Source organism: Trichosurus vulpecula, chromosome 5 (assembly GCF_011100635.1).
Source record: "Trichosurus vulpecula isolate mTriVul1 chromosome 5, mTriVul1.pri, whole genome shotgun sequence".
Lineage (NCBI taxonomy): Eukaryota > Metazoa > Chordata > Mammalia > Diprotodontia > Phalangeridae > Trichosurus > Trichosurus vulpecula.
This window is the reverse complement of record NC_050577.1, coordinates 115,332,901-115,577,349: the sequence shown is the minus strand read 5'-3', so window position 1 is coordinate 115,577,349 and position 244,449 is coordinate 115,332,901. Positions and strand designations below refer to the sequence as shown.

The window sequence follows — 244,449 nt, the reverse complement described above, 5'->3', positions numbered from 1 at the left end:
GCTCCATAGAAGGGCTTCCTTTCTCTTCTGTGATACAAATTGGTAGACTGGAATGATTCTTCATATTACACATAAGGGAAACTGAGGCATGAGGAAAGGCAGCTCACTGTCCATATCTTGAAATCAGCCTTCCCCAGAATTCCATTTCTGAGGGGATAAAGGGACTGAGATTCTCACCTTCCCTCAGCTTGGAAACAAATAAACTAATAAATACAGTGCTTTTAAAAACAGAATGGTACATTTAACCACTTATCGCTTTAAACCGTCAGTTGCTCAAGGTCAAGGCCTCAAGGACTTGCATGTCCTATACAGTACCCAGCCCTATGTTCCGTGGGCATCCTGTAAAGCATTCATTGCATCAAAGGGAAGCCATCTGTCAAAGCTCAGGGCTGGCAGCTTGAAGGTGTTGTATGGGAATCCCTTTCCCAGTCTCCTCAGCCATCCCCTCCCAACAAGGCCCTCTGTAACTTGCAGGGCATATCTGTGCCTCAGTCTTTCTGGACTGGGAAATAGAGAAGACAGCCCTGGATAGTGTTAGCTGGGTGTGGGGAAGGAATGAACAAAGCGTGCTTAGTAAGGACAGTGGTGTTGGTCAACATAGGGACATGAAACCATTTTGAGAAAGGGGAAGACAAATGTTCAATATATAGCAGTTTTTAAAACAATTAAGTCCCTGGATAGAATAGGGGGTTGAAAGACCCCAGCTGATGCATTATTCTTGTCAGAAGGAATCCTGATCCAGGTGTGAATAACTAGCATGAGGCTACAGGAAGAGGGGCAGCTAGGTGGTGCAGTGGATAGAGCACCAGGCCTGGAGTCAAGAGACTTGAGTTCAAATCAGACCTCACACACTTGCTGTGTGACCCTGGGCAAGTCACAAGTTTACCTCAACTTCCTTGTCTGTAAAACGAGCTAAAGAAAGAAATGGCAAACCACTTTAGCATCTTTGCCAAGAAAACCCCAAATAGGGTCATGCAAAGCTGGACACAACCAAAACAAAACAACTGGAGAACAACAGCAGGAAGTGCTAGGTTTGGAGTCCAGGAGACCTGGATTCAAATGCTGCCTCAGACATCTGCTTGCTATGTGACCAAAGGCCAGTCACTTAACCTCTGAGCCTCAGTTTCCTCATCTGTAAAATGCTTCACAACTTTGTTTTAAGATAGTGCTTTGCCAACCTTAAAGCGCTATATGAAAGTGTGGTTGACATTATGAAGCTAACAGGTAGTAATTTGGTATCACCTAAACTAAGCCTTAGGAAGAAGCATTGTGCTTAAAAGACAGAGCTGCTCTCAGGTCAAGAAGATTTGGATTCAAGTCTTACCACATGTGTGTGTGTGTGTGTGTGTGTGTGTGTGTGTGTGTGTGTGTGGACTGTGTGACCCTGGGCAAGTCACTCAACTTTATTTACCCCCAGCAACTCTCCAAGACTCTAAATTTCAGAATACACACCATTCTGCCTTGGTAGAGAAAATTTCCTCATGGAGGGTTCCCTCTACTGATGAAACAAAATCTTTCAACAAACAAAATTGTTTAGTAATTTAGTTTTCTCATCTGTGAAATGGGTTGGCTGAACCAGAGCCAGTGGGTTTTCAAATATTTTGCAAAGTTAGAACCCTTCAGTGAAAATAGAACCTTGTCGGAACTTTTTGGCAGTAGAAATCTTCTAAAAATTACTATTTTTAATGCTGACTAACAAAAAAACACCCAACCCTTGAAGCCCAGCTCAAGGAACATTGTAATAGACATCATCTAATGCCCCTCCTAGCTCAAAGAGTCTGAGATGCTCTGATCTATCCTAGTTCAATCAGAACTTGCATCGTAGTTTTATCTTTGTTCACCTCAACCTCAACCCTCCACCCAATAAAATTTAAATTCCTTGAGCCCAGGAGCTGTGCTATTTTTATCTTTGTATCTCCAGGTCAAAGTACAAGTACATAGTAGGGGTCTTATAAACATTGGTGGGATGAGAGAGAGAGACAGAGAGAGAGAGAGAGAGAGAGAGAGAGAGAGAGAGAGAGAGAGAGACAGAGAGAGACAGAGAGACAGAGACAGAGACAGAGAGACAGACAGAGACAGAGAGAGACAACAGCTCAGCCCAGGAGGAGGAGGACAAAGAAGGGAGACCTGCATCTTCTCAATGTGACCTTTAAGTCCCATCAATCTTTCCCACTAAAGTAGGTGAATAACTAAGACTGAGTCAGCAGCCATGGGGCAATTTAAAGAGTCAAGTCATAAACTGACCATAGGTTTATAGTTGATAGAATCAAGAGTTTAAATAGATTTTAGAGCATTCAGAGGGAGCTCAGGAATCATTTAGTCCGGCCCTCTCCGTTAATGGGTAGGGAAATAACGTGACTGCCCCATATCACATAGGCCGTAAATAAGATTTTAGGAAAGTAACTCCAGATCACTGAGGCCATCTAATCCAACTTCCTCAATTTACAGATGTGGAAACTGAGAACTGGGGAGGTAAAGTGATTTGCCCAAAGTCACCCAGGAAGGAAGCATCCCAGGTGGGGTTCAAACCCAGGTTCTCTGACTACAAAGCTAGTGTTCTTGCCACTGTACCATGGTGGAGTTGGAATTTAAATCCAGGTCTTCTAACTCCGAGTCCAGTGCTCTCAAGCATGAGAAAGTGTGAAAGTGGCCTAGTTAGTAAAGCGCCCCTAGACCAGTTGTGGGAGGTACAGGCTTACATTTGCTAAGAAACACTGGTTAATTACTCCAGTGATTCCACAGGTTGGAACTGCTCATAATTGCAGAGAGAGGAAGGTAGACAGACGGTCTTCTGTGTGGTTACTGGCCCTGGTACATCCCTGCCTCAAGACCTCCATCAGTGACAAAATGAGGGCAGCAATGTGGAGCCCACACACCATCTAAGGCTTCCTGCTCCCCTACATATGTCCCCTAGCGAGGAAAATGTCATTCCAGGTTGATGTGGCCATGAAAGTCATGAGGCCGTGTTCAATACTTATTTATGAAGGGAAACATCTATCGCAAAAGAGATAACAAACGAGCATTAGATTCCACGTGTTCATTTTGGCCCCATTCTGTGAAGCCAGTGGCACCTCTGATGCAGACGACCTTAACAACGATGTGTTAGGCAACATGTTAAAATGTAAATTTGCTGGACTTGTGGTTAGCAGTCGATGAGCCTTTATTAAGTGCTTACTGTGTGCCAGGCACTGTGTCCAAGCTTGATAGGTGCAAAAGCAAAAGATGGTTCCTGCACTCAAAGACCTCACAATCTACTATGGGAAACAACATGCAAACAACCATGTACAAACAAGATACATACAGGATAAAGCGGGGATAATCCACCGAGGGGGAGTTGGCACTATGGGGGAGTCAGCATTTGAATTCCAGCTCTGACACTTCAATCAATCAATCAATATTTATTAAGTACCTGCTGTTAAGCTCCAGAAACTGTGCTAAGTGCTGGGGATACACAAAGAGGCAAAAGACTGATCCTGCCGTCAGGGGGGCTTACAATCAAATGCTGGAGGAAATAAGCGAACAAATATGTGCAGACAAGTTATATACAAGATAAATGGAAATAATTACAGAGAGAGGGAGGGCATTGGAATTAAGAGGGGTTAGGAAAGGCTTCTTTACAAGACAGGATTTTAGTTGGGGCTTAAAGGAAGTCCAGGAAGACGATAGTGAGGAGTGAGAGCATTCCAGACATATTCCAAGCTGAGAAAATGGCCCGTAGCCTTACTAGCTACATGTTTAAGAATATATTATTAAGCTCTTCTGAGCCTCAGTTCCTTCATCTATAAACTGTGAGATAATAACTGGAACTTAAGGTGTGGAGAGGAATCATTTGAGAATGGAATGAGCACTAGACCTGGAGTCAAGACTTAAGTTTGAGTCCCACCTTTGATATTTATTAGCCATGTGGACGTGGGCAAGACATACTTTAATTTCCTTATCTTTCACATGAGGGGGACAGACTAAATGACCTCTGAAATATCTCTTCCTTCTAAATCAAAGATCCTATGTTTCCACCCAAGCCTCAGTTTCCTCATCTATGAAAGGGGAGAATTGTAGTGATGTCTAAATGAGACAATGTGTCTAAAAGTTCTTCAAAAACCTTCAAATGCTATGCCATTCTTTCTTTTAACTTTCCTCATAAGAACCACGTAAGGCAGGCAGCATTAGTATCATGATCTCAAATGTTGCGGGCAAGGGAAATGAAGTCAGAGAAGTTAGGTAATTTGTGCTTGGGAAAAATGTATAATGCTTTTAGTCTTCCTAAATTCCTGGAGCAAAGATTCATCTCTTTAAAGACAAATGTTCTCCCAGCCACGCTGTTGTATTGCAAGTCTTAAAATATCACTGTCTCTGATGAACTGAAGAAACCACCAAAGGACAATGGAGAGAAGTATGGTGGGCTTGACTAAACTATAGCAGGTTTTCAAGGATGATTTCCATACAAAAATTAGTTTAAGGATCATCCCTGAAGAAATATGCCATCAGAAAAGAGTGAATGACAACAGGTGGATGACCAGAGTGTTCCACTGGTACAAATGAACATCAATATTTAATAACTAATTGTTAATAGATTGGTAAAAAAGACCTAGAACAGAGGTTTTTAACCCTTTTTTGTGTCATGGACTCCTCTGGCAGTCTGGTGAAGCCTATGGACTCCTTCTCAGAATAATGTTTTTAAATGCATAAAATAAAACCCAAAGGATTACAAAGGAAGCCAATTAAATTGAAATATTATTATTGAAATATTTTTAAAGTTATTGAATTTTTTTAAAAAAGCCTGTAGACTCAAGGTTAAGAACCCCTGACCTAGATGAAAGGTTTTAGCAGATTAGGTAGCTCCTGTATAGAGAACAAGAAACTTGTTGTTCAGTCATTTTAGTCGTATCCAACTCTTCCTGACCCCATTTGGAGTTTTCATGGCACAGATACTGGAGAGGTTTGCCATTTCCTTCTCCAGCTCATTTTACATATGAGGAAACTGAGGCAAAAAGCGTTAAGTGATTTGCCCAGGGTTACACAGCTAGCAAGTATCCAAGGCCAAATTTGAACTCATGTCTTCCTGATGCCAAGGCCAGCACTTAATCCACTTTGTCACCTAGGTACCCTAGAATAATACCACCACGGAATGAGAGGCCCCTCATGTCTTGTGGGGAGGGCCCAAGTTGACAAGATCTCAAACCATAGTTCTAAACTATAATGTACTTGCTGATGGATTGAGGATAGAGCAGTATTCACTAACTTGTACTTTCTACATCACAGAGTTTTGAGGAAAATGCTTTGTGAACTTCAAATCAGTTCAATTGGGAGTTGTTTTGATTACTACTGAGACCTGGGAATCCCTTTTGTGTTCCCACTCAGTGACATTAAGAGACACTGAATCTCTTTGATGAGAACTCTTTATAAATAGGCTTGAATGAGAGACGGTATGGCACAGTAGATAGAGGGCCGGTCTAGAAGTCAGGAAGATTTGGGTCCAATCTTGTTTCTGTAGTACACATGCTGTATAGCCATAGTCAAGTGCTCGGTGGGCCTACATGGCCCCTGGGATTCCTTCCAGCTCTAGAATGGACCAGAGGACCTTTAAGATCCCTTTTTGCCAGGGATTCTGTGGAACAATATGGACAAGAGATCACCCTGGCAGCTAGCCCCCTGGCCATCAGGCAGGCCCCCACCCTGTTTCTGTCCCAGAGGGTCTCCCACTGGAGCATCTTTCCACAGGGATCCCCACCTAGCCAAAGCAGCTGCAGCTTAGAGGAGCCAGAGCTGACCCTCGGAATGACAATCTAATAGCTTACCTCGCTTCATTCCTGCTTCAGCAGCAAAGGTTACTGTGCAATTACGTGTCGCTACATACAAATGACAAGAGTCGTTACGGTTACTTTACCAATTACGGGGAAATTGCTCCCACTCTGCTGAGAGACTCCCACTCCAAAAACCTCCACCATCACAGAGAGCCGGATTTAAAAGGCAGACAATGCTACTCCCCAGTGGTAGCCGCGTAGGGTTCTGGGGAGAGTCGAGAAATGGCTCGAGGATCAATGCCAAGCTTTAAGGGGAGAGCAGCTGTGTCCCAGCAGAATGTGCCCTCAGCACTCTCCTCAGGAGGGTGGACAGAGAGAGCGTATTTGGAGCATTCACCCTGGGAGATGGAGGCTGGGGATGAGCAAAGTCTTCCCCGGAGGAATGAAAGTTCTAGCCTATGGTTTTTTAACCTGGGGTCCACAGTCTTTCAAGGGGTCTGTGGAGAGATTTCAGGAGTCTGTGACCTTAGATGGGAAAAAAATTACATCATTATTTTCACTGACCTTTAATGAAATTTAGCATTTCTTTCCATTATTTAAAAACATTTTTTTTTTCTGAGAAAGGTTAGATAGGTTTCACCAGACTGTCCAAGGGGTCCACAACATAAATAAGGCTAAGACCCCCTGCTCTGGTTGCAATCATAAAGGAGCTAATGAGCATCCTTCCACCCTCAACTCCTCCTGCATCTGAGAGTGTGGGGAAGAAGGGGAAGACAGGATCCTCTCCTTGGGTCAATCCCATCCCTCCCTCTCCCCAGCTGGCCCATTTCCCAGGTCCGCCACTTGCTCCTATCCTAAAACCAGGCAGTTTCATCCCGGGCCCCAACACTTACAACGCCCTTGCTCACTGGCCTCAGCGGCACAACTATAGCATTTCAGATTTGGAAGGGACCTCAGAGGTTGACAAGTCCAACCCATACCTAAACAGGTCTTTGTAAAGCTGGTTATCTGAGCTGGTCAGTAGCCAGAGTTAATGAGGCCAAGGAAGTCTAGTTACCTTTCCTCCCAGAGAAATACCCAGGTACACTCCCAGCCATAGGCAGTATTCCTGATCCCCAAGCAGCCTTGTAATAATGTATGCTGCTGTGATGAGTCAAAAGGAAGACCAGATGTGAGAAAGCATGGGTCATAGGGGATCATAGACAGAGAGCTGGAAGGGACCTGAGACCCAAATTTTACAGATAAGGCAACAGAGATCCAGAGAGGTTAAGCAACTAGCCCAAGTCATGAAGGTGGTTAAGTGATAGTGGCTAGTGGAAGACTAGGTGGCACCAAGGATAAAAGTGCTGGGCCTGGAATCAGCAAGATCTTAGTTCAAATCTAGCCTCAGATATTTACTAGCTGTGTGATCCTGGGTAAGTCACTTAACTGCTGTCTGCCTCAGTTTTTTCACCTGTAAAAGGGGATAATAATAGCATCTACCTCCCCAGGTTGTTGGGAAGGTTGGGAAGGTAAAGTCCTTAGCACTGTGCCCAGCACATAGTAGGTGATTTATAAATAACAGCTATTATTAATAACATCACCATCATTACTGGTGCTGGATGAATAACATATCTTCTCACCCAAGGGGAGCATATACAAAGTTAAACCTGATCTTCGAGGGGATTTATTGCTGCCTGGGTTATTCCTGGCTGCCCAGTGTAGTAATGAAGAGACTCTCTTCCGAGTAAATGCAAACTTCACTCATCTCGCCCTCTCCCATAATGGGATTAATAATGTTCGGCTTTGTCCTGAGGACTTGGAAGCTGAAAGCACTCCATCAACATAAAAACCAGAGCACCTTTCCTGAGCCCCAGGAGCCTGGGAGTAATTGTCTCCATCCCATGTAATAGGAGGAAAGGGAATTGGGACTTGTCCAAGCTCCACCAGTAAGAGTCCTAGTTCCCGACTCCTAGCCCCTGGCTAGAACAATAAAAGGCCGAGGTTGAGAGGACAACGGAAGATGAACAGCCTGATGGCTCTCCAGCAGGGAAGTTAACAGAGGCCTGGCCTTATTCTGTGAGGAGATTCATCTTGCTGGGTGTAGGTGGCCGTAGCTATGGACAGAGACACTGCATTCCCTGAGGCTATGGAGGGAAAACATGGGAGACAGTGATAAAACAAGGCATTTGTGCACACTAAGCAAAGAGTGGAAAGGAAGGAAGCCATGGGCTAACAGGTAAGCCTTGGCAGCAGAAAAACCTGGGTTCTATTCCTGCCTCTTAACGCATGCTACTTACGTTAATGAACAAGTAACTAAATCTCTCAGTGTCCCAAGACCACTGTACGATAGGAGTTCTTCACCTGGGGTCCATGAACGCCCAAGAGATCTGGAGTAGATCTTAGGGAATCTGTGAACTTGGACTATGGGAAAAATGTAATTTTTCCCAATAATATTTGGTTTCTTTTGTAATCCTATTTTTTATTTTATTCTATGCATTTAAAAAGGTGATTCTGAGAAAGGGTCTATGAGCTTAATCAGACTGCCAAAGAGGTCTATGACATACACAAAAAGCTGAAGAACTCCTACTCTAAGACGCTGATGCGTTCCAGGGGAGTTGCCCATCGGTACCCCTGGAGGGAGTTTTCCAACCTGGTGTTCCCCTATACTGGTAGATGATCACATATCCTAGACCAAAAAAAAAAAAACCCACCCAAAAACCAAGGTAGAAAATAGTTCCCACTGTGTGGTGTGGTCCACAGAGTTAGTTATCAGAGTCTGGACTAGAATCCCATATTTACAGAATCATAGCTTTAGAGTTGGAGGAAGGGACCCCAGAAATCATCTACTCCAACACCCCCATCTTACAAAGAAGAAAGCTGTAGTCAAGGAAGGGGGGACGTTTGTGTTTGAACTCATGCAAGTCACCTTCACAATAAAAAAACCAAAACCAAAACCATGGTATCTGAACTCAGGCCAGGATATGACCCTAGGATAAGACGCTAAGATTTATTCTTTCAGGAAACTGAGAATACAAGGGAGTGAAGGAATCAAGGAAAGGAACACTTGGAGAAGGAATTAAACCTTCACAAATAATCCTGTCGTTAATCATAGGTTTAATTATTTAATTAATTTAATTAATCATAGGATCATAGGTTTCGAGTTTGAAAGCACTTTAGAGGTCATCGGTTTTGTTCCATTATTTTACAGATGAGACAACTGAGGTTCAGAGACCCTGACTTGCCCAGGGCCACACGGCAGGAAGGATGAGTAGACACTCTAGACATGTCTTGACCTTCTGTAACTACTAGTAGAAAGACAAAAGTTGAATGGGATGAGCCCCCAAAATATTCTTTTTGGGTCTCAGTCTAGTGCTCAGTGCCCAAGGCCATACTACTCTGCAGCAATTTAATTAGGGGCAGGAGAACATGGAGGAGAAATGGAAAGGCAGATGGGAGGAGGATAAGGTTTATTAAGTTCCTAGAGGATGGCTGAGGGAAGGGATGGGATCTTCGGACCCTTCCCACTCTTTAGCCTCAAATTCCCCATCATTATTTCACACACACTCATACACTCACTCACAGCTCACCACAGTAAACCTGTCTAGTAAGTGGCTAATCAGGGAAGTGCTCGTGCAGGGATTTCTTTTTAAAAGGGAGGTATTGATCAGATAAGCTGTAACCTTTCTTGTCTAAGTGCAGATTCCAATTGTAAAGCTCTCTGTGGTGGGGAATGATAATGATCCCCCATTTATGGGAAACCATATCTCCCATGCATCCACTGACCCCAGCAGATTCCATAAATACACCCGGCAGCAGAGGCAGCTGCCCAAAATGCAGCCCCCTCTTGGGAGGCTACCATAGCACAGTTGCCAAGCACTGGTCCTCATAGGGATAACAGAAGATTCTGGGCCCCTTTGAAAAAAAATGGTCTTCTAGAGAACAGACATATATTTGTCAGAAGAGATCATACTCATAAAGCACTTTGCAAACCTGGAAGCATTGTGGGCTGTAGAATTCAACTCAGTTCAAGAATAATTTATTAAGTTCCTACGATGAACTAGAGACCGGGTGCCAGAGAAGCAAAGTTAAAAATCAAACCTGCCTTTGAGAAGCTTGCGTTCTGCATAGTGGGGAGCAATATGTACAAAAATAAGTAATTAAAAGTAAATACAAAATAAGGTGGGGTAGCATTAACAACGGGAGGTGGGGAATAGTTAAGGGCCTATTGTGCAGGGTAGCCTTGAAAGTAGTTAGAGAGTCAAAGAGGTAAAAATGTAGAGGAAGAACAGACAAGGCATGGGGGGTGGTCATTTATACAAGGGAAATAAATTGGTTATACTATGGTATGCAGGGCAGACTGAGTTGACTGGTTTGGCTGAAGTGCATATGAATGTCACTTTTATCATCAACATGGTATAGCAGAGCCTCAAAGCCAGGATGATCTGGGTTCAAGTCCTCCCTCTGGCAACTATTGACTGTGTGATCCAGGGAAAGCCATTCAAGCTCTAAGGGCTTTAGACTTTAAGTTGTAGTGAAGGTTACTGTTCAGTCCTTTTTCAATCAATGTCCAACTCTTTGTGGCCCTATTTGGGGTTTCCTTGGCAGAGATACTGGAGTGGTTTGCTAGTTCCTTCTCCAGCTCATTTTACAGATGAGGAAATGGAGGCAAACAGGGTAAAGTGGCTTGTCCAGGGTCAAACAGCCAGTAAGTGTCTGAGACTAGATTTGAGCTCAGGAAGAGGGGGTCACCTTCTTGACTCCAGGCCTGACACTCTATCCACATCACCATAGCTGCCCTTTGCACTGGCAGAAGGAGTTTTCTTTTTTTTCCTTTTTTGTTTTTGTTTTTGTTTTTGAAGGGGGGAAGGCAGGGCAATTGGGGTTAAGTGACTCGCCCCAGGTCACACAGCTAGTAGGTATGTCAAGTGTCTGAGGCCAGATTTGAACTAAGGTCCTCCTGACTCCAGGGCCGATGCTCTACTCACTGTGCCACCCAGCTGCCCCAGGAGTTTTCTATTCTAGAAGTTTTTTTTAGATCAATGAAATCACCTGTTCCGTCCCTATACTATCATTATCATCATGCTTAATAATATCGATACAATCATTACTGTTATTTATTTTTATTATTCGTGAAACTCAAATGAAGTCAGGCTTCTAGCTCAGCAGAATGATCACTTCTCTGTGGGGGAATAAAAGAAAAATCCAAGTTCCAATCATAGGGAGATTCAAAACCCTAATTATGGGGAGGGGGTGGGGGGGACTCCATCGGCCATATTATTCTGAACGTGTCAGGTTTTCCTTATTCTGACCGCCCTCTTCCCTGGTTGAAGCTGCAGAGCCAACTCCTCTTGGAGTCCCACACTAGGTGAGGGATGACCCAAGCACTTGTGGCTGTGTGTGTACCATCCAGAAGAGATGGAAGTTGTGAATAAAGAGCCCATCCACTTAGTTACTAATGCATTATCTCGGAATGATTCTTTATTGTGTCTTTCTCAATGAGATCTCGGAGGAAATGAATGTGCAGGGAAGGAGAGCCAGCCGGCCACAGCCACAGCCACAGTAACCAACTTAGACAAACAGGCTATTGAAAAAGCTTCTCCAAAAGTATCTTGGAGATTACACACACACACATACACACACACACACACACACACACACACACACACACCCCACTATACTAAAATATACCCAACTCAAATTACATTACATCCTAATAGAGTGTAAGCTGCCTGAGGGGAGAAATTAGCTTCTCAATTTGCACGCCCATTACCTAGAACAGTGTTTAATGCATGCTTGTCAATTGGTTAACTAATATAAGCCATCCAAAGGCCTCAATATTCTCTCCTTTTTTCTTCCCCAACCTTCCGATTGGGAAATGACATTTAAAACAACAGCCACTGGTTTTTAAGAACATTTTGGACCTGACATTTGCCATTTGCCAAAATGTTGATGTTGTTCAGTCATGTCTGGTTCTTCACTACCCTATTTGGGGTTTTCTTGGCAGAGATATTAGAGTGGTTGGCCATTTCCTTCTCCGGCTCACTTGAGAGATGAGGAAACGGAGACTACTAGGGTTAAGTGACTTGCCCAGGATCACGCAGCTAGCAAGAGTCCAAGGCCAGATTTGAACTCAGGAAGAGGGGCCTTTCTAACTCTAGAACCGGCACTCTGCCCACTGCGCCAACATGGACATATAAATATACTCACACACCTACCTGGAACCTACCGAATATTCTGCTCAAATAGCATACACGCGCACACACACACACACGCACGCACACATATACACATGCACATACAGAGACATATCTAGACAGATATATAGTCACATGTGTGTGCATATATACATACACATGTGCACATATAATACACATGCACATACAGAGGGACATATATGGATGGATATATAGACATATTATTATATGTGTGTGCATGTATACATACATGTGTGTGCATATATACATATACACATATATAACACAGAGAGACATATACAGACATATAGACAAACATATAGACATATACATGTGTATGTCTGCATGTCTCTGTACATGTGTGTGCATATATACACACACGCACACATATATTGCTTTTGACACAGGCTTCACGACCATCTGTGAGCCAACTGCACTCCTCCCTGAATGGTCTCTCAGCAATAATAATAACATCCTGTTCTTCACTCATGAAATCAATGCTATTGACCCACCCTAAGTAGGACATGAGCTATGTCTGTCTCTCTCAGGGCACCCCTTGTTTTCTGTCTTCTCCAATGGTTATTTATGCACTGATCTTATCTCGTCTATGAGACCACAAAATTCTTGAAAGCAAGTACCACGTCTTTGTACCCCCAGGAAGTACCTTGCATGGTGCCTTACCCAGGGTAGGGGTTCAATAAATGCTTGTTGAATGAAAAAGAATCAGATAGTGGGGATAGGCTGCATTGAGCCAGCCACACTCTTTCATCCAATCCCTGTTGTGATCAACAGCCTATATTCATGAAATGGCTGGCTGGAATAGGGGTACAATCTGTCCTTGGCTCAGAAAACAGGGCAAAACTAATTGGCTCCTGTGGTAGTTGAACCTATAACCTTGGCCTCATTAGCACCACACTCTAACCTGCTGAGCTAACTGGCCCAGACAAGCCAATAGCTGTGTTACAGTGACCTGTGAAGGGTCTGATTTTCTGAATATTCTGCAGGACTAGGTCAGTAAGAGGAATAGGATTCAAACGATGCTGTTGTCCACGCTGATCAAAGAGGATTTTTAGTTTGTGTTTTTTTCCCTTCAATTAACCAAATACAGACTTTTTTTTTTAAATAGGGAAAGAAAACCCAGGAATATCCTCAGTTTCATGAAAGAAAGATACTAACCAAAAAAGTCCCCAACATCTGCCTCTCTTTATTGGTGCATCCATTAGTAGCGCTCCCTCTGTCAAGGGAAGATAAATCCCACACAGCCCATTAATCCCACAGTTCCAACTCTCTCTCCCAGAGTTCGTAGCATAAACCCTCAGCCACCACCAGGACTGTAATTGAAGCTGGGGAACGCCACAATGATTAAGTTTGTGTGTTCTAGCAGGAGCTTGGAGGCAGTGGCCCAGCTCCTCAGGTTGAGTTATGGCATAGGTCATTCCCTCGTTAGCGGGAATAAATTTTATTAGCCCCACTCTTGCCGCCATGTGTCTTCTTCTCTTGCTCCTTGGGTTTGTGTGTGGCGGGGCAACATCTCTAGCTTGCTGGATAAATCAGCTGAACACATCCCATTATGTCTTGGAAAGCTGACAGAGACATGATAATGACTCTGAAATCAGGGAAAGATGTGAACTTTTTTTCAATCCTGTGTCATCTACATAGGTAACGCATTGGACCAAATTTGCTAGAGGGAAAATTATTTTTTGAACTAGAGAATAAATAGAGAAGGGATTTCTTAGTAGTTCCCTTTTATCCCCCCCTAATAATGACAGTAATGAGAAAAAAAGCATGCTTGTTATACTACTGTTCTGTCATTACATTCTACCTTACTTTAGATGCTAGCCTAAGTTAAAAGCAGGTAGGTTCTGATTTGAATGGGGGAAATGGCCTCCCATTCAAAATACCACAATTTAACATCCATAACATGTGCATTATACAAAGGAAGAAAACAAAAGGATGATAGGCCCATAGCTTTATAGATGGAAGGGACCTTAAAGGCTAACTCCTTTCATTTTATAGATCAGAAAATTGAGACCCAAAGGGGGAAAATTATTTGGCTGAGGTCCCATAGGTAGTCATTTAAACCCACAGTCCCTGACTCCAAATCCAATAATTTTCCAAAGTCTAGGACATTATATGTGGGTCTATGTTAAGCATGATGAATATCTTTTAGAAGCAGATGTGGTTGGAGGGTGGGAGTTATAAATCAGGGTGCATTATAAGTGTGAATTTATTGTGAGTTTACTAATATTAATAATCCTCCACTTATTTCACTGAGTTGAAAATTAATTGAGACAGTTTATGTGACGGTGCATTGAAAACTGTGAAGTACTAATGTGAATGTAACATTACGGTAATGATAATTTATAGGTTCCTTCCTAAGGAATAATTCCACTTCCCTGTCCAAATTTCCCTTTTTCTGAGGGTGCCACTATCCTTCCAGTCATCCAGGTTCAAGACTTTAGTGTTAGCTTTGACCCTTCACTCCTCCTCACCAATCACCACTGTTTGTATCACCACAATGTCTTTTGGATCTGACCCCTTATCTATACTCACCCAGCTACCATGCCTAGCTTACTTCCTGGTCAGTTCTCACCAATCAGCTCTCCTCCCCAACTCTCACCAGCACCATTACTGAAGCCTCTTAATTGGTCTCCCTGCCTCAAAGCTTTTCTCTCTTCAATTCATCTACCACTTGAGTTGCTAAAGTCCAGGTTAGACCACATCAATCCCCTATTCAATAAACTCCAATGATTGCCTATTTCTTCTAAGACCAAATTTAATCTCTTTTCCTTAGCCTTTAAAGCCCTTCACAACCTGCCCCCACCCTTCCATTCCAACCTTATTATATATTATTCCCCTTCCCACACTCCATGATCCGGCCAAGCTAGTCTCCTTCATCGTTATCATTATCATCATTAGCATCATGGCATTTATATGGCACTTTAATATTTGAAAGGCATTTTCCCCATATTATCTCATTTGATTCTCATAATAATCCTGGGAGGTAGGGAGTACTATTATCCCATTTTGCAGATGAAAAAGCTGAAGCAATCAGAAGCTAAGTGACTTGCCCAGGATCTGATGCTGAATTTGAACTCAGGTCTTCCTCACACATGACACTCCATTTTCTATCTCCATGCTTTTGCCATGGCTGTCCTCATGCCTTCCTCACTTCTACCTCTTAGAATTCCTCATTACCTTCAAAACTCTGCTCATCAAACATCTCTTTCTAGTAGGTGCTATTATTATCACCATTTTACAGATGAGGAAACTGAGGCAGACAGAGAGCTGTTAAGTGATTTACTCAGGGTCACGCAGTTAACCAGTATCTGAAGCCAGATAGAAGCAATACTTTCTACATTATACATTTTCTGACCCTCTCACCCGCTCTCAGTGCCGTCTCTCCCAAAATGTCTCTTTTATCTATTTCACATATGCTTCTTTATGGACATGCCTTTTTCCCCGATAGAATGTAAGCTTCTTAAGGGCAGGGATTTCTTCATTTCTGTCTTTGTACCCCCATTGCATAGCATAATGCTTGGCACCAATAGGTTCTTAATAAATACTGGTTCTTTGATTGATTGATTTTTCAATCAAACCATTTTACCAAAATGGTCTTCTGTTCCAAAAGACTTTATCACCCTCAGTTTATAGAGAGAGAGCCTGAGGTTTGTTTGTAAAGCGAGTGGGCTGGACTAAGAAATCAGAGCTATATATTAGAGAACAGCCAGAGCAGTCCAGAAGTGGAATGAGCTGCACCCGTCATTGGAGTTCTTCGTGCAGAGGCTAAAGAACCACTTCTTGTGTAGGTTGGAGAAGGGATTCTTCTTACAGTTTATCCTTTCCAAATCTCGGGGGTCACGGCCGAGGCACCCCTGCGATCTGAAAAATCCTCGGAGAATTTTTTGTCCCTCCCTTCGTACCAGAGGAGAAGTCTGAATTTAGTCTTTTTCTTTTATGGGGTGTTTACAGAACCTTATCGTCAAATTTGGGGTAAGTACTTGGTCATAGGCTCTGTGTTGTCTGCTGGCCTTTGTGTGACATCCACAAAACTCCCCCAAAATTTCCATTTAATTTCTTATGCCAAACTGCAATATATCAGAACCATGGAAGGTAAAGTCACAATGTAGGAGAGATATTATTATCATTTTCATTCTTATTGTTATTAGTTGTTGTTCTGGTACCTTCTAACCTGGGATTGAATGATTCTCAACGTAGGTCTTTCTTTCATCATTCCAACTCAAAATGAGTCTCTGTTCATGTCTGGGTTGAAGTAGATGGCCACGGAGGCCCCTTCTGAATTCTATGCTGTTGTGAGCTGATCTCTAAGGCTCTTTTCCAGCTCTGACAGCCTATCATCCTAAAAACTCCCAGCTTACGTTTACCCAGCAGTGAGCAATAAGGATGAGACCCAATAGCCCGGGCTGAAGGCACTAGCTAGAGGACCCCACTAAAAGAGTCTCTGGGACTAAAAAGAAGATAAAAGTTGAGGATGCAAGAAGCCGGATTATCCTACGATTTGGCTTCCTATTTTTCTTGGGATAGTGTGTCTGTGGTACCTTGCCTCATCGTCGTAGCTTTTATATAGCACTTCAAAGTTTGTACAGGACTTTGCAAACATTATCTTATTGAATCCTTATAACATCTCTCTGTGGCAGGTGCCCATTTTACAGACGAGGAAACTGGCAAAGAGAGGGGGCGGGACTTGCTTAAGGTCCACACTTGATCAGTATCTGAAGCCCAGTGCAAACTCAGGTCTTCCCGACTCCTGGTTCAGTGTTCTATCCGTCATGCCACTGTGTGTATGTGTGTGTGCATGTGCATGTGTACACATTTGTGCATGTGTGTGTGTGTGTGTGTGTGTGTGTGTGTGTACTAGGAGGCAGAGGGAGAAACAGAGGGAAAGAGAGTGAGATGATGAAACGGAGAAAACCTCAGTGGTGATGAATGTGTACATGAGTATGAGCGTACACAGGAATGTGTCTCCTTGAGGTGAGAATAATGAAGCCCTTGTATAGCTATGCCACAACCGTGTCTGTGTGTGTGTGTGTGTGTGTGTGTGTGTGTGTGTGTGTGTGTGTGCCTGCTGCTGCCACTAGTCTTCACTCCCTATTTAACTTACTGGTGTTCGTACTGTATGAGCAGCTATGTGGTGCATTGGATAGAGCAGAAGCCCTGGAGTCAGGGGGACCTAAGTTCAAATCTGCCTCAGCTAGTTACTAGCGGTGTGACCATGGGCGGGTCACTTAACCCTGTTTGCCTCAGTTTCCTCATCTGTCAAATGAGCTGGAAAAGGAAATGGCGAACCACCCCAGTATCTTTGCCAAGAAAACTCCAAATGGGTCCATAAAGAGTCCAAAACGACTGAAACTGCTGAGCAACAGAACGTGAGCTCATTGATGGTGGGGACCGTTGTGTTGTGCTTTTATATTTGTATCCCAGGACTGCTCCCAGTGCCTTATAAATAGTAGGAGCTTAATAAATGCTTGCAGAATTGAATTAAAAGTACTATTACTCCCGTATGACAGGTGGAGAAATGGATACTTGAGAGCTGAAGTGACTTCCCCAGGATCACAATATCACAAATATCACAAAACCCAGAGGTCCTGAATCTACAACCAGCACAATTTCCACTGCCCGTCAAGGATAAAGCATCTTCTAGAGAGTGTCGGGCTTCTATGAGAACCAGAAAGTAGAAAAGAATTTGAGAACATAGGCTCTTGGGAGAAAGCAAGTTTGTTAATGACAGAGCAGAGTTCACAAAGGGTGGAGCTGAGGAGGGAGGGCAGAGGAGCCCAGGGACCACGGAGCGGGATGGCTGAGCTGGACGAGGATCAAGTTCAGGGAAAGGCTGAAAGGGTGAGGAGCTTATCCGAGGCAGAAAGCAGCTCTGAATCACAGGGATGAGGGGAGAGGGAGGTAGCACTTGGCTAGCCACAGGACGAGAGAAATGCTGATCGCTGATGGGAGCAGGCAACAGGAAGATCGGTGCTCCTAGTGGTCAGAAAGATCAGGTGGGGATGGAGCCTGCCCCTCTTGGGAAGCCACGTTACTCCCGTCATCATAATTCTTGTGAGGGGCTCACAGTGCCAGGGCCAGGGGCGTCCAAGTCACTAGCATCCGAGAGGGCCCAGGGGCAGGAAGGCCTCCAATTGCAGACGAGAGTGAGAGGTCTCAAACACTTTCTAGCAAGTCACTTAGCTTCTGCTTGCCTCAGTTTACCCATCTGTAAAATGGGGATAATCATAGCACCTATCACGGGATGGTCGCGAGGACGGAATGAGATAATACATGCAAAAGCATCTTAACGAACCTCGAAGTGCCGGGTAAATGCTAGTTATCACTATTAATATTACTAAACTAAAATAACTGTTATTAATATTACTAATATTACTAAACAACAAACAGGAAACAGCCAAACCTAGTTAGGAGTCTGCTTTCAAGAGAAAGGAAGAGAAAGTAGCCCTCTAGGGGACAAGGTAAAGTAAGAAGAGTCTTTGGCCTTAGGTGGCTTTTTGCTCATTCTGGATCTTCAATGTTCCTGGTGTGGCTACTGGCTGGGGAGGGGGCGGGGAGGATAGGGTGGATATGGAGGAGGGGGCAAATAGGACACCAATAATCTACAAATTTATTGATATTTATATAATATATATTTATATAACATATAACAATATATAATATAGTAATGCATAATAACATATTATGTAATAAATATAATATATAAATATATAAAATATCATATATAAACTTATTAATATCCTGCCATATGCCCACAGTGCCCTAGTTTGGGGGGATATAAAGGCGAAAGTGATGATGGCGAGGTCGTGCAGCGGGCCTGGAGTCAGGAAGCCCTGAGTTCAAATGTAGCCTCAGACACATTCTAGCTGCATGCCCTGGGCAAATCAGCTTCCTCAAGTGTAAAACAGAATTAATAGGCGCAGTCACCTGCCAGGGCTTTGGTGAAGGTGAAATGAGATGATATTCATAAAGCGTTTGGCACAGTGCCTGGCACATAGGTGCTCTATGAATACTTATTCCCTTCCTCTTCCCTCCCCCCACCTATCTGTTTCTCCCAATAGAGCGTGAGCTTTTAGAGGACACGGCCTGCTTCATTTTTGTCTCTGCATCCCCCGTTCCTGGTGAAGCAGGCAGAGGGCTGGCCTGTTTAAGCCAACCTTTCACACATACTGACTGTGTGACCCTGAGTTAAGTCACTTCCCAGTACTCGAGGCAACTGTCTAAGTATAGAGGAATCTTAGGCCCCTTGGATGACAGCCCAGAGAAGATGTAGACCAGCACTGGTGGAGAGGATTTCTTCATCCAGGAGTTCTGGGTAATACCAGAGCCCGGTACATGGTAGGTGCTTAAAGCTTGTTAAATTAATCGAATTGAATAAGAGGACGGAGAAGATTCAATAAATGGTGTGATGGGTGGTCTGTGATGTGGTTCCAGAAAACAGAAATGGAGAAAGTCTCTTGGCTACTTTTCTAATGCAGAAGGACATCCCAGGCCACCCTCCAGCCTGGTGGGGAAGCTGGGTAGCTAAGTAAGAGTGAAAGAAGGACAAGCTAAGAGTCATCATTCTGGCCTGCTCACAGCTCCAGCTCCTTCCAGGAGCCAGGAACATAGGGACTTTGGGGCTTTCAGGTGTCAGGAGGAGGCCCGCCTTATCTCAGGGGTCCCAGTTATGATCTAAATGTGCTCTTCAGACCACTCAGAGCAGGAGTGTCACTAACCCAAGGAGCACCTTGAGATGTACAGCTGAGGAGATAGCAGAGGGGCCCAGCTGGGGCTGGGTGGCGGGGGAGGAAGGCGGGCAATACTCATAAGACCTCGAGGATCACAGACTTAAGACCCAAAGGGGACCTCAGAGGCACAACCAAAGCCCCTCTCAGGAATAGAAATTAAATAATTATATCATTAAGCATCCTGAATTATCATTAGGCAAATCAGCTTGGAATGTTGTGTTTGGGTTTGTTTGTTTTTTCCTTAGGTCCCCTGGTTCCCACGACAAATGGTTCTGATGACAAACCCCAAAGCTATAACACTGCAACTTTCTACCCCTCTCCTTCTGAGAGAATCAGAACAATTTACTGGCACTAACCTGTTTGTTCTGGGATATTTCTCCTTGTTTCATAGATGAGGGGGCGGGGCATTCAAAAAAGAATGCATGGGACAGGGACATTAAGAACAGTCTCCACCCCCACCCCATCCCAAAGACTGCCTTTACCCCCTCCCCAAACACACACACACATACACACACACACACACACTTACCCTGGGGGGCTCTAGCGCTGTCCCAAGATAAATGGTTCTGATGACTAATTCCAGTTAAGTAATACTGCCTATCTCCTTCTTACCTTGGCCCTCTCAGACAGAATTACAGACACTGAACTGCTTGTTCTGGGGTACCTCCCCTTATTTAGTGAGCTTATGAGGAAATGAGGGCAAGGCATCAGAGAAGGTATGCCCAGTACAATGAAGTCAGATAGCTGCCTCTTTCCCTCCTACCTGTTGTTCACTTTATGTACCTCCCCAGGCACTAGACCCTATATCCATCTTGGGATTGACATTCGCAACATCCATTTTTATAGCAGCAGAAATACACCACACAGTCCCAGGAGATGGTATCTCCTAACTGGTGAGCTAGCCCTTATCTCTGATGGGAATGCAGCTAACCTACCACAATTCACTTCAGATTTTTTTAAAAGGCCATTAGTGCCCTCTGGGGTCCCCCAGCATGGCAGGCTCTACCTCCTCCCCCTTCTACTTGAACTTCAGACCTTTGCCTGTACAGGGGGATACCCCATGGGCATTTTAGGCCAGCCCTGTCTTCCTGCTCAACAGAACCAGAGGTTATAGCAGGACACACTCAGTGTAGCTGGTCCATCCATCCCCCACAGCTCACAGACACTTTCACACTGCCAACCAGGGTTAACAGGCAAATTGCCCACCCTCCTGGTTTCAGGGTAAGATGAATTTAGAGCAGGGAAAGGGCAGGGTGTGGTCAAGCAAAATTATTCCTTGAAAGGGCCTAATGGCCTGAAATGTCAAGCTAAGTCAAAGTAGGAAGAGCCAAAAAATATTGATAATAAATAAATAACAGCTGATTTTATCCCCTTTTAAGCACCTCTAGACAAAAGCAGAGCATTAAATGCTAGAGGTGACCTTTGTCTTACTGAAATGTTGAAGGTAAATGCCCTAGCCTTTAATCTTCCTTCTTCTTGTTTTCTTTTGGAGATAGCAATTCCAGGACAGAAACTATCGGTGAAACTTGCCTTCCACACCTTAGCCCTTGAGGAGAATTCTAAAAGATCCATCTCCCCTGACTTGAAATAGGAAAGAGGGGGTAAAAAATTAACAAGTAGATACTAGAATAGTTCCCATAAAACCGAATTTCCTCAAGAATGTCTGCATTCCTCAACACCATTATTCGGTACCCGTGTGGTCTGAACTGAGCACAGGTAAATTACAGTCAGAGCATCTAATGAAAGTAAACTGGCTATCAGTCAAATCAAAGGAAACTGATATCATGCATCGAAGCCTGACTCGGCCTTTTTAGAAAGCCTGGCTGAAGAGGCAGTGCCAGCCCTGTGTGGGGTTTCCACGGGTCTCCTTCTTGCTTCAGCCCTGAACTTGCCTCAAACTTGAAAGGGCTAATTAAGGCCAAAAGAAAAATCAAAAGCTTCTTATCTGGCTCCATTAAGTCCAGTCCTGGCATCAGTCAGTCCTGTTTTCCTGATTATTCTATGAAAGTTTCCAGCGCAGTGAAGGGAAGGGAAATGGGGAAGGAAGGGAGGAAGGAAGGAAGGAAGGGAGGAAGGGAGAGAGGGAGGGAGGGAGAAAGGAGAAAGAAGGAAAGAAAAAGAAAGAAAGAAAGAAAAAGAAAGAAAGAAAGAAAGAGAGAGAGAGAGAGAGAAAGAAAGAAAGAAAGAAAGAAAGAAAGAAAGAAAGAAAGAAAGAAAGAAAGAAAGAAAGAAAGAAAGAAGGAAAGAAAAAAGGAAAGAAGGAAAAAAAGCATTTATAAAGTACCTACTAAGTGCTAGGCATTGTGCTGAGCTCTTTATAAATATATCTCATCTAAATCTCACAACAGCCCTGTGAAGTAGGTACTATTATTATCCCCATTTTAGAGTTGAGGAGGCTGAGGCAAACAGAAGGTAAGTGACTTGTGCCCAGAGTATATGGCTAATAAGTGTCTGAGGCCAGATTTGAAATTGGGGCTTCCTGACTCCAGGTCCAATGCTCTATCCACTGTGCCACAGAGACAACCTTGATGAACCTGAGTTTACTTTATGTATGACTGAAAGAACATAGCAACGCCCTTCCCCTCTCCCTCCAGCACACCAAGGGTTCACCTGTGTTATCCAGGAAACTACTCTTGCTCCTAGAATCATAACTTTAAAAGGCCTTTTCTGTCAAGTTTCTGATGGAAATCAGTCTCCAAAAGCCCTTTGGCATTTCTACTCCCTGAAGATGTCACAAGAATCTGGTGTAACCAAAGAATCTGCAAAGCATATACATGTCAGTTCCTAGACAGCTACACACAAAAAGATTGAGGATGTACCAGCAGATATGTACACACATTCTATAAACCTATTTATTAATGAATATGCAGTCAGCAGCTGGAATTGGGAATGCAAACCAAGAGTCTAAGCTCCTATTCCAGGACCACAGCCAGTTGGTCATCTAAGAAAATCCCCGGGATTAAAAGCCTGGTTCCAACTTCTCATTACAGCCTTTCAAAAATGCATAACTCTGGGGTTAAGAAACATTTCCAATAAGATCAGGGGTGAAACAAGGATGTCCATTATCACCCCTATTATTCAACTTGGTACTAGAAATGTTAGCTCCAGCTAAAATTGAAGGAATTAGAATAGGCAAAGAAGAAGCTCAGTTATCACTCTTTGCAGATGATGGGATGATATACTTAAAGAATCCTAGAGAAGCAAGTAAAAAACTACTTGAAATAATAAATCACTTTAGCAAAGTTGCAGGATATGAAATAAACCCACATAAATCCTCGGCATTCCTAAATATCACTAATGGAACCCAACAGCAAGAGATAGAAAGAGAAATTCTGTTTAAAGTTACTGTAGACATTTTAAAATATTTGAGAGTCTACCTGCCAAGGGAAACCCAGGGCCTATATGAACATAATTACAAAACACTTTTCACACAAGTAAAGTCAGATCTAAATAAATGGAAAAACATCAGTTGCTCATGGTTAGGTAGAGCTAATATAATAAAAAATGACAATTTTACCTAAATTAATTTACTTATTCAGTGCCATACCAATCAAATTACCAAAACATTATTTCATAGAGCTTGAAAAAATAATAACAAAATTCATCTGGAAGAACAAAAGGCCCAGAATATCAAGGGAATTAATGAAAAGAAATGCTAGGGAAGGTGGCCTAGCCATACCAGATATTAAACTGTATTATAAAGCAACAGTCATCAAAACTACTTGGCACTGGCTAAGAAATAGAGTGGTGGATCAGTGGAATAGGTTAGGTTCACAAGACACAGTAGTCAATGACTATAGCAATCTACTGTTTGATAAACCCAAAAAATCCAGCTTCTGGGCTAAGAACTCACTATTTGACAAAAACTGCTGGGAAAACTGAAAAATGGCATGGCAAAAACTGGGCATAGACCAATATCTTACACCATATACCAAAATAAAGTCAAAATGGGTTGATGATTTAGGAATAAAGACTGATACCATAAGCAATTTGGGAGAGTAAGGAACAGTTTACCTGTCAGATCTATGGGAAAGGAAAGAATTCATGATACAACAAGAGATAGAGAGCATTACAAAATACAAAATGGATAATTTTGATTATGTTAAATTAAAAGTTTTTGTACAAACAAAGCCAATGCAATCAAGATTAGGAAGGCAGCAGAAAGCTGTCAAAGAATTTTTACAATCAGTGTCTCTGATAAAGGCCTCATTTCTAAAATATACAGAGAACTGAGTCAAATTTACAAGAATATAATTCATTCCCCAATTGATAGATGGTCAAAAGATATGAACAGTTTTCAGAGGAAGAAATTAAAGCTATCTATAGTCATATTAAAAAATGCTCTAAATCACTATTGATTAGAGAAATGCAAATCAAAACAACTCTTAGGTACCACATCTCTCCTGTCAGATTGGCTAACATGACAAAACAGGAAGATGATAAATGCTGGAGAAGATGTGAGAAAATTGTAACACTAATGCATTGTTGGTGGAGTTGTGAACTGATCCAACTATTCTGGAGAGCAATTTGTAACTATGTGCATATCCTTTGACCCAGCAATATCATTTGCATGATCCCAAAGAGATCACACAAATGGGAAAAGGACCTGCATGTACAAAAATATTTATAGATGCTCTTTTTGTGGTGGCAAAGAATTGGAAATCTAGGGGATATCCATCAATTGGGGAATGGCTAAACAAGTTGTGGTATATGAATCTAATGGAATACTATTGTGCTATAAGAAATGAGGAGTAGATGGACTTCAGAAAAACCTGGAAAAACGTATATAAACATGCTGAGTGAAGCAAGTAGAACCAGGACAACATTGTACACAGTTACAGGCATATTGCGAGGTGAATAACTTTGATAGACTTGGTTCCTCTCAACAATGCAAGGTTCTAAGACAGCTCCAAAAGACTCATGATGGAAAAAGCTATGCACATCCAGAGAAAGAATTATGGAGTCTGAATGCAGACTGAGGCAAACTATTTGCTCTCTCTTTTTTGTTTGCTTGTTTCTTCTTTCTTATGGTTCATTCCTTTGGTTATAATTCTTCTTTACAACATGACTAATGTGAAAATATGTTTAATACGAAGGTATAAGTAGAACCTATATTGGATTACATGCCATCTTGGGGGTGGGGTAGAGAGGAAAGGGAAGAAAATTTGGAAATCAAAAGTTTGTGGAACTGAATGTTGTGAACTAAAAATAAATGAATTTTAAGAGAGAAAAAAGAAAATACATTTCTTCCTTTCATACACTCTTCAGTCCAACCAGACAACTCTTCTTGACATTCCTCACATATATTACATCACCCACTTCTATGCTTTTGTATATACAGCTCAAACACCATCTCTACCATGAGCCATTTCCTAATCCTTCCAGCTGCTACCTGCCCCCCCCCATTTACCTTTGTGTTAATTTTGTGTGTACTTTTATACAGACATGTTGTTTCCCCTCGTAGAACTTAATTTCTTTGAGGGCAGGTATTCTGTTGTCTGATGCTTAGTTAATCAATCAGCCAACAAGCATTTATTAAATGCTTACAATGTACAAGACACCATATTAAGTACCAAGACATAAAGGAAAGCAAAAGCACAGGCAAAAAAGATCACTGTCTTCAAGGAGCATACATCCTAAAATGGGGGAGATAGCAGATGAACAAATACATATATACAATGTCCATACACAATATATAGTTACATACAAGATAGAAGGCAACCATAGAGAAGGATGACCCAAGTGGCTGGGTGGGGGACAATGAAAGTCCTCCAGAAGAAGAAGAATGTTTGAACAGAGTAGACAATAGGAGTTTAATAAATGCTTGTTGTATGGACTATAAACCTAAATGAACCATTATTACCATCTAAGCTCTGCTCTCCTTCTTCTCTCTCTCTCTCTCTCCAGGTTTTTCCTGCCTTCATCTCTATTTTTCACAATGGCACCTTAATAAAAATGGCAGGAACAAAAAGGGAAAAGGATTATAGCTATCTAAGAATATTGCTATATATGCTACTGGAGTCCCGCCCTACTGTCTAATCATGATGGATGAATGATCTTGGGTTCCTGAAATCTATTGAGCAAGAGAACAAGATCTTAAGGCTCAAGCTCTGATAGGTCCTACCAAGTTGGAAAAGCTTTGATGATGAGCCTGGCAAAATTGTGAATGTGAGGAATTTGGCGGGGGCGGGGTCAGAGGAACAGCCTCTATAATTAGGTGAGAGGCCCTTCACCACTTCCAATGATGACTTATTTTAGCCCTAGCATTTCATTAAACCATCAATTAAAGATGTAGAGGGGTTTGCGATCTTATAAATCGAGTGGGTATCACAACTAGGAAATCACAGATCCTTTAAGTATTAAATTAAATATATTTGTGACAATGTGCTATACTGAGCACCTAGAGTTTGTGGCACTCACTTGGGAACGAACCATGCAGAGTTATTGCTAGGGCAAGGTAACTGGTGCTTTTCTCCAAGACATCAAAATTTAGAGGAGGTTCAAAATGTTAAGTCATGTTTTCTTCAATATTATGCAATATTACATTCTATTATGTTTACATTTTGATAGCACTTTCACTTCTTCATGGATATAGAAACAACTGAACATAAAACCTACTTCTGAAGAATTAGTTAAATTAGGGAACTATGAGATTCATCTTCCTTGACCCTATGGCGACATCCCAGGAGGGCATTTTGCTGGTCCTGCCCCACACAGCTCCTTCCTAGAAAGGCAGCCTTCCTCACCGCAGCCTCAAAGTGTCCAGCAGTCTCTGGGTCAACCCCATCACGGGCCAGTGCCTAAGGCCTCACGCAAAAGGAGCTAGTGTCCTGAGATATCCACTGCCTATCATTCAACTGAATTTGTCTTAATTTTTCCCTGTATGTTTTTAAACATTATAAGTTACACAGCTGATTTGAGGTCATGTTATTTTTTTTTTTGCATGTTTTCCCCAGGCATCAAAACATTTAGTTAGAACCCAAGCCACAGTCTCCTCAAATCTGAAAAAAAAAAAACAACTGTCTCACAGATTGACTTCTCTGAAGCTGGAATTTAATCAGCAGAGCAGAAGAGGAAAAGAAAGGAACAAAGGTAAGTATCCGAAAATTCCAGATTTCCAATTTAATGTGCTCATTCCCCCACTGATTGCTTCATTCTAAGCTTCTGGAAAAATTCATCTTGGATTTAGATTTAGGAAGTACCTCAAGCCACATAGAGCCAATCTCTCCATTTTACAGATGAGCAAACTGAGACCAAGAGATGTTAAGTAATTTGTCCAGGTTCATACAGCTAGTAAGTATCTAAGGCAGGATTTGAACCCAAGTGTTCCAGATTCCAAATCTAGTGCCCTATCTACTACGCCATACTGCCTTACTCACTACCTAAGATGATAAACTAGATACGTATATCTTTTGTTTACTGTGGTAATACAGCTTAGCATATTATCTACTCTCTCTGTAGGGTCTGGCATGGGACCGAACATACGTGGATATTTCTTCAATATGATTCTCCCCTCTTAGAAGCAATTCTAATATTCAATAATTAAATCAACAATCTTTTATTAAGCACCTACTATGTGCCACTCTACTAGGTGCTGGGGATACAAAGAAAAAATGGGAAATATTCCTGCCCACAAGGAGTTTCTATTCTACTAGGGGAAGAGGGACAATGGATATACAGTTAGGGGGTACACTGGATAGAGGGTTGGACCTGGAGTCAGGAAGACCTGAGTTCGAATCCAGCCTTAGATGTTTACTAGCTGTTAAATGACTCTGGACAAGTCATTTATTTGCCATGGTTGTTGTGAAGATTAAATGAGGTAGTACTTGTAATGCACTTTATAAACCTTAAAACACTATACTAATGCTATATTATTATTCAAAGATAATTAAATATAAAACATATGCAAAATCTTTTGTTGTTGTTGCTAGGGTTTAAGGGGAAGCACAAACAATGTGGCAGTGTAGTATATAATGTGGTGGGAAGAACATGAGACTGGGAGGAAAAAGTCTAATTCCATTCTCTAACCATCAAATGTGATGTCGGATAAGTAATTTTATTTCTCTTAGAATCAATCCTATTATCATTCCTGCAAACAGGGAAACTAAGGCTTGGAAAAACACGATGGCTCATTCTTGATTCCCTCAAGTATAAACTGAGAACAGTATTACCTGAACTACCTACTTCACAGAGAAGTTTGTGAAAATAATACGAAAATAATAGAAAGAGATTATCAATAAATATTTTGTCAATTCAAAGAAGAAAAGAAAAAATGTTTTCTTGGGGAGAGGAAGCTCTGAACACCACTAGATAAATTGTTGCTAATACTACCCACTGCTATGATGTCCCACTGGTCCCCAGTCAGATTTTCTGAAGGCCAGCCCTGACTCACCGCACTGCTACAGGGGATGTCCTTCACTTTGAGCCAGGCGAGGTCCAGAGTGCCCTCCCCCCTGTAGCAAGACTGTAGCCTCTCCTTGATACGATCATTGATCTGCTTCAGGACAAAGATGCACAGGGCAGACTCATCCAGTGACTTCATTTTCCGCTTCTGACCCTTGGAGAATACAGTAAAGAGGATGTCATCATCTGATCGAACTCCCAAGGTCCGAGCGAGGAAGGCCCCTGCCTTGGAAAGGTAGGCGGCTTGCAGCAGGCGATACTCCACCCCATTGCGCTCACAGCCAATGGGCACCTCCACGTAGGAGTTGAAGGCGGTGTCCTCCTTACACAGCCTCACCAACTTGGAGGTATAAACTTGTTCCTTGGTGGTGGAGCCTGGAGGGGACATCATTTCCGGCTGGAGGGTCAGGAAATAAACAAAGTTGCCGCTGCTGAATCCATAGACATAATAGATGTCAAAGTCAGGGATGATGGTGAAAGTGTCAGAAGGTATCTTAATCATAGAGGCTACAAACTCATCATGGAAGACGTAAGCGAACATGCCATCGGCTTCAGAATTCTTGGTCAATTTGCGGCTGGAGATAGTAGGAAAGTACTCTGGCTTCCCATCCACGGCAGTGGCAATGAACAGCTTATCATCCAGGTTGTTGTAGGAGACAATGACGCCGAAGACGGAGCCACTTTCATTGACCCCAGACAGGTAATGTTCTTTCTTGTGAAATGGCTCTCCTAGCTTGAAGAGGTCCTCCAGCCTGAGAAGCTTACAGATACCCTGGTACAGACTCCCACAGGCTATCAATCTGTTCTCCTTGTAGTCAATGAGGAGCATTTTGTTGACATTATTGGTGGTTGTAAGGGGCTCATTGCAAGTCTGGACAATTCGGGGTGGGTAGCACTTGGGGTTATCCTCATCAGGCCCTGTCTGATGGGTCACCAAGACCTTCAAGTCACTGGACAATTTATAGATACGGTTGACAGCCCCTAGGTAAATGTGCCCTGTCCTTTCATCCACCACAAGGTGGTTGAAGCCCTCAGTGGGCTCTGCAGTGAACGTGAGAAAAGACCGCTTCTGGGGTGAGGAAGGGGGCTGTCGGGAGAGGAGGGCTGCGGAACCCATCCCCAACAGCAGGAAATGGGACAGCAAACAAGTCCAGTTCCAAGGCATGGCCTTCATCTCAGAAATGGGTCCTCTTGGCCACAGAAAAAGTCACACACCAAGAGGAACTTCAAAGAATCAGGACCCAGGATGGGTCTTCCCCTGTAAGTAGGAAAAGAAAAAAGAAAAATCAGGATGGAAAACAACCACAGAGCTTGAGAATACTCTAGAGCCTATCATTTGGGGTTCTCGAAGCACTTAGAACACACTGAAGCAGTTTCTTTTAGAAGAGTATGTTAAGAATGAGACACCTAGGTAGCACACTGGATAAAGAACCCGGACTTAGACTTAGCAAGATCTGAATTCAAATGTGAACTCAGACATTTATGAACCGCGTGTCCCTGGGCCAGTCACTTAAACTCTCTTTTCCTCTACTTTCTCAGCTGTAAAAACGGGCCTAATAATAGGGCTTACCTCCCAGAATTACTGCAAGGCTCAGATGAGATAATACTTATAGTGTTTTGCAAACCTTAACATGCTATGTAAACGCTAGCTATTACCATTCATTGTTATAAACAGACATACCTTGTACTTACAGAGCATTTTATGATAACAAAATACTGTATCTCATGCATTACCTTAATTGATATCTCACAGTGACTTTTTGAGCCAAGCAAGCCAAGATGAACTATTCCTGCTTTCCAGAAGAGGAAACCCCATGCCAGAGAAATCCAGTAACTTACCCAAAGTCACACAGCTAGTGAGGGGGCACTATGAGGATAGAATTCAGGTCTTTGGACTGTTAAACCCAGTGTTCTTTCCGTTATACCCTCTCTGATAGAATCCAGCTGGCTCTATTCCTACCATTCATCCGTAACCGGGTATATGCATCCACAGGGGCCCAGCGTTGAGAGGGGGTGTTGTAGGTATACAAGCACCTCAGCCCAGAGCTACAGAGAGAAAAAAAATCTGCTCTCTCCCACATAGCAAAAACTGGAAATTCAGACTCTGTTTCTTGGCTCCCAGGCTATCAGGTTATTAATAGAGCAATTCAGTTCAACCAACACATATTAAGCATCTTCTGTGTACAGGCCCCTAGAGGATGCTGCCTCTCTCTAGAAACTACTGTAGGAGAGCTAGTTTCCTTGGTCGTGTAATCTACTATTTCTTCAGGGTAGAAAAGAAGGAGGGAGAGGGAGACATGAAGAGAGACACAGAGACCGAGAGAAAGAAAGTTATGTCTCTTTGTCTCTCCATCATACAGAGAGAATGAGAGAAGGGGTAGGGGTGGGAGGCAGAGAAAGGGTCCATGCCCTCAAACTGCAACTTGGTAGATAAATCTCTTTGAGCAACTTGGAGCGTATAAAAGTTAAATGATTTTGCCCAGCCTTTCACAGCCAGTAAGTATCAGAGACAGATTTTGAACACAGGTCTTCCTGCCTGGAAACCCAATATGATATTCCCTACACCATGGCACATATGTCCTAAATAGCTTTCTGTCTCTCCCAATGCCCACTACCACAGTGCTCACCTCACCTGTGATGAGCCATCAGGTTTCAGTGCCTTTGGACTTACTGTCCCCCATACCTGGGGAGCTCTCTCCTCTTCCTTCCAACTCTCAAACTCCCCGACTTCCTTCTAATTTAGCTCAAATGCCAATTTCCGCAGAAGGCCCGCAATCATCCTAGCTATTAGGCAAGTCATTTAACTCTTTTTGCCTCAGTTTCCTCATCTGTAAAGTGAGCTAGAGAAATGGTAAACCACTCCAGTATCTCTGCCAAGAAAACCTCCAATGGGGTCATGAAGAGTCAGACCCAGCTGAAAAAAATCACTAAACTGCAAAAACAGCTAGTCATTTATATGTTGTCTCTCTCATTAGAATGTATTCTCCTGAGAGGCAGGAATTATTTTTGCCTTTTCTTTGTTTGCTTGGCATACAACAGGTACATAATAAGTGCTTGTGGGTTGGTTGACAAGAGGCATTTAATTGCCCCAAGAATGAATGAATTTTTATTCGTATCCACACGCACATATATTCTACTCTAGCACTGTTTTTTTTTTCCTCTCCGCCCTCCTCTGACCAGCCAATAAGAGCCAAGTTAGAAATCCAAATCCCCAAACCCTCTCCATTGTAACAGCGAGCAAACAAAGTCCTCTGGGTAGGCTGCCCGGCTTCAAGCCCTAATGTCATCATAATAAGGCAGTTCTTGGCTGTGTCCCATCCTAGGACCTCCTCAGAGAGGTTTTCATTAAACGGGGGGAAATGCCTTAAGAAGCAGTGGAGTAAATAAATAAATAAGTCCCTCTGTAGGAAAACTTTCAGTTCTAATGACCCAGTTCATGTCCATTCAAGATGCTTTCTGCCAGTTTCCAGAAGACTCGGTTTCTCTTGCTTCTAATTTATGTAAATTCATGGCAGAGACTGCTGAGGGGTAGGGGAATCAGGGGACAGTCTCAATACTGTGGAATTTCCCCCAACACTGGGTGGGGGGAGGGGAGCCCCAGGCACCAGGAGGAAATGCTAAATAGGAGCATCTCATGAGTCTGGACTGCTGCGGTTAAAAATGAGCAGAAGTAGAAAGAGTTTAGAAGAAAGAGATAGCATCATCCAGAAGTGACAACCTCAGCCAAAGTCAGAGCTGCACAGATCTGGTTACACAAATGAATAGGCTTCGGGGCTTGTAAATGGCAGCGTTCCCTTCCTCCTCCAGTTTCACCAATAAATACAAATTCACGGTACTAAATTGAGGCAATGCAGCATGGTGAAAATAATACCAGATTTGAAATCAGAGGACCTGAGTTCAAATGTTGGCTCTGCCACTTACTACCCTTTTGGACTTTGAAAAGTTCCTTCTCTTCTAGAAGGGAAAGTAGAGGCAGCCAAGTGGGCACAGCCGATGGAGCCTGGAGTCAAGAAGATTTGAGTTCAGATCCAGCTTCAGATATTTACTAGCTGTGTGACCCTAAACAAGTCACTTGACCTTCGTCTCCATTTCTTCAACTATAAAAATAGGGATAATAACAGTGCCTACCTCCCAGGGTTGTGGTGAAGATCTAATGAAATAATATTTGTAAAATATTTGTAAAATGCTTAGCACAGCGGCTGGCACATAATAGGTGCTTAATAAGTGCCTGTTTCCCCTTTTCTCTCCTCTCCTCTCCTTTTATCTCTTTCTCTTCTTTCCTTCTTTCCTTCGTTCTTTCCCTCTCAAAGTCTCCATTTCCTCATCTCTAAAATAAAAGGATGAGGCTCCATCACCGCTTAGGCCCCTTCCAGCTGTAAATCCTGTGATTCTATAAGCTAAACTGTCAGAGAAAGGGCCACCAGAGGAGGTCAGCAGAGACCCCTGCGCTGTTGGGAAGGAAAGGCATCACCCTAAGGGATTTTGAGGACAGGAATTGGGATCGCATAAAGGGAATAGTACAGAATGTGAATGGATGACCCCAACTCCTTATTTCTTCAAGTGAACAGATCTGCTAGCCTCCCCAATCCTTTCTTCTCTTCTCACTTCAATGATGTCCATGAGAGGCAGGATGGTATGGTGGTTACAGTACTCTACTTGGAGCCAGGAAGACCTGGGCTTAATTTCCACCTCTGCCACTTATTACCTGTGCAACCCTGGTAAGAATCGCATCTGTAAAATGAGCTAATTGGATAAGATGACTTCCAAGAGCCCTTCCAGTGATAAATCTATGACCTTATGTTATCTAGTTGAGACTGGCCTTGGAGGAAGGTTGGGTTATTGCATTTGTGATAGAATTCTGTGCTTCGAGGGATCCTTGGAATGGAATGAATCAGGGGAATGTCTCCTCCAATTAGAATGGTAACTCTTTAGGAAAAGAGTCTATTTCATTTTTTAAATCTATATTCATATTACTACCTTTTGTCTTGACATTTATCATACAGTGGGAAAGATGCTGGCTCCAGAGTCAGAAGAGCCGGGTCAAAACCCCAGTTATGATACCACTTGTGTAATTTGGGCATATCAGTCTACCTGCCCAGGACTCAGTTTCCTCATGTGTCAAATGAAGTGGTTGGTCTAGATGGCCACCGAAGTCCTTCCCAGTTCTAAATCTATGATGAGTTAATCCTCCTCCCACTGGATGTGAGGGAATGTGGCTACTGTCTTGGATCCTGGACTCATAACTTAATTCCTGGGATAGGAGAATATGGAAAGCCCTCTTCTGATTAATAAAAACCCAAAAGGTACAGGGCCAGAAACACAAATTCTTCAACCCAGCTGGTACATGGAAGCCTTCTAGGAAAGGTAAGCCTGTGGAGGAACCATAACTGCACAGCAATATCATCATGGGGCACTTCATGGTGGGGGTGGGGGTGGGGGGACAACTTCTAATGAAGGAAAGAGACTTCTACCACCCCAGCACCACCTAGAGGAGGATTCTGTAGTCTTGCTGAATAGTCAAGGCTTTACTAATAGATTCCCTGGCCTTCAGATATAAGCTCAATATTGCTGACCCAATATGAGGATTTTACCCAGGTTAAAGGAAAAAACAAAACAAAACCTAAGCTTTCTCACAAGATGTTAGTAGAGGAGGAGGAAGGGAAGGAATGATAGGACCTGAAGCTCTGTTACCTTGCCACTCCCTCGCCAGAATCAGCTAATGAGGGAGCTAAGATTAACTTCTTGAAGCAACGGCACACCTAAACACACACACACACACACACACACACACACACACACACACACACACATAAGAGTCAATCATTCCATTTGTGCCACAAATCCAAAGACAGAAGCCCCTAGGAACATATATGCCAGTATTGCTTCTCAAAACCTGCATCCCTGCTCACGCCTAAGTGGTGCTGGTCACGTTTGTTGTAGGAAGGAGAAGGAGATGGGGAATATATACTCATTGAGTGACAGAGGGAAGAAACCACTGGACTGTCTTTGACCCCCTTCTCCAAATGTTGCAGTCTCCTACTCAGATCCCAATCAAGAGCTAACCTTCCAAGGATTGTTGACTTGGAACCCTCAAGACCCTGGTTGTGGGGTGTACTTTGGCCACTTCTATCGACTGCCATATATCCTGCTGTTCCACCCTGATGATTCCTGGATCTTGCCATCACCCTTACAGCACAGTTCACTTCTCCTTCTTATTTCCCCCAATTAGAATGGTAGTTCTTTGGGAGAAGAGATTTTCTCCCTTTTTTATTTATATTCCCAACACTTATCCCAGTACATGGTATATTGTAAGCAATTAATAAATGCTTTTCCATTCCAAGGATCCCTCAAAGCACAGGATTCAAGGGTTATCACCACAAATGTAACGCTCCCACCTTCCCCCACCCCCATCTCAACTAGATACTATAGGACCGCAGATCTACCGATGGGGTGGGAAGGATCTTGGAATCCATGTTATCCAACTCCTTCATTTTACAATTGGAGAAATGGATGCTCAGAGAAGTTAAGATTCTTGTCCAAAGGTCAGAGGTGGGAATTACACCCCTGACTTCCTGACTCTGAGTCTGACACTCTAACCACCATGTCATCCTGCCTATCATGGACATGACTGAAGTGAGGGGAAAAGAAAGGATTGGGAAGGCCAGAAGATCTGTTCACTTGAAAATATAAAGGAGTAGGATGGTCCATTAACATTTACTCAATGCAACTATGAAGGTTTTCAGTCTGCCTCTAAAAAGTTCAAAGAATTTCTAGAGCTGGAAGAGACCTAAGGTATGTTCTAACTCAACCTCCTCCTCGTTATATAGATAAATCAGGAAGTTGATACCCTGAAATGTAACATGATCTTCCCACTGTCGCACAGCTAAGTGATGGAAGAGACAGGACTAGGACCCACCTTTCCTAACTCTTGATCCAGGTCTTTGTTTTTTTTTTCAACTGGGTCAGTCTTTCATTGTTTCCCTTTCAACCTGATTCCAGCCCCACTTCAAGCCTCTGCTCATCATAGGAAGGAAGCTCAGAGGCCATGTAGTCCAACCCTTTCATTTTTTTTACTAATTTCTTTGTTTTTAGTGTTCAACATTCACTTTCACAAGTTTTAAATTTTCTCCCCCCTCCCCAAGATGGTATGCAATCTACATATACATTCCTATTAAACATATTTTCACATTAGTCATGTTGTACAGAAGAATTAGAACGAATAGGGGTGAACCATGAGAAGGAAAAACATAAAATAAAAAAAGAAAACAGTCTGCTTCAATCTGCATTGAGACTCCTTGTTTCTTTTACTGGATGTGGATGACATTTTCATCATTAGTCTTTTGGAATTGTCTTAGGTCCTTGCATTGATGAGAAGAGCTAAGTCTATCAAATTTAGTGGTCATACAATGTGGCTGTTATTGTGTACAATGTTCTCCTGATTCTGCTCACTTCACTCAATATCAGTTCATATAAGTCTCTCCAGGCTTTTCTGAAGTTCGCCTGCTCATTATTTCTTATAACACAATAGTATTCCATTGGCCAAGATAGTGGCTGGAAAGCAGGGACTTGGGTGAGCTCCCCGCCAGGTCCCTCCAAAAACCTATAAAAATGGCTCTGAACAAATTCTAGAACTGCAGAACCCACAAAATAGCAGAGGGAAGCAGGGATCCAGCCCAGGACAGCCTGGATGGTCGCTGGATGAGGTCTATCGCACACGGAGCTGAGGGAAATAGAGCTCAGCGTGGGCAGCAGCAAAACCAACCAGACAGGGAGCTGGGCGGAACAGGCTCTAGAGCCCTGAATCAGTGAGCTGTGGCAGTTACCAGACTTCTCAACCCACAAACACCAAAGACAAGAGAGAAGGTTAGTGGGAAAAGCGGCAGGGGACAGAGTTCGTGGTTCAGCCACCGCCCCAGGGACAGCAGGGGAGGTACAGCTACAGAACTACAGCTGCAGTTATTTCTGGCCCCAGGCCCACCTAGTGGGAGGAATTAAGTGGGGGATCAGAGTGGGAGTGCAGAGCCTGCTTAAGATTTGCATCAGGTCCGGGTCAGTGGTTCTTGAGGAAGGAGGAGTGCTGGTGTGGCAGAGTTGGCTGTATAGAAATAGCTCTGAAATCAACAGCGCATCCCCTCAAGCTTGGAACAAAGTACTCTTTGCTCTACAAGCAGTCATACCCCAACAAAAAACTCAAGGGTCAAGTAAGTTGGCTGGGAACATGGCCAGGCAGTGAAAACACACTCAGATTCAGTCTCAGACTTTGGAATCTTTCTTTGGTGACAAAGAAGACCAAAACATACAGCCAGAAGAAGTCAACAAAGTCAAAGAGCCTACACCAAAAGCCTCCAAGAAAAACATGAACTGGTCTCAGGCCATGGAAGAGTTGGAAAAAGGAGTTGGAAAAGCAAGTTAGAGGAGTAGACGAAAAATTGGGATGAGAAATGAGAATGATGCGAGAAAACCAGGAAAAACAAGTCAATGACTTACTAAAGGAGACCCAAAAAAATACTGAAAAAAATATTGAAGAAAACAACACTTTAAAAAATAGACTAACTCAAATGACAAAAGAGCTCCAAAAAGCCAATGAGGAGAAGAATGTCTTGAAAGGCAGAATTAGCCAAATGGCAAAGGAGGTCCAAAAGAAGAAGAAAATACTACCTTAAAAATTAGATTGGAGCAAGTGGAAGCTAGTGACTTTATGAGAAATCAAGATATTACAATAGTATTCCATTACATTCGTATACCACAACTTGTTCAGCCATTCACCAATTGATGGGCATCCCTTCAATTTCCAGTTCTTGGCCACCACAAAAAGAGCTGCTCTCAATATTTTTGTACACGTGAGTCCTTTCCCCATTTTTATGATCTGTTTAGGATAATAGACCTAGAAGTCAACTCTCCCATTTTTACAGGTAATAAAACTGAAGCCAATAGAGGTTTGGTGACTTAGAGGATCATAGATTTAGAGCGAGGAGGGACCTTTGAGGACATCAAATCCAACTCCAATGCTTTCATTTTATAAATAAGAAAAAAGGCTCAAGATGGTAAGTGATTTGCCCAAGGTCACACAGTAAGTGTTTTAGGTTAGATTTGAACACAGTCCTTTATGACTTCAAGTCCAGTGTCCTATTCACTATATCATACTTTGTAAGGAAAAGTATATTTCTTGGGGCATCCTCTTGATTTCATAGTAAATCAGCCATCAGAACATCTCCACCATCAATGAAGATTACAACTGGACTGAATTCAAAACTCAGTTCTGATCGATACAAGGTCAGGACCTGGTTCATCCATCCTTCTAGATGTGAAAACTCTATAAACCATGACACAATCTGTCGCTATTCTTCTGGAAAGATGCTTTCCCCACTACCCACTCTCACTGCAAACACACAAAACCTCAACAAACCAATCTACATTTCTCTAGTTGCCGAAGAGGCGAGACGAGAAAGCCTGTAATTACGAATTTACTGAGCAGAAAGGTGCCTCGGCTCATTCTCCATCTTCTATTAGGCACTGAAACGAGACACAGTTATGCATCTCAAACACTTATCACCCTCATCTGGGGATGGGGAAATTACAGAGATGGGAGGAGAAGAAAAAAATCCACAGAAACAATCATGTGTGATAGGAATATCCAGTCTCTCATTTCTCACAACATGAAAGAGACTGATTAAAAAACAAATAATGGGGGAAACCAGAGATAAGCAGAGGACAGAGGAAAAACAAAACAAAACCAGAAAAAAACTACAGACCCCAACAACAGCAAGGGAATGGATTCTGGCTCTCCTCATTAAAGAGGCTTCCAGGTAGAGCCCCCTCATCCCAAGAGTGCTACTGTTCCCTCTAGTCTGAATAAGGTCATCCCTGATGGTCCAGCTGGCCCTAGTTGCTGCTAAAAGCATCATAAGAGCTAGTTCAGTATCAGGCACCATTAAGAGAGGTAGCCAGGTGGTGCAGAGGATAGAGCTCTGGGCCTGGAGCCAAGAAGACCTGAGTTCAAATATGGCCTCCGATATTTATCAATTGTGTGATCCTGAGCAAATCACTTAACCTCTGTTTGTCTCAGTTTCCTCAACTGTAAAATTGGGCTGATAATATGACCTACCTTGAAGAGTTGTTGTGAGGATTAGATGAGATAATATCTGTAAAGCACTTAGAGTGCCTGACACAAAGCTCCACTACTATGTAGTAGGCGGCACTTATACCATTCCCCTTCCCTTCTCCCCACCCCTTAGTAAAAGCAGAGTAGCTAAAGAATGGGGGTGATAGTCTCAATGCACTCTGCCATAGTCAGAGCACATTTGTAGTGTTGTACCTGGTCATGGATGCCATATTTTTGGAAATAATCTAACAGGATGGAATGTACAGAGGAGGACAAACAGGAGAGTGAGAAAACTTAAACCTAATCCTAACAAGAAATTCCATCACCTGGAGGAAAATGCAGTTTGTTTGTGTATTTATCTTGGAAACTGGCAGAGGACCAAGAGATGCAAAGCCCCCCCCACCCCCATCATAGTTCTGATGCCGCATGAGGATTGGCTAAGGGCTCTAGGAATGGTTAATACAGAGAAGAGAAAGATGAAGTGGAACACAATAGCTGCCTTCACATATCTGAAGGACCATCCTGTGGAAGAGAGATTATGCAAGGGGTAAGAGCTTTAGTAAGCTATTAAAGCAGCACATGTATAGAGGCTCCTATAAGTCTTAGTACCATTTGGAGCTATTCAAGCTTAAAAATTTTAACAAGTTATAGAACTTAAAACTACATTAAGACTTTCAAGATGCCTTGTACATGTTCCACTAAATCCTAGAGGGCAGATCTGAGTCTAAGCTTCTTGAGGACAGGAACTATATCCCTTTTATCTTGACCTCTGCAGCCCTTAGTATGGTGCCTTTAACATATATGAATATTTGAGGAATCTTTGATTTTGTCCACTGGGGAGAATTCTCAGTGTAGTAACTCTGTAATGAACTCTATGATTTAGTAGATCATTCCTACGATACATAGAGGTTAAGTGACTTGCCTAGAGTCACATAGCTAATGACAGAGGCAGAATTACCTAGGTCTTCTGGCTTCAAGCTTAATATTCTAGCCATTGTATCACATTGCCTCTATATACCTTGCACATAGTAGTTCCTCAATAAATATTAAATGAATTGAAAGCATGTGCAGGTATCAAATGGGGAATGTCTGAACAAGTTGCGGCATATGATTATAATGGAATATTATTGTTCTGTAAGAAATGATGAGCATGATGAGTTTGGAAAAACCTGAAAAGACTTACATGAACTGATGCAGAGTGAAATGAGCAGAACCAAGAGAACACTGCACACAGCAACAGCAATATTGTATAATGATCAACTGTGAATGACTTAGCTATTCTCAGCAATACAACCACCCAAGACAATCCCAAAGGACTCATGATGAAAAATGCTATCCACCCTGAGAAAGAGACTCGATGACATCTGAATACAAACCAAAGCACACTATTTTTCACTGTTCTTATTTTTTTTCTTTTTCTTGGTTCAAGCTTTCTTCCACAAAATGACTAAAATGGGAATGTTTTAAATGATTGAATATGTATCACCTATGTTAGATTACTTACCATCTAGGGAGGGGAGAGAGGGGAGGGGAGAGAAAGAGGGATAGAATTTCAAACTCAATACTTTAAAAAACGAATGTTAAAAATTGTCTTTACATGTAATTGCAGAAAAAAATAATTTAAAAAAAATCACAGGAGGACCATTAGGCCCACGGTTATAGCAACTATATTTTCAGAACCAAAAATTAAGACCTCTGATTGACGAACTTTGCCTTGTTGCCACAACTCTGGTTATTTCAGTGAATACAGCACAGCGTTTGTGGATATTATGGTGACAAAGACCATGGGTCACTGCTGCTATGCTTCCTAGGCAGCATGCAATATAGGTTCATACATGGCTAAATGCATACATAATGTGGGTTAGCATTCATGAATAGTCCCCCTAACAGCTGCAGACTTGGCATTTCCTGGCCTAAAGGGCAGCTCTCTGGTTCCCTGCCCCTTGCTAAAGGATAGTAGGAACTCCAACACACACACACACACACACACACACACACACACACACACACATACAGAATCTCAGCCTTAAGGTTAAGTTTGTCACATTCACTATGCTAGTACTCTCTTTTAAATGAAAAAAATGTCTCAATCATGAAAAAGTCAAAGACCTCTTCACTACTCCAGTGAGGACATTATAACCCTTAAATACTTGAGGTTCTACCTCTGACAGACATTTTTAAAAAGGTCTTCTCTTTCACATACAAAGACGATATTGTTGACCCTCTGTGAGGATACAAACCATCTAGAAGAGAAAAAAACACTTAGATTTTCTAGAGGGATGGGACCTCAGGGGGGAAGGTGAGGAATGAAGCTAGAACAATCCTATCATGAATCTATGTTACCTCACTACTGGACAAATGTCTCCCTCACTAAATTATAAACCCTTAGCAACCTGAAGCCACATGTTGGTTCCACACCTGGTCAGTATTTCTATCATCCCATATCAGGGTTACCATCTGGGGTTTCTAATCTAGCATCAGCTTCATCCTTTGCCCTACACAAGCCAGAGTCCAAGTGGGGTTTACAACGGCTTATTCAAAAATGAAGATTTAATCCAACCAAAATACAAAGTGTATTAAAAATCTGGACACCTTTCTAGGAATGTTCCGAATCACTGGCAAGCTCTTCTGCATTCAGTCTTCTGGAACTATAAAGAAATATCTAGTCCATCCTTGCCCTTGAGCAGGCCCATCCCATGTATCATGGATTATAGAGTTTTACTTCTCAAAGGATGGATGAATCAGGTCCTGACCTTGTATAGATCAGTCCTGAGTTTTGAATTCAGTCCAGTTGTAAATTTCCCTGATGATGGAGATGTTCTGATGGCTGATTTAGTCTAAATGCAAAAGGATATCCCAAGGAATATACTTTTCCTTACAATGTATGACATAGTAGATAGGGAACTGGACTTGGAGTCATAAAGAACGGTGTTCAAATCTAACCTCAGACACTAACTGTATGACCCTGGGCAAATCACTTACCATCTCTGAGCCTCCATTTTCTTATCTATAAATGGGGTTGTCCAGGGTAGGAGAGTAGTCACAATTCCCATCAGTAGCTGCCCCCAGGGTTTCAGGATATAGAGGCCATGCTCTCACACCACAAGAAGCAAGTGTAGGAGACAGAAATTCCTTTAAAAAATGTCCCCACTACCATTTGCTACACATTGGTCCTGTTTCCATTTCATCCAAGAGACATAATTTAGATTGGCCCCCAAAGAACAAAATGGGCAAGAGCTTTTGGGGCTGCCCACCATGATCCCTAGACCTGTTAAAACCCTGTTAAACTGCTTAAAGACAGCCATTTCCTTAGAGAGCAATTCCACAGCAAGGGCCAATGTATCTCTGTTGCCTTTGCCACTTACCAAATGTGTCTCCTTGAACAAGTCAGTGTCATCATCTGTAAAATGGTGAAGCTGCATTCAGTGGCCTTCTATTGCTAAGCCTAAGATAACCAAACCAGGGGGAGATAGAAGGAAATAGTCATCCATCAAAGTAATCGATGGACCCTCAAAAAACTGGAATGCTACAAATTATGAGAATTCTGTGCAAAACGTATACCCTTTCTTTAGCCTCACCCCAATACCACGCTTTATGTATTTGCTCTTCAAACTCTGATCCTGGTATCAATTCCCTACTTTTCATCTATATACCATGCCTGCTTATGGTCTCTTGGCTCAGTACCCTGTGTCCTTGGCAATGGATTCTGGCTCAATAGGACCAATCTTGTGTTTTTGTTACTTCTCTGAGTAGGAACTTCCAACCATTTTCCACCACTTTCCCACAAAGGAGGCTTTAGCTAATGCCATGAAAGATTAAAAAGTGTCATCCCATGGTTGGTCCCAAACATTCAGAATGATGGCCTCAGCACACAGAGGCTTCCTTTCTATTTGTTCCTCTTTCTTTAGGTTTTGAGTTCCTAAAAGCTTGGTGCCATGAATTGTTTTATTTTCAATTTTCAACCAAATGCTTATGTTCCCAATATCCATGGTCTGAAATCTTAACTGGTTATAGCAGTGGCAATGAAGCCAAATTCAATCTCAGGGACTGCCCAGTTACCTTTGGTCTGCTTTATACCTATAGATTACCTTGTAAATAAATACACTGGCCACCTCAGCCAGATGCCTAAAAAGCTGGATAATGACTTGTTGGAGATGTTATAGCAAAGATTCCCATTCAAGTAAGGGTTTGGCTGGACCTCTAACAACTCTGAGATTCTGTAGTATGTTCCACTCATCATGATGGGGCTGGATCAGGAAGTGTGGCTTATCACTATAGGTCATCCACTCTAGAGATCAGAGCCTAGCTAGGCTTTTCACATTCCATCTACAAAAATCAAAACATAAGTCTTCCTGAGAGTAGGTAAGTATCACTACTTTTGTCTAAAAAGGTGAAGAGGTGGCAGCATCATAACTGTGATTCAAAGGACGATAAGATTAAGAAGTAGGAGGGACCCCAGAGATCATTTAGTCCAAAACCTCCAGCCCCACCCCTAACCATTTTAAAAATGAAGATACTGAGGCCCTAATGAGCTAAGATTGACTTGTTCAAAATTGCATGGGAATCAGGTCAGAGTCAGAACACAGGTCAAATTCAGAATGCCATCAATCCAAACAGAAAAGTTAATCAATACATGAGGCAATCTCCACCCCCCTCCTTCATCCACTTTCTCCCCCTCTACTGCTGTTTCAGTGTTCTCAACAATAAGAATCCAGGAGATGTGAGAGGAGGAGGGAAAGAGGCTGGACAAGAGGGGAGGATGAAGTAAAAAGAGGGAAGCCAGAGCCAGGCACAGATGCTGAGTCCCACCGCCTCCCAGCAACCAACCATCTCCCAGAGAAATTCAGCACCAAGCTCAGCTACTTAATCTCCCTTCTCTGTTAGTCCTGGCTCCTTTTAATAAATCGTGATTACCATGGACAGAGTTTTTTGGCTGTGGGAAGGAAGGAGTCTCCATGGGGTACTCTGTCAGCAGCTCAGACAGAGATCAGAGCCTAGCTAGATCTCTCAGGCTCTACCCACAGTTTCCTCTCCTCTCCCTGCTCACTTCCCATCCCCCTCCATCCATCTTCAGCTTCTCTTTTTTTGGACTTAAGGAAGCTCCCCTATGGAGTCAGGCTACCTTCCCCTAGCCAAACCCTCAGTCCCCAGCAGAGCAGAGTAGAAACTACAGCACTATTCCAGGGAGCCAAGGATGAAACTTCTTATTATTGCATCGATACGGCCCTTTATATTCCAGGGACTTTTTGTCTCTGGGTAGTAGAGTCGCTAAGCAATGGCTTTTTTTTTTTACTCCAGGACTGGCAGTGAAGGTTTTAAACCACAACACTCTCAATGGAGGCCTGGGGTCAGAGTGCAAAATCAGAGACTCCTCTCCAGCTTCTTTTAAAGAAACAGTGCTTCTTGGGATTCAGGGTCAGACACCTCAGTTAGACCAGGAGTAGGACCTGTCCTCTAAATTCATATTCGCAGCAAGGGGTGAAATGGGCACCAATGGGTATGTCCCAAGCCTGTGATGCAGTACTTTTTGTTTGGGGGATAGGGGATGAGAGGGAGAGGCATTGGTAGTGATACATGTCTTTGCCAAGGCTGGCTCTGGGTCCTCAATGGGTCAAACGGTCATAGATAAAGATGGAGGAATCTTAGAGGCCATGAGGTACAACCAACCTCATTTTATAGGTGAGAAAACTGAGATATTAGTGACTTGCCCAGGGTCCAGCAGACTGTCAGAAATGGGACTTGAACCCAGGTCTTATTGGCTCTGAGACCAGCTTTCTCTCCACTACACTTATCTGGCTTAAAACCACTAGACATCTCCTTTTTTGGTGGCGCCTTAATTTCCCCATTGGTAAAATGAGAAGAGCAGAGATGAGAAGAGAGAGGATCATCCTCCTTCCCAGGATAGATGGCAGAAAATAACAAGCACTTGGTCTTCAAGGAGTACTGAGCGATAACAATGTTGCAGGATTATGGAGTGAAGTATACAAAAGGTGCTAGGCTGATATTCATAATTGTGATGATTATAACACCCAGGGGTGATAATCCCTTGAAAACAAACAAAAAGAACCCTTGAGAGAAGCTTATCTCCTGTGACTTTTTCTTTCTCTACTTAATTGGCTTTTAAGCCTAAATTGTTGGGAACCTGGCAGTGGGAGAAACTGCCTTGCAGGGATTCCAAAGGCTGTCTCTTTGGTTCTTCAGCATAGTCATCTATAAAGTGGCCCCACACATTCTTCTTGGCCTTCAGGTTCTCTACTTGTAAATAGGATGAGCACAGTAGAAGAACTTTGTAATACAAGTATTGGCCCGTTCTTGGAACCACTCTACTCAACAAACATTCATCAGGATCCTATTTCGTGCAGGCACTGGGGGAAAACACATAATTTTAGAGGGGTGGGGGGGGGGGATACGAAAACACACAAATAATTACAGTGACCCAGCCTCCTATCCTAGATTTTCCTCGACTTGTCACTCTCATTAACCCCACATATTCTAACTGTCCTTGCTACCTTCTCAACATCCCTCTCTAAGTTTCTTCTCCCCTCTGACAAGGCTGCCATCCTGGTCCAAACTCTAATCAAAAAAGACCTGGGCAATTCCAATACCCTTTTGGTTGATGTCTCTGCCTCAAGCTTTCTCCCCTCTCTAATAAATCCTCCATTCAGCTTCTTTTTTTAATTTAATCTATTTGATATATTTAGTTTTCAGCATTGATTTTCACAAGAGTTTGAATTACAAATTTTCTCCCCATTTCTACCCTCCCACCCACTCCAAGATGGCGTATATTCTGGTTGCCCCGTTCCCCAGTCAGCGCTCCCATCTGTCACCCCATTCCTCCATTCAGCTTCAAAAGTGATCTTCCTAAAACACAGATCTGACCATGTCACCCAATCCCCTACTCAGTTAACACCAGTGGCTTCCTATTAAGCCATAAAATCCTCAATTTGTCTTTTAAAACCCTTCACATTTCCAGTCTTCTTATACTTTACTCCCCTCCATGTTACTCTAATCTTCAGCACAAGAGACCCTGAATTTCTTTCTGCTCCTCTAACATGACACTCAATCTCCCAACTCCATCCTTTTGCATTTGTTGTTCCTCATGCCTGAAATGATCTTTTCCCTCACATCTACTTCTTAGCTTCTCTGGCTTCCTTCATGATTGAGCCCCAATCCCAAGCCTTCTGCAGAAAACCTCTCCTAGTCCCCCAGATACTAGTGCCTTGCCAATGAGATTGCTTTCAATTTACTCAATTAACAATTTGTTTATGTACATAGTTCTTGACATGTCTCCCCCATTAGAACATGAGCCTCTAGAAACAAGGACCATGCTTTTGCCTTTCTTTGTCTCTGGCACATATTAAAAACTTAAAAATGTTTGTTGACTTGACTTGAATATGTGAGGGTCCCAAGTTGGGAGGGGAGATCAAGGAAGGCTTTGTGAAAGAAGCGACATCTCAAGTTGGCTTTTAAAAGACAGATAGGAAGTCAGCAGGTAGAAAATTGGATGGGGGCACATTAGCAAATGGAGCCAGATCTCGGCTTGGTAAGTTAAGACTTCTATGATATAACATCATAATTCCAGAATTGGAAAGGAACTCAAAGACCAACAAGTAAAACACTCTCATGTAACAGATGAGAAAACTAACTCATAGAGGTTAAGATTCCTGCCTAGTAACATAGGTAGTAAGTGGCAGAGGTGGGATTTAAACCAAGGTCTTCTTGGCTCCAAGTTGAATACTCTATCAGTTTCCTTATCTGCAAAATGGGAATAATAATAATATATAATATATATTACATACATTATATATAATATATATATATTATAATTACATATTATATTTATTATTATATCACAATATAATAAAATAATAATAATGACCTACCTTATAGAGCTGTTGTAAGGATCATATGAGATAATATTTATAAAGCATTTCACAAACCTTAAAGTGCTTTGTAAATGCCAGTCATTATTATTATTATGCCACGCTGCCTCTCCTGGACATGTTTAAAGTGAGAATAAAAAAGAGAGAGGATAACAGATCTGTTCAGCTGAAGAAATAAAGGGTTGAGGTGGGTTATTCAAAATCACTACATGCAATGCAGAAGTTAGCTAAGATAGGGTTTCAGCCCACCTCCAAAATGACAATAGAATTTTTAGAGCCCAAAGAGACCTTAGGTATCTCCCAGCCAAATTCCCTCTTATGTACACCAGGAAACTGGGATCTAGAGAGGTGAAGGGATTTCTTCACAATCATACAGCTAGTTAAGTGCAGATAGGACCAGTATCCAGGTTGGGCTTTCTAACTATTAATCTTTTTTTCCCTACTCTGCTTCTCTCTTCCAGATCTCTAGGGCACCCCTGAGCATATTGGAGATTCGGCTTGCTAAGTGATCAACAAGAGACCTCCCTCAAAGAAGATTCTGTCTTCTACCACCCACTAGCAAGGGCCTAATTTAAACCCAAGGGGAATTCTCCACCCAGCAGGACCCAGCCCATTTGCTCTCTGGCAGTCGAACTTACCCCTCAGGATGGTGTGAGGTTCTAACCACATTTCCCTTACTAACAAAAACAAAAGAAAAAGAAAGAAAAGAAAATCAGTAGGTTTGGACATAAAGCTAAATGAAGAGTGTTTGTGTTGAAGAAAGCGGGGAGCTCAATCTGAAAGCCAACCCCAGCTTCTAGGGTTCTGGACACCCCGCCCCAGTTATGAAGTCTCCCCAGCTTTTGCCACTGCTGCCCTACACCCCTGGGGATCATCCTCAAGCTTCCAGTCTTCCAGTCCCAGGGGGGATTTAAACTGGAAGGAACCTATCATTCCACCAAACAGTAGCACTGTGAGGGAGCAGGCTATTTTGGTGTTTGTTCAGGCCAAATGACAGGGTTTCTGTTGCCATCTAATGTCTGGTGGGTAAGCTCTTGCACCAACCCCCACTACTTTTCTCCTCCTCCCCCCTCCCTTTTTAATTCTAGGGAAAATCAGGAAGTGAACAGTTGTCTCCCTCACTGGTCTATATTCATGTAATTAGTGCTATTTAATTCCAAGATGAGCCAAGACTCATAAGATACAAAACATATTTCAGCTGCATGCCTCCAATCTTGGCAGGAGCTTCTGCTCCAGCCGGAAGCAGAAACCAGTTACATTCGCTCCTTAATTTAAAAAAAAATTTAAGCTGTATAAAGTTTCATGGCAGGCAGGCAGGCACTCCTTCCTAAAAGGATCCAGGGAAGAAAGTCTAAGAACTAAGGAGCTGACATATTTGTGGTCCTTAAAGAGAATTCCTCACTCCAATGGATGTTTGGTTTGCTGTTGTAGTTTTCAAAGCATCCATTATCAAGTGAGAGGCAGCCTGCACAGCCTAGCTTGGTGGGAGAAGGACTGGTCATGGAGTCAAGAAGACTTGAGTTTAATTTCTACCTCTGATTCATAATAGCAATGTACAACTGGACAAATCTGTTAGCCGCTCAGTTAACTCCCAGACAACTCTCAGAGTCTCTAAGTTACAAAGCAATTACCAACCCTGAGGGGAGGGAGGAGGTCATTGTTTCTACATGGTGATTTTTCTACACCAATGAAAAATCAGGTCTAGAAAAAAGTAATTCATTACCCAGGAATTTTTTTTAAATATACTAAGTACCTATGAGAGGTGTTATGGAGAGGTAGGAGATTTGTCTGAGCTAGGAAAACCTGAACTCAAATCCTGCCTCTAACAGATACTGTCTGTGTGACCCTGGGCAAATCATTTAACTTTTCAGTGCCCCAAATAACACTCTAAGACCATACGTTAAAGAGTAGGGGGACCCAGGTACCCATCTGCATTGGTAAAAGAAGCTTCTTCTCTTCTGATCAATGAAATCACATGTCAGCTCCCAAAAAGACAATGTGTCATCCTCCATAAAATGAGACTCCTCATTTCTCTCCTCCCACTGCCACATGCAAGGTATTCTCTTTGGGCTGTATTTCCAGGAATAGAGAAAAATTGAAGCCAAATAAATATATTCTCTCCTTTCTCTCTTTTGATTGCCTCTAGGACATACACACTTGAGAGACTAGGATGTAACCTAAGGTCCTACTTCAATTTATCTGATACTTTTCCCTTCCCCTTCCCACCCCGTGTCCCTCACATTTTTTTATTTGTCTTCACAACATACTTAAAAATCAAAGAGACATGAATTAATATTCCCCCCTTTCAAAGATGTGCAAATCGAGGCCAATAAGTTGAGAGAATAAAACTATAGTGGAAAAGGAGGTCTCCAGTCTCAAATCCCAGTTTCTCTTTCTATTAAGCCTCATGTTCCCTGAAGCCCAGTTCATCAGGCTGGATAAAAAGCACCCACCCAAAGTATTAAATGTTGTTCTCTGTCCCAGCCCTCTCCAGATCACTGGTTCATTCCTACAGCATCCCAGTAAGATGAATAGGTGGGATCCTCATTCTTCCAGAGGAGGAGAGCAAGGACAAGGAGAAGAAGTGACTTGATTTGGCTCCCAGGGTGAGAATAGGTCAGGGACTAGATTAAAGCTAGAGACCTGCTGATCCACATAGCCTTGACTCTCAGAGGGCAGGACTTTACTTCTGCCTGCTCAAGACTTGTGTAAATGGAGATATAAGAAGGTAAATAACTGCCCAAAGTTAGGTCAGGTCAGGTCATGAAGTTAAATATCCTAGGGAAAAAAACAAGATTTTGTATAAACCTGTGGATTCAAGGCATTCCTTCTTTGCTCCATCTCTCAACTTCTCCCTGAACTGCTGTGCACATGACCCAGTGGTTAGAAGAAGAGAAGAGCCAGCAGCTTCCACAGTGGGGCTTAAAGACCCATCCACATGGTCCCACCTGCCCACTCTGGCAACCCCTTCAATCCTACCTGGTCTGAAATTCACAACACTGGAATTATCTCTTGGGAGCAGGTAATAATAATGCTCCACATTTCTATGATGCTTTTGTAACACTCCTATGAGGTAGGTTACATGAATAATATCCCCATTTTACAGACAATAAAACTGAGGCTCAGGATCATTAAATAACTTATTACGATCACAATTCCAATTAGGGTCAGAGCTAAGAGTCTAACCCAGGTATGCTTTAACTTCACGGCCAACATTCTCTTCATTATATTCTGTGCAACAAGAGTATTGTATCCCAAAGGCCACTGAAAATAGAGATTTATTATTTGAGAGGAGAACAAAGTCTTCTCATCAGCATTTTAGTCCATCTGCTAAACTAATCAGGCTAATTATCACCATGTGAAAAGCATAGAAAGCCTGACTTGATGAGATACAGAATTGGTGGTGGCCATTGTAATTAGCAGTAGCATCATGGCACATTTGTCCAGCAGCATCTCTAAATTTCAAGGTGAATTCATATCCATCCTCTTGTTTATCCTCACAAAGGATGACATGAAGTAGCCAGGAGAGGTCTTACTATCCCAAATTTACAAATGAGGAAACTAAAGTCCAGAGAAGGGCGGTGATGCACCCAAGTCAACAAGTGTCTCACCGAGGTCTCTTGGTGCCCAATCCATTACAGAACAAATAGGCTTCCATGAAGAAATTGCTTATTCTCATGTTTTTAGATGAAAAACTTGATGCACAGAGAGGTTCTTCAATTTTCCTGTAGTCACACAGCTAGTTAAGTATCTGAGCTGGGATTCACATCCAGGGCCCCTGACCCCAAGTCTAACATCCTGTCCTTTCTCTGAAACTTCCTCTCTTGGGACCTCATGGATGACAAATTTTGTCTCCGTCATAACTTTGCATCAGGCTAACCATGAGCAAAGACCATCATTCCACACAGCTGCCCAATTAACAGTCCTCAAGCACAAGGCTGCCCACGTCACTCAGCCACTCAAGATCCTTCAGTGAGGGTAAGATCCGGACTCTTTTGTTTGCCATTTTAAGCCTTCTGCAACCTTGCTAGCCTACCTTTCCACACGTATTGTGCAACATTCCCCTTCACATTCTGTATGTCCCCTCATTGTTCCCCCTACACAGGATTCCATCTCCTGCCCGTGTGTCTTTACATAGACTATCCTGTGGTCATGGAGGCCAACTCCAGTCATCCTGGTCTATATCTGGTCACTGGAACCAGATGGCTCTGGAGGAAAGAGTGAGGCTGGTGACTGCACAGCCCTCCTTTACTTAAATCCAAGTCATGGCATCACCTTCCTGATGTCATGGTCCTCTTCAAGAATGAAGGACAAACAACAACTTACAGTCATACCTTGAACTCACTCCCTCCTTACCCTTAGAATCTCAAGCTTCCGTCAAGGCTTTACTCAATTGCCACCTCTTTTGGTAGCCCTTTCCTGACCCCCTCTCCCCATTGTCGTCCTTCGCCCCTCCCCAACATTACTTAATTTCATATTTATATATCTATGTGAAGATGTTTCTACCCCAGTAGAATATAAACTTCTTGAGAACAGGGACAATTATTTGTTTTGTCTTTGTATCCGCTTGGCACGGTACCTGGGACTTTGTTGTTCAGTTGTTTCAGTTATGTCCAACTCTTCATGACTGCATTTTGGGGTTTTCTTGGTAAAGATACTGAAGTGGTTTATCATTTCCTTTTCCAGCTCATTTTACAGATGAAGCAACCAGGGTGAGTGACTTGCCCAGAGTCACACAGCTAGTAAGTATTTGAGGCCAGATTTGAACCTAAGAAAATGAGTCTTCCTGACTCCAGACCCCATGCTCTATCTGCTTTGCCACCTAGCTACCCTGCCTGAGACTTAGTAGGTGCTTAATACATGTTTATTGAATGAATGAATGAATGAATGAGGTATCTTAGATCAGAAGTGTCAAATGTGTGTCCCCCAGCCTTCAATCCCTGAGTGCTAAGAGAACTAGATTAAAAGTGGGAAATTTTCAATAAAATAAAAATACAACATAGATAGTGTTAATTTGTGATACTCTAAGTCAATGTGCAGCCCACAGGGATTGGGTTTTTTTTGAGTTTGACATCATTGCCTTAGGTTCTCTCAGAGGAGTGAATCAATCAGTAAGCATTAAGTTGCCTACTGAATGTCAGACACTGAACTGGGTGCCAGAAATGTAGTATCAGAAAGAGAAATAATCCCTCCTCCCAAAAAGCTTATATTCTATTGGGGGACGCAATAGACACCATATATAAACATGCAAAATAAATATAAGATGTTAAATACAAGGTAATTTGGAAGGGAGGGGTCCATGCAGTTGTGGGGAATCAAGAAAAGCTTCATGTAGAACAGAAGTTGTTAATCCAGGGTCTGTAAACTTTAATTTTTTTTACATATTTGATAACTATTTCAATATAACTATTTTCTTTGTGATTATATTGTATTGTATTCATTTAAAAACATTATTTTGTGAAAGGATCCCATGGGTTTCACCAGACTGCCAAAAGATCCAAGACAAAACAAATATTAAGAACCCCTGATGGAACTCAAACTTGGTGTTTGAGTCAATCAATAAACATTTATTAAGTGCCTTCTGTGTGTCAGGCACTGGGAGGCAGAGAATGGGAGAATATCAGAGTTGGAAGGGGCCTTAGGGAGCAGCTAATCCAATCCTGTCAGAGCAGGGGGCCCCTCCACTACATCCCTGGGACCAGCCATCCATCTTCTCTCTAAAGATCTCCAATGGAGAATATGCGTCCTATTGTACTTTGCATCATTCTGACTATTAGGAAGTTCTTTATTTTGAGTGGTAGCAGCATGCTGGAGCAATAGGAAACAGGGAGTGGGAGAAATAAGTAAGTAAGGAAGAAAATAATCCCCCTGAGTGCTTGGAGATTCAAGAAAGGGTGATACTTCGCATGGTGAATGACTAGAGCCTAGGGGTAGTTGGCAGAAAGAGTCTCTTTATAATTCTTTGCTTGAGGGCTTGGGAGTTTAAAATGTATGCCCCAGGGGAGAAGAATTATTAAAGAACATCTGTTTCATTGAGAAGAAAATTGTATATGCTTAGGAAACACACTGTTCTGGGTGCCACATTTTAGAAGGGACGTTGACAAGCTGGATGGTGTCCAAAGGGAGACGACTAAGATGACGAGGCCACTCGAAATTATGCCAGGAGAACAGTTCAAGGAGTTGGGGATGTTTAGCCTGGAGAAGAAAAGCAGTCTTCAAATATTTGAAGACTATTTAAACCTGGGGAAGATGAACCAGAAATGTTTTACCGGCAAGGGACTCAAGTGCATAAAGGGACCATATGGAAGAATGAGAGCCATTGGCACCCACGATTGAGCCATGGGAAGCAAGTGGAAATCGTTTTAGAGCCTGAATTCACATCCTGCTTCTGTCACTTTCCATAGGGGTGACTTTGTAAAGAGCTCCCCCATCTCTCTAGGCCTTGGTTTCCTCATGTGTAAAGTGAGGGGGTCGAGCAAGGTGACTTTGAAGGTCATTTCCCAGCTCTATAGTTGCAGTTTCATGTTGCATGGACTTCCAAAGCAATTTCCCGTCTACACTCTCAGTTAATCCCAACAACAGCCCAATGAAAGAGATAGTTTAAACATTATGTATCCCCATATTGTAGATGGGGGAAAATGAGGTTCAGAAGAGTGACTTGGATAGGGAGAGGAATGGGTTCAGGTACTTGGAGGGAGTAAAGGGCTGGCGAGCCTGGTGAGCAGAGTCATACACTCATGCTGCAAAGTACCAAATAGAAAAATACAAAACAAAAGAGAATTTAAACAAAACAAACAATCTCTAATGACCAGGCAAACCAGGATCAGTCAGCAACGAATCAATGAGGCAAAAATGAGTGGCCTGTGAAAATCAGTGACAAGCAGCCGATGACCTGTACTCCCTCTTGTATTTGTATCTGATTAAGTCAGAGCCATGCTTGTCCTCACCCAGGCCACCTGCCCTGTGACCCTGACACTCCCTTGCTTGGGTACCCCAACCAGAAAAGTGTTTCCAAATAGTCATAGGGGTCAGGGAGCAGAAGGTACAATCCACCAAGGTCAGAAAACCTGAATTCTAGCCCTAGTTCCATAGCTGTGTGACAATGGGCACGTCCCCCCACCTCTCTGTTTTCCTCTTCATCCACTGTCCTAATTTTTAAAATCTAAGAATATGTAAGAGGCTTGTGGTTTCACTTTAGGGGACTTCCACAACCTGGCTATGACCTAATTGGGAAGTTCTAGGGAGCTGCTTACAGCTTAGACAGGTGACTTGGCTCATAATCAAAGCAACAAGCATTAAATGCTTGTCATGTGCCAGGAAGCACAAAAAGTAAAACATCAGGTGCCCTCAAGGAGCTTATATTCTAATGCGAGAGACAACTTGCTCATGTATAGAGCACCCAGAACATCTTAAGTGAAAGCAAAATCTGAAAAATGCACTAGGATATTTGGGACACCTCCAATGTACAAAACACATAGAAAACAGATAAGATGTAACCTTGGACGGGGCACCAGGAACCCCCGTGGAACCAGGAAAGGTGTCAGGCAGAAAGAAGGTGGTGCTTGTGCTGAGTCCTAATGGAAACCATGGAGGTGAGGAAGAAGGCATTCTGGGCAAGGGAGACGGCCAGCACAGAAGTACAAAAATGACAGACTGTCAGAGACAGGATTTGAATTCATGTCCTCCTGAGTTCAAGACCAAACTCAATCCACTCTGAATCTATCTTTAACGGTGTAGAAATAATAACTATCCTGTCTCCCTCACCAGGTTCCTGTGAGGATAAATTTGAGGGGAAAACCTCTATATTGTGTAAAATAATAAATTAAAATCTTTGGAGAAGCATAAGGTGCTATATGAATCACAGAATGTTAATACTGGAAAGATATTATCTAGTCTAACACTTTTAATCTTATAGATGAGGAAACAAAAGAATGAGGCCCAAATAAGTTCCATGACCTTCCCAAGGTCACACAGCTAACTTATATCATAAAGAAAATTAAAATTCATTGGTCTACTGATTTTTTCTCATACTAGACTAATATTAATGCAAAGGAATATTATGAATAAATGCTATATGGCTTACCTGGGTGGAACATGCCCTACTCTTTTCAGATGACTGTGCTATATGTCCTGGTAGCTTACCCCTAGCAGTACAGAAACCACCATGATAAGTGGCCTGCCTCAAATAAAATTTCTTATTTTTAAAAGAAAGAATTGAACTTCTCGTACATGTAGAATCAAGACAAGCAATCTCTGATGATGGTGGTGCCCATGGAGGAGTAATCTAGGAAACATTTAATTACCGGCTCAGTCCCCCCAGAATTTCCCCCCGGGAATATACTGACAACAGACTTAAAAGTTTAATCTGCTCAGTAATCATCACTTTCTTAAGTCTATGCAATGAACAAAATAATAAAGCAAGCCCTGATGGGTAGCATTTTCAAATTTGTGAGATATAAATGCTCACACTGAAAATTTGACAATTGGCTCTGGAACGCCAGTAGGATCTGGCTTCTGCACACCAGAGTAACTATAGCAGACTCCACTACCATGCCCACTTATAACAATGGAGCCACAGTAGAAGGCAGCATTACCAGGCTGATACTTAATCCTTTTTCTCTCTCCTCTATGATAATTGGAAGGGTGGGGTGGGGGATAGGGGTAGAGTTGAATCCTTCTAATATTTCTCCTGTGGGGTAGCTTGGTGGCACAGTGGCTAGAGTGCCAGGCCTGTAGCTAGGAAGATTCATCTTCCTGAGTTCAAATCCGGCCTTAGATACTAGCCGTGTGACCCCGGGCAAGTCACTGAACCCTGTTTGCCTCAGTTTCCTCACCTGTAAAAGAAGGAAGTGGCAAAGCACTCCACTATCTTTGTCAAGAAGATCCCAAGTGGGGTCGTGAAGAATCAGACATGACGGGACACCAGCAAAAGATGTTTCACGATTCTTCCCCAGAGAAGCGGTTTAAGGAACATCATCTATTTTCCAGTCACCAAGAAAATTCCTGATCTGTCTGCCAAAGACTTTAAAGGCAACGAAGAGATCCGAAGACTGTATAAAGATACCGTGGAAAAGAGATAAGTGGAGGGCTTTTGTTGCTGTTGCCGTTATTCAGTCATTTCAGTCGTGTCCAATGCTTCATGACCCCATTTGGGGTTTTCTTGGCAGAGATACTGGAATGGTTTTGCCATTTCCTTCTCCAGCTCATTTTACAGATGAGGAAACTGAGGCAAACAGTTTGCCCAAGGTCACACAGCTAGTAAGTGCCTGAAGCCAGATTTGAACTCAGGTCCTCTTAACTCCTGGTCTGGTGCTCTATCCACCTTGTCATCTAGCTGCCCCCAGAGGAGAGGGCAGGACCTATAAAATGTCAATCCCTGAACCCTGGAGTGATTTGAAAGTCACATGGGGTAGCAGGCAAGGATCTTCAGAAATCTAATAGCATCATAAATTTAAAGCTAGAAGAGGCCTCTGAGATCATTCGATCCAAACATTTTACCAATAAAATCAAATATTGATCATGACAGGACCATAGAGGTCATTTGGTCTAACCCTGCCATTTTATAGGAGAGGAAACAAAGGCCCAGAGATCATACGTGTAGAGCTACAAGGGAGCAGACAGGCTGCCTCGTCCAACTTCGTTTATATTAGGAGCCTGGGAAATTAAATAACTTGTCCAAGGTCACAGAAGTAGGAAGCATCAAAGACAGGATTTGAACCCAGGTGTAGCTGCTTCAGAATCAGTGTGTGCGTGGCTTGCCCCAGGGTACACAGGTAATAAGCAGTAGAGGCCAGGCCCTGTGACTGCAGAAGACTCCAGTACTCAGGCTACTACCCTACAGTTACATTGCTCAAAGGGATCCTTTGAATCAGGCAGGGGCTGACTCCCCCGCCTCCATTACCCTCCCTCTGAACGGTATAAGTTTGGAGTAGGGAACCTCTAAGGTCCCTTCCAGCTTGAATGCTCAGAGACGATGAGCTCCCATCCATTCAAAGGTCCTCCTCTCTATCAGCATTCCCAGGGGTTTGCTTGAAGAAAAAAGCTCTGGCTTTCAGACAATACTATTTTTCTCTCATTTGATGCTCCTGGGCTTCCGCTTTCCTCTTTCTGCTCTCTAAGGCCCTGCAGCTGCTCTTCCTACCTTGGGGAGTTCTAGCTCACTGGACTCATCGGCTTCTTCTTTCCAGAAGCACACAAATACATCCACCCAGCCCCGGGATTCTCCAGAGCTTTCGGGTCCCTTTCTGATGATTCTTTCATCCCTCAGATCCTCCTTTCTCTCCCCACCTCCAGGGCCCAGCCTGGGCATCCTGTTTGTCCCCAAGCCAGCTCACTCCTCTTCCTGGACAAATGAGCCCTCATTTCCTTCACCCTTTACAGGAAAAATGTGGACTTTGGGGTTTCAGGAAAACTGCCCGCCAACATCTTCATCTCGTGAAGTTTTGGCTGCTATGCTGGAAGTAGAGTAGGAGAGGTGTCCCACGGTGATTTATTTTGGTTTGCTTTCTGGGGCAGCCAGATCAGACAAAAGAAATAGTCTCCCTTATACATAGTATAGAGAACAACAGAGCAAGAGAGGGAGAATCTGGGTACAAATGTCATCTTGTAAATAATTAACTGGGTGACTTTGGGTAAGTCCCATCCTTTCTCTGGGCCTCAGTCTCCCCAAGAAAAGGCATAAAATAAAGGGAGGTAGAAAATATCTACATTTCCTTCCAGTTCCAGAGCTCAGGATCCTCCCAGAGCAGAGGTTATCAGAATCCTGGACCTCTCTTATTTGAACTTTCAAAACTGAAGCTATTCAATCTCTCTCTCTCTCTCTCTCTCTCTCTCTCTCTCTCTCTCTCTCTCTCTCTCTCTCTCTCTCTCTCTCTCTCTCTCTCCCTTTCCCTCTCCCTCTCCTTTCCACCTCTTCCTCCCTCCCTCTCCATCTCTGCCTCCCCCCACACATGCTGTAAGGTCCTTGAGGGCAGGGATTGTCCTATGCCTCTTTTTGTACCTCCAAAGCTTAGCACAATGCATGGCATGTAGTATGCACTTAATAATTATGTTTATTGATTGATTTTTCATAGATACTTTTAGATCCTTAATAAAAATAGGTGCTAAATAAATACTTCTCAACTTGCCTTGGACATAGGGCAAGTTTAAGCTCTCTGAGCCTCAGTTTCCTCATCTGTAAGAAGAGGATGATATAACTCAGGATTGTTGTGAGGTTCAAATGAGATAATATACATAAAGCTCTTTGCAAACCTCAATCAAACGTTTATTGACTACTATGTACCAAGCACCATGCTATGTCCTCAATAAAAATATCAGAAATTATTACTCAAAACAGGACAGTAGGGAGAGAGTACCAAGGCACTGGAAGCCAGAAGAAAGAAAAGAAAAAGAAAAAGAAAGGAGGGCTAAGGGGAAGGCACCCCAGAGAGTGGGAAAGTTTGCCTGGGCCTGGTCTTACTTAGGAGAAAAGCTGTTCTGAACACAAAGCTATTAAGAACCACAGAATGGGGCACTTGTTGCCGAGAAGGAGTGGGTCACCCGAAGTGAACGAGGGAGTAAATGCCTTTCCTCTGGGTGGTTTCTGGGCAGAAGTGTAACCACCAGGTATTATTTAACCAGCAAAACAGTCTGTCCCTACCCGCAAATATCAGGGCTAAGAGTTTGGCCCAATGCTGGTTCTCTCCCCTCTGCTCCCTCCTAGGCTAAAATTGCCATTAAAATAGGATAACTTTTATTTTTTTTATTGAAAAAATTTATTGGGTTTTAGACTTTTTTGCACTCTTAGGTTCATGAATGACCCAGGATGAAAAGGCAGGGCGTGGAGATGAGGTAGAATCCCCACATTTATGATCCATTGAAATACTGAAAATAAAATTAGAGTTTTGACTTGGTTAAATAGTTTTTTACCAGGTGCTGGGCTATCGTCTTGAAAGGCTCACTGCTTCCTTATAGCAGCAGACTTTATGATGTTATTCAGACGAGTCAATCCCTTGGAAAATTTAAATTCCCTTTCATACGTAGGATAACTTTTTAAAGTGGGGATCTTAGAAATTACTTAGTAATAATAGCTTATCTAGTGTTTTTGGGTTTACAGAGAGATTGCCTTACAATGACCTTGTAAGGTAGGTGGGTAGTGTAAATAGAAGTTTCCCTATTGCACAAATGAGGAAACTGAGGCCCAGGGCAGTTTGCCCAGGGTGACACAGAGAGTAACCATTAGGGATGGGACTTAAACGCAGGTTTTCGTACTCCTTACATCCAACCCTACATATTTCTTTCCATATTGTCTCCCCCATTAGACTGTAAGCTCCTCAAGGCAGGGATTGACTTCTGCCTTTTGCCTTCTGCCTTCATATCTCCATCACTTAGCATAGTGCCTGGCACATAGTAAGCATTTAATAAACGCTTATTAACTGACTGACTTTCCAAGGCCAGCATTGTTACCATTCGGAGGGGCTGTGATATAATCCCATTAGGCGCAGGTTCTTCTCCTGGGGCACAGGAATTTTTTTAAAAAATATATTTCAATATCAATAATAATAATGATAATAAATGAGAGCTTTCATTTATATAATGCTTACTGTATGCCAGGCACTAATTATTAATTATTAACTCATTTGATCCTTACAACAGCCCTTTGAGGTAAATGCTATGATTATTCCCATTTTACAGATGGGGAAACAGAGGCAAACAGAGGTTATGTGACTTGCCCAAGGTCACACGACTGGTAAGTGTCCGAGGCCAGATTTGAACTCAGATCTTCCTGACTCCAGGCTATATACATATCTATGATCCAAATCATAGTAGTAGAAATACATAGGAGAGGCCAAACAGGGCCATATAAGAGATTCACGTACAGGAAGATCACTTCTAACTTGGATGAAAGCTAAGATAGTAAAGGAAGAATTTCAGTAGGCAAAGACATTGTGGGTAGTCAGTTCCAGACGTGAAGGAAAGTGTATACACATGTATGGCATTGGAAGAAGCCAGGAAAAGATGGGGAGGTCTGGCTGGAAGGTCAAGGGCAGAATGGAAAGAGTGTGAGATCAAGCTGCTATGGCAGGTTGAAACCTGATTATGAACAGCCTTGAATGTCAGGCTAGTCTAAGGAGAATGAATTTCACTTAGTAAGTAATGGGGAAATAGCTGATGTGCAGGGCTTCCTTTTTTAAGCAGAGAAGTAAAGCTATCAAGCCTGCAAATTAGGAAGGTTACTTTGGAAATGGTATAAAGGATGTGTTAGAGCAGGGAGAGTCTAGAGTCGGGGAGATTAGTTGAAAGGCTGTTGGAATAATTTTAGGTGTGAGATAATGACGGCTTAAGCCAGGGTGGTGGCAGCAGAGGTGGAAATGAGGCCATTGAAGTGAGATATGTTAGAGGCAAAATCAACAGGATTTGGCATTTGATTAGATATCGGGATGGTGAGGGAGACAGGAGTCAAAGATGAAGTCAAGGTTGCTAGCCTCAGTGACTGGGAGGACAATGGCTCCATCAATAGAAGGAGGAGAAGGTTGTCAGGGGAAATGATGAGTTCACTTTGGGACATGTTGGGTGCGTGTCAAATGTCCCACAGGCACTGCAGATATAGATTTAGAACTCATCTGCACAGAGGTGATAATTGAAGCCATGGGAGTGGATGGGATTGGTTAAGGAAAGAACTGTTGAGAAGCAACAACGTGTGTGTGTGAGGAAGAGAGAGAGGGAGAGAGAGGGAAAGAGGGAGAGAGAGAGAGAGAGAGAGAGAGAGAGAGAGAGAGAGAGAGAGAGAGAGAGAGAGAGAGAGAGAGATGGATGGATCTACAGTCAGAGAACCTAGGTTCAAATTATGCCTCTAGAACTTACTACCTTGTTACAATGGCAATGGTCCCTTAAATTCTTTGGACTTTACTTTCCTCATATGTAAAGTGAGAGGCTTGAGCTAGATGACCTCTATGTCCTTTTAAATTCTAAATTTACGATCCCATAAGACAAAAAGAAGTCTTTGGTAGAAGCTTGCAAAAAAATTCCCGGTCTTCTCTATTCCCCTTTGTTGGAAGAAAGAGACATTGAAGAAATGATCAGAAAGGGAAGAGATCCAAGAAAGAGCAGTGACTCTAGGGAAGGGAAATAAGGGGTCAGTCTTCTCATTAATATGTGAGTAGAAGTCTTCTTTGGATAGAGTACCAGGCCTGGAGTCAGAAATATTCCTGAGTTCAAATCTGGCCTCAGACAGTTACTAGCAGTGTGACCTTGGGCAAGTCACTTAACCCTGGCTGTCTCAGTTTCTTCATCTGGAAAATAAGCTAGAGAAGGAAATGGCAAACCACTCCAGTATCTCTGCCAAGAAAAACTCAAATGGAGTCTCAAAGAGGTAGACATGACTCAACAACAACAAGAGATCTTCTGTTTGAGACACAGGGAGTAGAGATGGAGCTAAGAGCTGGAAGAAAGAATAGAAGATTTGGGACCACTGCTAGGGGAAAATGTGATGGGGAATCAAGAGATTAGAGTAATAAAAGGGAGGTAGCTTGGTATACACCCACCCCTAACCATTACTACCTATGAGACTTCCTAGGACTCTCTTGATATTCTCATGTGTAAAATGAAGGGGTTAGACTAGATTTCCTCTGTGATATCTCCCAACTCTATATCTATGATCCTATGATTACTATTCAGCAATAAATGCCCATTTGAGGTTAGAGAGCCTGAATTTGTGGTCAACCTCATTAGTGCAGTTATGATGGCTCTGTACCTTCCTTTAGCAATCTTAGAAATAGGAAGGAAGAAGACAGATCAGAGCTTCAGGGCTGTAAGGGGCTGTAGAGGTTATCCAGATTAGTCATGTCAAACTCAAGTAAAAACAGAGTCACTAAACCATATATAATCCCTGTGGATGGCATATTGACTCAGAAAACCACAAATTAACATCATCTATGTTTTATTATATTTTTGCTTATTTTGCTAAGTATTTCCTAATTACATTCTAATCTGTAGTGGTGCAAACTGCATGTGGTCCATCACATGTTTGACCCCTCTGAAGACACACTGTATTTTACAGATGAAGAAAAAAATCTCACAAAGCTTAAGGGATTTGTCCAAGGTCACACAGGCAATAAGTGACAGAACCAGGGTTTGGACTCAGGTCCTTTGACTCCTGATCTAGCACTTTTCCCAATGTATCTCAATGCCTGCCTAAGATGATAATGGTAAACTACGATTGAACCAGATCAAGACAGTGAGAGTAGAGGCAATTAGGTCATGCAGTGGCTAGGGCGCCAGCCCTAGAGTCAGGAAGACTCATCTTCCTGAGTTCAAATCTGGCCTCAGACATTTACTAGCTGTGTGACCCTGGGCAAGTCACTTAACCCTGTTTGCCTCAGTTTCGTCATCTGTAAAATCAGATGCAGAAGGAAATGGCAAACCACTCCAGTATCAAGAAAATCCCAAATGGGGTCATGAAGAGTCCAACATGACTGAAACAACTGAACAATAACAACAACCTCTCAGGATTGTGGTAAGGATCAAATGAGATAATATTTATAAAGTGCTTTGAAAATGTTAAGCATCATATAAATGCCAGTTGCTATTATTAGGAAAGTTCATCACTGCAGGCTGAATGTAAGGTAATCAAGGGAGGAAAGTGTTCAGGTTAAGGCAATGTGCTGGGAAAACAAGGAGGGAGTCAGGGACTAGTGAGATGATGGTAAAGAGAAGGTTCAGGATGAAGAACTACTCATTGCATTTCACAGGTTTGCCTTGTGTTAGTCAGCCACTGATAGGTAGAATAACCTAGGTGGTAGATTGCAATAGGAAAAGTCTTCTTCAAATCTCAAGATCCACCATCAAGAAAAAACACCCAGAATCCTAAAAGTTCAGAGGCTATCTAATCCATCCCCACAAGAGGAAGCATAAATTCCCTCTACATATAATATCCCCAACAAGTAGTTATCCAACCTCTGCTTGAAGACTTCCAGGAATGGGAAACTCACTACTTTCTAAGGTAACCAATTCCACTCCAATTACTGGATGTCCTCTCACATATCTTTTGTCAAGTGGTTCTACTTCTGCCCTCTGGTGCCAGGCACAAGTCTAATCACACCCCCCTCCAAAAGACAAGTATTTGAAGACAGTGATCATGTCCTCCCTAAGTCTTCCCTTTTCCAGGCAGAGAATCCCAAATTACATCGTAGTCTTATTTGTTATGGTTTCCAGGACCTTCACCATTCTAGTCATTCTTCTCTGGACATGTTTTGGCTTGTCATTATCCTTTCCAAAAAATGGAAAAACACTATCCCCATTGTAGTCTGTCCAGTAAAGACAGTAGTAACATTGGCTCCCTCATTCTGGAACATCTATTACTATTAATACAGCCTAAGATCAAATTTCTTTTGGGAGCTGCCATATCATTCTGTTGGTGCATGTTGAACTAATAATCCACTAAAATGTTTAAGTCTTTTTCTCATGAACTGTCTCCTTGCCATATCACCATCATCTTTTCCTTGGGCAATTGACCTTTTTTCCAAACCAAAGGACTTTACATTTCACCCTATTAAATTTCATCTTCTTAAGAGTCAGCCCATTATTCCAGGCTGTCCATTTCTTTTCATATCCCAATTCTGTCATCCAGTGTATCAGCTATCTCTCTCAGCTTCAGGTCATCCAAAAATATGATAAGCATTCCTTTTATGCCTACATCTAAGTCATCCAAGTTACTTGACCCTGACAAATGGTCATCTATCCATCAAAAACTGACACCTTGATCCCTAACCAAGTGCAGCATTGTCAAAAATTGGTTGCACATCCCATCTGGTCTCCCCACTTGGTGGAATGGGCCCCCTGGTCTCCTTCATTGTTTCATACCAGCACCCATTCCTCTGAATTTTCTGGAATACCACACCAAAAAAAGGTATTCCAGAAAATTCAGAGGACTGGGTTTGGTATGAATGGAGATAAAAGGAGGAGAAGGATCACAGGAGGGAAAGAATAGGTAGTTCAGGAGCCCCAGAATTCTCTCTTTTGTCTTGACAATGGTCCTTTTCCCATTCCTCCACCTTCTGAGAGCAAGGACCATTTCCTTTTGTTTTTGTATCCCTAGCACCTTGGACAGTATGGCATCTAGTAAGCATTTAATAAACTCTGTATTGATTCATTGCTCTTCCATGACCAAGACCCTTAAGCTGAGTAATAGCTTCTCCTCTGCCATCCTCCTGGCTTCTCACCATTGTGATAAGCACTCTTAAGCTTAAGCCATAAGGTAGAAAAGGACAGCTCTAGAAGGTTTTTATTTTCTTTTGAGGATTGCCTTAATTAGGCTACCACGATGTTGTTTACCTCCAAAGAGACACATTTGTTCTATAGACTTCTGCCATTCATATTCTCAGGAAAGATTCACATACAGCTGTCCCATTTTACTGAGATGGAAGATAAACACTGGGAAATAGCAAAAAAGCTAGAAGAAGGCCCATTTCTCCAGATTCCAAGATTTGTGCTTGCTTCATTCTTTTTTTAAGTCCAAGGCCTATAATTTCATCAGTATAAGGAACCCCAAGTGCAGTGACTCCCTCCAATGATACACTACAGGATTCATGTGTCACTTTCAGTCTAAGAGAGCCTCCTGGAGCCCTGAGAAGTTCAGTGATTTGTCCAGGGTCACACTGTCAGGATGTGTCAAAGGCATAACTTGAGCCCAGGTCTTCCTGACTCTGGAGCCAGTTTTCTACTTGCTACTCTATCCTTGGTAGTATCAGGATCTCCATGCCAAGACCCCTCCTCTCTTTTTACTATTAGGAGACACCCTGTTTTCTAGAGCTAAGACCCAGCAAGCAGGCAGTGTCCTGAGCTTGGCATACCAACAATCCTCTGAGTCTCACCCTCTGGATGATCTCAGCCACAGCAAAATCTCAGAAGTGTTTCACAGCAACATCAGGTGGTCTCTGAGCTTGGACAAGCACCTGTAGTACCCATGTTCCGGTCATGAAGTCCTGCTATAAATCAAACTTCTCTCATTGTTGCTGCTACCCCTCATTGTCAGGGCTAGAGTGCAGAGTAGCCACTGGTATAAGTATTGGGATTTGTCCACACTAAAGCAGGTCTTCTACTGGGGCGGGGGGAGGGTCCAGCACATATGTATCTAGCTTCCCTTCTCTGACTGAATAAAGAAAGCTTCTTATTTATAGCTCTTTGTTTTATTTTATTTTATTTTATTTTATATTTAGAGTTATCTGTGGTTTTGATAATGTGTGTGAGGTCTCTGTTTTTTTTTTTAGAGTTAACAACAGGCGCAGAGCCGCTGTGGCTCTTTGGTCATTTGGTCAATAGTTAGAGATTTCCAAATATATTTTGTTCGGAACCCCTTCTGTGTATTTTCAGGGCTTTCTGTGTGTTTGCCTTTTTTTTTTTCTTTTTCGCACCTCCAAGATTCCCCTCCCTTCCAAACACACACTTGAAATAAGAATCAAGATATTTCCAACATTAGTCCCAAATCTTTATTACTTCCCCTTAGAAATTCTCCTCCAGCCTCTAATCTTTATCTCTTCCACTTTGTCCTAACCTGTCCCTTCCATTTGTTTTCATCCTTGAGGAAATGCCCACAATTTATAAGGAAAAAAAATCCAATTCCTTGTCCCACGCCTAGCTTACCACACACACACACACACACACACACACACATTCATACACATTTGCACACACTCTCACACACACACATTCATACACATTTGCACACACTCACACACACACTCATACATATGTGCACACACTCTCACACACTCATTCTCTCTCACACACACACACACACTCTCTCTCACGCACACATACACACGCACTCACACACGTACACATGTACACACACTCACACACACACTCTCTCTTTCTCCCTGTCACACACACACACACTCTCTCTCTCTCTCTTTCTCTCTCTCACACCCATGCGCGCGCGCGCGCACACGCACTCTGCTGTGCCGCTGCTTCTCGTCTTCCAACTCGAGTTCAGGATGATGAAACCAGCATTTGGAAATTGCACAAATTAAATAGTCCAAAAGGGAGGGAAGGAGTTTGGGGATGAACTTTCTCTGAAACACTCGGGCAGAGCCACCAGGAACCCTTTCCAATCACAGTAAACACGCCAGATATAGGCAGCTCTAGTGGGGCTTCAAGACACCTGGAGATTAATTAGGAAGCCAGTCCTTTAATGAAGCATCCCAGAGTAACCAACCAGGAAGCAGTTGCTGAGAGAAACTGGAAGGTTTTAGAATCATGGAGACCTCAAGGAAAACATAAGAGTATGGGAGAAAGGAAGAGTGGGGCATGGTAGAAAGAGAGGTGGATTCGGAGCCCGGAGGCCTGGATTTGAATCCTAACCCTAATATTGACCCTTGGATGAGTTGTTTCACTTGTAAAATGATCCTATAAGCTTTAGAGTTATGGATCTAGAACTGGAAAGAACATCACAGATTATTATCTAGAGTCCAACCTCCTAATTTTTACAGATGAGGAAACTGAGGCCCACATAGGGGCCAAAGGAGACAGAGATTTTAAGCATCATCAGTGAGATTTGAACCCAGCTTCTCTGAGTCCAGAGGCACTGCTCTTCCCATGGTCCTACAAAAATACAGCTGCCTAGCTCAGCAAATGTCCTGTCCTTCCACTACTCACCACTGAGCCTTAGACCACTTTCAATAAGGACGTTCGCACGGTCTAAAACACCTGCGTACCAAATTTTATTGGGTTGCAACCCCTCAGTTTCCACTGTCTCCATCCCTATGTGGGATACTCAGATTCCCCTAGCCTTCCAAACATAAGCAAGAAATAAAAATACTTTTCCTTAATCTGATTAAGATTTTCACATTATGTGCAGAGCCACTATATTAGGTGCTAGGGGAGATACATAATAGCTCATAAATAAGTCATAAGATCATAGAATTAGAAGGAATCTCAGAGAACATCTAGATTCACAGAATAAATCTTGTTTCTTGTTGTAAATCTTGTTCTGTGAAGTTTGGATTCAGTCAAAGGGCCACACTTGAGGACCTAGAGGGCCAAATGTGGCCTCGAGGCTGCAGGTTCCCCACCCCTGTGCCTAGGCCAATCCCGCCCCCCCAAGACATACCCTTGCCCTCATAGAGCGTACAGTCTTGTAGAGGAGTGTGAACCGTGCTCAGGTAACTGTAATACAAAATAATACACTATTAGTGTATTGGAAGAAATGCAAAGTGTTATGAAATGACCCAGGGGCGAAAAGTCTTTCTCAACTGGGTCAGGAGAGTAAGGAAAATTCTACTGTGGTGAGCAATTAAAGAGGAAGGTAAGACCAAATAAACAAATGGCCTAAGATTCAGTGGTTTGGAGTTATTCTTTTCCTCCATCCATCTATCTGTGTATCTATCTATCTCTCTATCATCTATTTCTCTATCCAGGACCCTAAAGAGATGAACTTTTGTATCGGAGCTGTTAAAAAGATGGCTTAAAAATGAATACTAGCCGCCCCCCCAAAAAAACCTCCTGGAAGTGAATTTCAAACAAAATACCAGTCTATCGATGAAAAGAAAGAGCTCATCTTTTTGAGGTACCCTTTAAGCCTTTCCATTCAAAAGGGATTGCTAAATGCTGCCTTTAGGCCTACTTTAAAAACTTTAAGAAAACATTCAGAATTTACAAGTATGAACCAAAAAGTGATTAAAACGCCTATCTCCTCGGACCGAGAGTTCCCACTATAAAGCGTTCATCCCTAAGGTAGCCAAAGACAAAGAGTAAGTTCCCATATACACCACAGCACTCATAGCAGTATTTGGTAGTAATAAAAGCCTAGAAATGGAAACAAAGTAGATGCCTATTAATTATATAACGGCTAAACAAATTTTGGTACGTGAATGTAATGGGATATCCCCACACCATGACAAGAAATAAGCATGAAGAATTCAGAAGAACGTGGCAAGCTTTATAGAAACTGAAAAAAAGTAAACAGAGCTGGGAAAATAATATACACAATGACCTCAGCAATGTAAATGGAATGATTAACAATTTTAAAAATATGAAACAGCGCTCCACAATTATAATAACAAAGGAGTCTGGCCCTGGAGAACAGTCGATAAAATGTTTCCCTCTTCTTTGCAGGAGTGGGAGAATAAGGGTCTGGAACACTATACACACTAGCAGGTTCAACTGATGTTTTGGTTTTGCTCCCCACCCCCACCTTCAAATTAAAGAAAAAGAAAAACTTTGTCATGGGGAATGGCTTCCTAGGTAGAAGAGGGAAGGTGGATATGTGGGAAATTAAGGTGATTTTTTTTAAAAAAAGATATCAATTAAAGCATTCCAAGTGATTCACCTAAGACTCAGAGTGTGGGACAAGGTCATAGAGTAGAAGAACTTGAAGAGTTTATTTAATCCAATATCCTTATTTTATAGATGCAGGGATTGAGCCAGGGCTAAAGAGGCAAGGGGACTCGTCCAAGGTCACTCAGCTAATAAGCGGCTGAAGCTAGTTAGTGGCTCAGTAAGAATTCCAGTGCCAATTTCCTGACTTCAAATTCAGGGCTCTTTCTGCCATCCCCATACTAGGTTTCTGAAAGCTGGCTGACAGAGCTAATGACCGGTGACCCTAAGGTGTTCATGACCTAGAACCACCCACCCAGCCGAGACTCTAGAGGAATCGGAAGACCTTCACTCTCAGGTCTCACTAATATTTGCTTAGGAAAGGGGATGGAGAGGGAAAAGGGAAGGAGAGAGACCAGGAAATGCGATGGCAACAGATACATGGGAAAGCCAAGGTCATGGAGCTCCCTGAAAATAGCATCACAGGATTATCTATTTATAGCAGGAAGAGAGCTTACATGTCATCTAGTCTGTTTTCTAAGTCCCCTGATTTTACAGATGAGATAACTGAGTCCCGGAGAGATTGACACTTCAAAGTGGCCGAGGTAGTATCTTTGTCCGGGATCTCCAGATCCATCACAGTGAACGAGAGTGAGATGCCTAACAGCACCTAGCCTTTATGCAGCACTTCAAGGTTTACAAAGCACTTTACAAAAATTACCTCATTTGATGCTCACAATATCATGCTATTATTACCAATTCCATCACTATTAGTGTAGCTAAATGGCTCAGTGCTAGGCCTGGAGTCAGGAAGACCTGAGTTCAAATCCAGCCTCAGACCCTTACAGACTGGATGACTCTGGGCGAGTCACTTAACCTCTGTTTGCCTTAACCCACTGGAGAAGGAAATGGTAAATCACTCCAGTATCTTTGCCAAGAAAACCCCACGGACAGTGTGGTCCATGGGACGATGAGGAGTTGGGCGGGACTGAACAACATTACTGTTATCTATTATTGTCTATTATATTTCCCATTCTTACCTACTATATTTCCTCTTCTGACCTATCATATACCCATTATGACTTTTGCACTATTACACGTTACATTTCCTATTATGCCCTATTATGCCATTATCTATTATATTGACGTTGTCTATATTATATACCTATTGTGACCTATTATGTTATTATTACTATTTCAGTAACGTTGCCATTATTACAAGTGTGTTCTTTATCACCTATCATATACCTATTATATTGCCTATTATGATCTATTATTACACATTATATGGCTATTCCACTGCCTAGCATGTCCTGTTACGCTATTATTACCTAGTACATATCAATTATGCTATTACCTATTATATTACCTTTTAGGGCCTACAATAATAGCCTCTCTTATTAACAAGAGGTAATAATACCTTCTATTATTAATAGGAGGCAATAATAACGCCTGTTAAGATAGGTGTTACTATTACTTCCAGTTTATAGATGAGGAAAGTGAGCTAAATGAAATGAAGTGACTTGCCCAGGGTCACACAGCTAGTAAGTGTCCCAAACACGTTTCAAACTCAGGTCATCTCGGCTCCCAGAACTATACCACCTAGCTACAAATCATTTAAGAAAGGAAATCTCAGGAGTGAATGAAAGGTAAAAGGGCACAGTTTTCCTTTGGATCAAGCCATTCTCTAAGCCTACAGAGTGCCCACTGTCAATTTCATGGAGCCACTACCACAGCTAGGAGCCCGGATCCCTACCCTTGGACCATTTATCAAACCAATAGAGGGGAAAATCCCCCATTGAAGACTAGCTTCTACTCAGGATATGGAACACATTGATCTTACCCTGACCCATGGCCCCTGTGGCATTTCAATTCCACCTAGAAGAGATGTCAAGGGGTCAGTCATCTCCCTCTCCAGCTGATCCATGCCTGCCACCCACACATGCGGAAAAAAGCTGTGTGTCTGGGGTTTGGGACCACTGGTGGCAGCTGCAGTTTTTATCTTTCTATTAGTGTGCTACTTACTGCCAGCTTTCTAGGTAGGTGGAAAACACCATTACTTGGTATTTATAGAGTGGCTTCCCTCCTGGGAGCCCAAAGAACTTCAACAATGAGATTGCAGCCTTCCTCACATTTTCAGAACAAGAAAGGGAAGGGGATTGTGTTCTTTCTTGCCTCTGAGAGAAACTGGAGCAGTTTCTGCAAAGTTGATTTGCTTGAGTTTTCAAGACATGTTAACCCTAAAGCCCTGGCAGGTAATGTGTTTCCCCTCACTTTAACTCCCCAAGGAAAGATTGGCTAACCACTCTTTTGGGCAGAGGCAAAGAAGCACAGAGAGGAATCTTACCGAAGTCTGGATTTGACTGGATAGCCTCTGAGCCCCTGTCCAGCTCTGAAGTTCTGTGATGTCCCAGCTGAGGACTAGTTTTCTAATCTGGTACTAACAACTTTAGACATTCAAGGTACCTCTCGGTTTAACTGGGAAGAAATACCAGCAGACACTCAGATCATCTGTTCATATCCTCTTCACACTCGCCAAGAATCGGAGATGATTGGCCAAGGTAGCTCAAGCAGCCAGTGAACCTTGGCTGATGGAAGCACACAGTGATCTGAACCAATCACCCAAATTCAAAAGCTGAATCAGCAAATTGTAGAAAGATTTTCGATATATATACACATATACATACACACACATATACATGCATATATATACATAAACATATATACACATACATATATACATACATATATACATATACACATATACATGCATATATACATACACATATATACATACACACATATACATATACACATATATACATGCACATATACATACATACATACATACATACACACACTAGACTAAGTTTCCATATCAGTAGAATAATGTGTCTGCAAGACTTCCACATTCTGTAGGTCTGGAAAAGTTTTTCCTCAGGATATCAGGTATAGTATGAAGGAGTTCTAGAGGAGACTTTGACTTTTCCTGGTCCTGAGTAAGACCCTTCTTGATTTTGGAAGAGGCTGTGGTATAGTGGATAGGGTCCTGAGACTCAGTTTCTTTATCTGTAAAATGAGGGAATTGGACTGGAGGGCCTCTAAGCTCTAAACCTATGACTACCTTAAACGTCAGTGCTCATTCCCTCCTCTGTTTATCATTTGTATAGCTATCTGTTTGGAGGTCGTGTCCTCCCCTAGTAGAATGTAGGGTAGGAGTTTTTACTGTCACTGTTACTACACACAGTAGGTACTTAATAAAAGCTTGTTGGATTGTACCGGATGCTTCAATGAGGTCTCCAGGTCACAGTTTTTGTCACCCAGATGTATAAAAGCCATTCATTCACTTTCCCTGGGTATTGACCAACATTTCACATCATTGTGGTCTGGAAGACTACCTAGGAGTTGACTCAGGTGTCAGGCAGGGATCACAGCCTAGGCAGAGTGGTTTAGGCACTACAGGAAGTATCCTAATGATAAAGACACAAAAGCAAAATGTTATTGCAGAGTTGGGTTTTTTTTAAGCAGGGGAGGGTGAAGAGAGCAGAAAGTTGGGGGTATTAGGAAGCTAAAAGAGGTCATGGCTGGGAAAGAGATTTTGGGGCAACATATGGGCTTATGGGCCTCATAGAATAGCTAGAAAGGTAACTGGACAGCAAGATGGAGCAAGAAAGCGGCAATAACAACCCTAAAAGGAAAAATCACTATTTTCCCAAAGCACCTGCTCTGACCTCCTATTTCTTACCTTCCCAAACTGCCTATTTTCCCTACCTTAAAACTTGCTCTCCTTTACATCTCCCCCCACTCCAGTCTGGAGACTCTGCCCTCCCCTCTCCTCCCTCCTCACTCCAGTCCCTCCTCCCATAAGAGGTAACTACAAGTGTGTTAAAGTGTTCTTTCTCCCACAAACCATTAAGCTGTCAAACTGAGTTGGAGAACAAACCCAGCGAGAGCTCGGGGCTGGAATGCTAATGGCAAATATGGCAATTATTCTTTCGGTTCTGGACAATTCCTGCATCAACTTTATTGGCCCCAGGTTATATTTTGTGATCTTTGGATGCTGAAGGAAGAGACATAGCTTGATATGGGAAATAACCGGGAAGATTAAGTCTTGATAGAGAGATGGAGGTAGATAACAGAAAAGTGGGTGTTTTTTTTTTCCTTTTTCTTAAACATCCACACAGGTGACATGTAATGGTTTCTAGGTATAACCACCACCACCCCCATTGAATTGAAAAGAAAAAAAACTTTCCATAAATACCTTGCCCATGTCAGGAGAATAGCTAGCTGTATTACACACTTGAGTACCATTTTCGAGGACACTTTAAATAGAGCACTGGTGGCTGACTTCAATTTAACGTGTGAACGGGAGCTGCTGCAGCGGGTGGGGGTGACAAGGTGCTAGGCCAGGCTCACGGCTTGGATCTGTGGGCCTGCTCAGACCTTTAGCTGGCCCACTGGCACCTTGAGCAGTTTGGAGCCAAGGCATTCCTAGGATCCCTTTCAGTGTTCACTCCTCATTTTTTTTTCAGCAAGCAGCAATTTGGTAATAATGAGTTCTTCTCCCTGCCTCTTCCATGAGACCAAAAGGCCATGAGTTCAGATGCATTCAGATGCAGCTTTGCCATTGTAGAGAACCTTGCTCCCACTAGATAGATAGATAGATAGATGGATAGATGGATAGATGGATAGATGGATAGATGGATAGATGGATAGATGGATAGATGGATAGATGGATAGATGGATAGATGGATAGATGGATAGATGGATAGATGGATAGATGGATAGATGGATAGATGGATAGATGGATAGATAGATAGATAGATAGATAGATAGATAGATAGATATAGATAGACAGACAGACATATAGATAGTAAATGGATGAATAGATGGGTGGATGGATGGATAGATAGATAGACAGATAGATAGACAGATGACAGAAAAAAGGACAGACAGACAGACAGGCTATTTCCGCTTATTTCCACTCACACAGCCCTTATTACCTCTTACCTGGACAATCGCAATAGTCTTCTAATTAGTCTCCCTGACTCAAGTCTCTTCTCATGTCCATATGTTTTCTATTTAGTTGCCAAGGTGATATTTTTCTAAAGTTATCTGATCATGTCACTCTCCTGCTCAATGAACTCCAGTGGCTCCCTATTACCTCTAGGATCCATTACAAAATCCTATGTTTTGTATTTAAAACCCTTCACAACCTGGTCCCATACAACATTGCTAATCTTATTATACTTTAATCACCTCCAGGAATTCTGGAATCCAGCTACACTGGCCCACTGTCTATTCCTCAAACAAAATACTCTATCTCCCATCTTGGTGCCTTTACATTGTTTATCCTCCATGCCCTGGAATGCTCTTCCTCTTTACCTCCCTCTCTTTGCTTCCATGGTTTTCCTGCATGAGCCAGCTACAAGCCTAACTTCTATAGGAAGCCTTTCCTAGTCATCCCCCCCATCCCCTCGAGCTACCAGTACCTTCTCCTTTGAGACTGCCTTCTCTCTACTCTGTCTACATCTTGTACTTACCTAGTTATTTAGATACTGTCTGTGCTATTAGAATGTGCGCTCCTTGAGGATAGGGATTATTTTTTACCCTAAAGAGTATATCCAGTGTTTACCTAGTACAATGCCTGGCACATTGTTAACAATTAATAAATGCTTATTGACTGACAACCTTAACTTAGTACAAGTCTAAGAGTGCAAGTCGCTGAACTGTCACCCTCTATCAAAGTTGATCAAGCAGTAGTCTTTCTTTATATTGAGCCAAAATCAGCCTCTTTACCACTTCCATGCATCAGCCCAAGATCTGCCCTCTGGAATTAAACAGAATCTTCCACATGACAAGCCTTTATATATTCCAAGCCCGATTCTCCTTTCCAGGCTAAATATTCCCTTCCCTACAATTAATTCTCATGTCACACTTTCAAGTGCTCTCACCATCCTCTGGATATGCTCCTGTTTGTCAATGTCCCTTCTAAAATGTAGTATCCAGAACAAGACACAATTTTTTTTCAGTCATGTCTGACTCTTCTTGACCCCATTGTGGGGTTTTCTTGGCAAAGATACTGGAATGGTTTGCAAAGAGACTAAACTGGTTTGCCATTTCCTTCTCCAGCTTATTTGACAGATGAGGAAACTGAGGCAAATGGGGTTAAGTGACTTGCCCGGGGTCACAGAGCTAGTAAGTGTCTGAGGACAGATTTGAACTCAGGAAGAGAAGTCTTCTTGACTCCAGAGCTAGCACTCTATCCACTGTGCCACCGAGCTACCCTAGACAAGACACAATACTCTAAATATGTTGTTACCCCTTGATAGCATAGAGGAGCATCTCACCTCTCTTGCCTTGGAAATTACCCTTGTGTTAATACAACCTAAGATTCCGTAAGCTTTTTGGTCTGTCATATTATACTGCTGACATTTTAAGCTTGAAGCCCACTGGGACCCTTAGATCTTTCCCCCCATGAATTCCTTTTCAACATGTGTTGTCCATTTAGTACTTGTGACATTTATTTTTATAATAATTTTGAATAATTTGATAATTTTGAAAGTGCAGGACTTTTCATTTGTCTTTAAATTAATTATAATCCCATTTCTCAAGTAAAATGCCCTTCATGGCTTTCTCTGGTCAAGTCATTAGTGAGAGAGGGCTCAGCATAGTCCTTTCCCCACATATGTAACTCCATTTTATGAGATAAAGAAAACAACAATCCAAGGGCATACTTTCTCAGGAATGTTTTCAGAATGTATTCCAACTTGGAGGGGGAACAGGGACGTCTCCTCTGGGCATCTGTCATTCATAAGGAGTTGGCTTATGTGTACTTGGTCCCTCATTGGGAATCATTTAGTGGTTTGGCTACCCCTGGTGAGCTAAAATGTGGTGCTTTATGGAAGGAATGCCCAGTCCCCATCTAGGTATGGTGGCAGAACACCAAGTTTTGGGTCTGGCAGTGGCCTACCCAACACAACCTGTTCAGTAACCAGGGGGGAGGCACCCCCAGCAATCTGAGACACATAATGGTGATGATAACTGAGATAAGTTTAAATAGCCCTTTTCTGACATCATCTCCTCTGACCCTTACAACAATTCTATTATTATTTCCAACTCACAGTGGAGGAAACTGAGGCTCAGAGGAATTTGTCCATGGTCACAAGGCTAGTAAGTGTCAGAGATGGGATTTGAATTCCCATCTCTCCTGACTCCAAGTCCACTACCTTCACTAGTCCACATCATACTCCCTACCACGAAAAGAGAAAATGGATGTGTGTCTCTCTGTGTGAGGACAAGATTAGTTTGTTTCTGGAAGTGGCCGACATTCTCAGAAGTAATGCAAATGAATAAGGAGGAATCAGCTCAGGAGCTCCTTGTTTTGTGGGCAAAAGCTATGGAAAGGCAGAGGCTTTGCTCCAAAAAATGCGACTGTGAGAGCCGTGATCTCTGGCAACTTCAGGAGAAGAGTTCCCAGGCTCTCCTTTATTAATAACCAAGGTGCTCAGGGCACTGTATCAGAAGGGTTCTATATGTAGAGAATGACAGAAAAGTGGGGAGCGATCATGCTGATAACAGCTGTGCAAAGCTCCTTTATGCATATCTCATTTGATCTCAGCAACAATCCTATGAGGCAAGTACTACAGGTATTATTGTCTCCCTTTTGTAGCTGAGGAAACTGAGGCTTAGTTAACTGAGTTGCCCAAAGACATCCAACTGGTATCAGAAGAAGGGCTCCCTGGCTTCAAATCCAGCACTTTATCCTCCAAGTCATGGTGCCCTCCAAAATCTCTTCTTACATGCTGCCAAATGATATCCAACAGCCTTCATGGAAAGACCTTAAGTGACCTGCCCACCAACTTATACCACGTAAGCTTGTGCATGAAAAAAGAAACAAATCATCTGAAAACGTGACACAGAAAAGCGAGCTTGGACGATCTTTAACGAGGTGACTTTGCTATCGTTGTCTATTTGTGTTTTCAAAAGCTTTTGCTCAGGTATATTGTGACCAATTGATTTGTAAGTGGGGAGGTGCTATCTTCTACAATGAATCTCCCCATTTTCTGTATGGGGATTTAGATTTATTGAAGTATGATCTCCTGAAAGATGATCCTCTCTGTCATGCCATATCTATATTATACAGTGATTACATGTACATGTGGGTGTGTCTGTCCATAGAGCAATAGATACTCTTGAAAAATTCCAAAAGATTGATTTCATGGGGCAGCTAGGTGGTACAGTGAGTAGAGCACTGGCCCTGGAGTCAGGAAGACCTGAGTTCAAATGTGACCTCAGACACTTGACACACTTACTAGCTGTGTGACCTTGGGCAAGTCACTTAACCCCAATTGACCTGCTTTTTCCCTCCAAAAAAAATTTTTAAAAAAAGATTAAGGATTTCATTGGAGTGAGTACCACCAACATAATAAGGCAAACTTGTCATACTTTTATGGCATTTGTGAATTATTATGGCCAAAAAAGAAATCATTACCTAGTGGTCAGACTTTAGGTGATAAGCCTCTCTAATTCTGGGTAGTTGCTCCTTAAATGACATACATAGTGTGTTGCCAAAACCTTTCCAACATGAAAGGATCTTGCTGCACTGGCATAGCCAACCTTATTGCATATTGCATGATCGAACAATGCTTTGTACATAGTAAGCTCTTAGTAAATGCTTCATTCATTCATTCATATTATACCCTTCATAGTCTCTATGGCTCAGCCAAATTGACCCTCTATTGTTCCTCATATGAAGCAATACATCTCCCACCACCATGCCTTTTCACAGGCTAGAATGCAATCGTTCCTTACCTGGACTTCTTAAGAATCCCTAGTTTCTTTTAAAAAAAAAAGCTATTTTTACTAAAAAAAAAAAAAAGAAAGAAATACCTTGTTTCCCTCAAGGCTCAGCTCATGAATCTCCTTCTGCATAAATCTTTTCCTGACCCTCACAACTGTTAGTGCCTTTCCCATCCCCACCCCTCCCCCAAAAATCACTACACCCAGATTTCATATACACTTGTATAGGTATATGTTGTCTCCTTTGATGATATCATAAGCTCCTCAAGGACAGGGACTATCTCACTTTGCATCCCCTGTGCCTAGGACAGTGTCTGGCACATAGTCTATATACTTAATCAATGCTTCTGATTAACGGATTGATAGCCAGTGAGAATCCAAGGTCACCTCCATACTATAATGAGTCATCAAAGGAAGATTTAAGAAAGATAACAGCCATGTATAGAAGGTCTCCCAAAAATCTTAGCAAAGTTTTAAGCTACTAAAGCTTAATACAGCACTAAGACTTTGGGGTGTCCTGCACATGTGGACATGTGTGTGTAGATACACACAAGTTACTTGCTCATGAATTGGATTTAAATGAGGCACCCTCATGATGTCATTGATCCTCTTCAAGAATGAAGGGTGAACAACATATAAATACGTGTGTATGTACACAGAAAAAATAAGTTTTTTTCCATATAGATCTCCCTCCACTAGCACAGATCCCTGCCCATTTATCACTTAGTAAATAAGTACTAGGGAGTTTCCTGAAGCAGGTAAAGGTTAAATGACTTGCCCAGGGCCACACAGCTAATGAGCAGGGTCAACATCCGGATTTGAGTGTGTATCTTGCCTCCAAGTCCTACACTCTTTGATGCAGCTTCTCTATATGATTTACATGCAGAGAGAATATGTGTTTCCTTTTCTCCATTCCATTAATATCTGTGTCAAAAGTTAGCTACCTGTGAAGACATCACTTCTGCTTTCATTATAGAGGGATGGGAGATGATCTCAGAAGTAAAATGGCCCTCCAGGAAGAACTACATAATTCCATCAATAAATGATGGGCTCTGACATCTATCTGATCTATAACTCACGTTCCATCATGAGTGGTAACAACAACCCAGGCATACCTGTTAAAGCAGACTGCTCATAATTCGGGTACACCTTCTCTCTTTATTCTTAAATTGTCAGCAGCAAATCAGGGAGCTGTACAGGAGCAAACACACGTCTCCTTCCTCAGCACTCAGGATTCCTACCCCTACCTCCCTGCCCACCCCACCCCAGATCATTTCAAAATCTCAGTCCAAGTCACCTATTTCAAAACTATCCCTCAAAGGTTCTTTATCTAGTGTACGTGAAGCCATTTTCTTAAATATTTAGGTAACTGTTTCAATATAAACTGGCTTTATTTTATAATCCTACGGTACGCGGCCCTACTAAAATTTAGCATGTTCACTCCCAAAAAGCCCTGAACTATTAATAGTAGCAATAAAAACCAGTCAACTTATGAGGCAAAATGGGTTTGGGGCAGAGTGCTCAAAAACCTTGTCAGTGATACATTAAAAAAAAAGGACAGGAACCTAACCTTGAAAAGGGATATAACAATTTTATACATGTTCAATGGTTTAAAAAAACCCTACAAAATACTATTATAAATAGTGGCTGAAGTCAGGGGCCTTCAGCTGCTGCTCCCCCTGTACCCTAGGCTACAGGAACAGGACAGATAGGCCCGCAATCTGCAGACCAGAGGCCACGGCGGAAGGGGTGAGGTTGGGGACAGACCAGCTTTTCTCTGACCACAGCTCCTACTGCACCAGAAGATATACAATGAAGACGATGGTTTACATTGACAAAGACCTGATATTTGCTTGCGGAAACAGGATCGGAAGGGTTGTAGCTTGTGAGTTATTGTGAAGTAGTGCAGTTTTTGGAGTTCTCTCACTGTTTTATGCCCAAAATGTCCCTAATATATCAACCAAGTTTGAACAAATTCCCACTTTAAAAACACATGTGATGGCAGATCTATGTTTTATTTTATGCACATGAACTCCTTGGAGGCAGGGATTCTTTGGGCCTTTTTTTGTGTCCCCAGGCTCCTGGCACATGAATGAATGCTTGCTGATTTGACTTAAAACCATTATTCTATGAAGGGGCCCATAGGCTTCACCAGGCTGTTGAAGGGATCCTAGACACAGAAAAGTTCTACTTTAAATGCTTCCAGAAAAAATGCCTTGTCCACTTAGAACCAGCTATTGGTTAGCAGAAGCTGGAAACTCACAACCTGCTGCTAATTCAGATATCTGAGGCCTCATTTAACCTCAGAGAAATGGAAGATCTAGTCTGTCAGAGGAAACTGTGAGTGATAGTGGAAAGAGACCATCTCTGCCACTGTTTACATGACCTTAGGTTAAGTCATCTCCCTTTGGGAAGGAGGAGGAGGTTGAGGGGATCAGGTTTCTCATCTGCAAAATGAGGAAGTTCAACTTAGGGGAACCCTTTCAGTTCTATGCCACTATGCCTAGAACTTACGTATCAAGGAAGAAAACAAGCTGGGGGTCATTGTAGATCTACAAGCCTACCCAAAGCATTCTTGAGGGCTGCAAAGCTTAAGAGCAAAGGAGTGAACTAAAGTTAACATATTCAATTAATAAACGAACACATTCATTAGAAATCCACTATGTGGAAGACAGAAAGTCCTAGTGGACAGAGAGCTGGCATGGAAATCAGGAGAAAAAAACTGGGTTCAAGTCCAGTCCCTGACACACACTGGCTGTGAATCCCCAGGCAAAACACTTAATCCCACAGTACCCTGGGAAGATCTCTAATTCTGAGTTACAGAGGTGCTAATGATGTGAATTAGTAGAAAAAGTTCCCTCTACCAAGGAAAAAGACCCAGTCCAAAAAAAAATGTGTAAGGTACTAGGGTTAGCTATGGGCTATACCTTTCTTTTTTTCAAATGATTGTCTCTACCTTAAAGGAATTCAGATTGTACTAGGAGCACATAACAGACACACACAAACACACACACACATATATATATACATGTATATGCACACTATATACATATCCATATCTACACATATAAATATATGCTTTAGAGCAAAATTGCTATTCTTTATATATATGTATATATATATATATATAAACATACATCTATAAATATTACATAAATACAAAAGAATACATATAAAATATGCATATGAAATATAAATATATATAAAACATAGCAATTTTTAGACATATACAGTGGTAATGAACTACAAAAAATCTGTGTATTTGTGTCTAGGGTCATATACATATTATATATATATATGTATATATGTGTATATATATATATGTAGGCATGTATGTGTGTAGATGTAAGAGCACAATGCTTGGTACATAGTAAACAATAAATGCTTTTTTCCATTCATTAATTCACTTTAGTAAGCTAAGGTGGGATGAAGTAAAAGGAAAGATCCAAACAAATTATGTTTTAAAAAAGTTTTTGAAGGAGAGGACACTTTCCCTGGGGAGGGATCAATCAGTTTAATATTTAAGCAACCACTATGCGCTAGGCACTACGGATACAGACAAAAACGAAGGGCTCTTACCCTCAAGGAACTTACATTCTATTTGGAGGAAATAACATGTATGTAATTAAGTATATATGGAATAAATAATAGGTAGTTTAGGGAAGGAATGAAATAAACATTTATTATGTACCTACTGTGTGCCAGGAACTGTTCTAAGCACTTCACAAATATTATCTCATTTGATCCTCACAACAACCTTGGGAGGTAGAGGCTATTATTACACCCACTGTACAGTTGAGGAAACCAAGGCAAACAAATTAAGTGACTTGCCCAGGGTCATACAGCTAGTAAGTATCTGAGGTCACATTCAAACTCAGGTCTTTCTGACTCCAAGGTCCTATCTGCTACACCATGTAGTTGTCTCTAAGGAAAAAGGGAGGACAAGCTTCTTGAAGAAGATTCTGAATCTTGAAGAAAGTAAAGGCTTCTACAAGGCGGCAGTGAGAAGGGAGACATGGGAGAAGGCCAGCGCAAAGGCATGCAGAGAGGAGTATCGCGCATGAGGACCAATAAGAAGGCCAGTTTAGCTGGACTTTAGAATTCACAAAGGACCAATAAGAAGGCCAGTTTAGCTGGACTTTAGAATTCACAAGGAGGAATCATGTATCTCAGAGCTGGAAAGGTAGGCTGGGACCATATTGGGAAAGACCTTAAAAACCAAATGGGGCTTGTTCCTACAGGCAATAGGGACCCACTGAAGTTTATTGAGCAGTAGAGTGACACGGTCAACCTGCAGTGAAGCAAAATTCACTTTGTCAGTTGTATAGAGGACAGATGAGAGAGGGGAGAGATTTCAAGCAAGGAGAGCTGTTTGGAGGCTCTGACAATAGTTCGGGCAAGAGGAGGCGAGATCCTGAGCTAGAATAATGGTTGTGTCAGTAGAAAGAAAGGGGCGTGTATGAGAAATGTTGTGGAGGTAGAGAGGAGAGGCTTTGGCAGTTGATTGGATATTTTGGGTGAGAGAGGCAAGGGCAATGCCAAGGGTTCAGGGCTGGCAGTGTCCACAACAGATGTAGAGTGGTTTGGAAAAAGAATGAATTAAAGGAAATGAGGCATGTTTTGGATATGTTGGGTTTGGATTTCTATATTTCTAAAGCTTGAATTGTTTAATAAGCAGGTTGGTGATAAGAGGGTTGGCAAAGTTGGAGAGGTGGTACCTGAATTGATCAGGTGGAAGGTAAAAAGCATTTATTTAGTGCCTACTGTGTGCCCACCAAGCACTTTATAAATATCTCATATGATAATATTTACAACTATTGAAAAAGAGAAAGATACTAAAAGACGCATGAGGAGAAAATGCACTTCAAGCATCAGGGGTAGTGAATGTGTGGCAGATACATGCCAACTTAAAGGAACTTGTAGTTCAGTTTAGCTGGAACATAAGTGAGTGAAAGAGAATAATGTCGAACAAGGAAGGTAGTTTGGAGCCATGTTATGGAGCACTATAAATGACAGACCAAGGAGTTTGCGCTTGATCCTAGAGGCAAGAGGGATCCTGATGAAACCTCTTAAGTGAAGGAGTGACAAGGTCAGACCTGTGCCTTAGGATGCTTATTCTGACAGCTGTATCAAGGGTGTGTTAGAGAGAGGAGAGACAAGGTAGAGAAACCAATTAGGAGGTAATTGAAATGCTCCAGGAGCAAGGTGATGAAGGCCTGAACTAAGGTGGTGGACTAGTGAATGGAGAGAAGGAATAGATGCAAGAGCTTTTGTAGAAGGGGAATAAATGGGACTTGAAAACTAATTGACCAGGGTGGAAGTAGAGGAGGGAAGAAGTCAAAGATTAGTGAAGCCACACTTTTCCAACTTTAGCGTGCTAAGCCCTCTGAATATTTCCACTACAAGTGCTCCCCTATGTTCACTGTACATATCCATCACTCTATCCAAAAAAATGTGGCTGGATTTCTATGCCTTTGAGAAAGGGCGATCAATAGTAGCACCTTTTGTTTGTTTTCTCCAGAGGAAAAGTGAGAAGAGGCAAGAACTAGAAAGGGGTGATAATGGTGACCAAGGTGATAAAAAGAATGATTAATGAAGAAAATCAAGGAAAAGCAGCAGCAGCAAAGGATTGGGGAAAGGTTGCCTTATTTGAGGCTACTGTTTAAACACAGCAAAATAGACATGTAGAACTGTGTGCTGCTAGACACACGATCCCAGGAGGTACCTGGCTATTTGCCTAGAAGCTGATGGAGCAACCTTGAACTTGTGGGGTTGAGGCAGGGCTATAAGGCAGTTAGAAGTGCCAACAACCTGTCAACCCTGGGATCTGGGCTTAATGGCCTATGATCTTGGGTAAACCAATCCAGTTTAATCAAAGCTTTTGAGAACCTGTATGGAATGAATATTTGCATTGGCTGAAGCCATTGGTTTCCCAGAGGCCCTCTGTGATATCAAAGTCAGGCTCCCGTTCTCTGCTGCTGCCACCACCCTAGATTCTGGGACTTCTTCCTGCGGATGAGACCCCTGTACTGTGTCCTTCCTCTTTATGTCCTTGTGGTAATAAGGACATTATGAATTTCCTGGAAAGTCTCTGATGGCAACATAGAATAAGTAAATCCCAGAATCTCAAGGCTACAATATCTGCCACAATGTAACCAACTTGTTCTTACACCTTGAGTACAAACTACATACTACAAGCATGAGGATTTGAAGAAGAGCAGCCTGGCACAGTGGATAGCAAGCTGGTTCCAGGGTCAAAGAGACCTGAATTCAAATCCTGCCTCTGAAACATCTGGCATGCACTATGTGACCCAGCATAAGTCATATAGTCTCTCAGTGTCCACAGGCAACCTATAATTCAATTTCCTGAATTCAAATCTGGCCTCAGACACTTACTAGCTTTGGGACCCTGGGCAAGTCACTTAACCCTGGTTGCCTCAGTTTCCTCATTTGTAAAAATGATTATAAGCCTCAGAATAGTTTATGAGCTGACTGGTTAGAGGAAGTTTTCTCATCAGTAGCTCTACCCCAATGAAATCTTATATCACCACCCTCCCCCTAAAAAAAGAGGGCATGAAAGTTAAGATAATAACAAGTTTGTAGAGCAGATATAGAATCCAATAGGTAGAAAAGCACTGGATTTGGAATCTGAAGACATGAGTTTGAATTCTGACCCTACTACTTACTAGAGCAGAGATTCTTTCCTTGGGTTCTATGATCTTTTTTAAGATATTGATAACTGTATTTCAATATAAGTGGTTTCCTTTATAATCCTATGTATTTTATATATTTAAAAGTATTGTCCCGAGAAAGAGTCCATGACACAAAAGACCCATGTGCTAGGGTAACGAGGTAAGTCATTTCACCTTTTTGGCCTTTATCTTCTTGTCACTAGTAAAATGAGGGCATTGGCTTATCGGATCCCTTTTGTCCCTTCTCAGTCTAGGACCTATGATGTTACTTCCCAGAAATCTCTTGTTTCTAGGTGTTTCTGCCTAATGCTTCCTGTTTAACCCATGACTAGCCCAAGTTCTTCTTCCATGGCTCCTCAAGAAGGCTTTGGTCTCTTTTCTAGTTCTACAAGTCTCCTATTTCCAGCCCTCAGTCATCTTTCCTATGGCTCCCCTAGCCACCCAAAGAAACACTAGAATGCTGAATATAATCTAGACCCAGGAGTTTCTTCTCTCAGCCTTTTTGGCCAGTGACACTCCCAACCTCACTTCCCTGACCCTACAAATGGCATGTCTTTTCCAAACCCTATCTTCTCATGAATGATTTCTTCCCATCACGTGACAGTGTAGCTCCTCTGCTCTGGAAGCCTAAATTCCCTTTTTGAGGCATAAGAGGATTGGACCCCTATTCACACTCTCCTGGTTGGTTCAGAGAGTCACTCCATTCTCATTTCTCAGAGTCTAAGCTTCGGAATGGGACCGAAAGGCCATCTAGGCTGACTCATCCATAAACAAGAAATGCTCAACAACATCCAAGCCAACAGTCCTCTAATGAGTAGGAACCAACTATCTTCCAAAGTAGTTTTCTACTTAGTATACTTATCACATTATTTTAAATATATTTTTAAACATGTCAATGTTGTAATTATTACTCAGGTCTCAATAAGAAATAATTCTATTCTCCTCATTGTTATGTCATTTTTTCCTTGGTGTGGAAAACTCCCTGCGATAATACACATTGTGACATATCTATGACTATTGCCTCTACCAAAACAGGTCACAACCTATCTATAATTAAGAGCCTTATAGAACTGTTGGAGGTTCATGGAAGTTAGACTTGCCCACAGCCTTACAACTATAAATGTCAGAGAGGAGATTTGAACTTAGACCTTTATAGGTGGCACAGTCAGCTGCTAGGTGGTGCCATAGTGACTGGAGTCAGGAGGACTCATCTTCCTGAGTTCAAATTTGGCCTCAGACACTTCCTAGCTGTGTGACACTTGGGCAAGTCACTTAACCAGGTTTGCCGCAGTTTCCTCATGCGTCAAATGAACTTAAGAAGAAAATAGCAAACCACTCAAGTATCTTTGCCAAAAAAATCCCAAATAGGGTCACGAAGAGTCTAACATGACTGAAAAACATCACTCTATCTGTTATGCCGCACTGTCCTGGGGCTGACATCTATAAATAGTCATTTAGCATATATACAGAGAATGCAAATACATGAACACACTAGGACATTGTCATATATAGGCACAGCCTGTGGGGAGCTTTTAACCACATCCTCTCATCCCCTAACAAGAAACTTCAGGCTGGGAGTTGGGGAAAAAAAGAGAAGAAATGGTTTCTTTCATCTTCTTCACACTGTATATTGACTAGTCAGAAATGTAGGTCACTTTAATCATGGGAATTTGCCCCAGCCTACTTGAAAGGTGAAAAACTACCCTTACCTAAAAATTTCTAGAGTGGGAGTTCTTAATATAGCGTTTATGAACTTGTTTCTTTAAAAATATTTTTATAACCACATCTTAATAAAATGGGTTTCCTTTATTATCCTATGTATTTTGTTTTGTACATTTAAAAAACATTATTCTGAAAAAGGGTCCATAGGTTTCCCCAGATTGCCAAAGGGGTGCATAAATTAAAAAGTTAGGTTAAGGACATCCACTTTAGAGACCCTTTCCACCTCCAGGAGACAAAGGGACTATCTTTTTATTCGGGCTTCCATGGATAGATCAAGGAAGCTACCAAGGAGAAGTAATTTGGTACAATGGGGAAAACACATTAGCTTTAGAGTCAGAGGACCTGGATTTCACTCCCTCCCTCCTTGGCCACTTAAGTAGCCTGTGTGACCTTAGCAAAGTCCTTTCTCCTCCCTCCTCATCTGCAAAAAGATGGGGAGATGCTGGGCTAGACGGCTTTTAACCAACACCCTCGCAGCTCAAAAAATGTAATTCTGTGATATATAAAGCTAGCGTAGCCATATAGCACTTGAAGGCTTATATACATTCATATATATACATTCTATATATATAATTTATTACATGTAAGTATATAAGAGAGAGATAATATATAATAGAAATATATATTATATGGAACCAAGTGATTCATATATAGATACACACATATATCACTTAGTTCTTCCAACAACTTTGTGAGGCACATGCTATTAATTTCCTCGCATACATCTAGGAAGTATCTGAAGGATTTGAACACAGGCCTTCCTAACTCCATGAGTAACACTACCCACTGCTGATCTTCTTCTGTCTATTCAACTTGAGCTTTCCATTTCCTCAAACAAGAGGGAGGAGAAAACCAATTTGTAGTTATTATCACACATGAATCAGTCTCATCTTTCTATTTTCCACTTCTGGAGGAGTTAGGACAGGAGATGTTTTTTCAGTCACACACACACACACACACACACACACACACACACACACACACACCCCAGTGCCTTCCCCAGGCCAAACCCCACCCCTCTATTTCCTCACCTTTCCGTGGCAGGCAGAATGTGGGTTGGGAAAACTCCTTAAAGTTTTTCAGGCGGTGCCAAACACTAAAAAGCTTCAGAGGACTTAGAGATCCCAGAGGTTACTTGAGGTAAGGTTTTCACAAGTTTAGGATGTGAATCATTGGCACATGTCTAAACCCTGTCCTTGAAAAGTAACAGAAGAAGAAAAAATACATGCTTTTTGTAGTTCTTTGAACCAGCCCCCACCTCTCCCTGCTGGAGCTCTAGCAAACATCAAGGTACTCCTTGAGCAGAATTTCCCTGGGAGGATCAGTACAGAAGAGGATGCTGTTGAGTCCGCTGGAGCCAATAAACACCATGACCCAAGTGTTACTATTTTTCACCCTGGCAAAAGGGAAGAAAAGAGAGGAAGGAGGAGGAGGGGAGAGGGAGGCTTGGGGAGAAGCTGAGGGTAAGGAGAGCAACACAGAATCACATGAGATTCTTCCTCTTTCCCCTCACGCTCCATCCATTTTCCCTGTGCCACAGCCCCAGAGAGAGACCTTTTAAGGGGGAAGAAGCAGAGGGACTCATGCCTGCATGCCCTGCATTTACTTGGCACTTCCTTGATCTGGCTCCCCCTTTTGCCAGGCCTACGAGTTCCACATGTTTCGCAGCTGGAGTCTGTCGGACGAAAGAAAAGAGAAGGAAATGTAACAGGAGAAAAGTCTTAAATGAGGGCAGTGGCTTTTCCAGAGTGGAGGCTCTCAGGTGGAAGCCATTTACAGGGGTATCTGTGAGAACAGCTCTCCAGATAAGAGGGCCTACAGTGTCTGAGACTATTAACTCCGGCCAGACATTTAGGATCAGGAATAAAAGGGGCTGATGGTGAGCTCACCATAGGAATAGAATTTGTTCAGATATACTGGGGAATGGATGGGACCAATCATTAATGAATACAAGCTTTAAGAGGATTTTTTAGAAATATAAGTATATATGTGTGTGTACACACACACACACACACACACACGCACACGCGCACGCACACACACACACACACAGTCCAGTCTAATCCAGCCTAGGAGATCACCAAAATGAATTTTTAAAAAACATGCTGTGAAACTGACTCACTTGGTTTTGCTGCCCCCCAAAAGACATCGAGCTCCAAGGAAATAACAGATGAGCCTACAGAGTTTGTTCAAGCAGCTGGTTTGTAGAGTGAACAAAGCATCTGTCTCAAAGTCAGGAATACCCAAGCTGAAATCCTGCCTTAGATGGTTACCAGCTCAGTGATATTGGGCAAATAAGTATCTGAGTCCCTGTTACTTCCCCAGCTGTTGTTAAGTTGTGTCTGACTCATGTCCCAATTTGGGGTTTTCTTGGCAAAAAAAAAAAATACTCCGGCTCATTTCATAGATGATGAAAGTGAGGCAGTCAGGGTTAAGTGACTTGCCCAGGGTCACACAGCTAAGATGTGTCTGGGGCCAAATGTGAACTTAGCTCTTCCTGACTCCCCTTCCTTACCTATAAAATGTGGCTAGTAACATCATCTACCTCACACAGTTGTTGTCAGAATCGAGTGAGAGCTTATAGGTAAAGCACTTTGAAAATCTTAAAATGTTCTATGGCAGCAATTATTATTCCTCTCATGAAATAAGCAGAAGTGTTGCTGGTGATCTGTTTTGACCATGGGATGGAAAACAAATTAACCAAACATTTTACTTGAGGCCTAAAATTTACACGGCCCTTTAGTAAGCGATACAGGTGGATTGCAAAGAAACAGTCTCAGTCCTCAAGTAGTTAGCAATTAAACTGGGGACAACTTAAAAAAAAACTCACATGAGAAGTCACATGGAAAGGGGGTCAGTCCACCCTCCCGCCCCACCCCCAAAATTAAATACAGAAGGCCTAGATTGAATTAATCACCAGCACCTCCATTAATGCAGCTAACAAGACGATGTGTGCTGATACCTTTATCAGGTGAGAATGCCTCTTTGATTGAGACCTCCCCCTCATCCTTTCACATATAATTACAAAAATGACTACATATATACATCCACATATAGACATGCATATATTCATACATGCATATAGACACATATGTAAGCACATATATGTTTATACATATATATACACACAAGTGTGTGTATATATACACACATAATACAGAGAAGATCCTCGCAAGGTACCATCTGAATGTTGTCAGGACTAAATGGGGTAGATTTAGCAAAGCAGGTGGATTTTAATCAAATACGTGAAGATGAGATCATGCTTGGTTGTTCAGAGGGGACATTGCAGATAGGAGAAATAAAGGTAAGTGAGCTAAGACAGCAAAGATTGAGAATGGAATATGCCACAGAAAGATGGGTTCTATTCTCTTAGGCAGCTACATAGTGTTGTTCTTGGAATGAGGGAGACCCGAGTGTGAATCCCACCTCAGACGCTTAGCAGCTATATGACCCTTCACAAATCATTCAACCTCTGTTAGCCTCAGTTTCCTTATCTGCAAAATGGGGGTGATAAGAGCTCCTTGCTCACCGGATCCAAAGGGATTACACAGAGAAGTGTTATGCAAGCTTTAAAGAGCTGTATGAATACTGGTTGTTGTTTAAAAAAGGGGGGGGCAGCTAGGTGGCACAGCGAGTTGAGCACAAGCCCTGGAGTCAGGAGCACCTGAGTTCAAATCCAGCCTCAGACACTTGACACACTATCTGTGTGACCTTGGGCAAGTCACTTAACCCCAATTGCCCTGCCTTCCCCCCTCCAAAAAAAAAGATACACTAGACACCTAATAGAGGAAAGATTAGAAATCTAGCTCATGGTGAGGAAAGGCGGGATGAGGGTATATACCTATATATCTTTCAGTTCCAAAACAACAAATTCACCAAGTCACTCCCTTGGGCAAGAATCTTCAATAGGTCCCCACTGGCTCCTTACCAGGATCTCCCAGGAGCCCCAAGACAGTTGGACAATCCAGCCAATCAGGTTTTCTTTCTGCTCCTCCTGTTCAGCGCTCCCGAGTCCCATCCCTGTACCTTGGCACTGGCTGTCCTCAGTTCCTGACGCTTAGAAAAACTCCCCCCTCACTTCTGGCTCTTAAAATGCCCACTTTCCTTCAAGGATCAGCTCAAATGCCAGATTCTACAGGAACACTTCTCCTAATGCTTTCCTATCCCCCGCCCCCCCACAGCAGCTGCAAGACCTACCCCCTTGAAAATTAACTTGAATCTGTTTTGTGAATGTCTGTAGATGCACACGTCTGCTTGGGCTAGAGTGAAAGCTCACTGAAAGCTGGGACTGTTGGACTTATGTCTCAGTATCCCCCTCTCAGTGAGCACAATATTGATCAGTTGTTTTCAATCATGCCTGGCTCTTCCTGAACCCATTTGGGGTTTTCTTGGCAAAGATACGTAGTGGTTTGCCATTTCCTTTTCCAGCTCACTTGACAGATGACAAAACTGAGGCAAACAGGGTTAAGTGACCTGCCCAGGGTCACAGAGGTAGGAAGTATCTCAGGCCAGATTTGAACTCAGGATGATGAGTCTTCCAGGCCTGGCACTCTCTCTACTGCACCACCTAGCTGCTCCTAACTTAGCACAATACCTAGTATATAAATGGATTGCCTAAATCAATATTTAAGGGCCAGGGGTCACCCATACCCCGCAAGGTAGGTGAAACAGGGCAGCAAGTCAATGGCCTCTGCCCCAGGATCAAGGTCACTTTGCGTGTCCCATTGTTCTCACCAAATGACCTTCCAGTCTTCCTGCTCCTTCCAGACCTAGCTAACTTCTTGGACTTAACCTCTTGCCTGTCAATCCTGTATTGTGCCTGATTATTTCAGTCCTGTTTTTCTGGCATCTGCTATCACATCAATGATATCTGCTAGACCACATCAGGTCACTGGACTCCTGGGCCTTGACCCCTCCTGACCAGCCTAGTCTCATTTGCCACCCACCTATGCCCAGTTCCATGAAGATATGCACCATACCTTAATTAAAATTTTAATTTCTCCTAGAGCTAGATACCATTCTCTGCACCTGGGAAATATTTAAATGTTGAATGAATGAGTCAAAATGGCTTTGCCTGGCTTTATGTGACCCCACTGCACTCACCCAGCCTTATCACCTAAGTAGCCATCCACAATGAAGTTTCTAGGAGAGCCAGGAAGGTTACCTCATTGTCCCCTCCCCCCAACCCCACGCTAATTTTTTCAAGCTGCTCCCCTGGTCTGGAAGGCCTTCCACCTCCCCACTGCCTGTCTGCATCCTCATTAGCACCTCTCTGAAAAGGAAGCAGAGCTCAAGCAGGTCTAATGTCTTACTTCTTAGTCACTCATGGAGGCGGAAGGGGAGGCTTATGCTTCTGAACTATCTGTGAATTTTTTTTATCTGCCTTTTCCCTGATTCAACTTTTCCATATTCTCCTTCTGAATATTTCTAGAGAGCATTATCACAGCTCCTTCTCTGTACTTTGATCAGACCCCATTTAACATTAACCAAAATAAAAGGGCATAGTAGGCACTTGTTAAATGCTTATTGTTATCGTTGGCCCTAACTTTGGCCCCTCAGCCCACTGGAGCAGGTTCATGATTTGGAGGTCTCTAGGTAAATTTCAGGGGCTCCATGAATTTAGATGGGGGGAATTACATATTTATTTTCACTAACTCATTACTGAAATTTAACATTTACTTTGGTTGTTTAAAAATATTATTCTAAGGGGTCCGTGGGCTTCATCAGACAGACACCACATGGCACAGAAGAACCCCAGCCTTGGAGCCTTTGTTTCTAGGGCTATTCCTGAGGGCAAGCAGTGTTGAGTGTCTGGTGAATAGAGTAGGTGGAAAGGAGTTTGGGAGCTGTGTATCTAAGCCCCATCTCATCCTGGGCTCTCCAAGAAAGAGTCAGGACCATAAATCAGATTCTCAACTCATTTACCAGCTGGTGCAGGAAAGTCAAAGGATTGGGATGCTATTAGCCCAGGACAAATAGGACCCCAGAAAAGGGAACAAAAAGTAGGGGGAGGAGTACATCTAGAAAGGGGGGGTGTGGTAATGCATCCTAGAAAGAGCTGCTTTGACACTGGGCCAAAAACAACCATGAGAATCAGTGAGAGACCCCCGCCTCCACCTCAGTTAACGGCCTGGATTACAGCATGGCCTTATCAGAGCTACCTTCTCTCAAAACTTCCTAGACATTGAGGCTAGTTAAGTGTTTGAGTCTGGAGGTGAGGGAGGAGGCAACACATTCAAGCTTTGTCACTGACTGTGTCAGCTTGGATACAGCCACCTAATTTAGTGAAAAGAACACTGGATTTGAATCCAAAGATTTGATTCTGGGTCCTGGCTCCACCACTCAGTAGCCATGTGACTATGGACAAGTCACACACTCTGTGAGCCTCAGTTTCAAGTTTGTACTATGAGAGGGTTAAGCTAAACATACTCTAAGATTCCTACCAACTTCGAAGCTTAAGATCTCCTAAGTCACTTTGTCTTTTGGGGTATATTGTTGAGTATATTGTTTCATTCTTTGTTCTTGCATCTGAATCGAGTAGCACAGTGCCTGGCACATCGTAAGGACTTAGTAAGTACTTGTTACTTGATCAGATCTGTAAAATGAGGAATGGTTTGGCTTGGTTATTTTTGTTTTGACTAGCTGATCTCTATCTAAGGCTCTGACTTTCTCAATTCCATATTTTGAGCCCTCCTCACAAATTCAGCTGCAGGCAGTGACTTTAAAAAATGAGCCCCCAGGGGATGACAGGCTTGGCTTGGCACCACACTCCAGAGAAGCTGGGTCGCCGAGTGGAAGAGATGCCTCCTCTCTTTGTAACGACAACAACGAGACCCAAGCAAAGACAGATCACCATGACCAAAATAGGCCAGAAATCCCATCCCTGACGCACACACAGACCCAGGGGAGTCTGGGCAGGGGCCTCTCTAATGCCATCCAAGGAAAAGAAGGGAAGAAAACGTGAAACCCAAGGCACCACTGTGAGAAGCTACAGCCTCGGGCTCCCGATATCAGCAGCTGAACTCCCAGGGGCAAGATGAAGAGCTGGGTTCAGAGAGCCCAGGCTCAGGGAAGGTCCCGTTTGCAAAGTTTTTTAACTAAAGAGAGTTTCTAGGAATGCCATTTCCCAAATCAGAGCCGAAATCAGGTGGGGTTTGGTTTCCTGGAGGGCCCTGGATGGGAAATAGCTCTCAATTAATATACTGGGTTAGGGGAATTCTATACCTCCTTCTTCTTTTCAAATCAAATTAAGGCCGAATTAACTCTAGGCTTGGTAAGAGCCCTCCCCTGCCCCCACTCCCAGGACCGCTCAAAAGCATTTTTTATAATCTCCTGAGAAGCAACAATCAAGGACACCTGTTTTTTGTTTGCATGAGTTGGTTGGTTCACAGGTTTTTGTAGGGAGGAAAGACTGCAACGTGGAAAAGCCCCTCCAGCAGTTGTCAAGCATCAAGGTGGTAAGGCAGATAGAGGGCTAGTGGAATTGGGGAGACTCGAATTCAAATCCTTCCACAGACTCTCACTGGACAGGTCACTCCAGCACTCTGGGCCTCAGTTTACCGATCTATAAAATGGGGATAATAATAAGACCTATTTCCCAGGGTTGTTGTGAGGATCCAATGAGATAAAGCATTTGGCCAACCTTAAAGCACCATATAAATACCGGCTATTATAATTATTCTCATTATTATTGCTATTTTGCTATAATTCCAACCTCAAAAGATACCTTTCCCTACCCCCATTCATGCACTACATTAAGAAATAAGTAACGTGTGTGTTGTTTTTTCTTTCCTCCCTCACCCACCCCAATCATAGCACCTGTCCTGGGGGCTCAAGGTTGGCACTGTTTCTGACTCAGATCACCCCAATATTACTACTTCTTGTGATCAGCAAACATTTCTTTTTCCAAACCAATGGGTTGGGAGCAAAAAACCCCCATCTATTCTTTTCTAGTTTGCATGAACAAAGGGCTTCCCCAACCCATTACTGGAAAGGAAGGGTTCTCCTCATTACTGCGTACACCTGAATTCCAGGGTTTTCTTAGTCTAAATGATCCTGCTCAGATCTTTTCCCTCCACTGCAGGCCTCCCTAAACTGCTTGTTTATATTGGGTCTTCGGTAGGCCCTTTCAAAAAATCTCATTCTAAATCAAAAACCATCAACAAAAACATTCAAATGAGCAAAAAGTGAAATCCTGCCTCTAAACCCGTAGTCTTTAATGAGGCAGACAATTCAAAAAGAATAGACAAAGAGACTTTTTATTCCAAGATTTTTGGAAATTCCTCATTTTCTCTCCCATTTGCCCCTGCTTTTCCTCCTCCCTCTCTCCTTTCCCCTGTCTTTCCTCTTCCCTTCTGCCCTCTTCTCCTCCCTTCTATCCTATCCTTGTCTCTCTCTTCCTTCTCTTCCCTCCCATCATCCCTTTCTCTTACTCCTTCTCCTCTTCCCGTCTACCCACTCCTCCTTCCTCCAGGTAATCATGTCAAGCAATCTAGGACTAGAGCTCAGGAAAGAAATTGGGACAGGATATATAGATCTGGGAATCATCTACATAGAGATGATGATTGAAGTCATGGCAAGAGATGGTATCACCAAAAGACAGAGCCTCGAGGAGCATGTGCCATGGTGCCCTGCCTCCCCCCAAACTGCCTCATATTCTTTTTCATATATTAACCATCTAGATATAAACATACATATCATCTCCTCAAACAGAATAAAGGGGATTGTCTTTGTAACCCTAACACTGCCCGGCATATAGTAATTGTTTAATATATCTGGCATTGAGGTAGAAAAATGAGCAGAGTACTGGACTGGGAGTCAGGAAGACCCATGTTCAAATTTTATTTCACATACTTACTAGCTGTGTGGCCCTGGGCGACTCATGTGACCTCCCTCAGCCTCAACTTCCGCATCTGTAAAATGGGGATAATAACCTCACCTAGTTGTTGTAAGGATCAGACGAGATACATAAAGTACATCGCAAACCTCAAAGCACTAGGAAAATCCTAGCTAGTATTATTAATAAATATTTTGATCGATGGAATGAATGAGTGAGTAGTAATGGAAAGAGAGCTGGAAGCAGAGTCCTGGCAAGAACCATCTGCCCAGCTTTGGTCAGGTCACTCCTGCTGGTCTCTAAAAGGAGACACTTGGACTAAATGATCTCAAAGGCCTCTTCCAGCTGGAGTCTTGGATGCTACAAACACAGCCCCATAAGCTGGCGAGCAGGAGGAGGGGAGAGGAATCGCTGCTCTCCTAGGAGACTGCTCTCCTGTCAGAGGCTCCCTGAAAACAACCAGTGAAATTTGCCTCTTCCTGAGATTCCTGACAACTTCCTATTAATCTTTGGTCCTGAGGGACGGGAAGAAGCAGAGAGGAAGAAGCTCAGGTGACTTCAGTCACTGCCAGGACTACATTCCTGATGAGTCCAAAATCCCCACGCCCCAGTCCTAGTCCTGTCTGAAGGGCTGAAGTCGGGAGCACAAAAGCCAGTGTCTGGGACATTCTCCTCATAGCTGAGGGGCTAGGGGCCTGCCTTGTGCTGGAGGTGAAATGAAGGGAGCACAGGGTAGACTGCAAAGCTAGGACCCTTTCCATGGTACCATCCTATCTTATGCTAAATATACTTGTTACAGGGATTCTCAGTCCATGGACCCCCAAAGGGGAAAATATTCAGGAAAGGAAAGAACCTCCCGAGGCCATTAATCCATAAGGAGTTTACTAGATTGTAACCTCCGCAAGGGGAGGGACTATGATTATCTAAGCCATGTGCTTCATTTGACAAATGAATGAATGATACCCCCACAAATTCATTCTGCTTTATTTGAGAACCTCACTCCAACCTTTCTTCTAATTTCTGATTTCCTTAAGTGACCGCTTCTCCTTCTGGCACCATTAAGTAGTGCCAAAGTCATAAACATGCCTTCAAAGAAAAGCTTACCACATTTCTTTTATATACATGAATTCACAGTATTACCCTTCTATAGGATAATAAAACAACACTCTTTTGGTTTGGTTTCTTTGTAGGTTCCTCTGGCCTTCGTGACTACATTCTGGTAGACAAATCACCACAGAGCGGTCTAAGCACTCCTGGGTTCACTTCTCAGAACCACTGCCGGTGGATTTGGTAATTCCATTATCCTGACCCACATGGACAGCTCTTCAGTGCATAACTAAGCCATCTACTCTTTACCTTTGATGACTAACTCAATAACGAACAGGGCAGAAGGAACCAACAAGCATCCATCCAAGAAATCGCCAATTGACAAGTGAACTTGTCAATGATACTTTAGTCCAAAGGCAACAGGATACGTTATTACATGTTAATCATATTACTAAGGGTGACTTGCTGATTTGTTCTTTGATAACAATATTCACCAGGCCACCCGTGCCACCGTACTGTAACTCAGGGGGGTGTGAAGGACTGTTTGTGTACAGCCCCCAGCTACCTGACCATCAGTTTCCCCACAGAAACAGAAATAAATCTCTATAGAGTAAAGGAAAATGTAATAAGAATGTAGAGTTCACCTTTCTAAGATGTTGGGAATTGTCAACCAAAGAGATTTAAGTCTTGGGGAAAACCCTGGCCGCGTCCTTTTAACATCCAAAACTAATCCTCTTCACACCCGACAGCGAGGTTATATAAACAGAAATTTCCATTAACCTGCACCTCTATACACTTTGGAAGAAAAAAAAAAGCTCTGTGTCACTCTCCTTTAAATGAATATACTAATTAGTACATTAATAAATAGCTGAATGGAATCAATGAGACATGCAATCAAAGCCTGACCAAGAGTCTAGGCCAAGTTGAAAGGGGGAAGGGAGGGAAGAGAAAGAGAGAAAGAAAAGAAAATCTTATTGGCAGGTTTGTTGAGGAAGGAAATATAAAATCAATGCTCCAAACACAGACGAGACACAACTGGAGTGACAGTATATGTAAAGATAAGTGTTTTCTACTCTTCCTCATGGCTGGGGAAGTTTATACAGGGAGGAAGGTGACCCAGGTAGGAGAAGATGCTTAATTGGGAATGAAAAAGCCACATTCAAACATGCAAAGCGTGTCAGGACCTCAGCTGGGGAGGCTGGCCAAAAACTAGATGCTTGAAAACTGGCTCCCAGACCTGTCTTTAAAATGTCAGAAGAGAAGAGGCTGCTGGTGTTGATTTATTCCCTGAGAAACATCTGCTTTAAAAATGAAACTACAATGAGAGTTATTCTTTTCTCCACATTAGCTGAGATGCCTGACTCTTATTGCCCAACAAAAACCCTGGCAAACTGGGCAGCTGCTGGTAGCGGCCCAGCTCCATGAGGCGGGTCAGGGGAAATCAGAGGACCAGAGGTGACTGAAGGGATTTCCCAGGGGAATCAACTCCAGTTGTGATTTCCGAGAGCACACCTCCACAATGGCAAAGGATGGGAGAGAGCGCAGAGAAAGGGAATTCCTTTGCAGCTCTCGGAAAATTAGTTGGCAAATGAGTTTTCAGACTGTGATCAGTGGTCAGATAACCTTCATCTCAGGGTACAGGAACAGTCAGCAATTCTCCACAGAGCATGAATTTCATAGAATGAAAGAAAAGAAGGTCATCTAATGCTTACTCTCCACCCCTATCCTGCGCAGAAATCCCATAATATATTTTTGTTATTTTTCAGTCATTTCAGTCATATCTGACTCTTCATAACCCCATCAGGTTTTTTCTTGGCAAAGATACTGGAGTGGTTGCCATTTCCTTCTCCAGTTCATTTGACAGATGAGGAAACTGAGGCAAACAGGGTCTCACAGCTGGTAAGTGTCTGAGGGCAAATTTGAATTCTGGACTTCCTGACTCCAGGACTGACACTCTATCCACTATGCCACCTAGCTGCCTGTAACTGCTAACATTAGTCCTGGTTGTGTCCTATAAAACTAGACTGATTAAGTCTATTCCCTTCTCCATATGACAGCCTTTTAAACACTTGAATACCATTTGAAAATGCCTATCATGTCCCCTTTCTCCTCTTCCACTCCAAGCCTTCACTCCTCTAACTTCAAAATCTCCAGTTCCTTCCACCATCCTTCACGTGACAGTGGTTTCCAGACCTTTTGTGGTCCTAGTCATACTCTTTTGGAAGACGTCTAGTTTATCAAATAGATCTCCATCTTAAAAATGTGCTCCAGGTATGATATGATCAGAAGAGAATATAGTGATTTTCCATCTCTTACCTTCTTTGATCTGGACATAGTATTTCTACTAATACAGTGTGAGATGGTGGGGACTTTATTGGCAGCCACCTCACACTATCGGAAGCAAGAACGCCAGTTAGGAGAGTTTTGTAACTGTCTGGTTAACGTTTGAATTGCTGTTGAACCATCCTGTACTTGTGCAATTAATTTTTTGAACCTAAGTCTGGGACTTCATCCCTATTAAGTGGTATCAGTCCATCATTCCAACCTAGAAGAATCTTTCTGAATCCTGTCTCCACTCTCTGGAGGACAGATACACTTGGAATATAAAAGGCCAGAGAAGACTGAAAAAAACCCACAGAACATTTTACTCCCAGAGATCTGGCAGGGTATGAAAGACACCCTTCTTTACAAGTAGGTTCACCTATCCTGACAGGATTTGGCAGGGATAGCCCTAATCAATTCAATTAAATAAAAATTGATTGAATTCCTACTATGTTCTAGGCACTGTCTCATGGTGAGCTGGAGAAGGGGGGAAGAGACAGAGTGTGCTTACCTAGGAGTGAGAAATAAGAACATAAGGGAAATACTCCTTCATAATCCTCCTATAGGCCAAGGGGTGCCCAGACTTGAAATCTACCTTCTCCTGCCCTGTTAGGTGTTGAACTGCCTAGAGGACAAAATGACTTCTGAAGAAACCTACTGTAACAACAATGTGGTTGGCAGCTGCTGTAGGGGTGTAAGACCCAGCAAGACCAGCAACAAGAGCTGCCAGCACAGATTTTTTGATCTGCTTACCAAGGAAAGTAACTTAAGGGGTTAACAATCTCAGTTTAATCAAACATACATATATAACTCACTTAGTTCAGGAGGAAAAGCCAGCACCCTGAACTTGAGAGCAAATACAAATAGAAATTGCAAATATCAACAGACAGACTTTGTCTGATTCAAATCACAATTCATAGTTACCAAGGGAGCATAGACATCTGGGTTTACAAGTTCGGGGGGCTCTTAATGACAGCTGCCCAGATTCTCTTCAAGTCACACAACACTCTCCCAGTGAGTGAGGGCCACTAGACAAAGCCAGGGGGGGGGGGTGCAGTCCTTAATGGCTATACACCAACACTCTTCTAATGAGTGAGAGCCCCAGACAAAATGCTAACCTCTGCATTTATCTACCCTGTTCTGGGCCCAAAGCTCTTGTTGCTGGTCTTCTTGTTGGTCTTACACCCTTACAGCAGCTGCTAGGCTAATTGTTGTTACCTACTACCTCAGGATTCTATGATGCTATAAGACTACAGAGAGAGCAAGAGCGAGAGAGAACAAGAGCGAGAGAGAGATTGAGAGAGCAAGAGAAAGACAGAGAGAGAGAGCAAGAGATTGAGAGAGAAAGAAAGAGAGATAGAGAGAGAGAACAAGGCAGACAGAGAGAGAGAGAGAGAGAGAGAGAGAGAGAGAGAGAGAGAGAGGGAGTCCATCTTATCTCCGATTTGGGGAACTTGCAGATTCTTTATTCACATGTGTATGGCACCCATAGATGTTCTGGAAGCCAAATCCTTCTGGTTGTCTGAGTTCCTCTTTTTCCCCCACCCACAATGGTACACTGGAACTATGTTCCTATCCTCAGGAGTGGTCCTGTGCTCCAAAGTCAGATCACACTACTAGAATATGGGGGAGAAAGTAGATTTCAAGTTTGGGTGAATGCTTGAGAAGGATGTCAGCTGCAAAGTGCCATGCTCCTAGCTTCTTTCTTCAGCCTTTCATGTTAGTGTTAACGGTGCTCAACCCCAGGAGACTCATAGCTGTGATAGATGGAATTTCTTGGTTCCCCAGACTTTAACAGACTTATGGGGAAGTTGGAAGAGAGCATATCAGTCACCCGACCTGTAAATGTAGCACTTTCACATCAGCCTCAGTGTGAAGGAAGTTTGGGAGTAAGGGTGAAGGGGTGCTGGTGGTAGGAAGGCTGAGTCAGAGTCAGGTCTTACAACCAGGAGGAGCTAGGAGAAACAGGAAGGGGTGATGGGAAGACCATTAGTCTTAAAGTCAGAAGGTTTGAATTTTACTTAGGCCTAGCAACAATGTTTTCTAGCTGTAGGACCTTGATAATAAACCTCTGAACCTTGGCTTCCTCATCCATAAGCTGCCTTATAGTCAGGAAGACTTGAGTTCAAATTCAGATTCAGACTCTTACCAGCTCTGGGGAAATCACTTAACCCTTTTTGCCTCAGTTTTCTCATCTTTAAAATGAGCTGGAGAAGGAAATGGCAAACCACTCCAGTATCTTTGCCAAGAAAACCCCAAATGGGGTCACAGAGAGTCAGACATTATAAACCAGTGAATGACAACAAGCTGCCCCACAGGATTTTGGGGAATAAAGTACTTTATAAACCTTTAAGCGCTGTTTATTTTGGTACTAGAAATGCCATCTGTACCCTCCTCCCTTCCTCTTCTCCTACCCCATGCCTAGACTCCTTCCTCCCATTTAAATTCCACCATAATTCGGGATTCATTTGTGTTAAACATTGCTTTCTCTTTAAGGGCTTCTGATTGCAAAGAGTTCTAGTTCTGAAGTCAGAGAACCTGGGTTCTAATTACTACTACCTTTGTGACTTTGGGCAAGCCATTTAAACTCCCTAAGTCTTATTTTCTTTATCTGTAAAATAAGAGGGTTGAGCCAGATGATTTCTGAGGTCACCTCTGGCTCTATATCCACCATCCTATGTCCCCTCTTTTTTCTGTTTGTGAAACTAAGACTCAGAGGGGTTAAGTTACTTGCCCAAGGATGAACAAGCAGGAAGAACAGCAGAGCATCAAACACCAAATATGGTATTCCTTATACTACCTCCACACTGACTTCTTGGTGTCAATTCAACCACCAGTTTCATTTCCCCTGGGGCAGGAAAAATGGCAGACAGCTTGGATGATCCATAAGGCCCCTCTTCCAGCACTAAATACTGTGATCCTGTCCCTCCTAGCCTTTAGACACTATGGGTTCTGGCACAAACCATTATGCTTTCTCTGCAGGGCACCACCCTCAGTGGAAAGACAACCCCTTTCAGGGACCATCTGCCATCCAGGCCCTATTCTCTATGACAGTGACTCAATCACCCAGCCTTTTAAACTTCCACAGTTTTTGGACTGTGGCTTGTTTCCTATTCTTCTCCCAGTTAGCATGAGACAGAGATCTACAAATATGATTTTATCAAAGAAAGTGGTATTTTAAAAGATGCATTACTGTCCACCTTGCCACTGCATCCTAAAGATTTTGTGACGCTGGCATCAGCTTATAGCTGAAACCTCCTCTACATAGGGTCTCGGTCTCCCCTATTAGAATGTGAGCTCCTCGAATTAGGAGCTGTCTTGCTTTTCTATTTGTATACCCAAAGTTCAGCACAGTGTTTTGTATTCAGTAAGAGCTTAATAAATGCTTTTTCATCCATTTATTCACAAGGCTCATCAATCCTTAAAGCTCAAGTAATCTGTTGCTCAATTTCACTGATACCAGGGCTGAAGTACCCAGAGAGCTGAGCATGAACAAAGATCTAGTGTGATTTAGGCAAAGAATTGTACTGGGGAAGCTGGCCACGTACCATGAAAACCACTAAAGGCCCATAAGACTGGGCAGAAAGCTAACTTGCCAGCAACCAGAGACCTAGGGTTGAGAAGAGCAGAGACAGGGTGTTTTCTTTCCAACAAACATCCTTGCCACATGCCCATGAATATCTCCAGACACAATCGTGTCATGCAACGTTGGATCCATCACCCTAAGTCTCTCTTTGATTGGTTTAGCTCCACAGCCTGGTTGCTAGTAAATTAGCAGATGCTCTGGACCTGCAATGCTGTGGGTAATTAGCAGGTAGGCTCCGGGCAATAATTACCTACTAATAGTTAACAGCAGCCACTGCATTGAGCCAGAGCCAAGATTCCCCATCCACCTCCATCCAAAGCCAAGGGAGGGTCTTGGGTCTAGATGGTGAACTTGAAATGACTGGTAGTAGCAGCATCAGCCACCGCCACCACCTGGTGAGAGTAATGTGTTTGCCAAGTGACTACTGCCACCGACCCTATGAAAACAGAAATAAACTTATGTGTGTGGTTTGGCCCAGAAAATTAATAATAACAATAATAATAACAAACAATATGGTAAAATTGCCAGAGAGCTAGCCTTCTACTCTGGAAAACCTGGGTTCACATCTTCCTCCTGACAAATACTTGGCTGTGTGACTCAGGAAAGGTCACTTAATTTCTCAGTGCCCTCATTTAACTCTTTTAGAATATAAGTTGATAACTGAACTGATGGATGGAGTTTTCTACATCGATGAAATCACAGGGGTCTGCATAAAAGATAATAATGATTAATATAGTGATGGTAATTGTCACCAAGGACCTAGAGATACAGGTTCAATTGATCAAAGAAATTCGACTATAAAACCCCCCAACCTTCTCCACTTCCCCAATCTTTAGCAGCTTCTGAGCTATAGACAGTACCTCCTTCCCACTCTCCTTTCAGCCTGAATCCTCCCAGCAATGCAGAGGCAAGTCCCAGTAGCCATCTCTGAGACCAGTGCCATAACTGGAGAGGAGCAACCTGGTGTTTGTCAAGTCAGTAAGCACTTATTACATGCCTACTTTTTGCCAGGCACTGTATGGGTTTGTCTGTCAGCACTGAAATTTAGAAAGTGATGAATGCAGTTGTACTTCTTCGGAAGGAAGAAACAAATAAGATTAGCACCTGGTTAGCAAGAATAATTAGTTAAAAGAAGAAATTACCAAATGGCAAGTTTCCTTTGCCCACCCCCATCAGCTGCACCTCACATAAGCTCCTCCCTCCCTGGAAGCAGCCTTGTGGTATCTGTTTCTTCAACCACAAAGCAGTGTCCCACTGCCGGAGCCTTGAGTCTCAGAGTATAAAGTCTCTCTCCTCGACTAAGGAACTTTTTTTTTAATGCTCTCCTTGGATACCAGAATTGACCGTTATGGCTCTGCCTAAGGCTAAGAGTCACACCTCCACAAGTAACAATCAACAAGGATTTAAGTGCCTACTGTGTGCCAAGGGTTTACCTAGCCACTTAGGTTACAAAAAGAGAAAGCCCTTTGTCCTCAAGGAGCTTATAATCTATCCAAAGAGACAACATGAACATATTTAATATACATAGTATATATACAAAATGATAAACACAAAATACCTTGGAGTGAAGCTACTAGCAACTGGGGGCAATCAGGAAAGGCATCATATAGAAGGTGACGAGCTGAATTTCAAATGTAAATATGGATTCTAAGAAGTGCAGCTGAGGAGGGCATAATGCCTGGCCCATAGTAGATACTTAATAAATGCTTGTTTCCTTCCTCCCTTCTCCCTCTCTCCCTTCTTTTTCTTTCTTTCTTCCTTCCTCTTTCTTTCTTTCTTCCTTCCTTTTCTTCCTTCCTTCCTTCCTTCCTTCCCCCCTTCCCCTCTGCCTCTTCGTTTCCCTGACTCAAACCCTGACCTTCTGCAGGAGCCCTTTCATACCTACTGGTGTTTCCCCCTCTCAGAACACTTCTCTGTACATATCTGGTACATACCTGGCTATTTACATCTTGTCTCCCCTATTAGATTGTGTGCTCCTTGAGGACAGGGACTGTTTTTGCCTTCCTATGTATCCTCAGAGCTTATTCCAGTGACTGTTACATAATAAATTATTAATAAATGTTAGTTAACTGATTATTGTTAAAAAATAAGCTAATGGACCATTTTCTCCAAGAGGCCTTTCTTGATGCTGCCCCATAGCAGCAGCCACTGCATTGAGCCAGAGCCAAGATTCCCCATCCACCTCCATCCAAAGCCAAGGGAGGGTCTTGGGTCTAGATGGTGAACTTGAAATGACTGGTAGTAGCAGCATCAGCCACCACACTACCTGGTAAGAGTAATGTGTTTGTCAAGTGACTACTGCCACAGACCCAGACTTCTAGTGCCATGTACTCTAAGGTTACTTCCCCTCTCCTTTGTATTTATCTTGTATGTTCTGATTTATATATGTTGTCTCCCCATTAGAATGTAAGCATCTTGAGGGCAGGAACAATTTTTGCTTTTTTCTCTGTATCCTCAGCACATCATGGTGCCTGGCAAAAAGTGGACACTTAATAAAAGTGTTGATTGATGGACCAATTGGCCAACATCCTCAAGATGGTCTGCCTCGCTACTGATAAAATGTCTTTGTATTAAAACTTAAATTGCTTCCTTTTGTCATTCCATATATCTTTATAAGGGACCAACCTTCTGAAGAACGACAGAACCAAAAGTCACAAAGTGACCAAGAGCTTCCAGATAACTGGTATCCCAACGAGAGGATGAAGGCGGGGCTCTTTTTAGGCTGAACTGTAACCATACCAGGACATTTGGGAGCATCGCCTCATTTGCATCCATACAAACTCTAGTTAAATACCCTTCTCCTGTCAGTTGCTTACACTGTCCTGTGTCTCCAGACATATCATGGCATAATTTTATATCATATATAATATGATATGATATATGATATGATATGATACGATACGATACGATATGATATAATATAATATGATATAGCATAATATTGCCAGAGTAAAGGTTAATGGTTTTGAATCCTAACTCAAGAAGTAACTAGTTGAGTTTCTTTCAACAAGCCACTTCACCTCTCTGGGTCTCAGTTTCCTCATCTGCAAAATGAGGGGGGTTGGACTAGGTGACATCTAAGTTCTAGTCTAACTTTAAATCCATTATGTGTCATGTGGACCCATGTTTAGACACATCTGCTTTTATATTAGCTTCCCACACTTCTGAGAATTTTCCCATACCCTCCCCTCCCAGGTTACCCTGCAAACAGGGTTGTGCTGGTAAATATTTAACAATTAGCTCTTTGTGGGGGGTGGGGTGGGGAAATGTATTCACAACACACTTTTAAATTTAATCCGCATTGTCAACATTTTCTTCATCACTTTCTTAAGTCCAGAAAAATCAACAAAACACTAAACCAAGCCCTGGTTTGTAGCGTTTGCTGATTTCCAAGGTATAAATGCTCACACTGAAAATGTAACACTTGGTTCCAGGGTCTAATGGAGCTGGCTCGAGCACACCCCTGCCTGCCCACCTTGACGACCACCCCCAGCCCCAGCAGGATACTGAGCAGCCATCCACCAGGGTGCTCCTGACCTTGGGCTCTGGTGTTGCCACCTTGCACAGAGAATATTCCTGTCTCCTCCCTGTCTCCATCTCATTGAGACATAGAGTCAGCCCTGTCTGTACTCTGAACAGCCATGAGCTCTCAATCAATGTTAAAAGTAATTACAGCAGAAACAGCCCTCCATCATATCCAGGCAAGATTGAGCCGTTACCTCTCCCTCGGAAGGTCCCCGAATCAGCAGCCGAGCCACAGGCACGCAGCTCAAAGGAAACGGGCAGAAGGGCACCTTCTTCTACTTGATGTCACCCTGAAAATTAAAACTGTCTTGGTGGGGGTTGGGAAGGTAGGAAGAAAGGGAAGACGAGTAAAGGCCCACAGAGCCAACTGCTGAGTGTCAATCATTGCCTCTCATCTCCTCCCTTTGTCTTTTGCCTCCTTTTCATTCTCCTCCATCCTTTCCTCTGGTCAAAGGCAACAGGGGAGGGGTGCTGTCCAGGGGGTCAAGTTCTTATAGTTTCCTTATGGTAGGAAAATATTGACAGCTCGTGTTTGATGATCAGACTACACTCAGTCTAGCAGTCAAGGTCCCTGACTGATTATGTGTTCACACACCACGTCTGTTGTTACTACGGGAAAGTTAAATATAGAATTGAAAGTAACCTTTGCAGCTGAGGAATTTAGCTGCTCTGTGCCTTGTTCTTCCTCTGTCAAATGAAGGGAATGGATTAAGGGGTGTCTAGGTCCATCTCAGCTCTGCCATTCTATGGTCTGTGGCCTGTGATCAAAACTATAACTTCTCTGTATAGGCTTTAAAGGAATTATTGTTCAGCCATGTCTGACTCTGTGACCCCATTTGGGGTTTTCTTGGCAAAGATATTGCAGTGGTTTGCCATGTCCTTCTCCAGCTCATTTTACAGAAGAAGAAACCGAGGCTAACAAGATTAAGTGATTTCCTCGGGGTCCCACAGCTAGTAAGCGTCTGAGAACAGATCTGAATTCAGGTCTTCCTGACTCCAGGCCAGTATTCTATCCACTTTGACACCTAGCGATCCTCTTTAAAGGAGAGCCTCTTATTATTCCAGCGAGCTTAGATTTCATTTGGTTCCCTTCAACCAGCCTTTGTTAAATGTCTCATGCTCCAGGCATAATGCTAGGCACTAAGAATATAAAGGCCAAAAATACAGCCCCTGCCTTCAAGGAGTTTACATTCTACTGAGAAGAAATACATGTATATGGGAAATTAAATATGAAACATACACAAAATAATTTGGGAGAGAACTAAAAACTGAGGACACTAGGAAAGACATCTTGCAGGAAATGGCATTTGAGCTGAGCCTTGCAAGGGAGATAAGAATTCTTAGGAGCAAGGGTGAGAGCATCCCTCTTTACAGAAAGACATGGAGGTAAGAAAGGGATTGTGTTGTACAAAGAACAAAGAGAAGGCCATTCTGAATTATACTCTCTGTTACCAAAGGTGGAAGATATTTAAGTTTGGAAATCCAGTGTTTAAGCTGGAGGACAAGTGAGGAACCATGAAGCATGAAGCAACTAAGTTCTTGTTAACTTCTCACTCTGTGAAAAATCAGGAAAGGGACAGAAAATTGCATGGTAGGGTCAAGTAGCCAACTATACCACAAGCTTTTAGCCAAGTCTCTTACACTTCCCTGAACTAAACCTGAAACCCTTTAAACATTTTCAACAGAGACAGAGCAAAAAGCAGTAATGAGTTCCTTTTCCTCATCTGTAAAATGAGAGGGTTGAACTCCATGACCTTGAAGGTGTCTCCCCCAAAATCTATGAACCTTAAATCCTGTGAGGAGTATGACCAGAGACTCTCAAATGCAAAAGCCAAGTAGATGGTACAAGAGAAAATGAAGTTTGGGGGATGGGCTTGGTGAGTGGGGGTAGACTATCCAGCTGGAAATTCTCCTAAAAAGGCTGAACTGATTCAGTCCTTATTCACCAATCCCAGAGCTCCTTGCTTCTGAGGGAGGGGAAGTCCAGGACTGGGGACAAAGCACATGTCAGTTCAATCAACACAATCTCGTTCTATTCCTGGCCCTGCCACGGATTCACCACACTTGTCACTTCCCTTCTTTGGGACCCCATCCGCTAGTAGGAAAGTATTTTGCTACCAGATAACACACAGAAAATTCACTGGTCTCCCTTTGGACAATAAGCATTGAACATAAATGTATTATGTTCTTGAAAGTAGTTGTTAATGCTGATAGGGGGTCAAGGGAGGGAGTGGGATGGAAGAGCAGAAATCCTATCATCTCTGGGGGGCTCCTGAAAAACTCGATCTCAAAAATACCTAGCCTGCTCCTGTTCCCACTCAACCAGAGAGCCACCAGTACAAGCCATTTATATTAGCAGCACCAAGGTACTGCAGAACAATATAGGGAGGATAGCAGCCCTGTTGTTTCACTCCAAATCTTGTTTCAATTTTACAGCTAAAGACACTCTTTGGGGCTGCTGAGAGCCTTTCAGAACAATGGCCAAACAGTGGCCCTTCTGACTACATATACAGCACCGTCTAATGATCTCTGAGCACCTCGAAGGAATTGTGTGCACTTCTGCAGCTGAACAACTATACAGAAAGCTGGTGGAGAAGCTACGTGATGACAATGCTAGCACTTATAGAGCGCTTTAAGGTTTGCAAGGCATTTTAGACAAGCTCTCCACAACAACTCTGGGAGGTAGGTACTATTATTATCCCCACTTTACAGATAAGGAAACTGAGTCTGAGAGAGGTCAAGTGACTTGCCCAGGGTCACACAACTTGCTTAGGGTCACATAGTTCATGTCTGAGGCAGGATTTGAATTCAGGTCCTTAACTCTAAGTCCAGAGTTTAATTCACTGCACCATCTAGCTGTCCCAGTACAGTGTAGAGAAAAGAACAGGGGTTTTAAGAATCAAAGGACCTGGGGCTCATGTCTTATGTCTGATGCTTAATGTCAATGTGACCTTGAGCAAGTTACTAAGCCTTCTGGGCCTCAGTTTCCTCACCTGTCAAATGAGGGGTTTGGACTACATGGCCTCTGAGGTCCCTTCTACTTTAAATCAGAAGCATGTAGTCCAAACCCTTCATTTGACAGACTTGTGGGTAGAATTCCCAGAAACTCACCCCAGCGGGGTATATCGATGATGACTCATCTGTCATTTGTTGACTCAGAGATATTATCTGGGCACTAAGAGGTTAAGGGACTCAATTGAGCCTGTAGTCTCACAGCCAGCAGTTCTTCCTGACTCTAGGGCTAGCCCCCTCTCCACTATGTAATGCTAATTTTCAAGGACAAATACAAGGAACAAATCCATGGGGCTAGGGTACAGGGACTTAGTGAGCCATCCCACTCCTCCATTCCAACACCAATATACCTCAGGGCCCAGAGAGCTAGGATTAACACGCTCTTACCCATCTGTCACCTGCTACCTCCCCACCATTCCTCCAAAGATCCTTCTTCTCTGTCCCTCCCAAAGTGGCTTTTTCTCTTTATGGACTATGGATCCTGGTGCAGAAAATCTATGGAAACTGAGCAGGGAATAATAATGAAGGAACCAAAGCACTATTTCTCATTCTCATTCTCTCTCTGTGTGTCTCTCTGTGTGCGTGTCTCTCGCTCCCCTCTCTCCCTTGACCCTGACCTTAAATGATATTTTTAGTCTGAGCTATGCCTCGTCTTTTTATTTAATGACCACATCCATCCTCACCACACACCCAGGGTTTGGTCCCTAAAGCCTTCAAGATGCTCTGGGTCCTCCCTCCACTCATTCAGATTGTAACCCCTCTGAAACTTAAGGACAACTTTTCATCAGTTGTTAAATTCGTCATTGAGGGATAAGCCTCTCCCAGGGGAGCTAGCCTGGTCATAAGGATTACAGACTCAGAGCTGGCAGGAAACTTAGAGGTCATCCAGTCCACCCCCTCATTTTACCAATATGGCCCAGAGAGTTTAAGCAACTTGCCCAGGGTATACAGCTGGCAAGCACCCGAGGCAGGATTCAAACCCAGTTCTTTCTGACTCCAAGGCCAGTACTCTACCTGTGACATAATGTCCGCTACAGGATCTAATCCTTGAAGTCTCTGCAGGTCAATAGAACCTTCCAGAGCTCATACTCTGCCAGCACTACCTGTGAGAACCAAAACTCTCCATCATGCCATGTATCAGAATGGGTCTCTAGTTGAGGACCATATGCCCATAGCAGGGAAAAGCAAGAATGATTTTTCCCAATTTATACAGAGAGAAACTGAGGCTTAGGCTAGGGAGCAGACTGACCAAGAAAATTTCAACAGAGCCCAAATAATAAGCTAGACCTTCTTATTCCCTAGCCAGTGTAGATGAGTCGATGGGTAGGGGAACACTCAGGCTTATACTGCAGGAGAGAAGCAGTACTACAGAGTCTGTGGACATGTATCCAAGAAGCTCCATTCAGAGGGCACTGTAACTTATATAAACTCTTTCCCATTACGCTGCAGTTGTCACTGGCAATGTGACAGCCTTGTAGCCTTCCAAAAGGGCTCCTTTTGTTGTCTTTTCCTACAGATCCTTTAGTAAGAAGAATCAAAAAGGACTCAAGCAGGAAAATAAACCGCACGCCCAGTGGCCATAGAACCAGGTATCCCTCCAGGGAAGTAAAGGAGTCCTTGCTCCCACCCCCCATCACCCATCCTGTCCCTACCTACCCCGTTGCCCACATCTCCCCATGTTCCTGCAGTTAAGGTGTTTTGTTGTTGGGGTTGTTTTTTGGATTTTTGGTTTTTTTATGAAAACCAACCATTTGTGGCAGAAATGAAGTGGCAATTTCCTTGCATGGCAAGGAATCAATACAGGCTGTTGTCAGGGTTTTTCCTTTCAAAAGAGTGGCTGCGACTTCTCCAAAGTCAAGAATGACAGAGCTCCTGTGCTTGACTTACAACTGCTTCATCTTGGCGAAATGTTTTTAATTTAAAACCCGCTGCAGTTGGGTTCAAACTCAGCTGGGACTTGATTTACTGCTAATTCATTTCTCCGATTCCTATAATTCTAAACTCAGTCACCAAACAGTTTAATGCTGATAGAATCACCAGTGCGATGCTTTATGAATGGGCACCAGGGGAATTTTGTTAGTAAGTGCGTGTTAGCAACTGTTATTCACTTTGGAAAGGAGTAACATTCTGTGGTGCAACCAAGCAGCCAGCTCTATTTGGGAGTAGCGCACTAACAGACGGTGTCTCTAGGTGATCACAACCCAAATAACTCTGGGCTTGAACCCTCCCCCTACCCACAATTCTCTCACACATTCATCACCTAAACAGAATGAATATTCAAAGACAGAAAATGCTTCCTGTGGGAAATTTGAAACTTCAACCTCCAGTTTGCCATTGGATCAGGGACACCATGGGTCTTCCAGTCAATGAAAACAACTAATAGAATATTTAAGTCCCAATCCAGGTTGGCAGATGCTTCCTCAGTAAAACATTGATTGTGGTGAACCAGGATTTAGAGGGCTGCATCTAAACAGCTGAAGCTTTTTTCTTCAATTCCAAACATTTATTTTACCATTTATGTTTGATGCCTCTGATTCAATATCTACAACTGAAACAAATGTTGCAAAGAAATGTCATTATACTCAACATTCCACAAACATCCATCTCCATTCATTACTTCCATTGGAAAAATGGAAACATTTACGAGAAACCATTTGGTCTAAGACTGCCAATTCACTTTCTGAAGATCGTTCCACTAGAAAATCATGGCAACTCAGGACATTTCACATCAACTCTATGTGAAGCAAGCTAAGGCCTGGCAACCTACTCAATGCCATTCATAAGCAAATTTTAAGGAAAAATGCTTCTGGAATTTAAGCATGGGGTAGGGAAGTTGGAGAATCAGGCAGAAAATGTGGCTTTTTCAGAGTTTTGTTGTTGTTGGGTTTTTTTTTATCCATTCCATCCTAAACTCAAACTAACCCAAAATCTAGACAGCTATTCTGCCTGGAGTCAAGAAGACTCATCTTCCTGAGTTCAAATCTGACTCCAGACCCTTACTAGCTATGTGGCCCTGGACAAAGAACTTAACCCTGTTTGCCTCAGTTTCCCCATCTGTAAAATGAGCTGGAGAAGGAAATGGCAAACCCCTCTAGTATCTTTGCCAAGAAAACCCCAAATGGGGTCACGAAGAGTCAGATAGGCCTAAAACAAGTGAACAACATCTATCTTCGACCTTATACCTGAGTATACAACTGCTAGTTATGAATAGTCTCGGAAAACTCAATTCCAGAAGCCACTATGTTAATGGAGCACCATAGCCAAGCCAGCCTGGAAATCATCATCATCAAATAATATTGATAGGATGCCCATTTGTGTGCAGGACTATAATATATTTGGCTCACACCAATGCCTCACAAGCAGCCAGGACAGCATAGCATGATGCAGCTCAGGCCACTGCTTCTACCAGAAAGAATTTTCTACAAATCTAGCCCAACCTCCATAGATTTTTACAGATTTGGAAGCAGAGGTCACGCGTTGTCCAAGATCATAACTAGATCTCAAGTCATCTAAGTATTAATCTAGTGTTGTGCCCATCACCCTATGATGTTTGTTTTGTCTTGGGAGTGGGAGAAGAATATCTTAACTTCATTTTTGTTATTATTAATTGTTATTGTTGTGGACCTTCCATGTCATCAGTGTGGAAAACTACTGGTGTAGGAATTTTCCCTAGGTTATACGTCAGCTTTTCTATGACATCGAGTCTTAAAGAGTTGCCTTGGGGCATCCAGAGGCTCAGTCACAGCTAGTATGTGTCAAAAGGCAAGACATGAACCCAAGTTTTTCTGGCTCCAAGACTAGGTCTCCTACCACTATACCATACTGGGAGGTAATTGGGTTTAAGTCAGAGGTGGGGAACCTACAACCTTGAGGACACTGAGTCCAAGTTTTACAGAATAAATCCTTTTATTAAGGGGATTTGTTCGGTGAAGTTTGGATTTGGTCAAAGGGCCACACTTGAGGACCTAGAGGGCCACATGTGGCCTCAAGGCTTCTGGTTCCCCACCCGTAGAAGTGACTTGCCCAGGGTTACACAGCTAGTACGTTTCTGAGACCAAATTTGAACTCAGGTCCTCCTGAGTCCAGGGCAGGTTCTCTATGCACTGTACCACTTAGTTGCCCCCACCCCTTCTCAATTTTAAAAATAAAGAATAGCAAACAAACATGCATCCAATGAAACAACAAACATATAAAATATTAAATTTCATATTACATCCATTTAAGGGAAAGTGAGCTAAATGAGTGAAAAGAAGAAAGGGAAAGATATAAGATGATAGTGACCTTGACATGAATGAGAAAGAGGCCAAATCAGAAGACTATATTCCCAGAACTAACACAAGGACTACATGACCCTAAACAGGCCACTTTACCTCTCTCTGTGCCCCATTTTTCTTATTTATAAAATTAGGATAATAAAGCAACTTATATCACAAGGTCATTGTGAAGAAAACACTTTTAAAAAAATGCTATATATGACTCTAGAATTACATGGTTGAGAGGGATCTTAGAAACCATCTAATTCAACCGTTTCATTTTACAGATGAGGAAACTGAGGCCCACAGATTTTTAACTGACTTGTCCAAGGTTATATGGGTAGTAAGTGACAAAGGAGGTAGCTGAAGCTGAACCCAGGTCATCTGACTTCCAGAGGGCCAGTATTCAGAATTTCATTTAGGGGCTGTGTCCCAGGCCTCCCAGAAGACTGGAGAAAATCATCTACCACTATGGACATGGCTAAGAAATAAGAAGACTCTGAAGAGATTGGAGTCCCTGTCAGTTCAACAAATAAACAGCTAGCTAGGGGGCATAGTGGACAGAGACTGGACTTACAGAGCCCAGGAAGGATGGAGGAAGGCAATAAGCATTTATTAAGTACCTACTACATGCCAGACACTGTGCTAAGCACTTTACCAATATTATCTCAGAACTGAGATTAAATTATTTTTCTTTTGGAGGGGAGGTTTGGAAGGGGGGAGGGTGGGATATTGGGTCCCCCTATCTTTCCCAGGTACTATTACCCCATTGGTGACGAACTTAGTGTGAACATCCATGATTCACCTAGCCTCCCCAGCTCAATTCACCCACCAGCCTCATCCTTCCCAGGAGCAGGGATTACACAAATTCAGAGTTCAAATTCTGCCTCAGACATTTACTAGCAAATCTCTTAACTGCTTAAAACGCTTGGCCTAGCATCAGGAAAACCTGAATGCAAATCGTGCCTCAGACTCTGTGACTCTGGAAAAGTCACTTAACCTCCCTCTCAGCCTCAGTTTCTTTATCTGTAAAAGGGGGATGATAATAGCACCTACCTTTCAAGGCTGTGGTGCAGATCCAACGAGATACTATCTGCAAAGCACTTTACAAACATTCAAGTGATGTATAAATGGTAGCCATATTGTTATTATTTGTTAAACCAAACCTGTGATTTTATCGTTATATGCAAATAGTAGCAAAGTGACAGCTTCTATCAGTTCTTAGAGAGTTGCCTGAGTCCTAAGGGGTTACACGATCCACCCCCATCACAGAGTATTAGTCAAGGGTACAACTTGCAGCAGCTTGCCTACGCAACGAAGAGGGTATCGGATGAGGAATCCAGAAGACCCAAGTTCAAACCCTACCTCAGATACCTCCTAGCTATGGGAAAATTAAGCTTCATCTCTCTGGGCCTCAGTTTCTTCATTTGTAAAAAGAGAGGTTTGAACTTGATGGCCTTTACGGTAAGGGACCCTTAGATCTCTATAGGAACCATGGTCCTATCGTATGTGACCTGAGCCTATATCTTCCTAATTGAGAGGCAGGCTCACTATCTACTATGCTACACTGCCTCTTAAGCAGTAAGTTATTATACCAGTTATAAGGCTTTGCATTAAGCAGTGGGCATACAAGGACAAAAATTAAAGAGTTGTCCGTCCGTCCCCCCCGCACTGAGGAGCTGGAGGGAGGGCGCAGCAGAAACGAGGAAGTCCTACATTCGTAAGTAGGTAAATACGAAGTTTCTCCAAAGTAATGCAGAGCGACTTCAAAAACATAGCAATAAGCGCTAGAATCTAAAGTCTCCTGTAGGAGTTCGGTGATTCGACCTTGGAAAGAAGGGAACAAGTATTTATTAGACACCTACTATGCGCCACACTGTGCTAAGAACTTTACAGAAATGATCTCATTTGATCCTCATAAGAATCCTGGGAAGTAGGTGTTATTGCTATTCCCATTTCACAAATGAAGAAACTTGAGGCTGAGAGAGATGAAGTGACCTGCCCAGAGTCACACATCTAGGAAGGGTCTGAGGCAGGATCAGAACTCAGGTTTTCCTATTGCCAGGCCCAGAACTCTATTCCGTATGCCACCTAGGAATTCTAGGATGAGGAAGGGAAGAGGGCATGTGATGAATGGCCAAGGTGTTTCTGTAGGCAGTGAGGTTGTAGAGAAGCCCCTTGGAAAAGTTTCACTTGGGGACCTAGAGTTTTAAAAATATTGTCAGTTATTTATTACATCACTTACACAAGCGGCTTTTCCTCAGACCCACCAGAGCTCAGTTAACTGTCCTCAGTGCAGAAGCCATGACTTCATTCATAACCATGAGCTGGACTACCTGAAAAGAAGAGCGAGAGAGAGGAGAGAAGAGCGGAGAGAATGAGAGAGAGGAGAGAGGAGAGAAGAGAGAGTGGGAGAGAGGAGAGAGTGAAAGAGAAAAGACCGAAAGGAGAGAGAAGAGAGAGAGGAGAAAGGGAGAGAGAGGAGAGAGTGAAAGAAAAAAGAAGGGAGAGAGAGAAGAGAGAGTGAATGAGAGAAGAGAGAGAAGCAGGGGGGGAGAGAGAGAGAGAGAGAGAGAGAGAGAGAGAGAGAGAGAGAGAGAGAGAAAAGTGCATCTTTGCAAGATGGGATGGATTTTACTCCAGCCTGTTCCGAGGCCTAAGTTCAGTTGCATATCCTACTAATCCACACCTGCCTCCCAAGAGGAAGGGGAAAAAAGCCCACCCCCAATGTTCTGTTTCCAGTCACTGCCCTTGACCTCTGGGCCACAGCCCAGAAATGCCTCATTCGCCTTCTAGTTACAGAAACCAAATGACCCCCACGGACATCTCTCTCTACCAGTCTGAAATGAGGCAACTGAGCGTACTAAAAGAGAAATGAACAGTGTACGGGGATCACGGAAGCCTTTACATGGCTGGTTTCTTTTTCTAGATTTCTTATGGTTTCTCCCCACACACTTCCTTTGACTCTAACTTTCAGAGGGACTGCTTCTATCCTATAGGAGCATGGGATTGATTCTGCTAAGGCTGTTCCGTGCACTGTCTGCCAGAGAATATCCTCTTAGCAAGTGATCTGTTTTGTGTCAGAGGGGACAAAACATCCCCAAATCCAATTTGCTGTATCCAAGGACAAGGATCCATAGAAAGGGTGGGGGAAGTTTCCAGAGTCCAGAGGGCAGACAGGAAAGTGCCTGCAAGCTTGGAAACACCTGTTAACTGTTAGCCTTCTCAGGGCCCTCTCTTCTGTGGGGATTTAATCCTAGCCTGCCTTTCATCTCGCCAGCAGCTGCTGGGCCAACGACCGGATGATGAAGAAACTCCAAGTCTACCAAATGATTCCCTTTCCATAAAAGTAACAGTTGGAATATTGGTCAGGCAAGGAAAGTCTATGCATCTAAAAGAGCTGGGAGGAATTTCCGAGACCATCTAGTCCCGGGGCCTGTGGGCCAAATCCAGCCTGCTGCCTGTTTTTGTATACTCCTGAGTTAAGAATGGGGGTTTTTAACCTTTTTAATACAGTAAAACTTGATTTAAAAATGTAAAGGCCATACAAAAGCTTCAGGCTGTAGTTTGCTGACCCTTGATCTAATCTAACCTCTTTATTTTACAGGAAAGATTAAGTCAGATCAGGAGGAGATTAAGTGATTTGCCCAGGTTATGCAGATAATAAGTGTAAGAGACCAACTTGAATCTAGAGTCCATATCTATTTACTTTATCACACTCCCTGGAGGATGCTTGGATCTTTTTAATGTACAAATATGTTGTTTTTCAATATAGTGTACACGTCAGATCTCACCGCTGGAGTATAAGCACTATGAGGTTAGATACTGTGTCTTATCCACACTTTGTCTCTCGCTTAGTAGAGTGTACAGTGCTCCTCACATAGCTGGTGCTAAATAAATATTCATCGATTTAATTTAAATGTATATGTAGCTGAATGCCTTTTTAGAAGGAAAAAAATAAGGATAATCCAGAGAAAATTAGCCAGGGCTCTTTGCTAGAATATGACTCAGAAAGACATGAGGTCATCTAGTTCATCTGCCTATCTCTGGGAAAGACCAGACACAACCACTCTCAAGCACTTGACTGTATGTTCTCAAGAGCCTAAGCAAAGAGCTCCCACAATCCTCCCCAGGCACTTGTCCCAACTTCATCATGGTCCTCAAAATCAGCAAGCCAGTCCATCAGCCCCAGTTCATGATCATTATCTCTAGAGAACAGGCCTAATGCAGATGCTGCAGGCTAGCCCACTAGAGTTGCCCCCAACAGGTCTAAACTAGCCGAAGTCTGGAGGCCAGTTGCTAAAAGGGGAGGCATTACAACTCTGCCATGCAAAACTGTCCTCCCTACCCCACCCCTGGGATTCTAGAGTCAGGAACCCTAGAACAAAGTCCATTAACAGTATTCAAGCAGCTGCTGGGAGGAGTGAAAAATCATAAGCCTTGTGGATTTCAGAACAGAAGTGAATCCTTCACTCAAAATCTTTTCCCCCCAACAAACGGAGGGCCAAATAAGTGATAGCTGTTGTCAGGAATAACTCGGCTCAATAAACTATCTACAAGTAAGCTATGGGCATGGTGCGAATTTACATCCAAGAAAAAGTATGTGGTGAAAAGTGAATTAGATTTAAACCAAGCCTCAAGTTATCTTTCCTCACACTGGGCTCTTTCCGTTGTGGTGGTTCTTCTCCATTTCCTTTTCAATCAATCAAAGGATAGGTCATAAAGAATACAACAATCTTGGCTCTTCCCCTTGCTGCTTGTATGGCCTCATTTCCATCCTCTATAAATGGAAAGTATTAGATTAAACGACTACTACTTTAAAAAAAGCAAATAGGGTTCCTTCCAACTTTAAAATCTTGAGATTCAAAGCATTTTCCCACTTTACATACAAGAAAACTGAGTCTCAGAGAAATACATTGATTTTTCCCCCAAGATCATAAAATTAGCCAGTGGCAAAAAAAAGCCAAGGACAGAGTCTCTGGATTCATAGATTCATTGAAGGTTAGAGCAGGAAGGAATCAGAGATATCATCTAAGTCATCACTTTATAGAAGAAGAACTCACAGAAGTTGAGACTCGCCCGTGTCCCTCAAGTAAGGATTCAAATTCCAAGACAACCAGTGCTCTTTCCCCTAAGCCACTCAGTATCCTCAAGGGTGACCCGTAGCATCCTTCCTGAATAGATCTTCCTGTTTGTATGCAGGACACGGCACAGAATTTTCACGTGGACCAAAACCAGTGAAAAGATCTATACAGTATTCTCACTTTGGATATCCATTGCTCATCCTTCATTAAGGGGAATCCAAGATTAACATCCCATGAGTAATGGACACCTTTCATGCTTAAGGCGCTGATGACTTTCATTCATTCATTCAATAAGTATTTATTAAGGGCCTACCTACTATGTACCAGGAATTGTGCTAGACTCTGGGAATTCATAGACAAGAAATAGTAATTCTGTGTCCTCAAGAAACTTAATCTGCTGAGTAGAAACAATGTACACACAGATAAAAATAAATATGAAATATATGCAGAGTAAATGCAAAGTGATATGGAAAAGTACTTATGGGGGAAGGGATGGGTAGGGAAATAGGGGGGATCTCATGTAGGAGGTATCACTTGAGTTGAGGTTTGGAGGAAGGCAGGGATTCTAAGAAGCTGAGAGGAGGATCAAGAACACTCCAGCATGGAGGAGAGAGAGCCTATGCATTGGTACAGACAGGGGATGATGGAACCTGTGTAGAGGGGGAATAGTAAATAGGCCTCTTTGCCTAGAACAGAGAGTATTTGAAAGGGAATCATGTGCAATAAACCTAGATAGGTAGGCCAGAGCCTGACTGTGACAGGCATTTAATGCCAAGGTGAGTGATACGGTGAATAGAGAACCAGACACAGAATCAGGAAGACCTGAGTTCAAATCCAGACTCAGACACTTACTAGCTGTGTGACCTTGAACAAGTCACTTAACCACTGAATGCCTCAGTTTCCTCAACTATAAAACAGGGATAATAATAGTACCTAGCCCCTAGGATTGTTGTGAGGATGAAACAAGATCATATTTGTAATGCGCTTAGCACAGTGTCTTTTAAGCACATAGTAGGTGCTTAATAAATGCTTATTTCCTTCCCTTCCAGGGCCTCAGTCTTGAACCAAATCTGGTACCCAGAAAATCTTGATTCTTGGCTATATAAGCAATCCTGGTAGAATAGAATGGGCATGGGGGGTTGGCTTTTGCCATTGTATTCCCAGCACCATTTTAAAGTGCTTGTTGGATTAAATTGAATTTAATATCTACCAAGGAGAGGGACCAAGCCTCAGGCCCACAGAAGGAGGTCATGTCTCTGCTCTCTGAATCATGACGCCTGCCTTGTTTTCTTTATGTTTTTAAAGCCTATCTATTATTGCCTAGCAGCATGGGTTTCCTTCAGTTTCACTGCTGACTCCAGCTTTATGCTCCAACTTTAATGTTATAGACTTGGCAGAGGGGAGGGGAAAGTAGACAGTGAGGGAGGGAGAAGAAAGAGGAAGGGTGGGGAGGCTATGGGAGTGGAGGTGGTATTTCACTCCTTATTAATAGCCAATGTCTGCATGGCTCTGAATGGACTAAGCAGTGCTCATCAGAGCCTATAGGGCAATTACCCTAATCATGTGGATCTCCTAAACAGCCGCTTGATTTATTAGCCAGACGTCTTTTTAAAATGCCGCTCTTAAATATAAATAACACTTAATCATCCAGCTGTCGTTAAGTTCATGTTATATTGATTTCTTGGAGTGCCACAAATTTGAGGGCCAATGGGCAGGCGGATGTGTGCAAAAAGCCAGGAGGTGGATTAGTCAAAGGTGGGAGTTAGGCAGGTGCTAATATAGAAGGGGAAGGGGGAAGTCTCTTACAACGGCCTTAGAGTCCGGTCCGGTTTCACTTCATAGGGTACCTTGGACAATGGTACACTATTGGTACATTTGTTTCCCTGTGCAGACACAGCCCGTGTTTATAAAATAGTTTTTCCTACATCATCATAACCATCACCATCATCCTCCCCCTCTTCACATCTTGTACTTTTTAAAGCTGCCACATACATTATTTCCTTTAATCCTTATATCAACTCTATGAGGTTGGCAGGGCTGGCAATATTATCCCCATCTGACAGGTGGGGAAACTGAGGCGCAGGGAAGAAAAAAAGATTTACCCTACTTCACATGACCAATAAGTGGCAGAGCTGAGACTCAAACCCACGTCTTCCAGCTCCTACTCCATTACTCCTTTTTCTACATTAAAAAAACCCACTAGATTGTGAGCTCCTTGAGGGCAGGGACTGTCTTTTGCCTCTTTTTCTATCCTCAGCACTTAGCAGTGCCTGGCACATAGTAGGCACTTAATAAATGTTTATTGACTTATTGACAGAACCATATCAAGTAGTCTCTTATAATGCCTTTGATCCATCACCACTTGTATGCCTTATTTAAATGACCATGGGGAGAACGGGACTAAGATAAGCATTTTCTAGAGCCTCTCTCTTTCCCAATCATACAATGGTTATAACTACACATCCAGGCTACTTAAATTACTACCCTTGCCCCAATTGGCTCACTGACACCCCCAAAGATTTCAGTTCCCAAAAGGTCCTGAGTCTTGTCCCAAACAACACTCATTGTGGTTAAAATAATAGGGGAGATTGAGTGTAGGCAATCCATAGGCTCTACTATTCAGATTTCACTGTCTGCAGAGAGGAGCAGCAATGAGCAGCAGGAGGAGGGGGAGAAGGAAAAAGGAAATAAGTTAACTGTCTCCTAGTCTTCCAAAAAATATTTGCCAAACATCAGTGTGCATCCAAGATAAAGTCCTCTGAAACTGGAAAAAAAAAAGGCTCCTAGAAGAAGGTAGATGTTCTCTCTGGAAGCCTGAGGGCAACTAGCTTTCCAGCACCAACCCAAGAAAGCTTGTAGCACATAAGGCATCCTAGATCTGCCATACATAATCAATTCCTTCATGGCTGGGATTTTTTCTTTCCAACACAGTTACCTGCAAAATGATTAAGACCCCTGAGAAATTAAAAAGAAAGAAACAAGGGTAGATGAGATGTGACATAGTCCAAGGTTGGGCAAGAGAACCAGGAAAATAAGGTCCATTACACATAGGTTTTGCACAGATGGTAATCAATGCTTGATTTGTACTAGAAACCAATTTTATGTCTATTGCTTAGTGGGAAAATGTAGGGATTTTTGAACCTAGAAGCTTAGCATAACCACTCCTTGCTTTGAATGAAAATGACATCGAAAGCAATCTAAATTCTTCTTTTGTGCAAACACATGAAGGCAGAAGAGATTGGGGCGGGGGGAGGATATTGAAGGAAAACAGGGCTGTAGGGAGGCTAAGAATGGAGCAGGAATCCAGGGGAAAGATCTATAAACATTTGAGAGACATGTCCCTAAAACCCTTTTTCCTCAAACAAGGTCTTATGAGGGAATATTTGTTTACCTGGGAGGCATCCCACTGTTGCCATAGTACAATATTTCTATAAAAATCCATGTGCTGCTGAATGTTTGGATCAGTTGTCCCTATCTACATAATTTGAGGGCATAAATTCAGGTTCCTGTTGCAGCACAGAAAAGAGACTTGTTCCGGGCACTATTGTCAGGCAAGGTTGTACAAGCGGATGTATACAGCCAAGCTCTGAGGGTATGTGTGGTGGAAGAAGTGGGAGGGGGTTGGATGTGTGCAGATTCACACCATTCTGAAAAGGAAAATCATCTTTCTCCCCACTGGGCTCTTTCCATTGTGGTGGCTCCTCTTTATTTCCTTCCACCCTTTTCAATCCATCAAAGGGCAGCTCACATAGCACACAAGAATACAATCCTCCTCGCAGGGTACCAACTCTGCCTCTCCCTGTCCTAACCGGAGACCTAGAAGCTGAAAAAGTTTGGAAATGCCAGAAAAGGAGACTGGCTGATAAAAATCACCATTTCCATGCCTTTCTTCAAGGATTTGCAGAAACCATCCCCCGGAAACTCCACCCAACCTTGACCTCTTGTTTGGGGGGTGTCTTTTTTTTCCTTTTGACTTTTTTATTTGCTTGGAGACATACATCAGACTTTCCTCCCTAGTTCAGAAAGCTTCCCTCCCCACCCCCCAAAAAACATGATCTTAGTGCACTGTTATAAGATTTTCCAGTGCACTAACTTAATAAGGGATAGATCCAGGTCTGACTCTGTATCTACAAGTAGATTTATACCTATATTAACATCTATCTGCACCATATTGTCAAACAACCCAGGTTAAATCATTTCGGTTCTAGATCATCCATCCTTCTTGTTCAAACTTTTAATTCCCAGGTGAGTTGCTCTTTGAATGGAGAACTGGTGAGGCTGGGAAGACCCTTCTGGAGCATCCAGTCCAGGAAAAGTTTAGAAAATGAGAAGCAACCAAGGAGCCTAGAAAGAGCTTTTGGAAGAATGAGGCAACCACCCTAAAGGCTTGTAGGGATGCTGGTGCCTCTTATAGATTGTCCAAGGGCGAGATCAGCTGGGCTGAGGGAGATTCTATCTAAAACCAAGAAAGCGTCTTACTTAAAAGACAGTTACCATCTGGATGGTGGTGAAATGAAAGTATCTCCACTACTCCATCCCCATGCCACCTCCCTCAAGGAATACCCCCTCCCATTCCTCTTCCTCAACTACACACCTCTAAAGGAATGTGACAGGTTCAGGCAGGGTGGGTTGGGGAGGGGAGACAGCAGGGTGAAACATGTTTGTCCCATACTATCACGTAAAAAGGGAAAGCAAAGGAGAGAACCCAGTCAGGTATCCCTTACTCAGTTTTCCCCAATCCTGTCTGAGCTTCACCCAGTGACTATGTCTGTGAGTTGGTGAATCTCAGAGGGCCCACACTGTCCCTGGACAAGCCAATATAAAAATCCCTCGAGGGAAGCATTCCTTAAGCCCCCCCCCCCACCCCCCAAAGCTTGAACTCCGTTTCATTTCCAGAGAAGCAGTGCTGGGCTTTGGCTCAGAGTGGCACCCGAGCTGCTTTTTACTGGGGAAAAGACGTTCTGGCTTCCAGAGCATACCCATTTACTTCCCCAAAATTATAATAATAATTAAAATCCCAGAGTGGTCCTAAGGACTGCCGAGCAGCGTTTGCACAGGGCGGATCTCAGAAGACCAACGATCAGGTTTCAACCCTCACCCCCCCGCCCAATCCTCACCCCCTAAAAAAAAAAGGCAGGTACACTTAAAAAAGCTGGGAACTCAGAAATACTCCCTCAGCTGCTACGGGGAGAAGGGAAATGTTGTATTCTAAAAAGATTTTTTTAAAAGGAAGGGGAAAAAAAAGAAACACCATTAAAGTCGTGCTGTGGAGAAGTCGGAACGTAGGGAGTCAGAAGAGAGAGAGAAAAGAGGAGAAATACCTATTCTCGTGGCTTTGCACCTAAGCAGGTCTCCAGGTGGAAAGTGTGTGTGAGTGTGAGTGTGTGTGAGAGTGTGTGTGTGAGTGTGTGAGTGTGTGTGTGTGTGTGTGTGTGTGTGTGTGTGTGTGTGTGTGTGTTTGGTGGTGCGCACGATTGGTTGGAGCCGGGCTGGTTTGAGGGGTGAGTGGGGGAATCACCAGGACCTGGGGACGTTTCCGCCCAGACACCTCCCTTCACCCACTTCCTCTCCATCTCTACACTACCCTCCCGGAGCCCAAGGATGCTGCGGACAGACAGACGGACAGGGAAGGAGCCCCCGGCCTGGCCGCTGCTCTGTCCTCCTTCCCCGGCAGGGACCCGCACGCTTCTCAGCTTCTTACCTGGGATTGCCGCTTTTCCCTCCTTCAGCGGGAGCGCCGCATTGACACTGCAGATGGTGTCTCTGCCTCTCTCTCTTTCTCTCTCTCTCTCTCTCTCTCTCTCCTCTCTCTCCCTCTGTCTCTCCCTCTGTATGTGCGTGTGTGTATGTCTCTCTGTATGCCTCTTCAATCCCAAATCCCAAACAAAAATACTCCACAGATGCAAAGGAAAGGGGTTTAAAAAGGAAAAGAAAAACCAAGAATAATGTAAAGCCTTTAGCTCTGAACAGATCCTCTTCCAACGTCCGAGGGGGAGAAATGTCCAAAAAAAATTGATAAGCGATTCCAAGCACCCCTCTTTCGTCCAGTTACCCCCAAAAGCCGGGCAGCAGTGGAGGCTCTCCGCGGCTGCAATGACGATCGGGGGCTGCCCCCTGCACCCCCACCCCACCCCCCCGGAGGGCTCGATGTCCTTGATGCCAAGCGGGCAACGGCGGCGTCACTGAGCGCCGCCCATCGCCCAAGTCCAGCGGCTCCCCAGCCCCGGGTGCCTGGGTGGCCGGGCTGGGAGCGCTTTCCCCTGGCACTGCAGCTCTCCCCAGCCAGTCGGGGCTCTTGCCTCCACCGTGGGCACCCTCCCCGCCCCCCACGCGGCCACCAGCTCCGGAGGCAGGCGTCAGCTGGCCAGGCACCACTCGTGTCCCCCCTGGAGGGCTCGGGGGGCAGTGCCAAGGGACTCGGGGTTCGGCAGCTGCTCCCCGGGGAGACTGGGTGCTGCTGCTGCTGCTACTGCCGCCGCTGCTACTGCTACTGCCGCCACTGGAGCTGCTGCCGCGGCTGCTGCTGCTGCTGCTGCTGCCGCGGCTGCTGCTGCTGCTGCTGCTGCGGCTGCTGGGACTGCCGGGGTTGCGGCGGCGGCGGCGGCGGCGGCTCCAGGGGCTGCTTCTGGTGCGGGTGCTCTGGGCTGTCCCCCTGGCCCCTCGGACGAGGTGGTAGGAAAGTTTGCAGGGGGCAGCGAGCTGGGCTGCCGCTGGCTCGGCCGCCGCCGCCGGAGCTCACAGGCTGCCTGCTGCCGCCGCGGCTCGCCGCTGCTGTGCATTGAAGCCCGGCCAAGCGCTGCAAAAACTCCAGCTGCCTGGCGCTCTCCGGGTCCTCCTCTGCTCCCCCCCCCCCCCGCTTCCCTCTCTCCCTCCCTCTCCCTCCCTCCCTTCCTTCTTCCCTCTCTCCCTCTCCTCCCCTCCCCGCAGCCTGCTCTCCCTTTCCCTCTCTGGAGCTCTCAGGCTCCGAGCCTGCTACTGACATGTAGACTGTGAGAAAGCTGCCGGCAGAGGGGGCCGGGGGCCGTGGGCTCCCCCAGGACTCACCACCGATCCTCACATACACATACACGAATATATGCGGAAACAGGCTGTAACATGTACTGACCCCCAGCCCTAAAGCCACCCGGAGACACAGACACTGATGGAGTCAGAGCGGGTCACGTACAATGATGGAGGCACCCAGATGCCAGAGCAAACCGAGGCACACAAGGGCTCGAAAAATGGGCCACAGACACTGGCAGTCTGAGACCCACAGAGGCACACAGTCCAGAGACAGGCTGGGAGCTACTCAGACATGCAATGGCACGCTTCTACCCATGTCCGCCCTACAGACAAGCTAGCACCCTCAGAGAGGCAGTGCGATGAGCTGGTTTTTGTACTCGTCTGGTCTCAGATCCACGAGCTTTGTAGCTTGAGCAAAGTGATTTTACTTCTCTTGGCCTCAGTTTCCTCTTCTGTTCAATGAAATGAATGAAGTAGCTAAATGATCTCTTTCTGATGCCACGGTTAGCAAACGAAGGCAATGCCCCACACATATACCCTGGGTCAGACTTCCTGGTGTGTATGTGTTTGCACGTGCACCTTTGTGTTGGGAGGGCAGGAAGCAAGACAGAAGTCCTTGTCCTGTTGAGCAGCTTGACTTTTCTAGCAATTTATTATTGGGAGAAATGGTGGAGGTGAACCAATAGTGGCTTCCTAGCTCTAGAATTTCTTTCTCCTGAGGAATTCGCGCGCGCGCGCACACACACACACCCACCCCACAGTTCCCAAATATACCAAGTCCCCAAGTTAAAACACTCCATTCTCCCCTTCCCCCAATAAAACAAAAATTCTGCTATGGCTTAACTTATGACTCCTCCTAGTCACCAGTATCTTTACAGGATCAAGACAGTAGCAATCAAGTGGAATTTCTGGCAACAGCAAAGGCAGAAGGGGGAAGACAGTCCAGAAATAAAAACATAAATATCCCATATGGGTTTTGCTGGACCTGCATACAAGAGCAAAAGGGGGTCAATGAGCTGCCTATCTGCTATATCTTTGGGTGTGCTTTGTACTCAATGTGTACATACTGAATGTTGATAACTGGAAAAGGAGGGAGAAGAGGAAAAGGAGATAACTGACTTTGGGTGAAAGATAATACATGAGTCGTCATAAAAGCCCTTCCAGTCTCTAGCCCTTCTTTCAACATATCACTCCCCAGAAAGCAGGGAGGAGTTATCTTATTAGTTTACATTAATAAGCCTGGTCTGGCTCCTCTCTTCTCAGAAATCCTGTATCCCAGACCCAAGATAAAACAGACAAGACTGATATCAGGTTAGTTTCTGAAGCCCTCCTCCCTCCATGACCATGTGACTAAATCATATAAGACTAAATAAAGCTGCATGTATCCTGTAAAGGCAGCAATCTGTGACTGAGGAACCCCAGAACTGAGTCTTCCACCAGACAATATCTCCCTAAGTATCTTCTCCCCAACAGAAACTGCAGAAACCACCATAGGCCCATTCCCAGAGGTGACATCTCATGAAGACCTATTGAAAACCCTAATGGATTACTTAAGGGATGTGGTTCAATAAAAGGGGAGGAAAAGTAACCCTTAAAATGTCTGTTTGCCACTCAGCTTTCAGTGTCTGCCATAAAAATTCGGGGTGGGGGGGGGGAAGATGAGGAGACAGCTCTGTGTTTATTCTCGGTCACAACAGTACATATTTTTTTAATGGAACATGATTGTCTTTTTCTTGCAGAAAGTGTGAGTGTGTGTATACTGTGTGTAGATGGTGAGCCCCAGATTTACATTTTCTGATGGATGGATGAGGATTCAAAGACTTGGATTTTTTTGAGGTGGTGCATAAAATGTATTTATTATTCTTTATCTCCTGCCTGGTTTGCAGTGTCATTTGTTTTCATTCAGAGAAATGAATGCCATGTGGTGCCTGAAGAGTAATAACAGAGCCAAATGACAAGGAAGCAGAAATCTGAGAGATACAATGGGCAGGTGAGTAACCCCAGTAGATTATTCCTGTTGTTAATGGTGTGGTATCGCTGAATGTCTTTTCCTGACTTCCTCCCAGCTAATAACAAGTATGAGAGACTTCTAGATTTGGACTTATACATGGGGAGGTGGTGATGTCATTATTAAGGGACAGAAAGAACTGAATTCACAGCAGGTGTGACTTGTTTTTAAATTTTTTTGCTAAATCCTTGGAATTACTCAAAGCCATTCGAGGTCATCCTGTCTAGTTCTCTTGTTTAACACATGAGGAAGCTGAAATCCAAAGACTTTTCCATGATTGGGAAAAAAAACAGGTTGGTCATATCTGAAGATGATAACAGAGGTGTGATGTTAAAAGGTGGCAATGACAGTTTGTGTTGGGGATAATACTGGTGGTGATAAAAATGATCCCAGTAGATCTTTAAGAAAGAAAGATACCTCAGAGTAGTTAAACTCATTGCTTAGCCTGCCCCTAGTCTATGAATAGAAGCATTCATTTTTAAAAAGTTCCAATAGCATCACATGAGCGACTTAAGAATTATTTCTTCACTGGAGGGTGATTTCTTCCATCCTTTTGAAGATTGAGAGAGGAAAGTCTGTAGGAAACAAACATTCCTTCCCCTGCGGACGGAGATCAAACATCTGGTGTAACGGTCAACGGGACAGAACACTACAGGTTAATACCACAGGAGGCAAAAGCTGGAAATAAGGAGTTACCTTAGTTGACTTCCCCCAGTCATCTATGTCCTCGGTGACTAATTCTGTGGGATTTCGTCTCCCACCTAACCATGGATTTTGGAGGTGGTCTTTAATTGCTCATTGGCTGAGCCACTTCTAACGGGAACAGGGTGAGGACTAAAATCCCCAACTTTTCTTTCACTTTGTTGCTAAGAAAGAGAACTGCTATTTAAGTTGATAAAAGCCAGATTCCCTTGTTCAATAAATCACCAGAGCCTGGAGGTGCTATTGCGATCCCCCTCCAGTCGCACTGTCCCTGCCCCCAAGCATAGCCCCTTTTTGGATGGGGTTTTGTGCCTTAGCACAAAAACGACCTGCAGTCAGCCTCCGAAAAACCGAAATTGTGGCGCCACCTGCAGGACACCAGAAATATCAGCATCTCTTCAAGACACCAGCTGAACCGGGACTGCGAGGGGGTGAGGAGGCAGACGTCTTCCGCAGTGTGCGACTGCAGCCCCGAGCTTCGGGTCACGAGTGTGCTGAAATAAAAACATTTCTCGATTCCCCCTTGGCCCCTGTTTTCCTGGTTGTATCCGTAGCTTCTCCCAGGCAGGATTTATCCTAGCATGACACACTCCAGCATCCTCCAACCCTACATCCACCTTTGAAACGAGCTAATTCAATTTTCCATCCACTCCATGCTAGCAAGATGCCGTGGTGTTAATAATTCCGCAGACTAAAGGGAGCTTGTCTCTCCTCCATTTATTTAAGAGTTAAATCAGTCTCCAGCCCAACTATGTTTGTTTCAAGACAGAACGGGACAAATAAATACCGCAAAGAGGGAAGAGCAGAGAGGAAAGGAGAAAGGAGAAAGAGCCGAGCTTTGTTTCCTTGATCACTGTCTGATGCTGAAAAATAGAGCCCCGCTTATCATACTGATGTTACCAAAATGTATAAAGCTCAGCTATGACCATTCTCAGGTGTTGCATCGCAAAGGGATATGGGACATTTGGAGGAAAGAGACGCAGAAAGGTTAGTGTAACCGATGCACAGGAGAAAAAAAAAAAACGGAGCCAAGAAATCAATAATACACAACGACCGCAAGAATGCAAATGAACACAACACTAAAGTACACAAAAAATCAGATTAAATGCATCAAGCAGTCTTAGCTCCAGAAGACTCCTACCAAAACATGCTCCCCTCTGCTCAGTACAGAGGTGGTGCACTACAGGTACAGACTGCTATATACAAAATCACTGTCAATCTAACATTTTTAAGGTAATATAGACAAGGAGGCCTTGGCTCATTCGTGGCTACAATTTGATGCTTTACCCTAGCTAAATATTGGCTTTGCTTATTTGAAGTCAGCTGGGGTCTCAGTTGAAGAGCCCTGCTCCCTCCTCCACAGCACTCCAGGCAGCTGCACGGTACTGTGGATAGGCGACTCAAATTCGAGTCAAGAAAACTTGAGTTTGAGTCCTGCCTCAGAAATTTGCTAGGTATGTGGGCATACTCAGTCACCTTATTTATCTGTTTGTTCGTTTTTGGCAAGTCACAAAAAAATCTATTTGCCTCAGTTTCCTCAACTGTTAAAGTGAGAATAACGCCTACCTGTGAGGGTTGTTGTGGGGAGCAAATAGTATAATATTTGTAAATTGCACTGCAAACCTTAGAGCACTATATAACTGTCAGTTAGCTAAAGAGGGACATTAAACAGCAGTCTGAAGAGTTCTAGCATCAACTGTGATTCTGACATTTCCAGAGGATGCTTGTCATCTGCTGACTGCTGCTGGATCTTCTCCTGGGTTGAATCAGCAAGAAGGAGGAAGATGACTACCCTAGCAGCCTCCAGGAAGAAAGCAAGATTTATCAGGCACCTACTGTGTGCCAGGAATCGTCCTAATTGCTTCATTTATATTATCTCATTTGAGACTCAAAACAACCCTGGAACATAGGTGCTATGATTATCCATATTTCACAGCGAAGACAACTGAGCAAACAGAGGTTGCGGTTTGCCCAGAGCATACAGCTGTCCTGTGAGGTAGGATGCAAACTCCCAGAATTCTATCTACTGTACCACCTTGGGACTTCTAGGCAGAAGGTCCAGAGTTTAAATTTTAATAGGATTCACAAAGTCTCATTATTATGGAATCATGGACTCAAGCTATCAAGATGAAATTGAATCAGAATGAATGGGAAGTCTTGCATATAGGTTAGAACTCTTAGGTGCATGACTTCAGGACAGAGGAGATGCGACTAAAATTGCTAGAGCTTCTAGGGGGCTGAAAGTTGAATAATAGTCAGCTGTGTGGTGAGGCATCTCAAAAGGCTAATATGATTTGGGGCTTCATTAAGAGACCTAAAGTAATGAGATCAAAAGAAGGGGTAGAGACACTCTCATCTCACAATGGTCAGATTATATCTAGAATCTTGCGCCCAGTTCTGGATGATATATTTTACAATGAACACAAAGGACAATTTCCGAAGCATCTCCAGAGGAGGGTGGTCAGGCTAGTTTGAACAAAGCAAAATGATCAGAGCTAAAGGACCTGGTGATGGTCAGCAGCCAGGAAAAGAGAAGACAGGGAAGAAAATAATTGCTATTTTCAAATAGCCGAAGGATTATCTTAAAAAAGAAGAATTGGCCTTAGCCATAAACAGGTTCAATGGGTGCAGGTCAAATTTTGTTTATACATGAGGAAGAACCTTTTTGTGACCAAACCCACATAAAAATGTAATGGGAGCCCCAGAATGATAGTTGAATTTCTCGTAACTAGAAGTATTCAAGCCTCAGAATGGTAATGAGTTCTTCATTCCTGGGAGTATTCAAATAGGACCTGGATAATCAATAGCTGGGTTGGTTCTGTTTGTCATTAAAAGTGCTAGCCAGGGTTGGACTAGATGACTTCTGAGACCTTTTCCATATCTAAGTTCATGATTCCATAATTCTGATACCTACATCTCCTGTCACTGGTTTGCTGAGCTGTCTACCTACATCAAGCCAGCCAGAGATGATAAAATATCACTGGCTAGGTCGATGTTGACTTACAGAGAGAGAGAGGACTGGTGCTCTGCTCCCTTCATTTTAATGCCACAGAACTATTTCTGGGTTCTCACTGGCATAACATTCCTGCGGATAGTTTTACCCCAGATCACTTGACAGGACATGTGAGTAAACCACTTGATATCTTGAAATCCACTGTCTCTTTTAGACCGTAGGATTATAGATTTAGATACGGAATGAACCTTAACAAAGCTATAACTAGCAATCATTGTACTTGGGGCAAATCTGGGGTAAGGGATGGAAGAAATGTGTGACTGGATACCACAAGATTTCTACATTGCTGAAGGACTGGTTACTGCTTGGGGAGGAGGGATATGATTGCCAAGGGAAGGAAGTAGATCCCTGGTCAAAGCTAATGCTATGGATGAGGTTGAGCCAGAACTATAATACCCTCATTTTACAGATGGTAAAATCGTGGTCCATAGATACCAAGTGATTTACCTAAGGTCACACAGGTACTGAGTAGCCAGGAACTGAACTCAGGCCCTTTTTACTCCAAATCCAACATGCCTACTATTTATTCTTCCTTATTTTACAAAGAGGCCAGGATGACACAACAAATGAGCCACATAAAGGACTTCAGGCTCTTTCCGTGGGGTCAGCCTAACTGTGGACAACTGTTACTGGTATTATTCTCCTAGGTGAGGAAATTCTCCCTACAGATGAAAATACAAGTCCAGTCCCGATCCCAACTCCTATTACTCTTTTTATTATAGTCGGAAACCCTGTTGCATTCCACGTAACATTTTGACATGGAGCAGCGTCATTCAAATGCTTAAAGACTGTCATATCCTTTTAGCAGTGACTAGAAGCTGGGAGCTGGAGACAAGATCCGATTCCCATGAACATCCATGGGTGGCTCTGGGATTTCGGTATCAGACCATGTTTTCACTGAAAGGACCACCAGTGATTCAGTCTATGAATTCCTATGGCAGCCTCAAAGGAAGAAAGGAAGGAAAACATTTCTTGACCAAGGACATTGCACAATGCAATCAGCACTGATACTGGATAGCATGTTAAGTATGAAAGTAATGCTCATGACCCATTGTCCAGAGGACATGTGTTTTAGTTGTTTTTTTTTCCCCCAGAAGTAGGAATGGATGGTTTTGTCCATGAATTATCTGTACTCTGGGGCTTCCATCCTCTTGAGACTAATGGCACACATTTGCAAGATGACTGGCTGGGGTTAGGTATACACTCTCTGGCCACAGAACAAAGTTAACTGACCCACATGGGAATCAAAACCCATGACCTTGGCCTCATTAGCCCCTTGCCATTAGCCACCTGCGATAACTGGTCACAGACAGACAAAGGCATGAGGAGAGATGCTGTGGTGTGATTTTCCCCATACTGGACCTCAGTGGGTGTTGAAACATATGCTTCCAGGAAATCCTGTCAGAGCCCAAGTGTAGAACCTCTTAGCACATTTCCATCAGCAGTGAAAATGAGAAAACCCAACTGGATGCCTGCAAAGCATCAAGAATAAAAAGTTTAAGTTGCTGCTAGGATCCATAGTGTCTAAAGTCAAAGGGCCCTGGTAATGACTAGAAATAGGATGCCATAAATCTGCTAATTTTCACAAACCTTGCTGTTATCAGCTACTACTCACCAAAAACCTTCCCATCATGCCTAGATCCAAGTATCCTGAATTAAACAGTAATAGTGACCCCTGACATCTACAGAGCACCACTCTCAGCAGTTGAAGGTGCTCTGCACACCTGATCTAGAGGTCACCCAAATCACATGATGTTAGTCCTAGAAGGAACTTTAGAGACTAGCCTAGTGGTTTCCAGATTTTACATAGCAATCCTCTCTTTTTAACAAAAAAATTGCCATACTTACCACACTGTTTGTATGAAGATCTATATAAATTTTTATTCAAGAAAAATTAAGAATTTTTATGGTACACAAAATCTCAAGCATACAATAGAATGAAAATAATAAATGAAATAATGTAAACAATTGCTGCATTGAATTCATTGTCATAGGATTATAGATTTTGGAGAAAGAAGGGACCTCAGGAACCATCTAGTCCAACTCCCTCATTTTGTACTTGAGGAAGCTGAGGCCCAGAGAAGTTCAGTGACTGCCCAAGGTCACACAGGTGGCGAGGAACAGAGCCAGGATTCGAACTTAGATTCTCTGATTGCAAATCTAGCATTCCTGCCTCCAAAGGACAAAGGGGGAAAGTAGCCTTCCTAAAACCTACCCTCTCAAGATGTTAGGTTTCTACGGCCAAGGTTAGGCTCAAGGGTGGTGTTGTCTCTTCAGCGACTAAAGGTGGGCTAAGATGGGCCCTTGGTTATTCGATATCCCTGCTTGGGATGTTCCCAGCCTGGCTCCTGGCTCAGGATCCTCCCATTCCTAAAGGGGGATGGAAGGATCCAGGCCAATACCAAAATGGGAAACCCCTGAGGGTCCTGTATGCACACTGTGTGCTGCAACCACTATAAACATTTCCCTTCTCCCTCCAGAAAAAGGCCCCCTTTCTCCTCCTTACCTGCCACCCTGGAGAAACCTATGTTGGAAGCACTTGCCATAATGACTCCATCACCAGAACCACGATTTAGGGAAAGACCCCTTTTTTCTACCCTGTCTTTTTTTTCTCCCACCCCTCCATTTTCCTTTAGAATATAAGATCCTTGACAGCAAAAATGCCTTCTTGATTTGTTTTTGTATCCAAGTAGTTAGAACAGAATAATGGCTTAATGCACACTCTCAATCAATCAGTCAATATGTATTAAGTGCCTAGGAGGTGCCAGGCACTGTGCTAAGCTGCAGGGATACAAAAAGACGAAAAAGACAGCCCCTGCCCTCGAGGAGCTTACAATAAATGGGGGAGACAACACGCAAACAAATATATACAAAGCAAGCTTAACACAGGATAAATAAGAAATAGTCAACAGAGGGAAGGCACTGGAATTAAGACAAGTTGGGGAAGGCTTCCTGTAGAAAGTGTGACTTTAGTTGGGACTTAAAGGAAGCCCGGGAGGTCAGTAGTTGGAGTGGTGGAAGGAAAGCATTCCAAGTATGGGGGATGACCAGAGAGGATGCCTGGAACTGATACATACTGTCTCTGTGTCTGTATCTGTGTGTGTGTCTGTCTATCTGTCTCTCTCTCTGTCTTTCTATCTCTGTCTCTGTGTGTGTGTGTCTATCTGTCTCTGTGTGTGTGTGTGTGTGTGTGTCTGTCTATCTCTCTGTCTCTCTCTCCAGTCACTTGTGTTGACTCACTTCAGTTTTGCCTTCACTGTAAAAAAGGGATACATTTTTCAGAGGCTGTTCTAAAAAAAACCAAATCCAATAATTTCATAATTTCAATATGCTCATGAGAGGATCTCATGACCTTCCCCAAGAGGAGTGTATCCCACATTTTGGAAAACCTTGACCTAGCCTAACCATCCCCACTTGATGGTTAAGGAAAGAAACTAAATACCAGAGATGGCATGTGATGTTCTCTGTGTCCCTTTCACAGAACCCAGAGGGAAGTATGTGAGAAAGGAAGCATAGGAGAGAAAGAAAGCTCTATTGTGAACCCTTCTGCCCGATCTTAAGCAGGATATGATGAATCAGGAAAAGGGAGTGACTTGGGAATCAGGGAGTAAGTGTTAGAGGCGTGACCACACAGTGTGGCCTTCACAGAGTCCACCTACTGAGGGGACACCTGCTCCTAGACCTTAGGGGAACCTCCTCAGCCTCACAGGCTCCAAGGAGCCACACAGTTTCTGTGGGGGTCACCAACAGGATAGAGGCATAGAAGAAATATGCATGACAAGGTTTAACTCACAAGACCTGCTCTGGACATGCTTCTCTCTATAGAGACTTCATGCAGAACGCTTGTTGTTGTTGTTCATCCTTCTTTCTCAAAGAGGACCAATGACATCACAAGGGCAATGCCTTGACTTGTTCATGAATTGGATTTAATTGAAGGAGACAGAGCTACACTAGTGTCAGCCTCCCTCTGTCCTCCAGAGCCATCAACAACAGCAAAAGGCATAGAGAGAAGTGAGAAAGAGAAAGAGAAGGAAAGAGAAGAGAAGAGAAGAGAAGAGAAGAGAAGAGAAGAGAAGAGAAGAGAAGAGAAGAGAAGAGAAGAGAAGAGAAGAGAAGAGAAGAGAAGAGAAGAGGAGAGGAGAGGAGAGGAGAGGACAGAAGAGAAGAGAAGAGAAGAGAAGAGAAGAGAAGAGAAGAGAATAGAAGAGAAGAGAAGAGAAGGGTAGTGAAGGGAAGGGAAGGGAAGGGAAGGGAAGGGAAGGGAAGGGAAGAGGAGAGGAGAGGAGAGGAGAGGAGAGGAGAGGAGAGGAGAGGAGAGGAGAGGAGAGGAGAGGAGAGGAGAGGAGAGGAGAGGAATAGCTGGAGGAAACAAAGAAAGGAAAGGGGGTAAAAAGATATCCAATGGAATAGAGCCACTAATGTGGCCTCAGATACTTTTCTATCTCTCTCAAAAGACTATGGGTCACTTCCCTGGCTGCCTGTTGGGAGGCCCCGCTAGGGATTAGAAGAGGGGCCTGAAGCACTCCCTCCTGGTGCCATGTTTCTCTTCTTTGATTGGGTCTGCACGGAGAATTTACTTTACAGGTTTTTTAGGAATTCGAGAACTGACTGGCAACCTGGGGTTTGGAATTCAGAGAGACAAGTATTTCTTTCCAGCCCTGAGAATGATTTGGGACTTGGGATCTTTAAGCCAGAAGGTAGACTTGAGGCATGCTGAGGGACTAACAAAGTCTGAAAGAAACAAGTTAGGAGGAAAGAGTAGGGAGACTTCACGAGTTGATCAGGAGCAAAGAGAGGAGACCTCATTCCCCAGCCCTGAGCAGGATGTGCCAAGCTAAGCTGGGCAGAATGGGGGTGGGGTGGGAACAAAAGTAGAGTGAACACATTTAAAGGAGAACATGAAAAGAGGGCTGACTTCCATCAGAGAAGGAAAAGGAAAAAAATTGAGGAGGACCATCCCTCCCTACGTATGTCTCGGAGCAGAAGACTTGGGCTAGATACCAGTTGTACCTACCTCTTCAAGGACTGGGGGAAATTACCAATGAAGTTTGATCTTCTCCCAACTTCCCCTCTCCATGCCTATCCAGTAAAGGACACTAATCTATTCTGCCCCCTTCTTTTGCCTAAATATTTCCTTTATCCTAATTTTTGCCTGAAACATGAAGGGACCACTGTTTAGCTAGAGTTAAACGTAAATTTAAATTAGGACAGAGAGTCAAACCTCTGCTGGATGTTCGGAATTTTCCTAAGTGGGAGCTCTGTTGTTGTGATTACACTGCTAACTTTTCATCTGATATAAACTCTATAAAAGAGCAGAGGAGGAGATCAAGTAGGCCTCAGAGGCCATTATATCGCCCTAGTCTAAAAAGTGAGCTAATTGTTGTAACAACACGGAGCTGATTAAATCTCCAGGGAAAAAGGGTAGGGAGGAGAGGGCAGTGACCCAGAGAAAATATTGCACACTAAACCTCCCCATGACAATCCACCCCCATCCTGGAAAGAGATAGGCACCTCCTGGGAAAAATTCCATTTTGCTACTATCAAGAAGGGAGGAGAGAGAAGAAAGAATTGAGTATTGACTAACCAAATCAGCCCTCCACAGTGACATTCACCCATACCCCTTTCAGTGTTAAACAGGTGCAGTCTCAAAAGGAATAAAGGATGCAGAGAGCTTTTTAAGCATTAATGTGCTCCATACCTAGGAGAAGGTACTGGCTTCCCAGCCTAGTGAGCCAGAGCCACAGACTGGCTGGTGAACCATCCCCGAAGCACAGAGACAGAACAGGCCACTATATCCTTCCTTGCCCCAACTGGTGAACTGTTTACTGCAGTGTTGCTAGATACCAAATGTGACCTAAATGGATAATTCATTACAGACACAGCCAGAATGAAGTTTTCTTCCTGCCTCCTCCTCATATTTAGGATGTGAGAAAATGCTGCCATTTCTGTCTTTTGCATTGCTTTGACAATATACAGTATCCTTAAGTGGAACACTTCCAACACGAGAACCAGGAGCTACATTAGTTGTACTGTCCCCATTTGACCAGGTGGGTAAACTGAGGCACATGGCACTTTCTTAACTTATCCCAGGTCACATACCAAGTAACTAACTTACTAGTAGCTTTATTAATTAACTTATTGGTAGCTCCCAATTCCCTGCTCTGTCATTTAACTCAAAGGCTCATAGATTCAGAACTGGAAAGGATCTTAGAAATCATTTAGTACAACTTTCTCATGTCTTACAGATGAGGAAACTGAGGGCCCAGAGAGTTGGAGTGACTTGTCCAATACACATATAGTGAGGGACAGAGCTGGGATTTGAATCCAGATTACCTAACTCAAAAACCAGCATTCTTTCCACTGTGTGATGTTGCCTCAGCCAGCTTGCCTAGAACTCATTCTTTACGTGTTATCTCAAATTCAGTCCAATTCAACAAATGTTTATGAAGCATTCATTGTTTGTAAAAACTATACACTGGCCCTGCCCTCAAGAGGCTTACATTCTAATTGGAGGGGGGAGGAGATCCTGAGAGGTCTGGGTTCTCTCTGGATCACCCTCTCTCTAATTAGAGTGGAAGCTTTCTGAGGGCAAGGTCAGTGTAGAGTTTTCTCAGGAGCCTCTGGGGTGTGAAACTCACGGGAGAGACGTTTAATAATGATGCTATCCCCAGTAGCCTCTGTGGTGGTGATGGTGGAAGAGTGTCTTACTTTGTACATCTCTTTAAGGGGTTGCAAGGTCTTTTCTCATGCCCTGTTTTATTGGAGCCTCACAACAACTTAAGGAAGAGGGGAGGCATGTTACAGTACTCACGGGATTTTAGAACTGGGGAGGCCTTAGAGATTGTAATACCTCACAATCTATAGCAATTGGAGGTTTACAAATCCCTCCATTTAAAAACCCTGTGACATCAATGCAGATAATATGTCCTCCACTTGAAAGATGGCAGCTAGGTGGTAAAGTGTATAAAGTACTGGCCGTGGGGTCAGAGGACCTGAGTTCAAAACCAGTCTCAGATGCTTCCTAGTCCTGTGACCCTTGGCAAGTCACTTAACCCTGTTTGCCTCAGTTTCCTCATCTATAAAATGAACTGGAGAAGGAAATGCCAAACCACTCCAGTATCTCTGACAAGAAACCTGAAATGGGGTCAGGAACACAACAATAACCATTTGACAGAGGAGGGAAGTAAAGCAGTAATCCAAGAGGCAATGGGAACAGTCCTAGATCAATCAGCCAAGCACACTTAGTGGCAAAGGGGGAAGCTGGGACTGGAGGGCTTCTGACTCTGCCTGGAGCTCTTTCTAACACGGCTTCCTCCCCTGCCCATGCTGTGGGCATATCTTCTCTTGCCCACTGCAACCTTTCTCAGTTTCTTTTCTCTCAGAATACTGCTGCTAAAGATAATATATATGTACATGAAGATATATATATATATATATATGTGTGTATATATATATATATATATATATATATATATATATACCTCATCACTCGGTCCCCATTGTTCCCTCTCTTCAAATTGGCCCAGCTACTCCTCCCTGACTCTTCTACAAAATTCAAGTTTGACTATCCAGCCCATCTGTCTTTCCTCCAATTTCCTCCTACTCACCATCTTCTTCCTTTTTCTTGGCTCAGATGGGACATCCTCCCCAGCAACGAGAATGCCATGAGGTGAAGGGATAAATGCCCCAGGGAATGGTGTCTCCTGTCCTACTCCCAAAGGCAGGTCTGTTTCCTGCCTGACTTAAGAACCTTCCATCTGCACCTAGGTTATTCCAAAATGTTTCTTGGGAGCATCTTTTGGAGCTAGAAACAAGGAAATGTAGGTTAAGTCATAGGAAATACTCTCCATGTCTCACATTTCTATAGGTCTTTTGTGTATGTATGTGTATACACACACATACATACACATATATTTATACATATATATGTATATATAAGACGTCCCAAAAGTCTTAGTGCAGTGTTAAGCCTTAATTGCTTTAAGCTGTAGCTTAAATCTGTAATAAGACATTTGGGACATCCTCTATACATGTGGATGGCTGCATAGATGGACGAATGGTTGAATGGATGATTAGATTATGGATGGATGAATGAATGTCTTAAACCAGTAACGATTTCATTGGTGTAAGGAGCTCGAAATAAGAAAACTTCCTCAACGAATATAGATGTGGATAGCGATTGCTTCTAGAACTTATGGACTTTGAGATTTGCCTGGGAGCTCTGAGCGGTTAATGGGTCACACAGCCCATATACGAAGATTTGAACTTGGTCTTTCTGACTTCAAGACCATGTCTATATTCACTATACCACACTGCCTTTCCCTGATGGACTTTAGAGCTTATAGAGCACTTTCTTCACAAAGATCCTGGGAGGCAGGTAGGTCAGGTGCTGTTATCCCTATGTACAAATAAGGAAACTGAGGGAAGCTTGCTCACATCAGTCACATGGCTAATGAATGAATGAATGAGAGGCTTAAGCCTCAGTCTTCTGATTCTAAGCCCAGATTGTCGTCCCAACATGCAAGTAGTGAATTTAGATACCTTTTACTCAATATAGGCAGAAATTAAATCAATTAATGGGTGACAAATTCATAGGAGGTAGTTAGAGAATCAAGGAGTCACTAACCCTCCCCCAAACTGACCCTCTGAGTCAGTCAGAGGCAGAATCCTGGGCTGGATTAACATAAGTATGATCCAACAGGGCTTGGCTTAGCTTCTCCTTTGGATACCTAATCTCACTCGGTGGCAATAATGTGTTCTATACCCTGGTCAAACCTAGCAATAGGTCTCAGCCTATGTGGGGGAACAAAACAAAGTCAAGTCGTGACCTTTCTCCTTTCTTATACCTCTCCATACCTGGATACTAGTTGAGAATTATCTCTTCTGTAGATTCTCCAGACCCAGATCTGTCCCTTAGCCTGATGTTAGGTTTAGTTCAACTTGAAGGGTTCAAGTAACATCGTTTTCTTGGTCATTTGGATGCTTTGTTTGGCATCCACAAACTCAAGTGTGGTCTTCCTGCATCTTCCTCTTTGTCCTGTCCTCCATCTCCCTGCTTTAACTAATCTCACTTATTGTTCTTTTCTCCCCCAGACTCCACAGCCCTTCTTCACTTCTGGCCCAGGCTGCTTCATCTGGCAGGCCCTCTCCACCCCAGAATGGTCGTATTTTCCAATTCTTTACTTCATTGAACTGTAGAAATTTTTCTCCATCTCTACCAGGATTTTCAGCGTTGGTGGAAGCTTCCCGAAAACAAAACCAGCAAACGTAGAACCTCAGAGACCTCATAGTCTGGTATTTAATGGCTCAATTGTGTTGTCCAGGCAACACAGACTTCGAGCCCGGAGGGCCAGGACAGTGACTTAATCTGTGTTTTGTCCTGTATTGGCCTATGCTGTGGGGATTCAATAACCCATATGTAATAATAATGCCTGCTTTCTAGTGTAGCTGAGTTTTAAATGACCCGAGTGATAGAACCCCCGTTTCTCCCCTGAGGAGATTATTCTCTCGTCTAATACATGTCTCTATAAAGGGATTGTTTTGTTTGTTTTACTGTGGTCCCAGGTTCTCTATATAAGCATTTCCTTCGCCATTATTTAGTATGTTTGTTCCTATATCACCAAAGCTGTTATTATAATAGTAGTAATTTTTATATATCTGTTTAAGGTTTGCAAATCACACTGGATAGAGTGCCAGGCCTGGAGACAGGAAGACATCTTCATGAATTCAAATCTGGCCTCAGACACTTACTAACCACGTGACTCTGGATAATCACCATGTTTGACTCAGTTTCCTCATCTGTAAAATGAGCTGGAGAGGGAAATGGCAAACCATTCCCGTATCTTCACCAAGAAAGCCCCAAATGGGGTCACAAAGAGTCAGACACAACTGAAAAATGACTAAACAATACATTTCTTATCTCATTTAATCTTCACAAGAACTCTGTAAGGTAGGCACCATTTTCCCCCATCTTACAGATGAGGAAACTGAGGCTGGGGACATTTAAGTAACTTGCTCAGGGTCACGCAGCTAGGAAGTGTCCAAGAATTATCACTCAGGTCTTCCTAACTCGAAGTCCAGTGCCCCATCTGCAATACCACCTTGCTCCCTTCTTGGATTTCATCTTTCTTCTCAAATGATGCCAAAAAAACCTTCACATCCACCTTTTCCACTTCAGTGACTATGCCAACATTTTTTCAAGGCATGACTAGAATTTTCTTCTCCTCCTTTTCATGATCACATCATCATGTATTTCACCAAGAACAGTAGATGAAAAAGGAGAGGAAGGAAGATTCAAATAGGGACATCAACAAAGACAAGGTGACCATGATTTGCCTGTCACATAGTAGGCACTTAATAAATACTTGTTAATTAGTTGATTGGTGGTGGTGATGATGACATCATTTTCATAGGGAAGAAATGACATAATAAGTTATCAGAGGGATATAAAGATTTTAGTTAATTAAGCAATCAATAGAATGAAATTTTGGGTGTGATTTGATTTTTATTACACAGGATATTAGAGTCATTGGATGAAAACTAAGAAGGGAAGGCCATCTAGTCAAGCCCTTCATTTTATAGATGGAGAAACTGAGGCCCAGAGACACTAAGTGACTCATTATCCTGCTTTATAACTTAACATCAAGTCAGGAAGTGGTACTTTTAGATATTTGTGTCACCAGAAAATTTCTATACCAGTAATATATTATTGGAATCTATTTTAATAATGGAACCTTTATTTTTATAATATATTCAGACCTGATTCGACTATGCTAATTTAGAAAATAACAATAATACTAATAATAAAAGTCACCCCAGTTTGATGTTTTTAAATTATCAGGGCTATAAAGATGATGCAATTATTTAGCCAGCACCTTAATCTGAAAGAGCTCAGATTGCTTTGCAGACATTTACTCATCCATCCTTATAATATCCCCATTTCACAGATGGGGAAATGTTTCCTTGGGGAGCAGACCAAACAAAGACACAGATGAGCCAGTAGCATCATATCCATAGGAAGACATATGAGGACCAGAGGAAAACATTTGATACCACAGAAGGCAATCATTACGAGCTGGGAGATAGAGCCAGAGTAGGTGGAATTGTAGAAGAGTAAAAGATGGAGCAGACCGACTTTTTAGCATTTTTATTCACAGTAATCCAAGTGGGAAAGACCATTCAGCTGTTCAGCAGAGAGATTGAGAAACCAGACTGGGAATAGAGAGTCATTTTGCTGTGGCACGGAGGAGTGGGGAAGTCATAAGACTGATTTCTATGTAAGATGGGCAAAGCCGAGAAGGGTGAGAATTAAGATGTGGCAATGACAAAGCCATGCAGAATGGAAAGCCAAAGAAAACCAATGTGACAAACTGAGAAGCAGTGATAATGATTTGAAATAGGGGCACAAATAGGGAACTATAGATAAGAATACTTAAGAGGTTAGAAGATGAGGCAGTGGGATAAGGCAGATAGAACCAGTTAACATAATAAAATCCTGTCTGGGGAGAGGGAGAGAGCATCGGAAAATTGATCTGAAAGGAGACAAGACAAATGCGGGGCTGCAGAGCCCAAATGTGATCAACAGGGAGAGCACAGGGATGGGCATGGGAAAGGATAGCATAACAGGGCTCAGAAATATGGAGCAGTATGCGAGGGCAGGGCTTAACAGAGAAGGAAAAAATGTAGCGGAAACAAAAAAATGTAGACATAGTCCTGGAATCTTAGAGTAGGAAGGGACATTGGAAATCATCCTGTCCAACCAACTCATTTTTAGATGAGGAAAATCAAGGCCCATCAAGTCTGTGATTTGCCCAAGATTACAGAAGTAGGGCTAGAACCGGTCTCAGTTCCATTATATCACACAGCAAAGGGGCCCATTTAGCTGAGCCAAAAACCAGTTTTCCTCAGAACTATACAAAGTACTTTGTGCCTTTGTTATACATTTCACACTGAATAACCGGGTCCCAATTAGTGTGAATACTGAATCTCCCCAAGGGGACATTATTTGAATTCATGCTGCATACTTCCATTGGACTGTGACCAATTATCTTATTTTACATAATTATAACTTCAAATAGTGTAAATTTGAATACATACTACCATGTCAGAAGATTCATTATTCAAACTGGACCTGGTTGTGATTATTTGTATATGTGGTACCACTCATTAAACTGTAATGCCATTGAGGGCACTGTCATTCATCTTTGTATCTACTCTCAACTCGTAAAGCAATGATTATTTGCACATAGTAAGGACTTAGTTCACTGACTTAAACTGAATGAATGAACAAATGCACACATGAATGAAAAAGCATTTGTTAAGCATTGTGCTAAGTGTCGAGATTACAGATACAAAAGTAACGACAGTTCCTTCCCTCAAGAAGCTTACATTCTGATGGAAGAGACAATTCACAAAGGAAATGGTGTCCAGGCAACAGCCTTTTGGTTCTGAATATTAAAGTGATGGAGAATGGGGCCGTGGAAGAATAAATCCACATATTCCATTTAGGAACAATGGCAGAGCTGTTTTGATCTTGGTTCCAGAAATGGGAAGGGGAGCAGGGGCAGTGAGAAAAAGGTAGAGGAAATGATATGCCTGTGTGGTCACTCTCAGCAAGCCGAAGACAGCTGGAGAATAGAAAGTAAAGTGAACAAAAGCAAAAAAAAAGGAAAAGAAAAGAAATAAAGAAAGTAAAGTGAAGTATAATAGCTAGGGCATTTCTGAAGTAGCAGACTGGAAGAGGCCATCACCACATCAAGACAGCATGGCCTCATAGTGAAAAGTTCTCCAGAGCTGAAAAGAGGTTGATGAGGAGGAAATGGTCAGACAACAGGGAAAACTGAAATGAAATTAATTGAGTATAAAATACCTCTCCCACTCCCCATCCTTACCCTCACCCCTCCAAGCATGTACAAGCAAGTACAGTGGAAAGAACATTAGGTTTAGAATCAGGGGACCTGGATTTGAATCCAACCTCTAACATCACCTTTGTGACTTTGGACAAATCACTTAACATCTCTGGGCCTCAGTTTCCCCATCTGTAAAATATGGGACTTTGACTAGATGGCCTCTAAAGTTCTTTCTAGCTCTCATCTATGATACCATCCCTATCAAGTTACAGTAAGCATTAAAATACAGTCTTCCGTTTCACCGAGGAACATCTGAACACAGCCAAAACAGCTAATTCACTGTTTCTAAATTCCAATCACATTAGAACTGTTGTGAAGATGAGTCATAGCAAAGGAGGTCAACTATAACTTACATCCCTAGTCCAGTACGCGGCCCATTTTAGATTTTTTAAAAAGTGATCTCACAGTCAAGACACCTCCTATCCTCTTCCCAGAATAATAATTTTGTATAGAGGAGGATGCCACCAACCAACCATCAATAGGGCATGTGCTTTCACAGTAGTGGGGATAGCTGAGCTGAGTCAGTTTAACCACAGGCCAAGTGAAACCAGGTCAAGGTCATGGGCTCCATCCCATCACTGAGATAATTAGGTTTGTGCTGTTCCACGGCCACAGACTCCTCCTTAATCACAGACAGTCATCTCATACATGCTTGCCATTGGTCACAAGATAAACCCCGGAGGAGAATGGGAGCATATCAGCACAACCATCCCTCCATCTAAACAAACAACTTTTGTAACATAGCAAGGGCACTGAGTTGATAATCAGAAGACTAAGAAATCTAATCCCAACTCTAAGTCCAGCTATTGCCTCATAGCTGGGTTACCTAGATCTGTCATCTCACTTCCCTAAGTCATAACTCCTCATCTGTAGAATGAGAGCTTTGACCCCACAGAATTTATGGGATGGAAGGTAATTTGGAGGCCATCTAGTCCAACCTACACTTGACTAAAAACCCCTTCTCCAGCATCACTGGCTAATTGCCATCTGACTTAAAAAAGTCAAGTGGGAAGGAAACTTATCACATTTTCAAGGTGGTCTTTCATATAGTTCGAACTGTTAGGAAATTTTTCTTTACAACAAACCTAAATCTCTTCAGCAACTTCTATCCATAGTTCCTGGTTCTGTCCTCTGGGACCAAGCAAAACAATTCTTGTCTTTCTTTCACATGGCAGCCCTTTAATCACTTGAAACAGCTACCATGGTCCCGCTAAGGCTCCTCTGCTCCAGGTTCCATGGTTCTGGTTTCTTTGATCAATCTTGAGGTCCTTCTGGATCTACCAGTCTAGCTACAGTGTTCAAAAACAACGACTATCTGTCTAGTCTGGCTTGACCTATTCTTAGTGAAGCCGTTCTTTCTCTTAGTGATCAATCTCTCCTTTCTAAATCCCTGAAAAGTCAAACTCAGGTGCCTATAGTTTGCCGACCCTGTCCTCTTCCCCTTTTTGAAAATCAGGACGTTTGTTCTCCTCTTATTACTACAAAACCTCACCTAAGTTACCATGATCTTTGGAAGATTCCAACTACTGGCTCAGCAGCCCCATCTGCCCTAGGGTGTGGTGTTGTTCACGTCTTGAAATGCTGACTTGGAATCATCGAGAGCAGCTAGGAGCATCCTAAGTGCATCTCCTTATTTATCTCAGAGCTTAAATTCTAAAGCTGTTCTTCCCAGTCAATAGTCATTATCTTTCCAAGAGAAAACAGAGGCAACGTAAGAGAGGAGTACTTCGACCTTCTCGTTGTGATACATTACCACTGTCCCATTCAACCTTAAATGTTTTCCTGTCCCTTCTTTGGCACTGTTTTTGCCCCTAACATAGTTTCTAGCTGTCTGTCCTTAGTGTTAATTTGAAGTCTGAATTCATTCTGGCCTTTAGCACTAATGACATTAGTCCCTGCATTAATCTTATATTGCTCTTTCTTTGGTATTCTGTGCATAGCTGTATAAATCAGTCTCCTTAAAGAACTAGGTAGGTCAGTAGGTAGGTAGGCATGTAGGCAGATAGATAGATAGATAGATAGATAGATAGATAGATAGATAGATGGATAGATAAATAGATATATACATACAAACAAGACATGTATATATTCATATATACACATATAACTATACGTATGTATACATATGTTCGTAGTTATTTTCCATCTCATAAGAACAATTTTTAATTTATGTCTTTAGAACTTGATTCTCAAGATCTCTTTAACCCTCTTGAGCCAATATGAAACCATCAGATCATATCTATCCCTTCTTTAAAAATCTTTGAAATCTACTCTCCTAAAATCTAGAGACAGTGTTGGACTGACTGGCATTCTTCTCCATCATGAGCTGAATATTAACTGGTCACTCAGTCCAAGGTCCCTGTCATTTCTACATCAGCAACCAGGTCCTTCCTGTTAGTCTGAATCAGGTAAAAATAGCAGTACCCCTTTTTTTCTCCCCTGCCCCCATTGAAGGATGACATATCATTGCTAAGTCATGAATTTCTCATTCCAGATAGCTGGGATCCCCTAGTATGATAATATATTCTGATAAAACTATCACCTCCATGGACTCTCACCCAAATATCTTCCATCATGTTTCTCCTATTTCTTCACACAGTGTAGCTCCCCTAAATATAGAAGGCTATCCTACCTCCCCTTTTATCTATTCGGCTCCCTTTAGATAAGGTCTAACTTTCCAGAACCACAGTCTAGCTGTAAATCCTGACCCACCTAATCTGTTATTCCTAAGAAATCAAATTTATCTCCTTGCATTAGTGTCTGTAGCTCACTCTGTTTATTGTTGTACATTTGTGAATTAATATTTCAGGCTGTGGGTTTTATTCCTAGTTGTCTTACTTGATATCATCTCTCTTGAATTACTGGTTCTCTCCTCTACTATTCTTATGGAGTACCTGCTGTTCTCCATGGCACCAGGATTGGCAAGTCTATGTGGATCATTTTCTCCTTCCTTCTATGTTTTCAGCTTAAAAGCCTTTTAACCCTATTCACAAGACTCCAAGTAAATATGTTTTCATTGTCCCTTGTTAGTTGTATACTATACTTGGCCAAGAGTTTCCATTATGGCCCAGAAATCCAAATCTTATTCTCAGACACTATCTTTTTAGCCATGTTTTCACATTTCAAGTGTGCCTTTCTTTTCTGAATCCCCTATCTTCTTTTGGCAGAAATGATTTAAAAGATAAAAACAAAAAACCTGACCACCTGTGTTCCTGGGGTCTTCAAATTTCCCCATGACTTTGTAGCTACTAGCAATTCTTTTTCTTCCCCTAGGATGGAGATCAACTTGTATGTAGTCCACATACAGGTAATACTCGGTACTGAAAGAAACACGAACATAACGTGCTTTTTCCCTGAAAAATTCTACCTGCCTCCATACTTTCTTAAAATGAAATCTTTTGTCCTTTGTCTTCTTTACAGGGACTCTCTTCAGTGACATGTCAGTAACCACCATGGGAAATGTCCTATCTGCTGGGCTGCAAGGCTCAGTCACTGGGACTCCAGAGAGAGATATAATTTATCTAGTGCAGGATTCCCACCATTTCTCACCATGGCATGACACAACCTACTCAGCTACTTTTAATGGCAGTTAGCACATTTCTGCTATGCTCTAATGCAGACAGAACTAATAGAAGCTGATTCACAAGCAGAAAAGTGATTTCCTTATTACATGCGCCTACCTCTTGGCTCTCCATGTAGCATAAGTTGATCTCTATAGACCTATGAACCCTTCCAGTTCTACCAATCTTTAAATCAACAACCTGGAGTATAAATGATAACTGTCTTCAAAAGTTTGAAAGACTGTCTTGTTGAAGAGGGATTAGGCTGAATGTACTGCTAGAAAGGAGAGCTAAGACTAATCCTTGGAAGCTCCAGAGAGGAAGATTTCAACTTAATATGATGGAAAAACTTCCTAGTAATAAGGGCTATTTAAAAGTGGATTGAATTGCCTCAAGAAGTAATGAATTCCCCATTTCTGGAAGGTTTCAAGCAGAAATTAGTAATCAACTTTTTTGGCAATGTTATCAAAGGGGTTATAATTTTAGGTATGGGTAGGAAAAGATAACCATTGAGGTCCTTTCCAACTTGGAAAGTCTACAATTCTATGAATTTTGTTGTTATCGTTCTGTTGTTTCAGTTGTGCCTAACTCTTTGGGACCCCATGCTGGAGTGGTTTGACATTTCCTTCTCCAGCCTATTTTACAACTAGTGTCTGAGGCCAGATTTGAACTCAGGAAGATGAGTCTTCTTGACTCCATGCCTGGCAGTCTATCCGTTGTGTCACCTATCTGCCTGTTTACCAAGGATGGACCTATATTATTGTCTCTCATTCATCCAACATCAACACTCTGTGCCTTTAAGGAGAGTTTCAACTCATTCTAATACTGCTCAAGTGCATAGAATCATAGAATTTTAGAAGCAGAAAACTAATTTTCTCTATTTGGCACAAATTGATCTCTACGGCTCCTCCTAGCTTTACTAATCTTTAAATCGTTGTCTTAGGGGATACATGATAACTGTCTTCAAAATCAGCTGAACTTACCATCTCCCTTAAAGCCACAAATGTCACCACCATTCTCTGAGTCATTCAGCCCAGAAACCTCTATGTCATCTTGAAATCTTGTCAAGTCAGGAAGTCTTGTTTTTTCCAACACAACATTATTACTTCAGACCTCAGATATTATCTCGTCTAAACCTTTCCTGAAGTACAGATCCCCTCACTGGTATCCCTGACAATCAGCCATCCAGTCTGAAGACCTTGAGTTACAGATAACATAGTATCTCAAGAGACAGCACTCTCTACTTTGGGACAACTCTAATTATAGACTTCTGGACTGCAAGAACTGGAAGGAATCTTGGAAAACATCTAATGCAATACTTTTATTTTCAGTGTGAGGAAACTAAGACCCAGACTAAGTGAATTCCACAAAGTCATAGGGTTAGTAAGTGGCAAAGCAAGGCCTCCAATCCAGTTTCTCTGAATCTAGACACAATGCTCTTTCTTCCTTAATCTTCTCTATCTCCTTTTCAATTTGGTTGATTTTACTTTTCAATGAGACATTTTCTCCATTTATATTCTGATTCTCCTTAACCATTTCACTGATTTTACTTATTAAAGATTTGTTTTCCTCATTGAATTTTTTTCCATTTTTTCTTTTACCTCCCTAATTCGGTTTTTAAAGTCCTCCTTGAGTTCTTCCAGGAATGCTTTTTGGTCTGGAGACCAGTTCACTTTCCCTTTTGAGGTTTCAGATGTGGGTGTAGTGACTGTCCTCTTCTGAATTGGTATTTTGATCTTCCCTGTCTCCATAATGCAAATCAATCGTCTTTGGCTTTTTAGCATGGTTTTTCATGGTGTTTTTTTCCTCCTGGCTTCTAAAGTGCATCTCTGTTTCTGAGACTCCGGGGGCTCTGTCCCAAGTTTCTTGTGTTGGAATCTGTGGGTCTGCTCCCTGGCTTTATGTTCTATGGCCTCTGGTTTTGTGAGGTTTGGGAGAGGGGTGATCTGGCTGCTGGGGGTCTCCTCTTGCCCAGGGCTGTTCTACAGAATGGGTGGTCTCAGCTCTTGTCCGTGATGTTGTCTGCCACTTCCCCTGGCTGTGCAAAGCCACATCTGGGGTCCTGGTGTTGACATTAGTTAGCTCCACCCCCTGGGGCTCAGTTACTCTCATTGTTGCTGCTGGGACACCTCTCTTCCTGCTCCAGTCTCCTTCCACATGAAGGGCCCTCTCCCCAACTTCTCTCGCTACTAAAGCCCCCCCTTCTGACTCCTCTGTTTCTCCTGAGGTATTATGCTCTGGGTTTATTCAAGGGAGGGATAAGAGCCGTTTTACCTGCACAGCATGGCTCCCAGAAGTTCAAGAAGGCAAGTTTCAAACCTTTAGACTGTGGGTTGGAGGCTTCCGGGCTAGCTGCTCCCACAGACACAGGCTCTGTGCTCCAACAGACTCCCGTCCTGAGCTGAGATCACGGCCATAGCTGGTACTTCTGTCCTGGGCCTGTTCCTGCTCTGGTGTTTCACTCACCCAGCACTCTGCCAGACCCACACACTGGCTGGATTCCTCTTCTGTTCCCAGTTCGTTTGGTCTGGTGCCCTTCCACGTGCCCGGCGCTCCTACCCCTCTTAGTCTACTAGTGGCTTCTAACTCTCTCAAATCTGCTCAGATTCACTTTTTTAGATGTATCTGACAGAATTTGTGAGAGAGTTCCAGTAGTTCCTTCCTTTCATGGCTCCATCTTCCACAGTGCTCTTTCTACCACACCAACCTTCTTGTTAGGAAGTTCTCCCTTATGTTGGGTTGAAATCTGCCTCCCAGGAGCTACCATCTATTGCTTCTGATCCTATCCCTACAGAGCCAAGGCAAAACACGCATGATCCCTTGTCCACATAACAACTCTTTAAATATTTGAAAGCAGCAATCATATTACACATCTCCTCTTGTCTCCAGGCTAAACATCCCTAGTTTCTTAAATGAGCATCCTAAGGCAAGAGACCTTAACCTTTTGTGTGTGTGTGTCATGGGCCCTTTTGGCCATTGGATGAAGCCTGTGGACCCCCTTTTAGAGTAATGTTTTTAAATGTAGAAATTAAAATACATAGGATTACAAAGAACACTAATTATATCACAATAAAGATGTATTTTTTCCATCTAAGTTCATGGATCCCCCCCGAAATATATCAATGTGCTCCTTGGATCCCAGGTTAAGAATACCTACCACAAGGCATGATTTGGAATTTCATCTTAATTCCAAGAATATAATCCACACCCTTTCCAAAATGTAGGACCCTACATATTAAACACAATACTCTGACCAGTGCCAAGGACAGTCCTGTGGGGGAGTTTTGCGCATCTCTCATTGTACCCTCATGTTTCTCTTTTATTCTAGTTATTTGTGTACATGTCTTATTTCTCTCACTGGTCTGTAAGCTCCATGAGGACAGACACTTGGAATAAAACTTTAAAATTGTTAAATTTCCATTTATAGAGTGCTTTAATATTTACATATATTTCCTTCCTGAGAACCCTGTGAAATAGGCAATACAAGGATTGGACTAGACCTATAATTTTATTGACATAGAGAGCTTCCAGTGTGGAAACACCCACTCTCCATGTAGATTGGCACCCACATTCCTGTTTAGAGGATTTTCTGGGGCACTTACAGGTAAAATACCTTGTTTAGGATCACCTATCTATAGGATCATAGAGTTAGAGGGCAGCTAGGGGTTGCGGTGGATAGAGTGCCAAGCCTAGAGTCAGGAAGACTTAGACAATTGATAGTTGAGTGACCCTAGGTGAATCACTTAACCCTGTTTGCTTCAGTTTCCTCATCTATAAAATGAACAGGAGAAAGAAATGGCAAACCACTCCAGTATCTTTGCCAAAAAAAAAACTCCAACTGGGGTCATGAAGCATCAGACATGACTGAAATGAATGAACAACAGCATAGAGTCAGAGGTGGAAGGGACCTGAGAAGTCATCTTATCCACTTTTCTAATCTTACAGATAAGGAAACTGAGTCCTGGACAGTTTAAGTGACTTGCTAAAATCACTCAGGTAATAAGTTGTAGAGGTAGGTTTTGAACTCCAGTCTTCATGACTCAAAATAAGCTTTTCCACTACACACACACACACACACACACACACACACACACACACACACTACAAATCTGCTTCTCTATATGTCCACTCTTCTTCACCACCGTATGTGTCAGAGGTAGGATGTCATCCCCTGACTCCAAGGTTGGTTCTCTATGCACACTACCCCACACTGCCTCTCTGCTACAGATACAAGCATGACTATCACCATTTTCAGATGAGGAAACTGAGGGACAGAGAGGTGTAAGGACTTGCCCAGAGGCATATAATAAGTGTTGATGCTGACAATATAATGACAATAACAAACATTTCTATAGCTTTTACTATGTGCCAGACACTGTGGTAAGTGTTTTATAATTATTATCTAACTTGATCCTCACAAGAACCCTGTGAGGTAGGTGCTATTATCATCCCCATCTTACAGATCAGGAAACTGATCCAGGCCATATCTTGGTATCTCTATCACCGAGCAGTGCCTTGCAATTGGTGCTTGATAAGGATTTATTTGTTGAATGAATGAATAAAATCCATGACCTCCTTCATTTTCCTATATACCTTCAACCCTCAGGATCTGATTATGAAGTCTACAGGCATCTCAGGCTCCCACCCCCCATGCACACGCAGGAACACACACACACACACACTTCTGCTGCTGTTGCCCATTTTTCGGCCATTTCTCTGCTGGCGAGCACTCTCTTGAGGGGGTGAATGAGGGCAGAGAGAGGAGGGGGACATAAATCCAGCGAGTATTGTGACCTGTCAGCAGCCGTAGCGAAGGGTTCGTCTGGGGAGGGAAAGGTTAAGACTCAAATGAGGTTTGGGGATTATCTGTGCAATTCATTTCTCCCGGTGATCTCTGCCTCCCATTAGCATGGACAAATGAGACTGGCCGGTATCTATTTTCCATCTACCCTCATCTTTCTTTTGAGGCACTCAAGGCACTTTAGAAAGATCATCTCATTCTTCCTCACAGCAATGCCTCTGTGGTGGGCCGGAGGTGAGATTAATTTTCCCCGTTGCACGGGGAGGGAAACAGAGGCAAAGAGAGACAGAGAGAGAGAGCGAAGAACCGGCTCCTGATCACAGAGCTAGTCATCAGCTGAGCTGGGAATAAAAACCAGTAGTCCTGGCTCCCCATCTAGATCACCTGCCTCATTAAAGTTACAAAGAAAAAACCTCCATTATAAACACTGGGCCCTTAAAATAGCATCCTTTGTGGCCTGCCGGGGCCCAGCAAGGAAACATTGTTCACTTATTTAATATTTTTTTTCAAAAAGCTTTTGAGTCCGCCTTTAAAAACCCGTGTTAAATTTCTCGCCTAACGATTTGACTGCCTCCCCTTTAGCTCCCTTTAAACGAGCTGCCGATAAAGGAATAAACCTATGGAAGAAATAAGAAATAAGCCGCCTGAACATTGTAGCCCTTTATGCTTCTGCTGTCCATGCTGAAGCCCCTCTCAAATGAATTGAGAGATAATGCTAATGGAATTACGCATTGTGACTGGATCAGGGGGCTGCCATTGGAAGATAAATGCCAAAGCAAAGCTAAGGCATTTAATCAAAAATAAACCCCCTTGCATGTTTTTCTTCTTCATCTTCTTTTCCTTTCTAAAGGAGCAGAGGCCTCAGGTCTGCCTGTGGCCAGGACTTCACTGGCTCTGCTGGTACCATCATCATGGCTGTTTTTAAATCATTTCATTTAGCAGAAGACCCCACCTTCCTCCTCCCCATGAAAAAATTTTTTTTAAACAAAATGAAAAATGGAGAGAAATTCAGTGAACAAGACTGGTCCCAAAAACTTAAGTTTGAAAAGGGAGATTTGACACTGTGGCAAACCCCGCAGAGAATAAACTGTGTCTGGATTAATTGGAGGAGATAATATAGTGCTTATCAATTTTGTCTACGCTCAATTTTAATAGGATACAATCAGTGGGAACTGTGGTCTGCCAATCTTGCAGCAGTTTGCTCTCACCGGTGACATTAAGTCTCCCCAGGCTGATATTGAGTAGAAATTAGCAAATAACTGCCTGCCCTTCTTCCCCATCATCCCCACACTACCCATCCGGTTCCCAGGGGCTGATGTGCTTCTAACCCAGCCTTGGAAATGGCTAGTTCAGGAGCCCCAACTCAAGCCAAGCTATGAGAATAATGCATCATCCCTTGACTTAAGATGACACTAGCTACCACCAGCATGCAGATTTTGAAGATACTTTCCAGCAATAATGATGGATTATAGTAATCCAACCACATACTCTCTTCCCCTGCTACGCATGGGTTCCTTGTGATCAATGGCAGGCATTTCCTGAGATGAATGGCTGGAATCTGTGTGTGTTCGAGTGTTTCAGTCATGTCCAATGCTTCATGACCCCATTTGGAGTGTTCTTGGCAGAGATTCTGAAGTGGTTTGCCATTTGCTTCTCCAGCTGATTTTACAGATGAGGAATTGAGGCAAACAGGGTTAAGTGACTTACACAGGGTCACATAGCTAAGGGTCTGAGGCCAGATTTGAACTCAAGAAGATGAGTCTTCATGACTCCAGGGCTGGCTCTCTATCTACCATGCCACCTAGACTGGAATCTGGATCCAAGGAAAAAAAAGAAAGTTAAATAACCCATACTGGAACCAAATCCCCAAACTTATGTGGACCATGTGAGTTAATAGGTCAAATAAGCTGGCCATTTATAGACTAGAAGATTGGATGATCCTGAACCCAAATCAGAGCTTGAATTAGGTTTTCTCAAGACAATTTGGAGTGAAGAAGAGCAAGCAATATTAATAAAGTGTTTTGAGCGCCACAGAAGACCCGGAGAGTGAGCTATAAAGAATGGTCTATTTTTAAATGGCTCCGGAAATGGGGGACAAAGAAAACATGAAGAAAAAAAATGCACAATCTATCCCCAAACCTATACCTGAGCCAATAATTTTAGGTGCCTTACTATATTTATTACCCTGTGCTACAGCCTTGGGCTCAGGCTCAGAACCAAATAAGTCTTCCAAAGTCTTTTGGTCTACAAAAGATCTGAAGCTTGGCCAAATCCCCAGCCTCTCTGCAGATGCCAGTTCTCTCAGGTTATTCATCCCCCTTCCTGGAGCTGTATTAAGATAAGACCCACACTGTTGGCTCTGTGATGGAACCCTAGGCAAACCTCTATCATCTTGCTAAAGGGGTAGTTAGATGTCATGGTAGATAGAGTGCTAGATAACGGGCCAAGAAAACCTGAGTTTAAATCCTATTTTAGACACTTATTAGATGTATGACCCTGGGCAAGACCCTTAAATTCTCTCTAGTTTCCTCAGCTGGAACATGGGAGTACTAGTAGCACCTACCCCATGGGGTTGTTATGATCACATATACAGGGTGTCCCAAAAGTCTTAGCCAAGTTTTGAGAGTTTTGGGACACCCTGTAGAAAGTGCTTTGCAAACCTTATGGTGCCTTATAAATGCTAGCTCTTATTTTTGCTAAATAATATTCTGTTGTAGACTACTTCTGTTTCTACAACTATATAACAGTGGTAGCATTATGATGGACTCAGATGATATATTGCCCTTGTCTTTCACCCAATCCTAAATCAGATGTCCTGTGTCTTCCAGGTCATTAGTGAAGATACATGAGGCTTGCTGTATGACTCATCCTACTCTATGCTTCTGCTGGCTGCAGGGGTCCTCCTCAATTATGGACCTTCATTTATGATCTTACAGCATTTTTTCCATCCCTGTGGCATGACTCCAAACTAACAAACACATTTTTACAGCAATATGTTGACTCCATGGACTGAGCTGTTAGAGAAAATCTGAGCTATTTCACAAAGTCCTAAGACCGGAAGTGGCCCTCAGTACAATGGTCAAATTGTACCATATTCCAGGTCCAGTTGAATGCTGGACTTGGAGCCAGAAAGATTGCAGTTCAAATCCTGCTTCTGATATTTATTAGCTATGTGATCATGGCAGCTCTCTGATACTATTTCCTTATACATAGCATGCGGTTAATAATACCTGTAATACCTACCTGATGGGGTTGTCATAAGGCCCAAATAAGATAATATATGTAAAGAATTTTATCATATAAATATCAGTTATTACCCCCGTTAGCATTGTTCAATTTAGTCCAACCCATTCTCCAAAGATGGATATTCTCATAAGTTATCCTAGAAAGATGAGTATGTGGCCGGTGCTGAAATATTCTCAACTAGGAGCTTCTAATCACCTCCTTCCAAAACTTCTAAGAATTTTCACAAATGGAAAATTTGTCTTTCTGCCTCCCCACAGATTCTCACTGCTGCAACGAAGGCCCATTTCCTGTTGTTTGTCCTCAGCAGGGATGGGGAGTAACTGATCACCTTCTTCTCATAGGAATGCTCCGCTGAGGTAAAGGAGAGTCATTAATGACTGATTACTCTTCTTCAATCGTTACACTCATTACCGTCATTATTTCAGCCTTTTCTTTCCCAGACATGTGCCCGGCCCCTTTTAGATTCACTCACTAACCTCACTGACTGCTGACCTTTTGATCGGTCTCATCTCTCTTGAGAACTTCCTCTCATATAGTCAACACCACCAAAGAAGACAGAGTTATGAGGATACCTGATGAGTACCAGGGATAGCACCAGTAATTGAGGGCTGGTCAGTTCTTACATGTGACACTCAATTCAGCAAAAGCTGTCTGGGGCTGTTTCTGCCTAATGTCAAGGTAAAGAATTATGACTGTGCTAATTACTACTAGCCGTATGATCTTGAATAAATAACTTAATGTCTCAAGATCTCAGTTTCCCCAACTATAAAGTGAGGGGGTTGGTTAAGATGACCTCTAAGGATCTTTCACCTCTAAACCAACAAGCTTACATCAACTTCTTTTCTTGAAGACATTAAAACTTTGAGATACCATAGTAGCAATTTAAGATTTTAAGATCTTTCCTACCCATTAAGAGGCCATATGACCTGCTTACACCACAGAAAGCCTAAGTCACATATGGTAGGAGGAGCTTACTGACAGGAAAAGGAAGTTATGTCACAGGAAATGGAGAGAGAGGGAGCAGTTATGGCTGCTAATGGCCGCCATCTTGATAGTTAGAGCTGAACAGACTGTGACACCTGTACTGTGAGTTTGTTTTTGGGAAGACCCCAGCAGGGGGTGGGAGAGGTTTTGGGATGGCAAGGCTCCATGTTGTGATATTATGTATTGAATGTTTTACTGCTGTGATAGATTGGATAAATGTCTTGTGGGATATGATCCTCTGGTGTCTGAATAAATGGTTTACTTCTTCTGCCTTCTATGTGGAGAGCCTCATATACTCTGCAATACAGAACCACATGGGCATTTTGACAATTATCATCTACATTGTTATATTGCCTTACTGATACAGACACACAGTGCTTATATTGTTTGACTCTTCGTACTTAAAATATCTCTGTGACATAGCTCAGATTTTCTCTAACAGCTCAGTCCATGGAGATAACAAAATATTAATCCTTTTTGCCCTTTTATATGCAGACCCAAATGAGATCATGCTTGTAAACCACTTTATAAACCTTAAAGTACTGAATACATAATGTCAGCTATTATATTATTATTTTTTATTGTTACTATTACTATTAGACTTGACCTCCTCTTGTCACCTACAGAAGTGAGGAAACTGAGGCCCAATGAGACAAAGCTCTTGCAAGGATCAATAATGAAAAGTAGGTTAGAAATTCCTTTGTCTCAGAAGTTAAATTCACCTCAGTTTCCCTAGCTTCCCACCCCCAGGCCAATATTTATTTCCTCATTTCTCACCTCCCTGAATTACTTTGGGACCTCTTTGATTTTTCTATCATGCCCCCAAGAAGCTCATTGTTGGGAAAACAGTTATCTTTCAAGATCCCATCTTCCTGCTCATCCTTCCTTACTCATCATCTCTTTCTGTCCCTCTGATTGGAGGGTGGAGCCATGAACTCCAAAATCTCCCTTTAAAGATGGATCCAAGCTCAGAACATCTCCTCATTTCTCTCTTGGCTGCACTACTTAGGAACATCTCTACTTTTTCTACCATGCCGTTGGATATCTTCCCTGCCTCACCTCCCTTTCAGCTTCCTTTTGTGTATGGTCTTCCCCTAATAGGCTGTAAGCTCCTTGAAGGAAGGGAATGTCTTTCTTTTTTCATATTTGTATCCTCAAAACTTAGCACAATGTCTGGCACATTGTGGATGCTTAGTAAATGTTTATTGACCGATTAACTTACCCAACCATGGGTTATTATCATGCATTAGGCAAGAAATAAAGAAAAACCTCACAATTGGAACAGGCTTGTAGATCCAAATTAGTAACATAGAAGGGATCATAGAGAGAGAATCAGGAAATGTCCACATGAAATTGTGCCTGGAGAACACCAAACCAGTTGCTGAAGTATGACCATTCAGTGGGAGTAAGAATCTTAAAGAGCAAGACTGATAACATCAAGTCTTGAGTGGGATGGTGTACTTCAAATCAGAGATATAACTAGTAATTTTGGTGTCTAGGGAAGGCAGCACAAACTGTGCCTTCAAATAAACTTTGTAATTTATGAAAAGAATATAAGAAGAAATAAAGACAAATTCAGTTGAATAGGAAGGAAGACCATGGGAGAAACAGTGAAGGAAAACCCCAGGACACTACCCCTGGGGGGATCCCAGAACATCTTGACATCCTACCAGCAAAAAGAAGCAGAAGAGGAAAGGACCAGGACAGGGAATAAGAACTCAGCAAGGGGTGTGGCTATGGGCAGGGGAGAATTTATGGGGAAAATTTATATCTGATATCTTCCTATTTTTATGAGTAATTAATTCTAGGCAGTAAGCTTAGTTATTTCTATGCTACTGGAATGCAAGTGTTCATGAAATGTAAGTATGCCAAAATTTTAAACTGCAGAATATTTGTATCATTATCATTATTATCATTATTTCTTTAAAATTTTCACTCTGTAAATTTTGGGGTCCTGGGAAAAGCCCCTGTTGCTCTACCCTAGTCAGAGCTCTGCTTCAGCTGAATCTGTATCCGGTCTGAGAATACCACAGTTGAGTTTGAAGTGGGCTAAACCAAGGCTGAGTTTATTTACCACAGAGAAATAGAGAGGGGAGGGAGGAGTTAATCCATTTAATTTGATTCTATCATAGAATCACAGATTTAGAGCTGAAACGGGAAACTGACAGGATTGGTTTCATGACTTAACGTGACATTAAAATAATCCTCAGTGAATCAAACCAACCAAATTTCTCAGGCCAAGTTATATTTGCCACATTATAGACACTGCCTAAGAGAGAGAATATAGAAGTCGAGGCTCCCCATGCCCAACAACCTAAAATTTTGGGTAGGACTTTATAAGTAGGTGGAGAAGTGGTTGCCCAAACATTTGATAAATTTCAGAGCATTTCAGAGCAATTCCCCTCATTTTACAAACAAGGCAATCAAAGCCCAGAGAACACTATGGCCATGACACCCTAAAAGCACCCAATATTAGCTGATCTTGGAAGTTAAGCAGTGTTGGGCCTGATTAGTCCTTGGATGGGAGACTGTCCGGATTTCTGGGCACTGTCAGTTTTCTATTTGGGAGGCAGCTTGGTACAGTGTCCTTTTGAAGTCAGATGACCTGGGTTCAAAATCTGGTTTCGTCATTTACTATCTGAGTGACCTTGGACAAGGTCAGTAAAATGAGAAAGTTGAATAACTTGTCCTGTAAAGCCTCTTTTGACTCTAAGTCTATGCAGTAATTTTCCCAGGGTCATGCTCATCCCCACTTTAACTATCATTACATGATGAGGAAACCAAAACGAATGACTCAACACTGGCCTAAGTTATTTTATGACAGGGTCTTAGAAAAGTGACTAAATCAAAAATACAGGGTGTTCCTAAAGTCCGGACACATAGGAAATGCGGAGTTACTGCATTGAGTTTCTGTGAATCTTGCAAAGTGTATCAACCTTTGCACCACAAATGATGGAAATCATATTTAAGATGTTATTTGTTAATATTCCAACTAAATAAAATGTTGAAAATTTCATCCATTTCACTTCTTGAAAATATGCATTTTTGCCTATTTGTCCAGACTTTAGGAACACCCTGTACTTTCCCACCAAATGCCTGAAATTCCATCACTAGTGGAAGTTCCCGCTTTCCTTCTCCTTTACTGCCTAGAGCTCATTTGTGTTAATCAGAGGTGTCAAACACTCAGCCCACAGGTGGCCCAAACTAGATTATGTAATTGGGAAATATTAACAAAAAATAAAAATGCAATAAAACATAGATAATGTTAATATGTGATTTTCTAAGTTAACACGCAGCCCACAGGGATCCTTATGGATGTAGTGGCCCCCATTTCTGCTTGAGTTTGGTGTCAATATTTTTGGTCTCCAGGTGTCTTCTTTCAAATTACACAAATTACCCAGAGGAGCAATATAGCACTTATTATGTACATCAACAAGCACTTACTATGTGCCAGACACTTACTAAGTGCTGCATATGATTGTGATTATCAGCTGCTAATTTACTCTGCAAAAAGAGACCATAGTAAAATAATTATGAAAACTCATATTTATATGTCACTTTGAAGTCTGCAAAACATTTTTCTTACAGGACCCCTGTGATCAGGGTTTGCTGTTGTTGTTGTCATGTCTGACTCTTAGAGACCCCTCTCGGGGTTTTCTTGGCAGAGATACTGGAGTGGTTTGCCATTTCCTTCTCCAGCTCATTTTACAGATGAGGAAACTGAGACCAACAGAGTTAAGTGACTTGCCCAGGGTCACACAGCTAGTAAATATCTGAGGGCAGATTTGAACTCAGGTCTTCCTGACTCTAAGCCTGGTGCTTCAGCCACAGAGCCACCTGATGTAGGGAGCACAAATATTATACAAATGAGAAAGTTGGAGCTGAGTATTGTAGTAATAAAATCATCAAGTGTGAAAGCTAATGAGTGAACTGAGCAGAACCAGGAGAACCTTGTACACAGTAACAGCAACACTGTTCTATGACCAACTTTGATAGACTTAGATGTTCTCTGCAGTACAGTGATCTAAGACAATTCCAAAAGGCTCATGATGGAAAATGCTGCCCACATCCAGAGAAAGAACTATGGAGCTCTGAACACAGATAAAAGTATACTATTTTTTCTTTCTTTTTTGTCTCTTTTTTTTTTCTTGTGGTTTTTCCCTTTTGTTCTGATTCTTCTTCACAACATGACTAATGTGGAAATATGTTTAATACGATTATACATGTATAGCCTGTATCAGATTGCATGCCATCTTGGGGATGGGGGAGGGGAGGGAGGGGGAAAATTTTAGAACTCAAAATCTTATAAAAGTGAATGATGAAAACTAAAAATTAATTAATTAATTAATTGAAAGAATTTTTGAAGCATGAAAGCCAGGGCTTGAACCCACCTCCTCTTGATGGGAAAGCTGGTTACATTTTCCATTACATCACTGGGGAGAGCACTCAACTATTGGGAGTGAAGGGAATGCTGAAAAGAGATAGAGGTGTGGGTGTGGAATGGGAATGTAAAGAGTCTAAAAGTCTAATTTCACTTACTTTGAAAGTTTGTTTAGCACTGACTTTGGCCCCAGGCCTTCTGTATGTGATTGACTCTTTACCAAGGAATTATGAGAGTTTTACTCGCCTCAGTTTGAGAAAATCACATGAATGGTTAATCAGAAAAGAGAGATGGCAGGCCAATACCAAAGACTGATTATGGAAGAAAGATCGAATGAGCTAAGTATGCAGGGGTAAAGCTAAATATCTGCTGACATACAATTACAGAATTTCAAAATTCCACAGACTTTCAGAGGTCACCCAGTTTAATCTGTACCTCAGGAGAAGTACCTTCTACAACATTCTCCAGCATCCCTCCATCCCTTCCCCCCATCTTCCTTCTTTCTACAAAAATTTGTTCTTCCTTCCTTCCTTCCCTCTTTCCCTCCTTCCTTCCTTCCTTTCTTTCTTTCACAAAACCTTAAACACAGTTGACTCTGAAGCTCATAGATTGGACCACAATAGGTCCCTTCCCAAGCTCTACTTAAGGGATGTATTTTGTGCCTTCCTGGCTTACAGTGAATATCAATGGTAACTATTTCTCTTTGGATCAGCAACCCTGAGGGTCTTTCCCTGCCAGCTTGATTTTTTTTCTTTTTATCTAATTATAGGGGCCATAGGCTTGACTCAGTTCTTAAAGAAGCCTATTCACTGAATAGGTGTTACCTCACTCTAAGTGAGTACTTGAAAAGGCCTTAGCCTAAAAGGGCCAGGGTCTCCCATTGCATCCTGGGTCATCTCCAGTCATCCTGATGAATATCTGGTCACTGGAGAAAGTGAGGCTGGTGACCTTGCACAGCCCTCCCTCACTCAAATCAAAGTCAACTGCAAGCCATGTCATCATTTCCCTGATGCTATGGTCCTCTTCAAAAACAAAGGACAAACACAATTAATTGCCTACTGTATGCATATCACTGTCCTAGGTGGATAGAACACAATCTCTACTGTTGTTTTAGTTACAGACTCATATGGCAACAACACACAAACATAGATAACTATAACACACAAAACTTCATGAGTACATTAGAGAGTTGCCACACAGGGCAGCTAGGTGGCGCAGTAAATAGAGCACCAGTCCTGGAGTCGGGGGACCTGAGTTCAAATCCGGCCTCAGACACTTGATACACTAGCTGTGCGACCTTGGGCAAGTCACTTAACCCCAATTGCCCTGCCTTCCCCCCTCCAAAAGAAAGAAAGGAGGGAAGGAGGGAAGGAAGGAAGGAAGGAAGAAAGAAAGAAAGAAAGGAAGGAAGGAAGGAAGGAAGGAAGGAAGGAAGGAAGGAAGGAAGGAAGGAAGGAAGGAAGGAAGGAAGGAAGGAAGGAAGGAAGGAAGGAAGGAAGGAAGGAAGGAAGAAAAAGAAAGAAAGAAAGTTGCCACACAAAGTGCTCTCTGAGGTCTGAGAGGAAAGGTCTGCCTTATTTGCTTGGTGGGACAAATCCAAACCATTCTAATGCCTTTCATTTGTTTTGAATCTTGGGAGTTCCATAAAGATCAGAGAGGTGAGTGAAAGAGCCCTTGCTTCCAGCTGCCTCCTCCCTTCCCCTCAGTGGGGCCATCATAGTCTTAATTCTGAGACAGCTCCAAGTATCTCCATAAAGTCTGTTTTTTCCTGTCACTTGCTAGTTGTCTGACCTGAGGCAAGCTGCTTGGTGTCTCTAGGCCTCAGTTCCTGGGGCTATAACAATGAAGTAATCCTGAAAAAGTGAAAAACCTGAAGGGAAGAAAGAATTACTTGGCTCAACTCAAAGATTTAAGTTTTTAGAACCGCAGCAATTCCCAGGCTCTTTGGGGCAGTGCCACTCACTTAATTAGTTTGTATTTGTGGCATACCAACTCTCCCTCCACCAGCCCTGAAGCACAGAAATGTAGTGCTATATTTCTTGGTATAGATTTCTTTTTAAAATTAAGCTTAAAATAATTTTATTTTTGAGATTTTTTTTTGCATTGCTGTCCAAATAGCTAGTGACAGCCTAGAGTATCACAAAGGCCAGAGAAGGGCCTCACTGATTCAAACTGAGCATTGAGGAGAAGATGGCATAGGCAGAAATCAGGAGAACTGGTTCTGGTAAAATTTCTGCCATTAACTCACTGTGTGTCCTGGGCCTTAACAGCCTCATTGTATGATAAGGAGTTTGGTATGGGGGTACTGTTTCAAACAATGGGAATGGCCCTGGCTTTGGGCATTCAAATCCCACCACTGATGCAGTGTGACCTTTGGCAAGTCGCTTGAATCCTCTAGGCCTCGGTTTCTTCATCTGTACAGTGTTAGGATAGTTGTTCTTGGTAGCCTCTGATGTTCCTTACAGTTCTACAGTATCATATTTTCTAAGATTCCTTCCTCATTCTCTAAGGTTCCTTCTGGCTCCAAATCCTGTTTCTAAGTGAATTTTCCCACACTAAGCTCTTCTGCATATTCAAAATATTTTTCTAGGGATGAGGGGGAAGGGAATAAGCATTTATATTGCATCACCTATGTGCAGGGTACCATGCTAAGCAGTTTTGGTTTGTTTTTTTTTTTATAAATTTTGTCTCATTTTATCCTCACAGCAACTCTGGGAGGTAGATACTTTATTATCCCCATTTTTACAGAGAGGAAAACTGATTCAAATAGCAGTTAAGAGACTTGCCCAGGGAAACAAAACTATTAAGTATCTAAGCACAGATCTGAACTCAGATCTTCCTGAATCCTGGCCCAGCATTCCATCAAGTGCACCCCCAACTTCCTCTAGAACAATCTAAGGGTGAGGGTGGGCGGGGAGGGGGGTGATGGACAAAGGAAAGTTTTGGGGAGTTTTTTGTCTCTAAGGGTAAAAGAACCAACTTACTTTTTCATCCTCATCTTATTATGGTAAGGAATTAGTAAGAGGTCACAGGCTATATCAGGACCTTCAATCACAACAGAGGAAGAAAAAATCATCTGAATGGCAACTCATTTGTCCCGCTTGGTTGTATCTTATCATCTTCAGGTTTGGACATCACAGAGAATTTCAGTTCAATTTAATTCAATTTGATGAACATTTATTAAATAACTACCCTACTGGGGACTGGAGTAGGAATACCCGGAGATTCAAACGACTCTGTGATGTCATCAATGTGGGTGTGTCCTCCAAAAATGCAGACCTGCAACATAACATGTCTGTCCACCCTGGTCAACTCTTAACCATGTCCAGGATGGATTATGTGAGAGGAAGGAAATAAACATTTTTTAAGCACCTACTATGTGTTAGGCACTGTGCTAAGTAAATACTTCACGAATATAATCTCATTTAACCCTCAACAACCCTGTTACTATCTCCATTTCACAGATGAGAAAACTGAGGCAAATAGAGATTATGTGGCATGCCTAGAATCACCCAGCTAATGTATATCTAAAGCTGGTTTGAACTCTGGTCTTCCTGATTCCAGTCCCAGCTCTCTATCCACTGTACTATCTAGATGTCACAAGTTCAATATAGGGACCATTCAACATGGAGGGTGCCATACTTACTTTCTCTTCACCTAACTGGGAAGCCAAAGTCCCACAAGGGCTGTCTGTCAATTTGTCTTTCTCTTATGACACATTGCCAGTTTGTCTTTTTTTGCTCATATATTTCTTTGATGGTGCCCTTCACTCCATTTCTCCTTTATGTTACAATCTCTTTATACCCACCTTTCCATTGTACTTTTCCATTGCCCTCTGAGTAACCATAACTTTCAGCTCCTTGGGGATTATAACATTCCATTTCCCAGAGCCATCTAAGAGGACTTGAATAATATTATATATTATCTTAAAGAGAAGTATAGGGTCCATCAAGGAACTTAGCAATTTCCCCAAGATAATCCAACCCACTCTCCCACTTGCATTCAGTTCTGAATTCAACTCATTGTCTTCTTTCAGTTCAATATATCAATGTATATATAGGGGGAAATACAAAATTTAAATAAAATAAGGTTCTGCTCTTATGTTTCAGAGTTAAGAATTTGAGTGTAGACAGAAGTCTTCTCTTGTCTATGGCACCAAATAACTTTCCTTAAGTTGCAAACAAATGGGATGATGATGATGATAATAATAATAATAATAAAAATGGTAATAACTGACATTTATATAATGCTTTAACATATACAAAGTGCTTTAGCTACCCTATCTTACTGAAGCATCAAAGCAAGCCTTGAGATACTTGAGATACAGCTTTGCAGATAAAGAAACAGAACTTGAGAGATGTTACATGACTTATGCATGGCCATATGGATAGTAAGTGTCAACCTTTCCTGACTCCAGGTCCAGCAGGCTCTCCACTATGGCACAGGCATCTCTGACTGGGCCCTACCTCTTTTTTCTTCACCAACAGGAAATTCAAGAGTTGGCACCAAAGATGGAGTGACTGCAGAAGGTCTGGCTATCCAGATGCAAATCCATCCATCCTAGTGAGTGGGTGGCACAGGTGCCCCCTTTGGCACCACTTTAACCCACCAGGAAATGGAAGAACAAACTAATGGGGCATGTACAGAGCCCTGGCACTGATACTTCCCCATCATTGTTGCTTCTGAGGTCAATACAAACATGATTGGGAACCACATACCCAGTGCCATGAAAGATTATGAAGATTTAAAGGTCTCTCCATGATTTATGTCTCTTTAATTAAGGACTTTTAAGCCTTAATTAAAAAGTTACAGGAGTTGTCTTTATTTCTGAAAAATGTCTTTAAGGTTGACTGCTTGAGTGAATTAAAGAGGATCAGGCCTCTTGGATGATACCACGTAGAGTTCCTCCCTCCCGCTTTTTTGGAGGGGGGACAGGAACCCGGCAAGAAACACCATTAAGAATTCAATCAAAAACAACTTTCATTATTCCTTCATGGTTTTTCAAAATTTTTGGACAATCAATCAACTAATGGCTAATATATAAGCAGGTGAGAGTCCCAAAAGGAAGATATGGGGGCTAAGATTTTACTAGAGAAATAACACGAGGCCATGAGAACAGGAGCAAATGTTTTTTCTCTATTTGATTGAGTCTAAGCTTATGCCAATAGTATGTATATATCAAAAGTAGAATGGAGAGGGAAGGGGGCAGAGCCAAGGTGGTGGCTGGAAAGCAGGGACTTGCTTAAGCTGTCCCCCAAATCCCTCCAAACACCGGTGAAAAATGGCTCTGAACAAATTCTAGAGCTGCGGAACCCACAAAATAGCAGAAGAAAACAGGTCTCCAGCCCAGGAGACCCTGGATGGTTGCTAGGAAGGGTCTATCACATGGTGCTAGAAGTGGAGCGCAGCCCAACGTGGGCCACACCAGAACAGAACAGACCTGGAGTCAGATGGCTGGAACAGACCTTAGGGCCATGAATCATTGAACTGTAGCAGTTACCAGGCTTCTCAACCCACAAACGCCAAAAAGCAGGTTGGTGGGAAACTGCAGGATGGAAGTGAGAGCAGTCCGGCCCCATCCCTGGGGGTGGCGGAGGTGATGCAGCAGTGGCAGTGGCAGCAGCAGGAAGCTCCTGAGGCTGCTTCCAGAGCTCCAGTGTCAGCTGCTTCCCAAGTCCCTGTCTCACACGGTGGGAGGAATCTAGCAGCAGATCAGAGCGGGAGTGCAAGGAAAGCTTTGTGGGCACAGAGGCAGTTTCTCTTGCTGTGCCCTACTTGGATCTGTATTGCAGTCCTGGTTGGTAGTTCTTGGGGGAGGAGGAGCACTGCTGTGACAGAGCCTGGGGTGACAGTGGAGTAGAAGTAGCTCTGAAAACAGCAGTGCTTGGACCCTTAAAGCTTGAGACAAAGTATTCTCTACTCTACAAGCAGTCACACTCTGACAAAAAGCTCAAGGGTCAAGTAGGGGGCTGGGAACATGAACAGGCAGTGAAAATGAACTCAGACTCAAACTCAAATTCTAGATTCCTTTTTTGCTGACAAAGAAGATCAAAACATGCAGCCAGGAGAAGTCAACAAAAGTCAAAGAGCCTACATCAAAAGCCTCCAAGAAAAATATGAATTGGTCTCAGGCCATTAGAAGAGCTCAAAAAGGATTTGGAAAAGCAAGTAAGAGAAGTAGAGGAAAAGTTGGGAAGAGAAATGAGAGTGATGCAAGAAAATTATGACAAACAAGTCAATGACTTGCTAAAGGAGACCCAAAAAAATACCAAAGAAAATAGTACCTTAAAGAATAGACTAACCCAAATGGCAAAAGAGCTCCAAAAAACCAGTGAGGAAAAGAATGCCTTGAAAGGCAGAATTAGCCAAATGGAAAAGGAGGTCCAAAAGACCACTGAAGAAAATACCACCTTAAAAATTAGATTGGAGCAAGTGGAAGCTAGTAACTTTATGAGAAATCAAGATATTATACAACAGAACCAAAGGTGTGAAAAAATGGAAGACAATGTGAAATATCTCATTGGAAAAACCACTGACCTGGAGAATAGATCCAGGAGAGATCATTTAAAAATTATTAGACTACCTGAAAGCCATGATCCAAAAGAAGAGCCAAGACATCATCTTTTGAGAAATTATCAAGGAGAACTGCCCTGATATTCTAGAACCAGAGGGTAAAACAGAAATTAAAAGAATGGAAAGGGAAGGAAAAACCCATTTAGTAAGTCAAGACCATGTAACAGGACCTTTGCCGAGTGCTTTCCAAATTTATCTCATTTGATTCTCACAACAACCCTGGGAGGTAGGTACTATTATTACCCCCATTTTACAGTTTAGGAAACTGAGGCAAACAGAGATTATGTGACTTGCCCAGGGTTACACAGCCAGTATGTTTCTAAGGTTTGATTTGAACTAGGTCTTCCTGACTCCAGGCCTGGCACTCTATCCACTGAACCATCTACCTGCCTCAAACAGTGGGGAGGGGGTTAAATGCCACCCCAGAAATGGTTAGATTGTGTTCAATGTTAGTTTTTACATTACTCTCAGGAAACATATGACTTGAATCTGACTATTTTACCTGACAGAGAAGGCCATCTGACCTCATCAATTCTGTGTTCAGTGTCCATAGTAATAAACATATCTCCAAAGAATTACCTCCCTAGGAAGGATTCCCAGAGATTTTCTAATTCATTCTCCTAGTTAAGAAAAAAAGAGGCTTAATTGACAACTGGAATGTCAACTTTCTTTAATGCTATCCAGGGAAGGAATTTTTTGCACACAAAACAGAATAATGAGAAGATGCTTAAATGCTAATTTCAGTCATTAGGATGATGGAATCAGCACAGTGTAGCACACTCCCTTGAAAGTGGAAGACTTAAGTTCAAATCTTAGCTCTACTAGTTGTATAATCTGGGCTTGTGGCTTAACTTTTCTGAGTCTCAGTTTTCTTATCTGTAAAATGACTACAATAATACTTGCATACTCTACCTTGCAACATTACTACAAGGTGTAGATGACTCTTCAAGGCAAGAGTCAATGGAAATCCTTCCCCAGGAAGTGACATACCTGACCCATGTTCTATGCACACCTATGCCACTATGTGTGTGTATGTGTGTGTATGTATGTATGTACATAAATGTGTGTATTATATATACATATATATATATAGTGCTTTAATACTTTGGGTATAGAGCAAGATCCCTGCTGTACCTCAACATATGATTTCATGAGATTCTGTAGATGAACACATTTTTTGGGAAGTAAGGAAGGAAGGAAGGAAGGAAGGAAGAAAGGTAGGGAGAGAGAGAGAGAGAGAGAGAGAGAGAGAGAGAGAGAGAGAGAGAGAAAGGAAGGAAGAAAAGAAAAGAAAGAAGGAAAGAAAGAAAGAAAGAAAGAAAGAAAGAAAGAAAGAAAGAAAGAAAGAAAGAAAGAAAGAAAGAAAGAAAGAAAGAAGGAAAGAAAGAAGGAAAGAAAGAAGGAAAGAAAGAAGGAAAGAAAGAAGGAAAGAAGGAAAGAAAGAAAGAAAGAAAGAAAGAAAGAAAGAAAGAAAGAAAGAAAGAAAGAAAGAAAGAAAGGAAGGAAGGAAGGAAGGAAGGGAGGGAGGGAGGAAGGAAGGAGGGAGGGAGGAAGGAAGAAAAGAAAGAAAGAAAGAAAGAAAGAAAGAAAGAAAGAAAGAAAGAAAGAAAGAAAGAAAGAAAGAAAGAAAGAAAGAAAGAAAGAAAGAAAGAGAAAGGAGCAAGTTATTGAGATGGTCGGACTAGATGACATCTAAGATCCTTTCCAGCTCTCAGTCTATTATTCTAATACAATGACTATTTCAAGGGATATTCTCATAAATGTTTAGCCTGCATTATTAACTTTTTCTCCATCACTTCCTTAAGTCTAGACAATTAACAAAAGAGTAAGTCAAGCTACAGCACTTAGCAATTTCCAAGATGTAAACCCTCACGCTGAAAATTTAACAACAGTTTCTCTAGTCATTTCAGACTGGCTCCATCCCACTCCTACCAGTTTCACTAGACTTTCTTCAAAGACCACAGATATCTTTAATAGACAAATGGAATGTAGTTTAAAGTACAATTTGGGTGGGTAAATCTGTAGTTGACTTTTGTAGCTATCACTCTTTGTTTAAGGTTCTTCTCCCTCTGAAGTCAGGGAGAGTGTGTGTGCATTAACTTGGATCTACAAGAATCTATGATGATTCTGAGGAGCGGACAGAAAAAGGAGGTGAAGAGAAACTTCTTTCTTATTAGAATTATCAACTGTTATTTTATGAAGAAATATTATCAAGTGAATTCTCTGAAGAGTCTGTGAGGGAACTAGCAGTTTACAGCACAGTTCTGGAAAAACTGTTAGCTGTGATGGCTAAAGAAGGAAGAAATAAAAAGAACTAAAATGACATTTTCTGAAATGCTGAAACTAATTCTTATCTTGAGGAGAAATATAGAGCATTCTTGAGAGACTTCAACTGGTATCTTAAATGAACTGAATGGAAAATTATGTTTCTACAAGGAAAGAAAAATAATCTGCTATTATAGTGAAGATTTGAGGTAACTGATCTTTCTTATAGTCAAAATACTATAGGCATTTTGGTCTTTGTTTTATTATTGATTTCATTTGTTTACAAGTTAAATATTCAGTGATTTTAATATTTATCTTGTCATAGGATATTATGGTACTTAATATGAAGAAATGCATAAATAATTACCAGTGGGAAAGGGAGAGTCCATTTTAATAAATATTTAATAAAATGGGGTAGGTTGAGCCAGAAGATTAATAAATGAGAAGGAAATTACAAATTTATTAAATAATACGAAAATATCCAAAATATTCTATGGATTACCCTAGTTCTTGAGATGGTAAAATTAAATATGGGTATGAGTCAAGTAATAGGTTGAAGGCTAACTTTCAAGTGTTAATGGTTGATCCATGTGACCTTGTACCATGTAAAGAGTCTTCCTAACTGACCTATTACAAAAATAAAGCATGAAACTTACGTCAGAGGCTCCCTCCTGAGAGGAAGAGTCCAGGTATACTTTGGATTATCATTCTCTGATTCACCCAGAGGTACTTCTCTGACATCATCTGATAATAAATAAACATTTATTAAATGCCTACTATGTCCCAGGCTAAGCACCAAGGATGCAGAAAAAGACAAAAGACAGTCCCTGCCCTCTAGAAGCTTACAATCTAATGGGGCAGACAACCTACAAAAGGAAGCTAAAAAATCAGGAGAGGGAGATGGGAGAGAACAAGTATCTGGTGCAGGAGGATGATGGAGAAATCCAGAGGAGCACAGCTGGGTAGGAAATGAGGAGACAGTTGACCTGGGCTCCCTCCTCAAATGGAACTTCCAGGAGAATAGATCTCCCTTCCCAACCAAAGAGAGAGAAAGACCTCAAGGGCAGAGGGCACCTAATGAGAAATGAGTTCCAGGGCTGAAGTGCTCTTAGCGGATGAGGAGATTCCTGGGGCATGTTGGAGAAGTCCAGAGAAGTACAACTGATAGGCTGTCGACAACTCCGCTTGTCAATACATGCAGCACAAGGCTTAAATGATGAACAAGCTTATTTACAGGTCAGAGAAAACAAATAGACACACATCAGAGTCTGTGGAAAATAACAATTCCTGCCAATGAGCACATGCTCCCCTAGGGGCCTGTATAGCATTGGCTACTTACAGTCATGGCTGTCATGAGAGATGTCAGCTCTCTACCTTTAAGAATAATAACTGACATTTATAGAATACTTTAAAGCTCACAAAGTGCTTTACATATATTATCTCAGTTGAATCTCACAACAACACTAGGAAGGAGGTATTATAGGGATTATTAGAGCCATTTTGTTTATATTTAGTTTCAAAGGTTAAGTGCCTTGCTCATGATCACACAGCTAGGAAGTGTCAGAGGTGAGGTTTGAAAAAGGTCTTCCTGACTTCAATTCCAGCACTCCATACCCCACACCAAGCTGCCTCTCTAAAATGTCCCTTCCACACATGAATTTTACTGATGCACTTCACCTGGTGCTGCCCTCCATAGTTTCCCTGGCTGGCTCTCCAGTATCACTCTGGCATTGGTCCTTCAGGAGATGGCGCCAGTCCTATTTGGCTGCTCAGTAGGGCTTTCCTAGACTCCTGGTTCCTCTTCCACAGTTGCTGGTGACCAGGGTCGCAGCTAAAAACTCAGGAGACCCCTTGTCTCTTTGCCACACAGCATGCAATAAAGGACTTTGCTATGGGTATTCACATTTAACGGAGAAGCAAAGGCTCCGTATCACCAGAACATACCCAGAGGATCCCTCTTTCAGCCCTTCAGTATTGACCTCTTAGTAAACTTAGGACTTCTTCCTCAATCTCCCCTCCACCCACAGACTCTCGTGACATGATGTATACTTACTATGCCCAAAGTAATAAGGATAACAAGACAAAAATGAAACCAGCCTACCTTCAAAGAAATGTCATTCTACGGGGCTGCACTGTATATACAGATAAATAAATGCACTGTATTTTGAGGAGGAAAAAATACCAACAACTAGGGACATCTGGGAAAGCTTCCTGCAGGAGGTGGCACCTAAGCTAAGCCTTAAAGGAAGAAAAGGATTCTGGGAGGTAGAGATGAGGAAGTCATCTATCCCAGGCATTGGATGGGTTCAGAACAGGTGTGAAGAGTCAAGATGACACCCTACAGATAAACTAAAGACACACTCCAAAGCAGAGGTCAATGTCAAGTGGTCAAAGTAGGCACCAACAGTGGAGAAATGGATAAACCATCTGTGGTATGCGATAAGAGAATATTGCTGTGCCATAAGAAGTGATGACTATGTAAAATTCAGAGAAGCATGGGGGAACTGGAATGAACAGAGGCAGAGTGAAGTAAGGGGAACCAAGAAAAAAATATGTATAATTACAGCAATAACATAAATAAGTACAAAGAAACCACTTGAAGTTGGAATTATACATGTGGAATTATATATGTGGAATTATAACGTGGAATTACCTATGTGGAATTATAACGTGGAATTATATATGTGGAATTATAATGCTTGATCAAGTTCAGCACCGCCCCCCCCACAAATAGACGAGAAAATGCATCTCCTATCCCACTCCCTTTCTTTGAAGAGGCAAAGTAACACGGTTGTGGAACACCATCAGACTATCAATGATTCAGCTAATATATTGTCATGAGTGTTAAAACATTGGTTTTGCTAAAAATGCTTTTTTTTTGCTTTCTTTTTATTTTCTGTTGCAAGGGATGGCTCCCTGGGGAAGGTTAAGGAGGGGAAGAAATGCATTCAGAAACGATCATCTGAAAACAAAAGATAGCAATAAACCATTTTTTCAATCTAAAGAAAATGACAGTCAGTTGTACTTTCTAGTGTCTGCAGCTGAACACCTTTGAAGGACCTGGGTTGACCCTTCCTGTTTCTTCAAAGGGTAGGCTTGTCACAAGCCAGGAGTCTCACAACTGTGGAGTCTGGAGCAGTTCTGGGTCCAACCAGTGGTTTGCGCCTTCTGAAGTCTAGGCAGTGGGATATTAATAAGTCCACACCTTTAAAAAGTTCTAAAGGCATAAATGGACCCTGCCTCTACCTCTTAGCTACACCAGGAGCCTAAGATGCCTTTCTGCCATAATAGTATAGCAAATTAAAATTCACTTAGAGCTAGAAGAGATCTTAGAGTTCACCTAGGCTATGGGATTTGTTCTGTGAAGTTTGTATTCAGTCAAAGGGCCACACTTGAGGACCTAGAGGGCCACACATGGCCTCGAGGCCACAGGTCCACCCCGAGTCCTAGACTAACCCTCTCATTTTACAAATGAGGATCGAAAAAGCCAATTGGATTGCCCAAAACATTAGACAAGTTGGGATTTGAAACCTAGTCCCCTGATTCTAAATCCAGTATCATTCCACATTACCCTGCTCTCTTCTGTCAAACTGCCCAATACTAGAGTGCCTCTGTGTCTATACCCTGGCCCAACTCCTGACATTGAGAAGTGGCCTTGCATCAGGTCAGTCTACCGGGAGAGTGCAATGGACAAGGACCACTGACTTCTATGGGATGATGGGCCTGGTCCATTCTGTAGATTAACATGGCTGCTCTGGGTGGTGCACATCACTTAGATACTTTTGGCCTCGTGGAAAGACTTATTTGCTGCCAGAGTCATTCCTTCATTTAGAATCCATCCAATGAGGACTCATTAAATACTTATTATATGCAAAGCATTGCACTAAACATTGGGGAGCTGCAGAGGTAATTAAAACACTGATACCTGATTCCTTCCCTCATGAAACTTATCATTGCCCCTTGCAGGGTGTAATATCTCACACACATGAGCAACAACTACACAACAATTATGTAATGTGCATGTTGTAGAATAGACTAGAATAAGAGCACAAGATAGATACAGCATGGATACCACATGAGGCCACAGGAAGCAAAGATCATTTCCCAATGGGAGGACCAGGGAAGATTATTTCAAGGACATAACATTGAGGTAGATTTCAAAAAGAAGAGATGAAGAGGAGGGAGTTCCACCTATTGATGATAGTGTGGGCAAATTACAGAATACACAAGCATGGGACAATTCTAAGAAGACTTATGGCTATTTATAGCAGTGAGAGGCACCAGGGAAACAAAAACAGCAAACAATTCCAGATTTCAATGAGCTTGTATTCTATAGGGGAAAACACTCTATATACACACACGTAAGTAAATACAGAATAGATAACAAATAAACGCAAGGTGGTTTGAGAGGGGAGGCAATTAGGAACAAAAAGGAAAGACTTCATGTAAGAGGTATCACTTGAGCTGACCTTTAAAGACAGTTAGTGATTCTAAGAGGTAGAGATGAGGGGGTATGGGAGGTTGTCTATGTGGAGATATAGAATTTCTTAAGAAATAGATCTCTTAAACAACTATGGAGTCTGAATGCAGAGTGAAGCAGGCTATTTTCTTGTTTTGTTTTTCTTTCTCATGGTTTCTCCCATTTGTTATAATTCTTCTATTCAACATGACTAATGTGAAAATATGTTTAATAGGAATGTATATGTAGAGCTTATATCAGATTACAGGCTGTCTTGGCAGGGGGGGGGAGAAAATTTAAAACTTATGGAAGTGAATGTTGAAAACTAAAAATAAATAAATTAATAAAAAACAGAAATAGATTGCTTGAAGGGCATCTTATTTTACAGATGATGAAACTGAAATTTGAGAGAAGTGATCATAAGAAAAAAATTCTGATATCTGTGCAAAAGAAATCCCAGGACTATCTGATAAGGAGTCAGAACCTGGAGCTAAAGGTATGTGATTTCTTTCCCCTTCTATACTCCTTCCTGCCTATCTAGTCTATCCAATAACTGGTCTCCTAGTTCCAAACTTGTGTCCATCTAACTGCCGCACTAATGAGGTTGGTAGTTTAAATGTCTCTAAGAAATAGCATGGGTTCCTGGGATTCATATATTCTCTCTTTTTTAAAAAATCAAATGATCTACAGAGATTTAGGTAGAATTAATTGCATCCTGGGGAGAGAGCAGTTAGGCTGCTACAGTTTCTTGGTTTATAAGGTCACTAGAGTCCCTTGCTGGGAATTATTTCTCTGTAAATCACTTCAGTTCAGCCACTCTGCTGTCCTCCCTTGCAGAAGATCCCAGCAATGATTCCTACTGGGACCTGGGCAGAAGCTCCACTGACCTCCCCCAAGGGTTGCTGAATGACAGCTTTGGCAGAAGAACCAACCACATCCTTAAGCATCCTCTTTGGCTATTATAGGTCATGCACTCAATCAAATTAACCATCAGAGATTAGAAAAGGAGAAGCCCAAAAGATAGCTTCTACCACGGGAAAGGAATCAGGAGACATGCATTAGCCAAACTGAGTCAACAAGAAAAGTCTATGGCTCCTTGCAGCCATGTTGACTTCCACTTGTTTATACCTCATCTTTCCAAATGTCTTGGTAGGGAGCATTCCAATGGTTTGTCTATGTTGTCTAGTCACCGTTCTGTGACAAAATTTCTGGTGACCTTAGACAAGGACTATCACCTCTCTGGGCCATGGTTTTCTCATTGGACTCTACCTCAGGAACTGCCCTGGGCTCTCTCTAGTGGACTGAGCTTTCATTTTTTCTTGCCCAGGACCAAGCCTTCACTTCACTTCTTAACCACCATCTCTGCCATGGGTATGCCCATTCCCCCTCTTCAGATCCCCTTTATGCATAATATTCTCCTACTAAAATGTAAGCTTCTTGAGGGCAGTCACTGTATTGTGGCTTGTATTTCTACCCCCAGCCTTTAACAAAGCGTCTGGCACATAGAAAGTACTAAATAAATGTATTACATGTGTATTTTATATATAAATATAGTTTTATTTTATAATACATATATTGTCAAATATACTATGATTCTAAGTATTTACTAAGTTCCCATCTATCCATTCTGCCTTCTGTGGGAGCTCTGATCCCTGCTCATCTCTCTCCCTGCACAATAATTAAGTATTTAGTATGCCCTTTGTCCCCCTCATATTTGGGTACTGAGTCACATTCTGCCTTTACATGTCATCTCAATATTTCACATGTGTTAGTCTTGTCTCTAAGAGGCAGATAAGTGGTTCAGTGAATAGAATGCTGGGCCCGGAGTCAGAAAGATCGAAGTTCAAATCCATCCCCAGATACTTACTAGCTGTATGACCCTGGGCAAGTCACTTAACCTCTGTTTACCTTAAGCCACTGGAGGAGGAAATAGCAAACCACTCCAGTATATTTGCCAAGAAAACCCCATGGACAGTATGGTCCACAGGGTCACAAAAAGTTGGACAAAACTGAACTACTGAGCAACAACAACGGTTTTGTCTGACTAGTACTGTGGATGTAGCTGGCCTCCTAAACCCTTTACTACCACTTCTTCCCAACCCATAAAAAGCTTAGTATCTTTAAACTGCTACCACTTCTCCTTGCTTATCAGACTCCCCATAGCCCATATCCTCTTCAGAGGGAAGACCACAAGACATCCTTGGCTCCAATAGGCAAGGAACTGGAAACAGACAACACAGAACAACCCTTTTTTTTGTTTCCTGATAACAGCGCACCAACCTGTCTGGTGAGGAGGATATGCATTGCATCCCTAAAGGGAAACATGTCACGAAAAGAGGGAGATGTAGTAAGAATATTTAAAAGTTTGCAGTTTCCCAGTTCACAAGGGCTCTTTTAATTTAATATTGGTTTTCCATCAGCCACAGGCTAATTTTCCACCCTTCTTTAAACCCTCCTACCTAAAACTATTTTTTTCAGTCTGTGCCTTAATATTAACGCAGTTCCAGTTCCATGGCCACAGAATTGGCTGTCTCTTACAGTGCTCTAGACTCTGCTGCTCCAGCCCTCCAAATGGCATGTGGAGATCTAGCTCAGGTTGGGATTTTCCTATGAATCTTCTGAGTTCAATCATCATTGAATGCATACTCCTGACCTAGTAACATGGCCTTGGAAACCTATTTTGCTCCCCACCAATAACCTAAAATTCCCAAGGGAAAACCAACAACTTTTCCTGTGTAGGTATCAAAGTTATCATTCCCTGAATTTTAGGGTATCTGGGGGATTCAATGTTCTTGCCCCCAGCAGAACTTGTTTGTCTTTCAACCTTGCATTTTGTTCTGAATAGTCCCCTGAAGCAGATTCTACAAGCCAGGTCTTCTGATTGATTCAGGCCTTCAGGCTTTAATGAACAAAATTTTCTCTTCTGTCTGTTTCCTGCAGGCCCCAGCCTGGTGGACTGGGCCTGAACTTCTGCATCTCTGCTCTTTCACTGGTCATCTCTTGCTAAAATTGTACTCTCAGGTGAATCTTTCCCTAGCTATCCCCTGTTGGTAGAGTTCATCTGACAGATATAAATGTATTTCTGTTACCTTCTTTTTACTTCTCTGATGTGGGGGATTTGGACCCCATCAGGGCAGCCAGGTACTACTTGGACAACTAGTAACCTTATAATGAGATGAATGACCAATAGGCCTTTCCATCTACCCTGCATCCTAAAATCCTCTGGGCTTTATCATCTGTCCTGTTCTCTGGACCCCTGGGCACTGTTGATTTGTGGGCATAGTGTAAATTTCTGTAGGCCTTGCCATGTTTCACTTTTAAGAATTCTGAGCCTTTTCAACCCACCCCCCACAGCCGATATCCTTTACATGCATTGCCAACAATTAGAATGCGAGCTCCTTGAGAGTCTCATTTTTACTATTTGTATCCCCGAAGCTTAGCACCATATTTGGCACATAACGCTTCATAAATGCTTTTCATTCATTCATTTCAGCCAAGAACTTATAGAAAGTGTACATCTTTCTCTTGTCCCTATCTAGAATTCCAATAGCTTCTTCTCCACATGAGGCACTGACTTTATTTGTTCTTTCCCTACTAGCACTGATGCCAATAGTGTATATGTTGTTTTTTAACCATAATTACCAATATTAATTCATGAACATATCAAAATTTAGATATACCAAAATCAGGTAGATAAGGACATCTCACATCACTGTGAGTACCTTGGAGTATAGTCATTTCTTATCCTACATTTATGGTCCCACAATGCCTAGCTAGTGCTAGACATGAATTCATTTGAATTGAATTGGACCCTACTGCTTATCATGGTCACCCTTATAGATTGACGAAATCAGCTCTCATCATGTACTTGACAGGTGGTAAGAAAACCCTATTGTCCCCCAAATATCTCCTCAGATGGCTTGCCTCAGTCCCTGAAATTTCACCATTACTAAATTCTTCTTTTAGTATGAAAGGTCTTTCCAGTCTTCAAGAATCCCCTACTAAAAAGCAGATGTCATACTTGAAAGGTTCATATTTGAAGCTCTCAGCCAAGATATAGCAGCTATCAGCTAATATTCTATGATCAGATTATTTCATTCTTACTCTTGGTGGTTGGTAGAAAGCATAGCCACATAAGAATGGGGGGATAGTAAAAAAAAAAAGAAAGAATGGGAGATAGTGTAAATATCAAAGAGAGGGTTAAAGTGTCTGGGTGGTCTCAGAAGGCGACTAAAGGGGAATGTGAAAAGGCACCAAAGATAACTGGGCTATATTTAAAAATTGGAGAGGAAGGAATTACTGGTTTTTATTAAATTAGCCAATTAGCCAGCTTATTTAGTGCATTTCAAATGTGACTCAACATATACATCACCTTTTAAACTTCTGAATAAAGCAATGTATGGCAGAATAAATGCTATAGGAATTCAGAGAAGGGATTGGAGAAGTTAAGGAAGATTTTGTGGAGATGGGACTTGATCTGGGCCTTAAGAGATAGATAGGATATGAATAGATGGAAAAGGGGCAAGAGGGTGAATTCTATGTTGGAGGTGAGGAGCAAATACAAAGAAGGGAATGAGTATGCTGTGTGGTAGATTGTAGGGTGAGGAGGAGCATATTAGGGATCATTGGGAGGAACAATTGGATAGGTTGACTAAGAAAAGAGCAAGGACCATTAAAGCAAAGTAAGTCATCTCTATTTGATCTGATAGGGAGCCTCTGCAGTTGTTTTAGCAGCAGAAGGATATGCTGAAAACTATTCTGGAAGACAGTCAGTTACAGTGTGCTGTTCCAGTTTACTTTTTATTTCACAAAGTATTCACGTGGATGACTGAGAGAAAATGAATTCTGTACTTTACAGTTCTGTTTAAGTCTTCTTTTAAGATGCTTTTTTTTTTCTCCTGGAAAAGATACTGGCAGTCCTTTTATAAAACAGTTTCTGCTATAAACTAAGATTTGTATAACTCTGAGCTATATATCAGAGGAAAATTGGAAAAGTTGCCTGTTGCTAAGAGGATTGCATCTAGGTTATAAATTTCTGTTTCTCCAAGCTAAGGCAGCCAAAAAGTTAAGGGAGGGGGATCCATTTCAGTCCTAGTCTGAAAAGTAGTAAACTGGTAAGGAAACCTCATTGGGGGGAAAATTGTTCCTGGGGTTCTTCATGACTATAATTTCCTTTATGCTTTTGCCCCCAGGAACTGAGGATGAGAAAAAGAAGAAGCTGAGAAATGAAAGGGAGATGTTTTCTTTATCTTCCCCTCTGGAAGTTTCTTCCTCATGTGAAATGAGATAAAGAAAGACCTTGAACTCAGAAAGGAGGAATGTTGGTCAATACTGAGTAAATAAGCCCTTCGCAGTCAGAAGATTCTCATTAGGCACAGCTATTAGCTGTTAGAAACAGCCAGGGTTTTCTTTATTGTAATGTTCCTCCAGGCCATGAGCTAGGGTTGAAGATTCTACCATGGCATAAGTGAAGTCCATGGCCAGCTTTGACATGCTCTAGATGTTCTGGAGAACAATTTGGAATTATTTACAAAATGTTACACCTAATTGTTCATACCCTTCAATCCAGTGGTCCTCCTCCTGGTCATATATACACCAAGGAAGCCAAAGACTGAAAAAAAGGTCCTACATATAGTAAAATATTCAGATATATATATATATATATATATAATGGAATATTATTGTGGTATAAGAAATAATGGGGGCAGCTAGAGTGCCAGGCCTGGAGGCAGAAAGACTCATTTTCCTGAATTCAAATGTGGCTTCAGACACTTACTAGCTGTGTGACCCTGGGCAAGTCACTTAATCCTGTTTGCCTCTGTTTCCTTATCTGTAAAATGAGCTGGAGAAGCAAGTGGCAAACCACTCCAGTATCTCTTCCAAGAAAACCCCAAAAGGGGCCATGAAGAGTTAGACATGACTGGAAAACAACTAAAGAACAACAAATAAGAAATAATGAATATGAGGAATTCTGAGAAATATGGGAAGACCTGTATGGACTGATAGGAATCAGAATCAGTAAATATATACATGTATGTGTGTATGTGTATATATAACATACACACACGTATATACACACATCCATACATACACACACATATACACATGTAATTACAATAATGTTTATAAAAAGAATACTAAAAGGAAACCAATTATTGAATAATTATAATGACCAATAATTTTTTTAAGCAAACAAATTATGAAACAACTTCATTTTAGTAGAGATATGAGGTACTTTACAACTGGACTATTATGTAAATAAGTTCAATGCAAAGGTATGTGTAGAACATATATTGGATTACATGCTGTCTTGGGTGGGGAGAGGATGGGAGAGAAAATTTGGAACTCAAAAACTTGTGAAACTGAGTGTTGTAAACTAAAAATAAAAGATTAATTTTTTTTAAAAAGAGATATGAGCTATTATGGGTGTATAATGTTGCATATACTGTCAAACACAGTTGCTCCACAAATTGATTTTCTTGCTGTTATTTTTTGTTGCAAAGAAGGATTTCATGGTGATATGTTGTGGTGGGGTTGTAGAAGTATGCATTCAAAAATTGCTATGATGTAACAACAAAAGTCACGGGGGGGGAGGGAGAAAAGAAGGCAGGAAGAAAGAGTTAAACACCCATTAGACTCCAACTGGCTGAAATTCTCCCCCCAAAATTAGATTTTTTCCAGAACTCTTTTGGAGAAAAAAGGACAGTACAAGAAAGCAAGCTTTTTTCAGGGAGTTAGTTAAGCAAAAATCCAGCTTATCTTTTGGGATGGGTATAAATTTCCATTCTTCTCTACCTATATCTTTGAGATGAGAAACAGCAAGGCCTAGTGAATGGCTTACTATAGAAATCAGGAGAGTTGATTCTGAACCTCACCTTAGATACTAACTATGTGGCCCTAGGCAAGGCCCTCGGCCTCTCAGTTAAACTTTCGTTTCCTCATCTGTAAAAATGAAGATATTAACTCTTGCACTGCCAGTCTCACAGAGTTGTTGTCACTTCAGACAACACTTTGTAAAACACAAGTGACATAGAACTGTCAGCTTGTCTATTATCCACAATCACACTTGCTTTAAGGAAGGCTGTTCATAAGGCTTACTCTGGGACACCTGAAGTATGTCTGACTCATCTCATAATTAGCATACTGCATTTGTAAGGCAGAGACATGAATGGTTATATCTGAAAAAAGTTCCTAACAAGGGTTGGGGCACAAAGTGATTTCTGTTTAACACCAGAAATTCTTGTTCCTTTAGAACGAATGGAGGCTCTATTGTACATACAAGCAGGAGAAGCACCCTCCACTACCACCACCACCAAATATATGTAAGATCAAGTAGCTTACAATTTGGAAGAGATTGAAAATGTGGCTAGTCTTTCTTTGATTCCCTTACATGACCATTTCCTAAAGCAACATGCAAGCAGACTACTATATGAAATCTTAATAAGATAATTAAAGATATGCCTCTCTCTCTCTCTCTCTCTCTCTCTCTCTCTCTCTCTCTCCCTCCGTCCCTCCCTCCCTCTCCCTCCCTCTCTCTCTCTCACCCCCCCTCTCAATGTCTCTCTCTCAATGTGTGTCTCTCTCTCTCTCTCTCTCTCTCTCTTTCTGTCTCCCTCCCTCCCTCTCTCTCACCCCCCCCACCCTCCCTCTCTCTCTCTCTCTCTCTCTCTCTCTCTCTCTCTCTCTCTCTCTCTCCCTCCGTCCCTCCCTCCCTCTCCCTCCCTCTCTCTCTCTCACCCCCCCTCTCAATGTCTCTCTCTCAATGTGTGTGTGTCTCTCTCTCTCTCTCTTTCTGTCTCCCTCCCTCCCTCTCTCTCACCCCCCCACCCTCCCTCTCCCTCCCTCCCTCCCTCTCTCTCTCTCTCTCTCTCTCTCTCTCTCTCTCTCTCTCTCTCTCTCTCTCTCTCCCCCTCTCCCTCTCTCTCACCCCCCACCCTCCCTCTCCCTCTCTCTCTCTCTCTCTCTCTCTCTCTCTCTCTCTCTCTCTCTCTCTCTCTCCCTCTCTCTCTCTCTCTGTTCCCTTCCTTTCTCTCCCCCTTACCCACTCTTGATCTTTTCCCTCCTCCTTCTGCTCACTGCTTGGAGTGGATCAGGCATTCCCCACAAGGAGAACAGAGAGCTCAGCACCAAGGAGGCAGAATGCAGTAACAATAGCAGCTGTAAATCAGTATTGAGTAGATGTGGAATCAAGGGAGAGTTTTATAGATGGAGAGATGGATAGTTCTAAGGTGTAATAACTAGGCTAAGGGGATCAGGATTTTATCTACCTTTGATAAAGAAGTTGTAACTGGGCCTCTGGCTAGCCATGAACATTATGCAATGGTAATGTTCTATCACACCTTTCATCTGAAAAGCTTTAAGTCTGGAGCACTTGACTCACATTAATTAATTAGGAGTCATCAGTGAGTCTCCCTGGGAAGTACAGAAGTATTACTGTTATAGGAGAGGTGAAGCTATGAAACCTAGAAGTTTCACAACATTATCACCATCATCATCACAACAACAATATTTAGCATTTGTTAAGTGTCTACATGGCCTTTTTTGAGCACCACACATGCATCCAACATATGTTCTCTAATCCCAGAATGATAATAATTAATAAAAGTCAGGCAACACAGATCTATGGTCAAACAGTGATGACTGGTATGTCATGGAAATAATATAACATATCAAGAACATGTTATTTTGTTGGTGTAGGGATTCCCAGTATAGGACTCCCTCCACCAAAGCAGATTGTAATGCATCTGGAGCTTATATTTTTAGGAAGTTGTCTGAGTCTCAGAGACGTTAAGTGACTTGTCCAGATTGTAAGCTGAGAACCAAGCTCAGGATTTCCTGACTCTTAGTATCGTGCTCTATCCACTACACCACAGTCTGTCTACCAGGGAGAATAGAAGATTACCAAGGATGCATACATTACTCTGGTTATATAGGCTCAATGACCAGGTTCCACAGTAAGTTATACATAGGAGTGGGAAAAGGGGCACAGTCAGGTTGGTGAGAGTGATGAAGATCTGAAGAGGTAACAAGATAATAGCATTATAAGATTTAGAGTGGTAGAGGACAGTGTGAAACTGGGAAAAGAAATGGTTCTGGAATTGGACGAACTTGGATTCCAATCCCTCCTCTGCTACTTGGTTCCTGTGTGACCTTGGGCAAGTCACTTATTCACTTTGGTGCTCATCTATACGATAAGATGGTTGGATTAGATAGCCTCTGAAGTTTTCCAAGTCTAAATCTATGATTTTACTAACCTTAGAGATAATCTAGTCTAAACCCCTCATTTTACAGGTAAAGAAATTGACATTCAGATAAGATCACTTACTTATTAAAGTCACACAGCTAGTCAAGGAATCATGTCCAGATCATATGACTCGAAATTTGGTACTGTCTCCACTACAACATTCTGCCTCCTATCAGGGTATAAAGACAGGAACACCAAGAACAAGACCAAGGCTTAAGAGATCAGAGAGAGCCCAGGCAGTGGCCAGGACCTTGGACAGCTCAGAAAGTATGCTCCGTATCTGGCCAAAGGTTCCTTTCTCTTTCATTTTAATCTTTTATCCCTTTAGTCACAGACTTGTGACCCTAGAAAACTCTCTATATTTTAAAGTGTCTGGGTCTTTTTAATCATGGATTTGTCTTTTGGGGGACACAGGATAATTCCTACCTGTCTATGACCCTTCAGTATCCATGTTGGATAAGAGGGCTTCTGGGCTGCCTATGAGATATTTCACTATGTAATTGCAGTAAACTCCGGTACTCAAATAACTCTGAGTTCATTGATGTACTCCCTCCAAGAATGCAGATCTTGACCTATCCATACATGACTATCCTATGCAACTCCTTACTATGTCTTTCCTAGCACTTGTAGTGCTAGGATTTTCCTTGTTGTCATTGACCGTGTAAGAGATGGGGGGAAGGGTTTTGTTTCCACAGAGTTGAAGGTGTCCTTCTACCCCTCCCCCACCCCAGCTTTAGCAGAATGTAAGTCAGGTGACTGATTGGAACTACTTCCAATCAGAGCTCTGATCTAGCAGAAACCAGGCCTCAGGTGGGTCAGGTGAAAGGTCAGAGGCTTGTACACATGATTAAATGAGCCATTTAAGGATGGCATGACATAGGCAGTCAGGGAGTTGTATCTGACCAATGAAGATCCTGGCAGGAGATTCAAAGGGAAAGTCGATAAAAGGACTGGCGTCCATATGAGTCCTTTGTACTCTCCTGTACTCTGTTCAGGGGACATGCCCATTTATTCAGACCGAATAAATGTAAAACATAGTTAAAACACCCCTACTTGGGTGGCATCCTTTCTCATGAGAAAGCAATAAAATTCCTTTCTACTTTCTACTTTGAGAAGCCTCTGAATTTAATTTGGGGAAGGGTCGCTGTCCCACACAAATGGATAGCAAAACATGGTTGGTCCATCAGTTACCTTTCATCTTTGATATGTGATCAGCCCATCTTGGTTTATGAGCATTCATTTCTCTGACATCTCTTATGTAATTTCTTCTCTGCAATTCCTCACTATAAGCCACAATTTCAAAAGTTGTTGTCCTCTTATTTAGTATAAAGATGACCCAAGAGCAGAAGGAAGTGGGCAGAAAAGGAAGGTGATAAGGTATCAAAGTAAATCTTGTATTTTATAACTTGAGCCAGTATCATCCTCGCCTTGCTTCAGAAGTATCCTCAGCCTGTGAACATAGCTAAAAATCTTGCCACTGACACAACATGTGTGACCTTGGGCAAGTCATTTTACACATACACACTCCTGCACCTTATTTTCCTCATCTATGATGCGGGGGAGAGGTCTTTTCCAGCTCTTGTTCTATGATGTTATTATCTTAGGGATACTAGGAAACTAATTGAGAAGATCCCAAATCAGATAATACTGCTCTAAAATCAGAGAACCAGGGTTCAAAGGCTGTCTCTGACATATATTCTCTATGGAACCTTGGGTAAGTTAATTGGCCTCCTTGAGCCTCAGTTTCCTCATCTGTAGATTTGATGACCTCTGAAGTTCCTTCCAACTCTAGATCTATGATTCTATGATACTGATTATTATGGAAAAAATAAGGGTATAAGAAAGGGAAGGGAGATGAGAGTACTAGGGGAGCAGATAGGTAGAGGAGATCTGCCAATCAATAAACCAGCAAGCACATGTAAAGCACTCGCTATGTGCCAGGTACTGTGCAAGGTTCTGGGGATGCAACAAAAAGACAAAAACAGCCCCTGCCCTCTAAGAACTTATGTTTTAATGGCAGAAATGTCATGCACATAAATAGGCACCAAATAGATGGAAAGAAACCTTAGAAGACAAGGCACTAGCAGCTGATAGGCACTTATTTGAAGAATGGACCAAACCCATAGTCACCTCTGAAATCAGGCAGGTCTCTTTTCAGACTGCTCAGTCACTCCCAGGAAAAAGAACCAGACTTGCAATGTAGCCAGATGAGTGCTAGACCTGGAGTCCAGAGGCCTGAATGTGAATCCTGCCTCTGATACCTAGGCACTGTTTGATCATGGATAAATCTTGTCACTGTGCTGAGCCTTTGAGGTGGGGCTAATAATACCAGCCTTCCTACCTACCTTACAGGAAGACTGAGAGAAAGGCACTTTATAACCCTTAAAGGACTATAGGAATGTTGAGTGGTTATTATGAACAATGCTTTAAAATGCTAATATTCTTTCTTCCCATATAAAGATGACTCTACTCTATAAACCCTACTCTATAGACTCTACTTTATAAACTCTACTCTATAGACCCTACTCTATAAACCAAGTAGTTTCTCTAGAAGCAGGATCAGTAGCCTAATGGATAGGGTGTTGGACTTGGAGTCACAGAGACCTGTCTTGGATTCAAAGCCTGACTCAGACACTTGTCAGAAGCGTGGCCTTGGCCAAATCACTTATCCGCTGTCAGCCTCATTTCCTCATCCATAAAATGAAGGGGATGGACTAAACGGCCTATGATACCCCTTCAGTTCACAATACGTGTTCTTATGACCAGATTGCACTGAGATTCCTAAATTCCCTCACCCCAGGACCCTTGTGCTCATCGGCACCCCTCTGGGAGACTAGCCACCAACTAGAGTTGCAGCTGCAGTAGTTGAGATCTCTGGGGAAAGATACCTTGTCTGTACAGCAATTGAATATGCAAAGTCCTCCTGGGCAAATAAAAAGGATAACATTCCAGGGGCGCTAGTTTTTATTCACTTTACATGGTTGAAAAGAGAGATGCCCCCATTTGCTTTTCCCCCCAGAATTCAACAGACGGGTGCTAATTCAGTAAGTGTGCATTGGTTGGCTTCAGCTCTATCTACCATCTGCCTACGTAAACCAGTGAAGCCAGAGTGACTTGTAACTATGCCCAGTTCTCTTCACAAGGTCCTTCCATCCTTTTTAGATGAGTTTATCCTTTTCCTATTTTAAGAACAAGACCCACATACCAGGGCACTTCTGGAGGACTACCAAGAGCTAGAGCTGAGAGTGATAAGATAAAGCCAAAGCAATCATGTGGACAAAGGCTTGTCTAGATGCCAAGAGAACAGAGTTGGAGCCCCACTTCTACTGGTGAATGGCTGTGTGTCAGGGGATATCACACTCAACTCTTCTGGGTTTTGATGTTTGTTTTTTTTCACCTGTAACACTGATATCATCAGCCGCTCCCTGAAGGCGGGAAATACATAATTTTACATCCTTTTCTTTTGCTGGTGCTTCTTCTGTTGCTGGTAGCGATGATGAGCATTATGGAAAGAACACTGGACTGGCATTTCATTTCTAACCCCAGCTTTGTTGCCAATCATTATGTGATCTTAAGACATGGAATATAGGGGAAAGAGGACTGGCTTTAGAGTCAGAGGACCTGGGTTCAAACCTTGCCATTGACATAACATGTATGACCTTGGGCAAGTCATTTTTCTCTCCTCTTGCCTCATTCTCATCTATAAAATGAGGAGGTTGACCTCTGAAGTTCCTTCCAGCTCTAGATCTATGATCCTCTTATCCTATGACCTCCCTCAGCCTTAGCTGCTTCATCTGGCAAATAAGGGACTCAAATGAGAAGGTCCCTGAGTCCTTCCAGCTCTAACATCCTATGATTCTGTGACAGTGAGAATGAGTATTGGTTCCTAATCTATCTTACAACCATCATCAACTCTCCTCACTTAAGAAAGAAAAAGAATGGGAAGAGGAAGGAATTTAACAACTGTTTATTGAACTGAATTGAAATTGGGCTGAGTCCAACCCCCTCAATTTACAGCTTCAGGAAGTGAGACTTCTCTATAAGGCTGACTTAGAGAGGGAAGCAGAGATTTTTAATCTGCTGGTCTACTTTAGTAATGCCCAGCTGTCTGCCATCTCAACGGGTTGGTGATGTTTGTGTCTAAAGCAAAGATGGTGAATGGGTCACCTTTGGTCCAGCCATTTCTCAAGAAACATTTGCTCTCAGAAAAATCAGAAATGATGGACTAAGGAAGCCAAATTGTCTCTCTTTTCCTAGGAAAATGAAAAATTTTCCTCACTCCCTTTTCTCCTCTCCCCAGCCCCTGCCAAATTTCTTCTTTCCACCAAAATCAAAATTCAAAACTTTGGCAGTTGGATTCAACAACTTCCAAATCCCAGTGTATTAGGAGACTTTGAGGTTTTGAATACTGCACAATCAAACGAGCAAAGTCCATTCATGTACACTGTGGGCCCTGACTCCTCTGTACTTTCTGAGTACCTTTCACTAAGGAATTGGATGAAGCAACTGAAGAGAAGATGGTGGTGTTTTATAGTCATGACTTAAGATCAGGCTTGGGGAATCCATCAAACAGCCCAGGGCACGATCCTGTAAGAGACACTACAAGCTCATCTCCCTGTGGGTAGATCGTGGCTTTGAACTTCAAAAGCAGTAAAAATAGTTTAAAGGCATATAGGCAACTTTAGCATGCAGGGAAGACTGACATAAATAAGGAGCACGGATTCCCTGGGTGGAAAGGGGCCTCCAAAGAGGAGAGAGCAGTGGGCTGTCCAGACCAGGCTCTGATGCTAACTCTCTAGATGACCTTGAACAAGTGACTCTACTCCTCTGCTGAAGTTCCCTCATCTGTCGAGAGGAGATAGTGACACCTGTCCTTCTGACTTCTCAGCACAGATAAAATGTGATAATGCGCTTTTGAAAGTGGAAAACTATCAAACCATGAAAACTATCATAAACTATCAAATAGCTATACTTCTTTGATGCCTCTCCATGGCCTCAAGGTGACCTTGGGAATCTCAAGGGTAATGCATCCAGAATGTAAGCTCTGAGAATATGGCATAGCAGGAGAAGCACTGGATTTGAAGTGACAAGATCTATGTAAGATGCCAGCTCAGCTACTATCGAGTCAAACGGCTTAAAGGAAATCACTTAACCTGGATAAGATGTGCTTTTGGGTTCTATTCTACATTTCTATGAAAATTCATCCTAAGGACACAAGATGTGGGAATTCTAAGCAAAACCTTTCTTGATTCTAGGAGAGGGTGCATAGTATAGGACTTTGTCCTATACTATGTACAGTATACTAGAGTACAGTGCTTTGAATCAGCAACACCTGGGTCCAAATGCCACCTAAGACACTGCCCATGTGATCTTGGGCAAATTTATTTAACCTCCATGGCCTTTAGTTTTCTACCTAGGAAAGAATGTTGGACTAGAATAGTGATTCTTAGCCTTTTTGTGTCATGGATCCCTTTGGCAATCTGGTGAAGCCTGTGGACCTATTTGTAGAATCTTGTTTCTAAATAATAGAAGGAAATGTTAAATGTCAGTTAAAGACAGTGAAAACAGAGATGTATTTTTCCCATCCAGTTTTATGGAATCCCTGAAATCTATCTACAGCCTCCTTGGTAGATCCCAAATTGAGAACCTTTGGACCAGATAATCTCTAACATACCCTCTCTGTTCCTACCAAGCTGGAAGAGAGGAACTGAAGCGTAGTGGGCAGAAGGCTAGCCTTTAGGAAGACCTGGGTTTGAGTCCTGTCCTAGCTGTGAGAACAGAGGTCGGCCACTTAATTTTTTGGCACCATTGTATAACTCTAAGACTATGAGTTGTAGACAAGTTGCTGATCAGCACTGGTGAACAGTTCCCCCCAGCAGTTGCTATGCTGCTGAAATCAAAGGTTCAGACCAAAACAAAAAACTCAACCAAGTTAGAAACACTCAAGTTCTGGGTCAGGGGATAGACAGTTGTCCAAGACCCCAGCTACATGAATTTGGAGAGGATCTACACCAAAATAATGACCATCAAATGATGAATTTTGGGGCAACAGCTTATGCGAACATTTACTAAGGCATGAAAGGTTTGGGGAACTACAGATGCTTAAAGTGTTGAATGATGCAGTGTGGAATGTAGAGTCCCAGGACCTGAGTTCATATTCTGATTCTCCATTTATGAGCTATGGGAACTTAAGCCCTTTAGCCTCTCTCAATTTCCTCGTTTGCAAAAGGAGGTAATTTGACAGCCTCTAAAAATTTTCCAGCTGTATACTACAGAATCCTAGAATTTAGCGTTGGAGGGGACCTTGGCAGACATTTAGTCCAACCAATACTTGAAAGGCATTCCTGCTATACCATACTTGACAGGCAGATATAATCCAGCCTCTGTCTGAAGCCTTTCAGTGAAAAGGCAGGCATCAGCAGGCAGCTCATTCCACTTCCCAAACAGCTCCAATTGTTAAGAAGTTGTTTTCCTGACATCCATCCTAAGGATCTATGATCCCACTGAAGTGACTATCACACTGATATCAGGGTCCCAATTCTATCACCTTTTCTGATGGCCTATACAGAGATGGGCTTCACTCTTATTCCCTAATGAAAAGCATCCCAAGAGGTTCTGCAGCACTTGTCCTGTTAGAGAAGGAGAAACCAGGGCAAAGACAGGGAAGCAGCTTATTAATGTCACCGCATGGAATATTAGAAAGAAGCACTCTGACTTTTGAGTCAGGATATGAGAGTTCAAATTCCAACTTTGATATTTGCAACCTAAGTAACATGAAGAAATGTCTCTGAGTTAACCTCACTTTCCTCATGTGGAGATGAAGAACTAAACAACTTCTAACTGCTTCCAGCTCTATCACTTTATGACATTTTATTCCAGCTGGATTCAAGCCAGATGAGGAAGTGTCTTATGGCTAGGGGAACCTGCAGTACAAGGAGACACTGAGGCACATCTGAACTGTGGAGAATTAGTCAGCTACAGGGGGTCATTTCTGTTCCCAGACCCTTCTTTGATTCACACACACACACACACACACACTCACTCACTCACTCACTCACTGTAAGTATGTTTTGTACAATAAATAACACTGCTCTCAGTCCTTTCCCTCTCCACAGAGGGAAGATTGTAATTATCAGTTGAGCTTATATCCCCTTAGTACTCAGAATGACTTCCCAGAACTCTCTTGGAGTATTGGCAGAGTGCACCCACATGGGATGTGCCCCAAACTGGCTACCTGGACAAATGCTGCTCTCATCCAATGGATGAGCTATGAACATCAGATGGTGTGGGCTTAGCTCTCCTTTCCCTACTTCCCAAAGGCCCTGGGTTTACAGAGGGCTATTTTCCCTGTTCTGCTGAAGGCTTTGTACACTACAAATAGTCATTTCCTATGTTGACTTTTGGATCTGTCTGCAGACACTAGCTCTTCTCACCTCAGCCATTCACCAATCATTCCTCTTCCTATTTCCCTTCCTCATCATTCCTTCAGCTCAGCAGTTTTACCAGTAGGGTGGGGTAAGAGAGTCTCATAGGGAGGTGGGGATCTCAAAGGAACAAGAAAGAAAGAACCCAATAAACTCTGATGTCCACCTGCACAAGCCCACAGGCCCAGAGCCCCAGAGCCCCCTTCCCTCTGCATATAATTCCCTCTTAGCTCTCAATACTCTTCACTCTTGAATCAGCTGATCAAAAATTGTCTGCCAGACCAGAGAAAGACACGACAGCTAACTGAAGAATTTCCTTGTCAGTTTAGCCTGACTTTGCAGAATGAGGCAGTTGTTATGGTTGTTATTTTCACCAGACCCTTTGATACACACACACACACACACACACACACACACACACACACACACATGCATGATGCACATATTAAACATGCAAATAAAGACATTGGACTAAATACCTGTAAGCTCATTCATTCAAATGCTACATCCAAGAGTACAGATTATAACCTGTCTACACCTGCCTTTTCTATGCATCTCTTGTTCCTGCCCTCCAATAAGTTCATCACAGAAGGTCCATCCAATGTTCTGGAACTTGGCATCTCGAGGGTACCAGGGGAGCATTCTGGCTTCCACTTGTTATCTCTCAGTCTCATTATATGACAAGTCCACTCTCTTTTCCACTCAGACGCTTTGCTGGTAACATTCTTTTATTCCAGCTCTTCAAAGTGGCTTATTGGCTGTGTGTTGTAGCTTGCTTATACCTACCATGTGCCTCTTCATTGTCATCTGTGTGATATTCACTTCTGATTCTTCAGAGACTGGAGTATCTCTCCACTCACAATCATAGACTATTGGTGTTAAATATTACAAGATGGGTTTTTGTTTCTCAGCAAACTTTATAGGTTGTCCACCTAACTGCATGCTACAATCTGGTTTACTTCCTTCATTTACTTAGTTTTTCTTAAATGAATGGTTAGGCCAAATTCACTTGAGTAGTTATGGGTCTCTTTCAAGAGGCTACACCCAAGGCTTGATGCAACCAGTTCCTCCAAATAGGAGCATCTGGAAGTCTCTCACCACCATTCTTAGGACATTTGTCTTCAACTTCAATTTTCCCCTGAGTTTCCTCCATTTATGCAGCAATTTATTTATCTTCATTAAATTTCCATATGAAATCAGAGGCTGCGTCAATGTCTTCCAGTATACCGATTTTTCATTATCAGTAATTTGTTTGAATAGCTCAGGATTCAGTTATTTCAATTAGATACCATATTTTTCTCAATTTTATTTTTTCTTTTAGTCTTGTTTTCATGTTGATCTTTGTTCAAGCAACATGGTGGTCTGAATATCTACAGATAGATGATTTAGGAATAACTTTCATGTCAGCAACAAATTATTCCCATTTCTGTGATTATCTGTAATTTTAATTATCATATTATTTGGTGCCTACCATGTCCAGTGCCTAATGATTTACTTCTAAAAGAAAAGAATTCGTGATATATAAGGATGAGACTTCTGCGGAGTCTACAAGTCTCTGGTTTCTCTAGTTCTTTTTTCTTGATCCATGTTTCCAGTGTATTTCTCACCATTCTCATATATTCCAACATTTTCACTGAAGTCACCAAGTATAAAAACACATGTTGCTTTAATTTAAAGTATTATCAAGAGTGTCTTTGGAGAATTTATCTTCCTCTTCACCCTATATAACAGAAGTTGATACCTTAGCTGCCATCCTTTTCATGGTGACCTTTGCAAATGGTTATCATGAGTTCCACATTACAAAATGACCAAATGTCCTGAAAAATGTTTCTTGATTGCCTTTGGGCACACAGGAAAACCAATTCTACCAATTCACTAATTTGACTTTCTAAAGAGAACTTATTAGCCATCCTTCCATTTTTGATGCACAGTCCTTCTTTCTTCTGGTTTCATTTAAAGTAAAAACATTGCAACATATAATTTTGGTCCTCTAGTGGTAGGTTCTCTCACTGGTCATTTAACAAGTATCAAGCATTTAAAATCCCCAGTATCTTCCATGAAATCCTTAAGGAAAATTGCCCAGAGGTCCTAGAACCAGAGGGTAAAGTTGTCATCAAAAGAATCCATTGATCATTGCCTGAAAAAGATCCCAAAATGAAAACTCCAAGAAATATTATAGCCAAATTCCAGAACTACCAAGTCAAGGAGAAAATCCTGCAAGCAGCTAGAAAGAAACAATTCAAATATCATGGAACTACAGACAGGATCACGCAGGATCTTTCAGCTTCTACATTAAGACAGGAGAAATTGGAATATGATATTCTGAAAGGCAAAGGAGCTTAGACTAAAACCAAGAATCAACTACCCAGCAAAACTGAGCATAATTTTCCAGGCAAGGAGACAGACATTCAGTGAAATAAGGGAATTCCAGACCTTCCTGATGAAAAGGCCAGAACTCAATGAAAATTTTATCTCCAAATACAAAACTCAAGAGAGACATAAAAAGGTAAATGGCGTGGGGGACCCTAGTTAATCAATAAGACTAATTAATTACATCCTTATATAGGATTATTTTGTTTTATATACATTTTACATATATATGTCAATCTTGAGAACAGTATACTCATTATGGCAATTGAAAGGGATAGTCATAGACTGTAGATATCAGTATAAAATAACCAATATTATGATAAAAAATATAATTAAGAGATATAAAGGGATGGTTCTGGGAGAAGAGGCAAGGAGGTAGCAGAAAAGGGTAAATAATATCACGTGAAGAAGTGCAAAAACAGGTTGTAGTAGAGGGAAAGAAGGGAGGGAGAAAAACAGTATTTGAGCTTTACTCTCATAGGATTTTGTTAAAGAAGGGAATAACATACCCCGGTGAGTATAGAAATATAACTTGTCCTACAGGCAGTAGGAGGGGAAAGGGGAAAAATGGAGGGGGGTGGTCAGAAGGGAGGGAAGAAGAAGCAAGTGGAAAATGGTAATAAGGGAGGGCAATCAAGAGGGAGGGTAAGCTGAGGAAGGCAGCAGTCAAAAGCAAAACTTTGTTGAGGAGTAGAAGGGGAAAGGGAAAAATAAAAGCATAAACAGGGGGGAAATAGGATGGAGAAAAAGACACAGACAGTAATCATAACTGTGAATGTGAATGGGATGAACTCTACCATAAAACGGAAGCAGATAGTAGAATGGATTAAAAACCATAATCCTACAATATGCTGTTTCCAAGAAACACATTTGAAACAAGGGGATACACATAGGATAAAGGTAAAAGGCTGGAGTAGAATATATTATTCTTCAGCTAAGGTAAAAAAAAAAAGGCAGGGGTAGCAATCCTAATCTCAGACAAAGCAAAAGCAAAGATAGATCTAATTAAAAGAGATAAGGAAGGACAGTATATCCTGCTAAAAGGCACCATAAACAATGAAGCAGTATCATTGTTTAACATATATGCATCAGGTGGTATGGCATGCACATTCTTAGAGAAGAGGTTAAGAGAGTTACAGGAGGAAATAGATAGCAAAACTATAAAAATGGGAGACCTTGTTTCAACAATCTGGCTAGCTGCTTCTGTGGGGGTGTAAGATCTACTCACAGCCAGCACCCGGAAAGCTGCCAACAGCACAGGTTCTTTTGATCTGCTTAACTAAGGAAAGCAAAGTGAAGGGGTTGACAAGCTTACTTTAATTCAGCATACAAATATCATTCACTTAGTTCAGGGGAAGAGACCAGCACACTGAACTTCAGAACAAATTACAAACAAATTACAAACATCAACAGACAGACCAAATACAGATTCATAGTTACCAACATCTAGGTTCAGCCTGAGAGCTCAGAACAAGGGCTGGCCCAGTGTCACACATGCCACCACGGCTGTGGGTAAGAGCTCCCAAGAAGAGACAGCCAACCCCTGGTTTTATATTTTTTTCAGGGCCGGGGTGAGTCACACATGTGACTCACCCATGTGACCTAGAATCATCACAAAGAGGTGACTTAAACCCACGTGGTCTAAAAGCCTCAGCTGTCCCAGACATGCAAACTAGGCCCTCCCTGGAGTTGGCCCCACCTTAGTTGCCAATCCACACCCACATAGGTTTTACACCTAATCGAGGTTTGGGCCTGGGGCTTAGCACTTAGTAAGACTCAATGAAATACACTGAATTAATCAAAGCAAACAAAAGCCAAACTCTTCAAGGGCACTTGTTGAACTAAATACTAAGGAGCCCATTTTGCTTACCAACACAGACCTCAACCTCCCCCTCTCTGAACTTGATAAATCTAACCTCAAAATAAACGAGAAAGAAGTTAAGGAGATGAACAGAATTTTAGAAAAGGCAGATATGATAGACCTCTGGAGAAAACCGAATGGGGATAAAAAGGAATGTACTTTTTTCTCTGTGGTACATGTCACATACTCAAAAATTGACCATGTACTAGGGCATAAAAACCTCACAATCCAGTACAGAAAGGCAGAAGTAGTCAAAGCATCCTTTCCAGATCATGATGCAATAAAAATTATTTGTAATAAAGAATCATGAAAAAATGGCTAAAAATTAATTGGAAACTAAATAATCTAATTCTAAAGAATGAGTGGGCCAAAGAACAAATCAGAGAAACAATTAATAACTTCATTCAGGAGAATGACAATAAGATAACATACCAAAACTTATGGGATGCAGCAAAAGCAGTTCTTAGGGGAAGTTTTATATCTCTAAATGCTTACATGAATAAAGTAGAGAAAAAGGAGATCAATGAATTGGGCATGCAACTGAAAAAGCTAGAAAAAGAACAAATTGAAAATCCCCAATTAAATACCAAATTAGAAATACTGAAATTCAAAAGAGAGATTGATAAAATTGAAATCAAGAAAACTATTGAATTAATAAATAAAAACCAAGAGCTAAAATAACAAAACAGGAAAATGACAAATGCTGGAGAAGATGTGGGAAAATTGGAACATTGTTACATTGCTGGTAGAGTTGTGAACAGATTCAGCCATTCTGGAGAGCAATTTGGAACTATGCCCAAAGGGCTATAAAAATGTTCATATCCTTTGATCCAGCATTACTACTTCTAGGATTGTATCCCAAAGAGATCACACAAGTGGGAAAAGGACCCATATGCACAAAAATATTTATAGCAGCTCTTTTTGTAGTAGCAAAGAATTGGAAATCAAAGGGATGCCCATCAATTGTGGAATGGCTGAACAAGTTGTGGTATATGAAGATAATGGAATGATATTGTGTTATAAGAAATGCGGGAGATACGGACTTCATCATAACCTGGAAAAACCTATATGATGTAATGCTGAGTGAGCGGGGCAGAACCAGGAGAATATTATACACAACCACAGATATATGGATTCTGTGATGACTAACCCTGATAGATTTTGCTCATCTCAGCAATACAAGGTTCAAAGACAACTCCAAAGGACTCATGATGGAGAGAGCTATCTACGTTCAAAGAAATAACTATGGAGTATGAATGCAGATTGAGGCACACTGTATGCTCTCCATTTTTTTTCTCTTTTGTTTTTTTTTTTTGGTTTTGTTTCTTCTTTCTCATGATTCATTCCATTGGTCATAATTCTTCTTTACAACTTGACTATTGTGTAAATAAGTTTAATGCAAAGCTATAAGTAGAAGATATATCAGATTCCATGCCATCTTGGGGAGGGGGAGGGGGGAAAGAAAATCTGGAACTCAAAATTATATGGAACTGAGTGTTGTAAACTAAAAATAAAAAATCTTAATTATAAAACAAAATAAAATCCCCTTGGCCAAGTTAGCCAAATAATCTTAGAACTATATGATTCTTAACATCCTCTGCTCCCCTTTTCGTTCTTCTGCCACCATTACAGTGGAAGTGAAAGAAGGCTATGTAGGAACTTAGGACCATTTTGTATTTTTCTTTGTTTCATAGTTTGCCATGACCAAACAGCCAGTCTCTCTATACTTGACTAGACCATTCTCATAAAGCTGACCTTGTCTGTGGATAGGCCCATTCCTAAAGCCTTTCCAGCATGACAAATGCTGCTAGAAGTTATGCATTGATGGCACAGCCTTCAAGAACCCAAGGTCAGCTCCTTGTCACAATTATTCAGTGAAGTAGGACTTTGTGGAGGATTCAAAAACACATACGTGCAAATATACATGATGCATACACATACATGCAAATGCATGCTTACATGTCCAACATATTCAAATTCATAAGTGTATATATACACATTCATGCATAGACACACTTATACAAATTCTTACATGCTTCCACTCATATTATGCATATGCACATGTGTATATTCACACAAGTCTGTTACATGTATATATACATAGTCAAATATACATGCACAGCTCTAAAGACACAGGGTCTCTCTAGGCCCACTCACAGAGTAGTTCAGCTAGCTGCTGTCAGGCTTGCTGACTACAGTTAAGAAAGAGAAAAGAAAATGAACCAAACTCTGCTTCTGTTTCAACCTGGACTCACTCTCCAAGTCTTCGGACTGTCCCCCAAAAGCTTCAGGGAAGTGGATCACTGTAGCTATTTCACAATGGAGTAAACTGAGATATTCAGTCATTCAGGGCAGCTCAAACCCATTTTCCTCTCCTGGTGTCTCAGAGATCTGAGTCTTGACTTGGGAATGCAACACTATTATGCAAATCTGAGGAAAAAAAACACCTTCACTAAGGTCATGACTTTGAGACCCTATGGGCAACAAACACTCCTGGAAAATAATTTTTAAAATTTGAATTGTGGGAGGTATCATTTGTTCCCAGTTCATCTGGATGGATACCTAGTTAGGACCAAGCTAGCATCTGACAAATCCTTGGGGACAAACTCAGCAGTGTCTAATCCTAGGTCTACCCATCTTTTTTTTCATTTCAAAAGATCAACAGAACATAAATTAATGGTGGAAGGGAACTTAGACATCCAATCCAACCTTCTCATTTTACAGATGACAAAATTAGGGCCAAGAAAGGTCATAGGTTGTGCTCAATGTCGCAGAAATAGTAAACGGCAGAAACGGGATTTGAACTCAAACCTTCTGACTTTAAATCCAGTATCGTTAAGCCTGGATGAGTCTACCAACTTCGGAGCTTTTAATATAGGCTTTTAGCTTTAGGCTTTTAATCTAGAAGACCAGTTTTCTTTCTGTGACTCATGTCTGGCTCACTCATTATGCCTCAGTTTCTGATTTATCAAAGGGAGAAAAAAATGCTCAAACACCTGAAAAAACTGTGTTGAAAACTGACTCATAAAAATTATGTGGATGATAAGATTTGCTTCAAAATGACCAGAATGAGGGGAATTCCACTCTGAGTTTTTGGTTCTCTCAGGGCAAATTACATACTCCTTAGAGGTCTCTAAAGAGTTAGGTAGCTGACTGAAGACAGAGAATGGAAAGACATTCCATGTTCCAATGAACAAAGGAAATCTATTCTGATTCTGGTTTGCAAAAGATTACTCAGGAGCATAGTGGAAGCACTCCTTAAGTTCCTACCCAGTAGCTTGAGCCTGAAGGAATTCTATGCCTTAGAATATTTCTGTCAGCTGTCAGGGACCACTGTGCAGAGGGTTGGGGACCATTATGCAAAGGCTCTTGCCAAATTGTTTATATCCGTAAGCAAAGCCATCTGCTCTTAGAATGTCACTCAACAGCTTGGGACCAGAGGTGAAGCTGCTACATGGATATCAGAATACCTGTCAGAAGTTGAAATTCTGAGAAAAAGGAAATGCCCGGGTGGCTAAGCCAAATATTACAGCCCAAGGTTTTGGGTATCAAGACCTAGGTGTCCCTGTTTATTTAGGCACAAAATAACCATGTTCTATGAAAGAGAACTGAACCCTGTTTCCAAGTGAACAATGGGGCCTTTTCCATTAATTTTATAAAAATTGGGATGTCTTTGCCTTCTGGCTAAAACTCAGCTCTGGCAATAAGCAAAATAGGCCTGTGGATGGTATTACAAAGAGGAAAGAGAGATTTGGCCATGATTCTACAAAAGTTAAAAGCAAAAACCAAGAGTGCAGGCCCTCTGGCTCCTCATAGAACCACAGAACATCAGAGTCTCAGCTTCTGAGTTCTAACTGAGCTAAGAGGCCATCCAAAGTTGCCAAAACAGAAATGGGCTCTAAACATAATGATCATCTAGCCTCCTCTTGCATACTTCCAGGGATGAAAAATTCACTACTTCCAAAAGCAACTGATTCCACTTATGAACAGGTCTAATTGTTAAGACATTTTCCTCTTCTTGGAGCCAAAATTCCATTCTGCAACTTCTTCATGTGGCTCCCAGGTCTCTGCCTTCTGGAGCCAACTGGAATAAACCTAATCTTTTTTCCGTAGGACAGCCCCTCAAATGCTAAAGACAATTATCATGTTCATGCTAGTCTTTGGTTCTCTGGGATAAGAAACATTGAGCAGAGTTTGACTGAGAAGAGCCCAACTCCTCTACCCAAAGTCTGACTAGATAGCAAGCATTTTACATGGAAAACTTTGCTTTTGAATGAATGAATGGAAACCCACTTAAAAAATACTCTTATACCCCACACATTAGTGCTAAGCACTAGAAATGCAAATACAAAATTGAGATAGTCCTGCCCTCAAGGAATTTAAATATTAATAAAAAGGAGACAATGCTTATTGGGAAGTAGTGACCAGGGGAAGGAGTTTGGATATGGGGAATCACAAGACTGGTACATTGATCCACAGGGAACTTAGCTGACACGCCCCTTCCACCTTTCCAAGATTAATGGTATCATTAATTTGGTTATCAAGCCTAAAACAAGAGGTGTCATGAGGGAGGCGGAGGGGGCGGGGCCAGGTAGAGAAATGAAGGTGCCATGTAGCAATAAGAGAAATGACAAAATGTCACCACATAGATGACTATATGGTATAAAGCATCAATTGATCCCAGGCCTACTAGATACAATGGGCTAGGTGAGTTTGTACTCATTTATTCACTAAATAAGACGGTAGCTCAGTGTTTACAGTAGAGGGAGAATTTCTTTGATGATGTCATTGGGTTGATGGTTATACTACCACCCAGGAACAGGTCAGTGTCCCTAGAATACAAAAGATATAGTCACTAATTAACAAGCACCTGCCATGGACTTGCTTGTACACACCCACTGCCAGCCATGCCAGTCATGAGTAACTGATCATCACTCCACCTCAGCCCCAGGCTCTAGGTCTGCTTTTGCCCCTTAGGCTAAGAGACTACAACGGGCTCAGCAATGTGCCATTCATACATAGAAAACTCTGAGCTTTCTCATTATGGTTCCCCCAAGTTGGTATCACTGCGTGAGAGTGCATTAGGGCCAATACTGCACACTTTCCAAGACTCAATACAAACATGGTTCATGGAGGCCTCCCTCCAACTTTGACCTAGTAATTATTCACTCCATAGTCTCTAAAAATCAAAGCTCATACATAAATTGCTGGGACTCCAACTCCCAGATATATCCTTATTCTCATTTTCACTCTCATTTTCAGATCCATTTGTCTTCGTACACACACACACACACACACACATACACACTACTGACTCAGTCACACTACATTTGCTGTCTTCTTCCTGTTCACACAGTTGTTTTTTTAAATCTGCTCAGTCACTAAAACTCTCAAAATTCCTTCCACATATCCAGGGCTTTTCTCTACCATCAAATCATCTCGATCACCAGCATCGAAAGAGCATCTCACTAGTCCTAAGTATGCCGAGGAAGCTGTGTTCTAATGGATCCTGGTATAGCTTCCTAGCCACATCTGTTCTGCCTCTCAATATAGAGTCAGTGATCACTGAGCAATATACATATTTGGTATTAATTCAGGTGTAGAATCAAAGAATCTCAGCATTAGAGGGGTCCTTGTGGGTCATCTAGTTCAACCTGTCCTTGAAAAGAGATTACCCCCTAACACCTCCCTGACAAAAACATAGAATTGGAGAGGGAGTGGAAGTCAATAAAGCTGTATATACAATAACTAGCTTTTGTATAGCACTTTACAAATATAATCTCATTTTATCCTCATAGCAACCTGAAAGGCAGATGAGGAAACTGAGGCAGAGAGCAGTCAAGTGGCTTGTCCAGGGTCATGCAGATAGTGAGTTTCTGAGGCAGGATTCAAATGCAGGTCTTCTACCTTCTAGGCTCAAAGCTCTATCAACTGAGCCATCTCTCTACCCAGCAATCTCATTCCTGGGCACATACCCCAGAATGTCAAAGACAGAAAGAAAAGTGTAAAGGACATCAAAATATTCAGAACAGAACTATTTATAGTAGCAACATGTTGGAATCCAAGTGGATCCCCTTTGAGGAAGAGTTAAACAAATTGTAGCATATGAATGTGATGGAATTTTACTGTAACATCAGAAACTATGATAGAGAGACTTATCTGAACAAACGCAAACTAAATTCAGCAGAACCCTGAGAACAGTATATGGGTTGACTACAATATTAGCAATAAAAAGAATACGAAGAAGAATTTAAACTCTGAGTCACCATAATGACCAGTCTTGGTCTTAGAGACCAGATAAGGACATGTACCTCCTTCCTTTTGATAAAGGAGTAAGAGATAATAGGCATGGAATATTGCCTATCCGTCCAGACACAGTCCCCGTGTTGGTTGTTTTTGCTTAAATGTCATTCTTTATGACAAGAGAAAGACTCAATATGGGGTAGGAGTTGGGGCATAGGAGAGATATATGGAAACAACTGATATAAAAACAAAAGGCATCAACCAAACCTATTTTTAAAAAACCAATAAAACATCTTCATCAGGTAGTCATCCAACTTCTGTTTGAAGACTTCCCCCAGGGAAAGAAAACTAACTACTCTCCAAGACAACCCATTCCAATTTTGGACAACTATAACTATTAAGTTTCTCCTTCCACTGAGTTGAAATCTACTTCTTCAGCTTCCACTTACTGCCCCTCATTCTGCCCTCTGGAGTCAAGCAAAATCAGTTTAATCCCTTATCTGTCTGGCAGACTTCCATGTACCTGATGATAGCAATCATGCCCTTGCTAACTTCTTTTCTCCAGGTTAGATAATTCTTGTTCCTCCAACTAATCTCCAGATGGCCCAGTCTATAGTGTCCTCAGTACCTCAGTGACCTACATGCAGTCCAGCTTGACTATGACTTCTATCAAATGTGATGCCCAAAATAGAAGGCAACAGTGGAGATGAGGCATGACCAGAGCAGAGTCCAGCCTCTGGACACTATGCTTCTCTTCATGCCACTTATGACTGCATTAACTTGGTGGCTCCCAAATCACACTCTTGAATCATATTGAGATCACAGGCCAATAAAAACCTCTGATCTTTTCTTTATGTGACCTTTTGTCCAGTCACATTTCCCCTATGTGCACCCAAGAGAAAGACTTTAGATTCATTGCTCTTAAATTGCAATACACTATACTTGACTTTCCCCTGGGTGCTCTGACTCAGTAGTCCCTCCACTTAGCACAAACTCTGAGCATGTTGTCCTCCTTCTTATTTGAAGCACTACTAGAAACTAACATCAATGACCCCGAGGAAGAAAGCAGTCCTTGTTAAAGCAGGGTTCCTAGGCTCTCTTCCTAGCTGTGTAACTGTACAGCCAAACAGGAAATCTTACTGATTGCTGCCCACTTGAACTGCTGGACCAGTGCTTACCACAGTTCCTAGCACATAGTAGGTGCTTTAATAAGTGCTTATTGACTGAGACAGCCAGGTGACTCAGTAGATAGAGCACTGGGCCAAGAGTCAGGAAGACCTGAGTTTAAATCCAGCCTCAGACACTTACTAGCTATGTGACCCTGGGTCTCTTAACCTCTGTTTGCCTTAATCCACTGGAGAAGGAAATGACAAACTACCCCAATATCTTTGCCAAGAAAACCCCACGGCCAGTATTGGTGTGATATGGTCCATTGGAGAAGGAAATGGAAAACCACCCTAGTATCTTTGCCAAGAAAACTCCATGGATAATACTGGTATGATATCATCCACAGGGTCATGAAGAGTCAGACACGACTAAACAATATCAACAATCTGTGAATAAAGTTTTGTAAAGGCCATCCGCAACCCCTACTTCACTTTCTTGCCTAAGCCACCATTCTTAGAGACAATCTGACCATTCAGAGCTGAACTAAGATGGGTTGAGTAGGCCTTTACCACAGGATTCAGATATTTGATGAGTACTAATAGTTTCATCCCAAGATGTGTTTTCTCCTACCCAACAGCCATGCCTCAGATGGGGCTAACCTGCCCCATCCTCAGCATTATCAGCCTCATCCTGGTGTGCTCTTCCCTACTCCTAATAGCCATATCACCCATCCTTGGTCTCCCTACCAAGCAATATCCGGTTCTTCAGGAACACAGAAACCTAACAATGTCCTGGGCACATTTTTCTCCTTTCTCCATACACACACACACACACACACACACACACACACACACACACACCCCTCCCTTGCTCCAAGTTTGAAAATCCCTGGTTACTGCTCTGCTATTATGGGTGAAAAAGGAAGAATTCCCTTTTTCTGTGGACTACTATGATCCTCAGAGTTCTACTTCCAGGTGACTTCCCTTCCCCCATTGTGGGGAGCTCAGCAAGAGGCTCTTCCTTCCCTATTCTAAATGAAGACAAAGTCCACTGATCTAAAGGAACTTGTGCCTATAGATGGCTGAGAAATAGAGAGCAAAACCAAGGTGGCAGCAGCCCACTTGGCCTTTGAAGATCTTTTCTTTCTTTGTCCTTCAAGTTTCTTTCTCTGACTCCTTTTGCTACCTCAAACGCCAATGCTAGACATATTGCTGGCACCTCACGTCTTTTAGCCCAAAAGAGCGAGAAACTCTGAGGTTCCCCAAGGCCAGGGTTATATGATCGTGTCATGAAAGCCCCTGCATCCTAACACAATGGTGGAACATGAGAGGGCCAAGGTAAGGCAGCCAGGATATCCCTAAATGACTTTTCTGATCCTAAAATATCATCAGCCCCTGCCCCATTCATGCACTGTCATGTGTTTAATCCACCTTCATTCCTGTAGAATTTGACTAATTCTGTAACATTTTAAATGGATTCCCACCCCTCCCCTGTCTTGGCATTGTATTTTCACACCATTCCCACAAGCTCCTGCAGAACATCTGTCAGACTGAAGCACTGGAGAGAACATCATGGTACTTGGGACCAGCCCCCTCAGTGAGGGGCAGGAGGCAAAGTGGGACGTGCTAAAGAGCTGAGCATCTGGGGGCCCGGGCAACGTCCCCAGCTCTGCCAATTCAAGCAGCAGCAAATCCAAATATATATACATATATATGTATATATATATATATATGTATATGTATGTATGTATATATATATAAAGGGCCTCTTCTTTGTGGGCTGGGCGAGGCACTGTGGGTGATGCAGAAAAAGGGTAAGCCATGGTTCCCACCTCACGGAGCTTACAGTTTCTTTGGGGACATATGACACATACAACATGATGCCAGACAAGAGATTGAGGGATAAAGATGAATGAGAAACGCCAAAGGAGGTTTAGAGAAGGAAGAGATCTGTGGGGACCATAGTCATGAAATAGGAGAGAGGCAGAGAGGATATAGAGATGACAGACTGACATGTTGTTGTTGCTGTTTGTTGTTTGTCCTTCGTTCTTGAAGATGACCATGATATCAGGAAGAGGATGCCATGACATGCAAGTGAATTAGATTAAAGGGAGGGAGGGCTGGGCAAAGTCACCAGCCTCACTTTCTCCTCCGCAGCCATTTGAGCCCAGGGGCCAGATACAGATCAGGATGACTAGAGATGGCCCCCAGATCAAGATACAGGATAAAGATAGATAATACACATAGAAGAGAGATTAGAGAGATAAATAGATGATATGTAGATGATAGAGAGATATAAATAGATGATAGATAAAGAGGTAGAGATAGATGAAAGAGAGATACATAAGAGATCAAGAGATAGAAATGATAGAGAGATTATAGATTGGATAAAATAGATAGAGGACTTATTTAGTGCTTACTATGTGCCAGAAACTGTCAAGTACTGGGGATACAAATATAAGCAAATAGGACAATCCCTGCCCTCAAGGAATTTACATTCTACAATACACATGGGGGAGCTGGAAAGGGTAAAGCAAGGCTATTGGCCAGGACATAGAAATGTCCTAAGAGTAAATTGAGCATGGAGTAAAGTGAACACAGGGCAGCTAGGTGGCACAGTGGATAGAGTACCAGACCTGAAGTAAGGTCTTGAGTTCAAATCTGGCTTCAGACACGTATTAGTTGTGTGACCCTGGGCAAGTCACTTAACCCTGTTTGCTTCAGTTTCCTCATCTGTAAAATGAACTAAAGAAGGAAATGGCAAACCACTCCAGCTTCTCTCCCAAGAAAACCCCAAACGAAGTCATGAAGAGTCAGACACAATTGAAACAATTGAACAACAACAGCAAAAGTGAGCATGGCTTAGGCTCCTCAAGAAATGTCAATCAAGCGTAGGGACTCACCAGTTCAGTCCAGGAAGGCTTCATGGAGGAAATAGGACTTAGATGATCCTTGTAGGATGGATAGACTTTACATTGGGAGAGAGGATGGGGTTGGCCCTTATAGGTAGAGTGGATAGGAGCAAAAGGAAACATGAAGAAACAGCTAGGTAGCGCAATGGATAGAGCATTGGCCCTGGAGTCAGAAGGACCTGAGTTCAAATCCAACCTTAGAAACTTACTAGAGGTATAATCAAGTGCAAATTATTTAACCCCAATTGCCTCCAAAACAAAAATAAAACAAAAGTAAGCATGACACAGGTAGGGGAAAACAAAAGGGGTACCTTCCATTGAGCAAGTTCTTTCTTCTCCCTTTGGCTCCAGGTGCCCATGAGTAAAATGAAAATATTGTGGTTGGTTAAGCAATGCTCAAAGGGAATCTGTTAAAGAGCAAGGCCAGTCTACACACCAGGAGCCTTTAGGCCCCCAGGGCATATGGATGAGCTTTGAATATACAGCTTGGTGCCTTACTCCTTGGATTTAGCATTACAGTGAATTCTGCTTGGACTTCACATGACCTCTGACTTATACTCTGGGATTACTATGCAGACCATGCCCTCCCTCATCTATAAGAGGATTCTTCCTTCATTTCTTATTCATTTCCCCAGTCCCTAAGAGGTGCTAGCCCTATCCCTAGCTAGAAACTAAGGATTGCTCCCTGCCTAAATGGACCCAGCTCTTTCCTCCCCAAATTGCTAAGACAATGGCTGAGCTACTTGGCACTCTGCAATGGTGCGATGGTCTGGCACCCCATTATGGTAGCAGGGATTGGAAAGCAGGCTTCTGAATAACTGGCTATTCTTGAGGAATGTTTTCTGTTTGCAAAGAAGAAAATGAAGCAGGTATATTAGGTATATTAGGCTGCCATGCCTATCACCACACTAAGACCTCTTTAGGCTGTTTCCATTCAAGACCTCCAGGAAACTTCCCAAAGCAAATTGTTCATGGACAGACAGACAGACAGACACAGACACAGACACAGACACACACACACACACACACACACACACACACACACACACACACACACACATCCCTCCAGGAAATCCTTATAGCCAAAGCCAAGGCAGTTTCTGTTGTATCCCTTGGCAGGACAGATGGTGAAGTGGACCATTCCCTGCCTCACAGAGAAATAACTCATATTGGATGATGGAAGGGTTTCTCCAAGAACCAGGAAAGACTTTTGACACCTGGCACTGGTTCCCTGACAAAAATTTTGCCTGACCAAGACGTATCAAGCCAGTGCACCCCAGAAGACCATCAACCAAAGCTCCTTTCAAGTGCCCGCAGGGACATTTTTAGTCTTGTTGCTGTAGAAATTATCACCAGTTTGTGCACTGCCCCCAGAGCATCAGTCCTGGCTAGCTGGAGCTACTTGGGCCAGGCCCATTGATGGTGGCTCTGTAATACTTTAGAATGGTACTGTATGCAAATCAGCATGCGTGAAGAATTGGAAAGTGTTGAACTTGCAGTCAGACAAGACCTAGGTTCAAATCCTCCTGATACTCAGAAGTTGTACTGCCATGGACAAGTAACTTCTCTGTGCCTCAGTTTCTTCATCTATAAAACAGGAATAATAATACCTACCTCCGAATGCCGTCATTCAAATCAAATAAGAACATCTATTAAGTAATATGAAGTGCTATATAAATTGCCAGTTGTCATTGGCATCATTTGTTAAGAAGGGAGAAGAGTTGCTGAGCTGAAGATTGCTCCATGCCCAAATGGAACCAATTCCTCCCTCTGCCCATTGCCTAGACAATGGTCATCCGCCATAACTCTAGCTCCCTGAACACCATCACTATCCAGGACATATGTCCTCTGCCATTTATACCCAACCTGCTGGACCAGCTGACAATGGCAGTGATATTCACCAACCTGAACATTCAGGGGATATACAACTTGATCCAAATAGGAGAAGACAGGTTTTCAGACATGGTAAGACTAATGTTGGTACTGACTTATGCCCTTTGAATTGTACAATGCCCCAATGGCTTTTCAGAAATTTATGTACTCAATATTTCAAGAGCTGCTGGGCTGTAGTCTATCTTTGTGATATTTTCATTTATCCCAGGGCCCCCAGCCAGCATGCCAAATTGGTCCATGATCCTGCACCTATGCCAGCACCAGCTGTTTGCCAAGTTGGAAAAGTTCCAGTTCTAGAAGGAGAAATTGGAATTTCTGGGATATAGAATCGGCCAGTGGGGAATCAGATGGATGCATGTAAAATAGAGACCACATCAGTGAAAGACCTGCCACAGTCCCTTGGTTAAGCAGGCTGTTATTGCCGTTTAATTCATGAGCTTTTCTCTCTAACAGAACTTCTCATCATCTACAAAAAAAACCCAAAACAAACAAACGAAACCCCCAGAATTCCAGTGGACACCAGAGGCAAGTCACACATTTAATAAAATTAAGAATGCACTTAACCTGCTCCACATTATAATCTACCCAGAACCTTAGTTTACTCAGAAATGACTCATTGTGGAAACAAAGGCATTCTACATCAACATGGAAATTATCCTGGGCTACAATCACCTAGTTATCATTCTCATCATCCTGTCTGCTACTGAAGTGGTCTTGAAGAAGCTTCTAGCAAGCCTACAAAGATGTAGATACATCCCAATACTTTTATTAAACTATTTTTTTTAAAAATCTTTTTTATCCATTTCCCTAATAATCCATTGAATATTAAACATAAATAAACAATAACTATCAACCTATCCTGAGACTGTTTGCTTTATAAACTTGATCAACGATTAATCAATTAACATTTATTAAGAACCTACTATGTGCCAGGCACTGTGCTAAGCTATCAAATATAAGATGCTGCTGCTGCTGCTGCTGCTGATGATGATGATGATGATGATGATGATAAGGATAACTGGCATTTTTATAACACTTCAACATTTCTTAAGTACTTTGCAGATATATATATATATATATATATATATATATATATATATATATATGTATGTATATTATCCCATTTGGTCCTCACGGCAACCGTGTTAGGTAAATTCTGTGGATAGTGTTAATCTCATTTTACAGATGAGAAAACTGAGGCTTAAAGAATCTAAGTGGCTTGTCCAAATTAACACAATCAGGTAGGTTTTGAACCTAGATCTTCCTGATTCCAAGTCCAGCAATTTATTAGCTATACCTTATAACTGCATGCATTTCTTGAAAAAGCTGACCACCTTAGAAAAGAACTGTGTGATATGAGAGGAGCCCAATTTGAGACATATAAATGCCACCATGAGAGAGTATAGCACCCCATCTTTATCCACACTGACCATAAAAAGCTAGAGCACCGTCAGATCACCTGATGGTTTAACCAATGCCAGATGTATCGGGCATCACTCCTGCCCTCCCTTCAATTATAAATATTTATCTAAGAACACAACTGTGAGTGGCTCTACGTGGCTCTACATGTGGAGAGAACAAATGTGGGCTTTAGAGAGAAAGCAAAGTCCAACAAATGAAGTCAGTATTCTGCCTGGGTTGCAGAGATCGAGGGTCTAAATGAAATGGGACAGTTAATTGCCCAAGACACAGAAGGACAAATACAATTTGCTCAAGGGGATTGAAAAAGCAGTCGATGGGGACTGGATGTTCTGATTCTTACTTTCATTATTCTTCAATTCCCTTAAAGCCAGCAAGGACTTACTGAGCACCTACTGAAGACGTGCAAAGCCCTGAACCAGGAGCTACGGATAAGGGGCAGGCGTGAGGAGAGGAAGTAATACCAAGGAACACAAAACTTGGTCTCCAACCTCAAGGAATTTACAATGTAGTCAAGAAGATAATATGTGCACACATGAGACAATTAGAAAGCAAAGCAAGGTAGCATTAATAAATATAGTAGATAAGTATATAATAAATTAATCGATTATATATAAAAATATCTGTTACAAAAAGTGGTTGAGGGAAGAAAAAAGTGTTGGCTGGAGTTATTTGAAGAAGGCTTCTCTGAACTCTGAGGAAAGGGAGGGCTGGGTGGCACAGTGTGTAAATTCAGAGGGTAGAGTGTGGAATTTGGAGCCCCACAGACCTAGGTTACTTGCTAGCTGTGTGGCTTTGAGCAAATCACTTGATCTCTCTGACCCTTATTTTCTTCATCCATAAAAAGTGAAATGTTTGGACAATATAACCTCTAAGATCACTTCCATTCACTTCAATTCAAGCTTGGTTTTACTTCAGACTTCACTTTTGTCAAGATGTTTTAGAACCATCAGCCTTCTCAAAAAGGTTTGGCAGAGCCACAACCAAGAATTTTTGCACTGAGGGCAAGGAGCACACAGTATGCCCACAGATCAACTTCTTGAGAGAAATGTAGTTGACAGAGAAGACACTGGGATACACTGAGTCAATGGCTGGGGAGACTCTGGAAATATACAGGGGAGAAATAGCTTCCTATTTTAACTAATCTAGCCAAGGAATACAGTGGCTAATCTCAGTTGTTTCTAATATATTGATATAATTGTATTATTTGTTTATTTTTTAATTAAGTAATTATATTATTTATTAATTCCAAGGGCTGTCGTTACTTTATCCATTTTAGCACCCATAGACAAAGCCCTTGTTATCCCACCCTCTTTATGGTTCTGAGATTTGGACTCAAAACCAAAATATGATGGGTCTACACAGACACTATCCTGGGTCTATGTTGCCTCAATGACGAGGCCTTTGCTCTGATACATCCTTGATCGTGTATTTCTTGTCTTGCCTTAGGTACTTGTTACTCCCTCAATATCACATTAAGAATAATTGATAGATGACTCAGAATTACATCTTCGGACTTGAAATTTAAAAGAAAACAGGACAGTTGGGAAACAAAAGAGAGAAAATTTGAACTCATTTTGATGGATACAGGACCATAAAATGACATATCCTTTCCAAGGAATTACCTGGCTCCAGAGAAGGGAGCAGCAAAGGGATAGGTCATCTCTAGAATGAGTCAGAAGCTCCAGGAACTGTAGGAACAGTGGAATAATTACTGTAGGAGAAAAGTAATGGTGGAGTGTCTGGACTCTGCCTCCTGCCCGCAGTCTGGGAAGAACCCTTGGACCAGGGGAAAACTATAGCTGAGGAACTAAGAGGAAAAGAACCCCACTGTGGGAGAGAAGATTTGAATTTTGCCCTTCATAAGTACTATGAGGTAAGTGGACTATGCATGTACTAAAAAAAGGAATCAACTATGGAACAGCTCTAAGTTCTTTCTCCATGTATAGATGCACATGTGTGTGTGTGTGTGTGTGTGTGTGAGAGAGAGAGAGAGAGAGAAAGAGAGAGAGAGAGAGAGAGAGAGAGAGAGAGAGAGCATGTGTGCTGGTAGGGTAGGGAGGGAAGGGTATTCAGGGTAAGGCTAGAGGACTATGGATGGATAGATAGACAGACAGACAGACAGATAGATAGATAGATAGATAGATAGATAGATAGATAGATAGATAGATAGATATGTCCTATGAGCCTAGAGGACTGTATAGGTCTCTGGGACATGGGACAAGGGTAGATTGATTGAATATCTAGCAACTCTGAATTGTTTTTTGGTGGGCAGGGAGGAATGGCCCACAAAGAGTGGTGCTATAAATCTAGGGAATATATAATTCCCCAGGGAAGGCAGAGGCCCCCATAAAGGGAAAAAGAGCTATCTTGACTGTATATGGACTTGAGCATGAGCCCTTCACATTTCTGTTGAGTTAAATGAAGCCTGTCCTATATTCAATATTATGTTGGCCTTAGTGATTGCATGGGCGCTTTTCCTTTTGTTATGGAAACCTAATCATGAGCCAAGTTCTGCTGCTCTCAGAGAAAACTCCTGGTAGGGACATGAGCTGAAGTGCATGATTGTTGTGAAACTCTCAAGATTGAACTCAGGCTATGTAAACCCAGAGCTTCAGTTCTGAACCATGGGTCTCTCTCTGTCTCTGTTGCTCCCCGTCTCTGCCTCTATCTGTCTGTTTGTCTGTGTGTGCGTGTGTCTCTCTCTCTCTGTCTCTCCCTCTCTCTCTTTCTCTGTCTGTCTGTCTCTCTCTCTCTCTCACACACACACACTCTCACACACACACACACTCTCACACACACACACACACACACACACACACACACACACACATTGTACTTCTGGTTTGACATCATAGGATCATAGACTTAGAACTGAACCTTAGAGGACAGTCTAGTTCAATCCTCTTCAGTTTGCAGATGGGGAGCTGAGGCCCATGGAGGTTAAGTGACTTGCGAAGGTCACAGAGCTAGTAAGTAAAGCAAGATTTAAAGGCAGGCCTTCCTCGCTCTAAGTCCAGCAATCTATCTGTTATGCCTGGATACCTTTCAGAAAGAAGGCAGCAGGAAGCTGTGGGGAGAACACCAAACTTGGACTGAGGACATCTGAATTTAAAGACAGCACTTCCTAAACAATCCTTTTAATTTCTATGATCCTTTGTTTCCCCATCTGTAAAATGGATAAGTAAAATAATAATGGATAAATAAATAATAATACTTAACCCTAATCACGGCATAGGTTTGTTACAAGGAAAGTATCTTGTAAACTTAAAAGCACCATGTTAATAAATATGAGTGTGCAGGTATGATGTTGGGGAAAGACCACTGGGTTCTGAGAGTCAAAAAGACTCAGAGGACATGAGTTTGAGTCTTGGCTCTTCCACTTACTACCCGTAGGACTATAGGCAAGTCAGTTAATCTCTTTAAGCTTTGATTTCCTCATTTACAAAATGGTTAGACTAAATAACCACTAAGCTTCCTTCTCCTTCTATGTTCTATGATCTTGTAATTTCCTAAGCACCAAGTTATTGGACATAGAAGCAATGATTAAAAGGAGACTTTGAATTACATTTCTGGGACACTTTTAAATGATCTGATAAGATCCCTGGTTATATAAGGTGGGATAGGGAAATGCAGTCCTGGCTAGAGGCAGGAGTCTGGACTTGAAGTCCTCAGAAACTCTTTCTGTAGAGGATTCTTCTAATTTAACTTAGGCATCTGCCAAGCATTCAAACTCTGCTTCAGAGAGTGCAACTCCAATGGGCTGGCCATGTTGTTCGAATGCAAAATTTGCGCTTGCCAAAAAGACTATTTTATGGAGAACTCACAGAGGACAAGGGCTCACATGGTGGTCAGAAGAAGCAATACAAAGATACTCTCAAGGTCTCTCTCAAGAACTTCAGAATTGATTGTGTGACATGGGAGACAGTAGCACAGGACTGCTCAGCATGGCATGCCCACATCAGAGAAGGTGCTGTGCTCTACGAGCAAAGCAGAACTGAAACAGCTCAAAGGAAACTCAAGATGCACAGGTTTGGAGTATCTACTCCAAATGTTCACATGGACTATTTGTGCCTGACCTGTGGTAGAGCATTCCAAGCTCATATTGGTCTGATCAGCCACAGTCAGACCCATTGAATCTTGACTCAAGCACAGTGATGTCACTTTGGTCTTCTTCCAGAACCAAGGACAACAACCAGGCATTTCTCCTCTTGGGTGATTTGATGATGGGGAGAGAAACAAAAGCTCCTGCCAGATGACTCCCATTCAAGACCAGGACAGGACCAGCTGGCAGGTACACAACAGGACAATGTCTGCGAGGGCTCTGTGACCAAAAGGCTTGGGGAGCAAGCCGGGTTTCTAGAAGCATTTCTCCCAGAGCCAGGAACAATTTGTGTCCTCTGAGAGTGGAAGGGGCAGCCAGCAGGTAAAAAGAAGCCAACTGAATTTGAGCAGAGAGAAGGAGAAACCCTAGAGATAGGCTGGAAAGATTTATTGAGGGACTGAATAGACCAGGCCATCTCTTCTCCCCAAGAGAGTGAGTTTCACTAGGCAGGGAGTTCTCTGAGAGACAGGTCTTCCAGGAGTGGGTGATCTTTGATGATGCCATTGAGTTAGTGGTGGGCTGAAAGGAGCCCTTAGGAGCCCTTGACCATTCAGCCTCTCCCTTTCTCCCTTGACAACCATACAATCAAATAGGTAAATCTAAGTAAAGACCCTGGAATCATTCTGTTATGGGATCATTGGCTTTGGAAAGAAAAGAAAGCTTAGAGAGCATTTAGGGCAGCTAGGTGGTGAAGTGGAGAGTCAAGAAGACCTGAGTTCAGATATGACCTTAGATATTTACTAACTGTGTGACCTTGGGCAAGTCACTTAAGTTCTGTTGGCTTCAGTTTTCTTATCTGTACAGTTGGGATAATAATAGCAGCTACCTCCCGGGCTTGTTGTGAGGAGCAAATGATATAATAATTGTAAAGTGCTTAGCATAGTGCCTGGCACATGGTAGGTACTATATAAATGTTAACAATTAGCTATTATTATCATCTGGTCCAGCCTCTTCATTTAATTAACAAGAGACTCAACTTTTTTGAACCCTTGGGCAGAATGCTAAAGCCTATGGACTCCTTAGAAAAATGTTTTTAAATGCATAAAATACATAGGATTGCGAAAAGAAATTATATAGAAATACAGTAATCAAAATATGTTGGGTTTTTTTTTTAAATACAAGTTCACAAGCCCAGGTTAAGAAGCCCTTATTAACATGTAAAGAAGCTAGAGTCCAGGAAAGGTTAAAGCTTGCCAAAGGTCACACAGATGGCAAGTGGCGGAGCTAGGATTTGAACCCAGATCCAGCATTCTTTCCACTGTTCCAGTCCTGGTTTTGACCTTAACTCAGACTCATTTTCTTAAGTCAGCCTTGTCTCTATCTCTTCAGAAGTGTAAAAAGAGAGGCCATGGGCAGCTAGGTGGTGCAGTGAATAGAACACTGGCCCTGGAGACAACTGACACTAGATGTGTGACCTTGGGCAAGTCACTTAACCCCAATTGCCTTGCCTTCCCCCTTCCTCCCCCAAAAAAGAGAGGCCAAAGCTGATACATAGCAGGTTACTTATTGACAAAACTCAGATTCAGAGATCATATTATTCTCCCCTCCAATTTTATTCAACTCAATGTTATACAATTAGTGAATACTAAGGGACTACAATATTCTGTGCCAGGGGCTACCTTCTACCTTCTACTCCTTATTCTGATTTCAGATAACATTGTTAGGTCATTTTTTTTCAATCACATTTGACTCTTTGTGAGCCTGTTTGGGGTTTTCTTAGCGGAGATGAGTGGTTTGACATTTCCTTCTCTAGCTCATTTTACACATGAGGAACTGAGACAAAGAGACTTAAGTGATTTGCCCAGGGTCACACAGTTAGTAGTGTCTGAGGCCGGATTTGAACTCAGGAAGATGAGTCTATCCACTGTGCCACCTAGCTACTCCTTCAGTTAACATTAACCACTCCCCTTCATATAGGGCTTTAAGGTTTGCCAACACCTTCCATGTGTTATCTCATTTATTCCTCCAAACCATCTTATGAGGCAGATGTTATTATCATCTCCACCTTTGTAGATGAGGAAATTGAGGCAGAGAGAGGGTGAGCAACTGTCTGAATCAAGATTTAAGCCCCGCCCCAGACCGTCCTGATTCCAAGTCCAGCTCTTTAACGTTTTGCTATAATCAATCAATTTGCTCACTTATTAATAGGCTTTTATATGTCAGGCACAATACTAGGTGCTAAGGGAGACAAAGAAAACTGAAACAATCCCTTCCCTCAAGGAACTTACATTCTAAATGATATATTTATCTCCATGTCTAATTCAAGGTTCTGATTATCACTAGAAGTCTTGACAGCAGTGTTAGACAACTAAAAGATCCCCGTTCCTTTATTCCATGTACACTCCTTCTTCCCTAACGCTCCTGCTCAGACACAGAGCAGGCTTATCAGCCAAGAGGAACCAGCAGCTCATTCACTCACTGACCTTAAATCTCCAAGGGGCCATGGATGTTAAACAGAGGTAGAGACTCAGTCCTCTCGCTGAATGTTTGAATAGTGCTACAAAACAAAACAAAAAGCAAACAAAAAAACCCATTGATTCAGACCCAAAGAAACTAGAGGATCCAGGATGAAGGCAAGTGTTCTGTTCCTGGGTGTTATTGTTTGGTGCTGAAATAGCCTGGAATGACAAAGACAGGTGCTAGATAAATGCAGGGATAGATTGCCCTGGGAGTCCATTCCTACAAAGCCTTTTATCATTGGCTTTGCTCTTAGCTCTGCTTGCCGCCCTCTCCTCCTAGTCCAGAGCCACAATCTGTATGCACGGTTGCCCTCCACCTCCCCTCCTACCCCTCAGACCTAGGTGGTGTAAAGAGGATGAATTACCTCCTTGATCTCAACGTGATGGCCTCAGTTCACGCATCCTTCACCTGCTGCGTGCGTAATTGAAGTGTGGTCTCCAAGTCTATAGCTGTCACGCAGAAATTGACAAAGAGAAGGGAACAGGGACCAGAGCCAAACCAAGCACTCCTTGCCTACCCACAGCCCACTAGCATGAAATTTCCCATGTCCTATGTGAAGGGAGAGCCACGCAGTTTTCCCAGATGCTATTTGTGCCCTTTGTCTGGGGGCATCAATTATCAAAAAAGCCTACCAGCTCCCACTTGCCACTCACTGCTCCTGCCTCAGATAAAGCCAAGTCCACACAGGCATACAAATCAAGAGAACACTCCAGGCTGGGGCTCATCTGATTCAGTTCTTTCCACATCTGGGAGGGAGCTGGCCTTTGCTTGTGCCGGGTCTCAGTTCTCCCCACCCCCATCCCTTATATACATGGTTTCTGTGCCAGAAATAATAACTCTAATTTAGATAATGCTTTGAGTCAGGAGTTCTCATCCTCACATTTCTGTGAGTAGATTTCAGAAGGTCTGTCAACTTGGATGGGAAAAAAATTACATCTTTATTTTTGTGAACTTCTAACAAAAACTTAACTTTTCCCTGAATTATGAGTGTAGGCAATAAACCACAATAGTATTAATCTTCACCAGACCACCAAAGGGGGGTCTATGACACACACACAAAAAAAAAGATTAAAAACCCCTGTTTTGGAGGTTTACAGAGTACTACTCTCAACTCCATGAGTTTTCACAGACTATTCCCCATGCATGGAATTTTCAACCTCCTCATCTCTGCCTCCTGGCCATCCTGCCTCACTTCTGTTGTTGTTTAGCTGTTTTTCAATCATGTCTGATTCTTCATGACCCAATTTGGGGTGTTCTCAGCAAAGGCACTGGAGCAGTTTGTCATTTTTTTCTCCAGATCATTTTACAGATGAGGAAACCGAGGCAAACATAGTGAAGTGACTTGCCCAGGGTTACACAGCTTGTAAGTGTCTGAGGCTGGATTTGAGCTAAGGAAGATGAGCCTTTCTGACTCCAGGCCCAGCGTTCTATCCACTGCAACACTTAGCTGCCCTCTGTCTTTCTTCAGGTCCTAGCTAAAATCCCACCTACTCAATAAGCCTTTCCTGATCCCCCCTAATGCTAGTGCCTTCCCACTATGGCTTATCTTCAATTTATCAGGTATACATCTTGTCTGTACCTAATTGTTTGCATCTTGTCTCCCTAATTGGACTGTGAGCTCCTTGAGGGCAGGAACTGTTTTGTCATTGTTACTTACCTTTCTTTTTTATCTCTGGTGCTTAGTCCAGTGCCTAGCACAACTCTTGCTGTTGAGGATATATATAGCAGTTGCTGCTTTCCAGTACAGGATAATAGAGAGCTATGAAGCATGAGGGAGGAAACATTCCCCTTGGATACTGGGGCTATCAAGAAAGCCCTCTTCATTCATTTCATTGATTGTAATTCTTCTTTACAACTAGACTATTACATAAATAAGTTCAATGCAAAGGTATATGTAGAACCTATATTGGATTACATGCCATCTTAGGGGGAGGGGAGAGAGAGGGAGGGGGAGAAAATTTGGAACTCAAAAACTTGTGGAACTGAGTGTTGTAAACTAAAAATAAAAAATAAATTAATAAAAAAGAAAGCCCTCTCCACCCTACATTAGTTATAGTCCTGAAATCTACTTCGTGCAAAGTGCTAGGCTAGACGCTACCAACAACACTAAGATGAATACAACTTGGTCCATTCCCTCGAAGCACTTAAAACTCGACCTAGGAAAATAAGACTTGGACACAAATATCTTCAAGGCAGAATGGGCGAAAGGCCAAATGAGGGATACATATGGCTATGGGATTATTAACACTAAATGCGCATTACTCCTTTGCCCTTCCTTAAAGGAAAATGTAAGGAGGAAATAGATAATATTAGTAAAGTGCTTAAATTTCTTGGGAGCAGAGGAGATGCTAGTTACATGGCATTCCTAGAGTATAAGTTTACATAATCACATCAGCAAGATGTACCACTCAGTGAACAGGCTGGATCCCAGGAGACCACCACAGGCCAACCCGGAGACTGAAAAGTCAATGGGATGAGCCAATGACCCAGCTATTTAGACAAAGATGGAAATGGCCTGTGCTGGATTTTCAATTCAAATGTGGAAATGACTGTGGAATGCAGTTCTCATCTGTCCCCTCTTCACTCTCAGGACCATTACTGAAGGTCTTCATCATCCTTTACCTGGACTATTATAATAGCATTTTCCTAATTGGTCTCCTTGCTTGAAGGGATATCCCTCTCCAAACCATCTTCCTCATAGGTTACCAAAATAATCTTCCTAAAACACAAATCTGACCATGTAACCCACCAACTCAGAAACCTTTAGTTTAGCTCCCCACTACATTTAGAATGAAATGCAAACTCTTTAATCTGGCAGTCTGGCTCCAAACTACTTTTCCAAGTTTTTATCTCTTTACACTCCTTCGTGTACTCTGTTCCAATTAAATTGGACTACTATCTGCTCCCCACCCAACAAGTCATCTCTAGCCTCTGTGAATTTGCACAAGCTGAAAGCCATGCCTGAAATACACATGCTCTTCTCTACCTTTCAGAATTCTATTTCTCCATCGAGGCCCAGACAAGGCACAACCTCCTCCATGAAGTCTTCCCTAATCACCCTAGCCATTAATTTACCCTCCATTCTCAAATATTGGTAGAGCATTTGATTCCTTTATTCTTTTTATCACATAACTTAAATCCTACTTGTGTTCATAATATATCTACCAATAGAACATAATTCCCTTGAGGTCCATGGCTATATCATTTTTGTCTTTTTATGACTAACATAGTTCCTTACATTCATTGGTCACTTGATGAATATTTTTGTTGATTTAAAGCTGGGCTGGGAGTCAGGACACCTGGGCTCTATGCTGAGTGCTTCCACTAATGAGCTTTGTGGTCTTGAACAAAGCATTTCATTTCTCTGGGACTCAGTTTCCTCATCCGCAAAATGCAGAGGTTGGACTGAATGATCTCTATAATCTCTCCCAGTCCTAAAATTCGACAACTCTCTTGTTATTCATAAATCTGGCAAGTTTTTCTCTTTACGCTAAAGTAATGGAGACTCCAGGCATAGCTGAGAGATCTCCAGAGTACCCCTTGTAACACTTTTCTCTCCCAGGGAAGCTGTGCTCGCTTCTAGCAGGAAATTCCTGAAGAGTCAAGCAAGGACATATGAGGGAAGACTGTCAGAGATTGTTTGCTGTCCTCTCAGGAGACTGCCTATGGACATGCAAAATTCCTTCTATGGATGGAAAAAGTAGAGAACAGTTTAGAAACTTACTCTGAATTCCTTTAGCACAAAAAATCTGAACCAAACATTTGAAGAGATTAGAGGTAGAGAAATAGATGAATGACCATGTATCTCTTTATTGATAGTAATATCAAAATCACTGTATTTAGATATAACAATATAGACAATGAGTAAATATAAATAGCTATAGAAATAGATGACACGGATATAGATATAGATGATGTAGATGTAGGTGTAGATAAAGGAATGGATGCAAATGTAAGTATAGAAATGGATAGGGATGGCACAGGTATAGACATATTTGTGAGGTGGGTCTGGAAGGATTTAATTGGTATAGGGAATTTCTAGCATAAAAACTCACTCTACTGACATATATCCAAAACTTGTCCTGCCTTCCCAACCTGGCTGCAACCTGCCCTTCCAGCCTTATTTTACCCTACTTCCCGTCTGCCCAGTGTGGTCCCTCCAAGTCAGGATTCTTGCTGTTCCACACATATTATACTCCATCTCCAATTTCTGTGACTTTGCACTGGTTTTCTTCCATGCCTACATTGTGCTTCCTTCACCTCATGGAATCTCTCACCTCTCTCAAGCCTTGACTCAGTTGCCGGATTAAAGCCTTTTCTGATCTCTCCTACAAATGCTAGTGCCCTCTTTCCCTAACTACCTTGTGTTTTTTGTATTTCTTCTTCATCTATGTACACATTGTCTCTTCTGATGGAATGTAAGGTCCTTGAGAATACATTGTACTTCATATTTGTCTATGTAGCCCCAGGACTTGGCACAATACCTGGTATACAGCAGGTGCTTAATAAATGCTTCCTGATTGATCAGATGAATGCTTTGTAACTTACAGCCTTAGAAAGCTAAATGGCTTGCCCATGGTCACACTTCTAGAATACATTAAAAACAGGACTTCTAACCCAGTCACCTTGACTCTTAAGACGAGTCTTTTCACTATGCCACACTTCTACTGTCATACACTGTCTAGAATCTTTGCAAGTATTGATGTCCATTTGTAGGGTTTAAAGTTGGAAGGAACCTTAGAAACATTCTAGTCTGTCCCCTTCATTTTACAGATGAGGAACCTCAGGTGCGAAGGGGTTAAATGACTTGGGATCATGGTATGATTTCACAACAGATCCTAGACTTCCAACTGGAAAGGACCACAATGCCATCTAGTCCAACCCACATATTTTACAGGTGGAGAAACTGAGACTCAGAGAGATCCCACCAACATTATCATAAGTTCCGTAAAGTCAAGGACTATGCCTTAACGTGACACCTTTTTCCCTACAGACCATAAAACAACTACGGGTACATCATAATCACTAAATGTTCCTTGACAAACTTTCCTCCCAGGCACAAGTCAAACCTGCATATTGAGCCCTCCCAGGAGGCAAACGTACAAAAGCCATCTCTCCCCTGGCTTATGCCAGCCCAGTCCTAGGGCCACAGACTCCGGCAGAAAGATCTTTATTAAAAAGCTATTTCTTCCAATCACTGCTATAACTACACTGGGGCATTGGATCATTTAGGGATGCCTAGCTGGAAATTCCCCTTCCAATTCCTACTTACTTATACTTAAGTGCCCTGCAAGTATTTCTGGGACCCCTGAATAAAACTCCTATGTAGAATGATAACATTAGAGTTGGAAGCAATTGCAGAGGTTATCTTTCCATCCTTCTCTTTTTATAAGTGACAAAGTGAGGCCCTGAGAAGTTAAGCACATTAACCAAGATCACACAGCAAACAAGTAGAAGGGCCAAATGCTTAACCCGCTGCACCAAGCTGATTCCTCGTTTCGAAATAACACTTCCAGATACCAATAAATGATTTCCTTTACATTCCTCTAGAAAGAACAACAAGCCTGGGAATTTCAAGCCAGACTTGGTCACTGTGGTTTGGTGCAGAGGTAAGAATAGACAGGCGGCCCAGGTTCCTGAAGAAGCCCAGGGTTGGCTCAGTCACTGGATGCCCTCTGTGCAGCTCTGGGTGACATCCACCCCCTTGACAGTTTCCTCCCCCTCTGATCGGCTCGAATGCTTCCTGCCTCTCCAACATTAAAGGAACTGGGTGACCTGGAAAGCACATCTCCATTCAGTGTAGTACATTACTTTCCTCTAATGGAACATTTGTTATCCCAGCCCCTCTTCAGCTCTGGTGCCAGTAAAATGGATGGTCCCCAGCCACCATAATTCCTTCATGGTAGATTTAAAGAGGAGGAAGACAAAAAAAGTGGTTGATTTGTGGTTTGAAGGAATGCACAATATGTATGTCTCCATCCAAAATTAAAGATGACAGATCAATGTCTAAGAGCTAAAGGATGTGCATTATATTTGGACTGATGGAGACTATTCTCCCCTCCCCCACTATCCTCCTCCACCAACCCCCTCCCACCCAGTATTCAGCCTTTGCACAGGTCCATGGGGCTTTTTCTGGGCCCCTTCTCTGATAGGAGGAGGGGGTCTCTGATACCTTCCACCCCCAACCTAGTCATTTCCTTGCGAGCATCTCTGAAGCTGGGGCAGTGAGAAATAGCAGGGCCAGAATGGCATTGATTAACTCAGAGAAAAGGATGATGCTTTGTGCCTGCCTATGGTACAGCTTCCCAAATCTTCTCCTAGGTTCCTCTGCAGTATATCTTTTGTCAATTAGGGAAGGAGGGCACTGAATGCCTAGAGATAGAACTGATGGAACGCCTGGCTGTCCTGACCTACCTTGCCTAGGATCACAGTATATAGAATAATAAAGCTGGAAGCAAACAGAGTCCATCTGATTTAATATCTTAATTTTATAGAGGCAGAGTATGAGGCCCAGAGAGCAATCTGTCTGATGTCACATAGCGAGCTACTTAATAAAAGTTAACAGGTTTGCAAAGCAATTTACATATACATTATCTCAAGTGATCCTCATAACAATCCTGTGAAGCAGGTGCTAGCATTATCCCACCCCCAACCCCTTTACAGATGAGGAAACTGAGCCTGAAATATTAAGTGACTTGCCCAGGATCACACAGTCATAAGTGTGTCATAAGGAAGGATTTGAACCGAGGCCTCCTTGATTCCAAGTCCAGTAAACCCCTTCTTAGAAGCAAAGCTAGGACTGAAAGTCAGGTCTGCTGCTTTCTAGGTCAGTATTCTATCTCCTACCCCACATTGCCATTAGCTACAATATCCCCTTGGGAACCCTATGATAACTGAGCATCCAGTCCCAAAGCAACTACATTCCTTCATTGGTCTGGCTTCTCTATATCATGACATGGAATGGAAAAGAATTCCTCCTACGGGAATGTCTCAGGTGATGACCAAGCTGTGAATGTAGGGCAGGAGCGTGAGAACTTATTTGGACCAGCTTTGCAGTTACATCTCCATCTGGCTTATCCCCCCAGAGACTCTGAGCTCCATGAGGTAGAGAAAGCAAAGGGCTGGCAGAGGGGGAGATTGCTATGTTCCATTAAGTCTGTCACCTTAATGGCCTGATGAAAGGAGGGTGACAGAGATAGAGCGGGAGAATACTTTAGATTGCTTACTGGAGTGTCGTTATCATTAACAGACTTAATTAGTCTATAATATACCGTACAGAGGCATCAAATGCCACTGTTGGGAATGGAAAGCAGACCAGCAACTGGCAAGATAACCATCAGGCACATTATAAAGCTCTTGACAAAGTACTCCTTCAGCCGCTCCTCAACTCTTCGCCCGGGATTCCTTTTGGGCCTCGGAATTAAATTAAAAAACCATGGCACAGTTTTTAGATTCAGTTTACCCAGCCTCTCCTGCCCTGAAGTCTGAGTTTCTTTACCTTTAAAGAATCACAGAATGTTGGAGCCAGAAGGGATGTTAGGTCACCTACTCCAACCCTCTCATTTTACAGTTGAGGAAACTGAGGTGCTTTGACTCACCTCAAATCACCCAGATAGTTAGGATGAGAACCCAGGACTTTAGACTCCCAGCCCAACCTTCTTTCCACAACACCACATTTGTGTATAGAGAAGCTGGCTCACACTCTTTAATCACCCTTCTCTCACTTATCTCCCACCCACAAATAAATGCCAACTCTTATCCCCTTTCCTTTTGAATTTGACCAAAATACCTTATATCTGTAGCATGCCTTGCATTTAAAAAAACATTTCCAAAGAGAAAATAGCAAATGCTCTCTGGCCCAGAAAAGAATGCTGGGAGGCCCCCACTCAGTCATGACAATACCAGAGAGAGGCTGGGGATTGAAAGGTAGAACGACAAAGCTCCAGAGATCATGCCTAGATATAGATGCCTACAATTTCATAGGTCTATTCAAGAGACAATAGGATATTTCCTCAATGGTGGTATGAGAGGCATGGTGAAAGAGGCCAATCTCTGGGTGTATGGAAAGAAGGTTCAAGAATGTTCAAGGAAGAAAGAATGAGTAGAGTGTGTGTAGCAGAAAAGGGAAAGGGAGAGAAGAAGAGAGAGAGAGAGAAAAAGAAGTGGAAATAAGGAAGAGTGAGCCTATGCTTGGGGAGAATGAGACAGATACAGAACAGAGAAAAAAAATGAGAGGAGGTGAGAGGAGAGGAGAAGAGGGGAGGGAAGGAGGGGAGAGATCACAGCATCAGAGGTCAGTTACTCTTAACCTATTCTTGAACAAAAATTCTCTCTACAACATACACAAGTGTGTATCCAGCCTGCTTGAAGATCTTCCATGAGGGAGATGCCACTCCTGAGGCATAGCATTCCACTTTTGGATAGAGTGCATTGTTAGGAAGTTTCTCCTTACACCAAGCCACAAATGGATCCTTTGGAAATTCCATATTCCTCCAAGAACAGGTGTAATTCCTTTTCCACATGACAGCATAAACTTGGGGCCCCTCACCATCTTGACTGCCCTTCCTTGGATGTTTTCCAACTTATTAATGGCCACCCTAAAATCTGAGCACAAGATCCCAGAGGGGGTCTTCTCTGAGCAGAATACTGTAGTACAAATTCCTCCTTAATCCTATATATGGGGCATCCTTTAACATAGCATAAGATTTCATTAACTGGCTTGGCTTCCATGTCTCGCTATAAACGCATCGTGAGCTTGAAATCCACTACAACCCTCAGATGTTTTTCAGGGTAACTGCTATCTAGCTATACCTCTTTCACCTTGAACTTATGAAGCTGATTTTTAGAATCCAAGTATAAGAATTCATTTTTACCCCTATTAAATGTTACCTTATTAGATTTAGCCCAGGATTTTAAGCCATTAAGATCTTTCTGAATACCACCTTTGACTGAGTATATTAGCTATCCTTCATAATTTTGAGTCATCTACAGATTTAATAAGCAGTCCATATATGCATTCATTCAAATCATGTATTAAAATGGTAAATGGCATATGGCCAAGCAAAATTCCCCTGGAGCCCTCCTTCCAGGTTGACATTGAACCATTATTACTTTTCTTTGGGTTCATTCAACCAGCTTCAAATTGAACTAATTATGCAATTGTCTAGCCCACATCTCTCTGATATTCTCTACCAGAATAACATGAGAAGTCCCCCTGGTCCTTGTGGAGCTGTCCAGAGCCTGGGTCCTGATTCTCCTCCCTTCACACAGCATTATCAGGATCAGAGAGTATTAACGAGAAAACATAGTCAGTCTGTCTATTTGAATGGCAAGTTCCTGAATATCCTGTAGTCCCTTCAGGGGTAAAGAGAGTGCTAGGGATAGGGGGTGACACACAAGGGAACCTAAAGTTTGTGGCATAAATGAGTACAACTAGCAATATAAGATAATAAGAAGGGGCATCTACTGACAGATGGTTCCTTCCCTGTTATACCTGCTCCCATTCTTCAGCTAAGGACCATACAGCCCAGCAGAAATGTCACCTGCATTTGCAGCCCTCCATATTGTAATGTCCATAATCTGATTAGTCATTCCCAGTATCTACAATCCTGACTTACCTTGCTTATTGCTGATTAAGGACAGTGGCCTGTCAATTCCATCTTATAGCCTGACTAGTGTATTCAACTGAAATCCTGTAATATAATCCTTATGTGAGAGACAGCTAGTGAGTGGATAGAATTCTGAATTTTTGGTCAAAAGAACCTGGGTTTCAATGCTAGCCAGAGCAATAACTAGTGATTCTGATACCTGGGGCAAACTGTAATTGGGGGAGCCATAAAGAAGATGGGAAAGGAAGAAGATAATGAAGAGATCATGGAAAAATACCTTAAACTTCAGAATATAAGGTTCTGGGAAGTGGGGGAGTTAGAGGCCTGGTGATATCACCCCATTGGAGGTAGACAAAGATCCTAGAACTTAGACTCCTGTAAACCACAAGGTCACCATGTGAAAGGCTGCTGCAATGAAAAGAAAAAGGTAGAGCCACGCTGGGAAGGAGCCTGCTGAGAGTATAGGGAGGAATTCCCAACCTTGACTAGCTTCCTATTTTAACTAGCTTATTTTGCTCAGTTGTTTTAACCTGCCAAAGGAATACCTGCTGCCAGAAGCCTCTAAATTTTAGTGTCCTGTGTAAAACACTGGTTACATTGCCCTTGTCACTGCTCTGATTCTGACTCTTATTTACCAACTAGTTGACTTTGGCCAAATCAAACCACCCATCTGGACGTCTGTTTCCTCAACTATAAAAAGATGGAGTTGGATTAGATAATCTCCTAGGTCTCTTCCTGCTCCAAATTCTGTGATTCTATGAATTATCTGTTCAGTGTATCTGGGACTTGAGTAAAGAGCCTTCTTTCTTAGGGAACCCCTTTTCCCCACCCCTAGCCTTACATAAGTAAATTGATTTTGAGATCAGTGAGGAAAACTGCTTTGTGAAATTTGTCCCATAGCAAGTTGCAGAGTCAGCATCTGCCCAGTCCAGCAAAGCTTCTGATGTCAGCCTAGCTGATGCACACCAAGTAAGAGCAAGGGATGATTTCCCAGATGGCCCTAGGGGCTGAGTTTAGAACACAGGTAGGGAGAATTTCAGGCAGCCTTCTTAACAAGGTCACTGTGGCTGGCAGGAGGGCAGTAAGAAGGGCCAAAGGGATGAGGCAGCCAGGGAGGAGAGGTCCTTCGGTGAGAGTTCCAAAGAAATCTCCAACCCACGGAAGGATAAGGCAGCAGGAAACTGACAGCTGAGCCCAGCTGCTTGTATTGACCAAGGTCTTGTTGAAGGGATAAGTTATTGGCTGGAGTATCATCTGCACAAAGGGAAAGGAGAAATATCAATGGCTGGAGATTTAAGGCAAAATCCAAAGACAAGTCAGGCCGTGGGAGGATGGCCCTGCAGTAACATAGAAGGAAAGCAGAGACAGACAAACTGCTATTGGGAAAAACCAAAATGTAGATTTTTGCAGGGAAGCATGAAATGAAATAATGACGTGGTGAATTTCCAAGTTGTACTTTTTTACATTCTGTCATTTACATAGACATGTCCCACATACTCTGCATCACAGGTGAATGTTTGCTCCCAGAAGATAAATCCATCCTATGATTTAGAAAAAAAAAAAGTTGACAATATTTCTAGCCTTTTTTAGGGTCCTGGGAGCAACTGATATGAGGAGTCAAGCTTTGTAGGTCTATGACTTGGGGAAAACATTTGCAGAACAATCTTTGTAAATCTTAAAGACTATATAAATGAGCTATTATTATCATTCTAATTGCATGTTTCAATCTTGAGGCTAAAACCACACCTTCTATGTTTTGACCATGAGGCTAAAACTGAGGCTGAAATGAAGAGGAAAGTCTGTTTGAAGTATAGACAAATGCCTTATTTCCTTGATCACATTACAAAATATTTCCAAGAAGGCTGGGTGGGGTAGTGAACAGACCTGGTTTTATATCCCACCTATGAAACTTACTACCCATGTGATCTTGGGCAAGTCATAACCTCCTGGGCCTCAGTTTCCTCATCTGTAAAATGAGAGGTTAGGACCAGAGGATCTCTGACATCCTTTCCATCTATAGATGTTTGTTCCCTTTTATTCTCAGTTCTTTTCAACGTTCAAGCAAGTTTGAATAAGTTCAAGTTCAGTGATGAGATAATTATGCCTTTGAGCCTTAGTCGAGCTTCACCTAGTAGTTCTCATCTTCAGCCATTCCATCGACATATAATAACAGACTGGTATTGGCTCAGGGGGCTGTGACCTACCCTCTCCCACTAAGGGGCCCCTCAGCCTGGGATCACATAGACCAGGAGTAAGCCTGGCCTCTAAAAAGAGGGGCTTATTTCTCAAACTCTCCTGTTCTTTAAGCCTGACCAGGGTAAAATCATTTAAAGAAATATTAGATTGACTAATGTTTAAGGTCTCCCAGAAATGAAATAGAAGATATTCAATGTGCAATATGATGTAGATAAAATACAACTTTTTATTTCTTCCACAACAAAGAAATACTTAATACACAAAAGGCTCATAATTGTGCATTGACAAAGGCTTAAAACATGAAACAATAGCCCATAACTTCTATTATACTCTCTCAAAGGGTTGATACTTAAAGCTTCAAAACATGAAACAGTTTTATGGGACTGCTAGACAGCTGTTTCACCTTCACTTTGGCTATTCATTGTGTGAACAGCTCCCTCAGGAACCAGGTCTTCTGGCAAGCCAAGGCATGAGACTTGGGTTCATCCTCCAGTTAGTGGTCATCTTCTTGGAGAAGGATGTAGCTGCAGAAAAATGCTGCTGCCAGTGCCCTCTAAGGAACCCAGGAGCTACCAAACTCTCAAACTCACAAGAGTTTCTCTAAGGCTAGAGAAATTCATCTCAGAGTTGCTGTTCAGTCCCCTATGCTCAGAGAAAGCAACGCCAGGCACAAGAAGTAGCCAGGGGCCCAAGGTCCAGACTCAGACTTGCCTAGGCAGAAGATGTACTGGTTGCCTGGTACAAGTAGGTGTTACAGCTGTCAGGGCAAAAGAAAGCCCAAAGGAGAGTCTCAAAGAGTCCCCATATAAGAGAGTACAAGAAGACGGAGTCGATACTTTTAAGGTCAAGTGAGAGGGCCACTCTTCTGGGCTTTGTGGTCAATCTTTTATGCATGAATCCTCTTCCTGCTGCCATCAGCAGGACCAAGGGATTACTGTCATCCCAGTCTGTCAGCATTGAACACATGGGTCCCCAGAAGTGGCCAAAGGAGCTCTGTTCAACTCCGTGTGCTACCAATATTTTTGGGAATGGTGACTTTATCCATATAGGGACTCCCTATCCTAATCGATAAATCCACCAGCCCTTATTAAGCATTTATTATGTGTCAGGAGTAGACAAACCTAGTATTGAGAACAACCTGTTTATAACTTCTAGTCTTAAAGAGTTACCTGAAGTTTGGGGCCATTGGTTTCTTTAGCCATGATCACAGGACTAGGAAGTAACAGAATTAGAGTTTGAGCCTCAGGGTCTGCCTCCAGGGTCAGCTTTCTATCTATTCTGCCATGAAATACTTTAACTGTTCTTGTCTTCCTTAGCACTGAAGGCAATTTTTTTAAAAACTTATTTCGAATTTTTTAATTGCGATTTTTTTCCCTATTTTTTTCCATTATAGGCTGGCCAAACACTTTGAAAATAAAATGTTAATAACAATACCTAATACATAGGTGGCACTTAACTTTCAAAGCACAGCTATGCATATTAATCACATTTAATTCTCAGAACCACTGGGCATGGCAGGTAGAGAGGCAATTTAGTACTGCAGATAGTATGCTAGACTTAAAGTTAAGAAGATCTGAGTTTGAATCAGCTAGCTGTGTGACAGTAGGTAAGGAGTTATCTCTCTGAACCTCAATTTCATCTTTTTTTAAAATGAGGATAATAGCAGCACCTACCTCACAGGCTTTTTGTGAGGTTCTATTTAGGAGGAATGATTTTGCAAACCTTAAAACATATAGATAGATATGTAAATTGTTATTGACTGGAAGACACCTGGAAGCAAGGAATATACCTTAGTCTTTGTATTTGCCACGCTGCCTTGCAGATAGTAAATGTGCTCTATAAATATTTCTAGTTTTCATTGATTCCCAGTTTACGGATGAGGAAAATGGAGACATGGTGGGACAATGGATAAAGCACTGGGCCTAGAGTCAGGAAGTAAGTTCAAGTGTGGCCTCAGACACTGTGTGACCCTGGGCAAGTCACTTAACCTCTTTGCCTCAGTTTCCTCATCTGTAAAAATGGGAATAATAATAGCAACTACCTTCCATGGTTCTTGTGAGGATCAAGGGAGAAGATATTTGTCAAAAGCACCTAGTGCAGTGCCTTGCACATTGCAAGTACTACACAGATGCTTATTTCCTTCCCTGCCTCTTCCCTTGTCTTTTAACGCACAGGTAATTAATTAGTGACAAAACCAGATAGATGGAGAATTCAATGATCCCTGGGGGAATCTACTGCTCTTCTTTCCTGCTCTGCTCAGAAAGATCAGCTACAAGGGTTGGGAGAGAAGTCTATGGCATGTCTGAGCTACACTAACCCCTGCCATAAGGAGCCAACAGCTGCCCAAGGCACATCAGATATAGGAGTTGGCAGTGAACTTGAAATTACTTTTTCTTGTATTTGTACGTGGGTATATTTACCCACCCTTATTTGTGAGAGCTAATAAGAGAAGGGAAGGATGTTCTGGAGTCTCCCTGAATGTCCCTGACTTCATATTATAGTTGGGGAGCTGAGAAATTACCCTAGAGGGTGAAGGAGAAGGCAGAGTTTATGCCTCCCTGCCAGAAGGAGCAGAGAGATCAGTGTTTCATTTTCCATTCTTCCACTGATTTCCTACGTAGAGTCCAAGGTCCCCTCCCCCATTATTCCAATCTTGGCTCTTCAATAAGGGAGTGGGAGATGATTCCCAGGGCAGAAAATGCAGTCTTTAACCAATGAGGCTGTAAAAGCACAGTGTTCATCCTGCCCCTCCCCAAAGTGGATTGGGGATGTGGTGAGCTGAAGAACTAGAGAGTCCCCAGTACCCAAATCCCCCTAACTTAAGGATCCAGGGACCCTGAGAAGAGCTTGAGAATAATGTCTTGTTATGCCCAGTTCTCCTTCTCTGTCCCTCCTCCTCTTCTCCAGCTAACCCCAGAAATACTAGATTTGGCTATGTAAAAGTAATAGTAATTACAGTCATTTACTTAAACAGCTTACCATTTATTCCTAATTGCCATGGAGCACAATAAAGGCGATGGTGCCATTAACAGAAATAGGGAAGTAGGAGGGGAGTCAATGTAGGGAGGAAAATGATTAGTTTGGTTTTAGATGTTTTGGATTGATGAGCATATATTGAGAGTGGGAAGGGACCTGAGAGGTCATCTAGCCCTGTCCTCTCATTTTCCAGGTCAGGAAACTGAGGCCTACAGGGGGTAAGTGACTTGCCCAAAGTCACATAGATCAGATACTTCAGAACTAAGATTTGAACCAAATCCAGTATCCTTTCTACTCTATCTCACAGCCTCTTTGTAGAAGCGTGAGATGTAGAGCTTAGAAGAAACTGAAGATACAGTATCACCTACCAGCTATTTTATAGCTGAGGAAAATGAGACAAAGTAACTTTCTCAGCATCATACAAATACAACATAACAGAGTTGGATTTGATCTCAAGGCCCTTTATTCAATTTCCACTAATCCAAGCTAGGGGGTCGCTGCCGGAACCACCACAATAAAGTACACTGTTGGAGCTATGGAGATTGGGCAGCACTGGTTCAGACAATACTCAAGAGAGAGAAAGGTCAATAAATCAATCAAAGAGCATTTATTTATTAAGTACATGCTACTTAATGGGCAAGAACTATGCTGAGCCGTGAGGATACAGTGGTAAAAATGAAACCATCACTGCCCTCAAGGAACTTGCATTCTATGGGAGGAAGCAACATATGAGGTAATGTTAGTCAGTCAATAAGCATTTATTAAGTGCCTACTGCATGCCAGGCTTTATGGTAAGTGCTGACAATACAAAGACAGATATAAGACTGCTCTGGAGGAGCTATCAACCTGGTGGAGAGACAACATGCAAATAACTACACATAAACAAACTTCATACAAGATAAATAGGAAATAGTCAACAGAGAGAAGGCACTAGAATTAAGAGGGTTAGAAAAGGCTTCCTATAGAAAGTGGGACTTTAGCTGGGACTAGAAGGAAGCCAGGGCAGCCATAAATGAAGAATATGTATGGGAAAAATAGAAAGTAATTTCTAGGGGAGGTCCTGACAGAAGGGGCTATCATAAGAAGCCTCATGTAGGACCTGGTGGCATCTGAGTACTGCTTTGAATGGGGCAAGGTATTCTAGGAAGCAAAGGTGAGGAGCCAGTGCATTCCAGGCACAGGAGAACAGCCTGTAGTGGAGATGGGAGATGGGAGATAAAGTAGCAGGATCAGCAAAGAGGTCAATCTGACTAGAATATAAAAAGCATAAATAGGGGATAATGTTTAATCAGCCTGGAAAGGTATATTAGATTCACATTGTGAAAGACTTTAAATGTCAAACAGAAGAATTTGTATTTTATTCTAGAGGCAAAATGGAAAGAAAGGAACTCCTTGTTGAGAAGGGGAGTGACCATGCTCTGAGCTGAGCTTTAAAAATATCACCTTGGCCGCTCCACAGAAGACAGATTAGAGGAAAAAGAGACAGGAAACAGGGAGATCAATGAGGAAGTTATTGAAATAATCCAGGTAAAAGGTAAAGAAGGCCAGAATGAGGGCAGTGGCCAATAAGGTGACAGATATGAGAGTTATTGTAGAAATAGAATCAACAAGCTTTGATACTGATTGAATAGAGGGCATGAGTGAGAGGTAGAAGTCAGGGATTGACTCTAAGGTTGTGAGCCTGAGTTACTGGAAGAATGGTTGTGCCCTCAGCAGAAACAGAGAAGTTAGAGTGAGATCTGGGTAATAAAGTTAATAGTTTTTAAGATAATGAGTTTTGTTTTGGATGTGTTGAGTTTGAGACGTTCATATAACGTCAAGTTGGAAATGTCCCACTGACAACTAGTGAGGAGGAATTACGTTTCAGGAGAAAGACTCATGACAGATCTACATATCTGGGAATCATATCCTTGGGAGTTAATGAAAGTATTCAAAGATAAGGTGTAGAAAAAGAAGAAAAGAGGGTCTAAGATGGATCTTTGGAGCACACACAGATAAGAGGCATGACATAGATGATAATCCAGTAAGGGAGAATGAGAAGGAATAGTTATCACAATCATCATCGTCACCATCATCACCCATCATCACCATCACCACAGTTGTCATCAGTGTTACCATCAATTGATATTTACCAGGTACCATAGAGGATAGAGTGGTGGGCCTGGTGTTAGGAAGACCTAAGTTCAAATCTGGCCTCATACACTGACTAGCCAAGTGACCCTGGACAAGTTTGCCTCAGTTTCCTCATCTGTTAAATGATCTGGAGAAGGAAATGGCAAACCATGCCAGTGTCTTTGCCAAGAAAATCCCAAATGAGGTCATGAAGAGTCAAATACTACTGAAAACGACTCAACAACAACAACAAACTATGTGGATGGCACTGATGTGGACAAAAATGGAGAGCTCCACGTACTAAAAACTTTAAGAATAGGCTATAAACTATGCAGTCCAAACTGAAAGCAGAGGAATAGGATAATGGTCACTGTTCCTTTCCATCCTAAGCATTCTGGACATATTGGTATGATTTCTACCTGTACACCAGCCTCATACCTAAATTCTGAAGTTTATAATGCCTCCCTCAATCGGTACGTCCTTTGGGCAAGAGATGCTTCAACCAAGGCCTTCTGGGATTGGGTCAAATTGATATCTATTCCTATACCTCCATCCAAGTTTCACACCAGTTTGTTATATAAATATCAGCCCTTACCATTCCCACATCCAAGCCTTCCTAGAAGGCTGAGCTGCCAAGCCTCATAGTGTATTGGTCTATGTATCTACAAACCATAAAGCATGATCCAGGTGGTAGCAGAAATAGTGCTCATGATAGGAGCAGTAATGGTCATACAATCACAAATGTAGAACTAGAAGGAATCTGAGAGGTCATTTAGTCCAACAACAAACATTTATTAAGCACCTACTATGTACCAGGCACTATGCTACATTCTAGAGGTACAAAGAAAGACAAAAACAGCCCCTATTCTCAAAGAGCTTATGTTTAAATGGGTGGTACACTATGCAAACAACTACATACCTACAATATATAAATATGTACTCATATAGTGTATCTGTGTGCATATGTAAATATATACATGTGTTGCATGTGCACATGTTACACCCATACATATAATATATACATATTAGATATAATGTATATACATATATGTTTCGAGAGAGAGACTCAGCAGAAACAGAGAAGTTAAGAAGATATATGAGTAATAAAGTTTAAGATAATGAACTTTGTTTTGGACACAGTGAGTTCAAGATGCCCATATGACAAGAAGCCAAAAATGACCAACTGACTATATGTGTGTATACACACACATACACACACACACACACATATATGCACGTATGTATGTACCCACACATGTGTGTAATAAATAGAGAAAAGAGAAAAGCACTAGCACTGGCCCAGAAAGCATGTGACTTGCCCAGAGCATGGCAGTTGTAGAGCTCACAATCAAACTCGGGTCCCCTGACTCCAAGTTTTTGCAACAATCCGGCTAGCAGCTGCTGTGGGGGTGTAAAACCAACAACCAGCTCACAGAATGCTGCAAGCCCAGATTCTTTTGATCTCCTTTACTAAGGAAAGCAATGTTAAGGGGTTAACAATCTCAATTTAATCCAGCATACAAATATCATTCACTGAGCTCAGGGGGAAAAGCCAGCACCCTGAACTTCAGAGCAAATACAAACAAATTACAAACAGACCAAATACAATTCGTAGTTACCAAAAAGCATCAACATCTGAGTTCAGCTGGAGGGCTCTCAACTATAGCTGCCCAGAGTCTCCACATCAGCACACCGCCAAGACTGAGAGCCCTAAGCAAATAGCTCCATCTTCCCTTTTTGTGCACTCTTTAGCTGTCATCAGACATCATCTGAGTGACCAGAACTTAAGCTCTGGAGTTAGCACCTCCCCCTAGAACCTTGAGGCCTTCACGCCCACATCGACTTAGCACCTAATAGCTAGGGGTTTTGGGCCTACTTGGCAGCAAAGATATAAGCAAACCTCCCTTCATTGGCCCAACCTAGAGCCCCACCTTAGTTACCAATTCACACCCACATAGACTTAGCACCTAATAGACAGGGGTTTGGGCCTGGGGATTAGCACCTAATAAGACTCGATCAAAGACACTGAGTTAATCAAAGGAAACAAAGGCCAAACTCTTCAAGAGCGCTTGGTTGAATAAGTGCTAAGAGCCCATCTTGATCCCCAATACACAAGTCTAGCATTCTTTTCATTGGAGCTAGCTGGTATGAGTATTAGCAATAGTAATGATAGTGCTAGGGGTAGGACCAGCTGCAGCAATAACAGAAATTGTGAAAGGAAGGGAGCCAGTCCCTCCTCCAAGCGACCCCAAAGCCTCTTCAGACTCTCAGTCTTTAGACTCAGACAGAACTGCTCAATCAATAGTGCCTTGGCACAGGCTGTCTCTCATACCTGCAATGCTCTCCCTCCTCATCTTTTTATTCTAGGATCCCTAGCTTCCAATATAACTCACATGAGTAAAAGCTCTTTGGGGACTCAATAATTTTTAAAAGTATTTATTTAGTGTCTTATTTTTCCCCAATTACATGTAAAACCAATTTTAACATTTTTTTAAAGTTTGAGTTCCAAATTCTCTTCCTCCTTCCTCTCCCCCCTTAGCAAGAAGGCAAGCCATTTGATATAGGTTATACCTGTGTAATGTGTAAAACACATTTCCATATTAGTTATGATGTGAAAGAAAACAGACCAAGAAAAAACCGAGAAAAATAAAGACAACAAAAAAAGTATTCTTTGGTCTGCATTCAGACTGCATCAGTTCTTTCTCTAGGAATAGATAGCATTTTTCATCATGAGTTGTCTTGGATCATTGTATTGCTGAGAATAGCTAAGTCATTCACAATTGGTAATAGCACAGCATTGCTATTACTTCATACAATGTTCTGGTTCTGTTCACTCTACTTTGTATCAGTTCATGTAAGTCTTCCCAGGTTTTTCTGAGAACATGCTGTTCATTGTTTTTTCTAGCACAATAGTATTCCATCACAATCACATACCACAACTAGTTCAGCCATTCCCCAACTGATGAGCATCCTCTAAATTTCCAATTCTTTGACACCAGGAAAGAGCTGCTATAAAAATATTTTTGTACACATAGGTCCTTTTCTTCTTTGTTTTTTTATCTCTTGGATACAGACCTAGTCATTGTGTTACAGAGTCAAAGGGTATGCATGGTCTTATAGACCTTTGGGCATAGTTCCAAATTGCTAAATGGTTGAATCAGTTCACAACTCCACCAATAATGCATTAGTATCTCAATTCTCCCACATAGGGGCTCAACCTGAGACCAAAAAGGTTGAGAACTGCTATTCTACATCACATTGCTGTTCCTCTGGTACAATGGGCTGATGAGTTGGCACTTTAAATTGCTTACTGAACGGATAGAATGAATGAATCAGACTTTTAATCTAGAGGTCGATGGTTTAAGTCACTGTTTAGTGGGAGTGTCCTTGTTTGGCTAAAAGGAGAGGTTGCTGGTTTTTCCCTCATTACAAGATGTAGTGGAGGGAGTTCCTATTCAGGTTAGATGAGGTGTCCCTAAAGCCCATTCCAATGCTGAGAGTTCTGTGATTCTGTTAGAATTACCCCATACCTACTATGACTTCTATCATTAGTTTACTGACTGCAATGAAATTCATTAGCCACATCTTTAGGTCTGTTTGGGAGATAGAGACTTTGAAGAGAAAGTAGGGAACACCTGAATCAGGGCTTTCTGCATCACCTTCAACCTTTAAAGTGTGACAGCAAAGTGCCTTGGTCTGCAAGCCATAATGAGTTAACATCAGCTCTCTCCTGGGACTGCCACAACCAATGCATCCAGTTTACAAATCTGTTATTACAAAGCTAGTATTTTCCCACACACAAAGATTTTCATGGAAAACGCAAATGTTTGCATTGGACAGCACTTCTGTCTATTGGAATTCAGGGCTTCAAGCTGGGAAAACTTCTCTGCTAGCATTTCAAAGAACAGACAAGCCCCAGGGTTAAAAATGGATCCAGAAGAACTTCACAAATTGAATATGAGACCTCAGGGTCATGAAGAAATGTTTTTGTCAGTGCTCCTGAATCACAGAGCATTCATCGTGAGCCAGCTTTACACCCTGACTGGAAGAGTGGCTAGACCTTGGAACTGATAACTGAAGGCAGCTCTGGAAACAACAGAATCATAGGATATCAGATATAGGTATGGGAATGAACTTAGAAGTCATCTAAGGCATGGGATAGCACAGCAAATGCAGCTCTGGGCCTGGAGTCAAGAAGACCTGAGTTCAAATCTAGCCTCAGATACTTCCTACAGGTGTGACCCTGGACAAGTCACTTAACCTCTGTTTGCCTCAGTTGACTCATCTGTAAAAAAAAAAGCATCCAAGATAATAATGGCACCTACCTCCCAGGGTTGTTGCAAGGACCAAATGAAATAATCATTCTAAAGTGCTTAGCACAGAGCTAGTCACATAGTAAGCACTATATAAATGTTAACTATTATTATTATCATTATTATTATTATTATTAAATCCAATCCCTTCACTTACAGATATGGAAACTGAGGCCCAGAGAAGTTAAGTGACTCATATGAGGTCATATAAATAGTAAACAACATAACCACAATTTGGACCTAGGCCCTCTACCGATCAAATCTTCCACTACATAGCCAGCTTCTTAAAATGCCTATGTAGGCATAACAATGGTCATCCTGTGAAGCCCCAAGAAGCAGGGGCTTCCTGTTGATATATGGCTTCTCAGATTCCCATCCTCTGCTTTTTGCTTCTCTCTCTGAGCACAGGTGAACTAACTCTGAGGTGGGCATGACTGGCCTTGGCAGCAGCCACATGAGTTTGAGGGGTCAGGAACTCTTTTGAGTTCTTCATTTAGGGCCCAATACCCTACAAGAGATGCTCCCTGAAGCTGTAACTTCTTGGAAGACAAGATGATCACTGGCAGAGAATGAGCCATATATGCCAGGCTTGCCAGGAGATATGGAAAATGAGTGAGTTGTTCAGATGGCAGATCATAGATGAATAGGAAATGACTGTTCATGCTTTAAGCATTTGTATAGTACTCTAAGTGTTTAGCAATGTGTGCTCATAAGTCTCTTATGTTTAAGCATTTCTTTTGTGGTAGAGGAAACATTCAGTTCAGTCATTTTTCAGTCATGTTCAGCTCTTCATGACCCTATTTGGTGTTTTCTTGGAAAAGATACTGGAGTAGTTTGCCATTTCCTTCTCTAGCTCATTTTACAGATAAGGAAACTGAGGCAAACAGGGTTAAGTGAATTGCCCAGGGTCACACAGCTAGACAGTGGCTGAGGCTGGATTGGAACTCAGTTCTTCCTGACTCCAGGCCTAGCACTCTCTCCACTGTGCCACCTTGTAGCCCCAGAGAAAATAAATAGCTGTTCTGTATCGGGCCTGATTTCTTAGCAGTGACTCTATTAATAATCCCTTTTGAGGGAGCCCTAGACATGAGCCAAACCTAAGCTTTGTTAAGAGAGTGGTGGGGATATAATGAGTCACAAATAAGAAAAAGTCCGACTCCTTTCTTTCATACTCTGGCTCTGCCAGGACTGAACCCAATCCATCTGAGTCCAGAGACAGGAAAGGGAGAGGTGATAAGGGATGGAAATAAGGTGGATGGAAAGAAGGGGTCATACCAGAGAGATGTTTTGAAGGTAGAAATGTCAGAATTTGGCAACTGCGCATGTGGGGTAAGGGCAAGATATCAAAATAGCCAAGGTGGATAGCATAAAGCATGGTCTAATGCCAACTGGGTATTGTGAATTAGGTGAACTGGCCATTAATCAAGAGTGCTCAGCCCCAAAACTGTGGGCATTAACTACCCAAGGGAGGAAGGCACTCTCTGGAGCTCTGATCTACAAGGTGCTGATACAGGTGGGGAAAGGGGGGCAATGTCAAGGAAGATGGCAAGATGGCAGGGTTGTTAAGTGCCTTGGCTGGGAGTTGGGGAATGAAGTAAAGAAAAAGCCTGGGGAAAACTCAAGATGAGCTAATGGAGATGGGAGGGACCAGGAAAATCAGTCCACAAGAAAAGCAAAACCAAAGAAGCTGAATGCTCATTGATTTATTCATTCAACAAATATTTATTGAGTGCCTCTGATGGGAGGGACACCACCATGAAAGGCTAGAAGCAGGGTGCTCAGACCAGAAGAACAGTCAGTTCAGGGATTTCTGTGGACTGAGTATGGAAATGCCTAGTCAGCCTTCAAGTAGCACTGAGGAGAGAAGATGTGTTTCAGCCTGAGGCTAAAAGGTGGATGTGGGTACAGGCTAGCAAAGGATCTTGTTTCTCAGGGGACCAAGAAAGATGAGAGAAAGAGCTCAGTCTAGGATTTAAGGTGAACATAAGATGAACTTGCAAGAAAGACAGATTCCCCTACGAGTCAAGACTAGAGTGAGAGGTAGCAGGTAAAAGAAGGATAAAAACAGGCAGAGCCTGGGAAAAAATGTTTAATGCCTTTGACCAGTATGATAAAGCTTAAGAACAACATGAATCCCTACCTGTTATTAATTCACCCGATATCTAGCAATTTTGTACCCTGAACACTGTCTCTTCCTTAAATTCCCAGGAGCCATTCTTTTCCTATAGGTACAGGGATAGAAACCGATTATATTAGTACAGAGAATCTCCAGGTGGGAAAATTCCCTCTACCAATGTAGCTTGGCACTTTGTCTAAAATTAATAGTCACAAAGCATTTCCTACAGCACTGAGAGGTGAAGTAACTTCCCCAGAATTACATAACCAGTATGTATCAGTGCAGGACTTGAACCCAGTTCTTTCAGACTTTGAAACTAGCTATGGAACAAGCTAAGGAATAGTGTGGCTACTTCTCTGTTAAAAGGAAGTCAAGTGGGCAAGTGGCCCAGATTGTATTCTTGACCATCCAGCACTCCTGCCATGTTCCTGATAAACTAGAGTAAGGATTTCTGAGTCAACTTATCTACAATGGTTTCTTTGTCTCTAATGGTCTTAGAATCATAGCATCTCAAAGGTGAGAAGGACTTCAAAGATCATCTAACATAACCCAGAAGCATGAACACTCTCCTGCAATAGCATCAAATACATGGTCATCCCACCTCTACTTGATGACCTCCAGAAATGGGGAAGTCAGCACCTCCTGAGAAATCCTATTCTGATTTAGGAAAATTCTAATTATTAGGAAGTCTTTCCTTATATGAAGCTCTTCCCCACCCCCTACCCACTATTGCTCCCTGACAGAATAAGTCAGATTCTTCTTCCTCACAGGCAGGCCTTCAAAAACATGAATCCAGCTGTCAAGTCCTCACCAAAGTCTCCTCGTCTTCAGATATACATTCCCACTTCCAATAACAGATCCTTGAATGGTATTGAGCCTCCCTGTTATGACAACCACCCTTCTCTGGCATGCCCCAGCTTGTCCATATCCTTTTAAAACTGGGCTTCTATTAATACAGACTCAGTGTGTGTTAGCTATTTGGGGATGCCCTATTACCCTGAATGTGCGGTCTACTAAAAGCCCCAGATCTTTTCCATATCAGCTGTTGTCTAGCCATACCACCCCCATCGTGATTTGTGAAGCTGATTTTTCTAATCAAAGTATAAAGACTCCCCATTTATCTCCATTATATTTGATCTTTTTTAGATTCATTCCCTTAATACAGCCTTCTGTGGTCTTTTTGGTTCCCAATTCTGTCATCCAATGTACTAACTAACTTCTGTCATCTGCAAATTTGATGAGCCTGCTATCTATGCCTCCATCTAAGTCACTGGAAAAAAAGTCAAACAGAACAAGGCCAAAGACAGACCTCTGTGAATTTCTACCAGAATCCTTCTTCTCAATTGTCATTCATCTATTAATCAATACTCTTTGGGCTTAGTCATTCATATTCAACAATTCTGAATCATGCTAACTGTGCCATAAGAGAGAAAGCAAAAATCTCCTACTTACTTAGTCCAGATTGTTCTCTTTCAGAACAGGCATTTTTGTTTCAAGGAGTTAGTGCTATGCCTCCGCCTCCTTTCTGGAGAACTTTGGAGCAGCAGCCTGGGGTAATTTGCATAACCTGGCCCAGATGCTCCCAGAAGAAGATGGGAGACAGAAAGGCAAAATGGGAAAAGATATGGGGTGTCTTTCCAACCCCTAAAAGACTCATTAAGGAGTTTTGACTGCACAGGAGCAAGCAACCCACACGCCAGGAAAGTAGAGATGTAAATGGGAGACACTTATCCTAAACTGACCCAGGGTAAAAAAGAGAAACTCATTGGAGTGACCCAAGATCCAGAGACATCTGACGAGTCTTTATATGAAGGGTGATATGGAGGGACTCTGTTAAACAACAGAAAGTGTAAATAGCCCAGAGCCATTCTGGCCACGGAGACATGGAAGAACTATAATGTTGGGCAGCTGATGCTATAGTTAAGCCATAGAGGTAACTAGCATTAATTGCCAGGTAATGGTGACTAGAGTAGAATTTGGTGAAAAATAACACAAAAGGGAGCATGAGAAGCAGGGAGGCTATATAGCGAGAAATGCAGTAGAAAGCTGAGAGGAGCAACATAATAAATACAATAACCAGCATTTATATACATAGCACTTTGGGGTTTCCAAAATGCTTTTTGTAAATGTGTGTATACATACATACATATACATATACATATACATATACATATACATATACATATACATATACATATACATATACAAATACATATATATGCACATATACTTGGATATGGACACTTCCAGGGAAGAGAACTGGGGGGGAGGGGAGAGGAAGAGAGGGAATGGTAGACATTAAGTGCTATTATGTGCCTTACAAATACTATTACATTTGTCCTTCACAACAACCCTGGGAAGTGCTATCGATATCCTTATTTTACATTTAAAGAAACTGAGGCAAATAGAAATTAAGAAACTTTCCCAGGGTCACACAGCTAGTAGGTATCTAAAGTCACATTTGAACTCAGGTCTTCCTGACTCCAAGCCCAGCATTCTGTCCACTCTACCTACTGCACCTCCTAGGTGCCTCACAGAATGTCTAGGAGGATCTTCACTCATTTGAAAGAGAGAGCCCCAATTCTTTCTTGCTTTCTGGGAACCCACCCAGTTTATCACTGAACTATTGAGGACTTTGGAAAAAGACAGTGGCCCACCAAAGTGAGTAGGTGGGATCTCTTGGCTTACCATGGATTCAGATACAAATTTATTCTGTTTTCTTACTGAGTATGTTCAAATCCAGCCTCAGATATGTACTAGCTGTGTGACCTTGGGCAAGTCACTTAATCCTGTTTGCCTCAGTTCCTCATCTGCAAAATGAGCTGGAGAAGAAAATGGCAAACCCCTCCAGTATCTTTGCCAAGAAAATTCCAAATGGATCACAAAGAGTCAGACATGACTGAAAAATGACTAAACAACAACATATCTATAATATTCTCCAGACCTACCACCCAGTAACCCTGTCAACCAAAGAAATGAAGTTAGCCTAGCATGATTTATTCTTGACAAAGCCAAGCTGGATGATAGTGCACTTGGCTTCCTTTTTCAAGTGCTTACAGACCACCTCTTGAATAATCTGTACACCCCACAACTCTTCTCCCTTAGTTCTTTGTCTGCTTACCCAAAGCAACACCACCTAGGACTTGGCCATTCACTTTCTCCTCACACTCCCTGACTATTAATCCTTTACTTACTTCTCACCAAATAGCCACAAGGTGTGACCAACATCCTTCAACTCTGTGCATTGAACTATAGCAATCATCCTTTGATTCTATGAATGGGCCCTTTCCAACTCTGACATTCCATGGCACATGATCTGTGTTCACAAAAATACTAACAGGAGTTTGGAGGGCTTAAAGTGACTGGAGACTAGTCTGGCTATCCTGGGTGGTTTATGTCATCTTTCCCAGAAGAAAGAATGACAATCTGACTCTAAAATACCCTCTACCCAATTAATCCATGCACAGAGATTCCCTCTCTCACCAAGGGGACCTCTTCAGAAAATAGACTCTAATGCCGTTCCTGTGTTCCCAGGGGTTGATTCAGAATCAGCTGACACTGTTCTTTATCCTGAATTTGAACCTCAGCCTGAATTCCTGCCATCAATCCCTTCCCCCTACCACTAATTCATGCTTTGAAGTCTTTCCTTTCTCCTCCTTTCCCTTCCCTCTCCATTTCCACAGTGATTCATTGAAAGAAATCAATAGATATGAAAACCAATTGATTTCCTCCTTTCCTCCACTCCCTCATCCCATCCACCCCCAACACACTATTTGCTGAACGACTCCGTTTCTGACATACCTAACCGGAATCAAACCAAAGAGGAAATGTTGCAGCTTTCCCATTGAGACATGAGGCTCTCTCTCCCTTTCTCCCCAGCCACTCTGATAGCCTCCTCCTCCCCCTGGGTACTTTCAGTGATTTCAGGATCGGTTGCAGTGCACTCAGTGGAAATGTCTCCTCTGTGTTTATCAACTCAGCAGGAGATGGTATTGGCTCTTAAGGTGCCATTTCTCATTCATCCTATCCTAGTCTTTCCCAGTCTGCTGCCCCTCCCCCACCAAGAGGTAACCAGACTCCAATATGAAGCATCTCTCACCCACCAAAGCCTCAGCCTGTCCCAAGGACACCAGGGCTTCTCCAGGCAGGTAGAAAGCCCCAAGACATGGCCAAGTTGCTCTCCACATCCCAAAGGTTGGGTCTCATCCTCAGAAGAGTAAAATGGCTAGTTATCATCTTTAATTAGAGCCGCACAAAACTATAAGGGTCTTTAGATAGAAGTATTTCAAGCTGGAAGACACCTTAGAGATCACTTATTGCTAGCCCTTCATTTTACGTATTTAACCTTCATTCAACAAGTATATATTCAGCCTGCTATGTGCCAAATATAGTCTCTGCCCTTAAAGAGATTCCATTCTATAGGAGGAAAACAACACACATACAAAAAATTAAATACAAAGTATTTGTGAAGTAATTTCCAGGCAGAGAGTGAAAGGGTAGGTAGGACACTAATATTAGGAGAAATCAGATTAGGATACCTGGAAAAGGTGGTACTGAGCAGAACTTTGAAAGATGCTGTGGATTATAAATCAATGGGGGAGTGAATTTCAGGCATGAGGAGACGTGCAAAGGTTGTGCAAAGCCTGGGAGATGGGAGATCAAATGGTAAGAATAAGGAATTAGCAAGTAGATCAGCCTGACTGGCCCATAGGGTACATGAAGGACAGCAATCTGGGGAAGGAGGCAAAAGCTGGATTAGGTACGGCATTTGAGTTTTCCCTAGAGGCAAGAGAGAGCCCCTGGAACTTCGTGGGCAGGAGAGTGGCATGGTCAGACACGTGCTTTAGGAATATTAGTCTGGTATTTAGGTACTGGATGGATTGGAAAAGGAAGGGACTGGAAAGAGAGAGAGACCCATTAGAAATCTATTGCGATAGTTCATTTGAGAAGTGATGAGGACCCAAACTAGGTAATGGATATGAGTGGAGAGACACATGATGCCATGAAGAAAGTGCTTGCTGGCCCTGCCATTGATGATCTGGTTCAAATCTGACACTTGCTAGCTGTGTAAATGCGCTAATCACTCTCCCTAGAACTCAGTGTCCACATCTATCAGTGAGGAGGTTAGACCAGGTGCCCTTTAAGTACTCTTCTAGGAAGATGAAAGATATATTTATAGGTGTAGAATTGGCAACAGATTGGATGAGAGAGAAGAGTTTCAGAGGACTTCAAGGTTAGGAAGCTAGGTGACTAGAAAGAAGGTGGTGCCCTCAACAGAACTGATGAATGAAGCTAGTTCTATATCCACCAAGCCATATTGCCTCTTGGGAGTCGTAAATAGAGAGGTAACATTATATAGTTGTTAGAGAGCTGACCTTGAATTTAAGATAACCGAGTCAGATTTAAGTCCTCTGATGCATTCTGACTGCGTGACTCTTAACCTGTCAGTGCTTCAGGAAAATCTCTAAGACTTTAGGGTCCCACCTCTAACATGTACTGACTGTCTTACCCACATTCATTTCAGTCTGGGCCATCCCCAAGAGGAAGACAAACAACATACTGTCACTGTCCTCCTCAGATTCACCTCTATTTATATGAGGGCTTATTTTCAAGTTCACTCTTGATTTAATAATCCCCAGGCTAGATAATTCCAATTTCTTTAAGCTTTCCACCTAGGGCCAATTTCCTAACCCTTTCATTATTTGAATTGCTCTCCCCTGGGCCCTCTCTAAGCTCTCCACATCTCTCTCAAGCAGGGGGAATGCCACACTGGCCACAGGGCTCTGCCAAGAGCCTGACTCACAGAATGTAAAGGGAGAGAGGATCAGCTCCTGGCTCAAAAGGCTTGAATAAAAGCACACCTGGAACACTGCTTTGCTGTTGCCACTTCAAGTTCAAGAAAAATGAAGACAAATTGTCAGCATTTTGGAAAAAGAATAACTGTGGGTGATTAAGGATGAAGTACGAAAAGATGAAAAGCATTGCATATGCATGGTTGTGCTCAAGAGAAGTGACAGAGGTCAGGAGGGTGGGTAGGGGGAAACTGAGTCCTGGCACTAGGTGGTTTTGCTATGGATGCAAATCATAGCTCTCTGATTAGAGGAATGCACAGGGAGATGCCCAAGGCAGTGGGAAGAAATGATCCTTGGGCATTATAGCACTATCGCCATTTTATAGACAGATGAGGAGGAGGAGGAGGAGGAGGAGAAGCAATTCTGAGGAAGTGTCTAAGCAGTCTGCTGAAGAAGTGAGTGAAAAAGAAATGAGCGAAGAGGAAGAGCGAGAGAATGGAAACCATATTTTAGTTGAGTCAAGGTTTGACCGAGATTCGGGAGAGAGTGAAGACGGTGAAAAAGAAGTAGGAGAGGGGACCCCGCAATCCAGTGCCATGACGGAAGGCGAATACGTGCCCGACTCTCCAGCCTTATCTCCCGTAGAGCTGAAGCAGGAGCTTCCCAAATACCTCCCGGCTCTCCAGGTTGTAGGAGTGTGGAAGAATTCCAGTGTCTGAACAGGATCGAAGAAGGCACTTATGGTGTGATATACAGAGCATAGGACAAAAAGACCAGTGAAAGAAGGCTTCCCAATCACCTCCCTCAGGGAAATCAACACCATCCTGAAAGCTCAGCACCCGAACATCGTCACTGTACGGGAGATTGTGGTAGGCAGCAACATGGACAAGATCTACATCGTATTGAATTACGTGGAGCATGACCTCAAGAGCCTCATGGAAACCATGAAGCAGCCCTTCCCGCCAGGGGAAGTGAAGACGCTGATGATCCAGCTCCTGCGGGGGGTGAAGCATCTTCACGACAACTGGATCCTTCACTGGGACCTGAAGACTTCCAACCTGCTCCTCAGTCATGCGGGCATTTTAAAAGTTGGCGATTTTGGCCTGGCCAGAGAATACAGCTCCCCATTAAAAGCTTACACGCCGGTGGTGGTGACGCTGTGGTATCGGGCCCCAGAGCTGTTACTAGGAGCGAAGGAATATTCCACTGTGATCGACAGGTGGTCAGTGGGCTGTATCTTTGCGGGGCTGCTAACTCAGAAGCCCCTGTTTCCAGGGAAATCAGAGATCGACCAGATCAACAAAGTGTTCAAGGACCTGGGAACTCCAAGTGAGAAGATCTGGCCTGGTTACAATGACCTCCCAGCAGTGAAGAAGATGACTTTCACAGAATACCCTTATAAAAACCTGCGGAAAAGATTTGGCGCCCTCCTCTCGGACCAGGGCTTCGACCTAATGAACAAGTTCTTGACCTATTACCCTGGCCGGAGGATCAACGTGGAAGACGGCCCGAAACACGAGTACTTCCGAGAGACCCCGCTCCCCATCAACCTGTCCAAGTTTCCCACGTGGCCGGCCAAGAGCGAGCAGCAGAGGGTTAAGGGCGGCACCAGCCCCCGCCCACCAGAAGGAGGACTTGGGTACAGCCAGCTGGGGGACGATGACCTCAAAGACACCGGCCTACATCTCACCGCCACCAATCAGGGAGCGTCCGCGGCCGGCCCGGGCTTCAGCCTCAAGTTTTAAGCTCTGCCCCGGGCCACAGAGCAAAGGAAATCCCGGCTGAGCCATAGCAGTGTGGAGAGTCTGGGGGTGGGTCTCTTCCCCCACTCCTGCCATGGAAACACACGTAGCCAAGGAGCGCCAAGAGGATGGGGATGTCCCGAAGAGCTGGGAGCTTCATTCTGGGAACTTGTGCGTTTTGTTCTCGGTTTGTTTTTTTTTTTTTACATTTTGTCTTACTTGGGCTTGTAAATTTGTAGAATCCAAAGTCCGGCTTTCCTTGTGAAGCTGGCATTTCCTTAGTCTGCCGGACCCCCATTGGTCATGGCTCTGTACATCGATGGGGCAGATTGGCCGTTCTGAAAGCGGATAACCGGCGCGGAGGAGCCACTGGTGTGGACACTTGCCTCGGGGGTCTCTGCTCTTCACTGTGACACCCACAGACAAGTAG

At 42.4% G+C, this 244,449-nt stretch overlaps 2 protein-coding genes and 1 pseudogene across 2 annotated transcripts; 1 reads left to right on the top strand and 2 right to left on the bottom strand.

Annotated features, from left to right (window-relative positions):
* Positions 1-5,977: 5,977 nt before the first annotated feature.
* On the bottom strand, positions 5,978-121,996 carry LOC118851039 (plexin-A4-like). Its single transcript, XM_036760623.1, has 3 exons — positions 121,927-121,996; positions 28,058-29,326; positions 5,978-6,139 (listed from the first exon to the last, which is right to left on the bottom strand). The coding sequence occupies exons 2-3, from the start codon at positions 29,240-29,242 to the stop codon at positions 5,978-5,980; spliced, it is 1,347 nt and encodes a 448-aa protein (XP_036616518.1). The 5' UTR covers positions 29,243-29,326; positions 121,927-121,996.
* Positions 121,997-122,273: 277 nt separating this feature from the next.
* Positions 122,274-123,543, bottom strand: LOC118851038 (ESX-1 secretion-associated protein EspB-like). The gene is made up of 3 exons (XM_036760622.1): positions 123,540-123,543; positions 122,804-122,996; positions 122,274-122,757 (listed from the first exon to the last, which is right to left on the bottom strand). The coding sequence occupies exons 1-3, from the start codon at positions 123,541-123,543 to the stop codon at positions 122,274-122,276; spliced, it is 681 nt and encodes a 226-aa protein (XP_036616517.1).
* Positions 123,544-242,676: 119,133 nt separating this feature from the next.
* On the top strand, positions 242,677-244,022 carry LOC118850814 (annotated as a pseudogene).
* Positions 244,023-244,449: the final 427 nt, after the last annotated feature.

What these genes read in the sequence shown, in the direction of transcription:
- LOC118851039 (XM_036760623.1), bottom strand. Translation starts at nt 29,242, where the DNA reads ATGAAGGCCATGCCTTGGAACTGGACTTGTTTGCTGTCCCATTTCCTG. An exon ending in ACATCCCCTGTAGCAGTGCG is followed by an intron (nt 6,140 to 28,057) that starts GTGAGTCAGGGC and finishes TCCATCTCCCAG; the next exon opens with GGTGAATGCTCCAAATACGC.
- LOC118851038 (XM_036760622.1), bottom strand. An exon ending in CCGCCGCCGCAACCCCGGCA is followed by an intron (nt 122,758 to 122,803) that starts GTCCCAGCAGCC and finishes CCGCGGCAGCAG; the next exon opens with CAGCAGCAGCAGCAGCCGCG.